Genomic DNA, 288,358 nt, shown 5'->3' with positions numbered 1-288,358 from the left:
GATCTTATCTCTGCTGGAGGGGACACAGGCAGATATATGCCTCCTGCAGGAGACCCATTTACTGCCACGGGATTGTCATAGGATGCGCTCTACTAAGTTCCTAACTCAGTTTTTCTCCTCTGCTGCATCTAAGACCGCAGGGGTGGCCAATAGTGAACAACGTTCACTATTGGTTCCTTATATAGCCCAAATGACCACCAAGAGCGCTTTCTAGACTCGGTGCTGGTAGACGTGACTGCCTCCCCTGATCGACATATCATTCTAGGGGTGATTTGAATATAGTCTTTGACTCTACACTCGACAGATCGGCGCAGCGATACCCGCAGACTGGGGAACTTTCACAGGCTGGGAAGGCTCGAATCACTGATATGGATCTGCATGACCTTTGGCGCACCCTCCACCCCACGGATGGGGACTATTCTTATTATTCACATGCGCACCGGGCCTACGCACGGCTAGACTACTTATTGGTTAGCGGACCGGTGTGTGCCGCTGCTACGGCGACGGACATTGGGGTCCTGTCGCTGTCGGATCATGCGCCAGTCGTGGGCACATTTGCGCTTCCGACGGCCTCCCCCTCTCTTGGGATGTGGCGTCTTAGGGACACCCTCCTGCATAAAAAAACGGTTGTGAAGCATATTGAGGAGGCGATCCGGGAATACCAGGCGCACAATGATAACTCGGACACCTCGCCAGCGACACAGTGGGCGGCGTTGAAGGCGGTTCTTAGGGGGGAGTTCATTTCCATCTCCTCAGCAGAAAACAGGGAGAGACAGCGCAAGAGGGAGGAGCTGACTTCCCAGGTCTGGGAATTGGAACAGGTCCATCGTCGTACCGGAGCTCCTAGGGTGTGGAGGCAGTTGAAGGCTGCCAGGATGCTCCTGTCGGCGTTGGACATGGATAGGGCAGAATACGCGGCGCTGCGTCTAAAACATGCGTTTTACACGGGTGGGGATAGGTGTAGCAAACTTTTGGCAAATAGGCTCCGAATCGCGCACCAGCGTAACGTAGTGAAGGAATTGCTCGGCGCTGATGGGGTGGCGGTCTCTGATGACGCCGCGGTGGCAGAAACGTTCTGTAGTTTCTATGAGGCGCTTTACATGGGGGAACCCCCCTCGTCGCAGGATACCGTGGATTATTTGGAGTCTGTAGCCCTTCCGGCGCTGGACTCAGTGCAGGCGGAACACCTCGAGCGCAGCATTCATGTGGAGGAGGTGATATCCGCGATAGCCAGGCTCAAACACGGGAAAGCTCCGGGCTCGGACGGTTACACGTCCCTGTTTTATAAAACCTTTTGCCCGGTCGTAGCCCCTATTCTCACCCGCCTATTTAACTCCTTTTCCGAGCCAGGAGCCATTCCACCGGACCTGTTAAGAGCAACGGTCTCAGTGATCCCGAAACCTGGGAAGGACCGGGCCCTCTGCGGCTCATACAGGCCTATCTCACTCCTGAATGTCGACCTTAAATTGTACACAGGGATTCTAGCATCCAGATTGGCCCTGCATCTGCCGGGCCTGGTTGAGGCTGATCAAGCTGGCTTTGTGCCTGGCAGACAAACCGTTGATAACACTAAGAGAGTAGCACACATTTTGGAGAAAGCCTCGCGGATCCCGGGTGAAAGGATGCTGCTAGCGGTAGATGCCGAGAAGGCATTCGATCGCGTTCACTGGCCTTATCTCGAGCAGGTGCTCCGGAAACTGGGTATTGGAGACAAATTCTGTTTGATGGTCTTCAATTGCTACAAATCCCCTTCGGCGACAGTGAGAGTTAATGGATGCAGCTCCCGTAGCTTTGCGATCGAAAGGGGTACTAGGCAGGGATGCCCGCTTTCCCCACTCCTCTTTGCTCTCTATATGGAGCCGTTTGCCCAGAGAATTCGCCACAACCCGGACGCGATTGGGATCAAGATGGGGCAGTATGTCCACACGATCAGTCTTTATGCGGACGACGTCCTGTTGACCTTGGATCGGACGATCCTAGACGGGCCCTCCCCGCTTGTATTCAGGAGCTAGACGCTTTTTCGAAAGTGGCTGGTTTTAAAATGAACATGGGCAAGTCGGTGGCTCTGGATGTGTCTTTGGCCGCGGATACCAGACAAGATCTGCAGCGGCTTTTCCCCATGCAGTGGTCATCATCCCTGGTGCCGTATCTGGGGATTCTGCTAGCACCAACGTTGCCAGCGATGGTAACGGCCAACTATGCCTCTCTTAGCAGGAAAATCAAGGAAGAGCTGGGCCGCTGGAGTAAAAGCTTGCTGTCCTGGCTCGGCAGGATTGCAGCGATCAAGATGACGGCCTTGCCGCTTCAGCCTCCGGTGGGCTGGATTAGACAGACACAAGCCGACATTGCGCGCTTCGTCTGGCAAGGCCGCAAGCCGAGGATGAAGAGGGTTCTTTCCACGCTGGCCCCGGAGGCGGGGGGCCTTGGTATCCCGGACCTCCGGAAATACTTCCAGGCGGCGCAGCTGCGCTACCTAGTGGAGTGGAGCAGGTGGGAATCCGACAAGCACTGGCTCTTTCAGGACCAGGCGGTGGCGGGGCGCACCCTCCAGGAAGTTCCATTCTTGCGTCGGATTCATCGCCCCCCCAACCTCTATGCTTCCTTCGTCACGCGAGTCCCCCTGAGGGTGTGGGATACAGTTAATGAAGTTCGTGAACTCACCACGTTCCCTTCGCCCTTCACGCCGATAGCGGATAACCCTGATTTCTCCCCCGGGATGGAACCAGGCGCTTTCTCCCACTGGAGGGCAGCGGGCTGCCGAGCGCTCTTCCAGATATATGGACCGGAGGGAGTGGTCCCTTTCCAGCAATTGAAACAGGAGTTCCAACTGCCTGAATCGGATAGATTGCGATACATGCAGGTTAGGCACTGGGCGCTTCAATCTCAGGTGCGGGGCACTGCTGATCGCCAGATAACGCCATACGAGCGGTGGTTAGTGACCCGCGCCTCTGATGCTAAGCTAATTACCGACCTTTACAAATTCTTGCAGCCCCCTCCGTTTCATTTCTATAACCCGGGTAGGGAACGCTGGAATAGGGAATTGGGAAGGACGCTTAGTCATAAAGAATGGGATCAAATTGCGCATCGGGCGAGACACTCTGCATATCATACAGGTCTCACGGAAACACTCATCAAGGTGTCCACGTATTGGTATTATACCCCGGAGAGGCTACACGAAATGAATAGGCATATTGAGAAGGAGTGCTGGAGGGGTTGTGGTCGGGTGGGGACCCTTACACATATACTTTGGGACTGTCCCTTGTTAGAGGCTTACTGGAAGGAGGTTCTCGACGAGATTGATGTTCATTTTGAAACTGAATTGCCACGCTTCCCGGCGTATGTATTGCTGGGCCTACCGAATGGCCTGATGTACCCGCTGAAGTCCCGCAGGGGCAGGCAAATTGCGATAGCGCTGGGTTCAGCGATTCAGAACATCTTGATTCACTGGCGTACTACCACGGTCCCCTCCATCACAGGCTGGCTGCACAGGCTATGGCATGTGCTGGGTATGGAGAAACTATCGCTTATGGTGGCGGGGGACGTGGACCAATTTGATGAGCTATGGCAACCCTTTCATGCGCTTTTAACTACAGAATTTAGGGAACTCACCTGTCCGAGGTACCTCAGACTTCTGAGACTAACACCACCGGTGATTTCAACTGACTAAGGGGACACAAGATCTGGGCTCACGGGGCGGGGGGCGTGGCGGGAGGGCAGGATGCGTTATGGCCGAGTACTGGATGGGGGGGAGGTGGGAGGGTGTTGGGGTGAGTTGGGGAGTTTGGAGGGAGGGGTTCTGGGGATTGGTGAGGTTGGTTTCTTGCATTATTGCCTTTCATTTTCTGATCTGCTTGATGGTGTCGACTGTATTCAGCCCTTATCATTTTACCATTTGATTTTTCCTTTGCAGTAGCCTCGTCCACCATCACACTCCTAGATTTATGCTCAGCTCTTTTCACCCGGATGTATGTAACCCTAACCCTCATGTTCCCCTACCTCCTATGTTTTTTTGCCTTAATAAAAATGCTTTAAACCTAAAAAGTCAACCGACTGCACAAAGGCAGTATCCCATTAAGCAAGAAGCTAAAAAACAGGTCAGGGAGATTTTAGATCAACTTGAATACCAAGGGATGATTGAAACATGCACCTCTCAAATGAACAATCCTTTGTTTCCTGTATCCAAACCAGACAATTCATATTGTCTAGTTTTGGACTACAGTCACCTTAACGCATGTTGCAAAACCTTTGCAGTACAAAATTTGCATAGTGCTGCACTGATGAACAACATAGTTAGGAAACAATATAAAACGATATTAGACATATCTAATGGTTTCTTTTGTCAAAACATTGCACCAGAAAGCAGATACTTGGCCGCTTTCTCAGTAATGGGGTCTCAGAAAAATTTCTGTAGGCTCCCACAGGGATTCAAGAACAGCCCAGGACTATTCTCAGCCAGAGTAACAGAGTTACTACAAAGATATGATGATGAGGCATTATCTTACGTAGATGATATCTATCTCACAGACGACGACTTGGAGACTCACTTAAAGAGTGAGCACCATTATACTTGGGTTCGCAGCAGAGGGTTACAAATTCAACTTCAAAAAGTCTCGAATTGCCCATCTGACAGTATTATTTTTAGGATACAAATTATCAAGTGAAGGAAGAAGCCTAGCGGACAACTTCTTAGAGAAGTGCGCTGTACTCCAAGCTCCAAAAACGCTGAAGAACTTACAATCGATTCTAGGCTTTCTGAATTTCGGAAGAACTTACATTCTAAATTACGCAGAGAGGGTTAAACCTCTCTACGAACTAATTAAACCTGATTTTAAACAAATCAACTGGACTCAAAAACACACAGAAATTTTGAGATCACTGCAAACAGACATCTTAGCAAAAACAAAATTAGATACACGTGACAACACACACAATCTTGTAATCCGAGTCATCCCAGGAAGATGCGGATTCACGTACCTGACCTCTAATGAGGGAGAAAAGGTACCAATAGCTAACAAATCACATTTGTACACAAAGGCTGAAATAAAATTCAGTTCAACAGAGAAAATTCTAACTGCGATTCAGACGGCTGTACCAAAAGAAAGGGCCCTAGCACAAGGTAAACTAATAATAATCGTTACACCTATACCGGCTTTAGAAGCGGTAACTAAAGCAAGCATTCCTAATGCTAAAGCTTTGCATCCGAGATGGATCCAGTGGGTTAATTCTCTTGCTGCAACAGACGTAGTTTACGAATTTGATCCTAACTTAAAGACACAGGAATTTTTACAATATGAATATGAATGTCCTCTGCCAATTGAAATCCTGCCTCTAGAAGAATACGGAAGTATTATATATACTGACGGATCAGCACAACCCGCAGTTGGGGGCAAACAAGCTTAGTGCTGCTTGCGCGATTGTTAAAGGTCGTTGGCACAAAGGAAAATTTAGACCAATGGTCACTAAAACACAATCTCTAGGTGATTGCTCAGCTCAACGAGCTGAATTGGTAGCATTTAAGATGGCGCTAGAAAATACTGATCGCGAATTCCCCACACTAATAGTGTGCGATTCTTATTATTGCGTACAATCTTATAATGAATACTTGCAGAATTAGGTGGAAAATGGTTTCAAAGATGCAAAAGGTGGCACAATTAAGCATAACATGCTTTGGGAACAAGTAGTTCTTTTACAGAAGGAACTACAAAAGACTCACGTGATACACACTCTGAGTCATCAACGTGATGGCGTTCACGTTGCAGGGAATTCATTGGCTGATGAAGCCGCGAAGGCAGCTGTGCAAACGACTTCCGTAGCTGCGATTACTCGGTCACAAACAAAAATAGACAGCGACATTCTACAAGCTGTCAATGCGTCAGTAAAAGATGATAAGAAAACACTCCCAAAAGGCTTTCCAGAAAAGTACTTATATTCAACAGATACGAATAATGTTCCTTTTGCTTGAATCCCTGGAGTGGGGGATAGAATAATTCCAAACATGGAACACAGGTTAGAACTAATAAAAGCGGCACACGAAGGGCTTGCTTCTGCACACGCTGGCGTTTCCGCAACAATATCACTATTAAAACAGAGATATTGGTGGCCTCGCATGAGAATACAAACTAAGAAGTATGTATTAGAATGCGAAATATGCCAAAGAATGAAAGTATCAACAGTAAAACGGCCAGCGCAGACACCCCTTCTCATCTCAGATAAACCATTTGCATGTGTTTACCTGGACCACTGTGGTCCCCTACAAAGGGACGGCAACTATAGATATATCATGGTCGCAGTGGATTCCTGTACGAGATTCATATGGATGTGGCCCCAGCGCTCGGCTGACGCCAGAACGGTTATAAAAGATCTGCGAGTCTTTATCGGCACATACGCAATTTCCATGTTCCATTCTGACCAGGGTCCTGCTTTCAGCTCTCAAGCTTATAAGGAGGCCATGGCCAGCATGGGCGTTGGCTTGCGGTATTCTTGTCCGTCACACCCCGAAGGGAACAGTGTGGTAGAAAGAAAAAACCGGGACATAAAGCAATCTATAACAGCGAAGGTATTAGGTTCGGGTGCTGGCTGGGTCAAACATTTAATAAGTGTCCAGTTAAGCCTAAACAACTTGCCAAGAAATTCTCTAAACGGTTTCAGCCCATACGAACTATTGTTCGGAACTAGAATGCAAATTCAGGACTTAGATAGTCCGGTATCAGTGGTAAAAGATAAGAAAACAGACTTTGACATCAAAGACCGTTTGGCTGTTTTACAGGACTTGAACGAAACAAGAAAATCCTTAAGCAACATAAAGTTAAAGCAACAGCCAGCTACCACTGACGAGGCACCACCAGCCCCAGCAAGGCCTGTCTGGATTCCAAAGATTGGGGATCTAGTCAGAGAAAAAATAGCGGTGAAGAAGGAATTTGGGCCTTCTTACAGAAAAGCAGTACCTGTCTTAGCAATCAACGGAACAAGATCAGTAGTACTACCGCCCCTTGCTGGTAAAAAGGAGAACAGAGTTGTATCAATCGACCTGGTAAAACCACAAGCATGTGGCCTATAATCAACAGTAGGCCCAGTGGACTCCCAAGAAACAACAGAATACCCAAACTTGCAACAATCCAAGAGGTTCAAACTGAAAGACTAATCACATTCGATAAGCCTGCAGTGCACAGAGAGGGACTACGCAATAATGCCATGGAACTCGTGCCTCTTGAAACACAGATTGAAACAGTTCGTCAAGAAACGCCAGTCTACAATGATGTGGCATCAGAATATGCTACCGAAAGACAAATTGAAAGAACAATTCCAACAATTGACAGAACTGCTTCTGGCTACTTCATCAACTTCGATAACTTTTCTGAGGATCAAAGCAACCCCGAAGTGATGACAGAAACAAAAAAGACTTTTAAAGAAAAAGCAACAGAACTTTTTCAACAAATCAAAGAAGTATATCTGGATGCACAGTTGATTGAGCATTGGATTATTTCAGGGGTATTCATACTCCTACTATGCCTAATTTTAGTTTTAATTTTAGGAAGGTTTATTACAATACAATGGACACAGCAAGTCAGAACATCAACTTAGTCCTCAAACCACACAGATCATCCCACGTGAAGAAAAGAGAACTATAAACAGTAAATGTCACAGCCATTCCAATACCCGGCGGGGTAGTATGGGACAAAACTGACTATAAAGTATATGGTCCGGTCGAAATCCTGAAGTATCCTCATCAATTCAAGGTTTCCTTAAGTGACTTTGTAAAACCTAGTACATTCTCTGATGACTGGGACTTTGAAAGTATTAATAATATGATGTCTGATTTAGTAATGTCAGCAAGATTTACAGATCATGATTATTTACAAGGTTTGTCTAGTTATGAACAGATATTCTGCTACACACACTATGGTGATCATTACTTGCATAAATCTGCACAACCTAGAAATGTTTTTAAGTATAACCAATGGGAACATTGTGCTACACCACCTAAAAGCAGTTCTAAAACATTCTATGAGAAATTTCAGTACTTCTCAGGGTTTAACACCAGTGATGCAGAAACGTTTTATTATAAACTGTTAGATAAAACAGGATTAAAAACAATGCTGACAAATACTAAATTGATATATTCAAAAGCATTTTATGAAAAAATGATGACATTTGGTTTTGATTATTGGAGAAATAACATTGAAACAAAAACCATCTGGAGTACAAAAGAGTGGCAGGTACAAGGCCTAGAAGCACTATTTCGAGCCTGCATGATCCCAGAACAAATAATGTTTTTAAATGAAACAATTCAACAAACTTCCTGTCTTGGCCTAGCTAAGATCAAAGACCTTAACAAACCGTCTCTTCCAAAGCCAATACCTGACAATGCAACCACAGATATTGAAATAGACGTATCAAAAATTTGACATCTAAACAGAACACATCCTGATTGGAAAAAGTGGTTAATCTGGCCTACTGACACAAACAACTGTCAAGATAGATTCCTGAACAAAACACAGGGGTTAACAATGACCAGACAAGACCCTAGATACTCCCAGAGACAACATCCAGGGATAGTAACAACATACAGTGTAGGGAAGCTGTGCCTTGAATGGCTAGAATCATCCACACTGGCTGAAATTAAGCAACACTTATCTTTACTTAAAGATGGTGCTGATTTGCGCGATTTTATTATGGGACCACGCAAACAGCGTCAAAAACGCTTCATAGCGGCCAGCATCTATGCGGCATACAACGAGGCTTGGAAAGTCACACAAATTGAAACAGCTGAAAAAATACGAGAAATTGATCGTATTCATTTGGAAAAATCACTTTCTGTAGTGGACAATGGGTTAATGACTCTGTCCTCCAGAATATATTCACTGGACAGTATTGTATCATCTGCCATAGATATAATAGACAAAGACTTGCTAATGTTACAGCATGGCCAGTCACAATTGCGTTCTATTGTACAGTTAGGCTGGACGCTGCAAAATCTTCGTTCAGGCTATGTGCCTTGGCGTTTAATCAACACAACGTCATTGTTTTCCATCTTTAACCTTACTGATAAACAAATCAGCTTGGCACAGAAAGGAGCAGACTATACAATCCTGAGCATCGAAAAACTTGAGAGATTACCTTTGACAATGTCAGAAAGTCCTGTCATTGAATGGATAATACACGGGATTATCAGAATTCCGATAACAACTTTCCAATTTAAAAAGTGCCTTGAATACATACCTACTGGCCAGTATGAATGATTGGGTAAAGGATACATTAAGTCAACATGGAAATTACCATATACACACACATGCTATAGTGACAGCAACAAAAATGTATTTCTTAGTGGTGAAAACTGTAAACATTCACTAAGCGGTATACTTTTGTGCCAGGGTATTAATTTGCACGGAGCCTGTGAAGGTAATTCAAACAACCTTTCATGCCACCAAGATGTGTCACCTGCAACGCAGATAGAGCCTTTCTTTATGCAACTCGCAAACTGGAGTTGCATTCTAATAACGGATCGCAGCTGTTGTGGCCTTTTGCCAGGAAAAGCCTATCTCGTAAGCGTAATATCCATGGTCAAATGCTGTATGCAAGCATTGTTTCCAAACGGCCCTGGAGACACTGAGACTCCCATATGGCCTCGTCTGAATTTCTCTTCTATACGAATTGATACTTTAAGCAAAATGAAGTCTGTGCTTTTACAGACAACAGTGCCCATCACGTCATCAAAAGAGACGTATGAACTCCAAGTTGCAAGGATAACATCAGAGATTCATGACCTTTTATCAACAAATTGCCCCGTGCATTTCACAGAAATGCTTAGCCAACTCCTTAACATGTCTAGTGCCACAGGCATCCCAGGCATATTTAAGACGATTTTTACGGGACTGCTAACACCATTTCAAGCAATTCTGGGAATCATTCCCAATTTTGTCCATTCAGTCTTTGGCGGCATACCCCTATTTTTGGGACTTGTAGCAGGCATTTTATTTTTGACCCTCCTGCTCCGATATGGCAAGCCAAAACTCAGACATGACTCCTACAAGGATGGAAGAAACAATCCTAGCAATCCGCTACCGGGACAGAATAACTAGAGTCCTTGGATTGGCCAGGCTGAGAGATCTAAACATGACCTGGTTCCTTTCATTCAGACCTATATGGCAATCCTGCATCTTACCTGAGCTTCGATGTATGCTATGCGGAGATGAGTGCGTAGTGGACATCTGTCTTGCACTTCCATCAGCAGTACCAATGGATATCGATACTTTGCTAAGTCCTATAACGGCTCACGCATTGTGTTGTCCCCAGCGGCTACCAATCCTGATGACGGCATTCGTTGAGACTCCTGTGCTACGACTAGGTGGTGACAGTGGAGCGAGAAACAAAAGCAACATCACCCAGGTACGACCATCTGTGAGCATTGCTGATCCAGACTTTGATGATAGCAATTATTCTCACACCTGCCAAGTTACAGCACTATCAAACTTGGTCGAACTGTCACCTGATTTTGTAGACCAATTTTTTGAGAGCCTGTCTGTTATGATGTTCTCCCCCGAACAGAAACAATAATTTGGAAAGGCATTCCGACACACAGCGTTCCCATGAACTCTGAATTCGGCCTTCAGTTTTGATCAACAAAAACTGCTGAAAATCGTTGGAACTCTATTCCCCCGTTCAACAAGAATTTTTTTTTTTTTTTATTGAACACTTTAAAAAAAATATTTACCTTTTTCTGGCACGAAATTCTTTGCTTAAAGTAGACCTATTCATAAAGAACAGAAGCTTCTATTTTTAGATAAATCTAGAGACATAATAACTTTACATCAGCCTCTAGCTCATTTTATAACAAATGCATTTCTATGTGATGAAATGATCTCTCATTTCTTTTCTGTATTAAGAGATATTTCATGTGTAATTTTTTTTCGCAAAATCGTTCATTGATTACATATGCTATAATTTTGAATGATTTCTATGCTTAAAGACGTACAGTACATTCCATGTATTTCAAATACGCCATTTCAAATGCATATATGTATTTTGGGGTGGGTAATGTTACACATGCATCTTTTGCTATAGTTTTAGTAAATTGATGGACATAAATTCGTGGAGTGGGTGTCGCGTTCTAATCTAGGACCCCTATCAATACTGTGACCTTATGCCCCTATACGGCTATAATCCATTTATTCCCCTATAATGGCATAAACGATCAATAGCAATATTCAGAAACTCGTCTCTGGCCTCACATGATCAGAGCCACATTCCAGAATCTCTTCCTCTGCAGCTTCCTCTGCAGCTCATTAGAGCAAATGACACAGCAGAAGCCACTATCTTAGATTCCTAGATTACACTCCGAGTTCTTCAACAAGATAAAAACTCAGCAACCTGGGAAAGCCCCGCTTGCTATGTTTTGATTAGTAATAGAACTCTAATGAGCACTAAGAGACGATCACTTCCTACTGACACGGACGCTGCCCCTCCTCCTCTTCCTCGACGCTCTGAGAGAGACGCTGTCTTTTCTCTTGCCGAGAAAATCCAGCTCCGGCGTTTCCAGCCTACTCTTGCGAGTGACTGGGATATCGAGTCCTGGAAGGAGATACAAGACCTCCAACATTCTATTCCAGAGGTATGGTGTTGACTAAACCCTTAGAGAGAATTCTTGAAGCAAACCTTGGCAAAACCAACTTAACTAAAACTGCTACTTACTTACTCCCTCCCAAGTATTAGGCTTAGGTCAGGTACACTGGGGTAGGCGTAGTTAGAAGCACCAGTTGAGTACGTTAGCCTAATGTATATATGAATGTATATATGTTTTATTCATTTTAAACCATTGTATGGCTAAGAAACCATATCAATGTTTTTACAGTATTATTTCGCAATACTCATTTTACTGTACGCACTTTTTATAATAACTAGTCTTGCAATTGTGGCAATTCATTTCTCTTGCACAAGAAGAAGACTGTTCAATAAATAATACCTTTTTATTGAAAACGCCCGTCTCTCTATTCTCTGCATATTGGTGAAAGTAATCTGCACAAAACTGACTGAGTAAAATAACTGTCTATTGTTTCACACGACTCTAGAGATTGACTCTAATTCTAAGGAGCAAAGTTGTCATGTTTATGCGGTTGTTGGAAAACTGAATCCCTTCTTGTCTGTACCAGGGAAGCTGATCACTTCCTATTCAGTCAAGAAAGTTTCCAGTGACCTCTGAGCTAGTTGGTAACAAACCCAATTAAGTTTAGCCTAGTCAGGGGAGACCTGGAACATCCGCACTTCTACGTCTATACTACTGTTTATGTTATTCCAATGCGCAGGGCCTATTGGGAAAATAGGAACTACACTACAGTGGTTCTCAACAGAAGGGTGTAGTAGAGTTAATCCTGGGAATGGAGATGGATTCTTGCCTAGTCAGAATACCAACTCAAGCTGTTTTGATCTGTGACGGGGACATCATTATGTCCTCTACTTTGAGTCTCAATAACTTGGACAAGTACAGACAAACTCCTTTAATTAATGGCAAAGTGGCTCATGCCTCCAGGGACACGTGCTTGTGTCACAATGGTGACGCCTGGCTTTGTGGACCCTGGACATATCATACTAGGTGAAAATTACCTAGTGACCAATGCTAGCAATGCCACTACCACTCACAGTATGGCAATTGTTAATTTCTCCTGGGGATGGGTAACTGGCCTCAAAAAGGTTGTGGTTAGCTCAGATCTCCCTGTAGAATGTTTGCTTGGAAATGACCTGGAGACTTCAGCTTGGGCTGAAGTGGAGTATAGGACCCATGCAGAAATGTTAGTGATATCAGCACATGTCTGTGCTGTGACTAGGTCACAGGTCAGAAATTGCAACACTGAACAGCACTGGATTCTGGAACAATGGACCAGTTGCCTACCAGGAGGAGAAGCAGTAGGGTTAAGGCAGCGCCTTCCCCCTTGTCTCAGGAAGAGGATCAGCCTTCTCAGGAAGCTGATTGTGAGACCCAGGAGGAAACTGTCCCAGAAGAGCTTGAGACTGATCAGGTTGATTTTCTTGGGACAGGGGGACCCTCCAGGGCAGATCGGAGGCAGGTGCAGTTGGACTGCCCTTCTCTTGAACCCTTCAGACAGCAAGCTGCTGCTGAGACTGCAGGGAATGCTAGTGGGACCCACAAAGTTTACTGGGATGATGGGCTCCTGTATTCAGAGGCTAGAGCCCTCAAGACTGGAGCTTCCAAGAGGTTGGTCATACCTTTGGCATTCAGGGGCTTCCTTCTCACACTAGCCCATGATATTCCCCTTGCAGGACATCTTGGCCAGAAAAAGACTTGGGACAGGCGTGTCCCTCACTTTCACTGGTCTCATATGTCAGAGGATACCAAGGAGTTTTGTCGCTCCTGTGTCACCTGCCAAGCCAGTGGCAAATCAGGTGGCACCACAATAGCCCCCCTTATACCACTACCTGTGGTGGGGGTTCCCTTTGAACGTGTAGGGATTGACATTGTTGGACCAATGGATCCCCAAACAGCCTCTGGGCACAGAATTATTCTAGTGGTAGTGGGTCATGCCACCAGATACCCAGAAGCCATTCCCCTGAGGACCACAACAGCACCTGTTGTGGCAAGAGCCCTCCCTGGAGTTTTCTCAAGAGTGAGTTTTCCGAAGGAGGTTGTCTCAGACAGAGGTGCAAACTTTATGTCTGGATATCTGACTGCAATGTGGAAGGAGTGTGGAGTGAACTACAAGTTCACCATACCGTATCATCCACAGTGCAATGGTCTATTTGAGAGATTCAACAAGACCTGAAAAGGCATGATTAAGGGTCTCCCTAAAAAGCTCAGGCGGAGATGGGACATCCGGCTGCCCTGCCTTTTGTTTGCTTACAGAGAGGTCCCACAGAAGGGGGTTGACTACAGCCCTTTTGATCTTCTGTTTGGGCATCCTATAAGAGGACCCCTTTGACTGGTGATGGGAGTTACCTCTCAAACCTCCCAAACAAGACATTGTGGACTATGTACTTGGTCTCTGCTCCAAGATGGCCAAGTACACGAAAAAGGCATCTAAAACCCTTGAGGCTAGACAGGAATTGCAAAAGGCCTGGCATGACCAAAAGGCTGTGCTGACTGTTTACCAGCCAGGACAGAAAGTGTGGGTGTTTGAGCCTGTGGCCCCAGCAGCTCTCCAAGACAAGTGGAGTGGACCCCACACTATTGTTGAGCAGAAGGGAGAAGTCACCGATTTGGTTGACCTTGGAACTCCCAGGAGCCCCCACAGGGTGCTTCATGTCAACAGACTGAAACCGTATGTTGACAGGGCAGACATGGGCTTGCTCATGGCTACCTATGAGGGACAGGAGGAAGAGAGTGACCCTCTCCAAGACCTGCTCTCTCAGAACCCTGATGATGGTTCAGTTGATGGTGTAGCCTTGGCAGGCAGCCTCACTGACCAACAGCAGCAGGACTGCAGACAAGTTCTACAGACATATGTTTTCACTGACTCCAAGTCAGACTACCTGGTGCACTCATGAATTGGACACTGGGGACAGTCTGCCTGTTAAAAGTAAGATTTACAGGCAACCTGATCATGTCAGGGAATGTATCAGGACAGAGGTCCAGAAAATGTTGGATTTGGGAGACATTGAGCCCTCAGAGAGCCCTTGGGCCAGTTCAGTAGTCCTGGTGCTTAAACCTCACACCCAAGATGGTACGAGAGAGATGAGGTTTTGCATGGATTACAGAGGCCTCAATGCTGTCACTACGACAGATGCCCATCCAATACCCAGGGCAGATGAACTCATTGCCAGATTGGCATCTGCCAAGTTTTTGACCTGCTACTGGCAGATCAGACTAGCTGAGGATGCAAAGCCAAAGACAGCATTTTCAACCCCGCATTTTCAACCCCGCAAGGACATTATCAATTTGTGGTAATGCCCTTTGGCCTGAAAAATGCACCTGCCACCACCAAAGGTTGGTGAACCAAGTCCTCTCAGGTCTGAATGACTACTGTGCAGCTTATCTAGATGATATTGCTGTCTTTAGCTCGACTTGGGAAAATCACCTGATCTACCTAAAGAATGTTTTGGATGCCCTGCAAAAGGCAGGCCTAACTATCAAGGCTACCAAGTGCCTTATAGTGCAGAGTCAGGTTGTATACCTGGGCCAGCTTGTAGGTGGAGGCCAGGTTCAACCATTTTAGAGCAAGATCCAGACCATAATGGACTGGACTGCTCCAACCACCCAGACTCAGGTCAGAGCTTTCTTGGGCCTGACTGGGTACTACAGCAAATTTGTCAAGGCGTATGGTTCCATAGTGACACCCCTTAATGACTTAACTTCCAAGAAAATGCCAAAGAAAGTTCAGTGGACAGTCAGCTGTCAAAAGGCATTTGATGACCTGAAGCAGGCTATGTGCACTGCACCAATTCTACAATGTCCAGACTACTCCAAATCATTCATTGTTCAAACAGATGCTTCTGAGTTGGGGTAGGTGCTGTGCTTTCACAACTGAATAAAGATGGTCAAGATCAGCCAGTAGCTTTTACTGGCAGTAGGCTGACCCCTAGAGAGAAACGTTGGTGAGCTATTGAGAGGGAGGCCTTTGCAGTGGTTTGGGCCCTGAAGAAGCTGAGACCATACTTGTTTGGTACTCACTTAAAGATTCAGACAGACCAGAAGCCCCTCTTGTGGCTAAATCAGATGAAGGGTGAGAATCCCAAACTGCTTAGGTGGTCCATTTCCCTACAGGGGATGGACTTTACAGTGGAACATAGACCTGGGACTGACCATGCCATGCAGATGGACTCTCCAGATATTTCCACTTAGAACATGAAGACTCAACTGGTCAAGGTTAGTTTACGGTCCCCAGGTTTGGGTGGGTGTAGGAAAGTAGGGTCTGCTTCCTATGGTCACCCCCACTTTTTGCTGGGATTCTCTGGGTTTTCGACTTGAGTGTGGCTGTGGGCCTGCTAATCAGACCCACAGCCCAGCTGTTCTCTCTCTAAATTGATACCATGTTCTTTAGGTGCATACCAGATTGGTTACTGGGTCACCCTTGTGAGCCCCTGTATAGTTTACCATAGGTACCCAGGGCATAGGTGCACCTTAGGCCTACCAGGGGCTGCAGCATGTATTGTGCCACTCCTGGTGTGTCTTCCAAACTGACCTCACAGGTCTGTTCACACAGCCTGGGTAAGGTGGTGTACTCACGCCTTACTTAGATAATGTATCCCTATATCTACCTTTATATATAGACACATATACACCTATAAGCCACTCCTATGGTAGGCACGACAATCCTGGACGCAGAGTCCTTGGTTTTATGTGAGAGGGTGCCCTAGCATGAGATGAGCCCCTCTGCAGCTTTCTGAACCCTCTCATTATAGCTGTTCTATGATATAGCCATACCATATACTCTTAAGTGCATTATAATCCTCGCGGTTAATGCTAACTTTGGTTTGGCTTTATCAAAACATGTCGTGTAAGGTGTCAAACACTTTGGAATACTACCCCCCTCCCACTGCCAGTCCTGGCGGCGGGGGTAGCATTCCACCCTTCTAGACTGAGAAGACATGTAGCTACTGCTTTACCCGTTTAAAGTTAAACAGAGCCTCAGCATCACAAAATGGATGCTGCTGCCACAGACACGAGTCTGACCTCCTGCTGCTGGACGATACTCCGGCTGGGGAGGTCTGAACAATAGGTTTCCTGTCCAGGGAGGTGCCAGCACCTCCCCAGATAGGGTTTTGTGTATTGGGGCAGGGAAGCCTGCCCAGGTCCACCCATAGGAGGAACCTAGCCAGGTAGTCCAGCCCCCATCCTTAGTATAAGTATAGGAGCTGTGTCCCTAGGACTTTAGATTACCCTGGATGAATCTTTGAAACCATATCCTTGACCTTTGACGTTCCTTTCTGACTAGAAGACGGAAGATATCTCCCTTGTGGTCAAGGAGTTACCACCCGGTGCAAACAGGCACCAACAGCAACTTTTCCGGTCTGCAGTTTCAAGGCTCCCGTCGGAACCCGAAGACTCTGCGACACAAGAACTGGACTTCCAGACTCCTCTAACCCCGACCCACAGCAAAGCTGAGACCCATGGCGGACACGAGAGACATGGGACTGGACATCTTGGACATCTTGCATTTTGCTACCTGCACTCCTTTCCTGAAGCCTCAGTAAGTTGTGCATTGGGGTACGAGAAGCCCCAGTGCCGAGAACCATTTGCACCGAAACCCAGGCCCCCACACTCTGCAAGTGGGCCCCGCCTTTGCATTTCAGCTCAGCGCGTCTTCCCGGTTCCTTGCCCATTGGTTAGTGAGCCCCCTGAAGACTCCCATTTTGAAACTAACTCGCTTTCCAGGTGTAAGGGAGGGGGTCGTATGAGGACTGATATGAGGGTAATAATGGCCAATAGTCATTCGAAGTTAGAGGATCGTTATTTATTTCACGATCAACAAAGTAAACAGCTAGTTCAGTCAGTCTTTAACTACACAAGGAAGGGAAAGAAGCGAGGTCCTCAAGTTTCTTTTCACTTGGTCCGGGACTTCTTGACTTGGTTCTGCGTCTCGGCGTCATGAAAAACAAGGAGAAGACAAACCGACCATTACCGACACATCCGAGTGCTTCGTAGATAAGGAGGGGGGAAAGGGGTAGTGAGGAGTCACCGGGGCCCGACACCAAACGTAAGCAATGTTTTCACTGCATTTTTGTCCCAAGGGAAACAGCATTACCGGGAGTGAGACACACAGTGGGTGTACCGGGTCCTCCCTCAGACCTCCCTTATCTGTTCCTACCCCGTGAGACAAACAAACCCTTCAAACGGCCCCGTACCTTGTCCAGCCACACTTCCCCAGAAGTGCGGCAGGGCGGCTCGTGGTGACGGTGGCCTCCAGGCGTACTCCTGGTCCCTTCGTCTACTTCTCATCCTGGCAGTGCGTCTGCTTCTCGTCCTTGCAACTCGTCTGCTTCTCGTCCTGGCAACTCGTATGCTTCTCGTCCTGGCAACAAATCCTGAACGGCGTTCAGCTCCCGACTCCCTTCTCCGGCTTTCGCGCTCTGCTGTTCCGGGCGCTCTTTCTTATCCGCCCCCACTGGTGCTGATAGGCCGGAATCGCCTGACGTCAGAGGAGCGGAGTCCACCTCCACCGGGGAGATCCAAGCTGCGTTAAAGGGACAGTAGGGTTCCTGAGGACGGGGCGGAAAGGAACAATAGTTAAGGTCCCCGCCTCGTTCCATGCTGACACTAGTGGCCCCGTGAAACCCGGTTACTCCAGGCTTGCTCCAGCTTCCCTTAAAAGGAAAAGCGCCACAGACCTTGCTGGTCTGCAACAGAGCCAATCTTGACATCTGGCGTGGGTTGCGGTTGCCAAGGCTTGTTAGGTCCAATCCGGATACCGACACCGCAGTCATCTAGATCCATCGTGGGACAGCTCGAATCCAGCGCCTGGTCAAGGTCGATGCATCCTGGACCTCGTGTCTGAAGAGACAAACTCACCTTCTTCACTTTCAAGCACCCGACATCGCCTGGTTCCTTCCTGGAACCTTCCTGGTCACTGACTAGTGACCCAGACTCTGTCTCCTCTGCTTTCAGGTTCTTCAGATCTCCGATCCACCCTTGGATCCACGCTGACACTTTTCCTCTGGTCGCCTGCAGCACTTCTTTACAGCTCTCCATAGAAAACTACGACGAAACCCGACACGAAAAGACACCTATGCACCGTCTTCCCTGGGTGAGGTAACACGAGTACTCCGGTGCTCCCGTGGGTCTTGACTCTCGAAGTGTCCTAGTTTAAAAGGGTTCCATCCTAGTCCATCCGTAATTGTCCTTAAATTCCATAGAAAGTCAATGATAACCCGCGCCTGTGTTTAGACACTGCACGCGTCTCGCGTGGGCCACCTACTTCCTAACCTTTTGTCGATTAGTGTAGCCCCAGTGATTCCACAGGCACTAGGCCTGCTTTCTAATTCTCTTGTGGTACTTATACCACTTTCTTAGTATATGGTTTGTGAGGCCCCTAGGGCATAACGTATACTGTGCAACTTATCGTATAATAACTGTGTGACTTGTATTGTATACAAGACTATATTTGTACCCAGAAGATGACTACCCCCGGCAGGAAAACAGGAGGTGCAGCTGGTCAGCCAAAGGGCAGTCACAGGACCAACAAGTCTTATTATCTGAAAGAAACAGTTAGTTATAGATTCCTTACCTTAGAATTACCCCCAGGCGTCAGACAGGATCCAGAAAGTTTTTTGACAGCTGTACCCATGCGCGTCAGAAGGTGGCGTTGGTCAACTCTGCGTTTGTCGTTGGCGTAGTGGTCACTGGGATGGCGCGGTAGCTACATCAACGCCGCTCTCGCATGCTGACGTCAGTTCTTTCTTATTCCGCGCCAGCAAGCACAGATAGGGAGAGAGCCGTACCCCCAGTCAATTTTATAACTTTTTATTTTTTTTAACTCTTTTTATTGAAATGAGAAAATAAACAAGGCAAGTACACAATACAGACAGATATCAGTCCAGAAGAGAGGAAGGAATTAGCAGATCCACCTCCCCTCCGAAACCAACACCCACATCAGATAATAAAACAATACGTTGCCTTGCAGTGAACTTAAACACACCCACTAAAACATCCCCCCACCCCCAAACCACGAACCCGTTACAACTCCCACCACCCTGCACCCCTGCTAAAATTCAAATAACCACCCCAACTTGCAGTGTGCCTGTCGCCCTTATATCAAACAAGTCTACAAAAGAAACCCCTAGGAGGAAGAGAGTCAACCCATCGCCCCGCCACTCCCAGACATGACACATTAAATCCTACATCCAATGTCATTGAGCCATTGCCGTGTCCTCAGTAAAGTTCAGTGGCCGGATACCATGTTCCTATTCCTGCTCCATCGGGCCGCCCTCCGCTCCTCTAGAATGTTCCTCTCGGTCACGTTGGTGTGGTACAGTGTCAAGCCATTCTCCCGCATTTTCTGGTCGATCAAAGAAATATGTACGTTCCTTGTATTCCACACGCAGTCTAGCCGGGAATAACATTGAATATTTCAGTTCCATGTCTCTCAATTGTCTTTTGATGCCCAGAAATCCAAGTCTTTGTTTTTGGACTGCCTGTGTAAAATCCGGGTAGAAACTCACAGTGGTGTTGTCATATTTTGTAGGTCCATTCAGCTGTGAGGCCTGCAGGATAGCGTCTCTACCCCGGAAATTAAAGATTCTGGCGATGAGGGTTCTCGGCGGGGCACCCACCTTTGGTTTACCGCCCGGAACTCTGTGGGCTCGCTCAACTGCGAAGAACTTGCTCAGGCCCCGGGGAGCGAGGTGTTTAGTAATAAGATCTTCCACAAACAGATCGGCAGCTGGATCTTCTGACTTTTCCGGGACCCCAATAATGCGTACGTTGTTACGCCGGGCCCTGCTTTCAAAGTCTTCCAACCGGCACGCAAAAAGATCATTGGAGGTCCGTAAGTTGCGAACCTCGGTTTGCAAGTCAGAGACGTCGCCCGTTAGGCTGGCCGTTTTCAGATCCAAAGATTTGACCTTTTCGTTAGTTTTTGATAAATCCGTGCGGATCAAATTCACATCGATCGAAACTGTGTCCAGCTTGTGGGCGAGAGTCTCAAATTGCTGGCCGATGGACGCCTTCATACCATCAATGGCGCCCATGACGTCTTGCAAAGTCAATTCCGCCGATGAGGAGGGATACTCCCTAGTACCATCCAGTGATCTGCTCGGTCCACCAGGGGATCCTTTAGAGTGGGCATACCGATCCATATTGTTTGCTTGGGTATAGGTACACCGCAGAGTGGTCTTCGATTTTGACTTGTCGCCATCAGGTTTGGTCGCCATTGCAGACAAGAAGGCCTTCCACAGTATGTTTACTCGAAAGAAATGGCTGTGATCAGAGCATCCGCAGCAACCAGAGGCCACAGTCCGTAAGGGCCCTGTATCCGATGTCAGGATAACGCCTTATGATTGTCAGACCATCAAAGAAGGCGTCCGCTGGTGTCAGGCTGCACTTTCAGAGAGGGTTTGTCTAGAGCCACGAAAAATGAAAGTGAAAGTACAAATCTGTGGTTCCTCGGGCCGCTGTTGTTTAACTACTGCCCGGGTAACATGCCAACTCAAGCTCCGGGCATCTCCGAGAGGCAGGCCGCAACCTTCAACTCGATGTTATTCCGGTTCCCGAAGTCCGTTTCAAATTTGGACAACGATGTCCACCTCAGCTATGGCTCGTCTTCAATTACCCGTCAATGTAATCAGGATAATTTTCAGGATAGATGCGGGAGGTAGCGAGGGTCTCTGGAGCCCTGTGCTCACGGTACCATCTTGGTTGCGCGCAAAGCTCCTCATCCCCCAGTCGATTTTTGACTGAACTTTTAACTCTACTTTTGTCGACTTCGTTGTAGTTAGTCCTTCGATTCCTGGTGCACAAGAGATGCCTGGCTTTAAGGCTTGCGATGTCTGTAACCGACTCATGTCGGTGACAGACCTGCACTGCATGTGCCTCAACTGCCTGTAGTGTGACCACGACCCCAAGTCGGTCTCTGACTGTGAGGCTATGGCCTGAAGTCTTTGCGGGAGTGGTCCAGAAAGCTACTTGAGCCCTAGCAGTCTGCTCTGTGCCGCTCTAGGTCACGGAGGAGGTCGAGGGACGGGTCACGGAGCCACCACCACTCTTCGTCGAAGTCTTCGCAGTCGGGGTCAGGTAAGTCGAAGCACAAAAAGAAATCTAAGAAGCATCGTCGCTCTTCGACTTCTCCCTGTCGGCCGACGCGTGGAGGGATGAGAATGGTGCCCCTCCCGTGGCTCCGCGTGCGGAGCCTGCTGGGTCGGCTCCGGATTTTTCTCCCTTCCCGGGACCCAAGTACAATCCCTGCCCAGCTTCGGAGTTTCTGCGAAGCGATACATGCCATCTTTGGGCAGCCCGACTGCACCGGTGCACCTTCGGACTCTACTGGGGGCCCTGGTCCTTTGGCGTCAGTGGCTTAGTCCTCAGTGCCGCAGGGTCCCCTTGGATCCAGCCTGGATCCGTATCGGTGCAGGTCGACCTCATTACGCCTCCCCCAGCGCCAATTCCACTGGCACCATGTCTGCCACCGGTGTCGGCTGAGTCCCCAGCCGTCATCGACCCCGGCCTCCACCTCGAGGTAGACACGGAGTCGGACCGGCGTCAACCGACGCCGGATCCAACGCCAATGGGTACTTTTGTGCCCCTGTTCTACCCTAGCACAGTCTGCCTTTCCCCTTTTCATGGCTAAGAAAGGGGTGCTCCACTACGTCATGCCCAGAGCCACAGGCCGGCGCAGACTGTTCAGCCCCAGCGCAGCCAGGAATGTGGGAACCACCGGCATTGTTCTGGGGGCTACTGAGGAGGCAATCCACCATAGCCCCCTCTGCAGCAGCCACCAAACTCTCCTATTCCCACCTTTCAGGGCACCAAACGCCAGTGGGCGGTAGGATCAGCCAAATCCTTCCTCCACTTGCACACCATCACGTCGGACAGGTGGGTTTTGCAAATAGTCCGAAGGGGCTATTCACTCCCCCTGTGCAATTGTACTCATACGAAAGCATTGCTGCCCGCACCATTGTAATCTATATACAATTGTACATGCAGAAAACTGTTTGCATGCACATAAAAAAAGAACCAGCAAAACAATATCCACAAGTTCTCCTGGAAACCTGCCTCTTGGCGGATGTCCTCTTCTTTGTGTCACACATCAATTCACCCTCACAGAAATCACCAATCAGAAGCCTAGCAGTTTAGTTTTACTTATCTCTATTTTTTTTATTTTTCTCCCCTCTTTTATTCCCTTGTAAATGTTGATACAGTAATGCGATATAGGCAAAAAATGTGAATAAGCTTAAGACAACAATTAACTATCCCTTGTCCTGAAGATGATGCTTTATATTGTTGTGAATAGCATCGAAACGTCGTCGACACTAAAAGCACCATATGCAATATGATTTTATAATATTGTAATGATCAATGGTATGAAAATGGATATTTAAGTCTGTCATAGTGATTACAAACAAACAGACAAAACCTTATACCCTGCCTTTGGCCATTCTGTTTTTCGTTGGTTTGTCTTGTGTTCTGTGGGTCACGACTGTGATCACTTGTCATTTAATGTTTTGAATCACAATCAACTGAAATTATATAAAAATAAATTCTTGTCCGGCTGGACGAAAGACATACGATCTATTTAAGCGTATGATTATTGTGGTTGTCCATTTTTCCTTCCAAAATAGGGACCACTGTTCTCTAAAACATGTTACTGCCCAAGGTCCCTATGGCATACCTTCTGGGTTTCCCTTGTTATGTATAACAGAGCCACAGGCCGGCACAGACTGTTCAGCCCCAGCGCGGCCAGGGATGGGGGAACCACTGGCATGGTTCTGGGGGCCAGTGAGGGGGCAATCCACCATAGCCCCCTCTGCAGCAGCCACCAAATGCTCCTATTCCCACCTTTCAGGGCCACCAAATGCCAGTGGGCGGCAGGATCAGCCAAATCCTTTTTTTTTTTTTTTTTGGTGCAAGACGTTTATTAAGTACTGTCAAGTTTACACAGCGTCACGCCTACAACCCTGAGGCCGGCCGCTATTTGTACGAATCATCAGGATGGTAAAATATATAATAAAAATTGCACACATACTGTTGCACAGTTGTTATATGAACATAATGACAGAGTGCATATTCAATATGAACAAATCAATTTGTCTCGCTTTTTACATTTTTTGTTAAACCTCAACATGTGCGGTATCCAATCTATAAGTTGGAGAAGCTCGTGCGCCAGTATAGTGGTGAGCCTACATCACGGCGTGGTACAACACACACAGTACATCTCAAGAGAACCATAATAGAGCCGGAACAGTCCATCTTTTCATGTAAGGCGACGATATGGTCCACCATAACTAAGGCACAGGGCAGTCAACTCTACAGCGCCATTCAATGATTTAAGGCACAACACTGGTGGCATGAGCGGTCCACAGGGCAAGGAAGGGGGGGAATAGTAATATCAGCAGCTGAGATCACATCCGCACACCACGTCTCTACACTCTCCCGTGACCATGTGAGTCCACATCAGCATACCATCAACATAACTCAGAAACCATTAATCACTGTTATCCTCTGAAGATACCTCTAGTAAATAGCATTGCAGCGGAGCCCATATGTCAGTAGTTCTGGAGGTGACCGGTAACAGTTCAGAGTAGGTATGCAATTGTTCTTGACAGTACACCATGTCCTGCATCCAATCCTTGAATTTGGGGGCCCTTCCCCTCCCCCACCTGCATGCCACTCTTCGCTTGGCCAATAGCATAACCAGTGCCACATACTTGCGGTGGGCTGCTTGAAGCGGTTCCACATAGCCCAGTAGCGCTACGATCGGGGATGGGTCCACCACCATGTGTATCATTTTGGATATGGCCTGAAAAACTTGATCCCAATAGCGGTGTACCTGATCACACCCCCATGCAAGGTGTAAGAAATTTGCCCCCGGGTCCCCACACCTGTCACAATTGTCAGTGGTTCTTAACTAGAATCTGTGCAGACGTGCCTGTGTTTGATATAATCTGTGTAGGAATTTGTAATGAATAATCCTATATCTACTGCTAGACGATATGCGCTCCGTCTGCTGCAGACAGAAATCCCACTGCCTATCAGTAAGTGTCATGGCCAACTCCTGGTCCCACTTCTTCCTGGCAGGTAAATCTTTATATTCCATATTGGCACGGACTGATTTATATAGCGTAGATACCAGTTTGTTGGGGTTATCATGCAAAAGCAGGTTCTGTAGTGGGACAAGTACAGGAGGCTCGTGTGGGAAGTCAGGTGTAACCGCCTGCAAACCGTGCCGGAGCCGGATATAGTAAAATACCTCTAGCGGTGTCGGTTGTATCCCTTCGTAGAGCTGTTCCTTGGTACGGAACGTGCCATCATGGTACAGGTCCCCCCATGTTCGAACATGTATTTTCGTCAATAGCTTCTGAAAGCCTGCTTCTTGTAAAAGCGGCAACTGCGGGTGATAAGCCAAAGGCAACAATGGGGCGTATAACAGTTGTAGATCGAGTCTCGAGCTTATATGTTGCCATGCAGTAACGGTGCTCAGTACTGTGTTGGGGGTTTTATCTCTACCTTCTACCGGGGAGTATAACGCACCTTCAATCGGAGCTGTGTGTGCCAGCCAGTGTTCAGCTGCCAACTGGAGCATGTACCTAGGTTGTCGTATCCAGAAGTAAGCAAAGTGGGCCTGGGTCGCGCGGTAATAAAGTTCAAAATCTGGAATCCCAAAGCCACCCTGCGAGTAAGGCCTGATAAGGATCTCCCATTTGAGTCTCGGTGATTTCCCGCCCCATACTAGTTTAAGCAGTTCTGAGCGCAGCAGCCGAAAAAAATAGGCTCCGGGATGAAATGGTATGTTCAGAAAGAGATATAGGAGCTGAGGGAGTATCACCATCTTAATTAATGAAGCTCTCCCAGACATGGACAGGGGAAGGGTTATCCATCTGGAGATATTGTCACTGATTTTATCCATTACTGTGCCATAATTAGCCCGAATCAATGCCTCCCTGTCTTTTTCTATGTGTATTCCCAGGTATTTAAAATCTCCCTCACACCAGGCAAGTGGGTACTCCAATGGAAACTTATGCGTCGAGGCGGTAAGTGGGAAAATACACGACTTGGTCCAGTTTATCTGGACACCGGAGAGAACTCCAAACCGTATGAATTCCCTAAGGATGGGGTGCAAGTTCTCACCCGGGTGGCGAACATAGAGTGTAATATCGTCTGCATACATCGAGATTAGTATCTGCCTTTGAAAACATCGCAATGCACTATCTCGATGATGTTGACGCAGTTTAGCTGCGAGGGGTTCTGTGGCTATGGCAAACAGGAGTGGGGAAAGGGGGCAACCCTGCCTAGTCCCTCTGGACACCGGGAAATCCGAAGATAATCTGCCGTTAATGAGTACCCTGGCCACCGGGCGCGTATACAATAATCTAATCCAGGAAATGAAGATAAGTGGAAAGCCCATGCGTTCGAGTACCTGGAATACATAATCCCACTCCAGCAAATCAAACGCCTTGGTGGCGTCTAAAAAAAATGGCCACCATTGGCAAGTCCTCGTGAACTGAATCATAGACAGAAAAAAAGGTGCGGAGGTTATGCGATGTCGCCCTGCCCGGGACAAATCCAGCCTGGTCAGGGAGTATCAGGTCAGGTAAGAGAAGGCTAATGCGCGCTGCTATTAACTTGGCGAGAATCTTCACATCGCAGTTCAGCAATGACAGGGGCCTATATGAATCGCAATGAGTAGCAGGCTTCCCTGGCTTGAGTAGGGACGTGATGAGAGCGATTCTCATGGAGGCAGGGAGGTGGCCAACCTCCAAAGCATCTTCATATACCTCGCGCAGTACCGGTGCCATGAAGTCTATGAATGTCTTGTAAAATTCAATAGGAATGCCGTCTAACCCAGTGGCCTTACCCGATTTCATGTGCATGATAGCCTCCCTCACTTCATCTAGTTCGAACGGGGCACTCAGGCTCTCTGTGAATCGCTCAGCCACCCCAATGACACATCTGCCAGGTAGTCATCTAGTGTCAGTTCCCCTGTTCTGTTTGAGGAATATAGCGTACTATAGTGTTCTACAAATTCATTCAATATGTGTGTGGTGTCCCTGAGTAGCATCCCTTCAGCAGTTTCCAACTCGAGTATGACAGTAGGTGAACGCATAAGTTTAATCGTTGCAGCTAAGGCCTTCCCAGGCCTCTCACCCTCCCCATATCTTCTGGCCACCCAGTGTTTGTTCCTGAACTTCACCTCCCGTGTAGCTTCATCAGTATATTCCAACAGTTTTTCTCATATTACAGCTAGTGTATCACTCCCGAACTAACTAGGAGGGCATCCTCCGCGTTTCTAAGGTCTGATTCCAGAGTCTTCAATCTATTCAGTATACTCTTGAGTATCCCTGAGCCCTTCGAAATGCAGAGAACCCTGAGTGTGACTTTAAAAGCATCCCATATAGTTTCGACATCCTGGACTGAGTCTTCATTACGTTTGAAAAATTCTAGGCATTCATCTCGAAGCTCTTCTTGGAATTCTGTGTCTAGTAGCATCGTGGGTTGCATACGCCATGCCGTAACAGGGGGGCCCAATTCAGTTCCCCTCAACGTGATGAGGACAGGCGAGTGATCTGAATATGTTCTGGGGAGATGTGTTGAGCGCTCTAGTGATGTGTAGCGTTGTGGCGTCAAGAGTATATAATCCAGTCTGGCCCATGACCTTGCCTGTGCAGTGAAATGTGTACCTTCCCCCCTCGCCCCATGCATAGATCTCCATGCATCTATGAGATTATTACCATCAATAATCGCACGGAGGACCTCCCTCCCATTGGTATAGTGATGGGGAGCGGTGTACGACCTGTCCAAGACAGGATTCAGGGTCGTGTTGAAATCACCCCCCCAGATGAGATGTAGTGGTCCAGTTCCCACTATCGCCGCCCACAAGTCAGTAAAGTATTGTGGATCGTCCACGTTAGGCCCGTAGCAGCAGGCCAGTGTCAGAGCCATACGACCCAATCTGCCCCACATTAAGCAAAATCTCCCCAGTGGGTCTGTAGTGGAGCCAGCTAGATGGAAAGGTGTATTTCTTTTTATCAAAATAGCTGTACCCTGTGCATATGATGAATATGAGGAGAATACTGTATACGAGGCCCACCTTTTTCCAAATGAGTGCGCTCCATGAGGCTTGAAATGTGTTTCCTGAAGGAAAGCAATATGAATTTTATGTCGATCAAGATAGCTCAGTATTTGCCTTCTTTTTCTAGGATCACCCAGCCCTCTCACATTCCATGCGATTATATTCAAGTTTGTGTCCCCCATGCTCGCAAGTGTATATATGAACCAGAAATAGAGGCATCCGGCATGGCGTATCCACCACCAGCAAGCAGCAGGCCTCGCTCAAGTCGTGCGTGCCCAGCACTCCCCAGGGAGAGTGGAGGACCTAGCCCACGGGCAGTGTTTCCGTCCCCAGTGATGTTTTGTTGCAACACATAGTCTACACATCTCACAATAGGCCCACTCACCCCCCCGACGCAATCAAAGATCCCCATATCTAGACATAGAAGCAATTCTTCGATACCCGTTGCACATGTTACGAACACAAACCAAACAGTCCTCCCAACTGTGTCCCCATCCCGCCCACCCCCAAGAATTCCCAGCAAGCACATAATGCGCGCAAAAAGAGCAGCAGCAACCGACTTCCATCCCCTCTCGTGCAATCTATACGGCTTCTCCAGAATGAGCCATGCTCTGCTGTCTGCATTCCTCCCATACAAAGCATCTTGCCCACCTCCCCCCACCCACTGAAGCATCCCCAACTTGCCAGCATCCCAAGCCCACCCCAAACCCAAATAGCAACCAAAACAACTTAACATCAACAGAAATGGAGTCAAGTTCCTTGGGGTATACACGCATTAGGGGTCATTAGAGGTGCACTTCCGTCCACCCCCATACCTCCCACTCCGTACAAGTTCGCCCCTGATGTCTCTATCCGGAGGGGAAAGGGAGTAGGGGGTGGGTGCCTGGCATACGTTACCGCCTGCAGTCCGGTACCCGTCCTTGGTACCCCAGGAGTCTGTCGCAGTCTCCAGTCGCAGTAGTAACACCGAACCATGCAGTGAGACAGGTAGCATGTTCCAGTAGTATGCGGAATACCAGCAACACAGGGCCGTCGGTTACCTATTCAGAACTCAAGTCATGCTGGCCCTCAGCTTCCGCAGGTCGTCTTCCCTGTTTAGGCAAAGTTTTAAAATAATCCTCGACTTGTTGCGGGTTGATAAAGAAATGTTGTGTGCCCTGGTGAGTCACTCGCAATTTGGCTGGGTATAAAAGGGCATAGTCAATGTTCAGGACCTAAGTTTCCTCTTAACAGCAAGGAATTTCCGCCGTTGTTCTTGCACCACTGGGGTAAAGTCAGGATAAATGGAGAATGTCACACCATCGTGCGTGAGGTTCTGGTTCGCCCGGGCCGCTTGTAGTGCCGCATCACGATCTCTATAGTTGAGCAGGCGCGCAATGATGGGTCTCGGCGGGGTTCCAGGCTTGGGCTGAGGTCCAAGGGAGCGATGAGCACGCTCCACAATAAATTGGTTCAAGAAGGCCTCCGCCCCCACTGCCGCTATAAGTATCTTCTCAATGTAGAGCTCCATCTTCCCCGTGTTGGTCGTCTCTGGTATGCCCGTGACGCGGATGTTATTCCTTCGACATCTCGCTTCCAACTCCTCATTTTTGGCGGCAATCACTCGCAACACATTGTCCATCCTCAAGAGTCTCGAGGTATGCGCCGCCGTGGTGTCGTCCTTCTCGGATATTCGGCGCTCCACTTCTGTAATGCGCTCCTCGTGGATATCCATCTTCTGGACTATGCCGTCCATTCTGGCTGAGGGTCTATCAACTTTATTGACAACAGTGGCAAAGCCCTGGCGCATCTCATGCAGCATCGTGGCAATGTCCGGCACCGTGGGGGCTGATGTGGATACTTCCGTAGACGGACTCCGAGGTTGCCCGCTGTCCACAGTATTCCTTGTCACTTTCTTTTGCACTGCGGGCTCAAATTGCAGCTTGGGCTGTTTGTTGTCTGGTTTCCCCATTGCGCCAAGGGCATAAAAGTGCTCTGCCCCAGGTGAATGCTGATCCCACCTGGTGCAGTATGAAGTTAAAATGGCACCCCTCTGTCAATGTGGTGCTGTTCAGCAGATGCGCTGCCCCTTCTGCGCCACTGGCCGGCAAGGAAAGTCTTGGTGGCGTCTATAGGGGAAACTCGTAGGGAAGCAAAGCTTGGCGCATGAGTTGGCGTAGGCAACAGGGCTCCGAGTGCTGGAGTCGACGTCTCTGTGGTCAGTGTCACAGCGCAGGGCAGCTGGCAGCGCCACCAGGCCCACTGTAGAAGCTCGGGGAATAGGAAAGCCCTCACGTGCACAAAACTGCTTTGTTGTCGTGCCCATAGGGGAGCTCGTGGGTGTAGCGCACTTCGATATTTATCCCACAGTCTAGGGTAAGGCACACACTGTGTGGAGGCAGCAATTCGGCCGCTACGGCGCTATGGCATTGCGCCAGCCGCGGTGATGAATGCAGAGCTCTTTAGAAGCGGAAGCGCTGCTATCGGTGCCCGACATCACACACAGTCGCAGCAATCAGTTTTTGCCCAGGGACTCTCACCAGTTCGCTTCCCGTTGTCAGGCGAGGCCAGGGGGGGGCGATGAGAGGAGCCTCCGCCCGCCTCCGCAAGCGAGACGAGGAACGCCGCCCGCCTCCGCTCTTCAGGCCCGCATGCCTCGTGGTGAGCCTCGGTGACTCGTAGTTCCACGAGCCGCCTCAGGGTTCCACTGCGGCAGGGTGCTTCCTGGGCTGGATATTCAAATGGCTCTAACTCCGTCACCCATGGAGGTAGAGCCGCCAAACTTGCACCGAGTGTCCAGCGACACTCACTGTTCCTGCGTGGGGAGTTTCGGACGGGTGGGAGCAGGGTAAAGAGGATAAAAGAAGGATGATAGTGCCAGGCTGCCGGAGCCTCACTGGAGTGCGGCCATACAGCTCGTGCGCCCTCTAGCGCCCCCAGGATCAGCCAAATCCTTCCTCCACTTGCACCTCATCACGTCGGACAGGTGGGTTTTGCAAATAGTCCGAAGGGGCTATTCACTCCCCCTGTGCAATTGTACTCATACGAAAGCATTGTTGCCCGCACCATTGTAATCTATATACAATTGTACATGCAAAAAACTGTTTGCATGCACATAAAAAAGCACCAGCAAAACAATATCCACAAGTTCTCCTGGAAACCTGCCTTTTGTGTATGTGTCCAGTCGTACTATTGGGGAAAGCTTTGTGAATTCCTGAAATTTGTGAATCTGCACCCATATAAAGGAGCAAACCTGTGGATCCAGATTGTAAAAAAAGTTGGGCTTTGCAGTCAAATGTGCTGATATTGCCTTGTATTTTAAGCGACCTTTGTGCTGATGATCTGGTCCGAACAATCATATTCACATGAGTAAATTCTAGTAGAGTCATCCTTTTATGACAGTGGTGATTGGGCCAGATTACAAAAACTACACAAATGGTGTTATTTTTGTGGTTGGTGCTAATTTGCATGACAGTGCCATTGGTGACGAAGTTACTATCACATATTTGTGCTTAATGACATGTTAATCTGTACCTGCAAAACCACTGCAAGCATTATTTACTGATGACTTATTCAATATTGCACACATTATTTAAGACATTATTCTACAAGTGGTTTTATATTTAGGCTTAGTAAACTTAATGAACCACCTGTTTTTGATTAACTTGAGTTAGCATGTGTGCAGCTTGACATTATTGTGAGTCGACCTCGGTGCCCTTACGCAATTTTTTAAATGGTCGTTGTATTTGCGCTTGCCGTGCATAACACATTTTCAGTTTCAGACACCAAAGTCATCCTGTTATAATTTACAAATGTTATTCGTTGTTAGTTTACAGTTTGGAGGCCATAGTGTAGCAAATAACTAGATTGTACAGTTATTTTCAGCACTTGTACAGGATGAGAACCTGAGAATACTCAAACGTGTATGGCTTATCCTGACTAAATCTCATGAGCAAACTGCTCATTAAAAATGTTGTCCCAGTGTTTTTGGAATATATATGTTGTGATGCCAATCATCTGCAGATCTTCAACTAGTAAGAACTGAATCAAGAAAGATGGGCATGGTGGTAGCCTTCAAATTGGTTCTGGTATGTTTTATTACACTGAGTCTAGCCTTTCTCATCACAGCTCTGCTTTTGCTCCCTGTGGGATCTAACTCTGGTACATGCCAGATGAGTGCCAGAAGAAAGGAATGCAGATATGCAGAAGAGATGGTGCTGTAGAGAAAATGTATTAAACAAGTACCATCTGAGATTTGAAGTAACCTGAAAGAAGGTACAACTATCCATATTGTTCTTAGGAACAAGAGAAAACTTTATTCATGTTTTGAGGGTGACACTCACTTCACAGTGTAAAGACTGTGAAGAGAATGACTGGGTTGGAGTGGGGAGTATTAATGGTCAGTAATCTGACCAATAACAACAGGAATCCCTACTTTTTCTCCCTGAATGTCATTAGTGCTTCTGAGCACAAATTTCACTCGCAGCATTTTCAATGTTTTATTAGGAATCTTACACAAATTTGTGCTTACAAGGTTGTTATAAAGTATTTTATAGAAATATTAGACTGTCACCAGAACATGTCATTTTCAAGTATAATATAGTTACACACGATATGATGAACTGATGCTTTTATAGACAACAACATGCAGCAAAGTGATTCTCCCCTGCCTTTGCTCCTCCCAGGTACCTTGAAAACCTTCTGCTATCTATTTAAACCCTACCTGCTCCAGTTTCAGCATCAAAGCCATGAATTCCTTTGACTCTCTCTTCCTGGGACCTCTTGCAGTTAGCAAGGGCCTACATACCTGAGGTTTGCCTCATTTTCCAATCTCACAGAATCTAGCTCCCTCTTCACATGCATTGTTGCTGTTCTCGTACCTCACCCATCCCACATTGTTTGTTTTCCACCTCCTCACCCTCTAACCGACTCTACCTTTAACTTTACTCCCTAGATTGACCTAGCCCTCTCAGTTCAGCTACTCTAAATGTTCTTCCTCATTTTGTTGATATTTTACCTCCTGGGTTGCTGTAGTCAATCTACTCCCGGTGAATCCTGACGCATATACTAATAGTGCTTGTTTTTGAGGATCATCCTGTCTAACAAGTGTTCTCTTTTTGTTTTTTCTTGATATTTCATGGGCTGGTTCCTTTCAAGGGTGTTTTGCAATTCTATTTTTGTAACTTTGTACAGTGATTTGAAACCTGTCTGATATAGCCGAGCTTTACAAAAAAATTACAAAATCAGCAAATAAATAAGTAAATATATGGGGTCTTGATTCTCATCTCTAATTGCATTACAAATACCAATATATTCACCATTGCGTGCCTACGCCATATTAAGTATAAGCTTTCCGAGGGCGCAAGATAATCGGCGCCAGGCAAAGGAGTACGCTGATCAATAGAGAATGATTGAGCCATCAAATGCAGCATCATAAATTAATAGACGTAAACAACGTTTACAGCCAGTGGTCACTCACCATATTTCCATACTGGGATCCATATCCCAGCAGACGTGACGATACTCCCTGTATATAGAATGCAACAAGAACAGATTAGCAATAGCAGAGCACATCACTTTCACTGCATTTTGTTTCTTATTCAACTATGGTGTCTTGGCTGGGTATATACATGTTTCTCACTGTGCATAACCTCTATAAATCTAAATGGCACTCCTATTTTAGTTTTTCCTGGTTTCTGTAGGCCTTATTATCCTGTTTTCCATCAATGAGGGGTCAATTCTGAAAGTTATTTACGCTTGTAAGTTTAACAACTAATACTTTTTTATGAGTCCGGCCTATAATAATATTCACAAAACATGATTTTACATTTGCCAGAAGATTTACCCCATGCAGATATGTTTGTGCGTAAACCCATTCCAAAGGGCAGCGAGCGGGTGTTTCAGGGCAGGAATACTTAGAACACATTACTAACTATCCCAGCTCATCATTTTTCTCTTGAACAAAGAAACCCTGTTAAGGTTCCACAAACGTCCTCCCTCAACACGAACAGCATTTCTAAACACTTAAATAACGCAAATGGGGTCTGGCCAAATGCTGCATCCTTTACCTTCTGGCCTAGACTCTTGAATACATACTACATCACCAACACACACTTCCTGCTTACTCATAGGTCCCTTTTTGCACCTCAAGTCTTGTTTCATTTTAGATTTATATTCTTCCATTTACTTCTGATACTTTTGAAATCCACTTCAGCACAATCAGAAATTTTGCATTGTTTCATTTTTAACTACCAAGGTGCCAATCTTGACCCCGGTTTGTGTCCCCTCAATAATTCAAATCGACTCATGTAAGTGACAGAATTAGGGGAAGTTCTAAATGCCAATAGCATAGTCTGCAAAGCATTCCTCCAATTAATACCTCCTTTGACAGCCAACTGAATTGCTTCTTTAACCACTCTATTGAACCTTCTTACCTGACCATTGGCTTCTGAATGGAAAAAAGTAATCCTCCTATGTGTTACTCCACTCCTGGCAATGTAATCCTCCATTCATTTGCTGATGGATTGTGAACCATTATCGGTAACCATTTCTTGGGGAATGCCCTCCCTGCAAAACATCTCATCCAAAAACTCGAGAAAGTTTGTAATTACCCACAAATCAAGAATGTTTGTTTCCTGGACCCATTCTCCCCATGATACGAGCCACAAGGGAAGATAAATCTGTTTCTAGGCTGAGAATGGGCAGTGAAATCCCCCCCAAACTGTAGGGAGTGTATGGAACGTGGTTTTACTTTCAGGACAAATATTATCGATTTTGAGGGGGAAAACATTAGAAGAAAAGTGCAATTGTACTCATACAAAAGCATTATTGCCCGCACCATTGTAGTCTATGTACAATTGTACATGCAGAAAGCTGTTGGCATGAACATAAAAAAGAACTCGCAAAACAATCTCCACAAGTTCTCCTGGAAACCTGCCTCTGCTGTATGTCTCTAGGCGTGCTATTGGGCAAAGCTTTCTGAATGACTGAAATTTGTAAATCTGCACATGTGAAGGAGCAACCCTGTGGATGCAATTTTTTATTTAAATGGGCTATGCAGTCAAATGTGCTGATATTGCCTTCCCTTTTGTGCTACCTATGTGGTGATGATGCTGTTGGAACAAGCATATTCACATGAGTACATTCTTGTAGTGTCATCCTTTTATGACAGTGGTGATTGGGCCAGATTAAAAATCTAAACAAATGGTGTTATTTTTGTGGTTAGTGCTAATTTGCATGACAGTGCTATTGGTCATGACATGTTAATCTGTAACCTGCATAACCACTGTACACATGATTTACACATTACTTATGCAATATTGCCCACATTATTTAAGGCATTATTCTACAAGTGGTTGTATATTTTAGCTTAATACACTGAATGAACCACATGTTTTTGATTAACTTGAGTTAGCATGATTGCAGCTTGACATTATTGTGAGTGGGCCTAGGTGCCCTTACTCAATTTTTTAAATGGATTTTGTATTTTTGCTTGCCGTGCATAACACATTTTCAGTTTCAGGTACTAGATTCATCCTGTTCTCATTTACAAATGTTATTCTTTGGTAGTTTACAGTTTGAAGACAGTAGAGTAGTAATTTTTATTGGTTCTGAGAGCACAGAAGTGCGTGATTTACACCTAACAGCTGACCTGGGCTTGCGTGGGGAACGAGGAGCATCGCTGAGCCATCCTTGCTGGACGAACAAGCCTTCCTGTCACCTCGCCAGCCGCAGCCTCTGCCGAGCAACATCGCGGCGGACCGGGGACTACATCCCCCAGCGGCCCTTGCGAGAGGAAGTCGCGCACGCCCCCGGAGGTGCTCTTAAAACAGAGAGAGCCCCGGGGGAGCGGGGGACACCTAACAGCTGACCTGGGCTTGCGTGGGGAACGAGGAGCATCGCGGAGCCATCCTTGCTGGACGAACAAGCCTTCCTGTCACCTCGCCAGCCGCCGCCTCTGCCGAGCAACATCGTGGCGGACCGGGGACTACATCCCCCAGCGGCCCTTGCGAGAGGAAGTCGCGCACGCCCTGTCTCCGCCCCCCGGAGGTGCTCTTAAGACAGCGAGAGCCCCCGCGTCGCGGGACGCGCACGGGCGACGCCAGGCTGAGCCTGGGCAGACCGAGGCAGGGCAGGGCCACATCTCTAACATCGCCACCTCTACGCCCATGGTAAGATAGACCTAAATATAAGTTTTGTGTGCAGGATTACATTGACTACAGGTGCACGTATACCTGGGCCATGGGGAAACGAAAGTCTATGAAGGCCGGGGGAGGAGACGGAAAACCCCCTAACAAGCATTTACAATGCAATGGTTTCGCCTTTGGAATAGTTAGAGCTATTGGCATTGTAAATGACAAAATTTGTATTTATGTGTTGGTTTTGAAAACAGATAAATAAATGGCATTGTTATTTACATTGCCATTTGCCTCTGCAGTCACTCAGCAGTCCCTAACACTCCATAGCACTCCCTAGTCACTCTGCACTCCCTAGCACTTCCTAGTCACTCTGCACTCCCTAGTCACTCTGCACACCCTAGTCACTCTGCACACCCTAGTCACTCTGCACTCCCTAGCACTCTGCACTCACTCTGCACTCCCTAGCACTCTGCAGTCACTCTGCACTCCCTAGCACTCTGCAGTCACTCTGCACTCCCTAGCACTCCCTAGCACTCTGCAGTCACTCTGCATTCCCTAGCACTCTGCAGTCACTCTGCACTCCCTAGCACACCCTAGCACTCTGCACTCCCTAGTCACTCTGCACTCCCTAGTACTGCCTAGTCACTCTCACTCCCTAGCACTCATTATTTGCATATTGTGTGCTTCAATATAAAAGATGGTTCCCACTCCTTGCAAAATGTTGTCCCGGGCATATTGATTGGAATTCTTAGCGTATTGATGGTTCCCACCTTTGGTATTGGTGGCCATGGCATACAGGTGGAAATGCTTTGCATAATGTGAGAATCAATTTCATGATGGCAACGGCTGGCAAATGCCACCTCTGACATATTGATGTCAATTTTTGAAATATTGGTTTCCACCACTGAATGATATTGCTCAACCTAGTATAGTGGTGGCCAAGGTATAACCGTGGCAATTACTTGCTTCTTGTTGTTGGCACACATGGCATCAGGATTCCCACCCTTGGTCTAATGTTGATCCAAGCATGATGATTCTTGGCATATTGTAGACCTCCATGGCATGAGATAGTGATACATGGCATTCATGTGTGGCAGTGATGTATGTGATGAAAATGACAAATTGAAGTTTGATTGTCAAATGTGTATTTACGAAAAATGAAAAGATATTTGTGGCAAAACAGGTTTTATTTTTTCTTAATAAGCTTTTGTCATTTCGTTTGCTCTTTTCAAAAAGAAAATGTGTATTTGATAGCAACATATGGCTATTTTCAAAAATTGATCAGCTGATGTTTGGGGATAACATGTCTGTTAGCCAGCTAGTTGAGTAAGAATCAGTAACACTTGGGCCAGGGAGACATCCAATTTGGATCCCGCACCCTCCAACTCAGCTGAGTCACTGACAATACTGAATATCTCTAATTTGGATACATCACACAGGTTGTGTTTATTCAAAACATTATTATCGAAAATCAGCTCTTAGCAAACAATACAATATCTGTACAAGATTTAAACCCAAAAAAATATTGCATCTTAAATCCTATACCAAACAACACTGCAGTATTTACACCTAAAGCGCCTCTACAGGAACAGAAAGTCACTAGCGCCCTCTCATTGCTGTATGCCTAAGTCTGTTTACAGTATTCTAGCCCAGCTGTTTGCAGCGCCCACGTGCACAGCTGTATCGTGTCACGGGATGCACTCCTGTCTCAGGTCCATAGGCCTTTTCTACCACATCTGCACCTCTCCTCCCACACAGGGCCCGCCTTTTAAAACAACACACTGGTTGCATGCGTCACTTTGTGGATGTTTGCACTGCCTGCACAACTGCATGGATTGGTTCCTGCACCTCTACTTCCTCGCAGGGCCTCAATTTAAAACGAAACAGTGTTTTCAACACTTTATGGCGGCTTGCATTACCTGCACAACTGCATGTAGTGATTCCTGCATCTCTCCTGCCTCGAAGGACTGCCTTCTGAAAACAATGCCTTGGTTGCATCACTTTGTGACGGCTTGCACTGCCTGCACAACTGCATGGATTGGTTCCTGCAGAATACCCCCCTTACTTTTCTTTCATGCGCACGTGCATCCCGCCCTCCAACCAGATGGTGCTGTTTGTATGTAGGGTGTTTCTGGCCGAGTCGGCGAATGGGTTCCGACTTGGTCTAGGAGAAAGCGACTGTCGGTCGGACCCTTTCCCCACAACATCGTAATCGGGCACTAAATGTAACTTACACGTCTCCCTCTCTATGGTATTTTTGTTGGAAGAGTGCAAAGGGCCCTAACGTAAGAAATCAAAATGAACCTTCCACCCCGTTTGCTAGTAAGTGACATCCATAATTAGTGTGAGTTCACTCCCTTAAACCCTCGGCCTTGCTGCCACTGCACCTGCTGCACCATGGGTAGCTATGCCTCTTTATTTCTCTCTTGTCTAGTTTTCTTTCGTTTTGTTGTTCCCAAATTTACACTTGAGCATGTCAAATTCGCTAACATCTCAGACATAGCGTTGCTTTAAGTTGATATTCCTGTTGTTCTCTTTAGGACTCGTGCTTAAAAACATTTGCATTGCATGTGGGTCAGACTATATGTCATGAAGAGTGTATTCGTGAGGTGAGAACAGAAAGGTAAAAAAAAAATAGTGTTGTTTGGTTGGTCGTTTTGAGAACTTCCTCATTTTGGTTTTCTTTACTAACAGGAAGTCAGTCGCCGCTCTGAGCGGGCCCCGGTAACCGCCAAGCCTGGCATGTAAACAATGAAAACCTCGGCCTGAACTTGAATGTTTGCCCTTGGACAAAAGCGCCCCCTGCAACGTATGTTCAGAGAAGGCAGCCACAGCACACGTCGTTTAGAAAAAGGAATTTAACAAAAAGACTGTGATGGGAAGCAGCAGCAACCGGTTCTGTATATAAGCTAAGGATGGCATTGCCTTTCCTTTTAATGATGTCACGCGCCATCGTGGAGGGAGGAAATCAAACAGGTGCTTCATTGGCGCGTGAGCTCAACCCTAACAGAAGCAAACACAGTGACCGAGAACAATACAATAAAAATACAGAAGAGGCACAACAAGTGACAGAGAGGGTCAGCGACCTAACAACAGCAGCAGCGGGCTGAGACACGCACACAAAACGTGATGCTGTGCGGCGTGGGGAGCGGCCTACCCTTAAAACATATGAACACAATATCCGTAAAATCAAAGTTACCATTTCAAAACGGTTTTTAGACCTATACACATTGAACAGAATTTGTCTAAAACTGACTCTGAAGCCATTCACTGACATTCACATGCCAACCTTTGTCTGTAGTCCACTCCGTTTACTTCTTCAAGGTTCTCCAAGAAGCAAACTCCTGGAGCCAAGCCTGTGTTATACCACAGCAGAGACAGGAGAATGTTAAATGAGAGTACTTAATTTCATTTTGTTTTAGACTTTGGTGTTTAGTACTGCTGGCTGTGAAAAAGGAATCTACAACTAATAAAATGTAAAGAATAAAGACATAATTATCAACAATCAAAATAGGTTTCCCTCAATTAAAACGTCACTCCTATATTAGGTATCTGCCTCTCTCGCTGTGACTGTGACATGATCGGGTCCTGAAACAGCAGAACTTTGACGAAGTAGGTAACATTAGAAATACAACACGCAGTCTTGCGGGGAACTCGCTGTGGCTCGTTGAGCTTCGACGCACAAACAGATCATGCATGCGCGCACGGACTCACCCAGTACCTGCAGGTGTGGCTGAGGGGGAACCTAGTTGGACTCCAGATACATCTACTTACTCCCCTTCTTAAGAGCAAGGGCCATTACCGCCAATGTCTCCAGTCCAAAAGCAGAGTCCTAAAACGAGAGCCAAGGACTGTGAAAAGAAGCCCCAACGAAACCAACCCACATAACGACAGAAGTTGACTATGCTAATGGACACTCACAAAACAAAGGGTCACAAAGATTAGGGACGCATAATGTGATATTAGGAAGAGCAAAGCGTCGAATAAGCTGACATTAACCCCACCTCGTCAGTCAGACAAGCTAAATTAAAAGTTAGGAAAGGCAGTTGACATTGCGGACTATAAAAGTAGTGTTTTAAGATATAATGTGACAACACCCAAACTTCTTAATGCAAGTAACCCCCGTGTAGCATCAGTTAAAGAAAACACAGTACCGCCTCCCCTCCACCATGGAAACTAACCAAATGAGTCAATTTGGAGTGCATTACGGAAAATAAAGTGCTCACACGGGGTGGGTGTTGGTGAGTGTCGACGCATGCATCTTTGTGCTGCAGCCTGATCCTATTTCATTTTCTGCTCTGTGTCACTGGCTGCCAAGCGCCATTACGCTGCTGGAGGCGGATAGCGGTCTGAAATCATGTTGCGCTACGGCGGGCGATACCAAGGGGGTAAGTGAACTCACAAACGAGAGCCAGGGCATCAGCCCGGGGTAAGCGAACTGACAAAAGAGAGCGAGGCTGGCAACTCCACACCAGTTTGAATGCTGCAGCAGACTCGCTACAGTTGGTGTTGCGCACGGGGGGGGCGGGAGAGGACACGGACGGCGGGAGGGGGGTGGGAGAGGACACGAACGGCGGGAGGGAGGCGGGAAACGTGCACAGGACAGCGAGGGGAGGGGGGGACGGCGGGAGGAGGGACACGGAGGAAGGCAGGACAGCAGCAAGCACGGCCCGGCCGGACCAGATTCGGGGGCGTTCCCGGCTTTTGGCTGACGTGGCATGACGTAGCCAAAAACCAAAAATTCTCGGGAACGCCCCCGAATCTGGTCCGGCCATGACGGACGCCTCTCTGTTCCAATGGCTAGCCTCCATTTATGGAGCTAGCCAATGGGACAGAGGGCGTATTCCAAGAGTCCCTACTGAAGACTAGAGATTTCTCTGGGGCGGAGCTTACGCTCCGTTCCCCAGTCGAAACCTAAAAAAAGGAAGGGAAAGAAATCTAGAAAAGTGGTCAGCCATGCATCCGAGGATGTTCTGGAGCGAATCAATGTTCTTGTCGATGAGTGTAGGGAGATCATCGACTCCGATCAGCGTCAGTGTAGCGGGGAGGTCCCAAGCGAGAAGGGGGGCACACAAGAACCACAAGAAGCCAACAACATTTTACCAATAATACCAGCAATGTTCCGGGCCAAAAGAAAACCTAAAACATTGGCCGATAATGACATTGAAAATAGGGACTGTGTGATCATACAAAACAACGACCAGGAACATGCATCCAAGGATCAACTGGAAAGCGCGACCAGTGATATTTTTCCAGCGGTTGTTGTCCCTCTAATACCCTGTCATAATAGGTTCACAGTCCTGGTTGACATTCATAATGTGCCCCCTGCCCATCAATCAATGTCACTAGAAACAGATACTACCCCAGCTGAAGGCGAGATAGCTATTTTGGACGCTGTCTTCAAACACAGCAGTAGAAAGGGAGTAGCTGTGAGCTAAGAAGTATCCAAATTAACAAATCTTGTCATCCTTCTCCGAGATGAAATAGAGTCACTAAAATCATTAGTGAAGAACCTAAGCATATTAGTAAGGGGTGAGGGCGAGGGAGGAAGAAAACCCCAAGCTAACGCAATAAAAAGCCTGCAAGATAGCCTCCCCCTGAAACGTAAAAGCAATCAAGCCTCAGCTAAGGGTAATGGTAGTGACTTAATCGTACCACACCCAATTGACCCGAGTAAGAGTAGACCTGCCATACAGACAAGACCACAAGAAGCACTTATATCTAATGCTCCTAGAGCCAAAACAAATGCCCAAAATACCCAACAGAAGTTAAGAAATACGAAAGAAGGAACAACCTTAATGCCTAGAGTCTGTGAAAAGAATAAAACACCAGCTGCTAGCATCCAGGGGAAAAGAGGGACTAGCGATACAAACAAAGGACACCCTCCAAATAAAATCTACATGACCAGTGTCCCCAAACTTTCTAAAGACAATAGGGAGTTTCCCGACTCTCTCACAAACAAAGCCATTCATTGGTTGCGTCACGTGAGAGGCTGTCGATCAGTGATAAGAGAAGATATCCTGCAGGAAAAACGGATTAGCGCCCCTAATCACAAATATGACTCCATAGAACTTACAATTAAGCAGGCCTCCCTTGCTAAAAACCTCTTTGCCCTAGAATTCAGAACTAGTGCCCCTGCACAATCTAAGATCCAGCGAAGAAAATCTTGCCCCCAGCTCCAAGAGCTCTCCTCTCGAGTCATGGGTGGAGTTCACGAGAGAAGCTGCTCAGGACTGGACTACAATGATTGACATCAGATATACCCAACTGACAGGATTGGGATCACTGAGGAGCTCATGGACCAAATAGAAATAATAGGGACCTTAGAAACAGAGAACACCTCAGACGTGAGTGCAGTTTACCCCCCAAAACCTAATATAGAGCTGGGTGTAACCTTCGGGGATCCTTCTGAGACTAGTCCAATAGTAAGACCTGTCAATGTAGAAGAGCTGGGTTTGTCTGCAATCCCTGTTGTATCTTGCGTTAATGGAATTTCAGAAGATATAAGGGGAGAAAATGGCACGCTATTCTCCTGGAATATAGCGGGTTTAGGCTCCAAGCATGACTCACAGGAATGGAGAAGTTTTGTAAACTCATATGATGTGTGTATCTTCCAGGAGACCTGGCTCTGTGAGCCATGCTTTAAAGAAGGCTTCCCGAATTATTACATCCCAGCAATAAAAGGTGTCAAGGGGAGTCCAATGGGTGGCCTTACTATTTGGGTACGCCAATGTCTAGCGCTTACTGTTAAAGTAATTGACACTAGAAGTAGAGACATTCAACTTATTAGAATCGATTCGGGTCCTACGGGTTGCCTTGACATTTATAATGTCTATGCCAGGGGTAACAGGGGAGGAAGGTCAGAAGTTTGTGCAGCTTTGGTTTCCCTCCTAGAAACTCACTCGCTTGACAACAGAATTGTGGTAGCGGGTGATTTAAACAGAACTTTTGAACCCCTGGCTATTCAAGATGACTGGGCTGGAGATGAGGAGGATAGGCAATGGGGTGTCCCAAAATTACATCTGAAACCTGTCACCCGATGGTCTGAGGATATCATTTCATTAAATGCAATATGCTATGAAAATAGCCTGAGGGCACTAAATGGAAGGACACAAAGTGACAGGTTAGGGGCTTGCACTTTTGACAACGGGAGACACAGTAGCCGAATAGACTACATTCTATGTAGTCTAAAGCTTTGGGGACAAGTGATCGATATGGAGGTCAAAACTAGAATAGAAAGCAATCACAATCCATTATGTGTTAAACACAAATGGTGGGCTCCACATAGTATGGGTGAGGCACGTGAGGTAGTTAATGCCCTTTTGATTGTCCCAACCAATGATATGCGCAGGCTGAAATGGTTGCATGTTAAGGCTAACCAGCAAACTATAAACAGCATTAATTCCCAGGTTGATGAAGCGGTAACACTTCTTGAACAATCAAACATTAAATATTCAGGGAGTGATAAAGCAACCAAAATCCGAGAGAACCTCTTCATAGCTATTAAGGACTATTTCCAGAAACCAGCAAAGAAAGGTGACATAAGAAATGTCAAACCAGAGAAGTGATATAATGCTGAGTGTAGGCAGACTAGAGTAGCCTTAGGAGTCGCGATCAGGGAAAGGGATATGGCGTCTATTCGTCTTGCCAGAACTGCGTACAGAAAAAGCATAGCCAATGCGAAGAAACTGTGGGATGAGCAGCATTGGCGAGAGCTAAAGGAGGCAAGCGACAAAAAAGACTCTAGACTATTCTGGAACATTGTCAAATGGGGCAAGGGGGGTTCACCAGAGCCCCCAGATAATAATGTATCCCAGGAGGACTGGATCAACTACTTCAAGCCGCAGTATGCAGACACCCAGTCCAATAACTTGATGACTGAACACAGACCTTCTTTTTATAAAGACAATTTATTCTGCAGTAATGAAGTTATGACGGCCTTGAGTACAGTTTCAAATGGCAGAGCCCCGGGTCTAGATGGGGTGCCGGCGGATCTTTTCATCAACGACAAGGAGCGCTGGTGTAAATACATCCTTCTCCTATTGAATGCGGTTGCTCAGGGCGCTAATATACCGGCGTCATGGCAATGTGCAATTATAATTCCCATCTATAAGAAAGAAGACCAATCACAACCAGGAAACTATAGGCCCATAAGCCTAATTGACACCATCCAAAAGGTGATAGGTAGGGTGGTTGTCAACAGACTTTTGGACTGGGCCGAGGAAAATAACGCCTTGTCACCATTTCAAGCAGGCTTTCGAAAATCTGTAAGCACGATGGACCAGGTCTTCCGTTTTTCCCTTCTACAATGGAAAACCGTGCTACTGAGGAAGGGTAGCCTGTACGCAGCCTTTGTAGATTTACGGGCCGCCTTCGACCTCGTTCCAAGGCCCAAACTGTGGCAAGTGTTGAAGAACCTGGGCATCCCTGAAGAACTTTTAACGATGTTAATGAGGCTCCATGAGGCAAATTACGCGAAGATTCAGTGGGGAGGGCATGGTAAGGTAACCTCTGACTTTCCAGTGGAGCGTGGGGTACGAAAAGGATGTTCTATGGCCCCCACCCTGTTCACACTGTATATTAATGGAGTTGTTTCCCGCATGTTGGCTGAGAATGTTGATGCCCCGTCACTGGCCGGTACCAAGATACCGATTTTAATGTTCGCCGACGACACTCTGATTCTATCCAAGACCCCAAGTGGTCTACAACGCGCTTTAATAATCTTTGATCAATTTTGCAAGGACCACGGACTAGAAATTAATGTGTCTAAAACGAAGTCAATGGTTTTTAACCCTTCTGGTGGTCGTAAACCTCATATTGTTATGAATGACTGCCCATTAGAGATTGTCAATGCTTTTACATATTTGGGAATCCACATATCAAACGATTTAAGTTGGACCAAACATATAGACACTGCAAGTATAAAGCATAGGCAAATAGTTGGTGCACTTGGCTCTGAGCACAGAAAATCCCTAACAAAACCAGTAAAACCTGTGCTCCAGGTATATGAGGCCAAAGCTTTAGTATCATCACTTTATGGTGCTGAGTTGTGGGGCTATGAGGACCTTGGGAAACTACAAACTTCGGAAAATAAGTTCTTTCAACTTATTACAAGTCTTCCCAAGAGAACCCCCCTGCTGCCACTAAGGTATGATCTAGGCAGAAAGGCATTAATTGACTTAGCAAGATTAAGACCTATTATGTATTGGCATAGACTTTGGACTACACCTGAACTCTTACACTATGCGGAAGGATTTAAGGATATAATCAATGCAGATGAGTTCAACAAAATAGGATGGCGAAATGAACTAAGGAAAATGCTAGGCAAAATAGGCCTCTACATGTTATGGGAAAATCCGGAGGTGGCCTCTTTTCCTACAAAGACTAACCTTAAAGAGATCTATTGGGAGAAGGTGGCAGAACGGGCGTGGAATGAAATCAACCAAGAGACTATGGCTGGAAAATTTCTGCAAGCAAAGTTCCTCCCTAGCCTAGAACCATACTGGGACACTATCACTAGCCCAAGGGATAGGAAGTTGCTTTTCCAGATTAGAGCAGGTTCTCTCCCTCTTAAATCCCTAACAGGCAGGTGGGGAGGCCCTTCAAACAGTTCTTGCCCATCCTGTGGAGCACATGATGAAACAATCGGTCACTTTTTATTTGCATGCAAATCCTATGTAGAGCCCAGACATATCTGGCTTACTCCCATGTGTAAGAACTTAGGTACGACCAGCAGTGTAGTGGCATTAAGAATTATTTGTACTAGTTCTTCATTGTTTATACTAATAGCCACTTCTAAATTTCTCGGCTGGTCATGGTCCATTAGACAAAAGTTTTTAGATAAATGAACGAACTGGAGGCCATTAATCAGAGTGTACATATTTTATCTGTAAATTTTATGTGACAATGTATGTGATACATTTTTTTATTACTTTTCCAAAACTCTTTTTTAATCAATTTAAATGTTTTATAACAGCTTTTTAATGTTGTCTGTAAAGCTTTTATGAGTTCATTCTCGAATAAAGCAAAATTGAATTGAATTGATTTACAAGCTCTCATCTGATGGATCATTTTAAATTGACTGAGATGCAAGGACAGTTAACAGCAATAAAACAATGCGCCTTTCTTCAAGCCCATTTGCCCCCACAATAAGCACCAGGAATCGGTAATTGAAATTAAGTAGTTTGCGTGCCAATTAATAATCAGTCCAGTATTTATGCATATCAAGAGAGTAATAAAAAGATACAGGATTACAGCTGGCAAACTGAAATATTACAATAGGTTTAGTTTCAGTAGAATAAGATATGAAATAATCACATAAAAATAAAAATACTGAGAAATTGAGAATTGTTTCTTAAATAAACTTAGATTCTCTCTCCTAAACATGAATAAGTACTAAAGTCAAGGAAATACAGAAGTGCGAAAAGGTGTCAGTATAGTAAAGACTCCAGTAGACATGTTCCAGAATTGTAATAAGTGTTTAGCATGATGCTTTGCACTTCAAAGAATAAAGAAAGCAGAAAGGGCTGCACCCCTCAAAGTCTAAGGGAATCTGCCCTAACTTCTAACAGTGTGAACACTAATTAAAACCAATAAAACGTTTAGAACAATCATATCTATTCCCGCTCCACCAGTAACCAAACATTTCACTTCTCGTTGTATGCATTTGCAACATCACTTGAGTTTCTCATCCCACAGAACTTCAAGAGTTACTGCAACCTTGAACATTCTCCACTCCTGATACACGATGAATAGGAGGCTTTATCTGCTCATTAGGTCGTATTGTTTCTTGCCAATGTCTCTTCTAAGGCCCTACTACCAAGAAAATAATACAGACAACAATACTCCTTTCTATAGATAATGAAATCATGAGAGCACACCTTCAAAGGAAATTAACTGCCAAAGCAAAAATACATTTCAGTTAATGTCTGTAGTCAGTCTAACTTTAACTAAACATTTATTGTGCATTTCAAATACATGGTTATATGTGTGCACTCCGAAATAAATGCAAACGTGAGTAAAAACATATATGATTACACATTCAAAGGTAACTCAATAAATGCAAAGGTGACTTAAAGTGTAAATGCAAACGTAAATACAGAATGCATGTCTTCATGTTTACCTGAACATTTGTGCACACGTTTATAAAACTCTTGTTTCTACAATTAATCTGTATCTTTAATGTGTTTAACTATTTACACGTATTAATAAAGTTATAGCACACAGTAAATATAGTGTAACGTAGGTACATAAGGGCATTTCTGTGATGTGTAAGGGTGGAGTCTAAATTGCACTACTCCAGTTCCTACTCAGTGGGAGCCAGAAAAATGTACCACTTGGAATTGAATATCATTGTGTGAAGCTTGTTAGTGAGTGAGCTCATATTACCCTGTCCACCATTGCAGGCGGACATCTTTTCCCTTTCTTGCTCCTTATTTTTCTGCTCATAGAGTTACTCTCAAAAGCAAACAGATTCCTCATCATTCTAATTTTTACCTTCACTAGGTTCTTCTTTTAATGTTATATTTGCTGACACCTAGGGGTATATTTACTAGCCCCAATCACCACCACAACATCAATTTTAGTGACGTGTTGGCGATAGGGGCTTCGCCTTATTTACAAGGCAGCGTTAAGTCACTTAACGTGGCTTAACGCTGCCTTGTAAATAAGGCAACCTTTCACAATGTACTTAGCGTGAAAGGGGAGGGCAATGGGTGTTGTGTTGGGCGTTACACCACAACACCCACTGATGTTGAGGCTGCCCCGTATTTACAAGGGTGGTGTAAATAGGAGGCAGTGCAAAAATTAGGACCAGGGAAAAACTTGGCTTAAACAGGCAAAAATAGGAGAAGTGCTTTACAGCACACATAAAAATATCAAATTCTGTATGATTGTTTATGTGCAGGAAGGTGACCTTTCCTGCACATAAACAATCCCCCCAGAAATTATGTTTTGCAACTTCTATGTGTGCTGCATTAAGCAGCACACATAGAACTTTCAAAATGGCATGAATGATTGTTAATGTGCAGGAAGGGACACCTTCCTGCACATAAACAATAATTTTCCTCAACGCAGACAGCCTTGTGCTGCATTCTTGTGAATATGGCACATCCCTGCATTTTCAGAATGGAGAAGCGGGGCGTTAGCAATGTTTGCTTTACGCCATGCTTCTTCATTCTGTTGTTAATATGCCCCCTAGTTCTTCTGAATTTTCCAGACCTGCCCACAACCTCAGCCTAGCATAAGGGAGTTTCCTTTATGGAAACACGACTTTGGGCCTGATCACGATGTTGGTGAGTCCGACAGCTTGTTAGTGGCAGACCCACTGACATTGGCCCCTGTGGTTCGCACTCCGCATTACGATGCAGCGGGCAGAGGCATTCGGTAGAGGGACCTTCCGACGGGTTCAAGGAACATATTGGAAGGTCTGTAATTCCTACAATAGGGACAGTGCCTGCTCAGGCACCGTTTTAGGGATTACAATGTCCCTTTCTGCCATAAAAAGGCAGGCGGAAAGTGATTTGGGTCACCTAGCAGGCTTCCCATCCCCCTAGCCCTCCGATATGTTTCCCCCTAAACATCCCTGCATGGTGTGGCATGCATTGCACGGTGCCTGTCGCTGGGGGCAGTATAAGATAATGGTTGGTTCTGTCGAGCAAGACGGAATATCTTTAGTATTTGTATTGGTCCTGATCAGCAGGAAAGACAAATCAATGGTAAATAGTTACCACATCATACAAGCAAACTGACAACTTGAGACTGACCAAATAAACTCCAGCAAGTGGATGATATATTATTTGTGAAATACTGTATCTCATATTATATGTACAAGTGGAAAACCATAAAAAGGCATCACTATGTGAAATGTTGGTACGGGATGTCTTGTTCAGTAGGTCTGCTTATGTATCTAAATGTTTCTGTGTGGTTTTCTGCTTCTTTACTCTTACACTTGTGCATACAGATAGAACCAATCATTATCTTATACTGTTATAATACCACAGGTTCTGTGAGATACTGGGCCGCCCCATACATTTTTAATAGTGTCACAGGGTGCAGGGATGTTTACAAAGATACCTTCTAGCAATGAGGCTTGTGCTGCAACCCTTCCTGAGCCACTGCACAAGCCTCAATCCTAAGAAACATGCTTCTGAACGCCTCCATGGCAGTCGGATTGTAATTTTGCGTCTGGGACCACCGACCCCCTGTCGGCTGGTCTCGTTCCCGCAGCGATGGAAGTCCGACCGCCATCATATACAACCCCATTGTTTTGATAGGTTGTCTTTAATTTACATTAATAAATAGATTTTTAGGTGAATTTTGATGCATGTCAAATTGATTTGAATGGAGAAAGTAACTTTGCTAATTTGTTAATAAACCATTATGGTTTGCAACCTTTGGGCCATATGTACAAAACCTTTTTGGAGGTCGCAAGCTGCCTGATCTGCAGATATGGACCTGTTTGCGACAACTACAAAAGTTTTTTAAATGTACAAAAGCCAAATTGCGAATTGGTAACCTGTTCCGAAGTGCAATTTGGGTTTTGCGAATCTGTATTTGAAAGGGGCGTGTTTAGGGCGTGCATTCCTAATACCGATTCGCAGTGGTTTGTGTGAATGTTTTCTTCCAAATTACGATCACAAAAAATACCTTTTTTAACCAACACCTCAAAGGCGGTGGTAACCATATGCAAATGGGAAGGAGTCCCCATGGGACCCCTTCCCCTTTGTGAATGGTGATAAAAATATTTGTGAGCGCAGGCAGGGGTCCCACAGATCTCTGCCTACTCTTAAAAAATGAAACATAATCTTTTCATTTTTTTTCTTTTTAAACGCATTCTGTTTTCCTTTAAGGAAAAAGAGCTGCATAAAAAAATTTGCTTTATTAAAAAAACAATCAGACAGGGTGGTCTGCTGACCCAGGTAGGCTACCATCCCTGTGATGGCTGCAATACCTAATGAGTTGCACACTGCAACCTACCTCAATATTATTGATGAAATAGGTCTATTGTGACCCCATTAGGAATCGATGTTACTAACTGGTACTTTTTGTGCATTAGGAATTGCTATGTCCTAATAGTGAATTGCAAAGAATCACACTTAGGAACTCTCAATACTTAAATTCTGTACTTATGGCCCTCATTCCTCTCTGTCATTATAGTGGGGCGGAATCTGCTGTCATTGAAGTGTTCAAGTAAAGGTCCATCATGGTGGACATAGTGGAAATCTAAGTCTGCACCAAGTTAGTGCGGTACAAATACCATACCTATCTATCCTCTCATTAAATCCATTTAGCACATACTTGTAAAGATGTGCTATTTTGATCCCTTTTGTTTTGTGTCAATCACTGATATTTTAGTTCAACGAAAACTCAGTAGTCCCATTTTGTGTGCCACAAACCAGCACCGACTACCACAAAAGTAAATGGAGCACAGTTACCAATAGGTAAAATTATGCTGGGTATCGCATGCAAACTAGCACAATAAAAGATAATTGCACTACCAGCCAAAATGCAATGCGGCCCAATCTATGTCAGAAATCTACTGTATTCATATTAAGAACTATTCCTGCATTTCCTTGTAATCAAACAGAATTCAATTGGAATTAAACGTTGTGTACATTTGTCAAACAAATGAGGAAATCTGCACTTAAAAATAGTTTTCTGACAGTGCTCACTCTAATGCATTCAGTTTGTTGTTCTCTTATTGTACTTGCCTCATTACCCCTTTTCCCAGTTGTTTATGGTTCCTGTGTAGTATTATAGGACACATTTACAATCACGTCTTTAAATGCATAACGAGACAGAGGGAAAATGCTCTTGTGGGCTGTTATATAATTGTACTTTTATGGTAGTACACAAATATCTCCTTTACCACCTCGAGTTAATTGCACCTGGGGTAACATGTTAATGGAAATGTTCGAGAAGCACGAAAAAAAATCCCTTTTCGCCTGGGGCCAGGGTCTCCGGTCCAAGGCACAGAACTAGCTGATCGCAAATTGCCATGACAGATAACATTTGATCTTTCTTCATTTACAAAACTGCACAACAGTACTAGAAAAAAAGATTCTTTACTACCACGATATCCCCGTTTTAACTCCATACCAAGCTAAATAGCAGCAAAAATGTTGCCTGTCTTTTGTAATTAAAAACATTTTTTGCAATATTTGCTCCTTAATGAGAGTATACCACATTTGCATTCCTATTCTCGATCGGTACATGATCACCTATGTTTTCCTTAGGAAAACAAGACATTTAAAAAAGTTCCAGATCTTTCTCCTTCCACGTGCAGTGTGTGGACGGTGACATATACACGCAGTGCAGTTCATGCTCACATATGATATTTTATGCCAGATACATCTCCCATTACTTTCTAGCTATGCTAATTGCATTTTGTGAAAACTTTGCTCACTGTAGATTTGCATCATTGTGCTATTCATGACACACTAACATTTATAAGAAGTGAGGACAAATGTACCCTATCTTTCATTTTTAGGTCGAGCCTAGACGAAAGCAAAGCGAAGCTTTGCTGTCTAGGGATCGACAACTTATGCAATCACTTTTCAGGGAATGTGGACTGCAGACTGTCATGAGCTTCTCCTGCCGGAGATTGTAGCTTGTGAGCGCGCACGTCGCCCTCCCGCACGCATGCGCACATACACACACTGCATACACACACACACACGCACCCCCCCTTAAAGAAAGGCTCCCGCACGCATGCGCACATACACACACGCACCCCCCCTTAAAGAAAGGCTCACGCACGCATGCGCACATACACACACTGCATACACACACACACGCACCCCCCCTTAAACAGACACACGCGCAGACAGACGCACGCACAGACACACTACAACAGACACACGTGCGTACACCCCACCCCCACTCACCACTCCTCTCCCTCAACACACTCACCTGTTCTGGCGGTGTTCGGCGGCGGTTCTGCCTCTCGGGCGGCGGTAGCGCTTTGCGGGGCTCTCTCACCACATGAGAGCCCCGCCTTCCCCATGCGCCCGGCCGCTCTTCACCCGGTCCCCCATTTCGGGACCGGGACTCGATCAGGAGCCCTCGGGGCTCCTCGGACAGTGGCTTCCCTCTCGCGCCGCGATGGGGGCGGGACTTCCGGTTGGGGCCGCGCTGCGATTGGCCGGCTGCCCAACCGCTTCCGGGTCGTCGCAGGCAGCGCGGCGGGAACTTGTTTATTGAATCTTAGAAGCATCGAATACTGTGCTGCTCTCTGCACACTTAAATAAGAAAGAAAAAACAGAACTCCGTAAGCTACTCCAATTTAACATGAGCCTCTGTAAACATGTTTGCGCTTTTATATATGCATTGTGATTTTTCTGTGTATACTTAGTGAACAAGCGCAGAGTTGTTTTTCTTTGTTGACGAATGTCTTTGGCTGGGCAGTGTTTTTTTTATTGTTGATATAGGAAGAATTGTCATTTTTTAGTTTAAAATAAAAAATGTACTGTCATGCCCAAAAATTATTTATAAAAGATACTTTAGTATGATAGCTATTTAAGATCGGGGTATAACTTATTTGTCATTGGAGAATGGCTAAAAACAAGTGCCCACCCCCATATCAGCGAGGTGGGTTAAGTAGACCAGGCAGGATACAGCACCCCCTGTCCACACGGGTTATAATGGGGGCGGGGGGCCGCAGCTTCTGTGTTCACAAATGAATGGGAACAACAGTTCCAGCAAGGGACAAAGATCCCATCCTTGTTACAATAACAGAGCCGAACCCTCTCTCCAAGCTAACGCTTCCGGTGCATTAGAACTCAGTAAACACAACATGTGACATGGAAAACTGCAGGAACAAACCACGAGGAGAGTGGGCAGGTGCTTGGACCCAAGGATGTGTCCCCGTCATACGGCCAAGGCATGCATCCTGACGGCGTCAGCTGCAGAGGTAAGAGTCCTGGCGCGTGCAGCGAGATGCTCTTTGCGTATAAATACTACCAGCCTCAAAGGTTCATTAGTGACCTCCGATGAAAGATTTAAAAAAAAATTTGTCGAGCTTCAATTACCCGTCTTATTTTCCAGGGTGTCAAATTATTCTTTTATGAATGCATGGTCTAATTATTCATCATGATCCTTGTGTTATTTCGGTAAATAGACTTCTTTAGGATTGTTCAACAATGGACTTTTCTTTGGATGTTGCTGTCCCTTGTGATGTGGTAATATCCAAACTGTTTATTTCGGATTCTTGAGCCATAAAACAATTAAACAAATAAATACATACAGACATCTCATACATTTCACCGTTTTAAATAAAAAATATGTCACAAAATGGGAAAGTGATAAAAAGAATACCCTCCATTCGACTATAATTAATGGACGGCGGGGGTGGTGTGGAATTGGCAGCGTTATTGGTGACACCACTGGCATGCAGACACAGACACCACCACTGGCATGCAGACACAGACACCACCACTGGCATGCACACACAGACACCATCACTGGCATGCACACACAGACACCACCACTGGCATGCACCACCACTGCCATGCACACACGGACACCACCACTGGCATGCAGACATGGACACCACCACTGCCATGCACACACAGACACCACCACTGCCATGCACACACAGACACCACCACTGCCATGCACACACGGACACCACCACTGCCATGCACACACGGACACCACCACTGCCATGCACACACGGACACCACCACTGCCATGCACACACGGAAACCACCACTGCCATGCACACATGGAAACCACCACTGCCATGCACACACGGACATACCACTGCCATACACACAGGGAAACCACCACTGTCATTCACACACAGACACCACCACTGCCATGCACACACGGACACCACCACTGCCATGCACACACGGACACCACCACTGCCCTGCACACACGGACACCACCACTGCCATGCACACACGGACGCCACCACTGCCATGCACACACAGACACCACCACTGCCATGCACACACGGAAACCACCACTGCCATGCACACATGGAAACCACCACTGCCATGCACACACGGACATACCACTGCCATACACACAGGGAAACCACCACTGTCATTCACACACGGACACCACCACTGCCATACACACACACAGACACCACCACTGCCATGCACAAACGGACACCACCACTGCCATGCACACACGGACACCACCACTGCCATGCACACACGGACACCACCACTTCCATGCACAAACAGACACCACCACTGCCATTCACACACAGACACCACCACTGCCATTCACACACAGACACCACCACTGCCATGCACACATAGACACCACCAGTGGCATGCACACATAGACACCACCACTGCCATGCACACACGGACACCAAAAAAAATTTATGCAAAGCATTGTCATTTACAATGACAGTAACTCAAACTTTAATGCTGCGAGACCTATTGCATTGCAAATGCTTGTTACTTTTGTTATGTATCGCTCTCCTAGAGAGACTCTATAGTTTATTTAACTTTTTGAAAGTCATCACTCCTTGCTATGACATCACAACAGTTGGTAACAAAACTGTTTATCAACTGTTGTGATGTCATAGAGGCCTTCTAGGCCAGGCTGACAACCACCCCTGAGAGCCAATCCGCGCAGGAGAGGCAAGATATTTATATTTCACATTTGCATCAGGTAGGAGAGATATATAATTTATATCTCTCTCATTATCCTCTGCCCCTGCACAGTAGTTGAAGGCATGGGCAGATGCTTTTGAGGGCCATACATAACATACAATTATAAATTGGTAAATAGTGAATTACGGGGATGTTTTTCAACTCTGGGTTCTGAGTAACACCATAGACAACTGGAGCTTTGTTCTCGTTGTCGGTCTGATATCCTTCACAACCCCTAATCCCCATAATTAACTTAATGGTGCACCAGTGATGAAAAATGGCAGGAATTTGATATATTGTGATAAAGATGGTGCATTCCTGCCCTTTCCCTGTAACGCAGCGCAAGCCGACTTGCTGCACTGCTTTACAGTTTCAAAAATATGGCCCAGAGTGTACAGAGCATTGGATAAGGAGAGTTCCATTATTGTAAAGGGATATGGTAGCTTCGTACATATAAATAGGTGAGTGGACGACCGTGATTCTTAGACCATGGGGAGATTTTTGGGATGTGGTGATAATAAGCAAGGAATATAGAGTGTTCCTCCATTGGGAACGTCTTTTTGTATAGACGATTAGATCACATATGAAAAACTCCTCTTAATGCGGGAGAAAGGATCTGAGAGAAGGGTTTCTGAGTGGGATTTATGGAATCTATGTTTAAAGTTTTTAGATGCGTTCTTAGACAAGTTGGGAGGACATATAATTTTATGAGCATTAAGGACTGAAGGCTCCAAGTGAATAAGTATGGCTCTGGATACATTAGTATCCATAGTGAACTAGAGGAAGGTGGAAATATAATGTATCACTGTTAAGTTAATAGTGAGTGAAGTGTCCTAGAAAATGTGTTACATAAAGATGGAGCGCAAGTTGATGGTTCAGGGTGGAGCCAAAAAGTAACAGGAGAATGGTCGCGGGGTGGCCGTAGAGGATCTGGGAATGTAAGATGAGGAAGAACCAGAGTATCCAGGTGCCTGACTGCTGACTGAGCATGGCAATGAGGGGGGAGGGTAGTGACTGGCTTGCAGAGGAAATGGAAAGAAATAGTATGGAAATCAAACTGTGAGGATGTTATGATAGGCAGGACTCTGGGCCGCAATTCGAAATGATCTAGTGGCAGAAGAGGAGTAGATCTTATTGTAGAATAATGATAATATGTCAGGTCAAAAGCGGAAGCGTGAAAACTGCACTGATAGCGCGAAAGTAGATATGTGGGAAAGTCAGCCTCAGCAGAATTCTTCCAAGATGGCCGCTTTTTGTGACAGCGAGGTTCCAGACTTGAGTTCTTGGAATCCTTCTCTATTTTCATTAGAGGTCTAGACAGCTAAAGAGCCCTACTTCTCTTACAATGGAACTGCAGAAAAATAGTCCAATTTTTATTTTGCCAGACCACCATCTTAGCGAAGGGCTTTACTAATCAGGAGGGATACAACATTTTCTAGCTTTCGCGACAAGAATTTTAGATTCTATTAAGGACACGGAGGCGAGGATTATGCTTTCTCATTTCTTTACTGCACAAACAGCAGCCAATGAAAGTACAACTACAGTAATGAAAAACAACATTTCCCATGAGGCTTTGAACCACGCCTCCAGTAACATTAGCCAATCACAGCAGTCACAAGCATATAAGGAATAGAGACACTAATCTGGCCTCTTCTTTCTTTGCGCAAACAGTCTGTATATATTGAAACACAGTCTTAACTCTCAACGGAGAGAACAGTTCCAAAGGGGATTCTCAACAGAGAAGGTCCATAACCATGAGGTATCTTCTTCCAACAGGAAGGCAAGGCAGCACCATCCAAAGAAGGCAATCAACTCTTGTTGGAGTCATTTCCTGAAACAGAAAAAAGAAGTCTGAGAAAAGGAGCTCACCAACTGCATTTCTCACAGGGTGGGTACAAAGTTGTTAAACAACATCATATCAAAACAACTTTACAGTGATCAAACTGTCCCAACGGGTGGGATAATCTTCGCATCCGTGTCCTTAATAGAATCTAAAATTCTTGTCGCGAAAGCTAGAAAATTTTGTATTCTATGGCAGGACCGGAGGCTTCTGATTATGCTGGTTCAAAGCTCATCAAGTAAGCTCATCAATCACAGCATCAGAAACATGAGGAATAGGTTTATAGTAAAACACTTTAAACATTGAATCCGAAGACCAATCAGCTGCTTTAAGGATATCTTCCAATCGGGATCCCAATAAATAGGCTTCTGAAGCCATTGCACCTCTCGCTGAGTGAGCCCCATAAGCAGATACATCAATGCCTGCCTCAGACATGATCCAGCGAACCCACCTGGCTAAAGTAGCAGCCGCGACCGGCTTGAAGGGTTTTTGAACACTGATCAACAGTTGGCCTAAAGGATCAACCCTGTGAGCAATAGTACGTTCTTCATAACATTTGAGGCATTGCAACACACACAATTTGCTGTTATGCGGAAAAGCAGGGTACTCAACTGAACGAGACATGGTCTTAGTCCGTCGTGTGATAACAAATGATACACCCTGAGGAGAAAACATCCTACCAGCTAAATCCAACGCCCTAACATCTGAAACTCTGCGGCATGAGATGAGGCACAATAGCATAGTGAGCTTGGCAGAGAGCTGTTTCAATGACAAATCACCATTATTGGGCCAGGTTTCCAACAAATTAAGCACCTTAGTAACATCCCACATTGTGGAATACCTGGGCCGAGGAGGATTGGCCACCCGCACACCTTTAAGCAACTTACAAACCAGGGGATGCATCCCCACAGGCTTACCGTCTATGTGGTCGTGACCAGCAGAAATTGCAGACCTGAAGTTATTAACCGACCTGTAAGCCAGGCCAGAGGTCGCACGCTCGGATAAAAAATTCAGAACCTCAGTTACATTTGATCCCACGGGATCCACCTGTTTTGAAAGGCACCAACCCACCCACTTCTTCCAAGATGCAGAGTATCGTTTCCGGGTGGAAGGAGCCCACGCCTGCTGCATAAAGCTGGAAGCTTCTCGTGAAAGGCCCGCAAGGCATTCATGTTGCCTGAGAGCGTCCACACCATTAAGGTCAACTGGTTCTGCAGGACCAAGGGATGGCACGCACCCACTGGGTCCTGCAGAAGCGTCGGGAAGACTGGGAGCCGGAAGGGGAGATCCACAGATAACTCCAGCAGTGCGGGAAACCACGACTGAGTTGACCAGAACGGAGTCACCAACACTACTGTTGCCCTCTGCCGGCGCACTAGCGCCGCTACTCTCGGAATCATCGCAAACGGCGGAAACGCATAGTTCCTCCGATGCCCCCAATGGTGAAGGAACGCGTCCGTCCCCATCGCCATTGGGTCCGGTCTCCAGCTGTAGAAAAGAGGAAGATGGGTGTTGAGTCTAGAGGCAAAAAGGTCTATCTGACAGGGGCCTCGCATAGTCATGATCTGCGAGAACAGCGATGGGTGAAGTCTCCAGTCGCTGAAATCTTGGAGAAAACGGGAGTTCCAATCTGCCACCTGATTGAACTTGCCCGGGAGGTACTCCGCCACTACAGAGATCTTGCGATCCAGGCAAAAGTGCCAGAATTCCTTCGCAATGAGGACTAGCATTCGGGACTTCGTCCCCCCCAGTCTGTTGATGTATCTCACCGCTGAGACATTGTCCATCCGAAGGAGTATACAGCAATTGCTCTTCAGTGGTGAGATAGACCTGATGGCAAAAGACCCTGCCAACAACTTCAGACAATTTATGTGTAAGGACAGTTCGTCTGCTGACCATCGTCCTCCTGTGAAATAATCTCCACAGCGAGCGCCCCAGCCCCATTGACTGGCGTCCGACTCGATGATTACATCAGGGGCCGCCCCGAAGATAGCTCAACCATTCCAGGCCGACATGTGCTCCAGCCACCACTGGAGTTCCTCTCGAGCCTCGGGGAAAGAGGGATAAGGTGATCGTAATGAAACTTCCTCTGCAAGTAAAAGATTTTTAGCCTCTGCAGGGCCCTGTAATGCAAAGGGCCGGGAAAAATGGCTTGGATCGACGAGGCCAAAAGGCCCACGATCCTCGCCAGCACCCGTAAGGAGATCTTCTCCTTGGCCAAGGTGGATGTTATTTCCCTCTTGATTGACCTGATCTTGGGAAGGGGAAGAAACAATTGAGCCGAGACAGAATCTATCATGAAGCCCAGGAACTCCATCTGTTGATTCGGTATCATCACCGATTTCTTGGTATTGATCACGAATCCCAGATTCTCTAGTAAGGACGTCGTCCACTCTAAGTGGGAGAGGAGAAGGGACTGGTCTTGGGCTAGGATGAGCATGTCGTCCAAATAAATGATGAGACGCACTCCCATCTCTTGAAGGCGAGAGATCGCCGGTTTGAGAAGCTTGGTGAACACCCAAGGGGCTGAAGACAGTCCTAAGTGAAGAACTTTGTAGCGATACCAACACCCTTTCAAAGGGAATTGCAGGTACTTCTGATGAGCGGGGCAGATGGGGACTGTCAGATATGCATCTTTTAAGTCTAATCTGACCATCCAGTCGTTTTCCAACAGAAGGTCTCGCAAAAGATGGATGCCCTCCATCTTGAAGTGGCGATATGTTACAAAGGGGTTGAAGTCCCTCAGATTTAACACAAGGCATTGACCGCCACCCTTCTTTTGAACAAGAAAGACGTTGCTGCAGAAGCCCTCTGGAATGAAGGGTCCTACTGCAATCGCGTCTTTCGACAAAAGCTCTTCCAGTTCTGAGTCAATAAAACTCTGTTCGAGAAGGGAAAAAAGGAGAGGCCTGGGAGGGAATGGTTGTAGGGGACATTCCACTAACTCTATCTCGTAGCCCTGGACGGTCCGTAGGACCCAAGCATCTGCAGTAAGATTTGACCAGTTCATTGCAAAATTACGCTACCTTCCTCCCAGAGGGAACAAAGGACACATTTGACTTACCAGAGGACTGATTATCAAAGTTTTTGTAACCTCTGTTGACTCCTCGATTATATCGGCCTCGGAAGCCGCGTGATCTTGATGGATAGAAACCGGCCTGGTCCGGCTCTTGTGTGTAGCCTCTGCCCCGTCTAGGGGCATAACCTCTCTGAGGACTGGTATTCGAGTAGCGGCCGGTTGAGCGTCCTCTACCACGCCGGCCCTGTTAGAGACCTGGTGCAACACTCCCTTCAAAGAGGCCTGTGACTTATCAAGGGATGCAAAGGTATTAACGAACTTGGCAATGTCCTTTACAAAGTTGTCCCCAAACAACTGTCCTTCCGCCAAAGGACCCGGTTCGGAAGAGGCCAGTTCAACCAGCTGAGGGTCAATCTGGAGCAGGACTGACTTCCGCCTTTCCGATTCTAACGCACAGTTGGCGTTCCCCAACATACAGATGGCGTGTTGTGCCCAGCCCGCCAAGACTTCCGGATGGATCGCATCACCAGTCTCTTGAGCTTGAAGGGCAAGCTCTAGGATCTTGGCTAATGGCCCTGAAAGGTCAAGGACCTTATCTTGGCACGCTCTGAGCACGCGATCAATCCCTTTCTTGGGGTCTTTTTTATACTTTTTGAGGAACGTTGTCATAGAAGGGTCAATGTCGGGGGTAAGGGCCACCTTGTGGGCCAGGTCGGAGCGGGGGCACTCAGATCTAAGTCCGGCTCTCACCTCCTTATCGAAACCTTTCCGGAGGTGAGTTTCCAGGTACTCGGCCACAGCCGGGGGAGGGAGCCAGTCAGAGGATCTGGGATGCACAATGTCCGATGGGTCAAAGGAAAAGGGCGACGGGTACCAGCCGGAGAGGCATGCTTGCGTTTCTTAGAGCGCTTGCATGGAGCGGCGTCAGAAGAGTCAGTGCCCGTATCAGTGTCAGTGGTGGTGTCTTTCAGGAGGGGGGGGGGGGACGGCAAGGAAGTGTCACCAGAGGAGGACTCCTTGGATTTGTAAATCTTCTCATAGGAGCGGGCGTGGGGCCAGGAGGGATCAAGGGCCACTTTCTTAGGAGGGGGGGGGGGGGGGGGCAAGAGTGATCCTGTCCAGGAATGGGAAGTGTCTTACCATGGACCAACATCTCCAACTTTTTGGCTAGTGGAAGCAGGGCTGAGGAGAGAGCCTTATCAAGCTTGGCGTCCAGCTTTTTGTCAATGATATCCTCCATAGATTCTTCCCCGTAATATTCATCATTGCCCTGGTAGTCGCACGCAGCACCCTCCTCTTCGCAGTACTCAGTATCTGCCATCATCATTAAGGATTATAGGAAATCCCACTCCAAATCCCCAGAGGGAAGCCAAAAGCGTCAGCCCAAGCAAGGGCGTCAAGCAGGGGAAGTGCCAGGCGCAGGAGCCGGAAATACCAATGTCAGAAAGAGTAAAGTCCCAATCTAGGACTAATGGAGGGAGAAACAACCCCAAATCAATTGAAAAAGGGATTTCCAAAAATTACCCTGCTTCCTCTGTCACAGGGAAGCTAGGGGTTAATGCACCAGACCTTCGATCGTTGAAAGAGGTGAAAACGCTGCCTTTTTGATCAAAATAATGGCCCTCGGCTCCTGGGCAGAAACTGCGTGTATTCCCCTTTCAGCGGGGCTAGAGCGTCATGCACGGCACCACTCGAGGCTGCGCGCGCACACTGCGTGCGCGAGCCCCTGCAGACGCACGCCGGGCCTCGGCCCGGCTCCCGCGTGCGTCCTCTTCCCCGAGGGGGGGGGGCCCAAGTCCCTCCAAACCGCGGTGAAGCAGCAGCAGTCGCTGCGGGCAGCGAGAGAAGGGGTAAGCCTAGCAGCGCAACACGCGCTCTTGCAAAACTAACGGGACACAGAGCGAAGCTCCGAGATCGGAGGGGGGGGGGGGGACTAGCGGGACACGGAGCACCGCTCGGAAAACACAGGGGAGGGAGGGGGGAGGAGCGGGCAGGTAGCGCCGCACCGGGGATTCAACAAATGGAAGCTGACAGCGGCGTGAGCCCTCGGCGAGGAGGGGGGAGCGCCACAGCGCGATAGAAGCATTCAAATGCAAAGCAACTACAATCACGCACAACGTTATGAAAAAACAATCCTGAGTAGGAAATAAGCATACGCCAGAGGCAAAAAACACTTTCAGTCAAAGCATATAAGGATAGGGAGCACTTATCTGGGCTGCGGAGAAGCAAAGAAAGAGGAGGCCAGATTAGTGTCTCTATTCCTTATATGCTTGTGACTGCTGTGATTGTCTAATGTTACTGGAGGCGTGGTTCAAAGCCTCGTGGGAAATGTTGTTTTTCATTACTGTAGTTGTACTTTCATTGGCTGCTGTTTGTGCAGTAAAGAAATGAGAAAGCATAATCAGAAGCCTCCGGTCCTGCCATAGAATCTTGAAATGGGGTCTACAGACATTTGAATGGAGAGCAAGGGGCAGCTCTGGTGAAGCACTGTGGGACCAACCTACAGGAAGCTATTCCTCTGGGACCTTGCAACAATGTTGGGTATCTCGTCCAGCCATGGAATACCACCGACACAGACTCAGCCCAGACTAAAAAGACTTAAAATGCCTGAATTATGTGCCCCGTGTAGAAACCGAAACGGGATCATGACCTACATGAGCGCAGGCGGCAGATTGCGAATGGGCGTGTCAGTGGAGCTGGTGCCCGGTAGCACACAACATTCTCTCATCTTGAAAGCACACTGAGAACTCAGCCCCCTAAGCACACCATCTTTGAATGGCACCACAAACCAAAGCACTTTGGAGTCTGAGAGTCAGCATTACGGACCAGTGACAGGTCGTGAGTCCGTCAGATGCATCAATCATATGCTAATCGGGCCAGCAATGAACCACAACCAAGCACCTGTCAGCCAGCGGGAGCAGAGTCTGGGCAGGCGTAGCCAGCCAAACCCACCAGTGCACTCTGGCAATGCCAAGTTAGTCAGAGGGAGCTGAAACAGAGCGGGCGAGGCCATTAGGCACTCAGTCAGGTCAGTAGTCCGTGCCAGCCGCAGAGCCTAGCCTGTCCGCGAAAGCACCATTACAGGAGGTCCGGAGCAGAGCAAGAACACAATGAAATTTCAGAGAGTGGATCACTGCCCGCGCCACCCCGGCCCGCAGATCTGAAGAGAATTCAGTAACCAGGGACCCCGGATGATCAGTGGCTGGTGATCTGGCAGCGGAAGCAGCAGCAGTATCCACAGTGAAAGCCAAATAAGCAAATCACCACAAGCCCCCAGTGCCCAGCAGGCAGCTTGATGGACTGGTGTAGACAAAAGTGAAAGGTTCCGGTTACTCGTAAGGTAATGTGTGCAAGGGTCCATCGAAGGATAGCAGATGGTGGGGTATAAATAGGGATATTAAACTATTGTTGATCCTGTACCTAGGAGTTTCTTGCTGAGGCTCCATCCTGAAGGCCAGCTTTTCCAGTATCTTGATGAAATGCTGAAGGGTAGAGCCTGGAACTAAAGGTGCTTGTCTTCTGTTGTAAACCTCCAAAAGCCTTGGCTTTGTGGATGGGTCTGTACATAAAAATAGGCATCCTGCAAGTCCAAGGTTGCCAGAAAATCCCCTTCAGAAATTAAGTGAATAACAGTCTGCAAATACATTATTCTGAATGATCTGATCTGAATGTACTTGTTCAGATGTTTTAAGTCCAAAACTTTGTCTATTTTTTCAATGTTTTATATTTGAATAAAGATTTATACACAAATCTTCAAACAACATACACAGTGTTAATTTGTTAGTTCCCGATGCATTTCGGGACGCGGGTCCCTTTGTTAAGGGGCCGTTCTATCGATGTAAGATTTGGTTAGCAGATCAAGACCGACCAAGAATTTACTCAGAGTGGTGGTGGTCCCTAAAGTGATGGGGAACACACAGTGTTGTTTAAATGCCCCTCACACACCAACAGGCCCCTTGGTGTCATGCTTCATCATCGGGGCCTTCGCACCCCTCTACGGGATGCGGCGTGCTACGACTCACGACTACGCAGGAGCACTAAATCGTGAACTATGTGAGGGGGTGTGTTACTAAAGAGAAAGTGAGTGAGGTGAGGTGAAAGTGGATTATTAAAAAATACCTGGCACGTAGGTAAAAAATAATTTTATTAAGTCCTCGGCTGGTATTATTAAAAAAAAGTGCAGAGTGGGGTTGTAAATATACGTGTTAGGGTATTACAACCACTTCAAAGTGTCAACATGTTTCGGAGCGCAGGGGCTCCTTCTTTAGGACAAGGATAAGCACATATCCTCACCTTACTCACATGCAGATGTAAAAGTATTTAAAAATAATTACAACAATGTGTAATGTACCTAGCAATGTTTATATATAGGTGAGTTCAGTTGTGCCCAATTGGCGTTTGAAGAAAACCTGTAAAAAGAAAGCACAATAAACACAATGGTCTACAGTTCACAAACTAAGGGAACTGATTCTCTTAGTGCAAAAGGGTGAACCCAAAATGAGGTTCAGGAAACCCTGTAAAAAGGCATTCAAAAATAAAATTGGACAAACACAGCAACATAAAGACATACAATCACAGTGTAGAAATTCTCCCTACTAAGGTGGAAAGAGAGGGAAACAGGTTTAAAGGCTTACTTATTGTTCTCAATCTCATAACCTCATGAGCCTATGCGTGTTATTGGGGGGGTCCTTCCATACTGCTCAGTAAAGCAACCTAAAAGATATTAATTAGTGGGATTTAGTTTGTTTTTAAGCACAAACTATCTAAAGCACCAAAGTAGTACTTGTTGTTATAACCCTACTCACGGTTACTGCAAAGCTAGTCGCCTGCCTTCCCCTCAACGCTGCTCCGATGAAGTGAGCGTTAGGTTATGCCGGTATCCTATTTATACTCTCCTAATTGTTAATTAGGGGGGGGGAATTTGAATGATAAGACTCGGAAAATGCCCAAATACGGAGTTTCTTAAGCATTAAGATCCGGAATTGCGCACCCGACTGAGTCTAGAGTCAGTGCGAGCCGCGCATGCGTGCATCGAACAGTGCCACCGCTAAGAAACTTTACTAAGCTATACTGAATTTCCAGTGATAACGTGATAAAACGTGCTCATACTCTATTTGGAAGCAGTTTCCTTTTTAAACCAATGCACCAGAAAAACAAAAATGTTCTGTGACAGAGAACAGAATAATTCGCTTAAAAGTTTGAATGTGCCAGATGTAACAGGACTCCAACAAACATGCCTTCGTTATGAAGATTCAGGCAAGATGACAATTATTGCAGTTGCCACACGGATGGTGGCCCTGTATCCCCTGTAGTCTTGGCTGTTTTTCATTAATTGGAGGGGGTCTTGTATGGACAAGCATGTCTCTCAAGTTCGTACCCCGTCTGTGTGCAAACAGTGGTTTCTCCAGTGATAGAGTACCACTAGTTAATATACGCCAATGTTTGTTGACCTTAATGAAAAACAGCCAAGACTACAGGGGATACAGGGCCACCATCCGTGTGGCAACTGCAATAATTGTCATCTTACCAAAAAAAGCCAGGGGCCTCATTTATGAGGCCTTGCGTCAGTTTTGCGCTGCGGATGCGTCACTTTTTGTGACGCATCTGCAGCGTAAAACATGCGCCTTGTTGCGCCATATTTAAAAAGTGACGCATCTAGGTAGATGCGTCACTTTTTAAACCCCTGCGCCACATTATACCTGCGTCAGGTATAATGTATGCAGAGGGGCGTTCCCACGCAAAAAGCCTCGTAATAGTGACGCAGTGAAATCTATGAGATTTCACTGCGTCACTTTTAGGATGCGGTTGCGTCAAAATCTTGAGCCTGCCTCACAGCAGGCGTAAGACTGACGCAAGCCCTTTCACATGGGGCTTTCCCCATGTGAAAGGACGCATTGCTGGAGATGCGTCACTTTTGTGACACACTCCAGCAATGCGTCACTTTTGCGCCATACAGATACGTCAGAAATACTGACGTATCTGTAACTCCTTGCGACATGATGCGTCATACATTAAATATGACGCATCATTGGTGTCGCAAGGAGTACGCAGTGAAAAGTGACGCATGGCTGTTTTCACGCAGCGATGCGTCACTTTTCATAAATGAGGCCCCTGACTCTTACCTTTTCCAATGGAACTAATTGGGAACAACGTACATTTACCAACTGCAACAGCAAGAATGTTGTATATTTGATCACATGTCCATGCGAAAAAGAGTATGTGGAATGACAACAAGACCAGTGAAAGTAAGAATTAACGAGCACAAAAGCAACATTAGATGCAAGAAGTTAACAACAAAAATGTCAGCCCACTTTATTGAACATCAACACTGTGTCAATGAGTTACAGTGGACAGTGATCGAACAGTTGCCTTCTGAGGCAGGACTTTTGGAAAAAGAACAACGGTGGGTGTTCCGTCTAGGGACCGATACTGCCGGCCTCAATGACTCCATTCCATGGAATCTGCTAAGATGAATAACATCATGCCATCTCTTATAAACACTATATGGGATGGTCCTAGTTAATGAACCTTCTAAAAATGATCCTACTAATTATTAGGCTTATTTCTCTATTTAATTTTTAGCCTAGAGGGTCCGAATATGCCTGACGATAACGATAACTATAACCTTCATGCATTTCCTGCCCGTTACACCGCCTGTTTATTACAATTCTATTGTCTTATTCTTGAACAGCGCTTCCGATCAGTGTTAGAGCTGTGCACATGCGCATTTACATGGTATCTTGCGCTTTCCATCAGTGCAAGTGTTTCGCGCATGCGCGTCTTTACCCGCCTTCGCGCATGCGCATCACTAACGGTGGCACTGTTCGATGCACGCATACGCGGCTCGCACTGACTCTAGACTCAGTCGGGTGCGCAATTCCGAATCTTAATGCTTAAGAAACTCCGTATTTGGGCATTTTCCGAGTCTTATCATTCAAATTTCCCCCCACTAATTAACAATTAGGAGAGTATAAATAGGATACCGGCATAACCTAACGCTCACTTCATCGGAGCAGCGTTGAGGGGAAGGCAGGCGACTAGCTTTGCAGTAACCGTGAGTAGGGTTATAACAACAAGTACTACTTTGGTGCTTTAGATAGTTTGTGCTTAAAAACAAACTAAATCCAACTAATTAATATCTTTTAGGTTGCTTTACTGAGCAGTATGGAAGGATCCCCCCAATAACACGCATAGGCTCATGAGGTTATGAGATTGAGAACAATAAGTAAGCCTTTAAACCTGTTTCCCTCTCTTTCCACCTTAGTAGGGAGAATTTCTACACTGTGATTGTATGTCTTTATGTTGCTGTGTTTGTCCAATTTTATTTTTGAATGCCTTTTTACAGGGTTTCCTGAACCTCATTTTGGGTTCACCCTTTTGCACTAAGAGAATCAGTTCCCTTAGTTTGTGAACTGTAGACCATTGTGTTTATTGTGCTTTCTTTTTACAGGTTTTCTTCAAACGCCAATTGGGCGCAACTGAACTCACCTATATATAAACATTGCTAGGTACATTACACATTGTTGTAATTCTTTTTAAACACTTTTACATCTGCATGTGAGTAAGGTGAGGATATGTGCTTATCCTTGTCCTGTAGAAGGAGCCCCTGCGCTCCGAAACATGTTGACACTTTGAAGTGGTTGTAATACCCTAACACGTATATTTACAACCCCACTCTGCACTTTTTTTTAATAATACCAGCCGAGGACTTAATAAAATTATTTTTTACCTACGTGCCAGGTATTTTTTAATAATCCACTTTCACCTCACCTCACTCACTTTCTCTTTAGTAACACACCCCCTCACATAGTTCACTATTTAGTGCTCCTGCGTAGTCGTGAGTCGTAGCACGCCGCATCCCGTAGAGGGGTGCGAAGGCCCCGATGATGAAGCATGACACCAAGGGGCCTGTTGGTGTGTGAGGGGCATTTAAACAACACTGTGTGTTCCCCATCACTTTAGGGACCACCACCACTCTGAGTGGATTCTACTTTGTTTATTCGCATTACCAGGGAGACTGAATCCACTGACTCTCTCTCTCCCCTTTTCTGTTTGTATCGACCAAGAATTCATACATGAACTGGTCTCCATCAGACCAAAGTTGTTGAGTTGTTTGAGTGGTTTCCGGTTGCAGACTCTATTGTTTAATTTTTCCATTCGCTATTGGCTCCTGACAAACGGACCGATGTTCCCAAATGCATTGCCAATGCGGTTGTAAATTTCTCTTGGGGTGTTTAACTTCACTGCGTATTAGATTGTGTCCATTTGAAACTGTTCTATATCAAGTTATCTTCTTAATACTTTTTTCTTTTTTCCTTCCTTATTTCCCAATTCATTTCTTTCTTTCTTTAATTTCTTTTCTTTCTTTCCTTCTTTCTCTCACTCCTTGTTTCTCTTTCTTTTCTTTTGTTTTCTTTCTTTTTTCTTATTTTTCTTTCCCTTCTTTTTTATTTCTTTCTCCTTCGTTTCTTCTTTGTTCCTTCCTTCTTTCTCCCTGTCTTTATATCTTTTCTTTTTTCTTTCTCCGTTTCTTTCTCTTGCCTCTGTCTTTCTTGCCTTATTTTATTCTTCCTTTCCTTCGCTCTTACTTTCTCTCTTGCTTTTTTCTTTTCTTCTCTTCCATTGTCTTTCTTTCCTTCTTTGTTCTTCTTTCTTTCCTTTTTGCTATTTCTTTCTTTTTTCCTTCTCCCTTTCTGTTTTTCTTTCCTACTGTTTTTCTTCATTTCTCTTTCCTTTGTTCTTGCCTGTTTTTTTACTTGACTGCTTTCTTTTTTCTCTTTCTTTCTTTCTCAAAGGCAAGACGCTTGCAGCCAATGCCAGACCTATTGACTTTTTAAGTAGTTCCCTTCATTTCCAAGGAGAACTATGGTAATGTGCATTTTTTTGAAAACCAGAGATGTTTTTTGCCTGTAGCAAATGCTTTTTTAGGTCTCTCCTGAGCCAGCGCATGCGCTTGTCTGGCGAGACATTTAGGAGTGGGGGCTTTAGAAATGCGACCACAAGCTTTTGCTTGTGGCCTAAGGCTTGCTGTTACGTGTGCGTGCACGCGTGCAGCTGCCATCTGGCTTCCTATCTCTTCCTCATTAAGTGCACCCTTAAATACGTGTTTTTATTGCCTTTGTTTATGTGACGGAGATGCATTGCATTTGGCAGAACATTTCTGGGGCCGTACTGCATGAAATACACCAGGTGGCGCTATCGTGTTTTACAGAGCACCATACAGCATTGGACATAGTGTCATTCCAGCGGTATTCAGCGCTGCTTGTTTAGGACTAGTGCCTTGGTAGCTTGAAGTCATGAGGATCCAATAATGTCTGACTACACGCCACTCTTCTCGACTTCTGAACCAGTTTTAACTCCATCCAGGCTGGCGTGCAAAAATACAACTGGCTGAAAGATTCCCCAAGAGTCTTGCCTGCAGCTAACCTCGCATTCTGTCTATTTGAAGTCGTGTGTAATATAAAAAAATGGACTCCTTGCTCAGCGCAATAGGCCATGACTCTGTTTGCACAGGAATAATTGGCAAACAGTGATAGATTCTAAATCTCCATTACAGCAAAAGATTTCAAGGAGTAAAGCGGTCAGAAAAATAATTGTTTTTCTTGCTTAAAAAAGTTCCACATGTGCAAGCTTTTGTCCTCTCGTCATCCTTCTGTTCCTAGGGATTTTTAAGAAAGAAAATACACGCAGAGTTTAACCAGCTATCTGAACGGTCGCAAGCAAGGTCATTGGTTCAAATCTAAGGAGAAGAGAACAGCATTTTCCAAGCCCTTCCTGGGATTACGGAAGAATGTCTGCTTTCAGGCTCAACGTACATAACAAAAATAGACATCTTCAATATACTGAAAGGCACTTCTAAAAATGCTAAGATAGCAGGCCTGGCTAAGAAAAATATGTAAGCTGAAGCACAATACCTTCAGCTCAGAGCATGGAAGAATCCCACAGCGGTACACTACCTGTCTGGAGCAGAGTAGTCTCTAGAAGTGAGCAGCGGGCTTTATTTGGCTTCCATTAATAATAGAAGGACCTTTAGAGGAATCTCGGGCTCCACACTGAAGCTGCAGAGACATTTGTTTGGGAATGGGCGGTGGGGAGGGGGTGGAGGTAATGCAGGTCACACAGCCTGAGGCAAACATACATTCGTCTGCTCTCAGTGGAAATAAAGAGCTTCCTTTTTCGTACAAATGTGTCTTTAAAAGGGGATGCAATGAATATTACTACAAGTGCAGTAAAGGGGGTGGAGGGCAGGAAATCCAGGTTCATCCCGGTTTTTGCAAGAGAGCTACAACCTACTGATGCTTAACCACAATCCACCACCAATTTATTGAATCTGTAACGGTTTTCTTTCTTTCCATCCTTCTGGGAGTGCTTGATAAAACGTGCTCATACTCTATTTCGAAGCAGTTTCCTTTTTAAACCAATACACCAGAAAAACGACAATGTTCTGTGACAGAGAACAGAATAATTGCTTGAACGTGCCAGATGTAACAGGACTCCAACAAACATGCCTTTGTTATGAGTTTTTGCCCTGCAGGAGGGACCCACAGAAGAACCAGGAAGTCCAGATAATATCTGGATTGTTAGTCCAGATCACTTTATAGAGCTTCAACACCCTTGTGGACTGGATCCTCCTGAAGCAGAAGTGCTTGCAACAAGTCTGCTACTTGGTTCCTGATGATGCACACCCCGTCTCCTTCAAAAGAAATGGCGCAAGAACTGGTGTGTCTTCTCCCAAGAATGCAAAGGCATAAATAAAGAGGAGAGCGCTCAGGAAACTAGATTGGAGAATACCATCACATCACATTGAGGTTTTACCAAGTAAATATAATTTACACATTAGAATGGGAGAGGACGTTCAATTTTGGTTGTCCCAGTCAATAGAATGCCATGTTTTCGGTCTTTTACATTCCATCAACACATAGTCCTCTAGGTTGTCCCTGGAGTAATTTTTTTACAGGCTATATTCGCGGTCCAAGTTAATTTTTCTCTGCTCTCTAGAGCTAAAATCAGACACAAGCAAAGTCTGTAGCAGAAGTCGGAATGAAAGTGAGATGCTGAATGAGTCTGAAAGAATGCTAACAATGTCTGGGACTGGCTGCTCATGCTCTCTTGGGGGAGTGGAGTTATGTTGAAAGGGGGACGTGGCAAAGAACAGAAGAGTGGGGGCAAATGCTCGGCTCCATAGAAGGCATGCAGAGCAATGGAGGCCAATTTGTCAACAAAGAGAAGAGCTTGACAAATTAGAGGCAGGTGATCACAATGCTGACCACAACATGTGAAAGCAGTCAATAATCTATAAACACCTAACTACAGGCCCACAGTTTGTGTTTATTTTGTTCACTAAACAAGTAGGCCCAATCCCCTGTAGTGCAAACCCTTTAGCTGCCAGTTCACAGGACCACAATACAGATCTGAAAATGAGGACTGCCTGCACTGAGGCTTGACTTCTATTCATATGTAAGACTGTTCAAACTTGTATATATGATTCACTAATGCAAAGCTTTTCCTTTTCAGTCGAGAGATCCAAGGAAATGGTGTGAACTGTGAACTCATCTTACCTTATCAACAGTAGTTTCAGTATAAACAAGCATTGGCATAGCCAATAGGTCTTGCCTTTGGGACCTTATAAGTGTTTAGCCATGCAACAGTTGATGTTGTTGCACCAAGGATATTGCGCTGCATAACTAAATACTTATAAGGTCCCAAAAGCGAGACCTATTGGCTACGCCAATGCTTGTTTTTATTAGATTGGTGAGGGCTTGACATATTCCAAAACAATAAAGTTTTGCAAAAGCCATAAAAAAAACAAGAATTGCCACAAGGCTAAAGGGCAACATTAGACCTATTCGCTTTGCTAATGTGTGTTTTCAATGTACTTCAATCTGAGTCTAAAAAGCAGTCTTATTGAAACACTTTGCTATTTGACGTCCCTCCCCATGCATCTTCATGCCCCACTCATGCGTCTTCAAAGGCCAAAGGCCCTCCCACTAATTAGGTGTCCCAGTGTAAGGCCTGCAGCACATGATTGTTCACAGATTCTGACCTTCTTAAAGCGACACGTGGAGAGAGAGAGCCTTAGTCGAAGTCAAAGGGATGTTTGTAGATGTAACAAAACAGATCTCAAAGCCTCCCATAAACTAGAAAATGATGGCATTCTGCTGGAAGCAGGGATGCGCCCCTCGTAGATGAGAGAACAAGATGTTACACTGCCTTTGGAAGTGTTTGTTTGGCAATTCTTTTTAAAGGCTTTTCCAGCACAATCAATTATTTGGTGTCATTAAACCATAAACATCAACCAAATTTGCTTAACAAATTACAGCTACTTATTTTGGCCATGCTAATATTATGTTTTTTGGAGATTTCTTGTGGCAAAATGTGTGGCTTTAATAACTTGAACAGAATAACACTCTTGCTTTGACACAGTAGAAGGAGAAAGTTAGGTTAACGTTTCGTTCAACCAGATAGATCTAAAATATAATCTTTCTTGCAAACACTGTATATATAAGATTGGAACTAAAAGTGGAACAGAGATGGTGCTACTGAATGTGTAAGTGTTGATAAAGAAACATTTTTAGAATCATCAAAACAAAGCAATATTGGTATATTGTGCGTGATGCATGCTGTTACGAGAAAGTGTATCCTCAAAGCTACCCCTCCCTGTGAAGTCCCGATGGTCACAAAAAGGAATAAATAGGCTTGGAGGCCTGACCTCTGGGTCAGTTAAACAACCAGGCCCGGTTCTAGCGGGTTGGCCAGGCCCACCCAAACATGAGCCTGGCCCACCCAAACCGGAGCCTTGGTCATTGCAGTGAGGGCTTGAAGGCAGGCGGCCAACGCCATTCGGCTCAAAGTGCTTCAAATCCCCCCCTCGTGCGTATCATCCCGGGCTGAGATAGCTTCCCGGGCGCAGACACACAGACAGTTTTTGAGATTATCGCAGCCGCACCCGAGTACTTCACAGGTCTTGAAAAGACCATTTACATGCTAACGAGGCTTATTTTATTTTTTCAGCCTCTCATCTGCACACGGCGAAAGGCAACAAATCCTTTCTTTGACAACGGTAACCTTTGCCTACTGTTCTGCTGCGTGGATATTTCTTTTTCGATGCAGAGCAGGAGAAAAGAAGTTTGTTTATTCCTATTCACCTTTCCTGACCCCTGCAGCTGCTTATCACATCAGGTTGTGACACAAAGTTTGACTAATGGAGACGGCGCATGCGCTATTTCTTCGAGACATTTAGTAAGTGGCTTTTAAAAGTGCAACCAGAGGCTTTTTTTTGGCCTACAGCTTGCATACATGAGCTTGTGCACGTCACAGCTGTCATCTGTGTTTTTATTGCTGTAATCAGGCTTTTCTGCTTGCACTACCCCCCTCCCTTTTTCCCCTCCCTCCTGGTCAGCTTCATTTGTGTCTTCTAGCTGTGAATTATGCTCCTCTTCTCGCACTTCCCCTCCTTTCTCCCCCTCCTCTTTGTCAAATTCATTTGTGTCTTCTATCACTGTGAATGTTCCTGCTTCCACCAGGCACACACACCATCAGTCGTCAGAGCACGCTTTCACCAGGCACACACACCACCAGCCATCAGTGCACGCTTCCACCAGGCACACACACCACCAGCCGTCAGTGCACGCTTCCACCAGGCACACACACCACCAGCTTTCTGTGCATGCTTCCACCGGGCACACACACCACCAGCCGTCAGTGCACGTTTCCACCTGGCACACACACCACCAGCCATCAGTGCACGCTTCCACCAGGTACACACACCACCAGCCGCCAGTGCACGCTTCCACCAGGCACACACACCACCAGCCATCAGTGCACTCTTCCACCAGGTACACACACCACCAGCGGTCAGTGCCTGCTTCCACCAGGCACACACCACCAGCCATCAGTGCACGCTTCCACCAGGCACACACACCACCAGCTGTCAGTGCACACATCTATCAGGCACCCGCACCACCAGCTGTCAGTGCACACTTCCACCAGGCACACGCACCACAGCCGTCAGTGCACGCTTCCACTGAGCACACACACCACCAGCCATCAGTGCACGCTTCCACCAAGCAAACACCATCAGTCGTCAGTGCGCGCTTTCAGCAGGCACACACACCACCAGCCATCAGTGCACGCTTCCACCAGGCACACACACCACCAGCCGTCAGTGCACGCTTCAAACAGACACACACACCACCAGCTGTCAGTGCATGCTTCCACCAGGCACACACCATCAGTCGTCAATGCACGCTTTCACCAGACACACCCACCATCAGTGCACGCTTCCACCAGGCACACACACCACCAGCTGTCAGTGCATGCTTCCACCAGGCACACACACCACCAGCCGTCAGTGCACGCTTTCACCAGGCACACACACCACCAGCCGTCAGTGCACTCTTCCACCAGGCACACGCACCACCAGCTGTCAGTGCATGCTTCTACCAGGCACACGCACCACAGCCGTCAGTGCACGCTTCCACTGGGCACACACACCACCAGCCGTCAGTGCACGCTTCCAGCAGGCACACACCATCAGTCGTCAGTGCGCGCTTTCAGCAGGCACACACACCACCAGCTGTCAGTGCACGCTTCCACCAGGCACACACAACACCAGCCGTCAGTGCACGCTTCAACCAGGCACACACACCACCAACTGTCAGTGCATGCTTCCACCAGGCACACACCACCAGCCATCAGTGCACGCTTCCACCAGGCACACACACCACCAGCTGTCATTGCACACATCTACCAGGCACCCGCACCACCAGCCGTCAGTGCACACTTCCACCAGGCACATGCACCACAGCCGTCAGTGCACGCTTCAACCAGGTACACACACCACCAGCGGTCAGTGCACGCTTCCACTAGGCACACACCATCAGTCGTCAGTGTGCGCTATCAGCAGGCACACACACCACCAGCCGTCAGTGCACGCTTCCACCAGGCACACACACCACCAGCAGTCAGTGCACGCTTCAACCAGGCACACATACCACCAGCTGTCAGTGCATGCTTCCACCAGGCACACTCCATCAGTCGTCAGTGCACGCTTGCACCAGGCACACACACCACCAGCCGCCAGTTCACGCTTCCACCAGGCACACACACCACCAGCCGTCAGAACACGCTTCCACATGCTACCATCCGTGGTGTGTGTGCCTGGTGGAAGCGTGCACTGACGGCTGGTGGTGTGTGTGCCTGGTGGAAGCATGCACTGACAGCTGGTGGTGTGTGTGTCTGGTGGAAGCCATCAGCTGTCAGAGCATGCTTCCACCAGGCACACACACCACCAGCCGTCATTGCACGCTTCCACCAGGCACACACAGAACCAGCCGTCAGTGCACGCTTCCACCAGGCACACACACCACCAGCCATCAGTGCACTCTTCCACCAGGCACACAGGCCACCAGTCATCAGTGCACGCTTCCACCAGGCACACGCACCACCAGCCTTCAGTGCACGCTTTCACCGCCCACACACCACCAGCCGTCAGTGCACGCTTCCACCAGGCACACACACCACAGCCGTCAGTGCACACTTTCACCAGGCACACACACTACCAGCCGTCACACACTACCAGCTGTCGGTGCATGCTTCCACCAGGCACACAGTACCAGCCATCGGTGCATGCTTTCACCAGGCACACACACCACCAGCCGGCAGTGCACACTTTCACCAGGCACACACACTACCAGCCGTCACACACTACCATTCGTCGGTGCATGCTTCCACCAGGCACACACTACCAGCCGTCAGTGCATGCTTTCACCAGGAACACACACCACCAGCCGTCAGTGCACACTTTCACCAGGCACACACACTACCAGCTGTCACACAGTACCAGCTGTCGATGCATGTTTCCACCAGACACACACACACACACACACACACACACACACACCACCAGCCGTCAGTGTACGCTTTCACCAGGCACACACACCACCAGCCGTCAGTGTACGCTTTCACCAGGCACACACACCACCAGCCATCAGTGCACGCTTTCACCAGGCACACACACCACCAGCCATCAGTGCAGCAGGCAGGCTCTTCTCAGAGTTTCTTGGTAAATATATGTTTAGTGCCTGGGAGGGAGTGGTCGAGTTTCCTTAAACCATGCTGAGTATGCAGGTGCAGTGCATGAACTCCTGTGTGAGTGAGTCATGCTGCCTGGGGCTCACTCACTCCACACTTGTATATTGCGCCTGCACCAGGCATTTTCTCATTTGCAAAGTTCGGCGCATGCGCACAGCTGTCCAGCCCCCAAACCCCCGGGAATGACTGCTTCCTACAACCAGAATGGAAACAACATTCAGAGCAATGAAAACAAGTTCATTTGATTCAAATAACTGTTAACAAAAACCATGTTCAGCTATTGTAGATCTGGCAACTTAAACAAAACAGCAACAAAAAACAAACAAGCATTGGCATACCCAACAGTTCTTGCTTTTTGGAGCCTATAAGTATTTAGTCATGATTCCACCAGGCACACACACCACCAGCTGTAATTGCACGCTTCCACCAGGCACACACAGAACAGGCCGTCGGTGCACGCTTCCACCAGGCACACACACCACCAGCCATCAGTGCACTCTTCTACCAGGCACACACGCCACCAGTCGTCAGTCCACGCTTCCACCAGGCACATGCACCACCAGCCTTCAGTGCACGCTTTCACCGCGCACACACCACCAGCCGTCAGTGCACGCTTCCACCAGGCACATACACCACAGCCGTCAGTGCACGCTTCCACCAGGCACACACACCACCAGCCGTCAGTGCACACTTTCACCAGGCACACACACTACCAGCTGTCACACACTACCAGCCGTCACACACTACCAGCCGTCGGTGCATGCTTCCACCAGGCACACACTACCAGCCGTCAGTGCATGCTTTCACCAGACACACACACCACCAGCCGTCAGTGCACACTTTCACCAGGCACACACACTTCCAGCCATCATACACTACCAGCCGTCGGTGCATGCTTCCACCAGGCACACACTACCAGCCGTCGGTGCATGCTTTCACCAGGCACACACACCACCAGCCGTCACTGCACACTTCCACCAGGCACACACACCACCAGCCGTCAGTGCACGCATCTACCAGGCACAAGCACCACCAGCCGTCAGTGCACGCTTCCACCAGGCACACGCACCACAGCCGCCAGTGCACGCTTCCACTGGGCAGACACACCACCAGCTGTCAGTGCATGCTTCCACCAGGCACACACACCACCAGCCGTCAGTGTACGCTTCCACCAGGCACACACACCACCAGCCATCAGTGCATGCTTCCACCAGGCACACACCATCAGTCGTCAATGCACGCTTTCACCAGGCACACCCACCACCAGCCGTCAGTGCACACTTCCACCAGGCACACACACCACCAGCTGTCAGTGCATGCTTCCACCAGGCACACACACCACCAGCCACCAGTGAACGCTTCCACCAGGCACACACACCACCAGCCGTCAGTGCACGCTTCCACCAGGCACACACACCACCAGCCATCAGGGCACCCTTCTACCAGGCACACGCACCACCAGCCGTCAGTGCACGCTTCTACCAGGCACACACACCACCAGCCGTCAGTGCACGCTTCCACCAGGCACACACCATCAGTCGTCAGTGCGCGCTTTCAGCAGGCACACACACCACCAGTCGTCAGTTCACGCTTCAACCAGGCACACACACCACCAGCGGTCAGTGCATGCTTCCACCAGGCACACACCATCAGTCATCAGTGCATGCTTGCACCAGGCACACACACCACCAGCCGTCAGTGCATGCTTCCACCAGGCACACACACCACCAGCCGTCAGTACACGCTTCCACCAGGCACACACACCATCAGATGTCAGAGCATGCTTCCACCAGGCACACACACCACCAGCCGTCATTGCACGCTTCCACCAGGCACACACACCACCAGCCATCAGTGCACTCTTCCACCAGGCACACACACCACCAGTCGTCAGTGCACGCTTCCACCAGGCACACGCAACACCAGCCTTCAGTGCACGCTTTCACCGCGCAAACACCACCAGCCGTCAGTGCACGCTTCCACCAGGCACACACACCACAGCCGTCAGTGCACACTTCCACTGGGCACACACACCACCAGCCATCAGTGCACACTTCCACCAGGCACACACCACCAGCCGTCAGTGCATACTTTCACCAGGCACACACACTACCAGCCGTTGGTGCATGCTTCCACCAGGCACACACCACCAGCCACCAGTGCACACTTTCACCAGGCACACACACTACCAGCCATCACACACTACCAGCCGTCGGTGCATGCTTCCACCAGGCACACACACCACAGCTGTCAGTGCACGCTTCCACTGGGCACACACACCACCAGCGGTCAGTGCACACTTTCACCAGGCCACAGACTACCAGCCGTCACACACTACCAGCCATCGGTGCATGCTTCCACCAGCACACACCACCAGCCGTCAGTGCACACTTTCACCAAGCACACACACTACCAGCCGTGATACACTACCAGCCGTCACACACTACCATCCGTCGATGCATGCTTCCACCAGGCACACACACTACCAGCTGTCACACACTACCAGCCGTCACACACTACCAGCCATCGGTGCATGCTTCCACCAGGCACACACTACCAGCCGTCGGTGCATGCTTTCACCAGGCACACACACTACCAGCCGTCATACACTACCAGCCGTCGGTGCATGCTTCCACCAGGCACACACTACCAGCCGTCGGTGCATACTTTCACCAGGCACACACACCACCAGCCGTCAGTGCACACTGTCACCAGGCACACACACTACCAGCCATCACACAGTCCCAGCCGTCGGTGCATGCTTCCACCAGGAACACACTACCAGACGTCGGTGCATGTTTTCACCAGGCACACACACTTCCAGCCATCACACAGTACCAGCCATCAGTGCACTCTTCCACCAGGCACACACACCACCAGCCGTCAGTGCCTGCTTCCACCAGGCACACACCACCAGCCATCAGTGCACACTTCCACCAGGCACACACACACCACCAGCCATCAGTGCACGCATCTACCAGGCACAAGCACCACCAGCCAACAGTGCACCCTTCCACCAGGCACACGCACCACAGCCGTCAGTGCACGCTTCAACTGGGCAGACACACTGCCAGCCATCATTGCACTCTTCCACCAGGCACACACACCACCAGCCTGCAGCAGGCAAGCTCTTCTCAGAGTTTCTTGGTAAATATGTGTTCGGTGCCTGGGAGGGAGTGGTCGAGTTTCCTTAAACCATGCTGAGTATGCAGGTGCAGTGCATGAACTCCTGTGTGAGTGAGTCCTACTGCCTGGGGCTCACTCACTCCACACTTGTATATTGCGCCTGCACCAGGCATTTTCTCTTTTGCAAAGTTCGGCGCATGCGCACAGCTGGGCAGCCCCCAAACCCCCGGGAATGACTGCTTCCTACAACCAGAATGGAAACAACATTCAGAGCCATGAAAACAAGTTCATTTGATGCAAACAACTGTTAACAAAAACCATGTTCAGCTATTGTAGATCTGGCAACTTAAACAAAATAGCAACAAAAAACAAACAAGCATTGGCATACCCAATAGGTCTCGCTTTTTGGAGCCTATAAGTATTTAGTCATGCTTCCACCAGGCACACACATCACCAGCCGTCATTGCACGCTTCCACCAGGCACACACAGAACCAGCCGTCAGTGCACGCTTCCACCAGGCACACACACCACCAGTCATCAGTGCACGCTTCCACCAGGCACATGCACCACCAGCCTTCAGTGCACACTTTCACCACGCACACACCACCAGCCGTCAGTGCACGCTTCCACCAAGCACACACACCACAGCCGTCAGTGCACGCTTCCACTGGGCACACACACCACCAGCCATCAGTGCACGCTTCCACCAGGCACACACACCACCAGCCGTCAGTGCACACTTTCACCAGGCACACATCCTACCAGCCGTCACACACTACCAGCCGTCAGTGCCTGCTTACACCAGGCACACACTACCAGCCGTAGGTGCATGCTTTCACCAGGCACACACACCACCAGCCGTCAGTGCACACTTTCACCAGGCACACACACTACCAGCCATCACACACTACCAGCCGTCGGTGCATGCTTCCACCAGGCACACACTACCAGCCGTCGGTGCATGCTTTCACCAGGCACACACACCACCAGCCGTCAGTGCACACTTTTACCAGGCACACACACACTACCAGCCATCACACAGTACCAGCCGTCGGTGCATGCTTCCACCAGGCACACACTACCAGACGTCGGTGCATGTTTTCACCAGGCACACACACCACCAGCCGTCATTGTACACTTTCACCAGGTACACACAACACCAGCCGTCAGTGTACGCTTTCACCAGGCACACACACCACCAGCCATCTGTGTACGCTTTCACCAGGCACACACACCACCAGCCGTCTGTGTACGCTTTCACCAGGCACACACACCACCAGCCGTCAGTGCAGCAGGCAGGCTCTTCTCAGAGTTTCTTGGTAAATATGTGTTCGGTGCCTGGGAGGGAGTGGTTGAGTTTCCGTAAACCATGCTGAGTATGCAGGTGCAGTGCATGAACTCCTGTGTAAATGAGTCATGCTGCCTGGGGCTCACTCCACATTTGTATATTGCGCCTGCACCAGGCATTTTCTCATTTGCAAAGTTCGGCGCATGCGCACAGCTGGGTAGCTCCCAAACCCCCGGGAATGACTGCTTCCTACAACCAGAATGGAAACAAAATTCAGAGCAATGAAAACAAGTTCGTTTGATGCAAAGAACTGTTAACAAAAACCATGTTCAGCTATTGTAGATCTGGCAACTTAAACAAAACAGCAACAAAAAACAAACATGCATTGGCATACCCAATAGGTCTCGCTTTTTGGAGCCTATAAGTATTTAGTTATGCAGCAGAATATCCTTGGTGCAATAACACCAACTGTTGCATGGCTAAACACTTATAAGGTCCCAAATGCGAGACTGATTGGCTATGCCAATGCTTGTCCTTTTTAAAATCTGCGCAGGCCCAGCAGGACACATACTTCCTGTGTGCTACATTGAAACAGTTTTTAGTTAGAACTTCACTTTTTTGTTTTGTGATCTAGTTGTAACTTCCTCAGTCTTTCATTACTCTAATGTTGCTAACAGGGCCGGAACCACAACTGGCTCTAGCGAAGTGCTCGGCTGCCCCCCCCCCCCTCCCCACCCCCACTCGGGGGGTGGGGGGGTGGGGGGGGGGGGTTTGGAGGTGCCGCCGAGCTCTTTGCCGGGGCCGGTGTTTGGCCGATTTTAGTACAGGGCCGATTTTGCAGCTATGCTGCAAAAACGGCCCTGTAACAAAAACGGCCCCCAGTGGCCCAAAACCTGCGCCCACCCATGCGGTGCCCCGGGGGATTGCCCGGTGCCCGCTATGGCCAGTCCGGCCCTGGTTGCTAAAGTGAGTATGTTTGGACAGGTATGCATTTTTATCAGTAAAGCTGACCCCCATGGAACCCTAAGTGTGTCTTTCCCAGACCAAACCCTCTTAAAATATACTGCCCACCGGTATGGATGACGTGATTCCTACACCTTGTAATCCTCATTGGCTTATGTGACATTCCCTGTAGACTGATTTACATACTTGTACGATTCATTGTCTCTGTATAATATGTGTGTGGCGTAAAGTACTGACACACACTACACTGATATGAGTAGCGCTATACAACAAATGAAACGCATATGAGAGAGGGGTTACTTAAAGATGAGGGCACTGTTGGAGGGTGGCAGTGAGGGAATCCGAAGAGGAGGTCAATGGGGGAGGGGCCATGGAGCGATGAGGGGCACTGTTGGAGGGTCGTAGTGAGGGAATCCGAGGAAGAGGTAATGAGGTGGAGGGAGGAGCTAGGGAGAGATGAGGGGCACTGGTGGAGGGTGGTAGTGAGGGAGTCTGAGGAGGAGGTCATGAGGGGGAGGGGCTACAGAGAGATGAGGGGCACTTGTGGCGTGTGGCAGTAAGGGAATTCGAGGAGGAGGTCAAAAGGGGGGCCATGGAGGGTTGAGGGGCACTGCTGGAAGGTGGTAGTAAAGGTATTTGCGGACAAACCGGTTATTGGTGCAGCGCCAAAAAAGACTTTCGCATCAGTGCTATAGCCGGCCCTGTCATGGCCTTTCTGTTTTGGTTTATTTAATTAGCAATCGGGTCATAAGGGCTACTGTGGAACATACTTTAAAGTGTGTGCTAATTATATTTACTGCTATATTAAATTTTTTACGTTTGAGGGTGATTTTACTAATGTTTTTACCGGGAAAAATGAAAGCGGAGCCCGATGGTGCCTGTTATGGGGCTGGGCCCAAGGTCAGCTGTGAGATAAGATGCACTGGAGAGGAGTAGCGGATAATCAAGCCTGTACGGGAGTGCATTGCAGAGTCCAGGGTAAGGTGGAGGTAATAATGAAGAGTGATTCTCCCTGAAGGCTTGCACAGAGGGAGCCCGAGAAGTGTCACTTGTCTGATACTCCCACCTCCGAAACCTCCTCTACCCATTAGAGGAACATTACATGAAAAAAAAAACTTTTTGAGAGTGATAATATTTATAAAGAGATTTGGAAAAGAATGCGTTTTACTGGGCCTTCTAAGACTAAGAAGAGATAAAGGAGAGCCCTGAAGCAGGCCTGCCTAGACATATATGCGACAAATCGAGCCCGCAGTGGCCCAACCAAATAAAAATTCCTGGAGTCGGGCCTATAAACCACCAGTACGAGTCCTTTGGTCATTGCCAGGTTTATAGCGCAATTCACCACGCCTCATTAGGCTACCCAGTGCCACACATAACAACTGGCGTCACAGAGGTTTGAACCTGCTGCCTCACCCCCTTATGCTCAGGTGCAATGTTTGCCTCTGCTTTCTGGAGTGACATGGGCTCGACCATCCTTGCCGCTGCTGGCATACGAGGTGCACTGAAATGAGCTTTGTGGCCGTGAGGCCATAAACGCTCCCAATCAAGGCTGGGGCTGAGCGGATGTCCGATTGGGCACTACACAAGAACTAGTCTCGGCCCGGGGGTGCGGAGGCGGCCCGCAAATGACACCATGAGTGAGTCTGGTGGGCTCCATTGCTTCCACCCAGCTTTGGACCGGTTGTCACACCGGATAAACTTGATGGAACTACGTGTTGGGGGAAGCTTGAGGGCATTGCCAGCATACACAGCTCCAGCGTTGGAAATACTAAAGTACGTAGCACGCAGAGACTGCACAACTTTGGGGGCCCGGACGTAGGGTCACCATTAGCTGCATTACTGGGTGAGGGATCTGTTGGGACACTATGTACAAGTGTTGCTGCCTCCCTCAAAGTGGCCTGTCTGACTCTCAGACACACCCAGCACGGAGAAGCCCAGAGGAGATTGGGAAGTCGTTCGGTTTGGGCAGGACCAAATCGGAACTGAGGTGTGGGCACAGACATAGTGAGTAGTGACAAGCGGCAGTGAACCACAACAGCAGCGGCGAAGAAGTGGGCTGTCAGGATCCACACGAGGGGTGAAGAAAACTTGGTGAACCTCGACAAGTGACACAGCGGGGCTCCTTGCCGAAAATAGGGGGTTGACCTGACAGCGCATATGCCCCGTTATAGCTGGAGGCCGAAACACCATGTCCACCATGCAGGCCAAATTAGACAAATACGCCTGGAGCAAGGGGCGTGGGCGCTAAAGAAAAAGAACTCGACAATGGGCCTGGGAAGAAGCAGGAAGTGCCTGAAGAGCCGGAACTAAGCCTTCACGACATAATGTCAGCCATTATGACGGTCAGGACGTCACTTGAGTCCAGAATATATCTACAGAATTCTCATTGATAATAGCCGACATGAGGTCAATGAACACTATACTCAAGGAAGTTGAATCAAGCTCCCTGGTTAAAGACACATCCACCCTCCTAGAGGCAGTGAGCGACCTAAAATCACGCAACACAGGATGGAAGCTCAGCTGGATGAGTATGACGGGTGACCAAGACGTAACAATGTGCGTATTCCTGGTGTCCCTGAAAAAGCAGAAGGACAAGCAACAGACTTATTTGTGGAAGAACTTGTTACAAACTATCTAAAGCCATCAAGGTTGTCAAAGTTATTTACGATCGAACGGGCGAAAAGAGTGCCTGGGGGTAGATTGAAACCCGGTGCCCCCGCGACCCATAGTAGCGAGAGTCTTCAATTATAGGGATAGAGACGTTATATTATAAACTGCTTGCACATCACCTCCAATTGAACTCGACAACAGTAAGGTGTCCTTCTTCCCAGACTTCACACTAAAGGTACAGCGGCAGCGACAAAGCTTTTTAGAAATAAAAAAAGCCTTGCGTGATAAAGACATTAAATACGCAATGCTCTTCCCGGCCAAGCTACGAGTGGAATTGGAGGGAAAGGCCTGGTTTTTTGCTACTCCGGAGGAGGCATGAGCCTGGCATGATGGCTGGTGCACAGCGGGAAAGAAGGGTCACCAAAGCCAATGAGACAGACCAGGGAAACCATGAGTGGAACAGAGAGCACGATCCTCCACAGAGGTAAGCGTAACGACTGATGGCGATAAAGAAGACTAGTCAAGATTCTTTACTTCTTTCATAGATATACAGTGACCCAGTGGAGAGCCCTGCACAAACTTGATTCCCCGACTTGTACGCCTTCAGGAGGAAGGTGAGATGAACTGGGCTGCCGGCTACGAGGGTCAGGAGAAGATGCAACTGGCAGTAAGATGGGGCAAATGGAGAAGTTAAGACACTGCACCAATGTTCCTATAATGTCATTGTTGAACAGATGTGGCGTTGACACACGCACCACAAGTGAAGGGGGTTAACAATAGGCACTCTGCAAGTTTGGGGTAACGGGAGGTTCTGATACCACCAAGCAGGGAAGGGGGTAGATTTTAAGCAACGGGGGTGGGTGGGTTTCCAAGCACTGAAAATCTCGGGCGAGCACTATGTTGCACGCCCAAATGATCAGTCAAACTTCATCAGTGAAAAGGAGTAGGTTGGGGAATGTTTAGTTAGAACATTAGATAGTTTAGACAAGGTAGGCATTACATGAAAAGCTGTAGTTAGTACAATCCACTGTATGTCAAAATAAATTCCCTTTGGGTTGTTTCATAAAAAGACACCAATTCTTACAGACTACTAAACAAATGTCATTCATTCATCGGGACCCATCAGTTGGAGCAATGCAAAATACAACAAAACAGTTCTATAAAAACAAATGGTGGTATATTTCTTATTTAGATACTGTGAGAAATGGACTTAACTCACGTGAAGAGTGGGAAAGAATAGTCAGTGGCAAATAGATCTCCCTTAGCAGCTCTATCTGTTAATATACCCTGTATACTCTTCTAAATTTATCCTTGGCGCTGAAAATGGCGCTTATTGTGACCGTATCTGAAAGAATCAATTATTTATTTACTCCCTCCATCTTTCCGGAATATAAGAAAGGAACCTTTTAGGTCTAGTATGAGCGTAATTCGTAATTCTGTGTTGAAAGCTCTCAATATTCTGTGATACTTAACTTTCTATTAGTCCTCTTTTCTCAAATATGTTTATCCCTTTGTTTTAGTGTTTTAGTGGATCAATATACAATAAGGGGAACATCTAGAACGACCATTGGACGTGTTGTTTGTTCCTTTGTGCTATTTCTTGTCTATCTTGACTATAAGCCATAACAAAAATTGAGAAAGCTTAGGTAACATCTGAGTATTATGGATAGTATCTCGGCTATATATGTATATATGTATATATTTTTTGCGATTCATATACTTTATATATATTTTCTGTTTCCAACATTAAAGACTAAGGATGATAGTTGTGGAAAGCTTCGGTAGTATTTCTTCTATATTTATCGCGAACGTTGAGAATCTTGCCCCCTGTTGTTGTCTTTGCAACTTTGATGTTAATATACGTGGGTGGCAATTGTATTTAAATGCGCGTACTTTTTGTATCGCCGCTATATTTATATTGGATATATTCAATATATATATTGTTTCCAACTTTAAAGACTAAGGAAACCATAGGTAGTACTTCTTCTATACTTATTGCGTACGCTGAGAACCTTGTCCCTTGTTGCTGTTGTTGCAACTCTGAGGTTAATATACGCGGGCGGCAACTGTTTCCGCTTGTATTTTTTTTTTTTTAAATCTTTATTAACATGAAGGCATATTAAGCATTTATTCTGTTACAGTCATTCAAGTATACTCTTCTACAAATTAATATCTCCGTATTATACATGTTATATCAGACAACATCCATCAGTGACCTTACCTACCCACATTAAATCTAACGTAATCATTTTTATATGTCCAAATACCAGTCATCGGAGTGTACCAAAGTGCCTCCCGCTGTATGTTGCTTAACATGAGCCTTCCCGTTATTGAACCTAAGAAAACTCCCCCCCCCCCCCCAAACATAAGTCATCATTTTCAAGTATACTGCCACACCATTCTCCCCATCAGCACGCCTCCAATTCCCTCCGGCACCGCCCAGTTACATTGTTTTAGAGCGCCCTTACATTTGGCCCGCTCAGGCAGCCATTCCCATTCCCATCCATCACTCCTCTTCCCCCTCGGAGTCCAGGTCATCTCCCTCCGGCAAAGGTTCACATATCTCTCCTCTATAGACATTCCATGCCGCCCACACCTTGTTCCACTTACGGGGGGAAGCTCGAAGGACATATACCGCCCTCTCCGTAACCATCAGTATATCCATATTTTTAGCCCATCTGTTCACAGTGGGTAGCTCCGGAGCCCCCCACCTCTGCGCGATATCTCGCTTAGCCACTGTCATGGCCAAAGTAGCCCAAATTAGTCCGTATCTGTCTAGGTCGTTTGGATCCCAGATGTTTAGGAGGCATTTGCGTGGTTCCGGCAAAACTGAGATCTTGAGTGTTTGGGAGATTGTACGCATTAATTGCCTCCAGAATTCCTGTATACGCGGGCAGTCCCACAATGTATGAAATAGTGTTCCCTCCTCCCCGCAGCCCCGTAGGCAGAAGGGATGTGGTGCTCTATGTATTTTGTGGAGCAGCGTTCTCGTATAGTAGATTCGGTGTAAAATTTTGAGTTGCACCAACCTGAACTTTGCCGAAAATCCCACCTCTCTTGGGGAGGCTAATGCCTCATTCCATTCAGATTTGTCCGCCTCTCCTATCTCCCCTTCCCATTTTTCCTTGAGTTGCAGTGTGGGGTCCTCCAAGTTGTTGATTAGTTTCTTGTATGTGAGGGAGGTCGCTTTATGTTGCATAAAGTCCGTCAGTAGTCTATCCTCCAGTGGCGAGGATTCTGGTATGGCAGTGCCCGCCGGAATCGCCCTGAGTAGTGCGTGTCTGATTTGTACGTATCTATATGTTTCAGTGGATCTAAGGCCATATTGCTGCTGTAGCTGTGGAAACGTTATTACCGTGTCTTTGTCCCAAAGGTCCCCCACCGTGGAAATGCCTATTTGATCCCATTGCGCAAATCTTTTACACAATCTAAGGGTCCCCAGCGACTTTGTATCCCACAGAGGTGTCATTTTAGTGATTTTCTCTTTCCAGCCCAGTCGTGCCTGCGCTAAATGCCACAGGGCCGCTGTGTGCCGCGTTGGACCGATCAGATGATTAAGCTGTGATTTATTATATAGCACTGAGAGCATACAGTCCGTTCCCAGCTGTGACCAGTCTGCCCGATATGCTGGGTCGTCTCTCGGGGCGTAGAGCCATTGGTTGATTATTTTAAGCTGAGCCGCCCAGTAATACAGCTGAATGTTGGGCAACGCAATCCCCCCCTCGTACCAACTTTTTACCAGTTTGTCGTATGCTATACGTGCCGGGCCATTATTCCAGAGCAGGTTGGAGACCAACGCCGCAATCTGTTTGAAATATCGCGGTGGGACGAGATTTGGCGTGTTTTCCAATACATAGAGGAACCTGGGGAGAGCCATCATTTTATATAAGGCCGCCCTCCCGAGGAGGGTCAGGGGCAGAGTTGCCCAGTGCTTAACGTCTGCACGTAGGCGTTCCATAGGTGGTTTCAAGTTATTCGTAAAGAAGGCTGCTTCATCCTGCGTGACGACAATGCCCAGGTACTTAAAGGAGGTCGTCGCCATTGCCAAAGGACAATCCGCCTGTAGCCTTGGTGCCGGGCCCTTCAGTGTGTATACCACCGATTTTGACCAGTTCAGGGTATAGCCTGAAGACCTCCCGTGCGTATTGCAGAGTTCCAGTAGGGCTGGAATTCCGACATCCGGGTCGACCATATAAACGAGCATGTCGTCCGCATATAGTGATATTTTATCTTCCCAGCCTTCCTCCCATTGAATCCCTCTGAATAAGGGCGTTGTCCGAAGCAGGATTGCCAAGGGTTCGAGTACCAACGCAAAGAGTAAGGGTGACAAGGGGCATCCCTGCCTAGTCCCCCTGCCCAACGGGAATGTCAGCGAGATGTGGCCGTTGGCCACCACCCGCGCAACCGGCTTCTTGTAAAGTAGTCATATCCAGGCTATGTATTTCGGCCCAAAGCCCATACGTGCAAGGACTTCAAAGAGATATTCCCATTCGACTAGGTCAAAGGCCATTTTGGCGTCGAGGGAGAGAATTACTGCCTTCTCCGAGAGGAGGTGCGAACGAGCCAGTACCCCATGAACCCTCCGGAGATTCAACGCCGTACTCCTGTGGGGCATAAAGCCTGGCTGATCAGGGTGGATCAGGGTGTGCAGGTGTGGCATCAAACGGTTGGCCAGTAGTTTGGCTAGTACCTTGGCCTCTACATTAAGCAGGGATATCGGACGATAGGAGGCACATCCGCCTGTATTTAAACGCGCAGATTCTTTGTATCGCATCTCTCCTTTGAAGAAAATTACTGGGACTGCACGCGGGACGCTTCAAGCTGCAACGTTAAAGGTATTTTCGAATCCTAGTCGAGTCTAGTTGGAAACTTTCAGCTCACTCTTTTAGTTTAAAAACCTCAGCATTTAATACTTATTTCTTGTAGAAGCTGAGGCTATAAACCAACACAGAATGCAGATAGTGGACTGAGTACTCGTCTATTGAAGCTCTCTGAACGTGAGTTAATCTATCGCTAGCCTATTGGACTAAAATCTCTATACTAATAGTAATATTTATCACTAAATCGTTATCGTTTTCTTGTATCTCTTAGTGATTCAAGAGTGGCTATCTTATGTACCGCGTGCTGAAACACTTTGATGTTTCTATATAAGTGAGTATGAATCTCTGTCCTATATATATAACGCACTTAAAGCTGGTGCCTTTATTAATTGGACATACATATTCTTTTATAGGTCCTGTTTTTATCGTCTAGCATTTGGATAGATATCCTTCACAAATACTGATTCCGTATTGCTGTTTAGCAAAGGATAATTAGATGTAAGTATTACATCTGTGAGCCATTAAAGAATAATAAATGTGGTGAGAATATATATTAATATCGCTCCCATTGTGACCCTAGATCCCTATATATATTCATCCACGGCTGACTCACCTGCAGCGTAGGTCTATTATTACAAGGAGGACGGCCTTTATACATGACCAATAAAGAAAAAAGTCAAATATGTAAGTAGTATACTTCCATGCTGTGAGGTGACTAGCTTCAATACTAGTGAGATTGCAAACTGATGCCGTTCTTGCTTTGTGACTTTAGATTTTAAATAATTGCGGATCACCCTCGTGTGGCTGACAATCGTTATCGAAAGAAGGACGGTCATCTTAATAAAGTAGACATCTAAATATCTCTTAAACTGCTTATGAGATTAGAGGTATATTGGGGGCAATGTGAATACCCCTATGTATGCGCGCCCTGTGTCTAATTATAGTGGATAATAACATGCTCTTATCTTTTTCCACCTACGAAGGTAATAATCCAATGGGTATTATACCACTAACCATTATGAACCATAATGAAATACCAATAATACATAGGTCTCTAGAAGATCATTGTCTAGAGTTATTAAGGTTGTAGGAGAATGTTGTTCCCTAGAACGAAAGGCCTTATATAATAGATTCTTTATGTCAGAAGAAGACATAAAAGTTTTTGTGATGCATGTATGTGTATTTATTTCACTGTCCGACTGGCAGTTTATGCCTTTTCATTACTGTTCAATTTATGTATGCCTCATAATGTATTTGTACCTTTGTTGTTCGACTAATAGGATATTTTTGGTTGATACTGCCCTAACAGGTTATGTCTGTAGATAACTGTTTTCCTGTTTTTTGGTATTAACTTGGTATGTATATGGACCTATCTTGGGGCACTGTCTCTGCAAACATTGTCATTTCTGTTTCTACTATGGATTTATTGTGATGTACAACATTGTTTTATCTTTTATTTTACAATGTGGTTGGAATCTAAAATACAATTTGTTTAAATTTCAGAAATTAATTTTGGGAAGACAGCCAATATACTCCTGATGAAGGCGGCTGTATTTTAATGTCAGTTGAAACGCGTTGAGCAAAGGGGAGAAGTGCAATACACACTGAGCAAGGATCACTCTGACTGTTGTAGAATTTTTACCTTGATTTTGCACCTCCCTTATTATTCTTAGGAAATGCTTAGGTTTAGAATGTGTATATGATTTGTTCCGTTCTCATACTGTCTGTTTTCCCAAATTTTATTTTATTCAATTTTACATTTGTTTGTTTTTAACTTGGTTTTTATATGAATAAATTGTCACATTGAATCCATTTGTTTTTATAGAACTGTTTTGTTGTATTTTGCATTGCTCCAACTGATGGGTCCCGATGAATGAAAGACATTTGCTTAGTAGTCTGTAAGAATTGGTGTCTTTTTATGAAACAACCCAAAGGGAATGTATTTTGACATACAGTCAGTTCTGGTACCCTATCCCTTTGGTGTGGGGTCCCTCTCTCTTTTATTAGAGAGTTAGTACAATCCATGCATTGGGAGAGTTGGTACTGACAACGGGCAGGCTGAGAGGGACGAAAAGCCCTCCGCCAAGTCTGGAGGAAGGTGGAGGTCTTCCCGCGCCAACACAGATTAACAACTCACACACACATGGTTACAGTATTAAAACAGGGGCTTAAATGAATGTGAATGGGTTAGGAGATAAGATTATAAGAGTTGTGCCACAATATATAAAATGTAATTCCCCTGACCTGATTCTACTCCAGGAGACCCATCTACTGGGTAATGCATGTAAAGCGCTGACGAGATGGGGATTCAACCTTGAGAAGCTTCAGCCACCTTTATATCTGAAGGTATATGTCTAACGTTTATCGGCTCTGACAATACTTAAATAATCCGTATAAAAGCGGCTCACTGATAAATGTCCGTTAGCATAGTTCAAGAAGCAACTTTATTGATATAAGGTATTTGTTTACGATTTTCTTTTTTTAGACGTAAATCTATGAAAACAATCAGACTTCCACATCGATTGAAGTATTGCTATTCAGAAAACTTTAGCAACTTGCATCCATATATACGAGGCGATTATTTTGCACCTATTCATTGCATAACGTATTAAAGACAATGAGAATTTGCACTATTTCACGCGTATCTTTTCCAGATACCGTATTCCTTTTCCCCACCCCTCCCTTCCCTCCCGCCCCCCCCCCTTTTCCTTCTTCCCGCCTCCCCCTTTTCCCCACTCCCCCGCCACCCGCGCCCCCTTTCTTCCCCCCCCCCTTCTTTCCCCCACTTGTTTCTTTTTTATCGATTTCTTATTTTTCTCTTCTTATCTTTAGCCGTATTCTTCTACTATGTACATCATCACTACTACCATATAAACAACCAACGTGTCTTCTCTTTGTGACATTTTTAACCAGGTAAATTTATGATTATATTATCACTTATCCCACTTTTATAGTCCTACATTAGTAACCAGTCACCATTTATATCTCTAATTTTGGATAATAGGCCAATACCTACTTATGTTATTGTGGATAACGCGTTGTTTTTATTTATGCACTTCATCTTCTTTTAAATATAATGAGTTTACAACTATAGTACGTAGATGCGCATCTTCGTATCTAATCCCTCCCTATGACGTAATACAAATATATCCTGTTTAAATGGCTGGTTGTAATATATAGACTGGTCAATATGAACTCCCAGTTACCTTTTTAACTATACCTACGTCATTTTGATCTTTCTATCTATCGCATGAAATTAGACAGACCGTATATAGTCAGTAATTAAATGGCTCTCTGTGTTCAAAGTGACGTTTTTTTCTCAATATCATGGCCATGAGTGCATATTTTATCTATCAGGAATTAGCCTCTATCAATCGTCTCTGACTAATCAAGAAGTTATCATCGATTGGTTGTGCTAGTGATTTGAAAGTCAATACTGCTCATGTAAGTTTATTGATTTGTACGACATATCTAACTATGATTTAAACTAATTCATCGCCATTTCTTCCTCTATGGGGGATTTACTTACAACATCTTCCCATAAAACGAATATTGTATTATCTATGAATTTTTGTATATCTGGTTCTTAGTCCTGCCTAGTACGACACTGTTTCTGTATGATTATCTGTCTATCATATGACAATATGTGACCAAATTGATAGTCTAGACCTACTAGATAGTAAGGTTTCTTGAATTTTGATTTGTAAAATATTTTGTTAGTACAGTTGATGATATGTATTAGTTATGTTATGCAAACTTTGTGATCTGATCTATATTTTCTTTTTAATAATGTTCTTTCAGAGTTTCATCTGTGACTCCTGAGGAAGGCGGATTTCTCTGCCGAAACGCGCGTCAAGTGTTTACAAATAATTCTACAATGTTCTTTATGTCATTGGTGATTTTGAATGTATTACTATTTGCTACCTGTGTGACCTATATGCAAGTTGATTTATATGCCCTGTATCCATCGTGTTTGAAGTCTGTTGATGAATTTAAATGTATTATATTTTTACTGATCATATAGTTTGACTTATGTGTCCGAGTCTCTATATGATTTTTATCTATGTTAATTAAAAATATATATTTTTTAATATACACTTCAATTTTTGATTTTCCTTTCCTCTACTGGTCTTAGATTAATTGCTCACATACTTAGCTGATGGCCTAGGAGTTTTTTCCACATTTGTTTGTACCCTGCCCTAGGAGTCTGTGTATTACTGATACCCAGGGGGTCCTTGTTTTCTCGCACCTGTTTACCCACAGCTTGTCTGTGTAGGGCCGTCTCTCTCCCCTGTACCATTACGTAATATATCAATAAGTGTCAGTACTTTTGTTCATGTGTTCTGCCAATCTTTGGCCAAACTAATACCATTCTATCTAAGATAAATCATGGCCCAATTACCAACATTCGGCTTTTCGGATGAAATATTTGCCTCCCTAGTGGGAGCTAGTGTCCCACCGACTAACAGAGGGGCAACCAGTATATCAAATAACGAAGATAGCCGCAAACTTATTGAATTAAAAAAGAAATTGACCCGCATGGAAGCACATGGGGAATTTATGTTGGCCTATCTCAAAAATGGCATCATCCCCATGGGTTTAAAAGTTCGTAATATTCCAGGACTTTTTGTGAACCACAGGCCATTTCTAGAGAAATTGAGTCTTATCGCGAATAGGTGTTCCAGGGATCTCATGATTCTCATCATTGAGACAGCTAAAGAACTAGCTATTGATATCAAGAAAGAAATTGAGACCCTAGAAACTAAACTTAAAGCTTCAGGCAGTATAGACGACGCCATGAAGAAAATTGAAGAAGCTAATAAAGAATTGGAGTCATTCAGTGCTTACCTAAATAAACGCAAAAATGATAAGCTAACAAAAGACAAACGCTTCTATACCTTAGAAGGCACCTATCCTTACTTGAGGCAAGACTTTTACAAACAGAACCATTATGTGGATGACATTAGATCAACACCACAAAGAGTAAATAATTTTACTGATTCCTCAGACTCTGAAAACGAAGGCCCTACCAACTATTATGAGGCAGAAAATTTTAACCAATATAATGGTCCTCGCCCCAAACAGGCTTTTTTGTCCAACAGAGGCCCACTACGAGGGAGACCCAGAGTCCATTTTCAGAATCAGACCAGAGGCAGTTTCCAACAAGCCCACCACCAACAACAACATCAACACCAACACCAACACCAACAACATCAACCACAGGAACCCCAATTCATTCGCGAGACACGCAATCGCCAGTATTGGGGACAAGGGATGTAATCCCGATCTTTAATCTGTCCTCAAGAAATATAGACTCCCACACTGAATCTCTTCTATCTAAGGGCCTTTCTTATGTCCCACATGCTCAACTAAATATCTTCGAACTCCAAAAAGATATCATCTCTTTCGTCCGAAAAATTAGGCTCAAAAAATTCTTTTCCCTACATACAGATAATAATGAAATAATCCATGATACTAGACAATTATCCCTGCCCTCTACTTTCAGTCCCTCATTAGACCAATTAGGCCCGGAGGTTGCCACATTTGAGCTAGTTGTTCTTCAACAACTAGAGAGAGTGCTCCGCTTTATACCAAAACCCATTTACAACCTCAGTAAAGAGGAATCAGACTCTCTTAAAAATCTGAGACAAGATAACACCATCGTTATTAAGAGTTGTGACAAAGGCGGTGGCATTGTCCTGTTAGACACCGATAAATATGATCTAAAAATGAAGACCATGCTCTCTGATACCGCCACTTACTCCTTAGTGAGAAGCAACCCTCTTATCTCTGTCTCTAAAAAAATCTGCAACCTTACCACCACAGCTCTCACCGCAGGAGACATTAGTCAAAAGGAATTTGAATTCCTTAACCATCACCAATACAAAACAGCATGTATCTATGGCATGCCGAAAATTCATAAAAGCACCATAGATCCTCCGTATAGACCCATTGTGTCTACAATAGGTACGAATACTGAACCACTTTCTAAATTCATTGACTCGTTTTTACGTCCACATATACCAAAGATTCCTTCATATATCAGGGATACAGGCTCTATGATAACTAAGATAGAAAACATGCCCTTTGATCCTTATACAGACCTGCTAGTGACAATGGATATCGAAGCATTATATAGTAACATTCCCCAGCAAGAAGCACTGACAGCCACCAGGTGGTTTATTGAAAATTTTATTATTTCATGCCCTAAAGAATTTCTACTAGACCTTCTTCATATTGTACTCTCTGAGAACATCGTAGAATTTGGCAATACCCTTTATCGCCAAATAAAAGGCGTCAGTATGGGGGCGTCGGTGGCTCCCTCCATTGCCAATATTTATATGGCAGCCTTCGAAACCAAGGTCATCCATAATGAAACAGCCCCATTTTTCGAATCCATTTCCCATTGGTCCAGATATATCGACGATATTTTCTTTATCTGGACCAATGGGAAAGACTCTCTCTGTGAATTCCTAGAATGGATCAATCTAGCAGACACCAACCTTAGATTCACAGCCCAATATAACAACAACCAAGTGGAATTTTTAGATATAGTCATTAAGCATCAGAACAACAAACTGGCTGTGGATCTTTTTGTCAAACCAACTGTGAGGAATACCCTCTTACATTTCAAACGTTTTCACCCCAGATGCCAAAGAGAAAGCATACCCTTCTCTCAGTTCCTTCGAGTGAGAAGGAACTGCTCTAATCTAGCTGACTACGACATTCAAGCAAATATCATGCGTCAGAAATTTTTAACCAGAGGCTACCCACATAGGTTAGTTAGAGATGCATACAAACAAGCAAGATACTACAATCGAGATTCATTGCTTCATCCAAAGCCAGCTGCAATGAATAACAAATTATTCTGCATTACAAAACACTCCACCCTAGATAATACAGTTCGCCACATCGTGAACTCTAACTGGCACATTCTGAACTCTAACCCGACCAATAGCAAACTAGAAAAACCCATGTTTGCACATAAAAGGAACAGAAACCTTAAAGACCTCATTGTGCATTCACGTTTCACGATCAAGGAGGCCCATTCAGAATTTGTTCAAAGGTCAATCGATGATAACTTTCCAGTCAGAGGCACGTTTAGATGCTCATCCTGCAAATCTTGTAGTAACATCATAACAGGAGAGTCTTTTGAACACAACGGTTGCCACTTTACTGCTACCGATATGTGGAACTGTAAAACAGCTAATTGTGTTTATTTGATCCTATGCCCCTGCCAACTTGGGTATGTTGGAGAAACTTTCAGACCGATTCAGACTAGACTCACTGAACACAGGTCAGCCATCCGCACCAACAAAACCTTAGCGCCGCTAGTGAAACATTTCATAGAAAACCAGCATGGTCCCGACGATTTCAAATGGCGCATTCTAGAAAAGATCAGACTCCCAGATAGCAAAGGCGGTGACAAAGTCAGAAGAAAAAGGGAAGTCTTCTGGATTTTCTCACTGGGTACTTTTAAGAAAGGATTAAATTCCGAGATCCCGTGGGAAAATGCTATTATATGATCTCCCTGAGTCTTTTCAGTCATAGTAATGAATCAAGTATCTGTTATTAGTTTCCTAGATAGGTACTAATTCAATAACAACTGTCCTTTATAGATACTGAATTCGACATTGCCCATATAATAAATATTAGGAATTCATATTATGGTGACTAATTTGGGATATTGGGAACCACATAGACTCCCCTATATCAGTAGACATACTATTATGTATTTCTTCTAATTCAGCATATACAGTCCTTAATAGGGATCAACATCTAATTCAGTATATTCAATCCTTAATATGGATCTATATGTATTATAAACTCTACCTAGTAAAAGAATTTAACGTTTTCACCTTTTCTTAGGATATCATCCCCCAGTTTCTCTTTTTTAGGCAAATATATGAATCATTGCGCGCTACTATCCACCTTTGAGCGCCATCTTGGAATGGGTTTTCTGCATTACAACTATAGTAGGAAGAGTCCGTTTTCACTTTCCATCATCTACCTATCGGACCTCCCTATCTTGCGCGGTATGTAAGCTTTAAATAGCTGGCGCCATCGTAATGTCCACTTTTTTACTGACGAGGCTTTCTATCAACTTCGTAGCTCCTGGAGCAGCACCATCTTGCTGTTCGTAAGGCGTCCCTCGCTTGTAGGTAAGAACTGTCGGCTGTTTGCAACTATCCTTAGCCGGTACGCATACTAGCTATATGCCGTTTTTTTTGAGTCATCCTACTTTCCCTTCCGTGTCAGTTACCTAGTATATCTTTTTCTTTCAGCTTTTAACTATCTTCTTTGAATCAGTATTATCATACTGCATTTAAGCTTTTAATTCTTAAGGTAAGATTTTTCTTTAATGCAGGTCTGTATCCACCGCTGCTACTCCTAATATATATGCGCTGGAGAATGTTAAAACAATCTCGCGTTTCCTCCTGCTTTCACGTAGCATCTCTTTATTTGCAGCTCTAACATACCCTTTCAATGCTGATTCACTGTGAATTAAAAAGTGTATAATTTCTACGACTTGAGAAGCTTCAGCCACCTTTATATCTGAAGGTATATGTTTAACGTTTATCGGCTCTGACAATACTTAAATAATCCGTATAAAAGCGGCTCACTGATAAATGTCTGTTAGCATAGTTCAAGAAGCAACTTTATTGATATAAGGTATTCGTGTACGATTTTCTTTTTTTAGACGTAAATCTATGAAAACAATCAGACTTCCACATCGATTGAAGTATTGCTATTCAGAAAACTTTAGCAACTTGCATCCATATATACGAGGCGATTATTTTGCACCTATTCATTGCATAACGTATTAAAGACAATGAGAATTTGCACTATTTCACGAGTATCTTTTCCAGATACTGTATTCCTTTTCCCCACCCCTCCCTCCCCTCCCGCCCTCCCCCCTTTTCCTTCTTCCCGCCTCCCCCTTTTCGCCACTCCCCCGCCCCGCCCCCCCTTTCTTCCCCCCCCTTCTTTCCCCCACTTGTTTCTTTTTTATCGATTTCTTATTCTTCTCTTCTTATCTTTAGCCGTATTCTTCTACTATGTACATCATCACTACTACCATATAAACAACCAACGTGTCTTCTCTTTGTGACATTTTTAACCAGGTAAATTTATGATTATATTATCACTTATCCCACTTTTATAGTCCTACATTAGTAACCAGTCACCATTTATATCTCTAATTTTGGATAATAGACCAATACCTACTTATGTTATTGTGGATAACGCGTTGTTTTTATTTATGCACTTCATCTTCTTTTAAATATAATGAGTTTACAACTATAGTACGTAGATGCGCATCTTCGTATCTAATCCCTCCCTATGACGTAATACAAATATATCCTGTTTAAATGGCTGGTTGTAATATATAGACTGGTCAATATGAACTCCCAGTTACCTTTTTAAGTATACCTACGTCATTTTGATCTTTCTAACTATCGCATGAAATTAGACAGACCGTATATAGTCAGTAATTAAATGGCTCTCTGTGTTCAAAGTGACGGTTTTTTCTCAATATCATGGTCATGAGTGCATATTTTATCTATCAGGAATTAGCCTCTATCAAGCGGCTCTGACTAATCAAGAAGTTATCATCGATTGGTTGTGCTAGTGATTTGAAAGTCAATACTGCTCATGTAAGTTTATTGATTTGTACGACATATCTAACTATGATTTAAACTAATTCATCGCCATTTCTTCCTCTATGGGGGATTTACTTACAACATCTTCCCATAAAACGAATATTGTATTATCTATGAATTTTTGTATATCTGGTTCTTAGTCCTGCCTAGTACGACACTGTTTCTGTATGATTATCTGTCTATCATATGACAATATATGACCAAATTGATAGTCTAGACCTACTAGATAGTAAGGTTTCTTGAATTTTGATTTGTAAAATATTTTGTTAGTACAGTTGATGATATGTATTAGTTATGTTATGCAAACTTTGTGATCTGATCTATATTTTCTTTTTAATAATGTTCTTTCAGAGTTTCATCTGTGACTCCTGAGGAAGGCGGATTTCTCTGCCGAAACGCGCGTCAAGTGTTTACAAATAATTCTACAATGTTCTTTATGTCATTGGTGATTTTGAATGTATTACTATTTGCTACCTGTGTGACCTATATGCAAGTTGATTTATATGCCCTGTATCCATCGTGTTTGAAGTCTGTTGATGAATTTAAATGTATTATATTTTTACTGATCATATAGTTTGACTTATGTGTCCGAGTCTCTATATGATTTTTATCTATGTTAATTAAAAATATATATTTTTTAATATACACTTCAATTTTTGATTTTCCTTTCCTCTACTGGTCTTAGATTAATTGCTCACATACTTAGCTGATGGCCTAGGAGTTTTTTCCACATTTGTTTGTACCCTGCCCTAGGAGTCTGTGTATTACTGATACCCAGAGGGTCCTTCTTTTCTCGCACCTGTTTACCCACAGCTTGTCTGTGTAGGGCCGTCTTTCTCCCCTGTACCATTACGTAATATATCAATAAGTGTCAGTACTTTTGTTCATGTGTTCTGCCAATCTTTGGCCAAACTAATACCATTCTATCTAAGATAAATCATGGCCCAATTACCAACATTCGGCTTTTCGGATGAAATGTTTGCCTCCCTAGTGGGAGCTAGTGTCCCACCGACTAACAGAGGGGCAACCAGTATATCAAATAACGAAGATAGCCGCAAACTTATTGAATTAAAAAAGAAATTGACCCGCATGGAAGCACATGGGGAATTTATGTTGGCCTATCTCAAAAATGGCATCATCCCCATGGGTTTAAAAGTTCGTAATATTCCAGGACTTTTTGTGAACCACAGGCCATTTCTAGAGAAATTGAGTCTTATCGCGAATAGGTGTTCCAGGGATCTCATGATTCTCATCATTGAGACAGCTAAAGAACTAGCTATTGATATCAAGAAAGAAATTGAGACCCTAGAAACTAAACTTAAAGCTTCAGGCAGTATAGACGACGCCATGAAGAAAATTGAAGAAGCTAATAAAGAATTGGAGTCATTCAGTGCTTACCTAAATAAACGCAAAAATGATAAGCTAACAAAAGACAAACGCTTCTATACCTTAGAAGGCACCTATCCTTACTTGAGGCAAGACTTTTACAAACAGAACCATTATGTGGATGACATTAGATCAACACCACAAAGAGTAAATAATTTTACTGATTCCTCAGACTCTGAAAACGAAGGCCCTACCAACTATTATGAGGCAGAAAATTTTAACCAATATAATGCTCCTCGCCCCAAACAGGCTTTTTTGTCCAACAGAGGCCCACTACGAGGGAGACCCAGAGTCCATTTTCAGAATCAGACCAGAGGCAGTTTCCAACAAGCCCACCACCAACAACAACATCAACACCAACACCAACACCAACAACATCAACCACAGGAACCCCAATTCATTCGCGAGACACGCAATCGCCAGTATTGGGGACAAGGGATGTAATCCCGATCTTTAATCTGTCCTCAAGAAATATAGACTCCCACACTGAATCTCTTCTATCTAAGGGCCTTTCTTATGTCCCACATGCTCAACTAAATATCTTCGAACTCCAAAAAGATATCATCTCTTTCGTCCGAAAAATTAGGCTCAAAAAATTCTTTTCCCTACATACAGATAATAATGAAATAATCCATGATACTAGACAATTATCCCTGCCCTCTACTTTCAGTCCCTCATTAGACCAATTAGGCCCGGAGGTTGCCACATTTGAGCTAGTTGTTCTTCAACAACTAGAGAGAGTGCTCCGCTTTATACCAAAACCCATTTACAACCTCAGTAAAGAGGAATCAGACTCTCTTAAAAATCTGAGACAAGATAACACCATCGTTATTAAGAGTTGTGACAAAGGCGGTGGCATTGTCCTGTTAGACACCGATAAATATGATCTAAAAATGAAGGCCATGCTCTCTGATACCGCCACTTACTCCTTAGTGAGAAGCAACCCTCTTATCTCTGTCTCTAAAAAAATCCGCAACCTTACCACCACAGCTCTCACCGCAGGAGACATTAGTCAAAAGGAATTTGAATTCCTTAACCATCACCAATACAAAACAGCATGTATCTATGGCATGCCGAAAATTCATAAAAGCACCATAGATCCTCCGTATAGACCCATTGTGTCTACAATAGGCACGAATACTGAACCACTTTCTAAATTCATTGACTCGTTTTTACGTCCACATATACCAAAGATTCCTTCATATATCAGGGATACAGGCTCTATGATAACTAAGATAGAAAACATGCCCTTTGATCCTTATACAGACCTGCTAGTGACAATGGATATCGAAGCATTATATAGTAACATTCCCCAGCAAGAAGCACTGACAGCCACCAGGTGGTTTATTGAAAATGTTAATATTTCATGCCCTAAAGAATTTCTACTAGACCTTCTTCATATTGTACTCTCTGAGAACATCGTAGAATTTGGCAATACCCTTTATCGCCAAATAAAAGGCGTCAGTATGGGGGCGTCGGTGGCTCCATCCATTGCCAATATTTATATGGCAGCCTTCGAAACCAAGGTCATCCATAATGAAACAGCCCCATTTTTCGAATCCATTTCCCATTGGTCCAGATATATCGACGATATTTTCTTTATCTGGACCAATGGGAAAGACTCTCTCTGTGAATTCCTAGAATGGATCAATCTAGCAGACACCAACCTTAGATTCACAGCCCAATATAACAACAACCAAGTGGAATTTTTAGATATAGTCATTAAGCATCAGAACAACAAACTGGCTGTGGATCTTTTTGTCAAACCAACTGTGAGGAATACCCTCTTACATTTCAAACGTTTTCACCCCAGATGCCAAAGAGAAAGCATACCCTTCTCTCAGTTCCTTCGAGTGAGAAGGAACTGCTCTAATCTAGCTGACTACGACATTCAAGCAAATATCATGCGTCAGAAATTTTTAACCAGAGGCTACCCACATAGGTTAGTTAGAGATGCATACAAACAAGCAAGATACTACAATCGAGATTCATTGCTTCATCCAAAGCCAGCTGCAATGAATAACAAATTATTCTGCATTACAAAACACTCCACCCTAGATAATACAGTTCGCCACATCGTGAACTCTAACTGGCACATTCTGAACTCTAACCCGACCAATAGCAAACTAGAAAAACCCATGTTTGCACATAAAAGGAACAGAAACCTTAAAGACCTCATTGTGCATTCACGTTTCACGATCAAGGAGGCCCATTCAGAATTTGTTCAAAGGTCAATCGATGATAACTTTCCAGTCAGAGACACGTTTAGATGCTCATCCTGCAAATCTTGTAGTAACATCATAACAATAGAGTCTTTTGAACACAACGGTTGCCACTTTACTGCTACCGATATGTGGAACTGTAAAACAGCTAATTGTGTTTATTTGATCCTATGCCCCTGCCAACTTGGGTATGTTGGAGAAACTTCCAGACCGATTCAGACTAGACTCACTGAACACAGGTCAGCCATCCGCACCAACAAAACCTTAGCGCCGCTAGTGAAACATTTCATAGAAAACCAGCATGGTCCCGACGATTTCAAATGGCGCATTCTAGAAAAGATCAGACTCCCAGATAGCAAAGGCGGTGACAAAGTCAGAAGAAAAAGGGAAGTCTTCTGGATTTTCTCACTGGGTACTTTTAAGAAAGGATTAAATTCCGAGATCCCGTGGGAAAATGCTATTATATGATCTCCCTGAGTCTTTTCAGTCATAGTAATGAATCAAGTATCTGTTATTAGTTTCCTAGATAGGTACTAATTCAATAACAACTGTCCTTTATAGATACTGAATTCGACATTGCCCATATAATAAATATTAGGAATTCATATTATGGTGACTAATTTGGGATATTGGGAACCACATAGACTCCCCTATATCAGTAGACATACTATTATGTATTTCTTCTAATTCAGCATATACAGTCCTTAATAGGGATCAACATCTAATTCAGTATATTCAATCCTTAATATGGATCTATATGTATTATAAACTCTACCTATAAAAATAATTTAACGTTTTCACCTTTTCTTAGGATATCATCCCCCAGTTTCTCTTTTTTAGGCAAATATATGAATCATTGCGCGCTACTATCCACCTTTGAGCGCCATCTTGGAATGGGTTTTCTGCATTACAACTATAGTAGGAAGAGTCCGTTTTCACTTTCCATCATCTACCTATCGGACCTCCCTGTTGTATTGTGCGCGAGTCAGCGCGAGAGCATGTTGATGCGAGGTTCCCCTCGGTTGTTCATCACATGGACTCGCGCCGACTCGTGCCATTGTTTTCATTCAGTTTGGCCTCGAGTGATATTATTGTTCAATTGTGCATCACTGGAGACCATCTCCAGTTGCTTACTGTTACATTGCATGTCCTAACTGTATTGTGAGTTACTGGCTATCTGCGTCTGCTGCCGGAGCTGTATGCAGGGAGTGCTTCATTTCTTGGAATAAACTTGATTCTTCACTTTCAACTTGTTGGTATTTACTCAACACTCCCTATCTTGCGCGGTATGTAAGCTTTAAATAGCTGGCGCCATCGTAATGTCCACTCTTTTACTGACGAGGCTTTCTATCAACTTCGTAGCTCCTGGAGCAGCACCATCTTGCTGTTCGTAAGGCGTCCCTCGCTTGTAGGTAAGAACTGTCGGCTGTTTGCAACTATCCTTAGCCGGTACGCATACTAGCTATATGCCGGTTTTTTTGAGTCATCCTACTTTCCCTTCCGTGTCAGTTACCTAGTATATCTTTTTCTTTCAGCTTTTAACTATCTTCTTTGAATCAGTATTATCATACTGCATTTAAGCTTTTAATTCTTAAGGTAAGATTTTTCTTTAATGCAGGTCTGTATCCACCGCTGCTACTCCTAATATATATGCGCTGGAGAATGTTAAAACAATCTCGCGTTTCCTCCTGCTTTCACGTAGCATCTCTTTATTTGCAGCTCTAACATACCCTTTCAATGCTGATTCACTGTGAATTAAAAAGTGTATAATTTCTACGACTTGAGAAGCTTCAGCCACCTTTATATCTGAAGGTATATGTTTAACGTTTATCGGCTCTGACAATACTTAAATAATCCGTATAAAAGCGGCTCACTGATAAATGTCCGTTAGCATAGTTCAAGAAGCAACTTTATTGATATAAGGTATTTGTGTACGATTTTCTTTTTTTAGACGTAAATCTATGAAAACAATCAGACTTCCACATCGATTGAAGTATTGCTATTCAGAAAACTTTAGCAACTTGCATCCATATATACGAGGCGATTATTTTGCACCTATTCATTGCATAACGTATTAAAGACAATGAGAATTTGCACTATTTCACGAGTATCTTTTCCAGATACTGTATTCCTTTTCCCCACCCCTCCCTCCCCTCCCGCCCTCCCCCCTTTTCCTTCTTCCCGCCTCCCCCTTTTCGCCACTCCCCCGCCCCGCCCCCCCTTTCTTTCCCCCCCCTTCTTTCCCCCACTTGTTTCTTTTTTATCGATTTCTTATTCTTCTCTTCTTATCTTTAGCCGTATTCTTCTACTATGTACATCATCACTACTACCATATAAACAACCAACGTGTCTTCTCTTTGTGACATTTTTAACCAGGTAAATTTATGATTATATTATCACTTATCCCACTTTTATAGTCCTACATTAGTAACCAGTCACCATTTATATCTCTAATTTTGGATAATAGACCAATACCTACTTATGTTATTGTGGATAACGCGTTGTTTTTATTTATGCACTTCATCTTCTTTTAAATATAATGAGTTTACAACTATAGTACGTAGATGCGCATCTTCGTATCTAATCCCTCCCTATGACGTAATACAAATATATCCTGTTTAAATGGCTGGTTGTAATATATAGACTGGTCAATATGAACTCCCAGTTACCTTTTTAACTATACCTACGTCATTTTGATCTTTCTATCTATCGCATGAAATTAGACAGACCGTATATAGTCAGTAATTAAATGGCTCTCTGTGTTCAAAGTGACGGTTTTTTCTCAATATCATGGTCATGAGTGCATATTTTATCTATCAGGAATTAGCCTCTATCAAGCGGCTCTGACTAATCAAGAAGTTATCATCGATTGGTTGTGCTAGTGATTTGAAAGTCAATACTGCTCATGTAAGTTTATTGATTTGTACGACATATCTAACTATGATTTAAACTAATTCATCGCCATTTCTTCCTCTATGGGGGATTTACTTACAACATCTTCCCATAAAACGAATATTGTATTATCTATGAATTTTTGTATATCTGGTTCTTAGTCCTGCCTAGTACGACACTGTTTCTGTATGATTATCTGTCTATCATATGACAATATATGACCAAATTGATAGTCTAGACCTACTAGATAGTAAGGTTTCTTGAATTTTGATTTGTAAAAAATTTTGTTAGTACAGTTGATGATATGTATTAGTTATGTTATGCAAACTTTGTGATCTGATCTATATTTTCTTTTTAATAATGTTCTTTCAGAGTTTCATCTGTGACTCCTGAGGAAGGCGGATTTCTCTGCCGAAACGCGCGTCGAGTGTTTACAAATAATTCTACAATGTTCTTTATGTCATTGGTGATTTTGAATGTATTACTATTTGCTACCTGTCTGACCTATATGCAAGTATGATTTATATGCCCTGTATCCATCGTGTTTGAAGTCTGTTGATGAATTTTAATGTATTATATTTTTACTGTATCATATAGTTTGACTTATGTGTCCGAGTCTCTATATGATTTTTATCTATGTTAATTAAAAATATATATTTTTTAATATACACTTCAATTTTTGATTTTCTTTTCCTCTACTGGTCTTAGACTAATTGCTCACATACTTAGCTGATGGCCTAGGAGTTTTTTCCACATTGGTTTGTACCCTTCCCTAGGAGTCTGTGTATTACCGATACCCAGGGGGTCCTTGTTTTCTCGCAACCGATTCAACCTTGCAGCCCATTCAGCGTTCGGCTCCGGTTCCGGGGGGGGGAGAATAATGACTTGGAAGACATTCCAGATGACGCCTGAGCGCACATGGATAGATAACTTGGGTCGATTTGTGTCAGTCTCTGGGACGTGGGAGGGAAGGATGTTAAACTTGGTATCTGTATACCTACCACCGGACCTTCAGAACCCAGCATTTAGAGACATTGGTGATCGCCTGCTTACTTTACCAGAGGGTAGACTCCTAATTGGGGGCGACTTTAATTCAATAGTCTTTGATTCTTTAGATGGGTGGCTCCCGAAAACACTACCTCCCACTCGCATACAAATTCACAATTTTATGGAAGCTATGGGCCTAGGAGACGCCTGAAGGACACTCCACCCCAAGGAACAGCAGAACACATATTATTACGGGGCTCACCGCAGTATGTCCAGTATCGACTACATCATAACGCTAGCGCACCAGTTAGAAAACGTCAAAGAAGTGAGCCACCTTGCCAGGTGTATATCAGACTACTCACCCGTATGGGCCCAAATCGAGGTGGGAGCACCCAGAATTGGCAGAGTAGCACCTATTAATCCATGGTATTTCAAGAACCCTCAAATAAAGGTGAAAATTGTACAAGACCCAGAATTGTACTTTTTGGAAAACGAACGTTTGGTGAACTTGGCTCAGACAATTTGGGAAGCCTTTAAGGTAGTCATTCGAGGACCCGCTATCTCTCAAATATCTGGGGTTAAAAGACATAAACAGGAAGAATTAGTGAGTTTAGAAACAGAAATTCTGGCACTAGAAGGGAAGCTCCAAGAGGCGCACCTAGACGAGACAAGACATGCCTTAGCGTTAAAGACGAAGGAATATTCTGCAATGGCCACTGATGGGGCCAAGAAATTGCACAGGGCGACGCTCAGCAAGATCTACGACGTCAAGGACAAACTCTGGAAATTGCCCGCCTGGTTGGACCACAGGGGACGGGCAAGTAGAGTGGTGGCGGAGCTCGTACTGGAGTCCGGGGAAAGACTCACTGGGCCGCAGGAGATCGGGGAGGCCTTCGGCATCTACTATCATGGTATATATACATCTCAGATGCCATACGTTGAGGAAGACATGCACTCCTTTTTAGGGGATATAACCCTGCCTGCTCTCTCTGAGGAGGAGAATTTCAGACCTTAACCAGGAGCTGAATACCACAGAGGTCAAGAAAGCCATACACAACTTAAGGCTAGGAAAGGCGTTGGGCCCAAATGGTTTACCCATTGAACTGTACAAGTTGGCTTTGTGTAAGATCATACCCTATCTTGCCAAAATGTCTCGAGAGAGTGGGGAGGCAAGACTGCTTCCTGTCGAGCAGAGGTTGCCGATGATCGTGGTAATTCATAAGAGTGGCAAACATAAGAATATAAGCTTGTCTTACAGGCCGATAATGCTGCTCAACACAGAAGCCAAGATACTGGCGAAAGTCCTAGCCACTCTTTTTCTGCGCGTCCTGACGCAACTGGTACACCCGGACCAATTGGGCTTCATGCCACCTAAGAACACTTCTCTTAACTTGAGGAGACTACAGGGAGTAGTGGACCGAGCCAACACGATATCCGAAGACGCAGTAGTGGTGTCCCTGTACGCGGCCATGGCGTTTGACATGATAGAATTGTCTTACATGTTAGCAGTATTAAAAAAACTGGGGTTGGGCCCGGGCTACTTGAGGTGGGTCTGCCTCCTTAATGTTACACCGCTTGCCCATGTGGTGGTCAATAATAGGAAGTCTCCTTTGTTCAAACTTGGTAGGGGCACCAGGCAGGGTTGTCCCCTCTCCCCACTGCTCTTCGCTTTGGTGCTCCAACCACTGGCGATGTGGATACGGAAGGATCCCGTCATTAGGGGGCTAAAATGGACAGAGGAGTGGGAAGACCGTATTTCGTTATATGCCAACAACATCCTATTGTATTTGGCATCCCCCTCGGCCTCCCTAAATATAGTGCTTCATATTTTCATGGTATTTGAATGATTTGCCGGCTACACAAATAATTGGTCCACATTGGTCATCTATGTCCTTAGTGGAGAGATGCCTTCCCTGCCCAGAGGGTTCCACATAACTGAAGTAGAGACGGGGTTTAAATATCTGAGGATCCGAGTCTCTAAAGACCCGACTTACTTCTATGATCATAATCTTCTACCCCCGTTGCAGTGTCTCAAAAGTGGCGTTGAGCACTGGTGGTTGCTCCCTTTGACCCTGCTGGGGCATGCAGCCTTATTTAAAATGATATTCCTTCCGCTGGTTTTATATGTGTTACAGAACACTCTGCACCCTGTGGGGGCTGATTACTTACGAACCATAGATGATGCCCAGCAGGAACTCCTGTGGGATGGCAAACCTACTAGAATTGCCATACAAAAGATTACTCTGGGGGGGTATGATGGGAGAATTGGTCTCCCAGACATTAAGAAATATTACTGGGTGGTGCAACTAGCCACTTTAAATCAGTGCAAGTACAGACCACATGTAGACCCCGGATTTAACATTGACAGGTGGCTACTCCTGGGAGGGAGCTTTGCAGGGGCATTGTACACTAATCCAGCCAGGAAAAATTTGTCGGGCCCACTGGACACACAATACACATGTGGTGGGCGGCTCCAAGGAGTCTGGCGTGGGAGGGTAAGATCACACTGGCCACCCCACTCTGGGACACCGACCTACTTGGCAGCCTGCAGCACACTCGGGGATTCGTCCGCTGGGAATTAAAAGGAATCTCTAGGGTTGGGGATCTATGGAAGGCAGGAAAAGGTATTCCTTTTTCCAATTACAAGTAGAGTATGAATTGGCCAATACTGAGTACTGAGACATATCACAGGTCCGACATGCACTACTCGCGGAGATAGCACAGGGAGAGACGCGGCCAGACTTCACCCCACTAGAAGATCAGGTCCTGGATGGGAATCTTCTGGAAAAAGCCATATCGTTAATATATATAACTTGTCAATAACATGACAGACCCTCTTGTTTGACTATGGGCCAAATGGGATTACGATGTCGCCGGCCTGGAGAATGACAAATGGCTTGAGGCCTTGGTCTCTCTTAAAGAAATTGGTATATCCTCCAGGCTCCGACTCGTGCAGCTGAAAATACTCCATTGAATATACCTAGCGGGACCCATGTTAGTAAAGATGGGTTATAGTGAGGAGGCAGGATGCATGAGGGGATGTGGATAAGTCGGTACTTTTATACACACACTCTGGGAATGTACACTAATTCAGAAATACTGGTCGTCCTTGAAAAAAAGGATGGAACGCGTAATGCGGTACACATTCGACTGTAACATTAAACTATGTCTCCTAAGTATCTGGGGCCCCACTGATCTATCCAACAAAGACAGGACATGGGTGGCATTTGGGATGGCAACTGCCAAGAGAAATATCGCTATACGGTGGAGGGTGAAGGAACCACCAGTGCTGGTTGACTGGCAAAAAGATATGGACTGGTGTATGGTAACAGAGAAAGCTGTATACAAATCGAATCCAGGGGATGCCCCACTAAATGGACACAGATTTGGGGAAAGTGGAATGATTACAGGAGAGGGATATGTGATACCCTGGAGCATGGGCAGAGTGCTGCTTTGGGAAGGCTGGATTTTGGCGGCCCCAATGTTAATGGTTTGTAATGATTTAGGGACTTCAGATGTATAGCGAAGTCCGTGCTAGTACAAAATCAGGCATATGTAAATTCAAAATTGACCACGGTGTATGCTCCTTGTCCCAAATAAAGAGTTTTATAAAAAAACAAAACATGGGTAGGTCTAACGAACTGTGCAAAGTACGAGCGCTCACATGGAGGCTGCGCTACAACATCAAGTCAAAACACAACCTGTCAATGCTGTCGCCGTCTAGAACCCTGATAAGAGGAAGACGCATACCAAAATGACTTTGATGCCTAAGACCTGCTATGGATGCTGAGGTCCCTATCCACGCCTAGGGCCCTGCCCAGCACAAGGAAAACAGTGTGCGGCATGTAAGAAACTGAATCATTTTGCCAAAGTCTGTCGTTCTTCAGCAACCCCCAGCGGTCAGAGGCCTAAACCTGTCACTGCCCTGCACACATCAGATGTTCCAGAGGATGAAGGGGACATGGGCAATGATGATATTGAAGGGGGGGACTATGTAATACATGCTATGTAACTGGACAGACAACCCAAATACACATCCCGAAGTGCTGTGTGCTTCTAGGCAGTCATCAAGTACAGGCACTGGTCTATACTGGAGCATCCATTAACATCATGGCCTAGTCCATGATGCTTATACTTCCTAAATTGAGACTCACCACAATGAAAGTGTGCATATACAGATCTATTGCTCCGCTTCCTCTAGCAGGAGTATTCACAACGGAGATTGCCCATGAGTATTGCTCTATTCCCAAAAAGGTATACGTCACCACTCGTGGCTTTTACTTTCAGTATACACCAAGAAAATGTGGACGATCTTTTGACTCATTTCACATCGTTGTTTGAGGGCATTTAGTGCCTAAAGGATAGTTTGATATGCCTACATATAGACGACTCGATCCAGCTGGTGGCTCTGAAGCATCAACAAGTGGCCTTCCACCTCAGGCCAAAGGTGGAAGAGGAATTACTCAAGCTGGAACAGGCAGATATCATCGAGAAGGTCGATGGCCCAACTCCGTGGGTGTCCCCAATTGTTGTAGCCTGAAAACCTAAGCAGCCCGGAGAAATGAGGATATGTGTGGACATGCACTTACCTAATCTGGCTATCAAACAAGAGTTTGAAATCAAAAGAGAGAGCAAGGGATATTGTCACTCGAAAGTGAAAAGAGATACCTCCTTTTCCCCTGATAGGAATATTTATGCAAACAAAAGAAGGAGTATCCCCTACGTCAGGTTTTTTAAGAAAAACTTACGGAGGGTGAGTTGTTTGGCAAAAAAAGGAAAAAGTCAACCTTTTTTGATAGGAAACCCCTCACTCACCACCTAGTGGTGACTTGCTTCATCATCGGGGTCCACCCTGGTGACCTAGCGTCACCAGGATGTGCTTCGACACCTGGGTTACAGTGGAGCAGGTTGTGACTGTATGTGCAAAAAGAGTGTTAAAAATTGTCCTGGTTTAACTTAAAATCAATTTTTATTATAAAGTAATCAGAACAATGTTAAAAATTGCTGGCGAGATACTCCTTGGTGAGTTACGGCCAAGGTATCTCTATATGTGTCTGGGTGGCTTGGTCGACATGTTTCTACCATCAGGGCAGTAGCCCGGTATTCTTCAGGACCAAAAACAGGTGGATGGGAGGTGTGTGCCCCCTAAAAGGTACACCCTGTCCTGATCCCCTGTAAACCAACTGGAAAAATAACCAGTGGTAGATGTGCTCTTTTAAAATAAAGAGAGCCGTCTGGTTGCAAAAGAGACCTGTAGGGAAAAGCAAAAAAGTACTGATTTCAGTAAAATTTCTATACTTTCCTGTAACGTCGTGAAGTGTCTCTGTGATATGACTAATCATGCCAAGGGACGTGCCCTCCGAGTGATCAGGTATTGTGTTCAATACGGGTGGTTGGCAGGGAAGTATTATCCGAGTGTGCACTCTTATCAATAGGTGCTCGTGTTTGCCATGCAGTACATAATTGTCGCCTTCATAAAGATATATACGAGCATGCACTTCATTTCAAATGCATGCATACATGATTTATCATTCGTCTCATTCAACCACTTATTGTCTTTTGTGCCCAGTGAATTTCTATGGGCGTCTCTAGGTAGGTGTGGCAGGTTGTGGCGTGTCCTCGTATGTACAATAATGCTAGGTTGTGCCAAGAATTATACATAATAACAAACAAGACACACAAACATATAACATGTAGGAGTACGCGTAGATTCCATGGTTCGAACAGGGGGCTTACTTGTTATAAGCCTCTAGATTACTTCAACGGGCAGGGGGTAGGTTCTTCTAACCGCCAAACCAAGTTCTGAAATGGCGCGAAAGATAATAGTGGAGTGAGTAAGTCGAGCGAAATGCCCGGTAGGGATCAAAATAATTCTAGGTATAGGGTTCCATCTCTGTTTGGAAAAACGAGGGGCATTTTACTTACAGTTTGCGGGAGGATTAAACGGCCATTCACCTACTCCTATCCTCCTCTGCTCGGCTAGTGGTGCCGTGCGGGAGTTCGTCCGTTAAATGAAATTTCTCTTCCGGGAAGGGCGTGGTGCCGTGCGCCGGAGGGGGAGGAGTTACAGGGCGGGACCTGATGACGCGGTAAACGCGTATGTTGGTAAACAAAGCGCGTCCCGGTTGTTATGCATCGTGAGAGATGGTTTTGGGATTAGAGTCACTAGATACTGTTAATTGGTGGACATTAGTATCTTGATGTGAATCCCAGGACCTGGTGACGCGGTAAACGCGTATGTTGGTAAACAAAACGCGTGCCGGTTGTTATACATCATTAGAGATGGTTTTGGGATTAGGGTCAATAGATACTGTTGGTTAGTTGACATTAGTATGATGTTATTAACCCCAGGAGAGAAGTGCTTAGAATTTGTAAAGCGCATGAAAAAGGGGTATGATTAGGACCCACTAATAGCGGGTGGGGCTAGATGTGGGAAACCACCTTAAATTATGCAGGTTTTAGATCGTGATGTGGACGTCATTATATATTAATCCCAAGAGACAAGTGCGTGGGATCATAATGCACTTTGGAAAGAAGGTATGAATTAGCCCCACTAATAGTGGGTGGAGCTAGATGTAGGAACACAACTACAGTTGTGCAGGTTCTCATCGTGTGATGCAGGAACAGAGTTCATGGGTCATTTGAGCACACTGGCCCCCTACGGGAAAACCTTCCCTATGGACAGTATCTCCACCTCAGAAGGAATTGCAGTAAATTGTCTGATTACAAGAGCCAGGCAGATGACCTAACACAAAAACTTTCCTCACGTGGCTATCCCAAGAAAATTACTAACAAATGCCAGAAAAGAGCTCGTAACCAGCCACGACAAGCTCTATTGGAAGACACAACCAAAAACGAGAATGAGGTTCCACTAGCATGTGTCACGACATACAATGCTATATCCAATCAGGTGAGCAAAAGTATAAAGAAACACTGGTCCATACTCCATACAGGAAACTACAAATGGGAAAAACCTCTGTTTTCTTACAAAAAGGCACGCAGTCTAAAAGACACTCTGGTGAACACTAGACCAAAACCCACCTTGACCATTACTAACCCCACAATCACGGAAATATGGGGGCTCCCACGTGTCACAGGACATTCAAGATGTGGGGATTGCAGTGTCTGTCATTTGACCACCAACACCAAAACATTGAACCTTGAGGAAGGCAAAACTTGGGAACAGAGGGCACAAACAAACTGCAATAGCCAAAATGTTGTATACTTGATCAAATGTTCCTGTGATATACCATACATTGGAATGACCACCCGCAAAGTAAAACAACGGATATCTGAACATCGTAGCACAATCAGGTGCAAGAAAAACAACACAAGACTCACGGACCATTTTTTGGCAATGGGGCATACCCCAAACGACATGAGGTGGACTGTTATTGAGCAAATACAGCAGGGTCCCAACATACAGTCACGCCTCTATGAGAAAGAGCAGAGGTGGATATATAGACTTTCCACGCACAAGGTTGGACTCAATGATAACATTCCATGGGCCAGTGTGCTCAAATGACCCATGAACTCTGTTCCTGCATCACACGATGAGAACCTGCACAACTGTAGTTGTGTTCCTACATCTAGCTCCACCCACTATTAGTGGGGCTAATTCATACCTTCTTTCCAAAGTGCATTATGATCCCACGCACTTGTCTCTTGGGATTAATATATAATGACGTCCACATCACGATCTAAAACCTGCATAATTTAAGGTGGTTTCCCACATCTAGCCCCACCCGCTATTAGTGGGTCCTAATCATACCCCTTTTTCATGCGCTTTACAAATTCTAAGCACTTCTCTCCTGGGGTTAATAACATCATACTAATGTCAACTAACCAACAGTATCTATTGACCCTAATCCCAAAACCATCTCTAATGATGTATAACAACCGGCACGCGTTTTGTTTACCAACATACGCGTTTACCGCGTCACCAGGTCCTGGGATTCACATCAAGATACTAATGTCCACCAATTAACAGTATCTAGTGACTCTAATCCCAAAACCATCTCTCACGATGCATAACAACCGGGACGCGCTTTGTTTACCAACATACGCGTTTACCGCGTCATCAGGTCCCGCCCTGTAACTCCTCCCCCTCCGGCGCACGGCACCACGCCCTTCCCGGAAGAGAAATTTCATTTAACGGACGAACTCCCGCACGGCACCACTAGCCGAGCAGAGGAGGATAGGAGTAGGTGAATGGCCGTTTAATCCTCCCGCAAACTGTAAGTAAAATGCCCCTCGTTTTTCCAAACAGAGATGGAACCCTATACCTAGAATTATTTTGATCCCTACCGGGCATTTCGCTCGACTTACTCACTCCACTATTATCTTTCGCGCCATTTCAGAACTTGGTTTGGCGGTTAGAAGAACCTACCCCCTGCCCGTTGAAGTAATCTAGAGGCTTATAACAAGTAAGCCCCCTGTTCGAACCATGGAATCTACGCGTACTCCTACATGTTATATGTTTGTGTGTCTTGTTTGTTATTATGTATAATTCTTGGCACAACCTAGCATTATTGTACATACGAGGACACGCCACAACCTGCCACACCTACCTAGAGACGCCCATAGAAATTCACTGGGCACAAAAGACAATAAGTGGTTGAATGAGACGAATGATAAATCATGTATGCATGCATTTGAAATGAAGTGCATGCTCGTATATATCTTTATGAAGGCGACAATTATGTACTGCATGGCAAACACGAGCACCTATTGATAAGAGTGCACACTCGGATAATACTTCCCTGCCAACCACCCGTATTGAACACAATACCTGATCACTCGGAGGGCACGTCCCTTGGCATGATTAGTCATATCACAGAGACACTTCACGACGTTACAGGAAAGTATAGAAATTTTACTGAAATCAGTACTTTTTTGCTTTTCCCTACAGGTCTCTTTTGCAACCAGACGGCTCTCTTTATTTTAAAAGAGCACATCTACCACTGGTTATTTTTCCAGTTGGTTTACAGGGGATCAGGACAGGGTGTACCTTTTAGGGGGCACACACCTCCCATCCACCTGTTTTTGGTCCTGAAGAATACCGGGCTACTGCCCTGATGGTAGAAACATGTCGACCAAGCCACCCAGACACATATAGAGATACCTTGGCCGTAACTCACCAAGGAGTATCTCGCCAGCAATTTTTAACATTGTTCTGATTACTTTATAATAAAAATTGATTTTAAGTTAAACCAGGACAATTTTTAACACTCTTTTTGCACATACAGTCACAACCTGCTCCACTGTAACCCAGGTGTCGAAGCACATCCTGGTGACGCTAGGTCACCAGGGTGGACCCCGATGATGAAGCAAGTCACCACTAGGTGGTGAGTGAGGGGTTTCCTATCAAAAAAGGTTGACTTTTTCCTTTTTTTGCCAAACAACTCACCCTCCGTAAGTTTTTCTTAAAAAACCTGACGTAGGGGATACTCCTTCTTTTATCAAACAAGAGTGACATCTGACGCCCACTGTTGATGACATCCTGTCCAAAGTGAGTGGGACAAAATGGTTCTCGAAGATGGACTTAAGAGCTGGCTATCACAAGTTAATGTTGGAACCAGAATCTCCAGCCATTACCATTTTTTCCATCAATGTGGGCCTGAGAAGGTACAAGTGTCTTTGCTTTGGAATTGCTAGTGAGGCTAAGGTCTTCCAGGACACCATCAGAAGTGTACTTGCCGACTTGGAGCGAGTACTCAATGTTAGTGATGATATTTTGATCCATGCCCCTATGCTCGAAGAACACCTTAATTATTTGACAGCCAACTTTCAATGTCTCAAAGAGATCGGTCTAACACTTTGCAGAGAAAAGTGTGCTTTTCTCCAAAGGGATATATCGTTCTTTGGGTATCGCTTTTCACAGGATGGGGTGTTACCAGATGCCGTTAAAGTGCAAGACATCCAGGCAGCCCCAGCAACCACCACGATGACTGGTGTGAGAAGCTTCCTTGGTATAGTCACTTACTGGGACTGATTCATCCGCAACTTCACCGACCTTACTACCCTGTTGTGGGAGCTGACCAAGACCAATACAATCTGGAACTGGTGGCCTGATCAGGAGAAAGTATTTTAGGCCCCAAAATAGGCACTATCCACTGACACAACTTTGATTTACTTCGACCCGGCGAAGGAGTCTGAACTATCCTTTGATGCAAGCCCCACTCACCTTGGAGCCGTGTTGTCATAGAAGCAAAGCAATGGGGAATCCACTCCAGCAGTCTATGTGAGCCAGGCACTGATGGAGATGGAGCAATGATATTCCCACATAGAAAAGGAAGCCATTGCTGTCCACAGGGGATGTCGTCAATTCCATCTGTATCTCTACACCCAGCACTTTGTGGTCCATACTGATCATAAACCACTTATCCCTTTGTCCATGGGTCATCCTCCAAACCCCCACCCCGATTTGAAAAATGGATTTTGCAGTTGCAGAACTATAATTTGACAGGTATTTTTTGTCCCTGTGCTCAAAATCCAGCGGTCAAACTGTCTAGGCATGCTAGACCTGCCACTGAAAGCGAAGAGCGATATGGGGAAGAAGTGGAAGAATATGTTCGACTTGGGGTGGAACGTTCCTGACCACACCCTATTTCACTGGGGGAGATCATCAAAGCTACTGCTGCTAATAACTGTGTATCGAGTTGGGCATATCGGAGGTGCGGTGCGGTCCGGAAGATGGTGCACCTTGCTTGATAAAACCATGTATCACACAGACGACGCAAGGCTGACGTTACCCTCCTTACACAATGTTCGTGCGGAACTGGTTGCGTGCCCTGAAGGCTGCCTTATGAGAGGAACCTTACAACAACGATTTGTTGACCTCGCCCATCTGGCCGATCAAGGGGTGATCAAGATGAAGTCGACTGAGATGCAAGGTCTGGTTTCCCAGTTTGGACACCCTGGTGGAGCAGACTGTTCGATGGTGCAACCTGTGCCAAACTGCAGGCCTGCAGACTCACCAGCACCCATCATTACTGAAACCATCATGTCCTTCCCCTGGCAAATCGCCAGCGCCAATTTTGGCAGTCTCCCGGATGGTCGACACGTGATAATGGTCATCAATTATTTCTCAAAGTATTCCGAAGTTGAAGTCATGGATTCTACCACTGCCATTTAGACCATACCTTATCTGGAGAAAATCATGGCCACTCACGGACTCCTTAAGGAACTGCGTACTGACAATGGCCCACCATTCTCGAGGTAGGAATTTGTTGAATATTTGCAATCCCAAGGTATTTAACAGAGGAAAATTACACCCAGGTGACCGCAAGCAAATGGAGAAGCAGAATACTTCATCCACACTCTCAATAAAGTTCTCAGGATTGTGTTGGCCAAAGGCCAGAACATGGATTGTGCCCTTTATTGTTTTCTGAGAGAATATCGTCTGACTCCTCATTCCACAGCTCATGTCAGGCCAAGTTCTCTATGCATGAACCCCACTGTGGGAGATGTCATTCCTTTCATGAAGAGGCCATCAGCTGTACAACAACGAGTTGCGGAGAATCTACTGAGTCACTTGAGGTGAAAGAAAAGCATGTCCCCAACTCGCAGAGCAAAACACAGTTTCAACAAAGTGGGTGGTATGGTGCTGGTAAAGAATAGGCACTTTCAAGGGAAAGTCATGCTACTTTTTGAGCCTGATCCGTGGAAGGTGCAAACAATGAAAGGAACCATGTTTACTGTGGAGAGAGCTGGAGAGGCTATCGCAAGGAATGTCTTGTCTTCAAATGCTATTAAGCCCCTGTGAACAGATCTGTGATGGATTCGGATGCATTGTGGGAAGTAGCGGTACAAACTAGTGAAGAACTGCCGAGATTTGATAATCCTGCACCACTCGAGTCCCCAGGGGTGGTGCCCTCATTCCCTGAAGCAGACAGACACTGTCTCCCAGAATTGTGCTCAGGTGTGCCATCTTCTCTTGGCACGTGACTACTACCTTTCGTGCCAGATGACGCAAGGGAAATGCCAGTCAGCAAGGAATGGAGAGATATCATCTTTGACCCCACCCAACAAGATCATCTCATTTGAAGGACTTTCTGTTGTACTGCATGTTGATCCTGTTTTTCTGCTTGTTCTCTTTTGTGGTGTTTTGACTCAGTGCTCATTGAATATCTTTTCTCTTTTTCTCTCCTACACTATCTTCTATCGTTGCGACATGTTGTAAATATGCTGCATCCATGTGCTTTGAAAGTGACTCAGTGCGTGCCACAAGCCATTTGGCTGCACCGCACGGAGTCACTTTCCTTGTAAATCTGCCCCCAGATGTTTAGTTGTGAGGTGACTGGCTAGAAAGGAAGGGCACAAGTGTCTGGGTATCAAATATAAAATAACTAAATACTTGAGTCCAGGTATTATCAAAAACAGAACTCTGATTGATTCTGCGTATGGCCAAGCGGATACCCTTGAGTATACCGAGCATTATCTAGAACATACCACTGGGTGAATCAATATGGATGTTTCAAAGGATAGTGCCCCTCCAACACTGAATAGTATGGACATATTTGCACTCTCTCTGAGGCTGCTTGGGATCAGTGTATGTGTAACTATGTATAAGTGCAGCGACTACAAGTCATGTGCTCACATGCCATTTGCCATTACTATAAGACTTACATAACCCCCCACGGTGAATAGTCCAATGTTCTGAATGCCCTGCGCTATAGGTCACAATAGGAGTGTTGGACAAAAATTAGTGTCCTTTACGACCGCTGGACACTGTTGAAGTAAACTTTAGATAACAGTTGTGTTTAATACCTGAACATGTGGTAGGTAGTTTTCCACTTACCACGTTGTGTAGATGGCATTTGTTCTGGTCCTGAAGAAGTGCCTTGATCCTCCTGACACCCATGGCACGAAACATGTTGACCGACTGAGAGTAAGGCATACTTAGCTAGATACATAGCCTCTAGTTCTTCGTCACTCTCCATTTTTAATAAGGCAGTTTACCTTCTTGAATAAAACAACTTCTAGGACTATCAGACCTGTTTTAATTCAAATTTTTTCACATCTACACACACTAGGCCCCTTACCCCCACTGCACCTAATGGCAGGAACAAAAGATCCCCGCTGAAGAGCCCCGTACTGGGTGCCCGTCGGGTATTGCAGCGCCGACCTGACAAGGGGCAGGCTCCTATGATGAAGCATGACACCTAGCTTACTAGGTGTGAGAGCCCTAGTTCCGAAGGGAGGAATTCCCCCCTTATCCTTAAAACTGTGGTACAATTTTGCCCCTTTTGGTTCCTACCAATTGTATCTCGCCTTTTCTGTTCACCTTGACTTAGAGGAACTTCATACCCATCTTTCTCACTGGGTCATGTGTGGCAATGCCATGTGGCGACGTTTAATCAGCCATATTGAAAGAGCTTCTTTTTACAATATCATCATTACGCCTGTTTGAGACCAAAGCCTTTAAAATTGCTGGTGACATATGGATATGTCTGCTCTCTGAACCTATATGATCCCTGTAGTTTGACAGGCAGCTATGGTATTTGAGCCAATGTTGAATGTCTATCCTCAGGGGAAACTAAGCTGTCATATAACTGAGATCATGAAGTCAGTGTAACTTTTAGTTTTTCCATCCTCTTACTTGCAAGTAAACTCTCAGTAAACATAGGGGAACGGTAAGGTGCATGATTGGACTATAAAAGGAGGTAAAAGTGAGGAACACACTTCTAGAAATATGACAAGAAGTTATGTCATATTGCACATACACATTTTTTAAGTAGATTTTAAATATAGATTTATTTTTAGGATTTTAATTAAAGAAATTTAAATTTTTCTTCCATTATTTGGTCGAGAATACAAGACCTGTTGTATACACTTTGTGGTCCCACTGCTTTTAGTTTGTTACCTAAATTGTCCTTCCAAAATGCTTGCTTGCTGGTGGTGAATCCTTCCTCTTTGTCTTTGTTTTCTACCATGGGGCAGGGACAAATGTATGTTTGGGGTCCAATTTTTTTCTTGATTTCCTGTTCGTGTTACTTTTGCCTGTGTTCAACTTTGACACATGTAGCTGCTTGCATTTTAATGTATCATTTGTCCCTCCCACCTCCTCCCATGTTGCTTCATGGCCGCCCCACCACCCCATGCATCGCATTTTTTAAAAAGCAATTGTTTCCAATGCTGGGCAGCCAGGTTTCTGCGGAGCGCATTTGGCATTGCAGCCCCCCCCCCCCCCCCTTGTGCCTGGTGCTTCCATTCCTATCCCTCACCACTCTTGCCATGTTACTTGTTTCATGTATATGGATGATCAGACCAATGCTGTAAGAGAGCTGTCTGTACTAAGATACACACAGATTACATGCTGGCTTCCAACTCAGCTCCTGCTGACCAAAGGGGACGGTGCCATTACCACTGGCAAGTTGGAGGCTGGCTCACATCCTGAGCAGGGGGACGTGCAGGGCGTGTGCCGCTGATTGGCTTTTGCAGTGGTGGGCTGTTCTCAGGTTGGAGGCTGGCTTGCGTCAGCATGTCTGGCACTTCTCACTGTGCCGTTGGCCTGGTCTTATACTTGTCATCAGTCTTGTGGTGAATATCGTGCTCCAAACGTGAAAGACACTCTAGCTGTGGAAAAATAGCGCTATGTTTAACACCGCCTAGTAGCCATGCAATTTTGGAGCACGATATTCACCACAAGACTGATGACAACAAGGAGTAATTCTAAATGTGTGTCTTGTCCTACCTGTGTGTCTCTGTCCCTTTATCTTCCAGGTGCAGAAACGATCAGTAGAAGCCTCCTAAACCAGGAGTAATTAGGAATTTATCAATCATTCCTAATTTTTTTGCACTTTTTTCACCATTTTTATAATTTTCACATTTCACGTCCCTAGGTAAGGGTGGGCCTTAGAGTGCCCATACCGCCAGGGTTTATCACACCCAGTCCTGACGAATTGCCGGGTAAATTAACACCGTTTCGATGGCAAGAAACATGTCGACTACCCTCTAGGATCCCACCACTCAATTAAAAGTGGACTGGGTCCTCACATATTTTTTTATACTTTTTGTCCTTAGTGATCATTTAATAAAGTTACTTCAGATACACTACTGACAATTTTAAATACCCTCATCACTCACTATATGTTCATTTCCACTCAACACGCCCTAAACTCACCAACCCGCTCCGCAGTAATCCTGGCGTTGCAGCACACCAAAGAGACACTCTGTCTCTTTGGTGGGGCCCGATGATGAAGCATGTCATCACTAGGTGGTGAGTGAGGGCCTTCTTAAACATCCCAGTGTGGTTGTTACTGTGCTCCCTAGAACGGCTTAGCCTCCTCCCAGACACTCTTCTTTTGTTTATTGTCATTACAACGCAGTCATTGCAAAGCATACCATTACAACGCATACCATCACAATGCAGAGTACCCTTACACTATCCAACACTTACCCTACTGTTGCACCCCATGGAGTTAGAATAGTAATGTTTACCCCTACACTATCCAACACTTACGCTACTGTTGCACCCCCCTGGAGTTAGAATAGTAATTTTTACCCCTACACTATCCAATACTTACCATACATGCAATGTAATGGTATGCGTTGTAATGGTATGCGTTGTAAAGGTAATATGCATTGTAATGGAATGCGTTGTAAAGGTAGTTTTTAAAAATTCGTTGTAATGGCATGCTTTGTAATGGAATGCGTTGTAATGGATGTTTCGTTGTAAAAAATGCGTTATAAAGGTATGCATTGTAAAAGTATGCGTTGTAACGTCATACATCCGATCTGGAAAAGGCCTTATGACTTGACCCTCTTCTTGTATAGTGATGCTCCTGCGTGAGAAGCCCGTCTGTATGTTGTTATTGCGTAGGTACCACTGGGTGTAGGTACCACCTCTTGGTGTAGTAAGATTCTGAAGCATGACTCTTTCCTCTTTGGTTTAGAGAGATAATGGAGAATGTGGGCCCTCTCCTGTGTAGTAAGCGTGTGGGTTAGATTTATTCCCAGTGTATTGATGCTGCAACGCCTGAAGCTCAAGTTGTATTGTGGGTGTGAACTCCCACATACAAAGTGGAACAGGAAAGTGTGAGTAGTGAGATGCTTTGTGGGAACATCCGTCATTGTAGCGAGCCTCTGATTTACGTAGCCCTAGTAGTATTGAGACCTTCGCTTGTGAGCACAAATTTGTGTAAGTGAAGCAGTGGAGTGTGAGACCCCTGGCAGCATAGTGAGGAACCCGGACATGAGATCCTTCTCAATGGGGGGAGTCCGGGGACATATGAGTACTCTACTCTGTTGTGATGTTTCGTGGTATGAGACCTCCTGAAGTAATGAGAGTCTGTGGTGTGAGATGTCCTGTGTAAGTGAGATGGCCAGGTTTAACAACTACCCTATACTGTGATGCTTTCGAGTGTGAGACCGCAAGTGATCTACAGACTGTACTGAAGTCAAATAGATGTTTCCCATATTGTGTGTGACTCTTCTAGTAAGTCCTGGAATTTTTTCTCCAATGAACAACACTCTTTTAACTCAATCTTACAATGCCTAAAACGATAGAATACAACATGCTTTTGGCTAAGTATTCAGGACTGACTGTGTCTTGCAGGTATTGTGGGTACTGAGTATACAGGTAATCCATGGTTGTGTGAAAACCCACTAGATTATTTGGGCGTTCCAATAGCACAGGGTTGCATTGTGAATTTTCCTGTCCAAGGTATAGCAGCCTTTCAAATGTACCTAACCTATTGGGCAATCTCTTGGTGTTTCTATTGTCCAGAAAGCTGCTACTTAGAATAGAAAGTGGTCTAGATGCTAATAGGTTGACTGATCTCGCCCGTTTCCCAACATTGGCTCTGTTAATTGTTTGATTCTGAGCACACCATTTTATTCACCGGCATCTGGTTTACCCCATATATCAACACTTCGGAGCATATGGAATGTGTTCACGTTTTAGGAAAGGGAAATGTTACAATTTCTGTTATACTTCATTCGGACTGTAATGTTTATTTGATCATGAGGTGTATCCGTTCTTTTGCAGAATATGTGTATTGCAAGGTTTTGTGGCTGATGTAGTTATGTTTTTTTTTTTTTTGAAAATCTTTATTGACATGAAGATATCATTGACACATACAATATTGCAGAAGGATGCAGTCCGATCTCATTAAACAGTATACTGGTATTACAATATGGAGATGCGTGGTCGAACATGTATTGGACACTGTTCCCTCAAGTATTTAGGTTTGTATCAGTAATCGGTCCCAATACAGTGTGTGGAACAACATTAATTCGTCGCAGTTCTAACTAATGCGCCCCCTCCGAAACTAATCTTCATGTTGAGCCATGTTTGCAGTTTTTGATTGTAAAAAATTTAACAAGAAAAAGCAAAGGTAAGGAAATCAACGTATTTGTCATCATATAACGTGTGTCATTTTTACACCCCCACATATAGCAGCCAGTGAAGTCCTTCACAATTCGGTACCTGAACAGACATAATTATGTGACAGCCCAGTGCATAAAAAGCAAAACACCCACCCTTTTAATCATCCTCCTCCTCAGATTCTAAATCTTCTTCCTCTGGCAAAGGTTCACAAATTTCTCCTCTATAAATGTTCCAGGGAGCCCAGATCTTGTTCCATTTCCTGGGGCTCGCCCTAAGCACATACACTGCCCTTTCCGTCACCATCAACAAGTCCATATTCTTAGCCCTTCGAGTCGCTGTAGGCAGGTCCGGAACACCCCATTTTTGCGCTATGTCTCTCTTGGCTACTGTAATGGCCAACGTGACCCACAACTGCCCATATCGGTCCAAATCATTGGGGTCCCAAATGTTCAATAAACATTTTCGAGGTTCAGGTAGGACTGATACCTTAACTGCTTGAGAAACTGTACGCATAATTTGTTTCCAAAACTCCTGTATCAGCGGGCATTCCCACAGGGTGTGGTACAGAGTTCCTTCCTCCCCGCATCCCCTGAGGCAAAATGGGTGAGGTGTTCGTTGTATCCTGTGCAGCAGTGTTCTTGTGTAATAGACTCGGTGTAGAATTTTGAGTTGTACTAGCCTGAATTTCGCCGATATGCCCACTTCCCTCGGTGAGGCGAGCGCCTCATTCCATTCTGTTTCATCAACCTCTCCTATGTCCCTTACCCATTTCTCCTGTAGCTGTAATGTGGGGACCACCAGGTTATTGACCAACTTTTTATAGGTAAGAGAGGTAGCACTCTGAGGCATATATTCCGTCAGTAGCCTGTCCTCTAATGGGGATGACTCTGGAAGATCTGTGCCCGGCGGAATCGCCTGGAGTAGTGCGTGGCTTATCTGCACGTATCTAAATGTCTCGGTAGGGCCCAAACCATACTGTTGTTGAAGTTGTGGTAATGCAATCACTGTGCCCTTTTCCCACAGGTCCCCCACCGTGGAGATTATTATGCGATCCCACTGTGCAAATCCTTTACATGATCTAAGGTTTCCCAACAATTTGGTATCCCACAGTGGTGTTAGTCTGGTAAGTTTGCCTGCCCAGCCCAGTCGCGCTTGTGCTTTGTGCCACAATGCAGCCGTGTGTTGCGTCGGGCCGATCAGTTGTCTGACCTGGGATTTGTTATACAAGACTGAAAGCATGCCGTCTGTTCCAAGCTGGGACCAATCAGCCTTATACGCCGGATCGTCACGTGGGGCATGCACCCAGTGATTAATTATCTTAAGTTGGGCCACCCAGTAATACAGTTGGACGTTGGGCAGTGCAATCCCTCCTCCGTACCAACTCCTCACTATTTTATCATGGGCGATACGCGCCGGGCCATTGTTCCAGAGTAAGCTGGAGACCAGCGCCGCAATTTGTTTAAAATAGTGTGGTGCTACCAAATGAGGGGTATTTTCCAAGACATATAAAAACCTGGGAAGCGCCATCATTTTGTATAAAGCCGCCCTTCCCAGCAGGGTCAGGGGCAGAGTCACCCAGTGTTTGACATCCGCTTTCAGACATTCTAGGGGAGGTTTTAAATTTGCATCATAGAAGTCGGCTGCGCTTCTCGTAATGTAAATACCCAAATATTTAAAGGAGGACGTCGTTAAGGCCAAGGGGCAGTCCTCCCGCAACAATGGCTATGGGCCCCGGAGCACATATACCACAGATTTTGACCATTTTAATGTGTAACCTGATGCCTCCCCGTGTGTGTTACAAAGTTGTAGTAAGGCAGGAATCCCGCTATCCGGGTCAACCATGTAGATGAGCATGTCGTCCGCATACAGGGAGATCTTATCTTCCCACCCCTCCTTCCACGTGATCCCTCGAAACAACGGCGTAGTTCTGATCAGGATTGCTAACGGTTCGAGTACCAGGGCGAAGAGCAAGGGAGACAATGGGCATCCCTGTCTCGTTCCCCGTCTCAGTGGGAATGACGCTGAAATGTGTCCATTTGCAACCACCTGTGCCACTGGCAGCGTGTACAGCAGGCGTATCCACGCCCTAAATTTAGGTCCGAAGCCCACATGAGTAAGCACTGCGAATAGGTATTCCCATTCCACTAGGTCGAAAGCCATTGTGGCATCGAGGGAAAGGATCACCGCTTGTTCATTGAGGAGGTGCGCGCGCGCCATCACCCCATGAACCCTCCTCAGATTCATTGCCGTGCTTCGGTGGGGCATAAAGCCCGATTGGTCAGGGTGAATCAGTGTGTGAAGATGTTGTGTAAGACGGCTGGCCAGGATCTTAGCTAGGATTTTCGCCTCTACATTAAGCAGGGAAATGGGACGGTAGGAGGTGCACGCAGTCGGTGGCTTACCTGGTTTAGGTATAGCCACTATGGTGGCAGTGCGTTGGTCAAGCGGCAAAATCGCCCTATCAAGGCTGTCATTGTACATGTTCAGCATTGGTTTACTGAGCACGGGGGCCACTGCCTTGTACCATTCCACAGGCAGGCCATTGGGGCCCAGCGCCTTACCAGACTGCAAATTTTGGATCGCCAATTGAATTTCTTCTTCCGAAAGATCAGTATCTAATTCTTGTTGTGTCTCTTGTGTGAGTGCCGGGATGACGATATTCTCTAGGGAAATCACCGCTGTCTGTGCAGTGACGTCACGGTCCGGTGTGTATATGTCCTGGAAGTGATCCGCCAGAGTATGTACGATTTGTTCAGAGTGTGTCTGCAGTTGACCATCGTGTGTGTACAGCCGCTGTATGCCTCTGTTGCTACCTCCTCTCTTGTCCAGCCATGCCAGCATTTTCCCGGCCTTATCCCCTATCTCATACACCCTATGGAGCGTGTTTGCCTGATGAGTTTGGACGGTCGTTTTAAGGTGATCATGGTATTGTTGTTGGTGGAGCTGCAGTAAGTGTGCCGTTTCCGGCGTGGGGTTCGACATGTGAGTGATATTTGCGTTGTGGAGTGTGAGTTCTAGTTCTGTAAGTTCCCGTCTAGAGTCCCGTTTATGACCCGTAATAGCTGCTATCGCCTCCCCCCTAAGGACGGTTTTATAGGCCTCCCAAAGGATAGAGGGCGAAGAGACGGTCCCCTCATTTTCGGTGAAGTATTGCACAGTCGCCCGCTTAAGCTTTTGATGTAGTTATGTTTGAGGTTTTGGTGTCCTAAGTAGCTGGTAAAGGAATAGGTGTAGTTGATAGTGTGGAGTGAGGAGTTACACATGCTTGGGAGTCTTTGAGGATCTGTGATACATGTAAGAGTTGGTGGCAATAAAATTAACTATCTTTCGTTCCTTTGTTTAGCATGTTATCTGAAGCCACTTTACAGAGATTTGTTTCGACTTTTCGAGAGGTCACAGTAACTGGTAAGATGTCTGTGAGTTCTGGGTAGGTTGAAGTTACGCTGAGCTCTCTTGCCAAGACCTGCCCTTCCTAAGTGTTATGGGGCAGGTCACATTGACGGGTAACATGTCTCTCAGTTGTGTGTAGGGGATAGCCATTTGACTCTCTTGGCAAGATCCCCACCCCTTCTAAGGGCTATGGAACAGCTCTGCTTGGCTGGTAGCTTAATCTATAATTAAATCAGTGTTTTTCCTCTGTGTCCTCTTAAATGCAGTTTGATTAGATAGTGCCAGTTATAGATGTGATACACATAATTAAAAAAACATTTGATCTATTCCCATCTTTCATTGAAAATCTTGATGTAACTGCTTACAGTCTATTTTGATTGTGTCTACAGTGAGGAAGTCCTTTTTTAGGTCGAGTCTAGGCAGCGCATGCACTGTCTATTCAAGACATGCTGTAATCACTCTATGGGATTACAGCCTGCCCATTGCCATTTTATCTGTCCCTTCGGTTGTCGTTACAAAATGCTTGCTTGCTAGTGGTTAATCTTTCCTCGCCTTTCTGTGTTTGGTTTCCTCCCATGCATCACTGCCCAGTTACTGTTAACATTATGATTCTGTGTTTGTGTTCATTTGGGGCAAAATTGTTTTCTTTTATACCTGCTAGTGTCATTGTTTGCCTGTCTTCGGTGTTTCAGCTTCAGTGCCCATCACTTAATCTCCCCATGCGGCACCCCAACTCCTTCCACCACAGTGCATCCCCCGCCCCCACCACCCCTCCAAGGTCACTACTTGCCCATCACAACTCCCCCCACATGCTGCTTATTCCTTCCTTCTCTACCCCATTGCTACTTGTTTTGAAGGCTATAGTCTAAGCAGCAAGGGCTATAGAAAGAACATGACAGGCACCTGAGTGATGGCCATAGATAGAGTCTCACTTTTTTGGAGGGGTACACGGAAACTCTGGATGGAAGAGTCACTGCCACCCCATTGGCCGACACCTGCTGCTCTCAACTGGGATCCCACGGTTCTGGAACTTTTTCTTTGTCTACTAGTCGAACTGCAGCATTTGTTCCTATGCGACTGCTGGCTCTTCTTCTCCAGGGTTGGCAGCAGCTGGGAAAGTTTGCTCGGTTGTTGTTGTAGCTAGGAGTTGGGACCCATGGTGGCTCTAGAGGCAGCAGTCTAAATAGGGAGGGCTGCTGCTGTGATTCACATACAGCTGAATGAATTCCCACATATGCCCTTTCCACCCACCAGTGAGGTTTACCACCACCTTGGTCAGTGCTGGGACCTTGTTTGGATACACTGCCTGCTCTGCTCTCCAGGATACGCTGTCACCTTTCTGTGAAGGAATTACTATCCCTGGCAGATTGCCTGCAAATCTGTTTTATTTGTTGTGGTTGAACAGTTCTAAATACGAGGAATATAATGGCTCATTATTTGACATTTGCCCTTCTGATTGGCAAGACCGTTGCAGGTAAGGGCCAACCCATTCAGTTTAAAAATGTTGTTCTAGTGCTTTCTTATTTGTGATCTTTATTGGTCGCATTTCAGGCCCATTGTACATATATGTTATTTTTGTAATGGTGTGTAAACTCTCCCTGTAAACTCTGCTATTATGCTGTAAGTTTGTGAGCTTGTAAGTATTGTTTTTGTCATGACATTTCTCATATAAAATGTTGCTTTTTTAATTAGTCATAATCGGAAGGTTGCTTCCCAGACCATTGATTTCTACTTAACGTAAAAGAAACCAAAACATTGTTCCTTCTGCTGTCAAAGATCTGACCTACTATTATTTCATTCTTTCATCCAACTCCTATAAATCACGCCTGTATGTATACATTTTACATCATTATTCTGAAATGAATTATTGAATCTTTACATGATTTAGTCAAATTGTTTTTATACTTGTTTTTTTTTTTAAAGAAAACATACTATACATTTGTGAACATCATGATAAGGGACAAAACTCTGTGTAGTGAGAAATACTACTACTAGACCCTATAATGGTTGGGGTCAGAGCACAAGTCTATAGTGGGATAGGATCCCAGATTCCATCTGTGGGAGTGCACTACTATTGTACACACAATGCGTCAACTTATGGTCGCTTTTGGCCCTATTCGTGTTTGCGCCGACGCATGGTGACCTTTGAGGATGGGCCTGTGTGTAATTCTGGGGAAGGTCTTCTTCAGGGTAGGCCGGGTGTAGGTTACACATCGCCTCGCAGTTCTTTTGTTGCGCTGATGGTGGGAGAAGTGTTTGGTAACGTGAACACTGCTTGAGCAGGTGCAGGTGTTGTGGGAGCCTTTGGGATGGCCACAGATGTGGTAAGCACAGCCATGGGACCATCAATATTCCTCCAAGGGACCACTGGCAGGCGAGGCATTGTTGGCAGTAGCACAGGAACTCTCACAACTGTTGGCGTGGCCTTTGCGGGTACCGACATCAGGGTAGGGCCTCTGAAGATGGTCGCTGGGTTTGGAGGGCTTTGGAACCCAATGATGTTTGGAGAGTTCATAGCTAGTATTTCAGGAAATTTGTTGTTGGGAATAACTGGATTCCTATTTGTTCCTTGGGTCGACTATTGGTTAAAACAAATGAACATGAAACAATTAGTCTCTCAAAATGTACTTTAAAATTTGTCTGTCTAACATTACTCACTTAAACTTTAAAATATTGATGAACAAAACACCTCAATCAAGCTGAAGTCATTACCAGTGCGCATGCGCAATTCCAATACCTGAATTTACAATATTCAATAATCTCTTTGTTTGTGTCTCACTTTTAAGCCGTTTCCAGTTTTGTCTTTACATGGTAAGCCATTGGGGACAAGTTCAGTCCAATTTAAAGAAAGTCAAAAGTCAGCCAATTGCATGCTTGTTGGAATGCCATCGCATAATACAAACGTTGAAGGGGCGGGGCCAAATGGGCAGAGCTTGTAGGTGATTTGGCATCTTTGCATACTCAGCAGCAATTAAGAGGAAGAACCGTAGACTCTGCCTTCAGACAGGAGATGACAAGAAAGAACTCACTTGTCTTTGACAGTCACTGCCAGGGCCGGACTGGCTACCGGGCGTTTTGGAATGCTGCTGAGCTAGGGGCTGATTTCGTTGATGGGGACCTGCGTGTTGAACGAAATTCGTTTTGCTTTGTTTATTTTGAAGCACATGCAGGTCCATCAACGAAATCAGCCCCCATCGCAGTGACATCAGCCCCCAGCTCGGCAGCATTCCAAAACGCCCGGTAGTCAGTCCGGCCCTGTTCACTGCAGATGTGATTGCGCTCCAATAAATCAGTGATGCATTTACCTTCAGCATGAATTTCAGATTGTTTTTGAATGTACAATTGTAGAGAAAACACACTGTCTATCAGCCTGGAAAATGGCTTGAAACAGCTCCCCACCCCAAACATATTATGGTCCAGGGACCCGATCTCCCGGAGTCTAGGTTCCCTGGGCACACACCAAGCACGTATTGGGCCTGTTGGGGGAGCCCTAGGATCTCTTGCGGCCCCAGCCAGAACCCCACAAGGAATAATCCCCATTCATTCCTATGGGCCTTTTGGCCCACAGGAATGAATGGGGAGTTATTCCTGATTTGCGATTAGCAATTTGCTAATCGCAAATAAGGAATATGTAGGAATCGCTTTTGTTTTTGCGATTCCTACATGAATGCCGTTTTGCGAGTCTGAAATAGCGATTCCTTATGATTCGCTATTTCAAACTCGCAAAACGGCACTATGATGAATCAGGCTGTAAGTGTTTGCACCTGTTTGGCATGAGTTTTAAAAATGCTTGCGCCAGGTCGAAGCAAACACAAGTTTTCCTGCCTGCTCCATTGCGGGCAGGGAATCTGCTGTGTCCCGGAGGTAAGCTCCCCGGGTAACAGCAGGCGAGCAGAGCTTGTAAGTGATTAAGCAATAAAGACCCCCTCCCCCCCGTTCACTTGTGTTTTCTCTCCCCTTCATTATTCATATGAATGACAGAAAGGAAACAGCACATCCTGTAAGATGGACACATAGTATACATCAATGCCACTATTCCTGGGAGAGGAGGGTTGGAAAGAATGACTGGTTCTCTTGACTGGAGTTCATGAGGGACGGTGTGAGCGGATCTGTTGAGCATTGAAAGTTATGACATGGACTGAATGAAAAAAAGCCGAACATGCTGACATTCAAACTTATTGGAATTAACAGTAAGTTAATTTTGGGTCATCAATTGGAAGTGAAGCTGTAAGGACAGTAATATACTGAAGGATTAGTGGCTTCAAAACATAAGATTACCTTATCAAGGCATCTGATTATATATAAATGATACCCCATAACTATGTCTTTTTTTATTTGACCCTGAAGAAGCAGTCAGTTTACCATGAAATACGTGCTGGAAGTGGCTGTTTCTGTTCTTCAAAAACTAATCTTTGGGACTTAAATACATGTGAAAATTTTTATGCATTAATCAGTTCAGTCTTGTAAAATTGAAGATGTTTTTGTATATTGGAAAGAATGCTAGAATGTTTAATATGTAGGATTGTGATGCAGAACTAAGACTTAAGAACACTCAAATTAAAAAATGTTCATGATTTGTGATTAAAACATTGAGATGAAAGTAAGTTTTGGTTCCCTATTGCTAATGAATTTGAATGTTGTATCTTAGGTGTCGGAGGATGGTCAGGCGGAGCCGGAATGTCTAGCCTTTACGTTGATCCTCCCTCCCTCCCTCCAACTCTACACTCCATGCTATGAGTGGGCACACAGATGGTGTGCAACAAGCAGGACGGCAGAGACATTGTGAATCAAACGTAGGGCTCCCGGTTTCATGGTATTTTTTTTTTTGACATTTCCATTTGTATTTATCCATATTTATTTTTTTCAAATTTTATCTGTATTTATCCATATTTATTTTCTGGGAAAATTAAGCTGAAATTAGTATATTGCCACATTTATTTTTAACTGGTAAATATGCACTCATTCTTGAATGCCTACCAGATGTCAGTGCTGTAAACACCCACAGAAGATAAAGCAATGCGCATATAAGAAAATATGCAAAATTCAGTATCAACCTTTTGCATATCTACTGCTGTTAAAGCCTCTTTCCTAAAATTCCTGTCTTTTTTAGCCCCCTTACCTATCAATCCACACAGCAATTGGCCTGGCAGTCATGGTAGACAGTATTTAGAATTACTCAAAAAGCAATCCAATTTCCGTTTTTATCCGCATTTAAAAATAAATACAGACAAGAAAAATAATTTTTTTCTGTATTTATCTGTAAAAATCAGTAATAACGGAAAATAGGGAGCCTTAATCACACCCCAGATTGCGAGCTCCCTGATTCAGATAGGGCCGCCTCACTGTTTGGCATCGAGAAAACAGCTTTCGGACCGTTGGTTTGTGCCAGCACCATAGTAGGAGCTATCAGCTTCTGACAACATTCCAGGCAGAATGGAGGGCGGCAATTAGTGCTGCAGAATGCACTTCCGTCTCAGCGGGGAACGCAATGCTAGTGTGTACATTGTTTGTTTTTCACTGGATCTCAAATGCTCTGCTGCACTCCTAACCCCCCTCTCACGGCAGGACTGTGGACTGCTCTTATTTTCTTTTCTCTTTGTCCAGCCTCTTGAGATCTATACAGGATAGCCTTTTAAGTGAGAGCAGAGAGGATTTCAATGGGTGGGGTGAGGGATACCGGCCATCTATAAAGTATTCCCGCTTGGTTGGTTTGGCTATTGAGCTGACACTAAAGCTGACTGTAGACTTAAAAAAGAGTAACCCACACCCCAAGACGAACAATCTTTAATATACTAAGGGCTAAGGAAGCAGAATTTTACTTCGAGACACGATTTACGCAGTCAATTAAGTATAGAGGGCATAGTCGGGGACCCCTCCATTAAAGAGATGGCTATCTTACACTGAGGCTAAGATCTAAGTATTATAAAAAGGCCACCTCTTCACAGAGAGAGAAAAAATGTGGAATCCAGGGAAAGCTGGTACAGGAAAAACTCGAGAAATGTCCCCTTGCTAAAGCTGCGAAACATATGATTGCTCTCATTAGAACAGACTTGGGTAAGGAGCAAGACAGCGTGGATAGCCCTGTCAGCACTGAAGTGGATTCCTCTTTGGATGAGTTGGTGGTCCACCCATTCCTACTGAACTGGTCACTGCATCAAGTGAAGTCCATCTCCAGGAGAGAGTTAGTAATCATGATATGAGGCCTGCTTTGCTGGAGAAAATACACCAATTCTTCAATTGATCGATTGAATCAGGCAACCTTGTCAAGGGGGAATCAAAAAAGTAGGTTGTTTTGAAGGATTACACTCTTTATTCAAAATTACAAAAGCTGTGACAAGAGAGAGAGGTCCTTAGCAGTCGCCGTGAATCTATTTCAGTATCTAATCAGGTTGCGAATGACGGAGTCTCAACTGAAGCTTCTTCGCTTGCATTGGCAGAAGGACTTGCATCCTTGAGTTCTGTTCACTACCTGATAAAGCAGCTTCCAAAATTGATTATAGATCCTGTTTCTGTAAGATCTGGTAGCTTAGGGCCTGATTATGATGGTGACTTTCATCCGACCTCCATCCTACTGGGAATAGGACCACCCGACTACTGTCAGTGGTCCCGCTATAGGGATTACCTTCAAGGCGGTCACAATGTATATGTTTTGTATTGCGGCATGTGCTGCTTGCTGCAAGCACACGCCTCAGTACAAAATATACACATTTTGCATATCCCAGCACTATGTGGAAGGTACAATGCAGTGCTTGACAAATGGTGCAAAATGGTGCAAGAATATGTAGTGGGGGCACAAAACCCAAGGCTGTGAGCAAGGGTGGAGAGGGGGGCCCACTAGGGCCCCCCCAAAGTCCTTTCCGCCTGCCTTTTCATTTTTTTTTTTTTGTTTTGTTTTTGGAAGACCTTTATTTCACATTTGTCCATCATCATACAGGGTGCATTGCATGGCCCACAGAGGGGCGAATCAAATAGTCAAGAAACAGAGTGATACGGCAGGGATGACACAGCCATTTAGCTGTCAACCCGGGGGTCCAGCGGCAGTATACATAATGGAATCCGCATTGTCATTTGGAATTGTCCATAAGAAATGATCAGTCTAATTTTCTCTTTTTTTTTTTGTAACAACAGTAGAAATGTGTCATTCAGGCAAGCATCGCAGTCGTTGCAGCTTGTTCCCCGGGACCTCACCTAGGTGTGTGTAGAGCTGTATAAGTGCATAGCAATGCGTGGGTCTCGGGGTGGTTGTGGGTATGGCTCGCATTTGCAATGCTCTACCGTGCATGACAATCAGTGTGTGGTATAGCTCACTGAGGCATAAAACTACCGGTGAAGGCTCGCGAGTCCAGGTCGCAGCCCTAAAAGCGATGTCCACATGTGCGGCAGCAGGGCGTGCACACTAATCCTCAGGTCCCAGGCTCAGCGGTCAGTCAGTGTTAGGACAGGTTCACTTCGCCTTGCTGCGTGTATGTTCACTGCGTGCGCCGGAGCCCTAAGCGTCAGTACCTCTTCGAACTCCAGGTGTAGCATGCGTTTCGTAGTGTGCTGCCGCCTAGTGTTCGCTCTATCCTCAGTGTCCATATCGAGAGCTAAGTGTAAATCTGGTCGGGGAACTTGACCAGCGGTTAAACTATCCCCCACGCGTCATAACGGCAGGGGAGAACTGGGGTCGGGTAATGTATCGCGGTCAGGGAGTGGGTGGAGGGGGGGCATGAAGGAGATCATCGTGTGATGTAGCGGGGGGGTAAGCAGCCAGAGGGACCAGGGCTAGGAGGACAGAAGCTGTGTGTGGGGGGGGGAGGGGAGATGGTGCACTTCCAGGCAAGGTCTCGGCATGTGAGTGCGCCCAGCGCGTCTATGAGGCAGGCGGTGGTCGCCTTAGGTCATCTCATGTTCCTGGCAGGCCTCCTGATACGTCTGGAGGAGATCGTCCCAGAGCTGGGCGATGGGGAACTTGCGTAGTCCCGCCGTTTCCTCCCTCAGGAGCACGGCACTTTCCGCTCGCGCCCAGTTAGTGAAGGACGTTCGCCAGTGCTGTGTGTGGGGAGGAGTAGCAGATTTCCAATGCTTGGTGAGCAGGCGTTTGGCTGTGATGAGGCCCATGTCCCAAAAGCGCGCTTGCACTTTGTTGGACTTAGTGCGTTTGTATAACCCGAGAACGCACGCTTCCCAGGTGTGTGGTAGCCTCTCTTCAGCTCCATGTGAGAGGAGTTTCAGGACTACTTCCCAGTATTCCCTCACCTCAGAGCAGTGCCACAGCATGTGTAGCAAGTCCGCTCCCGGTAGAGAGCAGCGCTGGCAGGCCGCATCCGCAAGCGGGAAGTACCTATTGATTTTATCCGGCGTGAGGTATGCGCGCTGGAGCAAATAGTACTGTATAATCTTAAAGCGGGGGTTTCTAGGGATGTTGGTCGGTCCCGCCAAGACCATCGCCCACTCCTTATCGGTCCAGTCCCGGCCCCTGTCCGCCGCCCATTTGTCACGCAGCGGCTGTGTAGAAGGTTGCGAGTGTGTCTGTAACGCCTGCGCCAGCCAGTGTATGATGTGCGATCCGTTGCCCATGACATGCAGGTACTGGATGTAGCAATGCCTCGGGAGTTCTTCCGTCACTTCACCCCAGGAGGCTGTGAGCGTGCGCAGTAGCGACGCGTGCTGCAAGAACTGCCCAGCCGGGAGATCTGCGCTGCTCAGCCAGGGCTGCGAAGGTAAGCAATTCGCCTTCAGCGTACAGGTCGCTCAGCGTGTCCACCCACGCCCGTGCCCATGCTTCCAAGCGCGTTTCCGTGAGGATCCCCGCCGGGGTCGGTGTTCCCAGCAGTGGTATGACCAGGGCATACGGCTTGGTCGCTCTGGTAAGGCGTAGGCACCTCAGGAAACATTTCCGCGCCACCGCCACGTGCAGCTGGGAGGGGCATCGTGCTTGGGTGAGCGGGTGAAACAGTGTATTAATCTGCGTTTGCGTCCATGCAGCCTCGTTTTCCGAGGCCGTATCCTTAAGATATTTGCCACTCAGCCAGTACGCCACCCATTGCGTCTGTGCCGCAAGGTAATACAGCTCTAGATTGGGAACTGACAATCCTCCCGAGTCAGTTGGCATGTACATCTTCGTCAGTGCTACTCGTGGGCGGCCGCTGTTCCATATAAGGTCGCGGAGTAGCACCTCTAGGTCTCTAAATATCCTGGTTGGGACATAAGTGGGTATGTTCGCGAAATAGTAGAGTAGCCGGGGCAACACAATCATTTTAGACAGAGCTATGCGGCTTGGGACATTAAGTGGGAGGGTATTCCAAAAGCGGACTTGCACCCGTATCGAGGCGATCGTCCTAACGAGGTTCCCCTCCAAGATATCCAGCGGGTTCCGATAAATCTGTATTCCCAGATAGCGAAAGGAGGTGGGGTACCACTGTAATCTGCCTCCGCCCAGTTGCACGTCGCACTCAGGCGTGTCTGGGCCAAAGTGGTAGGCCCCAGATTTGGACCAGTTGACCCTGAGGCCCGACATCTCCCCAAATGCAGCAAAGACGGCAGTGAGAGAGGTGGGGATTGCGGTTATGTCCCTGACGTATAGGAGCAGGTCGTCTGCATACAACGACACCGCATGTAGACCATCCGCCAGCGGGATGCCCCAGTCTGGCCCCTGTGCTCTAAGAATCGTGGCTAGAGGTTCCATGGCCAGGGAAAACAGCAGCGGGGACAATGGACAGCCCTGTCTAGTGCCTCTGCGCACCCGGATGGCATTGGAGTGTAGTTGGCCCGTGCGTACCCTGACCAATGGTTTGTCGTACAACAAGTCCACCATGGCCTCATATCCTTCTCCCAGTTGGAACTTCTCCGCGACCGCTCGCAGGTATGGCCACTCCACGGAGTCAAAGGCCTTCTCCAGATCGAGAACGAGGCAGCCCGCTCTGGGCCACTGCCGGATGGCATATTCCTGCACTCGGAAGAGGCGACGGATGTTGTGGGAGGTGTGGCGCTTTGGGACAAAGACATTCTGATCTTGATGCACCAAATGAGGCACATGGGGAGCCAGCCTTCGGGCCAGTGTGGAAGCCAGTATTTTGTAGTCCGTGTTAGGCAGCGCCAGGGGGCGGTATGAGCCCACTCTGGTACCGTCTTTGTCCGGCTTCAGGATGGAGATCAGATTAGCCTCGTTCAGCGTCGGGGGCAGGATGGAGTCCTCCGCTGCTGCATTGTACATCTTTAGAAGCTCTGGAATAAGAATATCCGAGCCGGCCTTGTAAAACTCCGCCGGGAGTCCATCAGGGCCCGGTGTTTTGCCATTGGACAGGTGGAAGATTGCCTCACAGAGTTCGTCCGCCGCAAGAGGGGCCCCTAGTGCGTTCTGTTGCGCCACTGTCAAGTGTGGCATCTGTAAAGGGGCAAGGTAGCCGGCAATGTCTGGGTGCGGGATTGGCAGTCTGGAGCGGTACAGCAAGGTATAATGCGCAACAAAGGTGTCGTGTATGCGGCGCTGTGTGTACACAGTAGTCCCGCCCGCCTCCTGTATGGCCGTCACAGGGGCCGCGCGGTCCTCCTGAGAAATCAGCCAGGCCAAGAGCCTACCAGGCCTGTCACTAAGGTGATGTGTCCTCGCCGAGTGTGCAGTATAATTGATGTGTTTGAGGCGTTCCAGCAGCGCCGCGTGCTCTGCGCGCGCCTCCAGCAGTGGAGCCTCGTCACCCTCCACTGCGTCTCCCTCCCTGGCAAGCAAGCCTGTTTCTAGTCCGGTAAGGTCATGTTCCAGTTGGTGCTTAATCTGGCCCTGTGTCCGCAGGCAGTGTCCGCGCACCACCACCTTAAAACGCATCCCATTCCACTTGGGGAGAGGAGGCCGTGCCTGTGTTGTCCTCAAAGTACTGAGCAGTGCATGTGAGTAGGGAGTCGCGGAAGGGTGCATCCATTAGCAGCGCGGGCTGCATTCGCCAGGTGGGCACAGGGGGCAGCGGCTGCTCCCAAGTGATAAATAGAAGGTGAGGGTTGTGGTCGGAGTGAGTGCGGCCCATGTAGTATGTGTCCGTCACGTGGGGCAGTATGTCAGTGGACGCCATGAACCTATCAAGGCGGACGTGGAGGCCATGCGCGCCTGAATAGTACGAGTACACCCTCGCGCCTGGGTTGCGTGTTCTCCAGATATCATGTAGGTCCCATCGCGTCGCCCACTCTAGTAGGTCTTTCGTGGCATTTCTCGTAGGGGCATGTAGTGGGGGGGCAGGGAGCGGTCCAATGTCGTGTCCAAGGTGCAGTTGTAGTCGCCACCCAACACCCATGAAGACTCCCGCCAGATCGCCATTGTTTGCTAGAGGCGGTCCAGGAAGCCACCCTGATCAACATTAGGGGAGTATAGAGATACCAGCGCTACCTGATGCCCATCTAGTACCGCCTCCCTTTTCATGGCGGGTTTACTACCATGAAACGGCCGGCGGAAAGGGACATTGTATTCCCTACGGCAGTGCTTGAGCTTGAGCACATTGGATGCATGGCGGTCGGTCTCTCCACCTGCCAACCATCCGCCCGCCATTGTAATGTGGTGGGCGGACCTCCACAGTCCAATGGCGGTGAGACTGCCACCAACGGGCTAATGGTGATGGTCCCACCTCCATCATAATCAGGACCTTAGTGACAGCAATTGTGGCTGAGAAGGGGTCAGGAGGCCCACAGAGGGATAAAATCAAGGTGAAGACTAAATACAGATTAACCCACAGGAACATTCTAAGGAATTAGTGCATCTACTGGAAGTCGCCCTTGAAAACAGTCTTAAAAAGAGGAGACTGCTATGCTTCATCAGCGATTGGCCAAGATAGGTCAAAACTTGACACATCTACCTATTAAATTTCAGGAGGCCAAAAAGAGAATTTCAGACTTGGAAGACAGTATGGTCAATCAAAATAAAGAGCTGGCGACCCCTTGAAGGAGATTCAGCTACTATCTTGCAAGATAGAAACCTAGGGAATGTGGCAGACTATATAATCTACGCTTTGTGGGATTGCCAGAAGGTGACGAAAATCTGTCTGGATCTACCAACCCAGCTCATCTATTTGAAAAACGGATTAAAATACATATTGCCTAGGTGCAACAATGATTTGACGATCTCGAGTGCACAAAGAATCCCAGCCCAACGTTTGCCCAAAATTAACTATCCGGGTACCGTTCTCATTAACTTTGCAGACTATTGGATCGAGGAACAGATACAATAAAACGCAAGTCATTTAACATACATGATTGGTCGCAATTTTGCATCTATTCTGATATGACGATAACAGCAGCCCGGCAACGAAGAGTTTGTGGGACTTCTGGGACAGTTTAAGTCCGGTGGTCTACAGGCCTCCCTGATCCAAAATCAAAACTCTAGGTCTTGGTTGAATGCCAGGTTCATACAATCTCTAAACTGGGTGAGGCATGGGATTGTTTGCGGAGGCATATTTGCTGCAGACATGCAGAGGGGCAGTGTTATTCAATCTTAACCCTGTTATACTATCTTTCAGCTATTTAACTGTTTTGTGATATGCTATGGGTGAATAATGGTGTAAACCAGTGAATATTAAAGTTGTGGAGTGGGAGGGATCCTTCTGTAGCTACGGAAGGAAAAGGCAAATACAGGCAGTTACCCTTTTGCTTGGGGTATCAGATGGCACCTTAGGGACTAGGTGGTATGCGGGTGGTAGGGGTTTGCATAAATCGGAAAAACAAGAGGAATAGAGGTGAATGTTAAGAAGACGTGTCAGCAAAAGAGGCAGAGATTGAATTAAGGGAATGGTGCTGGGTAGAGTGGTGGTGATTACTGTTTTAGTGTGACAAACTTTCCACATACAGTTTAATGGCTCACAATATAAAGATAATTACATGCAATAATATTGGCGTGTTAAACAAATTTAAATATAGAGCTATGATGAATTGGCTCTCCTCGTTCAAGCCCAAAGTGATTTTCTTTCAGGAAACGCATCTTAAGAATAATAGCCCTAAGATCACTATCACAGGGACTTTTTTTGCATGCATAATTTGCATCTACAGGAGCTGCAATGAGAGGTGTGGCAATTTATTTGGCCAATTCTATTGACTGGAATGTGGGGGATGAAAAAAGGAGATGGATTTGGGTTAAGGTCTCAGTTTGGGATCCTATTTTGAATTTGGTGAACTACGATGGTCCGCTTCCCAATGAGACCGCTACGATGAAACAACTTCACAATATTGCTATGGATACAGAAGATGTTTTTATTTTTGGGGGTACTTTAATCTCATCCAGGAAATTAAACTAGATCTGCCAAATAATGCAAAAAAGCATCTCAAACCCAAAATGATCGAATCTTGGCTTCTGGACCAACAAGATCTTCCCCATGCTACATGCTTTTCTCGTCAATTCCGTACTGCTTCTCGTTCGATTTTTTTGTTATTATCAAGTGCGATCAAGTTGACAACAGTCTCTATCTCAGCAAAAACATCTTCTGACCACTCGATAGTCACACTGTAATTTCAAATAGATATCCCGCAACAGAAAGGCCCAGGTGGTAATTTTATAAATGTTTACTATCAGACCAGGCTTAGAGGAAACAACATTTTTTTATGCAAGAATCCCTTTAAATGAATTGTGGCTCTACATCTGACTTTATAGTATGGGAGGCCTTCAAAGTTGCTATTAGCAGTTGAGCTCGTTACAAGTGACTATGTAGCTCTGCATGATAGACCTAGTCAGCTTTCTAGAAAGCATAAAAAGGAACAGCTTGCTAAAATGGTTCAGGATCTCAGAGATTTTTTGGGGACGAAATTAGTAATCACAGAGCATTTCAGATGAAAGTGTATGAAGAAAGTCAGCAAACTAGGTGGAAAAAAAGAAACAGATCAGGGAGATTCAGAACCAGATACCCAAGGATGAACAGTTGAGAATGAGGAGATTGGTGAAGTTCCTCCCCATCATTTTGTTGATCTGTACGAGCAAGCTGATTTAGTTCCCACATCCAGGTTTGAATAAAACTGTATTTCTCTTTCTCTGCCCCAAATGACAAGGCTAGTAAGTGATATATTGTTAGATAAAATAGAGCTTCCTAAAGTAGCAATGTCCCTAAAAAATATGGCTATTGCAAAGGCCTCTGGGAACGATGGCATCCCTATTGAGGTATATAAAATGTTTGCAAAGGATCTTTGTACATTTGCAACTGAGTTATTTAATCATCTTAGGGAGGGAGTCGATTAATTCCTAAATCTTTTAAAGAGTCGATCATAGTTAGCTTCCTCAAAAAGGATGTCACCCACGAATGTGAATTATTGTAGACCAATGAGAATTTTAAACTCACATTATAAATTTTTTACAAAAATGCATGCTTTCCGAATTATCCCTACTGCTCAAAGTATGGGGATCAGAAGGGCTTTTTGCCAAATAGGTCTATGACTGCGAATACAAATTTATTGATCCACGCAATTGATTATTTATATACTAATCAAGAGAAAACTGCTATACATATGATGGACACTGAAAAGGCTTTTGATTTAGTTAATTTACTAAACTGGGGGGACTAAGGGCCATATGTAGGTAGCTAAATACCGGTCGTTAACGGCCGAAATTCGTTAAATTTCCCATTACCGACCGGTATTTAGGCAATTGAGATGTAAGAGGCCAAAAGTAAGGATTCGGTAATTATGAATCTGTAAATACCGATTCATCATTACCGAATTCTAAATTACCGATTCGGTATTTACCGATTCGGTAATATTTACCTATTCGGAAAAAACGATCGGTATTGTTGATTCAGTAAATGTTTACCGATTTTTACTGAATTGGTAATATTTACCAAATTATTACAAACATGGGAAATACCGATTTCTAAATACCGATTTGGTAAAATTCGGTAATTAGTAATCAGTATTTCAAACTTACCTACATATGGCCCGAGGCTTTATTTTGACTACATTTAGATTTCCTGACCGATTTTTGAAAAATGCTTAAAAACCTTTTCATCACGCTTAAACCTAGAATTATTGTTAATTCAAATGATGTAGGCTCAGTTCGAATTAATAGAGGCACCTGTCAGAGATGCCTAATCTCCCCAATTTGCTTTACACTTTTTATTGAGCCATTGGCAGTAAAAATATGCAACCAAGATGCCATTTTTCCACAATTGGAAGGGATTTAAAAAATTTAACTTTTTGCTGATTATATTATTTTGTATCTAAAAGATGATAGGCGTAATACCCAAAAAATTAAATTCTAGAGAGCTAGATTCAAAGGTAATGAATTTCATCTGGAAAACTTTCAGTTTTGTAGTTGGATAAGGTTGCGGGAGGACTGGTGCTATCTCATTTTCAGATGGGTTATCAAGTTGCGATATTGGATAATGTGATTTGACTTTTTTTGGACACCATAGTTTTTGATAATTTTTTATTAGCACAAGAGCCTGCAATTGATTTACCAGCTTTTTTTTAAAAACAGCACAGCTTCAGAAAAATACCAGGTATGAAGTGCTCCATCCATTTGAAAGTCATATTGAGGCTTTTATTCTATTCAGGGCAGGTTCCAGCATGCCATGCATTCACGTCAATGCAAGATTGTAAATATTTAGGATTCACAGTCGAGATCCATTTTGGAATCCTGGAAGAGTAAGGGGTTTGACAGGATGGGCGATTTCATTATAGCCCAAAAATAAATCTCATGGGAGTAAATAAGAATGCATTTAGGGACAGAGAACTGCTGGTTATTGTATAGCGTTAATCAGATACCAGTTTTTTAAAAGTTAAGTTACCTGGAAATAAGTGATGAGCTCTTTGTAAAATGAGTTTGACAGGAGTCAGTAACTAGTACAGGGTGCTGAGTAAATACTGTAACCAGGCTCTGATTCCTGCATTTTTGGATACAATTTATAGGGAAATGAAACAGAATATTGAGTCAAAGATATGGAGTGCCAGTATTATCGAGTCGAACCACTTGTGGAATGGAAATATTGAGTGCAAGAATATCGTTTTCAAGAATACTGAGTTTAAGGTAAGTAATATCGATTTTTATTATTTGTTATGTATTTAGTTATATATGTTATATGTATATGATGTAGTTTATTTTTTTTCCAATATTGTAAAATCTTTTTTATGTATTTGTGATAGCAGGTTGTGGGTTTATAGGGGTATATGGTGGGGAGTAATTTAATTATAATATATTAATGTCTCATTACAATGGCGGTGGGACCACCACAGTCAAGCTGTCGGTGATGGTCCCACCACCATTGGACCATGCAACACCGTCCGCCACATTAGGATAGCGAGCGGATGGTCGGCGGGTGGAGAGACCGTCCGACACTAATTCGACAGGCTCAAGGAACTCGTCAGACGGACTGTAATACCTACAATGGTTGCGGTGCCTGCTCAGGCAAAGCATTAGGGATTACAATGTCGCTCTGCTGGGCGTTTCATGGTGGTTAACCCGCCATGAAAAGGCAGGCGGAAAGTGACTTGGGGGCCCATAGAGGGCAGTTCTTTCTCTCTGGGTCTTTGCCATGGGCCCTGTGGGGCACCTATGGTGCTCCCTTAAACACCCCTGCACCATGTGGCAGGCACCACATGGTGGACCGCCGACAGCTAGTTGGGCGGTCCAGTTCCTGCCAGGATGTCCAACCGCCATCATAGTGAGGCCCTTAATGTTTACTTATTGTAAAATATTATTTATTTATTTAATAATGAATAATTAATTTTGTTCAGTGTGTAATAATTTTTTTAAATTGTTAATTTATATTAATTACTTCATTGGTAATGAATTATGTTAATATTGAAAATAATGTTTTTTAAATTTATTTTTATATATGAGGTGTGAGGAATTGGGTACAGGGTGGGAAGTAATTTAATTTAATTTAAATGAATTGTTGATTAATGTTATTTATTTAATTGATTATTAATTACGGTAATAGTGTTAGTTAATTATTTTATTTTTTTATAAGTGGATTTTGGAATTCATGTGTGTACAGGGTTGGCAGGTATTTAATTGTAAATAATTGTTTTTTATTAATAAGATTTTTTTAATTAAACATTAATTAAGTTAATCGCTGTACGACCCTCACATTTTGCGACTTGCAAATTGCCTCGCTTTGCGACATGCAAAAGGCAATGTACAACAGTGTCACAGACACTGTTAGCGATTCCCAATGGGGGCGCAAATTGCATGCACAATTTGCGACCCCATTGGGAACAGTTAGCCTTCCCTGGGATGGTGGCCTGCTGGTGTCCCCAGACCACCATGTTTGGGACTGCTTTTTAAATAAAGCAGTTTGAAATTTTTTTTTTTAAATGCGCCTGTTTTCCTGAAAGGAAAACGGGATGCTTTTAAAAAAGAAAAATTAAACTTTTGAGTTAAATTTTTTAAGGACAAGCAGTGGTCCCTGTTTTCTCACACACTCACAAAGGGGAAGAGTTTCCCTGGGGACCTCTTCCCGTTTGCGAGTGGTTTACCACCAACAAATGCGGTTGCAAAACAATAGTACATGGCAGTGAGTCTCGCTGTTAGGAAGGGACGCCCCTTCCTAATAGCGAGAGTCGCAAACTCTATTTAGCGAGTCAGTGACTCACAAAATAGCGTCTGTACATGCCATGACCCTTTTTTACGGTCGCAAACGGGCCGATCCCCTGTTTGCGAGCTCAAAAAAGGGATGTACATCTGGCCCTTAATGTGTTAATTGCATATTAAATTTATTATTACATTTTAAGAGTATGGTGTATATTTTGTGGTGGTATGTTGTGGAAAGTTGAATAAATGTAACTGCATATTTAATTATTTTTTATTAAATATATATATATATATATATTTGCTAATACATATTTCTGTTAATATAGTAAAATATGTGTGTTTTTATTTTAGTGTTAGGTTTTGATTGTAAGTTTTGTAGGGGTAGATGGTGTGAGGAAATTATAGGAAAATTTATTTTATGGATTTAGTTGATTAATAAATACTTTTTTTAAAGAGAATTTATGTGTGAAATAATAATAGTGCATTTATTGTTTGTGATAATATTATGATGTTTTAATGTTCACAAATGTTTCAATTTTCATTGTCTGTTTACATTTAATATATTACATTTTAAATATTTATTAATATTTTTATTTTGTTTTTAACATTAGTTGTTGACTTTTTTGGTTTGTAATGTAGTACTAACTGTAGTGGGAATAATATTTTTTTTACATTTTAAAATCAAACACTTTCTCTACAGTTGCACAGACAGGCATGGGCATAGTACATTTTACCCCTCCGCAATTCAGCACTTTCCCTACTTTGGCACCGACTGCAGTGGGAATAGTAAATTTTACCTCTCCTCAATCCAACACTTTCTCTACTTTTGCTCTGAGCGGATTGGGAATAGTAAATTGTACTCCTCCGCAATCCAGCTCTTTACCTACTTTTGCACTGACTGGATAAATTGGGTGAGATGTTCCATTAAATCAGGTTTCAGGCAAAAACGTACAGTTCAAATCAAGAACAACACTCAAGTTTGACAACTCAGTTCAATGTTTGCCTACCACCCTACAGCTGAGACGTAGGTTGCTCAGAGTGGAGGTAGTTATCTACTCTTTAAAGAAGAAGAACCTCAAATGCATCTCATTGAGAGTTTTAGGTTCCACCTATCTTTTTAGAAAGATGACTTTGTGGATTGCCGTAAGAAGAGGAATGTTAAAATTCTCAGAATTTGCCTATATAGAAGGGGTCTTATTGCGGAGAAAAGCAGTAGTCAAAGTGACAGAAGGGATAGAAGAATGACAGTCTGAGAATGTATAAGCTGGGATAGACACATTATTTTACACAAGATTAGAGACTGTGGATGAGAGTGAGGGGGTGCAAATAGGCAATGTTAATTACATTTGATATAGTTCTCAAATCACCCATAGGCATCTTGCTGCTGCAAGTCAGTAACAGGCAGCATCTACCAGAAGGGGTCACTACTGGAAGAGGGAGGCTTTCAGTAATTTCCTAAATCAGCAACAGTTCGAACAGATATGGATATGCACAGGGAGCCTTTTCCAATATGCGGGAGCTAGATAAGAAATTAATTTTCCCCAATATCTAACCAACCAGCTTTGGGGGACACACAAAAGGGCTTTGGCCCACATGCATCAAGCATTTTTGGAGTCGCAAACAGTGCGATTCCTTAAAATCGTCTGTTTGCAATTCCAAAAATGCTTTTTGGAATGCATCAAGCATTTTTAGAAATCGCAACATTTTTGCGATTTCCAAAAATGCGATTGCTTTTAAGAAATCGCAAATTTGCGATTTCTTAAAAACAATGCATGAATACTTTTGAAATTGCGAATTCGCAATTAGAGGGACAAATTTACCGAGTAGTTGAATTACTCGGTAAATTTGCAAAAAGTGTAATTAACACAGAAAACGCATTTTAAAAGCATTCATGTTACGGACACACATGTCCTTAGGACATGTGTGTGTGCAACATGATGCGAAAAATACATTTCAGGTGTGCAGGGGGGGTTCATTTGAACCCCCCTCACCACCCTTGAAATGCAATCAGGATTTGCGATTTTGAAATCGCGAATTCGCAATTCCTATTCATTCCTATGGGCCTTTTGGCCCATAGGAATGAATGGGAATTGCGAATTCGCAATTTCAAAATCGCATTTTTTATGCGATTCGGTAGAAATAGCGATTTCCACCGAATCGCATACATTTTTAAAAAATAATCATGCATAGGCTTTTGCGATTTCTAAATTGCGAATCGCTTTTTATCGCAATTTAGAAATCGCAAAAGCCGAGATTGATGCATGTGGGCCAGAATCCTTAGATCTTAAACTTCTGATGGGAGCATTTGCTTTAACTCCAATTATGAAGATACCTGGAACCATTTCCCTTTTAAGGCCTTAGAGGTGAGACAGCATATCTTGAAAATGCTTCTTTTTCTTTCTGGCAGCCAATGCAGAGCTTTCAATGGGAGGCCAACGGGATGCCCGACTGAAGATTAAGGATAAGTCTGGCTGTCGTAGGTTAGCAACAGGTGTCTCATTAACTGCAGCGAGTAGAGCATTTCCATAGTCTAGTCTGCTCACTACCAGGGCTTGGAATAATGTTCTTCTGGCAGACATCGGAAGGTAGGGAAATATTCTGCGTAGGAGCTGCATATTGTTACAGCACGCCCCAGGGTAGTCAAAATATGATCTTTCATAGAGAGAGTCTAGCCAATTTTTATGCCAAGGTTCTTCACAGATAGTTTGGGAGATGGGATGGATCCTAATTGAGAGGGTCACCATTCACTTGACCACAGAGGGATAGTTTTGACAAACAGCATAATCTCTGTCCTATCTATGTTCAATTTAGGGTAATTGTCAGTCATCCAACACGAGATGGCTAGCATTCCCTTTGCAAAACATTCTTTGGTTAAATCTAGATCAGAAGTCAGCTGAGTATCTTCAGCGTAAGATATTATTCCAAAGCCAAAAGGCTCCATGATCTTGGCAAGGGGTGCCATATATATGTCGAACATAGTGGGGTTAAAGCATGAGCCCTGTGCTACCTCCTTGTCCAAGAAAATTTTGTGGGAGGTATAGGGGCAGAGAGTGATTGTTTGGAATCTATCGCCCAAGAAGGTGTGTAACTATTTGAGAGCAATTTCCTGAACACCTATCCCACGCAGTCTCTTCCTCATCAATTATTTGGTGAAGAGAAGGAACTGGATGAGTCTCAAATCTTTGATAAGGGCTATGTGGTGAAAACAATGGGTTAGAAATTGTGAGGAATGCATATTGCATTCACATTAATGTCTCAGTGTAACTATGTAATGTGTGGATCTAGCTGGGATATGAGTGCTCAAAGGTTCTTGTCCATGACATTATGGTAAGGAAGGTAAAATTGATTGTTTTTGATTAATTAAAACCATTACAAAAATACATTCTGATAAAACATTTTTGTTAATTAACTTTTCGGTCAGTACTCTATTAAAACTCTTAGGTTTTAAAACAAGAAGGAGTGATTAAAAAGTGCAAAGTGCCCATGATTCATTTTGCTCAGAGCCTCTGGAGTCTGTACACAGGTTACAGTTTGTGGAGATTTAAGGTAGTTGTTGCATCTGTGCTCCCTTGCTTAGATGCTACTAGAAGCAGGAACTTAACAAGCTTCCCATTTAGTTGTGGGTCCCTTGGGTTAAAGCAAGCAAATACTGCTTGTCTCCGGGTACGTATACCTCGTTCATTAAAATGAGTTTTTAGGAGGCCTACCCTTTACTCTTTTAGCTTAATGCATGAGCATATTATATGTTCAATGTCCTCATTTCGAACTCCGCATAGCCGGCATAAATTCCCACAATTCTTTCTCCGCCATGGTGGAAGATAAGGTATGGCTGGCAGGATTCCTAACCTGTTTATAGAAAGGCTTCTTTTGACTTCCTGGAGTACCCCAGTTCAAACTATGCCTGTGACCCAAATGGTTTGTAACTGCACAGAGTCATCCATGCATGGCTCCTGTGTGCAAAGGCGACTTTATCTTCTGTGAGAGAAAGTTTCTTAATAACCTTGTTTACGATGTGCTTAAAGTGCAGGTGCATTGTTGGGATTTCCCATAGGTCAGCTAGTCCAATGATGGCCAGTGATTCCTCCAGGTATGCTTTAGCCGGTGAGGTGGATGTGCTGCACAGTTCCTGCCAGAGCTGGTGATTCAGTGTATTCTTGGCCGAGTTCTTGATTTTGTTCCAGCACTTGATGTACGAGCCTCACCTTGTGAGGAGTTGCTTTGTTAAAACTCGAGCCGAATCTGTACTGGCGAGGTGTATGGCGGGAGGTTTAGCATTACTCTATATGCTTTGACCAAGGTGGTATCCAGCAGTGTAGCGTCCCTGCCTCTCAGTACTTCGCTGCCATAAGTAACTAACGTTGGAATATTTGATTGTGCAACAAAGAGAAATGGTGCAAATGTTGGTCCTGTCAGTTTTGTTTTAAGTTGCCTTAACGTTGTCGCAGTCGCCATTCCTTTCCTTTTGATGGCCTTAAGCTGGTTCGAGAATTGGCCCCCCTTATCAATCATGACACCTAAGTATTTATACTCAGCGCAGTTCGCAATTGCATTTTATCCAGAAGACCAAAAATTAGACCTTTTTTTCCATTAATTGTCAGAGTTTTAGTTTTGTCAATGTTAACTTCCAGATAGTTCTCGGCTACGTACCATGCAGTGTGTTAAGTAGCCGTTGTAGACCTACTTGGGTGTGGCTAGTTAAAACAACATCGTCTGCATAAGACATGCTGGAAATGGTTTTTCCTCCTATTCGAGGGGCATGCACATTGCAAGCAGTGAGGGCAGATGTCAAGTCTGCTGTGTAAAGGTTAAAAAGAATTGGTGCTAGGACCCACCCCTGCTTGAGGCCTTTAGCTTGTTGGTGTGCGCCTTGAGACCCTCGCGGGTATGTAGTGCACTTTACAAATGATTGATTGATTGATTGATTGATTGAAGGTGGAAGCCATTGTCAAGCTTAACCTGTATCCACGTGTTGGAGTGTAATTCTATTAGGAGATTCAAAAGGGATGGAGGAACCCTCCAGAGAGCCAATTTCTCCAGAGGTTAGCTTGGTTGACATTGTCGAATGCCGCTTTAAAATCCACAAAGCAAAAATATGATATGGCTTAAAGTTTGGTTGTTGTTCCAATCTCTCTATAGAACACTGTTTGGCTAGAGGGAATAATATTTTGCTCTGTTGCCCTTTCATGTAGCTCAGTCAATAAATTCCCCGCAAAGTATTTTGCCTCTACATCCAGTAATGCGATCAAACTGTAGTTTTTTTAGTAGGGGTTTATCTCCCGCTTTATAAATTGGTGAGATAATGGAGCCCTTCCATGATGCGGGCAAACACCCAGTCTGTCTAACAGAGCTGAAGAGAGAAGCTAGCGTTTCTGACCAGTTTTCAGGATCTTCTTTAAAAAGAGCTGGTGGAATCACATTTGGCCCAGGTGCTCCTTCTTTCCTCCCTTTGGATATTTGTTCAAATCCCTGATCATGATGGCATCGATTTCAATTTCCTTGACCTCCTCAGTCATCACAATTTGAGATTCATGTGCAGGTTTGTCGTCCTTGTTAGTATTTAATCCAGATACCTGTTGATTGAAATGAACTTCTAAAAAGGATGTCCAAGTGTTTTCTGTTATATGTGTTATTAAGCCACCATGTGCAGGTTGTAAGAATTTATTTATCATTGCCCAAAATCGGGCACTGTTACTTCCCCTAGAATCATGATGGAGTTTGGCCCGAAATTCGTTTTAATTGGATCTTTAAAATTTCCCATTTAAGTTTCCTAAGTTCGGCCTTACTCTTGCGGATCTGTTGGTATAAGTCCTTATCCCCCGGGCATATTCTCAATTACCTTAATGACTTGTTAATAGCTTTTTTAAGCCATTTCAAGGTAGACCTCTGTGCGCTCATGGCCTTCCCTGCAACCGTTAGGTAGTTGGGCAGGAAGTGTCGAACTACAGATGAATAAGAGTTTGAAAACTGGGCAGTGAAGGTTTCCCATATGTGTGTGTGATGTCCCTTGGGGTGGTTAAGCTCATTTAGTTGATGTTTTGCTGCCAAGAGCATCTCCCTTGAATTTGCTATAGATGACTTAATTCTTTTTTTTTTTTGTAAATTTTTTTTATTATGTAGATAAGAAAAATGAACATTAAACAAAAGGTACCACATATGGGAAAGCGTCAAGGTAAGATGAGGCAATGCTGCAACACCAGAAAGCCAGAGGAGTAGAGGCTTCGTCAGTTGTACGTGTCGGCAGTCCCGTTCCTATCCCCCAACATGGGGTCGCTCAGTTAGTGCAGCCGACAAGGAGTCCAGAATCGCCTTGTCCTCTAGGTGAGCCTCATCTCATCGATATAACTGTCCCAAAGTAGCACCCAACCCCAGCCCCCCACAACTCCCCCCCCCCCCCCCCCCCTCCCGTGCCGGTGCCGCTCACATCCCCCATTCATCCAACAGGCACACTCTAGAGCTGAAATAGATGTAAATTCCTCAGTGATGCCGGGCAAACTGCTGAAGGCAAACCATTTGAGAGAAAGGACACCAAGGGGCCCCACACGTGTTTGAAATTTTTGTAGTTGCCTAGGAATATGTCCGCCATTCTCTCGAGACTCAGGAGCCTCCACAGCCTCGCGTGCCAAAGGGAGATCGCCGGGGCCTCCTTCCGCTTCCAGGCCGAAGCCAACGTGAGTTTGGCCGCGCCGAGACACAGCCAAAGGATCTTTTTGTCAGCTCGTGTCTGGTGTTCAAGGCCAGGGTCTCTCAACCCCAGTAGCACGAACTCCGGGGAGTCGTCGACAGGGTACTTCAGGATGTCTTTAATATGGGACAAGATCTCGACCCAGAAGGGTTTGATGGTCGGGCAGTCCCACCAAATGTGGCGGAAGTCCCCCAGGAGGCCGCAGCCCCTCCAACACCTATCCGTGACTGCCGGGTAAATGCGATGAAGTCGAGCCGGGACCATGTACCACTGCGTAAGGGTTTTTAAATGCACCTCTCTCAGGAGTATGGAGTGATTAAATTGTGTCATGTCCTTCCAAAGTGCCGACCACTCTCCGTCAGTGATATCCCTCCCTACCATCTCCTCCCATTGCTCCATGTAACGCGGTCTGGGGGAAAGGGCCGAACGGAGCAGCAGTTTGTAGAGAAAGGAGATGGCCCCCTTCATGGCGGATGTCTTCAGGAGAAAGGCCTCAAAGTCGGACAGAGGTCTCGTCGCAGCCCCCCGTACACCCGGTGACGTTGCCCAGTGGAGCAATTGCAAATGCCTGTATCGTTCCACCGGCTGTACTTGGTAGTCCCGCATGCAGTTCTCAAACGTCAGGGGATCGGGGCCGTGGAACAGGTGAAGTAGTGCCCGGCATCCCCCCTCCCTCCAGGCGTCAAAGGGGCCCTCGGTGAGTGCCGGCGGAAACTCCGGATTGAAATGTAATGGAGTGAACGGGGACGGAAAGGTCGTCCACCTCTCATCACCCGCCAGGGTATCCCAGACTTTCAGCGTAGTCCCCGTGGGGGTACTAATATACGCGTTTGCCGGGCGGTCCCGCTTCGGCTTCCACGCCAGATCCCAGATGGACCGGCCCGCCACACTCCGGTCCATATGCAGCCAGTGTTTGTCGGAAAACTGCTGTGACCATTCCACCATGACTCTAAGTTGGGCCGCTTTGTAATAGAGGTGGAAATCCGGGAGGCCGACCCCCCCCGTCATTCTGCAGACGTCGCAGGAGTGTAAACGAAAGGCGCGCCCGACCTCCCTGCCAGACAAATTTCAACAGCATCGATTTAAGGTGGCTAAAAAAGGAGGAGTTCAGTGGGATCGGTAGGGCCTGGAACAGGTATAGATACTTGGGGAGAAGGACCATTTTGACAGCGTGCACCCGTCCCAGCCAGGATAGGAATTTTGGTTTCCACCTCTCCAGTTCCGCTCGCGACTTGGCCAAGAGGGGCGGGAAGTTGGCCGTGAATAAGCCGCCCACCGTAGGGGTGAGATGAACTCCCAGGTATAGAATGGAGCCTGAGGCCCAGGCCAGAGGTGTCGTCGCCCTCACCTGTGCCACCTCGGCCTGAGATAGGTTCAGGTTCAGGACGTGCGACTTGCCGTAATTAACCTTGAAGCCGGCCACTGTTTCAAATTCCAGCAAAATATCTCGAACACACGGAAGAGAGTTAGCGGGGTCGGCCACTGATAGCAGGACGTCATCTGCAAAAAGGGTGATTTTGTGCTGTTCCCCTGTGAATGGGATGCCCTTCACCCCCTCATGCTCCCGAACCGCCATCGCCAGGGGCTCAATGCTGAGCGCAAACAACAGGGGTGAGAGGGGGCACCCCTGTCTGGTGCCTCGTGAGTGCCGGAAGAAGGCCGACAGGTGGCCGTTCACTGCCACCCTCGAGCGTGGGCTGCAGAAGTTGGCTCTCACCATAGCGATGAATCGATCGGAGAAACAAACGCCTGTAACGTGTGGAATAAGAAGCCCCAGTCCACTCGGTCGAAGGCCTTCTCTGCGTCCAGACCCACCAAGACCGCCGGGATGCGGAACTTGTCCGCCTTCTCAATAAGGTGGATTACCCTCCTAGTATTATCGTGCGTCTGGCGGCCTTTAATGAAGCCGGATTGGTCTGCGTGGATAATCGTCGGCAGCAGATCCTGTAGACGACTTGCTAAAATAGCCGAGTAAAGCTTCGCGTCGATATTGAGTAAAGCTATGGGGCGGTATGAGGCACACTGCTCCGGGTCCTTCCCCGGCTTTGGCAGGACTGTGATCACTGCCTCCGCGAGGGTCCCGGAATTCACCCCAGGTCCAACCATATCGTTAAAGAGGGCGGTCAGGAAGTCACACACCTCAGTCGCATAGGTCTGATAGAAAACTGCAGTAAACCCATCGGGTCCGGGGGCTTTATGTAATTTCAAGTGTTTGATGGCAGAGAGGACCTCCTCCCTCGTGATCGGAGCATCGAGTAAGTCATTCCTGGCCCCGGAGACCTGCGGGAGCGATAAGCGCTGCAGGAACTCCCGTTGTTTAGCAGTATCCAGCTCTTCCCCCTTATACAGAGCGGCGTAAAAGCGGCCAAAGACGTCCGCCTTCGCCCCGTCGCAATGGTGGAGTGCTCCCGCGGGATCTCTAATCCCACCTATGTACTCACGCTCCCTCTTATCCCTCAGTTGTCGGGCCAAGTGCCTACCAATCTTGTTACCACTGGAGTAGGAGTGCCGTCCCAGCCTTAGGAGGGTGAGCTCGGCCCTATTCGTATAGTGTGCCTTCAGTTTGCCCCTAACCGCCGTCAGGGGACGCAGGGTTATTCTCGAGGGATTAGCTTTGTGCTCCCTCTCAAGCGTGAGCACCTCGGCCTCCAGCGCCTCCCTCTCCTTCCTACGTAGAGCGTTCAATTGCGAATTGAGGCCCAGGCAAGTCCCCCTGATCGTTGCCTTGAAGGCGTCCCACGTGGTCATCAAGCATGTGTCCGACGGGGGATTGCAATCAAAAAAGTCACGAATGGCCAAACGCAAGGCTTGATGGGACACCTCGTCCCTGACTACCGAAGCCGGGAAGTACCACTTCCGGTTCGCGGTGTCAGGGGGCGACCAACGAAGCGTGAGCACCATGAGGCTGTGGTCCGACACAGATATCGGGAGAATGGCGGCATCTAGAATGTTCCCTCTAAGGGATTGACTAAGGAAGACGTAATCCAAACGGGAGTAGGAGTGGTGCACATGGGAAAAGAACGTATAATCCTTCATATCAGGGTGAAAGAACCTCCAACCATCAACTAGACCCATCTCCTCTACCCCACGCTGCGTAGCCTCAGAAAAGACCCCCGTGTCCGCCCGCCGCCCCCCCGAGCTATCCATGTCTCTGTCCCAAACCAAGTTATAATCACCCAACATGAACACGAGACCTTCTGCAAAGTCCCCCACCTTAACCAGTAACTCCTGCAGGAACTTATTCTGACCTGCATTGGGCAGGTAGAGCACCACAAATGTACATAGCCTACCCTGAATGTGCCCTTTGACCATCAGCCACCGTCCCTCCCTGTCGCTGCGAACCCCCATTGGTTGAAAGTGCAACGCTGCCTTGAACATTAAAGCCACCCCCCGATGCTTCGTGATAGCTGAGGACCTGTACACAATGGGGTACGCCCTATGGCGGAGCCGCATTTCATCCTTTCGTGCCAAATGAGTTTCTTGCAACCCTACAACATCAAGGTGATGGTCTACAACATATTTCAGGACCTTCTGTCGCTTCTGAGGAGAGTTCAAGCCCTTGACATTCCATGTACCTATACTAATTGGCATGGCAAACACAAAACACAGACCCCGCTATCAGTAATACCAGTGGCGCCCATTCCGCATTCCTCCCCTCCCCCCGGCAGCGTGCACCCAAACGTCTCCAGAATAGCCGCTGGACCATCCCCACTGCAGCAAAGTACGCACTCCACCACACACACTCCGCATGCACCCCCAATGGCCTCCCGACACGGGTCCCCCCCCCATCCCCAAGAATCCCCAACCAAACCCCCCCCTAAGCAAAACAAAACACTGTACAAAATCAGAAAAAGAAGTGCAGTAACTATACTCATCGAGATCAGCGGGCCGAAGTCCGTAGGAGGCCCCCAATCAAGAGACAGGCCGGAGGAATGAACCCACTATTCCCCTTGGCCACAATCGAGGTCGTCTCCTACCAGAGTACTTTCAGAATCCTCGATCAGAAGGCCCGAGCCCCTCCGGCGCCGATCCGCCATTCCTCGGGGATGACGCCGCCCCAGAGCTATGCTGCGAGTCGGCCAACGTGACCGAGGCCACCGAAGCGACTGCTGCTCCCCGTTCCTGCAGGCTGGCAGAAAGGTCCGGGCGCTGTCTGGCAGGGGAACCGGCGGGGGATCGCCATACCCTGTGCCATGAGTTCGAACGGCGGCGCCGCCGAGACGGGGAGGCCGCCGCGGCCTGCGAGGACGGCACATCCTCCATTCCCAAAAGCTCTTTTGCAGCCTGGAGCGTGCGGATTTGAGCTAGGCGATTCTGCCACCTGAAGATGATTCTGAAAGGGTGCCCCCAGGAATAGGCGATGCCCCTCTCTCTCAGAAACAATGTGACAGGTCGGAATTCTCTCCTTTTTTGCAAGGTGGAAGCAGCCAAGTCTTGATACAGTTGTGGCCGATGACCCCTGAATTGCAGCGACTCGATGGTCCGGGCTTTCCGAAGAATCCTTTCCTTAAGCTGGAAATCGTGGACACACACCAGGATGTCAGGGGGAGGTCCCCCCCGTGCCGTGGCAGTCCCACCCGGTGCACTCTGTCCATCCGTATCTCTTTCGTGTCTGTCTCATCAAGGACCTGGAGAAACAGCTCCTGGACGTATCCCCGCAGATCCCCCGCCTCACCGTCCCACGGCACTGCCCGTATTCGGATGTTGTTTCTACGGGAGCGGTTTTCAAGGTCTTCCGTATGTAGTTGTAGTTCCAAATTTTGCTCGGTGAGGCGGATGATGTCTTGTTGGAGCATATGAATATCGGTGGCCACACTCAGATCCTTGTCTTCCAGGGTCGCCACTCTCTCGCCTATGCCGTCCACGTCTCTCCGCACCTCCCGCAAGTCGGAGGCGAGTTGCGCCCTGAGCTCGGATATGTCCTCCTTGATTGAGGCGAACAACTCCGACATGAAAGCCTTCGTCGCAGGGGCGTCTTCATCCGAGGGCTTCGATGACCCACTCGCTCCAGGGGAGGCCGGTTGTTGGGAGGATTTCGAGGCGTTGTCCTTCCCCTGATTCCGTTTGCGCGGCAAAGTAGACATGGCGACTCACAGCGCCTTGCGCCGGCGCCACGTGGCTATGGAAAGTAGCGGGGCCTGCAGGCGGTCCAAGTGCTCGGGAGGCCGCTCACCGGTGCCACCAAGTATGTCCAGTCCCCTGCGCACAGGGCCTCGATCCGTGGGTGTCTCCGGTGCCCAAGGCGGGAAACCCCGAGGGCCGGTGTCCGTATGCCTTAGCCCTCCGGGCCTCCACCCAGCACGTGTCGCACCCCCAGCCAGCGGGAGAGTCACTCCTTTGCTCCGTCGTAGTCACGGCTTTGCACAGCACCCAAGCCTCGCGCCTCGTGAAGCGGTGTAATGGCGGGCCTCGAAAGTCCAATCAGGCCGCATGCGCCAACCGCGAGAGGAGGGACGGGCGGCGTAGATAGTAGAGAATTGCTGCTCGTCCGAGCTCCACTGCAGTGCCAGGGGCCGGTGCTCCACCTCCCCCAGGTGTGGTGGGGTATGATCTGGGCTCCGCCGTCAGGACCTTCGTCGCCCAAGGCGCAGTTCCGATCAGCCTTCCGTCTACCCCAATGCCTGCAGGCGGATTTAGGGCCCCGCCCTTCGACCGCGCCGGGCCTCGATGTCCGGAGAGCCCTGGGGTCTCGCAGGCCGCGGGTTACGTTCGATCTCTGAGTCGCTGCCGGGGGCACCCCGCCTCCGCGACCCCACCAAAGTCTGCCGCTCCGTCAGGCGATCTTCCCCGCCGCTGTCGGGGCGCGTGGGCACCCCCAAGATCGTGCTTTTAGATGCTTTACTGGATCAGCGCCGGAGAGGCACGGAAAGGCGTCCTACTCCGCCGCCATCTTGGCCACGCCCAACTTAATTCTTTTAAGGTTTATTGTGTGGCATGCATGCATTCCAACTGGATTTGGAATTGATTTGTCTGGTAGTGCATAGATTGAGATTTCCTGAGGCCGATTGTCTCTGAGGCAATAGCCTATTATGTGTTGGAAACGTGAGAGAGACACTAGGTATAGTCAATTGTGTAGGTCACGTGACCTGAGTGAAATGAGGCGTCCAGTGGAGTGTCATCGACAAATCTTCTATTTAGCACCCTTAGGTCAATGTGCTCCAGGTCTTCTAGCAGCACTGAGCCGCCCTTAGATGTTCTTCCGTGGACGCTATAAGATTGAGTTGGAATATTCCAATGAAAAGACTGGGCACGAATGTCTTCATTTGGGGTGGTACCTAATATATGTTGATTAAAGTCACCTGACAAAATGAAGTTCGGAGTAGTGTGTGTGCTCATCAGTTGATACAGGTGTTCAATAAAAAAAATGAAATCCTGTTTTTTCTGTTTCGGATTTAGGTATATATTAATTAGCAACACCTCCTCCTTTTTACCCCTAAGATTTAGTTGAACCTTTGTGGTGTTTACAGCTGGGAGTAGAGGCGGTAATTCCTGTTCACTGTGGATTTTTGTTATTTTGATATAAGTAGCCAGGCCGCCTGATAGACGCCCATAATTACTTTTCCTTAGGGCGGGAGTGTGGAAACAAATATATCCCTCTACTAGCAATGGCTCCTCTTGCCATGTTTCCTGTAATAAGATGATGTCGAAAGATTTTAAATAATCAAGAAATTCAGCGTCTGCAGCCTTGTTGTTTTGCTCGTTAATATTCCATGAGAATATCCTCAGAGGTAGTATATTGGAGTTTCCACAATGCCTCTTTGAGTTTCTCTGTCACTGTGGGTGACTGGATGTGTTAATGGTTTTAGTGATCCGAAGATCATCAGGGGCAGCTGAGTTGTTAACTACTGTGCTCATTTGTGTATTCGGAGCCTGTTCTTTTTGTGGTGACCATCTTCGGGCTCCCCTAAGTACAGACAATGTTTTGTTGCTTTTGCGGTTTGTTCCTTCTCTTGCTCTGTCAAGCAGAGGGAATGGGTATCCTGTATTGTAAAACACAGTGGATTGTATCCCCCAAGCTTTAAAGGTTTCCTGCTCTTCCAGGACTTTATTTGCAATTTGGATGGTCCTCCAGTCGGCTTTGGTGGAGTCCATTCCTTGTGCTTTGTCCAACTTTACGAATTCTATTGAGAGGAGGTTAGTTGAACGTATACCTTTTTTTTTTTTCACAACCATTTTTATTGAATCATTAGGCAGAGCATAGGCACAGTACTCCACAATCAGGAGGTCACCATCCACATTAATCAAATAGCAGGATGAATAGAAGCCTAGATTTGAAGAACCCCCCCCCCCCCATCCCATGTCCCACCCATCCCAAAAAACACACCCCAACTCCCTGCCCGACTACCCGCCCCTTATCTCACCCTAACCCCGTGCACGTGTCCACATTTCACATATATACAAGCAAGGCAATGTATGTATCGGGTAACGGCCTAGGGCCCCAGGTCCCCATCCGGAGGCTGCACATCCTCTATATCAACTGGGGGTTCCAAGTCCAGTCCCCTGTACTCTGCCCACCGCTTCCAGATCTTATAATGTTTCCGCGGGCACCCCCTGGCCTCAAAGACAGGTAATTCTAGGCCCATAAGGAAGTCCAAGCCAGCCTTCCAGGCAGTAAGTGGGGAGGCACGATCACTCTTCCAGGCTCTCGCCAAATCCCGTTTAGCCGTAACTAACCCTAGCAACAGTAGGTGGCGTTTATATATGTTACCCCCGACATTTTCGAGAACATGGAGGAGGCCCAATCTGGGTGTACGGGGGAGATCCCACCCTAGCACATCCGATAGACAGTTCCACACCCCATTCCAAAAGCGAGTCAGACCCACACAGGACCACACTGTATGCAACAACGTCCCCCTCTCAGCTCCACAGCGCAAGCATTCCGGAGTGGCAATGAGGCCCGCCCTCCACAGTCTCTCCCGGGTGAAGTACGCCCTATGTAAGTATTTAAATTGTATGAACCTGAGACGCACAGCAATGGCAGCCCCACGGGGGGATTCAAGCGCCTCCCTCCAGTCATCCTCATCCAAAGGGCCAACATCCGTCTCCCAGGAGGCCTTCAGGGACAGGAGCGAGGAAGAGCAGTGGGTAACCAGCGTCTGGTAGATTTTTGAGACCTTCTTATCACCTAGGTCCCCCATGAAGAGCTTGGCCTCCACCGGACTGAATTCAGGGAGCTGATCCAGTCCTACTAGACTCGGCGCAAGCGCATGGCGAAATTGTAAATATCTGAAGAATTGGGATGCGGGCATATTGAATTCGGATCTGAGATCCTGGAAGGATTTGAGGGTGGTCCCGGCGAGCACATGGCCGAGGGAGGAAATCCCAATGGCGTCCCAGCCACCAAACCCCGACAACGAGGCCAGCGCCGGAAGCCGGCCGTTATTCCACAACGGAGTTTCGGCCGTCAGTCTGCCCCACCAACCCATTCGGCGCAGTGCCTGCCTCCAAATCGCGAACACCACCTGGGTGACCCGCGGCAGCATCCTTCTCCGTCTTGCCGAGTACAACAGAGTATGCAGCGTGGCATTGCCCATTAAAAAGTGTTCCAACGCGTACGCTGGGTCGCTGTGGTCGCCATACCACCACTCGTTGAGTACCAGTAGATGGGAAGCCTGGTAGTATGAAAGGAGATCAGAGGTTGCCAGACCGCCGCAATAGGTGGAAAGGAAGCAAGTCCGCAGCGCTACTCTAGAGGCACCCCCCGCCCACAGAAACCGGCCAAGCGTGGAGTTTACGCGACGGAACCACTGCGGGTCGATCTTGTACGGGTGGTTCTGTAGTTGGTAAAGGAGCCGGGGCAGGGCAACCATCTTAAAGATGGCAGATCTGCCATATATATTGAGGGGCATGCGAGACCAGACCTTGACATCCGATTGGACCTTATCCCACACCGGCAGCACGTTGCGCTCCCACGCGACCACAGCAGACTCCGATAGGAAGACACCTAGATATTTCAGGCCGCCGACCACTACCTGTAAGGCCGAGGCCCAAGGGTACGTCTCTGGCTCATCGCCCAGGACCCATAAGGTCGATTTACGTGGGTTGAGATGAAGTCCCGAAGCCTCTCCGAACACTTGCATCATATCTAGTATCCGGGGGCCAGAGCGTGGAAGATCGGTCATAAAGAAAAGGACATCATCCGCATATAATGCAATGCGGTCTGTGAAGCCCGTTCCCCACACAAAGCCACGATATTGGGCATCGAGGCGCACCCTTGCGGCCAGTGGCTCCATGGCCAGAGCGAAGAGGTAGGGGGAGAGGGGGCAACCCTGTCGGGTACCCCTAGCGATCGGGAACCTCTCTGAGATCGCTCCAGAGATGCGCACCGAGGCGGTAATATTTGTATACAGCAGCCTCACGTAGGAGACGAATACCGGCCCCAAGTTGAGAAGCGGTAGAAGGGCAAAGAGGTAAGTCCAACTGACTGAGTCGAACGCCCTATCAATGTCTGCTAGGAGCAAAGCCGCCCGATCCCCGGTCGCCCCCACTGCGTCCACCGCCGCCTGTGCACGCCTAATATTGTGTCGCGTCGCCCGGTGCGGTATAAAGCCTGCCTGATCCGGGTGCACCAGATCTGCGATGTACGGGAGCAGACGGTTAGCCAGGGCCTTGGCTAGCAGTTTGGCCTCGAAGTTGATCAAGGAAATGGGGCGATAGGATTCGTGACTATCGGGGGGCCTACCTGGCTTCTGAAAAACCACGATTTCGGCCTGACGCCAGTCCGGCGGCAGGCTGCCCCGCTCCCGCGCCAGCTCCAATGCCCGTCTATAGTGTGGCCCAAGCTGCAGGTGGAATTTCTTATAAAATTCACTGGGAAACCCACTCGGTCCCGGCGCCTTGCCCACATTAAGCTGGCCCAGCGCGTCCCCCAGTTCCTCCGCCGTCAGGGGGAGGTCAAGGGCCTCCCGCGCCTCGTCCGAGACCGTCCGGGGGGGAACCTCCACAAGGAACTCAGCGATCGCCTCCGGTTGGAGACACTCACGAGGGGCATACTGCGTTGCATAGTATCGCGCAAAGCTCGCCGCTAAGGTCCCAGGGTCAGTTATCGCGTTCCCCTCCTCGTCAGTAAGGCCAGGTAAGGTGATCGGTTGTAAAGTGTGTTGGCAGAGCCTATGGAGCATGGTGCAGGATTTATCCCCCCATTGGTAGACCCTGCTCCGCGTGGCTAGCCACGCTTGGCGAGCTTCGTCCAACAGTACCGAGGCGTAGGAGTGCTGCGCCTGCAGAAGCAGTCGTACCGCCTGGTCATCTCCCCCTCCCCGGCACTGTCCCTCTAGAACGTCCACCCGGTCAGCCGCCGCAGCAATGGCCTCCTGGCGAGCGCGACGGGTCGCTGCACACCAAGCAATGTCTATGCCTCGTATAGCGGGCTTCATGGCTTCCCACACAGTCACCGCGTCAACTCCCTCCGTTAAATTCTCCTGCCAGTAATGGGCGATCGCACCACGCATATGCTGTGTGTATTCCACTCGCTGTAGGTGCCACGAGGACATCCTCCACCGAAACGGCCGGCGGGACTTGCGCAAGTCGACCTGCACCGCAACCGGGGAGTGATCCGACAGCCCCCGAGGCCTAATCGCAGCTCCCTTCACCCTGTCCAGGAAGGCCCCCGGCACGAACACACAGTCCAGCCGGGAGAAGGAGCCGTGCACAGCCGATACATATGTGTATTCACGCGCTCTGGCATGCAAGTGTCTCCAGGCATCCGCCCAACCCAGTCCATCAATCATTGCTTTCAGCTTCGTAGGGGAAGCAGCTACCGCCAACCCCCGCGCACTCTGCCTGTCTAGGCCCACATCCACCACATCATTCCAGTCGCCACCGATCACAGCCAGGGAGTCGGGGATCTCAGCCCATATGTCAAACAGTTTCTCCGCCAGGGACCACTGCAGAGGGGGGGGGGCATACACACAGCCAAACACCACCGGCTCCGAGCCAATCGTCCCCTTCACAAACACATACCGACCCTGAGGATCGAGCCAGTGACGCTCGTGCGTGTAGGACAGCCGCCTATGGATGAGGATAGCCACCCCCCTCGAGCCCCTGGAGAACCCAGCATGGAACACCTGGTGGAATCCAAATCTCTGCAAGCTTAGGGTCTTCGTGCCTAACATGTGAGTTTCTTGAAGGAGCATCACATCTGCTGCGTGTCGTTTACCCCAGCGCAGCACCGCCCCACGTTTTATTTTGTCCAACATTCCCCGGACATTCCAGCTCACTATGCGCATAGAGTCATTAGGAAGTTCTTGCCCTGAAGTGTCAGCCATAGTCACAGTTAGCAAGTCTCCGAGGGCTCCAGAGCCCAGTCCAGGCCACCCATACCATACAAGCCAAATCAGCAACATTCACGTGCACCCCCTGAAGAACGCCCACCACCCCCCCAGTCCCAAACCACCCGCCCCGTCCCCCGAACAGCCAACTTCCCCACCCCCCAACCCTATACCTCATAAAACATTGAAGTACCTGTCGCGGCATGGGGAGTTTCAGACCCAAAACAGAGCGCCTAAAACCCACCATACCAATGGATCCCAACAATACCCCCCCCAACTATCAGAGCCGTTCCCTTAGGGCCACCCCCCAGTCGCGGGAGGAACAGGCAGCCCATAAGAAAGCACCCCAAACCCCAATGTACCAAGCATCCAAAGCACATGAGGAGCATGAAAGTCAGACGCCACCCATCAGGAGGCCCTCAAGCCCCACCATGGCCCAGGTCATACTGCACCGGTCGTCGTCCGCTTCGCCGTTCTAGTCTCCGGACAGGGCCCCCAACAGAATCCATCGGTGGAGCCGGGCAAAGCAGTGAAAGATGAATGCCCACTATAGTCAGTTTTCTTTTCCGGATTGGTCGGTATCAGGCTGCGTCTCGCTCAGCGGGCCACCCCTGGACAGGGAACGCCGTCGTGAGCGGGACTTCCGAGATCGTTTACCCCTTCCGGCGGAATCGGTCCGCTCCTGAGATGATCCACGCGATGGCCCAGAACTCAGACCCGGCTGGGGGTTCGGGCGAATTCTGACCGTCTCGTCCGTCCACTTGAAAACGTCCTCCGGGGAGTCGAAGAAATGCGTTTTAGAGTTGAAGACCACACGAAGCCGGGCTGGATAAAGTAATGAGTACTGGATCTTCAGGCCGCGCAGCTTAGCCTTCGCAGCTAGGAAGGAGTGCCGCTGCTGCTGTACCAGTCTGGTGTAATCCGGGAAAATCATGATTCTGTGGTTGTCGAACAGCAATGTCTCTTTGGCCCTTGCCTCCCGGAGGATAGTGTCCCTGTCGTGGAAGTTAAGGATTTTCGCAATGACCGGCCGAGGCCTTTCCCCCGCCGGCGGCTTCTGCGTCAACGCCCGATGGGCTCGCTCCACCACGAAGCAGCGCGACAAAGCGTCCGGGGGGAGCCAGCTCTCCAGCCACTCCGTCAGGAAGGCGTCCATGGGCCCTTTCTCGCAATCTTCCGGAAAGCCCACGAAACGCAGGTTATTTCGTCTTGCGCGCCCTTCCGCATCCTCCACGCGAAGGGCCAGTCCCTTCTGGATTCTCTCCATCTCCACCACCTTTCGTTTCAGCTCACCGACATCACCTTCCACTCCTGTGATCCTGGTCTCGGTTTCCGTGATGCGGGCGACAGCGTTGCGAAGGTCTTGGCGCAGGAGCATGACATCGGCCCCCACCGCACCAATCTTGGCATCTAACATGTCCCTGGATTGTGTGATGGCCGCCATTAGCGCCGCGATGTCCGGCCCGGCATTCTGGCCCCCCCCGGCAGTCCCCGACCTTCCACTGGGCCCGGTGAACTTATCAATCGGCCCCTGCTTGGCGGAGCCCGTGCCACCTCCACCTCTGGTCATTGTTCGGGCAGTTGTATGGGGCCTCTCCGTGTCCCGGCAGTCTCCCCTCCTCCGACGCCTCAGACCAGCCGCCACTCAGGGTAAGGCCAGGGACCTGGGATTCCTCACCGGATCTGTCTACCTCCACAGCTGCCCCCGTCCACAGCCAACGGCTCCTAACAGTGTCCAGAGCCCCCAGTAGCAAATGGGGCAGCCGGTCCGGCTCTTCACAGTCACGGGGCCCCTCCGGTATCCCGCGGGCACTGAGCACCCCACCTCCGCGGGCAGCGAGTACAGCCTGGCACCCGGACCGGGCCCCCTCTCCCGGGTCTGAGTAGGCGCCGAAACAGCACGGGCTGCACTGTCCTCAATGCGGGGGGGACGAGGCGCCCCCAACGGTGGCGCGGGTCAGGGCCCCGGGCCAACCACCTCACAGGGCTCACCACAACAAGATTGAACGCGGCGCCGAGGCCCTCAATCCGCCGCCACACTGACCTCGGTTGTCCAGACGATACCGGGATCCACAGGGCCCCTCAGCAGTGCCTCCTCCGTGCGGCCCCCAGCTGTGTTCATAGAGCGGCACCTGGCAGAATAATGCCCCGTCTGCACCTCGCTCCGCAGCGGAAGTGTCCTCCGGAGCCCCTGGACCCGCCGATGATCTGCGCCCGAGGTCCGGCGCCCGCAGTCCGGGTCCCACCAAAATCGAGGCCCCGGCCTCACTCGTGGTCAGTAGGCCCAGCAGGCTTCGCCGCAGACAGGGACCCTCGTTGGCGATCGGGTGACACAAAAGCACCACCGGAGGGTGCCCCCCAGCTCCAGCAGCCTCCGCCGATGTGTAGATGGCTAACACGGGTTTGGGGAAGGATAAGTGCACAAGGATAAAGGTCGGGCCGGCGGGAGCTCTACAGAGCCACGTCCGCCATCGTCGCCCTTCAAGCCACGCCCCCCGAACGTATACCTTTTAATGTTGGTTTTGTACATAGAAGTTGGAGAATATTCTCTCTGTTCAAGACGTCGAATGATCCTTTCTATTCGTATTCTGGGGTGAAGATAACAGTATGGGGTTTTTGTTTGGGGAAGAGCGGTTTACTCTTTGAATGTGTAATAGCACCTAAATGCAATTCAGTTTAACCTGTGGACGTCAGAAATACCTGCTATAACAGATTATAATTGTTTATTTTAATAAAGAATTAATCTAAGTGTACTGAAGGAAGGTACTCGTATGCTACATTCAAATAAAGTTGCCTCCATAAAAAGGCTTACAGCATTGTGATCATTTATAAACCAAAGCCTTACAGACGCTCTTAATATGAGTAACATAGAAATACCAACTTGGGTGCAAGCAGGGTTTTGTGTCCTTCAGGATTTTAAGTTATGCCCAAATTTTGTCTGTACTTGGACTTTTTCCCCGTCACAAATTTCAACCAGTAACATTTTTGTTAAGGAAAAAATTCAATATTCCATGTTTTGCAGTGCAGAAGAAGGAAATTGTGCTGTATTACCACACTACCCATGGAGTATTACCACATGATCACAGGCATGCCAACTTAATATTTTTCTCAGTGCCTGAGAAGGTTGGTCTTAAATGGGCTAGACATCACACAAAGAACTGCCTGAGTGGCACTTCTGCCCCCTGCTTCCACCAGCCCCTCCAAGCCCCCCCCCCGTCTAATCAAAAGCTTCTCCGGCTGCAACTGATACCGCTGCATTTTTTTCACACTCTTTAATGGACATCGACTACATAGAGCCACCAAAGATGAGATGGAAACTCCCTCAGTGGAAGGGTTTCCAGCTTGTCATTCCTGCCACTGTGTGAAATTGTCTCTTCACCATGTGACCGTGTGAAGAAAGCCAATATTGTGTGACTCAAGCTGGGACCATGCAACTTGATAGGTCTGTTCGCTCTCACTTCCTGTGGGCACTATCCTACTTCAAGGAATGATGACTAGAGCTGCTTAAGAAAAACCCCCAAAAAGGAAGCCCTATTTTCTTTTTATAACACAATCAAATGTTGCTTTATATGTCTTAAAGCGTATTTATGGCTTTCTATTACATAACCCCATAAACTTTCTTCAGGCAACAATTCATGACTTCAAGTGTCTGTTAAATTGTGGTCACACCCAAATCACAAGAGCACCACATGTTACTTACCAACATGTGAATCAGGCACAGAATGTTTCTCAACCTGCTGGCTTCTCCACTTTCACTTGAGGAAACTGCAACCACAGTCTGTAGAATAAGCAGCAGATTATTAGTGATAACATGGTTAGGCTTTTTTTCTTTTTTTTTTAATTGTATTTAATGTATGTAGCCATACAGACATAAATAAAGAAAATAAAAAAGAAACCAGTATAATGCAATTGTAATAGTACACAGTCCAAAATTCATCGTCAAGCTAGTAAAAAATAATCAGTGCGTAGAGAATTCAAAGTACATTGAAGAAGGACATAAAACCTAGTATATTACATTTCTGCTGATAAAACATAATTGCATATCTGATTCCCATTATTAAAGAGCTTGAGATAAGTTTCCCATTCTAAAAAAAAGAGCAAGGGATAGATGTTCCATAAAGTGAACAAATAGTTCAAATGCATATGATAGAATTATCATCTTAGTCTTTTAAAAGCATACCTTGCCCTGACTTCGAGGGACTCTTACGCCACGTAAAGAACTACATTTTCATTAAGAATGTAAGTAGTATCATCAATAAAGTGCCAAGTTCATAATAAAATTAGATATTAGCAGTACAAACAGAATTCATTGCAGTTGGTAAAATACCTAAATCAAACCTCACGTTATCATATGCCAATTGCTAAAATAGTTCACCTCCAGTATAATGCCAAGCTCATAATAAGAATAGATAATTAGATATTAACATTATGAAAGGTATTCTTTGAAATCACGAAAATACCCAAGTTTACCCTGGCTGAAGTATACATTATCATATGCAATTGCTAAACTAGTTCATTTCCAGTTCTGCCATATTCTATTTAGTTCAGCATAGAAAAAGGTACATATAACCTGATATATTTCACTTATACAAATAAAACATATTTGCATATCTGATTCTCAATAATAAGGTGCTGAGATAGTTTTTCCGTTATTTCTTCTAAAAAAGAAGAGCAAAGGATGGGTTTTCACAAACTTGCATACAAAAATCGGAAATTATAAGGCCGAAATCGTGGTACCTAAGCATGCATGCATATCTAATAGTACAGTGCTTAGGAGAGAATTATCATCTTTTTCTTCTAAGAGCAAGTACCTACATTAAACCTGGCCGATTCATAACTTATAGTGTGCCAATCGCTAAAATAGTTCACTTCCAGTTCAGGCATATTCTGTTAAGTTTGGCAACGGAGTCTACCCTTTTTGCATAGATGGTTTCCCGCTTGAAAACTCTTTGCATTTTAGTAAACCATTGGGAAATGGTCAGGATCACCTTGGATTTCCAATTAACTATAATAAGTGATCTTGCTACTAATGTTCAATGGAAATGAATCGGCTAAAGGACCAGGGAGCAGGTTAATCACAAATTTTGTACTAATTTCTGAAAAGTCATCTTGCCAGAAGTCCGTTAAGTGGCTACATGCACCCAATCCCTGGTTGCTAGTCCATATCTAAAGCTTCTAGGATTGACTGTGGGAAACATTTTATGAAGTCTATCAGGGGTATAGTAGATCGTCCATTTACTGAACCATGCCATCCTTCTTAAATTAGCAGCTCTTACTGTCTTGCAGCTCATTTTGTTGTAATTCCGCTATTGCTGAAGATTAAAGCTACAGCCCGTAGCAGAGCCCACTCTCTCCAGATGTTCTGAAACCACCTGCTTATTCTCCACAGATTTAAATATTCATTACCAATTGCCTAGCCCTTTAATTCTTGATACAAAATGTGCCTTTCCAAGGAGTGTGACATCACGGTCTTCTGTGCTGATTAAACCTAAGTAAAAACTGCTTAATCCTTGCATTACTAATCATCAGGAGCCTGTTTATATTACTCTTAATATTTAAAACTTCCTGCCAGGATAAAAAATTCTCGATTTTATAGAAGTCTTGTAATACATGAGACCCCAACTTTTCCCACTGGTCGCAGATCTGAGGAGAACATTGGAGCTCCAGAGGAATACATCCCTCTAGTTTCATCTAGGGATAGAGCCACAGGATCCCATTCTGATTTTTTTTTAAATTGAAAATGATAACTCTAGGGATCTTATAGTGTGACGTTTTGGGAAGTTTAGGTATGTGTGGGAAAGGAGCAAGGCCAATCTCGGATTCCTTGAGCATTTGGGTAAGAAAGAAATTGGCATCAAGCAAGTCCCCTGAATTATTATAGTTCAACCAATTAATAAGCAAGGCTTGATAGTATAGCTGTAGATCCGGTAGGGCAAAGCCTCGATCTTTCACTTCTAATTGTAGCACTTGTATTGTCATTCTTGTTATTTTTGCATGCCAAATAAATTGCCTAAATTCTGAATAAACAGAGTTGAAGAAGGATTTGGGAACCTTAATCATTATATTGGAAAACAGAAATAAAAATAACAGGAGAACATTCATCTTAATGAGAGCAACTTGTCCCATAATTGTTATAGGGATATTTTCCCATTGTTTAAACAAATTACATGTTTTATTTAATGTGGGAATAAAATATAGCAGATAAAAGTCCTCAAGTAGGGTGGTCACAAAAATCCCCAAGGTACCTTATCGACCTAGTTGTTGAACAGTGTTTCTGAATTGCAGGGCAGAATATCTAAGGAACAATGAAAAATTAGCACCTCAGATTAAAATGATTTATTTTATATCCCCCGATATCTGAAAAATCCCTTATTTTGGCAGAAGCTCTCGCTATATTATCTCTATCTGCTGCTAGATAGAGAGCCATATCGTCTGCAAATAGTTTGAGTTTAGTGGATCCACATGCCAGAGGCTGTATGAATAGGGAAAATAGCACGGGAGATAAGGGACAGCCTTGACGCATCCCCCGGCTAATGGATATTAGGCCAGCCGTGTTCCTATTGATAATTATAGAAGCTTTAGCATAGTGGTACAGGTTTCTCACCACCTGGCAGAATTCAACTGGGATCGCAAATTTGTTCAGAATTGCAAAAAGAACGTTCCATTGCACTCTGTTGAACACTTTTTCAAAGTATTATTATACTCAGAGACAGAATGACTATCATCTTATGCAGTGTGATAATGAAAGGACACAACTGCTGAGAAGTTTGGCATTCACCACCTACCAACACAGATTTACTGAGCCTGCCTCTCTTTCCAAATATAATATACATCACAACTTTCCACCACATGCCCTTTCCTAACTCTCTCATTCTTCCTCACCAACACATTCTGCTAACCAACAGGAATCTGTAAGGGTTTAATCTAACCGAGTTGCAGGTGAAGCAGAAGCGCCAAACAGCCCAGAGGTAGGCAGAATAGAGACCTACAGGAGACGGAACACCAAAAGAGCAAGCCCACCGACCAAAAGCCTCGATCAGAAAGCACATGCATGGCATGTACGAAGTTTAGGTCTGGGACCCAAGCCACAGTAAACATGGGGGCAAAGACCCACTTTCCCTTAACTTAATCTTCCCATCACCAGACAAGCTGATTTCAGCAAAGGGTTTATGGCTAATGTCCTATTTGTCTGGGGCCTCTGCACTGCAGATGTTCACATTCCTCAATATTAATATCACTAAGGAGGTGTTTTAGAGCTGTGTTATAGAGCTCTCCCTTTCTAAATGTTGGCTTCTTGGGAGTACCGCTGCAATGCAATGTTCGGTGTGCACGTGCCGCTCGAGGTTTCCCAGTTTGCTCTACCTGTGGTCTGTGATCAAAGATGGCAACTGCCACAGAGGACTAGCTTGGGTAGAATGGGGGAATAGTGCTCTTGTTAGCATGCCAAATTGGGTCTTGATGTATGAAAGTATATTTTCCGAAACTGTGACTCGAAATTTTCAGATGAAAATCAAGAAAATTATAAATTGAAACTCAAAAAACAGTGGCTCTCTGCAAAGACATTTAAAATATTATACACGCCTCGCTCTCGGATAAGGTAGGAGTTTGACAAAAAAAACTGTTTTACCATGGTTTGTGCAGATCAGCAGCCCACGGTCTGATATTTGTGCCTCACAGGCTTGAGAGAAGAAATAGCGAGAAACTTAAAACACATACCCTCGCTGTCATTAAAGTTGCAAACCAGAAACTGCTCGAGTCCTTGGTCTCGGCGGTGGAGCAGACTCTGTGAGGGGCAATACACCAGGCAGACCAGCCTCCAGTTTACGGGCAGAGCCAGCAGCACCCGCGAGCCGTGGAGAAGGAAACAAAAGCAGGCGGCAACCATACTAAAGTTAAAGTGCACTGTGCCACCCTGAAATTCATAAACAAAAAAATGCATCCAGAAACAACACCTAATGTGAAAACGTGCCGTGGAGATGGAAACAAAAGCTGCCGGCAGCCATACCCAAACTGAAAGTGTGCCATGCATTTACAAACCAAAGCGGGCTGCAGCTATACGAAAGTGAAAGTGCTCTGTGCCACACACTAGTGTGAAATTAAATAAACAAGTAGTCCCCAAAGAACACATAACACTTACGTAAGGAAATTGTATTAGGCCAGTGCTCCTCGCATAAAACCGGTAATGATGTATCAGAGCGCTAACCAATAAGGAGCCAGGAAATAAAAGCGGCGCAAGAGTGAACCAATTGCAAGCAGCAGGCAGGATTACACTCCATAGAGTCATTACAGCAGGTTTTGAAGGCAGGCATGCACGCTGATGTGCGTCCTAAAAACGAAGCAGCTCACACAAACTCTGAATAAAAGCTCATGAGTTTGCTCTATCTTTCCAGCCCTGTCTGTTTTCTATTTTTGTTTCTTTATTTGTTTGTTTCTTTCTTTGTTTCTTTCTTTTTCTATCTCTTTCTTTCCTGTTGTCTCTCTTTTCCTCTTTCTTGCCTTCTTTCTTTCCCCATTTTTTTCTTCCTCCTTTCTTTCCCCGTTTTATTTCCTTCCTTCTTTCTTACCTCGGTTGTTCCTTTTTCTTTCTTCCCTTCTCCCTTTTCTTGTTTCTTTCTTCCTTCTTCCTTTATCCTACTTTCTTCTTTCTTTTCAGTTTTCTTTCTTCTCCCTTCCTTCTTTCTTTTATCCTCCCTTCATTCTTTCTTATTTTTTCTTTCCTTTTTCCCCTCTTTATTTCTTGCCTTCATTCTTTTTTCTTTTTCTATTTTTGCTTTCCTTTTTTTTCTTATTGCCTTTACTCTTTCTTTCTTACTTTTTGTTCGTATCTCTCTTCCTTCTTCTTTTCTACCTTCCTTGTTCTTTTTAAATACTTTATTTCGACTATAAGCCATAAAAGTTTCACAATAAAATAATATTTTCAAATAGTCCACAATCAACTATATTATAAACATAAGTGGAAATATTATTTAGGTTTTAGCCAAGGAAATGCCAGTCCTTGATATTATCATTAAATCTTTAGAAAGCCATAATTTCTGGTCAGTAAAAGTGGACAATTTAAAATCATTAGTATCTAAGATCAGTTGAACCACATATACAGTATCACGATAAAACTATCTTCGGTCTCAGTACAAAGTCCATCGTGAGGAGAGCGTGCTATTCATTATAATGTTACAATCTAGACACCATCCTGCTGTCGTATGTAAGATTGTTAAAAACAATATAAAACGATAGAGTATTTACAATAAAAGTAACATCCTTCATAGTGCAAATTCCAAACAAGGGAATGCATTGTTTACTGTAACATCACAGCTTTAGCCCCTTCTTTCTTCGTATAAACCCTACTGTAAGCAGGAATTTAGATGTAGAAAATATTACATACGGTGCTGTGTAATATTTCAAAACCTTTAAGGCCTCTTGATGCTTCCTAAATCCCGGCCTATTGCACAAAAGACAGGTCCATTTCATTCTTGCCCTATAGTACGCTGGGCAAAAGAAGAGGAAATGCGCAGTGTTTTCAGTAAGGCCTAAAGTGCAAGTTCGTTCTCCCTGAGTTCCCCAAGTTGTGGTATAGCTTTTGATCTGGAGAACATCGTACCTTAATTTCAAGTACAAGATTCTTGCCAGATGCGGCTGGATATTGTCAAGGAACTCTTCAAAACATGGTTTAGGTTTAACATTAAGAAATTGCATTGTTAATCTGCACAAATTAGGGTCTCGATTAAGTGTTTTTAGGTCTGTAGTGCTACAACTACAGTATGTTTATTCAGCATGTTCTTACAACTTTGTGCTAACTTGTGTGGCTCTGTCCATTATGAGCAGAGACCAAGTTCTGTCAACTATTTCTTAACAAATCTAAGCCAGGGAAAAGTTAGGCATCTATTGATAGCTAGGGGTTCTTTGATGCCTTCTCTATAGGCCGCTGGTTCTAGCGTTCTCCATAGCCCTATCCAGTAAAGCAGCGTGCGTAGAGGTGCAATTTGCCCTATCCGTTTTTAAGATGTAAATCGTGAAACATTAGGGTAATTGGTGTTGCCAGGGGTAACTCCAAGATTCTCCTCACAAACTTATTCTCCCCATTTGCTATTTGCTTAATATGTAGAGCTGGTGTCGTTTGATTACTTGAGGATAGGCTATACTTCTTAACAATAGCCCCGGACCTCTGTGCGAGTGCCAGTGCAGAGTGATTTATCTATGATTTCCATGCCAACTTGGAATCGAGTGGTATACTCAAATAGATGAAGTTTTGGACATTCTCCAGTTTCCAATTATTCACCCTAAGATTGGTTCTGTAGTCCTTGTGGGGGTTTATGGCCATATACTTTGTTTTCCCAAATATTTTTTTCTAGGCCTTTTAGACTGCAGTACATGTTAAAATCATCCAATAAAGTTTGCAAGCCCTTCTGCATCTGGGAAATCAGGATAGTGTCGTCTGCAAATAATAGTACTGGGACCATGTTCTCACTGAGCTTTGGGGAATCATTTTTAGATGTTTTTAAATAATCAACCACGTCATTAATATAGATAGAGAACAGGGTGTGCGCGAGCACGCATCCCTGTCTCACTCCTCTGGCTATAGGGATTGGTTAAGTAAGCTTGCCATTCATACCCCATTGAACTCTTGCATAATTATCATGATGCAGCCTTGCCATCTGATCTAGCTGGACTGCAGGTACCTTTTGTTTTTGCAGTGAGTCCCACAGTAGACCTCTGGGTGCTAGATCGAATGCTGCCCTTAAATCTACAAATGCTATATTAATATGGCCTCCCTTTATCTTGGTGTATTTCCAAATGATGAACAGGAGCCTAAAGACTTGGTCTATCGTACTTGTACGGGCTCTAAATCTTGCTTGATATGGGCATAATATGTTGTTGTCATCTATCCATTAGTTTAGCCTATTTAAAAGTTGTCTTGCATATATTTTTTGTAGTACATCCATTAGGCTTATTGGCCTGTAGTTCTCTGGTGTTTGTTTGCTGCCTTTTTTATGAATAGGCACAATTTCAGCCCCTCTCCATGTGGCCGGTATTGGAGCACCTGAAGCTGTAGCACTACAGACCAAATTAACATATGCGACCCATACCTTTTTGTCATGTTTAAAAACATCTCCAGGAAGTCTATCTAATCATGGGGCTGTTCCCAGCTTGATGGTATCTATCGCATGAGCAAATTCTTCTAGGGTAAAGTGAATCCCATATCCCTTGCAGTTTTCGGGTCCATGGTATTCAATGGTGGTAGACTGATAACCTGAATATAGGTTGGGGAAATGTTCAGTCCAGGCTACAGGATCCAGGTGGTGCTTAGTATGCGCTACTTGGTCCTTGCCACTAAGCGCAACTGTTTAAAAATTCTGCTTGTTGTTGTTTTTTGCAGCCTGGGGGAGATCCATCCAACTGGCTTCCTCCCATTTATTTTTTACGATGGCCAGTATTTTCCTATGGTAATCCCTAGCTCTCCTTATTGATTGGACATTTCCTTGTTTTGTTTTCTCAAGTAAGGATTTTTTGTCTTTCCTGCAAGCAGAGGTATACCAAGGATAGTCTTTTGATATCGTCTTATGGTTTTGCTTATGCTTCTCTCTTGCAACTCCGGTGAGAACGAGTTCTAGCTTTATGATCAACAGTTGGTGCATTGCAATTGCAGTTGCTGAGGTTCCACTTGTTTCTGCAAAGGGGCCTACTATCTCAGTGAATGCCTTATAGATATTGGTCATAGTCTCTATGTTATCTGTAATACTGGGCCATTTATCCACTCTAAGGCTGTTTCCTATTATAGTCTGGGCTTTTGGCATGCTTATTTTAGAAAGCTGCTTCCATGTTTCGTAGCCTGTTACTTCTAGGCAAAGGGGACTATGGTCACTGTCGTCTCGTAAGTCTATCTTAAAGATCAAGATCCTGCTCCAGCTGTGAATGCTGTGAATCATGTAGTTTATTCTGGATTGTGAACTACCCTGCTTGAATGTATTTAGGGTGCAATTTTGTCTCCCATTATTGGACACCCTTCCATTGCATGCCCTTAAGTTGCGTTCGATAGTGAACTGCATTATCTGTACATCAGCATTAGTACACGGTTTTGACAGTCCGGCTTCTGGCTTGGGCAGGCCCTTGGCCAAATCCTCTTCCTCCGTTAGCATTTCTAAGCCATTTAATGGTTTGTATGTGCAACTGAAATCACTGCATATGATTGCTGTGTCAGGTGGATTTACAGAGTCCAGGGCGATACCTATTAATCAAAAATCTGGGAGTTTAAATTGTGCCTAGTGGGTCTATTGTAGACATTAAATACATACATATTTGTTTTATTGTAAATTTTTGTGTCTAGATGTACTGCAAGTATATCAGGGGAGTCTAGAGTATAAATGATAGTGCCTATTCCCACGGTTATTTTGACCAAAATTACGAGCCCCCCTGAGGCTCTGCCTCTATGTGATGGGATAGTGTTTTTGTAGTATGTTTTATATCCTAAGTTGAATGGGGGTGTCAATAGTCATTTCTCCTGGAAGAGGCAGAGATCAAATTTCTCAATGTAGTTATGCCAGTCTGGATCCTCTAATTTTTATTTTAAACCAGCAACATTCCATGAAACTAAGGCTAAACGTGTGTGTCCTTTTATCAGTACTATATGGGTTTTAGTAGATCCTTCTGGGTTTGGTTCTTCATCTCTGATTCCTTTTGTTTCATCATTTACTATGTTCTGTGTTAAATGCCCACATGCCGCTTCCTCATTCGAGATTGTGCTGCCCCTGTGTTTCCCTTCCTGATATGATTGCTTATCTATTCTCAAGTTTGCCTGTTATACCATACTCAGCCAATCTACTAATTCAAGGTCAGATGTTATCTGGCCATGTGATTCTTCATTAGCAGAACATGGTTTGCGCCTTATTCGTTGTGCTGAGGTGTTGAGTGGACTGTACAGTTTAGAGCGCAGGGTCACCCCGCTTGTACTCAGATCCATCGCAATTAATCCCTGTACTATTTCTATGTTGGCGGCCATTAGCTGAATTGTATCTAGACTTTCATTTCCACCCTACAAGCGCTCCGCCCTTCTTATATCTGAAGTGACAAGCATTGTCGCTTGTGTCTAATCCAATGGATGGTTTTATTTTTAAGTGAGTCTTCGTCCTCCCTAGCTCCTGTGGGAATTTTGGGTACCTTAGTTAAGTAGATTCTCTGGCCTATTTCCCTCTTTTGTGGTCCATCGCTGTGAACTAATGTGGGTTTATCACCCTCGTATTGCATTCTCATGCAGGGAGGCGTGCTTGGTTGTCATGGGGCATTCTTGTGGCGCCTCTCTGGATTAGGTGTGTCCATTCATAGGACTGTGTTGGCCAGATATATGGGCTCATTCTGGATATCTTACCTTATTCATGCTATTGCTTGTGTTACCTGGCCTATTCTCCCTGTACCATTGGGCCAGTTCCTCCCCTCTAGATCTCTCAGAAGTCATATTATGTTAAGGGTTATTTTGCGATCTGTTAGGTATTGGGTTAGCTACTACTTTGTGTTCAATTGGCGGTTTTACCGATCGTATTGATGGTTCTATGTGTCCTACATATGGATTAGTTGCATGCACTGCAACGGTGGCTGCCAGTTCCATCTTCAGGGAATTTACTACGGTTTTTAAATTCTCTACTTTTGACTAGGGTATGTACTTCTCAGCTAATGTCTGTATCTCCCCAATTTTGTCAGTGCATTTGCATCCGTTAGTGGGCTGTGTTGTCTCTTTGGCCACTACCGGCGCTTTGCGTGTGCAGCTGGAATGGCTCCTTGCACCCTCAGAGGTAGCATGTCAGGATTTTTCTCGTCTAGGGGAGCAGGTCCATTTGCGTGGACTATTCCTGTGTTTCCCCCTATGCCTGTGATGTTTGTAGTATGATCTATAGGTTCTTTGCCCGGGCTCTTTACTAGCTCCAACCCATGTGTGGAGTCATTAGGTGTTTTTTGTAATTTAGTCAATGCCACCAGTTGCGTTAGAGTGCTCTGTTGACTTGCTGTCTGTGCTGCATGCACTATGACATATCTTCAATGCGCTGGTGCCAGTTGGTGATGTACTGCCAGCCTTGTATAAAACGAAGTCATTTTTTCTTTGGATGGTACCTTCTGTTTCCTTGTCGCTCCCTCTAGCATTGTCTGGAACTCTTATATAAGGGTGTCTAGTCTGCTATTCCATCATTCTATCGATCAATCAGGGGGTGCCTCAGGGCTCTGCTCTAAGCCCCTTACTGTTTAACTTGTATGTTCAGCCTCTTGCAGCGGTTGCTAGGCACTGGGGCCTCACCATGGTCTCGTATGCAGATGATACGCAGCTGGTGGTGGCCCTGGCAGATGCTTCTACATCGGATGCCTCTAGGTTTAGAAGTGGCCTGGCTGCCGTTGCAGAATGGATGACAATAAATTGCCTGCAGCTGAACGCTAGCAAAACAGAGGTTCTGTTAGTGGGGAAGAACTCGAGCTTGTGGAGTGAACAATGGTGGCCGAACGCTCTTGGTAGCACCCCCACATGGAGTCCTCTCTTGGTTTTCAAGATCATACTAAAAAAACTGCCCGCACTTGCTTTGGCCTCCTTCGGGGTCTTAAGCCCCTTTTGAAGTTCTTTGATCTGTCCACGCGCCAGCTGATTGTTCATTCAGCTATTTTATCTAGACTAGACTATGCCAGTTCTCTCTTTTGCTTGGGGCCAACCAGGCTGAAGTTCTGCGGTTCCAGCGTGTTCTGAACGCTGCCGCCAGAACCTTGCTGGGACTCCTGCGGACCTGCCCCTCTGCTGGTGCTATCCGGAGACTGCATCGGCTACCTATGGCTAAGCGCATTCAATTTAAGACGCTGAGTCTATCTTTTAAGATCTTATAGCTTGCCTCGCCTGCTAACTAACCTGCTCACTCCGTATGTTCCTAAGCGTCAGCTGCGCTCCTTGGGGCAACACCTGGTTAGTGTTCCCCGTGTGAAATGCCTTCGGGCTCGGGGTCGCTCCTTTTGCTGCTTGGCAGCCAAGTTATGAAATTCCTTGCCTCTTCAGATCCGCAGGTTGGAACGTCTGCTGGACTTTAGGAAAGCTATCAAAACCTTCCTCTTTCCTTCAGTCTGGTCTTTTTCGGTCTTCTTTACTGCCTCTGGCGTCTTACTGTTCTGACTCCTAAGTCCATTATTTTGATGCTGCCAGCCGGGACGCCTCTTTGCTGGGGCAACTGCACGCTATACAAATCTAGATAACATAACATAACATATTGTACAATTCCCACCCACACCTTTTCTTTTTAGTTTAGGTGTTTTGCCCTGACCCATGGATGCCTCTGTTCCCTTTCATTTCCCCATGCTTTATAAGGGTATTACTACCTTGTGTATAAGGATTTGGTCTATTTTCTTTGTAAGGTGTTCAACCAAGGGGAGTACACTTGCTTAAAAACATAGATGAAAAGAAGGGAGAGGAAACACAAAAGGGAAAGTGAAATACGATATGTAATTGTTGACCTTTGTAATTGTCCCAGCCAGTCCAACCTTAGCGTTCTGCCTTATAGCACTTTCTTGTATTAAATTCCAGCACAATACCTTCTCACAGCTCCTATGTCCATTCAACTTGTTAACTGGTGTTGACATTAGGGGGAACAAGTAAGAACAGGAGTCGGTGTTAGCTCCGTCAGGGACAAGGTCCAAACTCACGTCAAATATAAAAGCCAAGAGAGTGGACCCAGCCCAGCCTCCTACGGGCCCACCCTTGGCCCAGGCTCTAACAGGCGTGTCCCGCGCACGTCCCGCAGCGCGGGGAATCGAGGCTGTGCTCTAAAGCACATTGGTCACACCTCCCTGGTGTGGCTTGTAAGGGCGTTGCACCCTGGGACTCCGAGTCCCACCAGGGTGATTCCAGAAGTGTCTCGGCAAAGGGGTTGTTATTGCTCTTGGTTTTATTCTCCTTTTTTTCTTTTAGGTTATGCTTTTGTTCATAGGGATTATATGTCTTATCCTTTTTCTTCTCTTCTGGGTTCCTTGGGTCTTCTCTCGATTTTACTCTTGGAGGACAGAGAAGAATGGGAAGGTAAGTGCTTTAACTATAGGATCTCTTTTTAGGGAGTGGGAGTGAGGGATCACCAAAAAGAACTCTATCTCGCACTGAGTGATTTAGGTTTGTGAGGGAAGGGTGGTCGGTTCATTGGAGGGCTACGTTAAGGGTTCCAAATTGCACTGACTCCTTCCCTCTTCCCAGCTGCACCTCTCTGGTCTCTGCTTTCCCAAACATGTTTGTCCTGAGCCAATTTTTTTCTTTTAGATGGATGAAAGCCCTGTAGCTTCTTGAATAATAATGTTTTGCAAAAACCATGACAAAACATGACAATAATTACCAAAACGGTGGTCGCCAATGCCAGACCTATTTGCATTGGCAAAGCTTGTTAATCTAGTATTTGGTACTAGGAGTTACCCTACTTCTAATTACTCCAAATATAGGCAAATAAGCTAATTCAGGTAAACCGAGATCCTGTTTTGAAGCAGGGATTAGACATCAGTTCTCTTTGTTTGAAAGTTCACAAGCTTGTTTGAAAGGTCACAAACCTAGACAATATTACATCCATGTTTATTACTGTTCACTCCAAAATTTACTTAAGCTTAATCTAATTTTTCAAGAGACCATTTTTATTCAGACTACGTCCGAGCACACAAGAAAGCATGTACGACTTTCCCTGGTCACAACTATGAAATATAAGCTTGAGCTCACCATACCACATTCACTGTTAGGCTTTCCTGTTTTCAGTTTCTATTTTTTTGTAAATTCTGGTGGGGTTTTTTCAGTGTTTTCAAGTGATTTCAATACCTTAAAAAACTGGTTATCAGTGGGTACACATTTTCACGCCATTAAAAACAAGAGAAACAGTGTTTTTCCGGTGTTTATGAAACTTTTTGCTTTTATTATTGCTTGCTTTCTGAACTGATAGTTCATGGCATATAGATAGTGTACATACAGTATAAATAAGGTCCAAATGCATATTTACAAATCAAACTTATCATAGTACACCATACAATACTTCTTCAGGGAGTCTTTGGTCATGCAAGCTTGCTCTTTGCTTCTCATCTAAACTTTTATCTGTGAAAAGGCCCTCTCAACATTGGCACTTGAGACAGGTAATGCCAAAATAGCCAGTGCACAATGTGCTAACTCTGGCCACTGGCATAGCTTTCCATGCAAATACTGGTGCACCTGACAATTGTGATTCTCTGCGACAGGTTCTGCAACATATGATTTAAACTGGGCGCATATGCACTTTTTAAACTCAGATAAAATTTCCCTTTATGGAAGGTATCTATAACTTGTTCAGAGTACCACAGTGAGGCTTCATTGACTTCAAATGCCATGATTGTTGAAGGGCTATTTCTCATACATTGTAAAATAAAAGATCCTGAATTGCTCTTTGTAAGAAAGTGGCTCTGAATATAGTGTGCACAGTCCCCACAGTCCCCAGAGGTTTGGCAGAGGTTAAAGTTAGATATGACCTTGCTCTCTAAAGTGGTAGCTTGGCCGAGCAGTAAGGCAGTATCAGAGGACAGTGCTGTAAAGCATTTGATGTACACAGCCAGCAAATGGTCTCACACGTTCAAGAACTGAACTCTAGGCCAATTGTTTTGTATAAAAAAATATTCTGTTGTTTTATTTCTAGAACCAAGCAAGCCTGATACAGTTACGCATAAAAATACTTTTCAGTAGAAAATTACTTGTATGAACACAGTTCAAAATAGCAGTGTAACCTGTACTGGTTTTGATTACAGTTTTAAGAAAGCAGTTTGCAACACATTAGCGGTATAGTACATTCAACTGAATGGGCTTTTTAAGTAAAATGCAGTTCATTACTTTTCAGATTACTTTTGCTACCACAGGACTGGATACTGGATTCAGTCCTGGGACATTTCCTGAAAACAGGTGAGTAAAAGCGTTTTGGTTAGAGGTACGATTTTTAAGGAATGTTATTGTATTTCAAAAGTTGACACTTAGAAACTTTTTCACATAGAATCACCAATGTTATCCTATGGGAGGAAATTCACTTAGCAGGTAAGTTATTTTTGCGTTACTTTTGTAATCCAGTGCTGGACTCCTATGTTCAGCACTGGGACATCTACTTAAAACAGGTAAGTAATTACAGTAAGTCAGTTAATAACTTTATTTCGGCCAACTCGGACCATAAAAGTGCATTATTACAATCATAAACCAACAAAGAGAAAGAGTAAAAAAATTAATAACGGTAGACAGTACAATCATATATCTACATTTGTTACAGTATAAAAATAATGGCTGACCATTGTCCTAAAATCGAATAAAAACAATTGTAAAATAATTTAGGGCTGGTAATTACTGGGATAAGATGAATAGTAAAATTGAGAAGTAGTGCAAATGTCCCCATTAAGTAAACCTAGATGAATTTGTTAAAAAGGGACATAGATAAAACTCTCCACACAGTCACTTCAAAAAGCCCCTGCGCTTATGCCACATACCATTCCGGAAGCGCGAAACAGCAAAAACAATAGGGGGATGGGTGTCGTATTTTAATATCCTATAGGCTTCTTGACAGTGCCTGAACCCTAGGTTTCTGCATATTGGGGTGAACCATCGTTTGCGTGATACAGAATATGCAGGGCAGAGAAAAAACACATGAATTTCAGACTCTACCCTATATTTACACACCGGGCATTCTTCCTTGTTTTCTATGTCCCATTTACTGGTGAGCGTCATTAGTGGAAGGGTCCCCATTCTAAATTGGATGTAGAGTTTCCTAGCCAGAGGGGGGTAGATCACATCCAGGCACTGTTCTTTTCTGTATTCGGCCTTTACTTGGAGAAACTCTAGTGTCAGCAGGCCACCGGTGGCCCTTTCTTGGAGGGTTATTAGATTATGGTGCCTATAAAGCTGCACAAGATCTAGCCTGGCTATTAGTGGGCACGCTAACTCGGGCGTTTTCCAAAGGTCCTGCCTACCTATCTTAGTCCAGAGATCCCTTATGTGGTTAAGCCACGGTATTTTCTTATTAATTAGGCTAGATTGGACCTCCATGAGTTCAGCTCTGTAGCAAGACAACTCTGGTGTCGTCCAAAGCCTACACCAGAATGTAATAGGCCTTATGGCGATCTCTTCATCAATGGGTTGCAAACCCAAATCCATATGGAGGGGGACTAAGGGGGTGCTACGAGGGAGGCCCAATAATTGCCTCATGAAATTAAGTTCTATTTTCATGAGGTTAGAGAGCCTACAGTGCCCCCACTGTTCAGCCCCATATAAGGTAGCCCCCCTGGCCTGAACTTTATATATTTCAATAACAGGGGCAGCTGGCTTGAACGTAGCTGTTCTATGCATTTTCATTAAGTATGGGTGAATTTTGCGGATCTGCGGACCGCAAATTTGCGCGAAATCACAAAAAAAGTCTGCGAATTCGCGGATTTTCCCGCAAACTCGCGGATTTTTTTGCGATTTCCATCTACTCAACTGGAGTTCTTTCTACTGGCTAATCAGTAAGTGCTACCTCGTTGGATTAATGTATAGTGCTTTTCCTACAGTGCAGCTGCGTAAAGGGCCAGAAGATTTGTCTCCACTGACCATGTGTGCCTGTAACTTTGCCACCGCGCCAAAAGGCGCCGAGGTCCCTTGAGTGAGCTGTCCATCATAGTTGGGAAAGGGCGGGAATACGTTTGATACCGCTAGTGTGTGGTCCGGGCCTTCTATGCGTGTTCACATGCCTCTTGTGTATAAGGTCAGAGAGCGAGCAGGGCAGCAGGTGAGGAGAAAGCAGCCTCCTGGTCACAGGAACTACACAGGGTTGCGCTTGATAAACTCAGGGATTCAAAGACCTCCCTCGAGTATTACTGCTAATTTCCGACAGCAGATATGGGGTTAAACCACACTTGCCCAGCCTCGACAGAGCTTACTAATGTTTTGGGCTGATTAAAATGTTACTGAATTTGAGCTTCAACTCCGGCACCTGATTTATTTATATCTGTAAGTGCTTCCTGTTGAGGTTTAATTTTTGTGACAGGAGCCTCGTGCCAGAATGAATCCTGCCCTGCATAGTTTTCCACGAAGATGCCACCGTTTTGTGCAATACCTCTACTCAACTGGAGTACTTTCTACTGGCTAATCAGTAAGTGCTACCTCGTTGGGTAAATGATAATGTTTTTCCTACACTGCAGCTGCGTAAAGGGCCAGAAGATTTGTCTCCACTGACCATGTGTGCCTGTAACTTGCCACCGCGCCAAAATGCACCGAGGTCCCTTGAGTGAGCTGTCCATCATAGTTGGGATTGGGAAAGGGCGGGAAGACGTTTGATACCGCTAGTGTGTGGTGCGGGGCTTCTATGCGTGTCACATGCCGCTTGTGTATAAGGTCAGAGACCGATTAGGGCAGCAGGTGAGGAGAAAGTAGCCTCCTGGTCACAGGAACTACACTGGGGTTGCCCTCGAGAAACTCAGGGATTCAAAGACCTCCCTCGAATATTACTGCTAATTTCCGACGGCAGATATGGCGTTAAAACACACTTGCCCAGCCTCGACCATGCTCACTAATGTTTTGGGCTGATTAAAACGTTACTGAATTTGAGCTTCAACTCGGGCACCTGCTTTATTTATATCTGTAAGCGCTTCCTGTTGAGGTTTAATTTTTGGCACACAGGAAGCACTTACAGAGTTAAGGCAGGTGCCCGAGTTGAAGCTAACTTTGTAACCATTTTAGAATGGCGCCAGCAAGCTGCCAGACTTGAAGTTGCAACTTAGAAGTAAGCAACTTCAACTCGGGCAGCGAGCGGATTTGCGGATTTTTCGGCAATTTCGCGCGATTCACGGATCGCGGAATTGCCGAAAATCCGCAAATTCCGCGAGCGGAACGGATTTTTGGCCCACACTTAATTTTCATGATCCCCCCCACTGTCTATATTAATGTAATTACGTTTTTGTAGTTTGTACGATTTTTAAAGAATATTTCAAAAGCTGACACTCAGAAACTTTTTCAGATAAAAGCACCAATGTTATCCTATGGAAGGAAATTCAATGTGCAGGTAAAGTACTTTATTGTTATTTTTCTTATTCAGTGCTGGATACCTAGATTCAGCACTGGGACACTTCCTGAAAACAATTGAGGGAAATCGTTTTTGTTATACAGGTGATTTTTAAGGAATATTTTCAGTTTTCAAAAGTCGACACTTGGAAACTTTTTGGGAGAAAAAGTTTCAATGTTACCCTATGATGAAAAATGTGTTATCGGTTTGAAGGTAAGTAACCGGTCTTTTGAGTTAGGGTTCTGGGGTTAGACTCGGGGGTCTCCCAGGGTCAGTGATGCACTGTTGTTGCATCTTCCGCGGCACTCGGGCGGCGGGGTGTAGAGTGTTGAGGCCCAATGTTATCCAATGGGGGATAGGGGGACTCCGGTTAGTGGCGGATGGCAGGCAGGCCACAGGGTTGTGGGAGCAAAGCTCCTAGGGTTAAGCTCAGGGCACGTTGGGGACCTGGTTAGCACCAAAGGGGAACCCTCAGCGACGCTAGGGCAGCCGGGTGCAGGGTGCAGTTTTGCAGTTGGGTGCCCTGTTGATTTCAATGGGATTTCTCCGGGACAAAGAAACACTGCAGGCTCGGGGATGAGGACCTTCCAGGAGTGACCACCACTTCAAGAGGTAAGTTGGGATGTTGAGGGATAGTTAGGCACCGCTGTGTTGGGCCCACAAGGCCGTGGAGTGTCGGGTGCAGGGGTTCCTTTGGACGTCGGAATTTCTTACCCGCTCTGGTTGCGGTAGGGGTGTGGTAAATTTAAATTACCTATACTTAATTTATGCGGTAAAGTTCAATAAGAATAACTCAGTCAAAAATAAGAGGCATGATCCGTGGTATTTGAGGTTTTAAAAGGGGTTTTATTCCTTAAAAAGGAATTGGTTATATGGTTCGAACCATGGCAAATCGTATTCCGTTGCCACGAAGGCTCGGGAAAGGATAGACAACACTTTATTGACAAGTTATCATATATATAGTCAATGCATTACAGTAAAGACAGATGCAGGAGGCGTAACAGCTGAGAGGAGAGATAAGAATACACATACGTAATGAAAGAGGCGTTACAATAGGCGTGCATGAGGGCATGTACTAGAAACGTCATTATGTGATGTCATAGGTGGGTGGATCCATAAGAGAATCCTGCAGTGTCAGCAGAAATATATGGCAGAGATGCGCGCGCAGCAGTATGACGTGTAATTGACGTGTAATTGGAGGGTGAAGGGGACTTGACATTTAGCCTTACATGAGGAGACAGAAGTCTGGGGTGTCAGAACAACCTAATCCCAAATCGTATCTAATATCTTGTGTTTAAGGAACTGTATTATCTGGAAGGAAAGGTCTCTCGGGCAAAAGGCTATTCTATACTGACTGCTAGTGCATGCATATGCGTCTACGTGTCTACATGAGATGCGAGGGGGCATGGGCCTACCATGGTAACAGGAGCTATGAATTACTTGCATGGAGACAGTGAGGCCGGGCCCTTTGCTCTGCAGCTGGAAGGATGTTTTCCTAAACTACTAGACAGGAATGTATTTTCGAGGAGCGGAGCAGATAACTTGAAGGCAAAATACCGTTTTGGCAGGCAACAGGCTGAGCCAGGCACCGTTAGCCGCGCAGGGAGTAAGACAAAGGTCATGGATACAGATGCTCATCCAGGCTGGAGCATTCAGAGGCAGAAAGCAGGAAAGGACTCGATGACAGAAATCAGGGCCTAACTCGCCTGAGCCAGGGAAAACGTGAGAAGTGCACCATGAAAAGACGTTGGCAAGGCACACTTAGGAACGGAATATCTGACCCATTCATGGTGGATCTGAAAGAGGACATGTTAACGTTGGACGCAAATGTATTTGCGTCTTCATAGCTGATACAGGAGGGAAGTTACATGCACTTTAAGCTCGTACATGGAGACGGTGGGGTACACGTTAGGGAACATTTCTGACCAAAAAATTTATATTTCCTCATTCCCTCCTTGTTCCCTAAGGACCCTTCATGAAATATCGATACTCATAAATCTATCAATCTGTTCACGTAGTATCATTTGCTCTTCTTTCTTCTTATGTCGTTTTGAATGAGAACTTGAATGAGGAATACATGATGTGGCGCACAAGCCGCAAATCGCTGGCCCACATTGTAGACATAGGCAACAACTGAATACTATGAGAAGGGCAATACCTAGGAAGGATAGGATCTTCCATCCCCAGGCTGACAACGTGGTCCAGAACCAACCGGACCAAGTCCAGGTGCCTGGATTCTGGTGTATCTGACTTGCAATTTTGTGAAGACGAGTAATGGCTCTATATACTGATGGCGCGTTTTCTGGAATGAAAACATAGCAACTCGATCCGATGACTCTACAGGCTCCGCCCCTATCGGCCAGGATGACGTCAAGGACGAGACGATTTTGAAGAACAACAATCCGCATCGCAGACTGCTCCTCTGTTAAGTTGCCTAGGGCAGAAGTAGTCTCATTCACTACTGCTTCGAGGGTTCTAGTTAACTTGCGTATCAGTTTACTATTAAAGACAGCACCTAAGTAGGGAAAGAAACCTTTATTGAAATCTGTGTATTGCTCCCATGCCGTTTCAGTATAGTCGACAATCGGGAGATCTCTCTGGGGTCTATTGTGCACTAGATGGGTATTCCTATGATAATCAGGAGGAGCTAGGAAAACAGGTGGCAGAAGGAATGCAATGTAACAGGTACCATCCCAATCTAGAGGTAAACGTATATATGCGGTATGACCACAAATGAAGTAGGAATGTCGTGAAGCTTTAAACGCAGACTTGCCCTTATCACTGAATTCGATCACAGTAGTACATTTACTATGACCCAGGTGTACTGAACCATTCTTTCTAACACATAGTTCACCTTTGACTGGTAATACTGACATAGCGGGCAAGACTGGCTCCGATTCGGATTCAACATTCAGGATCATGAGGTTAAGTGTAAAGTTACCTAGTCCATATACTTCATTTTCTAGATCAGTCCCTGTCCTTTTGGGGAGTCCCTCCTTGTCAGGGAAACATACTTTATGCAGAACTGTGTTCAGGTTTCCCCATACCCAGTTGCCCTGGTAAACTACTGTATTTGAATCTAAAGAATTAATCAAACTAAACCATGCGCCACAGGAACCATTATGTGTGAACGGGTACGGAAAAAGGGGCAGAACTCCCTTGTATTTCTGGTAGGGAGGGAGTCGGCCACATATCCAACAATTTGTAGCGTTGCTGGTCTGATGAGAGTGATGTAACATACTAATGAAGGTGTTGTTGCGTAGCGCAAGTCAAGAGGACAACTCATGCGGGGGTAATTCACTAAAAGAATGTTCGGCAGTGACGTTGAAAGCAGAATGTGCACGCTTGAAAATAGGGTAATAGATGTGCAATAGTATACTTGCAGCAATAATCAAAAGACTTAGAAAAAACATAATCAACAGTGTCACTATACAGTGACTACGAAGTGATTTACAATATTCATGTTTCTTGAGCTGTCTCTGTCTATCTCTCTCTCTATTTCGGTCTAGGGGATACATGTCAGAAACTAATTTAACCGATTCACCTAGGGGAGGACTTAAACAATTAAACTGTCTGACTTGCTAGACCTTAGTTTCAGTTTGTATTCTTGAGAAGCGGTTTTCTCAACCAGGGGGAGTTTTGAGTCAGTCTGTGGAGGAGGGCAGGGCTGAGAATTTACATCAGAAGGCAGTCCGTGAAATTTCTTGATGTGGCTCGAGTGCAGCCACCCCTTTCGGCCCTCAATTTTCACAGCAGTCCTCGTCGTCAAAAGTACCAATTTCGGCGTTTGCCAGCGGGCTCCAGCGGGCTCCGTCGGTCGAAGTTCCTTATAAAAACATAATCCCCAGGAACCACTTCATGGGGCTTCACGTCGGTGTTGTCGGGAAAGGCTGCAGCTACCTGTGAACGACAAGATTGTAGTGCAGACATCAAGGAGGCAAGGTAATCTGTCAGCATATTACAATCAACATCAGTTAATTTACGAGGTATAGGCGTCCCCCACATATTTGGTGGCCTACCGAAGACCACCTCATACGGGGATAGCCCTGATCGAGAATGCGCTATCATTCTCATGTAGAAGAGCGCAACTGGCAAAGCTACTATCCAGTCAACGCCTTTCTCTCTGCAGATTTTAGCAAGTCGAATTTTCAGAGTCTGATTATGGCGCTCCACGAGACCTGCTGCCTCGGGATGCCGGACACAGTGGAATTTCCACTGATAGCCTAACAGGAGTGTAACTTGTTTTACAAGCTCGGATGAGAATGGCTGGCCGTTATCTGAGTATACGATACGTGGCAAACCTTACCGTGGGAAGAATTCACGAACCAGCTGCTTGGCAGTGGTCGGAGCAGTGTAATCTGGGACTGGATATGCTTCTGTCCATCGGGAGAGTGCACATACAACTACGAGGACATATTTGAATCCTCGACAACGTTCCATCTGGATATAATCCATCTGGAGGACTTCAAAAGGGTGATCGGGAGGATGAAATCCACCTTGCTCTACAGGGATGCTTTTACCTGGATTGAACTGACAACAGATCATGCAAGTACGCACTTTCTGTTTGGCTGCTGCTCGTAAGTGTTTGTTGAACCAGATGTTTTGAATACTGTCTAGCATAGCTTTTTCTCCTAGATGTGCAGGACTGTGTACTGTGTTGATGATAACTTGAACCATAGAGTCGGGGAGAAACCATGTAGATTTTCCCTTCGTCATCCATCCCTGATCTGTTTGGATCCCTCCTAGTTCAGTCCATTTCTTTATTTCATCTGGTGTGGCATGTGTCTGTATGTCAATTACATCATGGGCGGGATCCCTAACTGTCATGCAGTGTGTCGGTGTCGGAACTATTGTCTTTGTCAGGTCAGTTGCGTGAGTCTGAGCTGTGTGCTTGGCTGTTCGGTCTGCCAGGTCGTTACCCTGGGAAACGATATCAGTGATTTTTGTATGTGCCTTGCACTTCATGATGGATATGGCAGTAGGCAGATGTATTGCGTCTAACAGAGCTTGAATGAGGGGACCGTGTTGAATGTTGGCACCGTGAGAAGTTAAGTAACCTCTCTCTCGCCATAATACGCCGAAGTCGTGCACAACTCCGAAAGCATAACGGGAATCTGTGTATATGTTAACTCTCTTGTTCTTGGCTTGGATACAGGCTTGTGTCAGAGCGATGAGCTCTGCAGCTTGAGCTGACAGGGTGTCAATACAGTTTGTTTCTATGACTTCAGTGTCTGTCGTGACTGCGTAGGCGGCCACTAACTCTCCTGTACTTGTTCTCATACATGAACCATCCACATAAAGTGTCAGGTCTGGATCTGGTAATGGAGTGTCTGTCAAGTCTTGTCTAGGCTTCGTCGTAATAGTAATGACTTCAATACAATCATGTGCCAATGGGTCTGTTCCACTTAACGGCAAAAGTGTGGTGGGATTTAATGTACTACAGCGTCTGATCTCTATGTGTGGCTGAAACAATGTCAATTCATAACCTGTCAGTCGTGCTATAGTCAAGTGCTGGGTCTGTGTTCGGTTTAAAAGAACTTCCACGGAGTGTGGAACTTGTACTGTCAACTGATGTCCTAACACTATAGAATCAATTTGTCTGATAGCTAGAGCTGTCGCTGCAACTGATTTCAAGCACGCAAGCAGGGCCTGGGCTACTGGATCTAATGTGCTAGAAAAGTAAGCACACGGTTTGTGTGAACCTGCTTGTTCCTGGGTGAGTACTGACAAGGCAGTACCTTCGCGTTCAGTAACAAAAAGTGTAAAAGGCTTATTGTAACATGGTGTTGCTAAAACAGGTGCTTGACATAAGGCTTTCTTTAAGTCTTCAAAAGCTTGTGTATGTTCCTGAGTCCAAGGGAGGACAGTCGAAGACGCTGCCTCCTGGGTTGTCAACTGAATGAGTGGCTTTGCTAGAAATGCATATTGGGGAATCCATTGTCTGCAGTAAGAAGTGAGGCCTATGAAGGCCCGTACCTCCTTTTGTGTCTTGGGTCGTGACATATGTACAATTAACTGGATGCGATCAGGTGTGAGCTGTCTCCCCCCTTTGGACAGCAAGTGCCCAAGGTACACAACTTGCTGAACACAGAATTGCAGCTTCGAAGGGGACACCTTGTGCCCCTTGTCGGCCAGGAAATGTAAAACCGTCAGTGATGCTTTTTCACATTCAGGTTCGCTTCGGGCGGTGATCAGCAGATCATCGACATACTGAAGCAGAGCATTGTTATTAGGCATGTGAATACTGTCGAGTTGTCTTTTCAGTGCTTGGCTATAGATGCTGGGGCTTTCTGTGAATCCTTGAGGTGCACGTGCAAATTTGAAGCTTCGTCCATTTAAACAGAATCCGAACAAGTATTGGCTTTCTGGGTCAATTGGAACACTAAAGAAAGCGTTCTTCAGGTCAATTACGGTAAAGAACGTTGCTTCTGGATCGATAGCTGTCAATAATGAAGAGATATCTGGGACCACGGGGTACTGTGGTACAATACATTTATTTAATTCGCGCAGATCAATAACTAATCGATAAACTGGTGGTGTATTGGGATCGGTGCGTTTAAGAATTGGAATGATAGGTGAATTACATACATTGGAGTCGGTTTCCACAACTACTCCTTGTGCAATGAGCTCGTCAATGATTTGCAGTAAAGCCACTACAGCATCTGGGGGTAACTTGTATTGTCGCATTCGGGGTAATACCACTCCTTGCTTGAGTGTAACTCGATATGGGGTGATGTGCATACAACCTACATCAGTGGGGCCTTGCGCCCATAAACGTGCAGGGACATTCTGTAATCTGGGATCCATATCTCTCAATACATTGTGACCTTTAAAGTCGCGCAGAAATAGTCGTACTCCTTCCGGAGAACAACATATTACAGCTCCTAGAGCTTTCAGTGTCTTTATACCTAGCAAGTTTTCTGGGCATGATTTTGTAAGTAGTAAGTCTGTAGTACGTGTCAAAGGACCAACTGCAAGGGGAAGTGGTTGCGATACTTCGTTAATAATAGGCTTTCCTGAAAATCCAAGGGAAACATTCTGTGAGCCTGAGAGGGGTGCCCCTGGAACCTCGTCGTGACTGATAGTTGTCCTGCTTGCCCCTGTATCAATTAAAAACTTTCTGTCTTTCCCTAATATTTGACTATGTACATAAGGACCCTCTTGATCTACAGGAACCTCAATAAGAGGCAAGCCAACCTCCCTCTCTAGGCTGTTTCATGTGTATCGCTGATAGTCAGGATAATCATTTTGCGCATACTGATACATCTGTTGTGTCGTGTTTTGTGTTGCGGTGATGGGCTGTGACTGTGGCACTGCTACGGTCTGTACTGTCTGTTGTGAGGCTTGCATGGGCTGGATATTCTGTGGTACCTGTTGTTGGACCTGGTCTTGTCTGGGTGGACGTGGTCTCTCTTTGGTTTTACCCGTAGAGATATTATGTTTCAAAACTGCACAATCGTTTATATAGTGACCTGGCTGCTTACAGTAGTTACATGTCCCTTTAACAGGACCTGCTGAATTATTGGACTGTGTTGTACCCTTTTTCTGGCCATCAACTGGAACTGACTGAGCAACTAGCATTTTCATTTTCGTGTCTTTCATACGTCTTTGTTCGTGTTCCTGTTCTTCTCTAATTCTATTCTGGTGGTACTGTAACATTTGTAACATTTGGGATGGGGAATTTGCTTGCCATGTACTCTCAACTTTATATACACGGTTCTTAACCTGGGGCAGGGAATTCTCGACTAATTTTGTTACAAAAAGGTGCGGGTATGACTCGCTACTTGGTTTCAGACCACTGTTAATAATAAAACATTTCTCGAATCTTGAATAATAGTCACTAGTGTCTTCATCGTGTTTCTGTTTACAGGCTGAGATTGCATCCCAGTCTTCCTTTTTCGTTGTCAATAATCTTGGCAGAACTTGCACAATTAATCCTGGTAATGCTTTAGCTTTGTCCCCAAGGCCTACCCCTGGAGTACGACCATTTTCTTCATCCTCTATCTCGGTCCAATTAATCTTTTTATCTCCCACCTCCCATTCTTTCTCTTTGAGTTTCTCGTAACTGCCGGCTGGCAACAGAACCTTTAACATTTTCATAATATCTGAATATGTGTAGTCTCCCATGAGTAGCATATCTTTAATTTCTCGGTGAAAACCTGCAGGGTCTTTATCATGACAGGGTACTAGTTTCTTCATCTCGAGCAATTCTATTTTTGTGAGGGGTGTATATACATACACACGTTCTAGTGTGTCATCATCTTTTCTTACTGGATGTACTTCTCATAAGGGATTCTGTCTGTCTATGTAATACGTTTTTCTTTCCATGAAGGGAGCTGGATCAAGCCGTGGACACAAGAAGGCACTGTACCTGTGCCGATGTTCTAGAATTACTTTAATTAAATCAGTACCTAGACCTCTCCATTTCCTCATGAGTAGTTCTATCAATATATCGGGTAGGGGACCTGGATCAGAGTGTTGGTTTTTATACAATATAAGAAGATGTTGTATCATGTACATACCAGCTAAACGCTGTTCGTGTGGTGAAAGATTCAAAAACATGTGTGCTAGCGCATCATCACTATATTTATCAGAACTGTCAGCCCATTGTACTGCTGACCTGGCTAATTCTTGTTCATCCATAGAATCGAGTACATGGTACCCCATTCGTTCTCGAAGTATTTTATCCGTAGCCTGAAATAAGTGTTCAGGCGTCTTCGGATTTGACATGGCAGCTTGATAAAGTCTCTTACTTTCTGGACGCACCGGACGTATTGAATTATTCAAGGGTCTTCCCTTACCTACATAAGCTATCATTTCTTTAGTTGGTAATTGTAATTGTAATTGTCCTGTTGTCGTTCCTGGTTGATCGTCCTCCTCCGAGGATTCAGTCTTATCTGCATCATTCTCTATTTCAGGCTGTTCTCTTTCATGTATCTGTACTACTGTTTTTCGGATCCTTTTGTACATATTTTCTATACAACTTTGTCTATCATGTTTTCCGTCTGCTATATTCTGACCCCATTTGTTAAGTGCTTTCATTTCTTCCTGGTCTACACCAGGCCTATCTCTGTTTCTTATCAAGCAGTTTATGAAGAAACGTAACAACAGTTTTTGAGTATCGACTTTCTGGTATGCCATGGCCTCGCCAATGCTTTCAGGACCTTGCCCTGTTTGGACAAAGTGATATATTTTGTCTAGATGATCAACCATTCCTGGTAGTAACAGTAAGTAGTTTGAGACTCGTCGTAGACGTACTGAGGATAGCATCATTCTGTCGTCATCTTTACCGGGCACTGGATCATATCTACAGTCTGTAAGAGGCTCATTAAGTATGTCGTAATTCGCTGATTGTGGTGTACGTTGGTGTGCTAAATCCCTAAAAGTCAGTCTATGTGCTTGTGGTGGGGTCTGAAAACCTCCTGTGGCACCTCCTGAGGTGCCAGGTCCAAAAGGATTTGTTGAGTGGAAGATAGGGAGAATAGGTGCAGGAAGAGGTGGTGGAACGGGCGGAAGGTGTTGACCGGCAGGAGGAGTTTGTTGCTGTAGAAGTGGGGGCGGATTGTTTCGGGGCGGAGTGCCATCAGCGGGTGGCGCCTGGACACGTGGATCTGTATATGCGGGAGCTACATCGTCTAAGTAGGATGAAAGGAAAATGTCCTTTGCGGTCTTGTGGTGTAATTTAGTCGGGAGCAATGGAGGTGGCAGATTTTTTGGTACTTCCGGGGTGGCCTTAGGTAAACCCTCGGTCAGAAGAGGATACATACCATTCATAAGAGTGTTTTGTTGTCTGTCTACTTGTTCTGCTTTTACTCGTATACCTTCCTCAACTAATACGTTTTCTCGGGCTTTGTCAGACTCCTCTCTACTCTTCTCTTCTTTTCTGAGCGCTTTCTCTGTGCGTCTATGCGATTCTTTACGCCATAATTCGATGGCATCTTTTTGTGACTGTCTGGCTTTCTTTTTCCATAATGCTTCTTCTACTCTCATGATGCAATCAGCATCCCATGTCCCAGCAGCGGGCCATCTCTGATTCTCTGTTAAATCTTTAGTATAATCTACCCACAAATCGAGATATAATACGGCATCTAAGCCATGTTTGTGGTACATAAAGTACCCTGGAGTGTCCCTAGGTGGAATAGGAACAGCTTCCTCGAGTACCCCTTTTCTCGTTTTTATCTGTCTTAATTTGGAGAACAGCGGCATCTTTCAGCCGTGCTGCTTGATACTTGATACTTACTCGAACTTGAACACAGATAATACAATAAACACAGTAATGAAAATCGAACAATCACTCATACCACGACATTTAAAACCACATTAAAAACATTCTCAAAACGAACAATAATAATTATAATAAAACTAGCTAACTGCATGATACAGGATGTACTGCTAAACAGTACAGATACACCGCTAAAACAGTGCAGACCGGATATACTGCTAAACAGTACAGATACACCGCTAAAAACAGTGCATACCGGGTCTGTGTACCCAAACCCGTCTTGACCGGCACAAACTAATGCGCACGTCTAGATGCGTCCCCAGCAACGGTACTCACCGGGAAGCACTGAACAGAAGGCCTCGGAAACTCGACACTGGACTGGACTCGACTCGACTCGTGACGCAGATACTTCGGAACTTCGGAACCTGGTGGGCCTCCGTATACCTCGGATCTTGCTCTCTCAGCTAGGCTCTGGTCGGGATCCTCCGCACTCCTCACCGCCTCGTCTGGGTGTTGATCGCAGCCTCAGTCACCTCCGTTGGCCTGAGGGAGATACAGGAAATCCTGCGGGTACGCGTAGTTGTCCGTCCGGCTGTGGCAGGGGACCGGGCCTGCAACGCACCTCCGGCGCGTAAGGTGGGGGAGGGGTCCCTATTCGGGCGCCAATTATGTGGTAAATTTAAATTACCTATACTTAATTTATGCGGTAAAGTTCAATAAGAATAACTCAGTCAAAAATAAGAGGCATGATCCGTGGTATTTGAGGTTTTAAAAGGGGTTTTATTCCTTAAAAAGGAATTGGTTATATGGTTCGAACCATGGCAAATCGTATTCCGTTGCCACGAAGGCTCGGGAAAGGATAGACAACACTTTATTGACAAATTATCATATATATAGTCAATGCATTACAGTAAAGACAGATGCAGGAGGCGTAACAGCTGAGAGGAGAGATAAGAATACACATACGTAATGAAAGAGGCGTTACAATAGGCGTGCATGAGGGCATGTACTAGAAACATCATTATGTGATGTCATAGGTGGGTGGATCCATAAGAGAATCCTGCAGTGTCAGCAGAAATATATGGCAGAGATGCGCGCGCAGCAGTATGACGTGTAATTGACGTGTAATTGGAGGGTGAAGGGGACTTGACATTTAGCCTTACATGAGGAGACAGAAGTCTGGGGTGTCAGAACAACCTAATCCCAAATCGTATCTAATATCTTGTGTTTAAGGAACTGTATTATCTGGAAGGAAAGGTCTCTCGGGCAAAAGGCTATTCTATACTGACTGCTAGTGCATGCATATGCGTCTACGTGTCTACATGAGATGCGAGGGGGCATGGGCCTACCATGGTAACAGGAGCTATGAATTACTTGCATGGAGACAGTGAGGCCGGGCCCTTTGCTCTGCAGCTGGAAGGATGTTTTCCTAAACTACTAGACAGGAATGTATTTTCGAGGAGCGGAGCAGATAACTTGAAGGCAAAATACCGTTTTGGCAGGCAACAGGCTGAGCCAGGCACCGTTAGCCGCGCAGGGAGTAAGACAAAGGTCATGGATACAGATGCTCATCCAGGCTGGAGCATTCAGAGGCAGAAAGCAGGAAAGGACTCGATGACAGAAATCAGGGCCTAACTCGCCTGAGCCAGGGAAAACGTGAGAAGTGCACCATGAAAAGACGTTGGCAAGGAACACTTAGGAACGGAATATCTGACCCATTCATGGTGGATCTGAAAGAGGACATGTTAACGTTGGACGCAAATGTATTTGCGTCTTCATAGCTGATACAGGAGGGAAGTTACATGCACTTTAAGCTCGTACATGGAGACGGTGGGGTACACGTTAGGGAACATTTCTGACCAAAAAATTTATATTTCCTCAGGGGGGGTCCTCTAGATTGAGGCTGCAGGCGTCGTCTGGAGGCAGGTCAGGGGTCGCCGGATCTCGGGTCAGGATCGCCGCGGAGGGACCTCCTAGTGGTGTTTGTTCACTCAAACACAGGCCAGCCTCGGCGGGTGCAAAGTGTGCTGGATTCGCGGTTCCTGGGTGGCATCAGAATCTGCAGTTCAAACACGTCCGGTGTTCACGGGAGAAACAGCTTGGGAAGTGAATGCAGGCAGGTCCTCCGGGGTTTGTGAGATTGCTGGCCGCTGGACACACCGGGATGTCGCAGGAGCAGGTTCGAAGGGAGACAGGCCTGTAGGGCTGTGGCCAAATCAGTGGGCGTCGTCCTCTTGTTAGCTCTGCAGGGTTTCTAGTCCTTCTTCTTTTCTTGTTGTTGTTGGATCTAAGGAAGGAAGGTTCAGAGTGCCCCTTAATACTAAATTTAAGGGCGTTACAGGTAGGTAAATGTCAGGGACCAATGGGTCCCTTCCCTGGGATGGGTACACCCCCTATTCTGCCACTCTCCAGTGGGAGGGGGGCAAGAGTCTGTCCCTGGTTGGCTGGGTCCCCCCATCCCCAAGATGACGGGGACTCGAGGTTGTGCTTCACCTCGCCTCCCCCACCTTAGGGGTGGAGTTGGAAGAGGTGAGCACACCTCTCTTCCTCGCTAGTTCTTCCCACCGGTTCTCCCACCCGAAGTGTGGGGTAGAACCAGTGGGGGCCAGTTGCTGAAAGCAGCAAATGGTCTGGAGAGGCTCACAAGGTGGCATGCCTTTGAAGCTTCCCCTTCGTGAACCCTGCCCATCCTGGGGGAGGGGGCTTGGCACCTAGTCCCAGGATGTGCAATGTTTCAGGCCCCCGAGAGCAGCAAGCTCTCGACCCAAGGGTCCAGAAACATGTCTGGTGGTGGCAGCCTAGGCAGCCACTCAGTCAGGTAACTTGGAGTTGGTCGAGTTTCAGGGAGCATCTCTAAGATGCCCTCTGTCGTGCATTTTACATTAAATCCCACACTGGCATCAGTGTGGGTTTAATGTGCTGAGAAGTTTGATACCAAACTTCCCATTCTTTTGTGCAGCCATTATGGTGTTGTGGAGTTCGTAAGGACAAACTCCCAGCATCTAATACTCTTAATGGCAGCACTGCACTTACAGTGTCCAGGAATGGACCTGGGTACTGTAGGGGTACAGGGCTCATGCACCTGTACCCTCATCACTGGCATAGGGCACCCAGCTAAAGGGGTGACTTATGTATGCCAGGGCAGTGTTTTGTGGGCATGGCACACAGGGATGTGTGCCATGTCGACTCTTCACTTTGTTTTGCACCAAGACACGCAGCCTGCCAAGGCAGTGTCAGGGTACAGGGCCTCTAAGGGTGGCACAATAAGTGCTGCAGCCCTTAGAGGTCTTCCCTGGTCACAGTGCCCTGGGTACCTGTGGTACCATTTACCAGGGGCTGACCTGTGGCCAGAGATGCCAATTGGGTTAGGTTTGGGGAAGAACACAGGCCCTGGGATCCTGATTGGCAGGAACCCAGGGCACACCAAGGAAAAGTGCATCAGTAGTCTGGCAAAAAGTGGGGGGGGGGTTACTGACAGCGTGTAAGGAAGTGGGTTTCTGTTGCAGTAACGCCCCCACTTTTTGCCTGATACCTGATGCACTTTTCCTTGGTGTGCCCTGGGTCCCTCCCAATCAGGTAACGAGGGCCTGTATTCCTTCCCTAAAAACTGTAGTAAAGCCTAAACCCAATTGGCATCTCTGGCCACATGTCAGCCCCTGGTAAATGGTACCCTAGGTACCCAGGGCATTGTGAGTAGAGAAGATCCCTAAGGGCTGCAGCACTTATTGTGCCACCCTTAGGGGCCCTGTACCCTGACACACACGCACACTGCCTTTGCAGGCTGAGTGTCCTGGTGCAGAACTAAACTAAGAGTCTACATGGCACACATCCCTGTGTGCCATGCCCACTAACCCACTGCCCTGCCCTACATCAGCCACCCCTCTAGCTGGGTGCTCTGTGCCAGAGGTTGGGCACAGGTGCATGCGCCCTGTGCCCCTACAGTAACCAGGGCCATTCCTGGGCACTGTAAGTGCAGTGATGCCATTAAGAGTATATGATGCTGGAAGGTAGGCATTAGGAACTCCACAGCACCATAATGGCTACACTGAAGACTGACAAGTTTGATATCAAACTTCTCAGCACATTAAACCTACACTGATGCCAGTGTGGAATTTAATGTAAAATGCACTACAGAGGGCATCTTAGAGATGCCCCCTGAAACCTAACCTACAATCCATGTCTTGTCTGAGAGGCTGCCTAGGGTGCCACACAGCAGACATGTTGCTGGACCCCTGGGTGGAGAGCCCCCGCTCTCCTGGGCCTGCAACAATGCACATCCTGGGACGAGGTGCCAAGCCTCCTCCCCCAGGATGGGCAGGGGAAGCTTCAATGGCATTCCGCTTTTGTGAGCTTCTCCAGACCACTTGTTGTACTCAGCAACTGGCCCCACCAGTTCTGACCCCCACTCTGGCGGGAAGACTGGCGGGAAAACGTACGTCAGGAAAGAGGGTGTGCTAGCCTGTGCCAACTCCACCCCTCAGGTGGGAGAGGCGAGGTGAAGCACGCCTCCGGGCTACCGCCATCTTGAGGATGGGGAGCCCTACCCAGTCACAGCTAGGCTCCTGCCCCCCTCCCACAGGAGAGGAGCAAGTTAGGGGGTGTACCCACCGCAGGACAGGGACCTATTGGTCCCTGCCCTCACCCTACCTGTAATGCCCCTAAATGTAGTATTTAGGGGCACCCTGAACCTTCCTTCCAGAGATCCAGATTCTGAAACATGAAAGAAGAACAAGGAACAAGAAAACCTGCAGTGCAGCTGCTAAAAAGATGAAGACACCAACTGATTTGGCCGCAGCCCTACCGGCCTGTCGACCCTCGAACCTGCTCCTGCTAAACCCCGGCGACTCCAGTGGTCAGCAACCTCAAAAACCCCGGAGGACCTGACTGCCTTGTGACTCTGGCTACCTGGGTCTCTCACGAGCAGTGATACTGCTCGCAGCAAGTAACAAGCCTTGGCATCAGCCTGGAACCGCAAACCCTGCACACTCTGCACCCGCCAAGCCTGGCCTGTGCCGGAGTGAATCAAGACCACAAGGACGTCCCCCCGGTGAATGGGACCCGAAGTCCAGTGCCCAAAGACCCCCCTCAATTAACCAGACGATGCCTTCAGCCTCAGAATCAGGGACCCCCTACCGCGACCAGCTGAGGGTAAGATTTCCCGATGCCAAAAGACACCCCTGCACCTGGCGCCCCACGGCCTCCTGTGCCCAACTCCTGGGTGTCCACCCCTCCTCCAGCTTCCCAACTTACGTCTCGAAGTGGTAGTTGCACCTGAAGAATCTCCGTCCCTGAGCCTGCAGCCTTTGTTCACTTTCCAGGATCTCCATTGAATTACATTGAGCGTCCAACGGCTCAAAAGCACCCTGCACCCAGCCGCCCGAGGGCCCCTGGGAGTGCAACCTCTATCCTATCTCCCTTCCCCACTTGCCCTGAGTAAGTGACCAGGAGCCCAGCTCCCACAGCCGTGTTGCCCTACTAGCCAGCAGTCACCAACCAAGGGACACTGCCTTCCATAGGATAACATTGGGCCTAACTACCTCTGCACCCGGCTGCCCCTGTGCCACTGAGGGTGTAACAACTGTACTTACCTGACCCTTGGAAACCCCTGAGTCTATGCCCAGAACCTTAACTCTGCCAGTCGAGTACTTACCCAACAGCCGATAACTCACTTTTCTTCCATAGGGTAACATGGACTGGTTTCACTTGAAAATTCTTCTTAGTGTGGAGTTTTGAAACTTTAAAATATTCGTCTAATATCAGCCGAACAACGAATTCCAACTTACTCACCCCAGTGCTGGATCTTGGTGCCCAGAACTGACCCTGAAAAGTAATTACAACCGTACTTACTGCAAACTCAATTTTCTTCCATAGGAAACCATTGACTGTTTTTCTGTGAAATTCCTTCTGTCGATTTTTGCTAAGTACAAATATTCCTTAAAAATCGTCCAAACTACAAAAACGTAATTACTTACCTGTTTAAGATAGATGTCCCAGTGCTGGACCTAGGAGCCCAGCACTGGATTACAAATGTACCGCAAACATTCTTTACCTGCAATCTGAATTTCCTTCCATAGGAAATCATTGACTGTTTTTCTGTGAAATTTCTTCTGTCAACTTTTAAAATACCAAAATATTACTTAAAAATCACTACTGTGACTTAACCGATTTTGCTCAACTGTTTACAGTACCTGTCTCAGGACTGAATCTAGGATCCAGTCCTGAAGTTAGAAAAGTAATCCTGGAAGTAATCTATTGCCTCCTTTTAGAAATTCCCATTGAGCTCAATGTGTTATTGGATTTGAAATTGTGTTGCCCATTGCAACAAATGGTAACTATTGCATTCCAAAAGTCTATTGCTTATTTGCAAAGTATTTAACTAAAGTAACTCATTCTGAGAAAGTATATTTTGATACCTTGTTGGTTCTAAAATAAAACAACTATATCTTTTGATATAAAACCATTGGCCTAGAGTTCAGTTCTTGAGTGTGTGAGACCATTTGCTGACTGAGGGTGTACAAAAAATGCTTTACACTGCCCTCTGATACTGCCTTTCAGGTCGACCAAGCTACCACTTTAGAGAGTAAGGTTATATATAACTTTAGCCTTTGCCAAACCTCTGGAGTCTGTGGACTCTGTGCACACTGTACCTATTTGGGAACAGTATATACAGAGCCACTTTCTCACACAACAGAATCCCACTTTCATACACTCCTAAACATTTCTTTGTTTACCAAGTGGCAAGCACTCTCACATAGAACATGTTGCGGTGCCAAAGTCACTAAAAGTGTCACCTAGCTTACTCTCAAGGAGATGTTTCACTTCTACACTAATTATGCTGAACACTTGGCAGACAAGGATGTTTTCAGACTCTAGTTTTTTAGGTCTCGCGACCTATCGATGTGCGCAAGCGCATCGAGCGGAGCGAGAATTCAAGTGGCGAAAACATCTTCAAACCAAAGGGCTTTCAGCCCCGCGGTTTTCATGTAGTTCACGTGAACCACGTGATTAAACACGCACGCGCATCAGACCCATTTGCTTCCCAATCTCCTCCCACGGCCGTCATTTCTGCTAATCTCCTCCCACGGCCGTCCTTTCTGCCCGCCAGCACTTCAGTTCCGTCCCTCCCCACATTACATCAGACCCATTTGCTCCTCCTCCCACGGTCGTCCTTTCTCCCAATCTCCTCCCACGGCCGTCCTTTCTGCCCGCCAGCACTTCAGTTCCATCCCTCCCCACATTACATCACACCCATTTGCTCCTCCTCCCACGGCCGTCCTTTCTCCCAATCTCCTCCCACGGCCGTCCTTTCTGCCCGCCAGCACTTCAGTTCCGTCCCTCCCCACATTACATCAGACCCATTTGCTCCTCCTCCCACGGCCGTCCTTTCTCCCAATCTCCTCCCACGGCCGTCCTTTCTGCCCGCCAGCACTTCAGTTCCGTCCCTCCTCACCTGTGAGTATTTTGAGACGAACGCTGTAACGCTGCTACTTTGCACAACCATTCTTGCTGCTATTCTGACGCTGCTAGCGGAGCTGTATCAATTGTTCTTAGCTGTTTGACATTAATTGCATATTTTAATATTTTTTAAAACTTCCCGACCCTTTCCCTTATTGTGCACTGGCTCCGCTTCATATCGTTGCACTTTACAGCCAGTGGGGTGTTTTCTCTGCCTATCTAGCAGTGGTATTGCTTATTTGCACACGCCCTTTTCTGGTGCCGGCCTCAGCGCTCGACCCCAGCGGTTTCCCGGAAGTGAGGCGGGACCGCATTGCACCGGGGTTGACGCTCTAGTCGGCAGATCGCACGTCCGTTTATAATCGGCAGAGGCGGCGTTTTCGGGCTGTGAGTATTTTGAGACGAACGCTGTAACGCTGCTACTTTGCATAACCATTCTTGCTGCTATTCTGACGCTGCTAGCGGAGCTGTATCAATTGTTCTTAGCTGTTTGACATTAATTGCATATTTTAATATTTTTTAAAACTTCCCGACCCTTTCCCTTATTGTGCACTGGCTCCGCTTCATATCTTTGCACTTTACAGCCAGTGGGGTGTTTTCTCTGCCTATCTAGCAGTGGTATTGCTTATTTGCACACGCCCTTTTCTGGTGCCGGCCTCAGCGCTCGACCCCAGCAGTTTCCCGGAAGTGAGGCGGGACCGCATTGCACCGGGGTTGACGCTCTAGTCGGCAGATCGCACGTCCGTTTATAATCGGCAGAGGCAGCGTTTTCGGGCTGTGAGTATTTTGAGACGAACGCTGTAACGCTGCTACTTTGCACAACCATTCTTGCTGCTATTATGACGCTGCTAGCGGAGCTGTATCAATTGTTCTTAGCTGTTTGACATTAATTGCATATTTTAATATTTTTTAAAACTTCCCGACCCTTTCCCTTATTGTGCACTGGCTCCGCTTCATATTGTTGCACTTTACAGCCAGTGGGGTGTTTTCTCTGCCTATCTAGCAGTGGTATTGCTTATTTGCACACGCCCTTTTCTGGTGCCGGCCTCAGCGCTCGACCCCAGCGGTTTCCCGGAAGTGAGGCGGGACCGCATTGCACCGGGGTTGACGCTCTAGTCGGCAGATCGCACGTCCGTTTATAACGCCATGTGTCAGCGACCGCGCAGCGGACGCGCGCAGCGGGCGCGCCGTCTGCGCGCCGAAGGAGCGCCAAAGGAGGGCCCGTCTGTGCCCGTCCGTGCTCTGGCCGGGCACAGGGCCCCGACCCCTGGCCGTCTTCCTACCACCTCTGTCCCTCCCACACCACTTCGGTATACCGCTGCCGACCTTAGGGCCCTTAAGCTCCCACCATGTGAGGCGGCGCATTCCTGGGCGCTTTCTGATAATCAGCTCCGATCATGCCCCTTCTGTAACTATCATCTTCCTAGTCCTGTCCCCCCGCCAACCCAACCCTGCAATGGGATTAAGATCATACAGGCGGGCCTGATCAATGCCAGATCTTTGGTATGCCACACGGCTGAGGTCTTTGACCTATTAGCTGACAATGATTTCGACCTACTCTTTGTTACTGAGACCTGGATGACTGACTCCTGCTCGCCGGTAGTTGAGTTAGCTATCCCTCGTGGTTTCAGAATTTGCAGAGTAGATCGCGCTGCAGAAGTGGGAAGAGGAGGGGGGGTTGCCGTAATCTATCGGGATCACTGGACTCTCATCTGCGAGCATCTGGACAAAATTAAAGAGGCGGAACTTCTCCATTTCTGTTTGGACATTAGTCCGCATTTTACCTTAGGCGGCACACTACTGTACCGACCGCCAGGTTACGTCGGAAACTTTATTGGATCTTTGGAGGAGGTTATCGTGCCACGAGCCCTACGCTTCTCTCGTTTCCTACTGCTGGGCGATTTTAATATACATGTGGATTCTGCGAACACCACTGAAGCTACTCGTCTCAGTGAGACTTTCTGCATGGCTCACCTCTCTCAATGGGTTGACTCCCCCACACATGTGGGAGGTCATGTTCTTGACTTGATCTGTACTAATTTTGATATCAGTCTGTCCCCCCCAATGCCTATGGTGTGGTCCGACCATTACATGATCAAGTTTGCCTGGCAGCTAGATGAGGGTTTGAGGAAAACTCCTTCTATGGTACACCACCCCCGGATTAATTTGATGTCCTTATCTGAGTCCCTTTCCGACACCCGTCCGGCTCCTATGATGGAGCTAGAAGCGACTGTTGACGCATTCAATTCTTGGATAGCGAATGGTGTCGCTACTTCCACTAATGTGGGGGGTGTCCGGCGAATGCGGTCAAGACCCTCCCAACCATGGTTCACTCATGCCCTGCGTGAACAGAAGCTGGTCTGCAAGAAATTAGAGCGAGCATGGAGACAAGCTTACCTGCCTGCCGCAAAGAAATCCTTACGAGCAGCCCAAATGGATTATTATGCTGCGATGAAGACAGCTAAAAGCAGTTACTACTCGGACAGAATTGAGAAGGCGGAAAACAACAGTAAAGAGATCTTCTCAATTGTCCAAAATTTCTTATCTCCATGTGCTGCCCAACTCCCTTCTTCCGCTCAATGGTGTGAAGAACTGTCCTGCTATTTTACGGACAAAATTGCAAAAATTCAATTGGACCTAGAGGTGGCTCACCGACTCCACCTGTCCTTTTCGGATCGGATAGACAATGTCTAAAGGACCAGTTTGCTGCCTTCCTCCCAGCCTCGGAACTGGATATACGCCAAATCCTGACGGCTTTAAAGTCTGGATCTCCCTCAGACCCCTGCCCAGCCAGGGTCCTGGGTGGGATAGCGGACACTATTAATCAGGAGGTGACGTATATCATTAACCTCTCCCTTTCCATGGCCTCGATCCCGAGATGTTGGAAGGAGGCAAAGTTGCTCCCTTTGTTAAAAAAGGCCGGCTCAGACCCAGCATCACCATCGAGCTATCGGCCCATTTCACTGTTGCCAGCTCTGGCGAAGGTGTGCGAAAAGGTGGCCTTCAAACAACTGGACAACTTCATTGAGTCCTCTCACGCCCTACACCCTGCTCAGTCAGGATTCAGAGCTGCCTACAGCACTGAGACAGCTCTAGTTGAGGTTTCGGAGGCAGTTCGTGAGTGCCTGGACGGAGGTGGCAGAGCGGTCCTGATTTTATTGGACCTCTCTGCCGCCTTCGATACGGTCCCACATGCCTTGCTGATTGCCAGACTGTGTGCCGTCGGCATCTCTGGGTTGGCCCTTGACTGGCTGTCATCATTTCTGAGCGATAGAACGCAACAGGTCTGGATGCCCCCCTATTCGTCGGCCCCCAAGAGACTGTCAACTGGAGTCCCGCAGGGTTCTACGTTAAGCCCTTTACTGTTTAACGTTTATATGACCCCTCTACTATATCTGGCGGAACATCTGGGAGCCAAGATAATAGCCTACGCTGACGACACTCAGCTGCTATTCACATGGCCTAAGGGTGTGTCCGATCCATCAGCAGTCCAGCATTGTCTGTCGGAAGTATTCAGGTGGCTTGCACAAGTCCAACTTAAGTGCAACGAAGACAAGTCCGAGGTTTTATTCTTCGGCTCTTTTCCTGACAATTTTAAGGACCAGATTTGGCCCCCGGACCTGCCCTGTCCCAGTGTGACGGGAGGCCCAGCTAAGAACCTGGGGGTCTGGTTCGGTCAGGATCTAAAGTTTGCGGATCACATAAAAAAATTGACCGGCATTTGCTTTGGTACCTTGCGAGCCCTGAGGAAATTTTTTCCTCTTCTGCCTAGGGCAGCCAAGGAGTCTGTTCTTCGAGCTCTGATCTTATCTCGGCTCGACTACGCCAATGCCTTATTCAGTGGTCTACCTGCGTACATGGTTCATCGCCTACAGGTGATACAAAACGCTGCAGTACGTTTGCTCTTCTGCCTCCCTAGGAGGTCGAGCGTGCGTAGCCACCTACGTAGCTTACACTGGCTACCAGTACCACATCGAATTCTGTTCAAAATTCTTGTGTTGGCATTCAGAGCAGTTCATGGCCAGGGACCAACATATCTGCAGAAACGGTTTTCATTCTACACTCCCAACCGTGCCCTACGATCGGCCAATCTATGTTTACTAGCCACCCCTAAATTCAAATATGCCCGTTTGGGAGGTCAATCCATTTCAGTTAAAGCAGCTTCTGCCTGGAATGCTCTCCCCTTCTCCCTCAGAGCCTCGCCAACCATTACTGTGTTTAAAAAGGATCTCAAGACCCATTTGTTCAATGCCCCTCTCGTATAGTTCATCCAGGTCCTGCTCCAGCACTTTTGTTCTCAATTCACTCACCGCGCCAGGATACCCCGTGGTAACAGAGCGCGCTATAAAAGTTTTCATAAACATAAACATAAACATAAACACATTACATCAGACCCATTTGCTCCTCAATCTCCTCCCACCTCCCACGGCCGTCCTTTCTGCCCGCCAGCACTTCAGTTCCGTCCCTCCTCCCCCCTAATTACATCACTGTTCACGGCCCTCGTCTTTGCCTCCGCATCATCCTTTTTGCCCGCCAGCACTTCAGTTCCGGACCCGGATAGCCCTGGCTCTCTACTTCCCTGGCTCTGCCTTTTCTGCTCCCACTTTCCACTAACCCCGCTCTCGTCTTCTCCTGCCCCCAGCGTCTCCCCACCACCGAAGCCCAAGTTTTCCCCTCACCCTCCAACGCTACTACTCACAGCCTACCCACGACTACCACAGCCATCTCAACAGCGCCACAGTCTCTGACCGCAATATCTAAACCATGCCTCCTTTCTCGTCGCCGACCCTCTCCCCTACCATTCCTAGCTACTCACTTTCGCTCTCCTCGCACACCCCACCACTTCTCCAACCCCTAACCCAAAACCACCGCTCCCACTTTCCACTAACCCCGCTCTCGTCTTCTCCTGCCCCCAGCGTCTCCCCACCACCGAAGCACAAGTTCTCCCCTCACCCTCCAACGCTACTACTCACAGCCTACCCACGACTACCACAGCCATCTCAACAGCGCCACAGTCTCCGCCGCAATATCTAAACCATGCCTCCATTCTCGTCGCCGACCCCCTCCCCTACCATTCCTAGCTACCCCACTTTCGCTCTCCTCGCACACCCCACCACTTCTCCAACCCCTGCCCCAAAACCACCGCTCCCACTTTCCACTAACCCCGCTCTCGTCTTCTCCTGCCCCCAGCGTCTCCCCACCACCGAAGCCCAAGTTCTCCCCTCACCCTCCAACGCTACTACTCACAGCCTACCCACGACTACCACAGCCATCTCAACAGCGCCACAGTCTCTGCCCCCAATACTCTAAAGTGAACAATTAGATGAAGATTTTCGATTGTACATTCTCCTAATTATCATGTAAATAATTTATGTAATAACAAGTACAATGACCCCTGATGCCTGAATTATTTAAAAATGATCAAGTATTTATAAGATGGCACTTGGTCGGCATTTGTCTGTTGTAAATGGAAGGACACGTATGACTCAGCTTCTCACTTGTGTGGCAGGGCGTAGCTGCATGCGATGCGTTGGTAATCTGTTGTGAAGGCGAAGGCCTGCAGAATACTACATAAAGTCGTTTTGTTTGTGTAGCATTTTAAATCTGTTTGATATTACACCTTTATCATATCAAGCAAACTCGCATTGCATCAGGATTTTTTTTTAAAGTAAGCATGGATTGCAAAGAATAAAATAAAGGCCACTTTGTAGGTATTCACGTTAATTTAATAAATTCACTTTAAAACCGGAGATTTAAGTTGTTTACAATTTTTTTAACCCATCCATGCCAACACGAGGAAGAATCTTCCTCTCTCTGCGTTCCTCAAAAGGTCCGAATCACAGCCTTAAACGTGACTTTTAGTCTGCTCTCCCAATGAATTTCCACTGTTTAACTTCGTCATGGGGGGGGGTGTTTAATATCGCCACATCAAAGGCATCAATCACCCTCCCACAGGCTTCCCCAGCGCTGCCCCTCCCCCTGCTTCACGGCCAGGCCATCTGTTCCCAGCAGCAGCATTTCTCCTGCGCCAGGCCACATCAAAGGCTCTGTGCCACTTTCACCCACACAGCACCACTTTCAGACACGCAACGCCACTCACACCCACGCAAGCCCACTATCACCCATGCAACACCACACTCACCCAAGCAACACCACTCACACACGCAACGCAACTCATCCACGCAACGCAACTCATCCACTCAACCCCACTCATCCATGCAACACCACTCATCCACGCAACGCCACTCATCCACGCAACGCCACTCATCCACGCAACGCCACTCATCCACGCAACGCCACTCATCCACGCAACGCCACTCACCCATGCAACACCACTCACACATGCAACGCCACTCACCCACGCAACGCCACTCACTCACGCAACGCCACTCACTCACTCACGCAAAGCCACTCACACCCACGCAGTGCCACTTTCACCCACACAGCACCACTTTCAGACACGCAACACCACTCACACCCACGCAAGCCCACTATCACCCACGCAACGCCACTCACACCCACGCAGTGCCACTTTCACCCACACTGTGCAGTGCACAATAGGTCTCGCAGTAGGAAAGTTGGAGCTATTGCTTTTGTAAATGACAAAGCCCTTTATGTTTTTAAAATGAAAACAAAAATAAAAGGCAATGTTATTTGCAATTGTAATAGCTCCAACTTTCCTACTGCGAGACCTATTGGCAACGCCAGTGCTTGTTTATTATGTCCACTACAACAGTCATGCTTTCCTGTAAAAATCTAAGAATGAAGTAGAGTGTACTCTTTTTAAAATCACTATCAATATGTGACCAAAGATCCTCACATTTCTTGCCGTTTGCATCATCACTCAGCAAACGTTCTGTAAAAAGATTGCCACATGGATAATAAAGCATTCATGGCCTCTAGGACTGAGAACCACCAGCTAAGTGACACCGTTGGGATGACTCTTTCTTTGATGTCACACAAACCACAAAATGAGAAATATTTGTGTTTTAGTTCTCACGAATAACAAAACAGTGCACCAGAATGGACTAAAAAGTCAATAACATTCTTTATTAACTCTGCAGATTGTAAAGATGCTTTCAGATTGCCATCTTACAAGTGGCAAGGATCTATTACAGGGAAGCAATTCAGCTCAGGTATCGATTTTGACAGGTCATCAAACATCTTTTTCCTATACGTAGCTGAATCACTGCAAATACAAACAATATCACTCCAATCTTTATTCAACTTGGTAAGAACTTTTTGCAGCAGCATTCCAAGTGACACTGCATTCCATGTTTTCCAAAAGTCTGCTGTCATGTGTTCACCAGTATCCCAGATGCTTTGTGACTGCACTCTTTTCACATATACCTGTCACTATACCTTGCATTGAATGTTTAAAGCCTGGGGTGTTTGGCAATTCCCCTACCCTCAATATAGACTAGAAAAGGGGGCTGATGTATCAAGGGTTTTTACCCATTCTCTGTGGGTAAATGTGATGGTACATATTGTGAAAGATTTTTATGAAACCTACATGTTTTCTGCCAGTGAAAGACTCAAAAGTAGCCAAAAAATCAAATATGACTTAGATATTTCCTGATTCTCTACAGTTTTTTTAAAAAATTGTATTTATTAAAGATTGCATAGTAAAAACGCAGCATTTGCATATTATAATAACATGTGTACATCAGATGAAGCAATCAGTGTGACGTTGCTGCTGCACATTTCAAAAGGATACAATTTTTTGTTTTTACATAACTAACCAGAAAACAGGTAACCGTCAGTAAAGTTATAAATCAAATCCGACATTACAGCATTTGAGTATCAATAGTATGATGAGTAAACATACTCCATGGAGTCAATAAGCAGCATCCGGACCAAACTTATACCTCTATATACAAAGACAAGTGGGCGACTATATCTTCCTTTATCTGTTACTCGTCGGGGCTGGGAGTGAAGCACTCCTGGGCCATCTGCATCTTATCATCCACACATTTTTGTAAGTACGTCATATTCATGCAAACAAATTTAGGGTAATCACATAACATCAGTTCGGGATTACGCAGTCGGGTTCGGAGGTGTAGCCATGGGGGAGACCATCCTATCACGTGACCACTGCAAGAATGGCTCCCAAATGTCTCTAGGACGTGAGGTAGTTGGCATCAGGTCCCAATAGGCTCCCAGTTGCGTGTGACCATATGTAACATCTGCCAGCCAGTCATTAAATTTAGGCTTGGTTTTACGCCCCCAGTTCATGGCCCCTCGCCTCTTGGCATACAGTAACAATAGTACATGTAGCTTCCGACCTTTGGGCTCAGTGTTTTCTACCCAGCCCAGGATGCCTAGGAGTGGAGATGGGGCATCCTCTCTATTCAGGATTTGATTGATAGCAACAAAAATTTCAGACCAGTAATCAAATAAAGCCGGGTAGTGCCAAGCCACGTGTAAAAAAGAAGCACCCTCCTCTCCACATTTCCAAAAACTGTCATCGTCCCTAATGCCCATGTGATGGAGAGCTAGCGGGGTGCAGTAGAATCTATGGAGGAACTTGAAGTGTATAAGTCGGAGTTTGTAATTTGGGGAGAGTTCCAATAGCTGCCTACAGCAGAACGACCACTGTTCATCAGTCAGGGGTGTCTCCAGTTCATTGCTCCATAGTTGCTATGACTTGGGCACCACTATGGGGGATTGTTCTTGCATGGAGTTGTATAGACGCGACACAAGTTTCTTCCGGGACGCCCTAGCTAATATGTTTTGTAGAGCCTGTAGGTGTGGCGGCTACTAAGGGAACCGGTCCCAAATCCCCTTGCATGCAGATTTGAGCTTGTGATGCGTGAATCTGTCTCTAAATGTCAGTGGGTTGTCTTCGTCTACAGCTGGCAGATCCAGAAATGTACCTGCAGGGTATATGTCCGCGAAAGTGCGCAATGTGGAACCAGCAATGGCAACCTCGCCTCCACCGTCTTCCAGGCACGGAAACATAGGAATTTGTTTAAGGGGTATCGCAGGCTCATATAACAGAGATAGGGCAGCTCGTGTTAGCAGTTCGCGCCAAGTCCAGCGGAGCATATTGGCTGAGTCTATGTTTAGCGAAGGCCTGGGAGTTTTGAGGTAGAGGGCCACACTCAGGGGAGGGGAGCAACCATGTCAGTCTCCACTGCCACATGGGGTTGGTAAGGTGTAGGGTAAGCCCAAAAGTGTAGGTATTGGGCTTGTGCTCAAAGTGCGTACAAGTGCATGTCCTGAGCTCCCATGCCACTCTGTCTAAGTGGAAGTGTTAGCAATGCCCATGAAAGTCTAGCCTGACTCCCAGCCCAAACCAGCGCCAACAAATGTGAGCGCAGACATGTGAAGAAGTGTTGTGTCAGTGGAATCGGTATGTTTGTAAATAGATAGAGGAATTTAGGCAGCACAATAATTTTTATTAGTGCAATTCTACCTGCTAAAGAGAGGGGGAGTTTCGCCCATATCGCCACCTTGCTTTCCAGCCAGGACATGGCTCTGCCAAAATTCAGATTCCAGATCTCTTGCATGTTTCGGCTAATCCAAATACCCAGGTATTTTACCTCGTCTTCTTCCCATCTTAGAGCGTAGTCAGAATGTACCTCGGAGGTGCTGTCAGTTAGAGGGAATATAACTGACTTGGACCAGTTTATGGAAACTCCAGACAACCCCCCCAAACCTAACAAATTCTCGCAATAATGGGTTTAGGTTTTCAGTTGGGTTGTTCACATACAGAGTGACATCGTCAGCGTATAAGGAGATAAGCAAACTCCGAGTACTGAATCCAATACCCCTAGCAGTATGGTGTTGCCTAATTCTGGCAGCAAGTGGCTCCATGGCAATGGCGAACAGTAGTGGGGACAGTGGACACCCCTGTCTAGTGCCTCTGGAGATTGGAAACGGGTCTGACACCATGCCGTTAATTCTAACCCTGGCTCTAGGGGCAGTGTAGAGTAAGCGGATCAAATTTACAAATAACGGGCTAAACCCCATACACTCCAAAATAGTGAATAGATACGACCACTCAAGTGAATCGAATGCTTTTGTGGCATCGAGAAATACCACTGCCGCTTGTGTATCAGAGTGTAGATAATGCAGTGTAGAAAAAAACGTTCTTAGGTTATGAGTGGTAGCACGGCCAAGTATGAACCCTGATTGGTCCGGGAGGGCCACGATTGGGAGCAAGGGTTGGAGGCAGTCAGCTATTATCTTCGCGTAGATTTTTACATCCACATTAATCAATGAAATGGGTCTGTAAGAGTCCACATTCTGGCCATCCTTACCAGCTTTCAGCAATGTAATGATAAGGGCATCTCTCATCGAGTCTGGCAACACTCCCACCTCCTGCGCCTCAGCGAAAACAGCATGTAATCGCGGAGCAAGCTCCTCCACATAGGTCTTGTAAAAGGCTGCCGTGAGGCCATCAGGTCCCGGAGCTTTATTAAGCGGAAGGGCCTTTTTAGTAGTGGCAATTTCATGCACTTTCACGGGTCGATCCATATACTGCCTGTGTGTATTGTTAAACCATACAAGTGCTATGGATTCTAAAAAGGTCTCAAGGGCATCCTTAGATTCAGCATGTGTGGACTTGTATAACTTAGAATAGTAAGTGGTAAATGCCTGCAATATTTCTTGTTGGCCCGTTGTCATTTCCCCTGCAGCATCTATGATCGTGTGCACATGTGTAGGTGGAGGGGTAGTGTTGATCATCCTGGCTAGTGTGCGACTGGGTCTGTCTCCCTCCCCGTATCTGCGAGCCTCAGCCTGTTTACCAAGGAACTTCAGCTCACGTTGCGCTTCCTCTGCAAAGTCTAGTAGTTTGGTTTTAATCTGGGATGCCAATTCTGGCGTAGGATCTACACAGAATAATTGTTCAAGAGCCTTAAGTGCCCTCTCAGTCTCCGCCAAGGAATTTCTTATGGCTTTCAGAACCCCTGCCTTACGTGCTATGCATTGCCCAAGTATAACAACCTTAAAGGCGTCCCAGAGAACATCCTCAGTGGTAAACGAGCCTGTGCTGGTGACGAAGTAATCTACAATGTCCCGCCTAATTTCCTCCGTAAAGGCAGCATCTTGGAGCGTATCAGGCGGAAGGCGCCAGGTAAAGGCCCTAGCAGGGACTCCCGGAATATCCAGTTCCAAGAGACAGGGAGCATGATCTGACAGGGATCGGGCCAAAATGTCAACTTTAACAGTCCAGGTGGCCACATCCTGAGATACCAACCAGTAGTCCAGTCTGGACCAGGCCGCATGGTGTGCAGATATGCAAGTGCCCACTCTAGCCCCCACATTACGGGACCTCCATATGTCTATAAGTGAGCCTTCATTCATTATGTCTCTCAGAGCCTGGCTGGCGTGTGGATGCAATTGTCTGGATGTGCCCTTTCTATCTAGGGAGTCTTCATTGACAACATTGAAGTCTCCGCTCCATATAACTGTGGAGCAGTCTATAATAGTGACCCGAGCCCATACCTCCCTGAAAAATTCCGGGTCGTCAGTGTTTGGTCCATACACAGCCACCAGTAACACGTTTTTGCCGAGCAGGGCGCCATGTAATACAACATATCTGCCTTCAGCATCACTAAACGCAGAGTGCTCCTTCCAATCCATACCCCGGCGCAAAAGGATAGTTACACCTCTAATATATAGCCGAGTATATGGATCCCCACCTTGAGTGCTTAAGTTTGGGCGAGCACGTGGAATTAATGTGCGTTTCTTGCAAGAAGCAAATATCTATGCTATGTCTGAGCAAGTAGCTGTGCATAAGTCTTGACTTTCTGTTGTCGTTTAGGCCCCTTATATTCCATGTTAAAACTTTAGTCACCCCCATTGTCTGTGTTGTTCTCCAGTGCACCCGTACTCCGCCCGACTCCCACAGAGTACGTGTAAATCACAAAAAACATGCAGATACATATATAGTTGACGATATACCAAACATCCCATTACCCAAATCCACTCCCCACCCACACCAACCCCCCAATCAGGTTGTGTCAGTAACCCCCCTACTATGCCAAAGGCGCACAAACAATAGAACAGTTTAATTGTGGGAGACACCCCTCGGAGGCGTGGCATCTCAAGTGTACACCCCTGCCCGCACAGGGTGGCTGCATTAGTTCAGGCTATTTCTCTAATGGATAAAATCAGGATAAAAGTATAACACAACCTTGCGACCAGACATCTTTGGCATCTTATAGTACCATAAAGGGAGCATAGTGGCATTTGCGGAATTGCAAGGACAATGACATCATTGACATTATATGCAAGCCCTACGATATGGCAGCAGCAGGATGTTTGGTGGTCAGTCATTGTCACTCATTTGGCTTTCTGCTTCGGCCCCAGTTTGAGTCTTCCTCCTGGATCTGGGTTTACATATGTGCTTCGCAAATTTCAAAGCGGACCCCGCATCAAGAAAATGGTGCGTCGTGCCATCGTGCACGACCCTTAGTTTAGCAGGGTACATAAGAGAATATGGGACTTCCGCCTGGAGCAGCAGTTTTTTGGCAGGCAAGAACTCCTTGCGCGTAGCCTGCACCAGCGGCGTGAAGTCTGGAAAGAAGGATATGTTGTTCCCTTTGTGTGTTATCCTCCTTTTCTCACTTGCCAAACGCAGTATTAGGTCCCTGTCCTGGTAATTGAGCAGTTTAGCTAGGATCGGTCTTGGCGGAGTACCCAAGGGCGGCTTTTTCCCAAGTGTTCTGTGCGCCCGCTCCACAGTAAAGACCGGGGAGAGGTTGGGGTCGAAAATCTCGTGCAACAGTTCAGTTACAAAAACCTCCATTTTCCCCATCGCCGTAGTTTCCGGAATGCCTGTGATTCGAACGTTGCATCTTCGAGAACGCGCTTCCAGATCATCAGCCTTGGCGCAGAGTGCCTCAATTTTCTTTTCCATGTTGGTGATGTGCGTCTTGGTGCTTTGCTGAAACTCACAGCATTCCGTGTGTCTGTTTTCCAGGCTATCTTGGCGTGTTTCATGTGTGGCCACCTGGGATCGCACATTTTCGAGCTGGGCCGTCATGTTATCCAGTTTTGCATCGATACTTTTCAGGCTGGAGCGCACCTCAAGCATTAGTGCACTTACATCGATTTCTTGAGGGACTTCCTGCGATGTCCCCCCGGCAGCCCCGGAGTCCTGCTCAGCCTGTTTGGACAGTCTTGTTTGCTCAAACGTGAGCTTCGGCTGGCGAGGGTCGCCCTTCCCCATGGTCAAGGGCCCGAGGTCAGCTTTTCCTGCAGTATAGAGCGTTCTAGTTGGCTATACCTAAGATGAACTTATTTCACAGGCAGTACAATGCAGGGCAGTGAAAATCGCAGGAGAGTGAGATAGTCAGGCAACGTCTCTCCACTCCTGTTGGCGGCCACCCAGACCCTAAGGATAGACAGACAAGGGGCTCTGCCCGCACAGCACCGCAGCGATATAATGGGTCCCACAGGAGAGGCAGGGCCAGCAAATGCCAAGTACCACCAGGGCCCCGCAGCTCAAAGTCCCAGTAAACAGGCCTCTCAAGGTTCGGTGCACTCAGAATGCAGTAGACCCAACGAGTATATCTGGCACTAAGAATAGGCAAACCAGAGCAAGATCTAAGCAGTGTATTCCCGCAGCAATTCTGTAGGCCTCCTCACCCAACCGACTCGCCACCGTAGTCAGCCCCCACATCCGCCATGTGCGCGGTGCATCGAGCGAGGATGCACCACAGTATGCGGTCGAAGCACCAGACAATCGTTACCTTAGTGTGGCAGCGGTCAGCGGGTATTCCGATATTCCTGCTCAGAGCTCGGAGCCAGTAAGATCAGTCCCGCATATGGATCCAAACACGCCGACACAGCCCAATCCAAAATGGCTTTTGTAGTTTGGTTTGCCCTGTTCCCATCATGCACTGGGACAGGAACAGACTAACTTGCATACAGTCAGGTTCTGAAACTGGGATGGTGCAGTGAGCTAAAAAACGGTGTTGGATCTAGCCCTGATCTCTTGACTGGGTGAGAGTATTCTGTTTAATTCAGAGACTCTGTCCCTCACCACCCCTTGTTGTAAATATTTTTGTCCACCCTAAGCGTGGAAGGGTATACTCAGATGTGAGTCCCTTGCTCATTGCACCATCAGGATTCAAGCAAGCCGGGCCGAAGAGGCTGAACTGCCAGAAACCGGTCCCCGGTAGCTTGTTTCCTTCCCAGTGTAAGAATTGGCTTTTGTAGTTTGGTTTGCCCTGTTCCCATCATGCACTGGGACAGGAACAGACTAATTTGCATACAGTCAGGTTCTGAAACTGGGATGGTGCAGTGAGCTAAAAAACGGTGTTGGATCTAGCCCTGATCTCTTGACTGGGTGAGAGTATTCTGTTTAATTCAGAGACTCTGTCCCTCACCACCCCTTGTTGTAAATATTTTTGTCCACCCTAAGCGTGGAAGGGTATACTCAGATGTGAGTCCCTTGCTCATTGCACCATCAGGATTCAAGCAAGCCGGGCCGAAGAGGCTGAAATGCCAGAAACCGGTCCCCGGTAGCTTGTTTCCTTCCCAGTGTAAGAATTGGCTTTTGTAGTTTGGTTTGCCCTGTTCCCATCATGCACTGGGACAGGAACAGACTAATTTGCATACAGTCAGGTTCTGAAACTGGGATGGTGCAGTGAGCTAAAAAACTGTGTTGGATCTAGCCCTGATCTCTTGACTGGGTGAGAGTATTCTGTTTAATTCAGAGACTCTGTCCCTCACCACCCCTTGTTGTAAATATTTTTGTCCACCCTAAGCGTGGAAGGGTATACTCAGATGTGAGTCCCTTGCTCATTGCACCATCAGGATTCAAGCAAGCCGGGCCGAAGAGGCTGAAATGCCAGAAACCGGTCCCCGGTAGCTTGTTTCCTTCCCAGTGTAAGAATTGGCTTTTGTAGTTTGGTTTGCCCTGTTCCCATCATGCACTGGGACAGGAACAGACTAATTTGCATACAGTCAGGTTCTGAAACTGGGATGGTGCAGTGAGCTAAAAAACGGTGTTGGATCTAGCCCTGATCTCTTGACTGGGTGAGAGTATTCTGTTTAATTCAGAGACTCTGTCCCTCACCACCCCTTGTTGTAAATATTTTTCAATCCAAAATGGCGGCAGCACACCTCGCCGATTTTAAAATCTAATTCCGCGGTCGCCGGAGGTTCAGTGGGCTCACATAGAGGTTTATTACATGCTAGTCACTCTCTGCTTATCCAGAGCTTTACCCCACTTCCACACGTACGTGTCCAGGGCCGCCACACAATGCAACGCTTCTCACTCGGTCAGGCCTGTGGGGCCGCGCCCTGCATTAGCGCTCCACGCCCGCTCAGGCCTCCAGCGTCGCCGGGTCCTGCCGCGGGGCTCAGTCGGCCAAAGTTTCCGGGTCCGTTCCAAGAGGTTCTAGACGACCCAGGGCGCCGGCACTGCGGTCGATTGTGCCACAGGTCATCCGCTGCCGTTAGATACTGGTTCAGAGTGTATCCGATTAAGAATAGCCAGGATTATAAAAAGGATTTCTCTTGCAGCCGGCGGAGCTCGCTGGTTAAGTGGCCATCTCGCTGCTCGTCCGGCCACACCCCCCTGATTCTCTACAGTTAACAAAATAAATAAACAACACCTACAATATGCTTCTAACCCCTGAATCTTTAGACCAAAGACCACACAACTGAAATAAGGAAGAAGAAACAATATTTTAGTCCCTAAACAACATAACCCAAGCAGAATAATGTTAGCCCAGTCTTTCTTACTGATACCTTATAAAAGCCCTTTGTTTGTTTCTTGGTTTTTCCCTTTCTACTTATTGTGTGTTAAGCTGGGTACAGGCTTGTGCTCCGCCTTGTATATTGTATGTATAAGCTACCTGACATTGTTTGAAAAGTAAATATTTGACCTCTGCCCGGCTGGGCATGTCACCTCAATATAGATACGATTTAATGAATTGTTTGATTGCTGACACAGGTGCATGAAGTTGCCTGTGCCATGCCAGCACTTTGAGCATGTCTGTGTGACTATGTGTGTGAGTTAAAATGAGAGTGAGTCAGTGAAGGAGTAAGTCAGAGTGAGGGAGAATGAGTGACAGTACGTATGAGTATATGTGAGAATGAATGTGAGTGAGTGAGGGAAAATGACAGTGAGTGTTACTGTGTGTGAGGCACAGTAAGACTGAGTAATTCAGAATGAGTGATACAGGGTGGATCAAAGTAGAATGAGTGAGTTCTGTGTGAATTAGTGAGATAGAGTGAGACTGAATGAGTCAAAGTGAGACAGTAAAAGTAGGGGGTTATTTTCAAGAGGCCTGCACCACTGTAGCGGTACTTTTTTAGATGTTCCAGTGGTTCAGGCCTATCAATCATATCTATGAGGTAACGCAAAGCCATTGTACGTGGCTTTGCATAGCCTCTCAGATATGGAGTAATATATGGCAGTTCAAAGCGCTGCGTGCCTTACTCTGTGTTAAAGAGGCATTCCATGGGCATTGCGGTGGGTGTTCCCATGCAACACCCATGAATTTTGAAGCTGCACCACATTTACAAAATCAGTAAACCTGGTGCAGCACCAAAACCTTACTCTTCCCGAGAACCGGTAGTGTCCATGTACCTCTCATTGATTCTGAGCTTGCTACAGTCAGGTCACCGGTGCATCCTCAACTCCATTTACCTCACCCATATCTCTGGTAGCTCCTAAGTTCACTGCAGTCACTAGTGCAACCATGTTTCTCTCACTCCAGCTGTCCAAAAAGCTCATTTGCTAGTGTCTGGGACCTGAGACACAAACCACATACTTAGCGCTGCACCTGGCTTTGATCTGCCATCTGTTCTGATCCCTCGTTTGTGAGGCTCTGCAAGTCATGGCACCGTTAGGTTCTTTTAATACAGGAGAGCACCCAAGGAAAGAGGTTGAAAACAATCAGAAACCAAGACGGAGAATGGACTTTTGACATCTATCCATCACAAAGTTAAGGTGCAGGCGAAATGTACCTGCAGGAGGACCTTAGTAATCTAGAGAAGAAATTAGGTTGGCCTCAGGAAAGGAGGCAATGGAGGATCTAGACAAAGAAACTTTCAAAGGAAGAAGTTTGAAGCTCCAAGTTAAGGGGACTTTGAAAAAAAGGGATGATAGTAGAGAAGAGTAACTGGAACACACTCCCTGTCTTCTCCTTTCCTTTCGGCAAGTGAGAGAGCGTTGAGATTGCAGAGAAACATTCTTTCCACCCACGACACCAAGACCACATCCCAATACTAGGTGAAGGACCCTGCTGACAGGGGCCTGATGACTGACAACGAAGGCATGTCCTTGTCACCCACCTGGTCTGAGTAAAGAACTGAGCGGTGGTGAAAAGTACTATGTAACTAAAGAAATCTCCACTAAACCACCCATATCTCTACCTGTCGCTGTGAATTAGTTATCGTTTGAAGGCACTTGAATCGTTCTCCTCACGGCGCTACTCTTAAGCACAGATGTTGATGGGCGGGTTGCCATTTCATGGTAAAGGCTGTGACGAGGAAGAGTGGTACTTAAGTGATATCAGGATTACCAGTATAGAATTGGGGCATTCAAATCATATTCACATCTAAGAATTTATGAGTTTAGTGAACAAAATAAGACCACAATTACAGCTAACTAAGTAGTTACTTACGCAGAGGTGATGTGGAGGAATTTCCTAAGGAATCAAGCACAAACACAGTATTATTGAAATGTGAGGGAAATGCAGCTAGCTATAAAATACATTGCACTCAGAAAGTATGAAATATGTACACAGAGACTGTATCATATGCCATGACACAACTAGAGTTGTGTGAACTAACATTCAACATTCATTAATTACAAAATATCTGATTAAGACCTAAACACTATTGCACTAACATACTCTATAACAAGCATTGACAAAGCCATTAGGTCTCACTTATGGGAGCTACTGGCTTTGGTAATGTTTTGTAGTAAGGCTGTACCGCTTGCTAAACTAATTTTAAAAAGTGCTATGATGCTGCCAAGTCTAATGTCCTTTTTTTATTCACATGTTTTTAAGTACATTAGCGCTGAATGATTTATAATCCTTTTTTATTATTATTTTTAGCCATGCTGCACAGCAGCCATGTTGCCATACAGCAAGGCAACAAATCATTGACAAAGTGGGCAATGCCCGTGCTGTACAGCATGAACAAAAGGCAATGGCAGAGCAAATAGTCTCAACAACGAGAACTATTGGCTTTGCCAATGCTTTTTAGGTCTCAACACAACACCCTTGTGATCCTGAGCAAGTCAATTAATCTCCCCATGCCTGAAAAAGTGAAAAAGTGACACTTGTCAAAAAATCCTTGCACATAAAAAAAACAACTGTGCCCCTGCCCATGTGTTAGTGAAAATACATTTGTAAGCAGATAACATTTATTGTCACAATAAAAGCAGATAACATCTTATGTCATAAAAACCTCCATTACAAAGGAGAAAAGGCAGCTATGAAGTTGGCGTGGCATAGTAAAACATAATTACAAATGGCAAGAGGTTCAACAGGGCAGAGAGGGAGAAAGAAAACATAAAATTAGTACCACAATCAAAGCACGATCAGTGGAAGGACAGCAATCAGTACTTGGTCCATGGTCCAGCCAAATGAAGCGGGAGTGAAGCCAGCACACACTGACCAATTAAAAAGCAGCAAATAAAAATGACAATGAAGCCAATGAATGGTAAGCAATGGGCGGGCTATAAGCCACCTGTATACAAAATCTCTCGCAAGTGTGTGTGAATGCAGTAAGTACATGCAGTGCATGCGTTGTTGCAGGCGACCCCCTAAAGAAGATTTATAAAAAGAAACTCCAGGTCTAAATGTTTGTTGTTCAGTGTACATGGAGTGATTTGGAACCGTATACATGTGCGTTGTCTTAGGTCCAGAGAAATTTGATAAAGTACAGTGGTACTTATATTTCATTACTGTGGGAGGTCAATTTTGTAATGGCCATACAAGGAAAGCATGCATTGAATGGGTGTGAAGGCTGACGATTTCCATCACACAGTAGAAGTACTCTCGCCAAGAAGCAACTATGGATTGAATAGGAATTGACGCAAAACTGCTTTATCCATCTTTAATATGATTTCCACTTCAGAGGGGCTAAATACTAAGTGGACATGAGGCGTGAATTTTTATAACACTAATTAAGCACTCAGTTTTCTTGTTACCTATTCATTTCTGTAGGAGATACAAATCAGAATCCGCAGAATGCAACAGCAATGGCTGCAGACAGGGATCAAACACCACATGCAAATCCTTCTTATCCTTGCCCCAAGAGGGAAAGTCCAGTCTGCACTTCCATGACATATCTCCTCTGACTAGGAACTCAAGTAACCTCAGACCTTCTTGGCCTAATCGGTGGGTTGCAGCTTGAGTCGTAGGTACAGCAAGTTAAGGACACACACCTTGGCCTACAAGACCCACTTAAGGATACTCAGACAGCAAAAAGTGATAAAAGGAAATCCTTAAAAATAGTTTGAAGACTAGTAGTTACAATGGGCACGCATAGTCCCATTGTATTATCTCTTCTGTGCCACTACTGACATGGACCAACAGTATGCAAATCAGTTTTGGTATTCTCGGAGGAGGAACAGTCCAGCCAGAACTGCTAGACTATATCTTCGCTATTCCGAGATCTAGATATGAGAGATGTTTTGATTTTGAATGTAACTAATTATTTGGCTGCCTATAACTTCCCACAGTTTCCCTAATGTGTGATTAACACTACTGAGCTTCAGCCAGTAACTTGTGTTTAGGTGGATTTTGAGAAGTAGGCCCAGCCTCCACCTTCACAAAGATATGCTTTACCAGGTACTTGGTCTACTAACAAGTCTCAGACTCTGGCAGAAGCTGTGCTAGGGTGTCTTGACTTGGAAGAAGGGGAGTACAATGTGTCCAGTGATGGTGAGGAGAAGGCCCCAGGCAAAGGGCACAATGAGCAAGGTCAAAGTAGTTTAAGCCTATCTGCAGGATGCCTCTAGTAGTACCGGAGTCACCAAGGAGCCAAAAGGAGTTTGCAGTCAAACAGGCAAAGGTGTTCATATAATTGCAGCATCAGAGACCAAGGAACTCCAGAGATACATTTGAGGACTGCAAGGGTAGAAATCCTGGAGTGTCCCTTCTCTGTATCTTAGGGGCACTCACACCGGGCCCAGTGCAACACAGGTTTATGCATTTCTACAGTTATTGTGATAATGTAGTGTTTGCTCCACTTAATGTGCTGACAATATAACCATTTGACTCTCATGACTAATCCGACCTTTTATCCACATTTGTCATACCGTGCTCCACATAACGGTTCTGGCGCTGACCTTTTACCTAGTTAGGTGCTGAATAAATGTCATGTGGTTTTCTATTAAAACTAGCCTCATTTATTATGCATGAGGATTCTTAGTAACACAGCAGGATTACCATCATCTGCATAATACCTCTGTACAAGGGTCACCACTATCATCATCCTTGGCCGACATGCCCAAAGTGCAATGACACATCTAGGTAGAACCCCTAAGGGTTTTGGGTATATAAGTATCACCTCTTCACTGGGTAAACCAGAGGAGAGCTTTCATGCTGACACACTGACACAAGATGCTAAAGTCCCTGAACGGAAACACTCCAGCAAGCAGTGGTCTCACATCCCTTGTCGGGTGTTCAAATTGAGACCAAGACAGGTTGTTGTTTGTTCTCTCACTTCCGGTAATGGGGTTGGCTCTATCCTAGGGGGATTCTTGGCTATACACCTTCATACAGGCTAGTTGCGCTTTGGTACATCTAGTTAGGGTTTGCATCGTATTCATGATTACTGCCATGTATCTATATGCCTGCATATATTCACTGTTTTAGCACCATGGTAGGATTCTATATTCTCTTTACTCTGTTGGTGCTTGTAATCGTATATATCTGTTTTTTGTCTAATGGTTATTGCAGCACACATATTTTATACTAGAATGATGCTGGTTCAATAAATACTTATTGAAAACATCCCCACCGTTTATTCTGTGTATTTCTCTGAGACAAAGTGAGCATGAATGGCTGAGCGAAAAGTACTGTACTGTTTCCACGATCTCTGAGGGGTCAGGGTTGTCATGCTCGATAGTTGCCGGGTTGTATGTTCGATAGTTGCCAGAAAAGAATTACTCATTGGTTAGGTTGAGGGCTTATAGTGGCACATGAGCTAGCTGATTTATAGACTAACATTTCCTTTGGGGGTGTCTGGAATCAGTCTGAACACCAATCCCTTAGTTTATGTTGTCTAAACACGCAGATGCTATATAGATTTGTAGGAACTACATGACACCAGTTGATATGATGAAACTTGGACCTACTAAGAGTGTTGCCCTATTAAATGAGCCTATCAGTGAATTGCCAGGACACCTAAAGAAAGCAACGATAAGTGCAAATATTAACATCTGTAGTGTTGTGGGACTGGGTGTTTGTTATTTAATGGTTCTTCCTCTAGATCGCTGTGCGTGAGAAGAGAGTTGAGACCACAAGAAAGGTTCACCACAAAAGCTGGATTGCCATTGAGGTGAAAGTTGCCTTAGAGGATGTACCTGCAGACCCACTGAAATTATTATCCTTAAAGGCAGATATCATGAGTATGGGATGGTATTCCAAATGAATAGGTTTGTGATGGGAGTAAAACTCAGAAAAGAGACATTAGATTTACTAGGATGGTGCAAAAGTGGAATTTACCACAGCAACAAAGGTGGATTTTCCAGATTTCCCAACCTGCATAGGGAAGGCTCAGCTGGGGAAAGAGATCAACTTTCATGTTTAAGCCTCCTGCTTTTGCTTTCTTCGCACGTCTGAATTCTGGATACTCGTTATGTATTTTGACTTGATTGTCTCTGACGCCTGCTGTACAAGCCCTGAGAAGTGTGTTGTTTCTAAAATTCCAACTTTTCTCCCCTTAGACAACCCATTTTTAAATGGACTTTACTAAACCATTTTGCTAGGCGAAAAGGCTGGCACTAAAGATAACAAATCACACAAAGGCAATGGACCTGGCCACTAATGTATCAGTTATGATGTGGACAAAGAAAACAAGTTGTCTTTAGAAATGATACACAATTAGGGTTATCTGTGAGAAAGATGGATGAATGTCAAACTGCACCAGTCTATCCTCAACGTTTGGCATGTAGCTGTTACTCACACTATTCCTACTTTTACACTCCACTTTGGGCTGGGTGGCATTTACAGCTCTATCTTACGTCTTAGAGAAAAAGTCCTAGAGCTTAATTTAGAGTTTAATAGAGCATGAACATTGCTGTAAATTGATGGCGTTCCCACCCTGGCACATACATGGTTTCCTTCTCAAATGACAGTCAAGGAAGTGTCAGGTTTACACTGGCTTAGCATCCACTGGCCTCCACCAACCTGGTATACTTGCAAACCATTCACCAGTGTCTAAAGGACCTACATAATAATAAATGTCCAAATGATTTAAGTCAATCAGTCAGTCAATGATGTTTATTTCACAGTATTTCAACTGCATATAAAGTGCTTAGAGTAATAAGACAGACATTAAAAATAATCTAAAATCAATTACATTAATAAATAAATAGTACAATAGGTTTAACATACATTGAAAACTACTACTAGGGGCCATATGTATCATAGTTCCGTTTTGCGAATTCCAAATAGCGAATTTTAAGGAATCGCTATTTGGAATTCGCAAAACGGTATGTATGTACAAAATCGCTTTTTTATAGCGATTCCTTACCATTCCTAATTTGCGATTAGCAAATTGCTAATCGCAAATTACCCATTCATTTCTATGGGCCAGGAGGCCCATAGGAATCAAGGGGCAATTTGCGATTAGCAATTAGCTAATCGCAAATTAGGAATTTTTTCAAGGGTGCAGGGGTGTCTCAAGAACACCCTGCTGCACCCCTGAAAAAGACATTTGGGGGCATATGGCGCACATACATGCCCTAAGGGCATGTATGGGCGTCATATGGCACCTTTGGTTTGTTTGAAAAAAGCATTATTAAAAGAATTCGCAACTTACCACCAACTAGAAGTTGGTGGTAATTTGCAATTCCTTAATGGCATTTTTTGCATTTTTTTTCTTTGATACATTGCATTTAAGGAATCGCAAAATTTGCGATTCCTTAAGTGCAATCGCAAAATAAGGAATAGCAATTTTTGCGATTCCTTATTTTGATGCAAAAATGTTTCATACATACCATTTAGGTATTTAGCATTCGCAAAGGCCGAAATTCGCAGAATTTAGGCCTTTGCGAATGCTAAATCGCTTGATACATATGGCCCTAGTTCCTTTAACATTCCAAATAAATGTTATAATATTTCACCCCTAGGAACCTGGCAAGAAAGGTGTTATAAAGTGCTGAATGATGACTAATATAAATACTTCACATCTTAAGTGGACTCAGGGTTCCCAAGCTAAGCAAGCTCTCCTCCATTTCATGCAGGACTAAGTCAACCTTGACCTTTCCCAAGAAAAACTCATCAAACTTAACAAACGTTCAAGAGAAGAGAAGTATGCCAAGAAGTTATGCATTTCCCCTAAACACTGGTAGCTACTTTTTTCCTGTCTGTTCCATCAATGCAGAAGGCCAGAGTTCAACCACATATATTCACCTGCAGCACGGGAGTGATGGCACTGAGTTGTAGGTGTTACCTGTATCAGGTACCTGGGAATATTAAAGAGAGAGGGGGTTCTTGAGACCTGGAAGAAGCTCTCACCCTAAGGAATTTTTCCCTACAAAGTTGGACTTTAGAAGCACAAAAGCCCTTGGAGGCTTTCAGCTACAAGCGGGCTGAGCTCAGGGTGTTGAAAAGAGCCTACTAGTCCCCACAATGTGGTATGGCCTTCCACTGTTAGGAATATTGGCCAGTACCAGTGAGGCAGATCTTGACAATTTAAAATACTTTGGAATGTTCCATCAGTTCGAAACATCTTCAGCACCCAGAAGACCTGAAAACACATCAGAAGGTTGAGCCCCATGAACTTACACATTTCAATCCAGTCATGTTCAGATTGATGGCTTCTGCAAAAGATTCAACATGATACCTTGTGTCTGCTGCCTGCTGAGTGCCACTACCTATTTGAACACCGGTTCAACAATTTAAGGTGACTCTTACTATCGATTAATCTTGTTTGTGTTTCAAACACGTGATTTGCCACACAGTTTATTTCCTTCAGGCAGATTTTGCTGAATAAGCACTCTTGGGTCTCTTATACAATTTGGATTGCCTTTGCTTCTGAATAATATAGGGAATCACTCTTTAACTAAACTTGGTTTGGGCTTTTCTATATTTTGATTGTAATTTTGTTTAAATTGTGACACCCATACAACTTCCACTTTTCCAAAAGTGAGGCCTTGCTGCTCAAGCATGTTATCCAAAGATGAGCCATGGGTACCTTACAGGAAAATGTGGTAACCCTTTGGGACAGTTCTGTGGGGCAAAGCCTAGATGGGTAGTTCCAGAAACTGATTACTGGAGCCCCTGGTAATTCCATTAAAGATGGATACCAAGAATTGTTGAACTTGTGTATGGCTCTGAGATATTTTTGGAACACTTGTGGGTCTCTGCTCTAGCTTGGGTGGGGAGCTTTTAGGTCTTGACTGTGTTGTGGGGATTATATAAATAAATGTATACTTACCAATATAATTAGCTTGGAAGCGTTTTGGTAGTCAGAATTTTGGCTATGATATTTTTGTAGCCCATTAGTTAGTGCTTGATATTCTGACAAACAACCATCGGGCATTTTCAGATTATTGACTCAATCTTCGATTGAATTATGACGCTTTTTTGAAGGAAGTGCCAACTCATGTAAAAGATGTTTGTCTGTATCCTGGCGTAGTAATCTGAGCCTAATGCCCATAGCTAACCCGTAGCCCTTTCGATCTCTTCCAATCTGCATTTATTTTGTTTTTACAACATAAAAATGGTTTTCTGATTTAATATAGAGGTAGAAGCACATTAAAGGAGCATGGAAATGGGCACACCCATCTAAAGTAAAAGAAGTAATAAGGGTCGGTCCCTTCCAGAGCTACAATTTAATTAAGTGATATACAGGGTATATAGACAGGCTGGTCTGGTCAAAAGCAATTTACCATCACATTTAATTGATCTGCTTTTGCTTGATGGTTATAATGTTCAATAGTTTATATGTTTAAGAATACTAAATTGTTGTATATGGACATCTTGAGCATTTTTGGTCAAACATTATGTGGAGGTGTGCCTTTTCTAAAATACATTAAAAAACACAGATTGGATCTAATGTTAATCTTCTGAAAACATTTATGGCTGAATGAGATGACTGAGGTGACAGCATGGCATTATGGCCTTAGGTCAGTTTATGATGCAACAGCATGGCATTATGACCATGGGCCAGCTTTGGAAGGGGAGTCCTTCAAATATTTATCTGATCTTACAACCCAATTTAATCCTGCCGAATAGGGTTCTGTAATTAAATTAGGACATTTTCCACAAATTACATAAATGCTGCATTTACAGTAGACATACCTGTATGTTTCCTGTAGATCAAGTGAATAGTAGGAATCTTTGCAATGGTTTTTTATATTTAATTCCCATAGTTACCCAGAGATATGCTGTTAAATGGAATCTGTGTGTACGATTCTGTAACCGCATCTATGTTTTTTAAAGGGACTTGCATATTTCTAGCCACTGTTGAGTGTTCAAGGACATGCACAACATAGATCTTATCAGTTGATATTATCTCACTACAAAACTTTTTCCAAACTAGCTGAGATCAAGACCAAAGCTAGACAGAAGTCTGTCTTTCTTATAGGCATTTTGACAGCATGTAGATCCCATTCAAATGTTTAAGGCTTATTCCCGATTATCTCTCATTAGCAAACTGTCCCTTAACATTTTTGTCCCAGTGTTTTTGGAATATATATGTTGTGATGCCAATCATCTGCAGATCTTCAGCTCGTAAGAAATGAATCAAGTAAGATGGACAAGGTGGTAGGGTATGCACCTGTTACAACGCATTTTTTACAACGCACTACCACTACAACGCAGGCATTACAACGCATACCATTACAACGCATTGCGCTGGGGGGCGCTCTAGGATAAGAGGTAAGTTTAATTTACTATCCAACACCTTCCCTAGGGTCCACGGGGACTGAAGTTAGAATAGTAAATTATACTTACCACTATCCAGCACCCCAAAGCGCTATGCGTTGTAATGGTATGCGTTGTGAATACCGCGTTGTAATGGTATGCGGAGTAAAAGTATGCGTTGTAACGTCATACATCCAGGTGGTAGCCTTCATATTGGTTCTGGTATGTTTAATTGCTCTGAGTCTAGCCTTTCACAACACAGCCCTGCTTTCCCTCCCTGTGAGATCTAACTCTGGTACATGCCAGATGAGTGCCGGAAGAAAGGAATGCAGATAACCAGAAGAGATGGTGCAGTAAAGCAAATGTATTAAACAAGTACCATCTGAGATTTGGAGTAACCTGAAAGAAGTTACAACTATGAATATTGTTTTTAGGAACCAGTGAAAACGTTATTCATGTTTTGAGGGTGACAGCTCACTTCACAGTGTAAAGACTGTGAGGAGAATGACTGGGTTGGAGTGGGGAGTATTAATGGTCAGTAATTTGACAAACAACAGCAGGAATCCCTACTTTTTCTACCTGAATGTCATTAGTGCTTCTGAGTACACATCTCACCGACCACGTTGTCAATGTTTTATTAGGAATCTTACACAAATTACTGTTTACAAGGTTTATATAAAGTATTTTACATAAATATTAGAATGTCACCAGAACATTCAATTTTCAAGTGTAATATAGTTACACCAGATATGATGAACTGATGCTTTTATAGCACACAGCGTGTTAAGAGTGATTCTTCCCTGCCCTTGCTCCTCCCAGGTGCCTTGAAAACGTTCTGCTATCTATTTAAACCCTACCTGGTCCAGTTACAGCATCAAAGCCATGAATTCGTTGACTCTCTCTTCCTGGGACCTCTTACAGTGAACAAGGGCCTACATACCTGAGGTTTACCTAATTTTCTAATTCACCAAATCTACCTCCCCTTTCTCTTGAATTGTCGCTGTTCTCGCACCTCACCCATCCCACATTGTTTGCTTTCCATCTCCTCACCCTCTAACCGACTCTACCTTTAACTTTACTCCCTAGAACGCCCTAGCCCTCTCAGTTCAGCTACTCTATATGTTATTCCTCATTTTGTTAATACTCTCCCTCCTGGGCTGCTGTAGTCAATTTACTCCAGGTGAATTCTGAAACATATACTAATAGCGCTTATTTTTGAGGATGATGCTGTCTAACCAGAGTTTTCTTTTTGTTTTTACTTGATAATTCATGTGCTGGTTCCTTTCAAGAGTGTTTTGCATTTCCATTCTTGTAACTTTGCACAGTGCATTGACACCTGTCTGGTATAACTAACCTTTACAATAAATACAAAATGAACAAATAAATAAGTAAATATATGGGGTCTCGATTCTCATCTCTGATTGCATTGTAAATGCCAATATATTCACCATTATGTGCATATGCCATATTAAGTATAAGGTTTCAGAGGGGCACACGACCACCAGCACAAGGCAAAGGAGTATGCTGATCAATAGAGAATGACTTAGCCACCAAATGCAGCATCATAAATTAATAGACGTAAAAAACGTTTACAGCCAGTGGCCACTCACCATTAATCCATAATGGGATCCATATCCCAGAGGAAGTGATGAAACTCCCTGTGTATAGAATGCAACAAGAACAGATTAGCAATATCAAAACACATCACTTTCACTACATTTTGTTTCTTATTTACTATGGTGTCTAGGCAGGATGTATACACGTTTCTCACTGTGCATAACCTCTAGAACTCTAAATGGCACTCTTATTTTTGTTTGTTCTGGTTTCTGTAGGCTTTAGTATCTTTGTATTCGGTTTCCAATCAATAAAGGGTCAATTCTGGAAGTAATTTTTAATAATGAATTATTATTATTATTATTATTTATGAGGAGTCCAGCCTACATCAATATTCACAAAACATGATTTTACATTTGCCAGAAAATTTACCCCATGTAGATTTTTGTGTGTGTGAACCCATTCCAAAGGGCAGGGAGTGGGTGTTTCAGGGCAGTAATACTTTGAAAGTTTGTGATTACCCACAAACAAGTATGTTTGTTTTCCGGACCCGTTCTTCCCATGATCCCAGCCACAAGGCAGGGTAAATCAGTTTCTAGGGTGAGAATGGGCTGTGAAATTTCCCAAACTGTAGGAAGTGTACAGAAAGGAGTTACCATCTGGTCAAACATTATCAATTTTGAAGAGAAAAAAAGAGAACAACATTTGCAATGCAATAGGTCTCGCATTAGGAAAGTTTGAGCTATTGGTATTGTAAATGACACATTTTTTATTTATGTGTTTATTTTGAAAATAGCGAAATTAATAGCTTTGTCATTTACAATGCCAATACGTTTAACTTTTGCAAATGTGACACCTATAGCATTTGTAATGTAAGATGTTTTGTATTTACGTGACTTAGATGTATTGATATTACAAATAACAATGGCTTTTAATTATTTTTAAAACAATTAATACTTAAATAAAAGTTATTGTAATTTATAATAGCTATAGCTTAAACTTGAGTGAAAGTGAAATATTAACATCTTTTTGTGACATTTGTAATAAAGCTTGAATAATTGAGAGAACATATTTGAACCAGTTGTTGTTGATTGGTTGCACAGATTGAAGCTGTGGTGGCGCTGAGTGATGTTGTGGTGGCGACAAGTGATAATGTGGCGTTCAGTGATGCTGTGGTAGTGCATAGTGATTCTGTGGTGCCCCTGAGTGATGCTGTAGTGGTGTGATAGATAGATATAGTGAGGGCGATAGATAGATAGAGGGAGGGTGATAGATAGAAAAATAGAGTAAGTGCGATAGATAGAGTGATGGCGATAGAGTGAGCGCGATAGATAGACAGATATAGTGAGGGCGATAGATAGACAGATGGATAGAGTGAGTGGGATAGATAGATAGAGTGAGGGCGATAGGACAAAGTGATCATATGGCAAGAGTGTCTCTGTGCCTACTCAGGACAAAGTGATCATATGGTATGAGTGTCTGTGCCTACACTTCGGGACGCAGTGGTCATGTGGCATGAGTGCCCCTGTGTCTACTCTTTAGGACACAGTGGTCTTGTAGCATGAAAGCTTATGCAGGGTATTCCTAGTTAGGGTACCTCTGCGGCCTAGTCTCCAAGATACAGCAGTCACAAAGCATGAGTTAAAGTGTGTCTACTCTTTGGGACACAGTGGTGTGACATGGAGTGGGTGCTTCTGTAGCCTACACTAACCTTGGAGCCAAAACTGGATTGCAACAAAGTTGTATTTCTCCCCTCTGAAAAGCAACTTGATGGTACTGAGATAAAGTGCTTCTTTAAATGTCAAAACTTTAACAGAAAACACCCTTTAATAGAGTGCTGACTCACCAAAGAGTGAAAACACGGATTACAGACAGTAGTAATAGTCAATGAGTGGAGTTCATTCGATCAACTTCAAAAGGGAGCTGTGTGCAGCAGCAACAATCCACGGGCCAGCTGCCTTAGTTCCCTCCTGTGCATTGGAACATCCAAACCCAATTTCCAGTTCTTGGAAGTTCCAATCAGGTGGCTCAATCAGTATTAAAAAATTGCAATAAATATTTGAAGATCAGTTGTCAATCCCTGTGGCCACCACAAGATTTGGCTTGAAAATAAAAAAAATAAACACGTCCAAGTTACAATAAAATGACCCAAACACTCTTTCTGTGTTCCATACTGCAAAGGAAGTCCCTCTTCTCTACTGAAATCATGTAGTTGGCCGGGAAATCATGAAAATTAGCCTTACAAAGAGAGCACAAAATTGAAAGTGTATACTCTGTCTCCAATAGTAATGTTTTTCCAGTCAGTAGGGTCATCAGGGTATGAGGTAAACACTGGCTTCTGAGAAATGTAGTGATCTGTCTGTCATGATTTACAACCCCGGCAAGACTAACTCAGGCTTTCATCCTTCCGAAATTATTATATAGCGTTACATCAGCTTGGGTAATAAGTGTTATTTACAGTGCATAGGCATAGCGGAAGCACAGTATGAAGAGCTATCTAAAAACAAGTTATCATTACTATTCCCTGTTTCAGCTTCTCTCGTGCACTTCGCATTTTTCTTCAAGCACACCCCCAACTTGAGCATGGACGAATACGTTGTTTGAGCGATTGTTTTTCTGCAAACCACAAAAAATAAATAGAAAACTATACTGCAAAGTTTCTACCCGTTTTAGGCATCAGGATTAAAACTCCCGGGAGCAGTTTAGCACGGGAAACGGCGCAGTAGAGTTATTTATTTAATGAAAGCGCCACAACTACGTTGCAGAATACTATTAGAAACAAGACCAAACCAGTGGGGTCTTTGTTTGGGTGAGAGCTGAGGTGCTAGCCCCCTCAATTGTCCAGAGAATGTCCCTTTCATCCTCTTGCACCGCACTCCGTTGCATTACACCTAGGTTTGCACTAGACCTTTTTATACCGAACAACGAGCATCTTACATATACACATCAGCATAACTCACATCACAAACAGCAGCGTTTTTCATAAAATATGGTATTATTTCCCCACACCAGGAAATCTGTAAAGGTCGGTTGACTATGCTGTGGCCTGAACCTGTGATTGCAGATTGAAGAATGACTTTTGCAACAGCCACTCAACCCACAGAGCTAACTGCAAGGACAAAGCAGCGCATCAGTGCAAACAGAGCAGCACAGCATCATTAATTGGTCGAACGGATTTTACCCCTTAGCTCCTACTGCAGCCTTTTGAGAATGTCTTCGAATCACTTTTCTGACTTGCCAAAACAATGATTGGCTGCTGCCATCCATTGTGCCTGATGTACAGTCTCCACGCCGCAATCAGTCACTTACTTCGGGATGTGTCAGACACAGCGGGGAGGAGGCCCGCCGCCTCCCTCCGGGCACACGAACCGGGATACAGTATCCCGCTCCACCAATCCCCTGCGTCCTCCGGAGGATCCCGGCGCAGCCACCGACGCCCCGGCCCGTACCCCTGGCCCGCCGCTGCCGCACCCGCCCGCTCGCCGGCTCTCCCCGGCTCCGTCTGAGAGTCCTGCCCGCTGCCGCGGGATGCGTTAATCACCGGGTTTGTATTCATTACGCTCGGTGCCGTAATTATACAACTCGCTCGCCATCCCCTGCCGTCCCCTCCCTCCAGCAGCAGCTGTCGCCCTGGCAACCGGATTAGCGATTCTGCAAGCGCTGGAGCTGCACACACTGAGCCACGCCAGGTGGGGGGCATACATTTTGGGGGTGCGACGGGAAGCGGACTTTCAATGACAAAAGCCTGAACAAAAACATATTGACCAGGTTCAAAGAGGTTCAAAGAGCGCACCACAGAGAAGTATTAATTAATCATCCCCATATTCCCCCCATCCCCATTTCAAGAGCCCAGAGTTTGAACCGGAAGTTCGGCAGGGTGAAGCCGGTCGTGGGGTGGGACTTCCGCCTTCTGCGTGAAGCCCGCATCCACGGAGTGCCAGAGAGCAGCATTGGTGACGCGGGCGGGGCTCCCATGCTTGAGGGAGAGCCCCGCGGTGGCTGCCGAAGTCAGGAGTGGCGGCGATGTGGTGAGTAGGGCTTAGTTGTAAGGGGGGGCGGGGGTGTGTGTCTGTGTGCAGGGGCGGGGGGTTGGGGGCTGCGGCGGGTGTATGCGTGCGTGTGTATGCGTGCGTGTCTGTGTGTGCGTGTCTGTATGTGTGTGTGCAGGGGGGGCGGCAGCGTGTGTATGTGCGTGCGCGCCTGTGTGTGTGTGCGCCGTGTTTGCATGCAAGCCAAGCGAAAGCAGGGGCTGTGTGTGTGTGTCTGCGCAAGCGTGTCTGAGAGGCGCGCTCCTGCTGTGAAAACTGGAAAGGAAAAGCGCGTGGCACATTGCTGTCCACATTCCCAGATACGGGCAACAAAAGGTCTCGAGCAGACTACGCTGCTCGACCTAAAAAAGGGCAATTTTACTCTTGTGAAAGCATCGTTGCCTGCACCACTGTAGTCTCCGTACAACTGAACATGCAGAAAGCTGTTTGCATGCAAAAAGAAGGAACTCGCAAAACAATGTCCACGAGTTCTCCTGGAAATCTGCCTCTGGTGTTTGTGTCCAGGCGTACTATTGGGGAAAGCTTTGTGAATTCCTGAAATTTGTAATTCTGCACGCATGTGAAGGAACAAAACAGTGTATGCAGATTTAAAAAACAACTGGGCTATGCATGCAAATGTGTTGACATTGCCTTGCCTTTTGTGCTACCTATTGTGGTGATGATTCGGTCTGAACGAGCATATTCACATAAGTGAATTCTGATAGTGTCATCCATTTATGACAGTGGTGATTGGGCCAGATTTAAAAAACTACACAAATGGTGTTATTTTTGTGGTTGGTGCTAATTTGCATGACAGTGCTATTGGTCATGGCATGTTAATCTGTAACCTGCATAATCACTGCACGCATGATTTACACATGACTTATTCAATATTGCACACAATATTTAAGGCATTATTCTGCACGTTTTTATATTTAGGCTTAGTAAACTGAATGAACCACATGTTTTTATTAACTTTAGTTAGCATGTGTGCATCTTGACATTATTGTAAGTAGGCCTAGGTGCCTTACTCAATTTTTTTAAATGGACTTTGTATTTTTGCTTGCTGTGCATAACACATTTTCTGTTTCAAGCACCAGAGTCATCCTGTTCTCAATTAAAAATGTTATTCTTTGTTAGTTTACAGTTTGAAGGCCATTGAGTAGCAACTAACTAGATTGTACAGTGATTTTCAGCAGTTGTGCAGGATGAGAAACTGAGGAGGAGAATACTCCTTTGTGAGATATCGTGAAAGTCACAGATATGGAAAAAGTTTGCGTCGTATTATCCATCAGAAGGAGACCCACACCAAGTATGAAGAGAACACTGTTTTTTTATTGGTTCTGAGAGCACACATGTGCGTGATTTACAAGTGCTCATCTGATGAATCTTTTTAAATTGACAGACGCAAAGGGAGTTAGCAATAATAAAACAATGCAACTTTCTTGAAGTCCATTTGGGTCCACAAGGACCAGGAATCAGTAATTGAAGTTAAGTAGTGTATGTGCCAATTAATAATCAGTCCAGTATATATGCATATCAGGAGAATATTAAAAAGATACAGGATTACAGCTGGTAAACTGAAATATTGCATTAGGTTTAGTCTCAGTAGAATAGGATATGAAATAATCACAACCAAAGCAATAAAAACAAGCATTTGCAATGCAATAGGTCTTGCATTGCTGAAAGTTTGTGCTATCGGCGTTGTATTAATATTTAAAAATGCCAATAGCTCAAACTTTCAGTAATGTGTGACCTATTGCATTGCAAATGCTTGTTTAGTCTTGATTATGGGGGAAGAAGCATTTTTGCATGTGGGAAGGGTCTATGTTTTAAGAGCAGCAAGGCTGCTTCATGATGGCCCTTTTCCTCCCTCAATTATAGTAACAAAGAGTGTACTGCTGGGCACAGGTCTTCATATATGGCTCTTACCATACACTTTGATCATGTACAGCAATTAATAAACAAACATTGGTAACTTAAATCCGTTCTGCAAGATAAATGTCAATAAATACGCCTTATGAGTAGGGACTCCGTAGTTTCCTGTGTAAAGTGATTGCAACATGAATCTGTGAGGCAGTAAGTATTGATATTCCAAGTTATTAAATCAGCACTATGGTAAAAATATGGAATTTGATGCTTTCACTGTAGAAAGAAGCCTGAGCACACTTGTTCTACATACCACGTTTTATTGGGCACTGACATGGTTTGAACTTTATGCTTTTAGATTTATGTCTCAGGCTGTCTACTAGCATCTATAACCTGTCACGTCACTACAGTTCAGATTAACATGATAATTAAAAGTTCCTTTCTAGCACTCACATAGCTCATCTTTCAAGCACTTAGTGACACTGGCCGCCGAAACAATGAAAGCGGCAGGATGGGGTCTCTCCTAGGATCCTTCAATAGACACAGTAATAGTCTAGAGTTCGGCAGTTCAGCAGCGGTGAAGGAGAGTAAGCAAGCGCGGCCGTGAACGCCGTGAGCGCGAACGCGAGCACCGTGAAGAAAAAAGCAGCGAGAAATCACGGAGAAAGCTGCGGGTGTAATCGCTAGAGAAAACCGGGAGGAAACTGGGAGACCCTGGGCGAGGCCGGGAAACGTCGCCCGTCCCGAGCCCGAACCCGGGCCGTGCCTTTACTCGCTTGAAACTGCCTCAACTGGAACCATATATTTACAACAAGGGGTGGTGAGGGACAGAGTCTCTGAATTAAACAGAATACTCTCACCCAGTCAAGAGATCAGGGCTAGATCCAACACCGTTTTTTAGCTCACTGCACCATCCCAGTTTCAGAACCTGGCTGTATGCAAATTAGTCTGTTCCTGTCCCAGTGCATGATGGGAACAGGGCAAACCAAACTACATAAGCCAATTCTTACACTGGGAAGGAAACAAGCTACCGGGGACCGGTTTCTGGCATTTCAGCCTCTTCGGCCCGGCTTGCTTGAATCCTGATGGTGCAATGAGCAAGGGACTCACATCTGAGTATACCCTTCCACGCTTAGGGTGGACAAAAATATTTACAACAAGGGGTGGTGAGGGACAGAGTCTCTGAATTAAACAGAATACTCTCACCCAGTCAAGAGATCAGGGCTAGATCCAACACCGTTTTTTAGCTCACTGCACCATCCCAGTTTCAGAACCTGGCTGTATGCAAATTAGTCTGTTCCTGTCCCAGTGCATGATGGGAACAGGGCAAACCAAACTACATAAGCCAATTCTTACACTGGGAAGGAAACAAGCTACCGGGGACCGGTTTCTGGCATTTCAGCCTCTTCGGCCCGGCTTGCTTGAATCCTGATGGTGCAATGAGCAAGGGACTCACATCTGAGTATACCCTTCCACGCTTAGGGTGGACAAAAATATTTACAACAAGGGGTGGTGAGGGACAGAGTCTCTGAATTAAACAGAATACTCTCACCCAGTCAAGAGATCAGGGCTAGATCCAACACCGTTTTTTAGCTCACTGCACCATCCCAGTTTCAGAACCTGGCTGTATGCAAATTAGTCTGTTCCTGTCCCAGTGCATGATGGGAACAGGGCAAACCAAACTACATAAGCCAATTCTTACACTGGGAAGGAAACAAGCTACCGGGGACCGGTTTCTGGCATTTCAGCCTCTTCGGCCCGGCTTGCTTGAATCCTGATGGTGCAATGAGCAAGGGACTCACATCTGAGTATACCCTTCCACGCTTGGGGTGGACAAAAATATTTACAACAAGGGGTGGTGAGGGACAGAGTCTCTGAATTAAACAGAATACTCTCACCCAGTCAAGAGATCAGGGCTAGATCCAACACCGTTTTTTAGCTCACTGCACCATCCCAGTTTCAGAACCTGGCTGTATGCAAATTAGTCTGTTCCTGTCCCAGTGCATGATGGGAACAGGGCAAACCAAACTACATAAGCCAATTCTTACACTGGGAAGGAAACAAGCTACCGGGGACCGGTTTCTGGCATTTCAGCCTCTTCGGCCCGGCTTGCTTGAATCCTGATGGTGCAATGAGCAAGGGACTCACATCTGAGTATACCCTTCCACGCTTTGCATATAGCCAGGTTCTGAGCTGGGATGGGGCAGTGAGATAAATAACGGTGATGGATCAAGCCCTGATCTTTGGACTGGGTAAGAGTGGTCTGCTCAATTCAGACACTCTGTTCATCACCACCCCCTTTTGTAAATCGATTTTGGCCACTATAGGTGTGGCAGGGTATACTCAGACATGAGTCCCTTTCTCACTGCTCCATCAGGATTCAAGCAAGCCGGGCCGAAGAGGCTGAAATGCCAGAAACCGGTCCCCGGTAGCTTGTCTCCTTTCTGGTAAAGAATTGGCTTGGTAGTTTAGTCTGCCCTGTTCCCATGATGCACTGGGCCAGGGACAGACTGATTTGCATATAGCCAGGTTCTGAGCTGGGATGGGGCAGTGAGATAAATAACGGTGATGGATCAAGCCCTGATCTTTGGACTGGGTAAGAGTGGTCTGCTCAATTCAGACACTCTGTTCATCACCACCCCCTTTTGTAAATCGATTTTGGCCACTATAGGTGTGGCAGGGTATACTCAGACATGAGTCCCTTTCTCACTGCTCCATCAGGATTCAAGCAAGCCGGGCCGAAGAGGCTGAAATGCCAGAAACCGGTCCCCGGTAGCTTGTCTCCTTTCTGGTAAAGAATTGGCTTGGTAGTTTAGTCTGCCCTGTTCCCATGATGCACTGGGCCAGGGACAGACTGATTTGCATATAGCCAGGTTCTGAGCTGGGATGGGGCAGTGAGATAAATAACGGTGATGGATCAAGCCCTGATCTTTGGACTGGGTAAGAGTGGTCTGCTCAATTCAGACACTCTGTTCATCACCACCCCCTTTTGTAAATCGATTTTGGCCACTATAGGTGTGGCAGGGTATACTCAGACATGAGTCCCTTTCTCACTGCTCCATCAGGATTCAAGCAAGCCGGGCCGAAGAGGCTGAAATGCCAGAAACCGGTCCCCGGTAGCTTGTCTCCTTTCTGGTAAAGAATTGGCTTGGTAGTTTAGTCTGCCCTGTTCCCATGATGCACTGGGCCAGGGACAGACTGATTTGCATATAGCCAGGTTCTGAGCTGGGATGGGGCAGTGAGATAAATAACGGTGATGGATCAAGCCCTGATCTTTGGACTGGGTAAGAGTGGTCTGCTCAATTCAGACACTCTGTTCATCACCACCCCCTTTTGTAAATCGATTTTGGCCACTATAGGTGTGGCAGGGTATACTCAGACATGAGTCCCTTTCTCACTGCTCCATCAGGATTCAAGCAAGCCGGGCCGAAGAGGCTGAAATGCCAGAAACCGGTCCCCGGTAGCTTGTCTCCTTTCTGGTAAAGAATTGGCTTGGTAGTTTAGTCTGCCCTGTTCCCATGATGCACTGGGCCAGGGACAGACTGATTTGCATATAGCCAGGTTCTGAGCTGGGATGGGGCAGTGAGATAAATAACGGTGATGGATCAAGCCCTGATCTTTGGACTGGGTAAGAGTGGTCTGCTCAATTCAGACACTCTGTTCATCACCACCCCCTTTTGTAAATCGATTTTGGCCACTATAGGTGTGGCAGGGTATACTCAGACATGAGTCCCTTTCTCACTGCTCCATCAGGATTCAAGCAAGCCGGGCCGAAGAGGCTGAAATGCCTGAAACCGGTCCCCGGTAGCTTGTCTCCTTTCTGGTAAAGAATTGGCTTGGTAGTTTAGTCTGCCCTGTTCCCATGATGCACTGGGCCAGGGACAGACTGATTTGCATATAGCCAGGTTCTGAGCTGGGATGGGGCAGTGAGATAAATAACGGTGATGGATCAAGCCCTGATCTTTGGACTGGGTAAGAGTGGTCTGCTCAATTCAGACACTCTGTTCATCACCACCCCCTTTTGTAAATCGATTTTGGCCACTATAGGTGTGGCAGGGTATACTCAGACATGAGTCCCTTTCTCACTGCTCCATCAGGATTCAAGCAAGCCGGGCCGAAGAGGCTGAAATGCCAGAAACCGGTCCCCGGTAGCTTGTCTCCTTTCTGGTAAAGAATTGGCTTGGTAGTTTAGTCTGCCCTGTTCCCATGATGCACTGGGCCAGGGACAGACTGATTTGCATATAGCCAGGTTCTGAGCTGGGATGGGGCAGTGAGATAAATAACGGTGATGGATCAAGCCCTGATCTTTGGACTGGGTAAGAGTGGTCTGCTCAATTCAGACACTCTGTTCATCACCACCCCCTTTTGTAAATCGATTTTGGCCACTATAGGTGTGGCAGGGTATACTCAGACATGAGTCCCTTTCTCACTGCTCCATCAGGATTCAAGCAAGCCGGGCCGAAGAGGCTGAAATGCCAGAAACCGGTCCCCGGTAGCTTGTCTCCTTTCTGGTAAAGAATTGGCTTGGTAGTTTAGTCTGCCCTGTTCCCATGATGCACTGGGCCAGGGACAGACTGATTTGCATATAGCCAGGTTCTGAGCTGGGATGGGGCAGTGAGATAAATAACGGTGATGGATCAAGCCCTGATCTTTGGACTGGGTAAGAGTGGTCTGCTCAATTCAGACACTCTGTTCATCACCACCCCCTTTTGTAAATCGATTTTGGCCACTATAGGTGTGGCAGGGTATACTCAGACATGAGTCCCTTTCTCACTGCTCCATCAGGATTCAAGCAAGCCGGGCCGAAGAGGCTGAAATGCCAGAAACCGGTCCCCGGTAGCTTGTCTCCTTTCTGGTAAAGAATTGGCTTGGTAGTTTAGTCTGCCCTGTTCCCATGATGCACTGGGCCAGGGACAGACTGATTTGCATATAGCCAGGTTCTGAGCTGGGATGGGGCAGTGAGATAAATAACGGTGATGGATCAAGCCCTGATCTTTGGACTGGGTAAGAGTGGTCTGCTCAATTCAGACACTCTGTTCATCACCACCCCCTTTTGTAAATCGATTTTGGCCACTATAGGTGTGGCAGGGTATACTCAGACATGAGTCCCTTTCTCACTGCTCCATCAGGATTCAAGCAAGCCGGGCCGAAGAGGCTGAAATGCCAGAAACCGGTCCCCGGTAGCTTGTCTCCTTTCTGGTAAAGAATTGGCTTGGTAGTTTAGTCTGCCCTGTTCCCATGATGCACTGGGCCAGGGACAGACTGATTTGCATATAGCCAGGTTCTGAGCTGGGATGGGGCAGTGAGATAAATAACGGTGATGGATCAAGCCCTGATCTTTGGACTGGGTAAGAGTGGTCTGCTCAATTCAGACACTCTGTTCATCACCACCCCCTTTTGTAAATCGATTTTGGCCACTATAGGTGTGGCAGGGTATACTCAGACATGAGTCCCTTTCTCACTGCTCCATCAGGATTCAAGCAAGCCGGGCCGAAGAGGCTGAAATGCCAGAAACCGGTCCCCGGTAGCTTGTCTCCTTTCTGGTAAAGAATTGGCTTGGTAGTTTAGTCTGCCCTGTTCCCATGATGCACTGGGCCAGGGACAGACTGATTTGCATATAGCCAGGTTCTGAGCTGGGATGGGGCAGTGAGATAAATAACGGTGATGGATCAAGCCCTGATCTTTGGACTGGGTAAGAGTGGTCTGCTCAATTCAGACACTCTGTTCATCACCACCCCCTTTTGTAAATCGATTTTGGCCACTATAGGTGTGGCAGGGTATACTCAGACATGAGTCCCTTTCTCACTGCTCCATCAGGATTCAAGCAAGCCGGGCCGAAGAGGCTGAAATGCCAGAAACCGGTCCCCGGTAGCTTGTCTCCTTTCTGGTAAAGAATTGGCTTGGTAGTTTAGTCTGCCCTGTTCCCATGATGCACTGGGCCAGGGACAGACTGATTTGCATATAGCCAGGTTCTGAGCTGGGATGGGGCAGTGAGATAAATAACGGTGATGGATCAAGCCCTGATCTTTGGACTGGGTAAGAGTGGTCTGCTCAATTCAGACACTCTGTTCATCACCACCCCCTTTTGTAAATCGATTTTGGCCACTATAGGTGTGGCAGGGTATACTCAGACATGAGTCCCTTTCTCACTGCTCCATCAGGATTCAAGCAAGCCGGGCCGAAGAGGCTGAAATGCCAGAAACCGGTCCCCGGTAGCTTGTCTCCTTTCTGGTAAAGAATTGGCTTGGTAGTTTAGTCTGCCCTGTTCCCATGATGCACTGGGCCAGGGACAGACTGATTTGCATATAGCCAGGTTCTGAGCTGGGATGGGGCAGTGAGATAAATAACGGTGATGGATCAAGCCCTGATCTTTGGACTGGGTAAGAGTGGTCTGCTCAATTCAGACACTCTGTTCATCACCACCCCCTTTTGTAAATAGATTTTGGCCACTATAGGTGTGGCAGGGTATACTCAGACATGAGTCCCTTTCTCACTGCTCCATCAGGATTCAAGCAAGCCGGGCCGAAGAGGCTGAAATGCCAGAAACCGGTCCCCGGTAGCTTGTCTCCTTTCTGGTAAAGAATTGGCTTGGTAGTTTAGTCTGCCCTGTTCCCATGATGCACTGGGCCAGGGACAGACTGATTTGCATATAGCCAGGTTCTGAGCTGGGATGGGGCAGTGAGATAAATAACGGTGATGGATCAAGCCCTGATCTTTGGACTGGGTAAGAGTGGTCTGCTCAATTCAGACACTCTGTTCATCACCACCCCCTTTTGTAAATCAACTGGAACCAGACCTGGATCCAAAAACAAGCACCCCAGACCCCCCCCCCTGAATAGGGGGTGGAGCAGTGGCGGCGGCGCGTTAACTGGCTCAAGGACACACGGGCACCCAGGCACCCAGGCACCTAGGTATTCGGAGCTCAGCATCCAACCGGGATCCTCAGCGACCCTCAGCGGAGGAGTGAGGAGCGGAGAGCCGTGGCAAGCAGTGAAGCAGCGGGCGCGAAGCAACGAAAGGAGCGAGGTGAGAGCGCAGCCCCCGTAAAGGTCCCGCAACGGTCTGGACTCATTTGACTCATTTGTATTCACTTGCACTCACCTTGGACTGCTAGCACTGCTGACAGACTATAGTAGCCCCCTAGTAGCCCCCTCCAGCAGCCACCACTACTTAGTGAGGGTTAGAGGGGGGGAGCAAGTAACAGTCAAGACAACAGGCGACGCCACCCTTGCGCTACGAGGGCGATAAGGGTACGAACAGTGGATGGTAGCCCGTAGCCCGGCAAGATAAGCAGATAAGCAGACAGTCAGCAAGAAAACTGAAGAGCCAGGCTCATGGACGAAGATATTCTTCGGGAGGAGAGAGAGCCCAGTTCTGCTATCTGCTGGCTCACAAACCCAAAAACCCGCATTTCATCCTCCACATACTGCTGTGTAGGTCTGTATTGGACCACGCCAACAACCCAGTACCCCTCTATCAAGGCACACAGGGGGACAAGGAGGGGATAAAGAGTCACCAGGAAGAGCATAAGGAGGTGACAGGAACATATCCCCAGCGTAACTCCAGTTCCAGTTGTGGAAATGAGATCTGGGAAAATGCGTCTACCAGTGGAAAGTAAAAAGCCCCCCCAAAAAAACATTGAGGAAGACAAACAAGGAGGACAAACTGACAGGGGTCCTACTGAGCCCAAGGGAGTGGGAGAGGTTGGTTTCAGCACCAACCCCAGAAACCACATCGAATCCCACACGAAAAACTGGGCTCTTAAAATTCTTTTACTTAAAGGATCCAATTGCTGCGATCTGCGCACCAACAGCCGAAGCCAGCAAACTGCCAAACCCCATATCCCCAATTAACGCATCTTCCCCACCTCTCAAAAGCCCGTCTAACAGGTCCAATGAGCAACAAGGGTCAAATCCCTCTCCGCAGCCCATGGGCCCTCTACCCCAGGGAAAACCAACGGCTGTCACTGCCCAAGTGCATCACCCAAACCCCTATTCAGGGGCAAAAGACTATACTGAATTTTCAAAGGACACTGCGGATGTTCCCCTTGCAAATGATTCCCGTCGGAATGCGAACAATAGCGCAACATCGACAGAACTGGTTGAAGAAACGGCTTTTAAGGGCTCAAGAAGCCCAAAGGAGGGAACCGCAAGACACAGCAATTCATCCTCTTCATCCCCTCGTGAAGGGGATCCATGGCTAAAACCGCTGTTTTTATCAAATGACTCCGAATTGGAGGAACTTACGGAGAGAATATCCACGTACTTAGATGCTCAAGGCAGAGCCCTAAGAACTGAACCAAGTTCCAACAATCATCAGCTGAGTCCTGGCATGGTGATGTCCACTCCACGCTGCCCAGCGGAAAAAAGAGACCAACAAATCCTTACAATAAACGACAGCCATATTATGTCAATAAATTACTGCCACCCAAATCAATCTGCACCGATAACCATTTCATCAGGCAGCATGACGGACTCAGATCTTAAAGATTTAAGTACTCAAGGTGATCAGCCAGCCACATCATGGACCAGGACCTTACTAAGCTCTTTAGATCAAGCCAGTAAGGTCCTGAACTACCAATCGAATAAAATGGAGGTACAGATTGACCTTATTACTTTAGTGGCGGGCCACATTGCGGGTATAAACTCAAAATTGGACTCAATTTCGTCACTAGTAATAAATCAGGGTAAATCAGACGCCAACACCTGCTTTAACAAACAACAGTGCAACTGTGGATGCGGAATTATAATCGAAAAGCTAGCAAGTTTTCCGGCCATCCTGTCGGACATCTTAGGGGAGGTAAAACAGCCCCGCAACCCGGTCAAAAAAGAAACTGACTTTATATTGGGAAATTCACCTTCAGTTAACACGACGAGCAGAAACGAGCTCCTAAGCAGTAATCCACAAATGGATATAGAATACAACCTAAGGGAAGCGGGGCAAGAAAAGTCAGCATTAGACCTGGAACTAACACAGTCCACTCAAAAATCCTTCACGGTGGAAAAACCAACCAAGAGACAAAAGAAAAAAGCCAGGAAGGCTAGATTAAAGTATAAAAAGCAACAAAACACAGACCTAGCCAATTTTTTCACGATTTTCAAAACAAATACCGCGCAGGAACCCAACGCTTCATTGCTGATTATGCCACAGGGTGGAAAAGAGGGACTAATACACTCGCCAGACAAGTTGGGCATACAAATCTCCAAGAGGGATGGAGAACCAAGTCAGGGAGTCATAACAATACCCTCCAAACAACACAGTATCAAATGTTTCTCATCAACCACTGCCAATAGTCTTAATAGAGAAACTAGACCAGCCCTAACAAAAGTTCATAAACTGCTGCAAGGATTTATAAACCCTACCAATATTATTGACAACGGAGGCCCAGAGCAAACAAAGGTAAAACGAGCTGTGGGAGAAAATATAGCCACACAAAGTTCGCCCAAAATAGACATCAACCAAGGCCCAGTGTTTACCAGCATGCAGAATACATCTGCAAAATTGGGCATAATCTCAAACGAAAAACTAGGTGAATTATCAGAACCAAGTCTAAATTGGTAAAAACCCGCATGTGCGTTACAGTTTCAGAAAACGAACGTAGCTGCGCGCTATTTCAAAGGGAATCGATACCCTCTCCAAACGAGCAATATAATTCCTTACAAAACCAAAGAACAGCAAACTCATCGAAGGTAGCGAAAATGGACCAGGAATGAGAAGCCTCCCCCAAAAGAAGCCATGTTAATGAATCCATCGAGTCTATATCGTCTAAAGCAGGCTTTTCACAACCGTCTAAAGAACTCTTCCATCATCCTGAGTCATCAGATCACAAAATAATATTTATCCCAGAATATCCAACAAAGGGTCCACAGGACACCCTCAATCGTGGCAACCTGTTAAAACTGTTTTATGCAACTCCAGCACTAAGAGAGATAACAACACAGGACCTTCTGGCCGTCGAATTTAAAAAAAATTGACATAACGCAGATAACGAAGACACAGTTACAACTTGGGCCTCAAAGGCCATCGCAGATAAGATATTCTCCACAAAACCCCATTTCGAAACATGGGGTATATCAATTGCCCGACAAACGTCCAAGATATCCTTATCCCTTACAAAACAATTCCTGCAACGCAACAAAGGGGAATGGAAAAATAGGCCCTCCCTTCTGCTGTTTACTAGGTGCTCGTGCCATTTCACCGGTTGCATCAAGTATAAGGGACGGGGTACCCCCAAATGAAAATGAGCAAAGAACTAGTCAGTATGGCAGGGAAAAAATGGATTGGTCTTGGATCCCCTTGGTATTGAGCAATAAGGCTACCTAACCCAGAGCAAAAATCCTCTAGGGAATCCTGCACAAGGAAGGAAATGCAGAGTGTAAATAAACCAACAAGTCTCTCATTTCGTTCTTGGAATGTGCACGGCTTTCAAGAAATGGAGTTAGATCATGACACACAAGCCTTTTTCTATCAACAAGATGTAATCATGATTCAGGAGTCATGGAAATTATCACCCACAGCAATATCAGGATTTAAGGACCACCACATCTTGGCAGAAAGACTCTCAAACTTCGGGCACCCACAGGGGGGGGGGTTATCAACTTATATAGCCCTAAAATACAACTGGGATTCGGAAGAGCTGGATGTGGGATTAAATTGGGCTCAAGTGATGAGAATTTCTGAAACTCTGACAGCTGGGCTCGAACAGTGGCAAATCCTAATTATCAACGTTTACATTCACCCAGATAGGAAGTTACATCAAGAAAAACATGCAAGCTTAACGTCTCTGATAAAATTGATGCAAAGAACGTACTCAGGATGTCCATTGTTCATCTCTGGGGATTTTAACTGCGATCTAATTGGCAAAAAGAGGGCAAAAGGAAACGCGCCATTCTCCAGCGGCGGACTCAGGCTTTCAACCAACATAAGAGAACTAGGTATGACGATTTTAAATAGCAACATAAGGGGGGACAGGCCGGCAGGCATAACATATCTGAGTGGAAGGGTCCACTCCACAATTGATTATACCATAGTAAGCGATGAGCTAATCCCAGGCAAATGGCTCAACGGTCAGAAAGTGATCATTTCCCCCAAATAACCATATTGACCTCCAAGCCCAGCCTGGCACCGAATATGCCCTGCCTTTTACATCATGCCTCAAAATTCAACTTAAAGAAATTAAAACGGCGAGGAGAAGGGTTGGAAAAAATTCAGTCCTCCGCAAAAGCGCGAATATCTGATCTGGGGTCACAAAAAGACGACATCCTTGTAAGAAATTGGGAGGAATTGATCTCGGACTTGCTTCACAAGTTCCCAAAAACACCAGGGAAACAGAGTAAGTTTATATTCAAGAAGGAGTCTTGGTTTAATACAGAATTAAGAACAAAAAAAAGAAGGGTAGCTAAAGAGGTTCGAGCACTAGCCCTTCAAAATAAACTGGGGTTACAGACAAATAAGGGGAATCTGGTTGAAGCCAGAAGCTCTTACAGAAAGTAACTGGGTGTTGCAAAGTCTTCCTTTAAGGAAAAGTTGTGGAATAAACTTCTAAGTGCCGGAAAACACCCTAACAGTCGGGACTTTTGGGGCATTATTAATGATCTAAATAAAGGATCAAAACTTCATCAGGAAGCAGGTGTGGGAGCCGATTCTTGGGTCCAGCACGTACGATCCTTATATTGCACAACAGCTGCAGGCCTTACAAATGGTCTACGGGCAATAAACACAAATGAGGAAGAACCAATAGATACAAATAACATTGATACCAAAGGCTTGGAGACGGAGGTGGTTTTAAAAGGGGCGACCATAACTCCGGAATTAACCACCAAAGGGGAACTGTGTAAATTAATATCAAGACTAAAGGCAGAAGGTGCAGCAGGCCCAAATGGGCTGCCAAATGCTATCTTCAGACATGACCCGGCCTTTTGGGCAGAGACTCCATCACCACTTTTCAATCACATCTACAAAGAAGACCAGGTCCCTGCGTCGTGGAAGGGCAACATTATTCACCCAATATAAAAGCATGGTGACCATCGTAAACCAACAAATTACAGGCTTATATCTTTAATAGATGTGGAGGCAAAGCTCTATGCCTCTTGCATTCTTTTAAACCTGCAAGATTGGATTGAAGAAACTAACAGAATTCCCCGGTTCCAAACAGGCTTTAGGCGGAAAATGGGAACAATCACCAATTTGACATGCCTTTCATTACTAATAGACAGATCAGTAGCAAAGGGAGCACGGCTGTATGCCTGTTTTGTCGACATCAAATCGGCATTCGACCGGGTTAACAGAGAGCGTCTATGGGGAAAATTAAAGACCTGGTATATGCAGACCAAACCTTTAGAGGCAATAAAAGCTCTATATTAAAATACCTGGGCAAGAGTGAAATTGGAAAATGGAGGTTGTACAACGAGGAGTATACCAACGCACCAAGGACTAAAACAAGGCTGCGTTTTAGCTCCTACTCTCTTCAATCTTTTCCTTTCCGACCTTTCAATCGTATTGGAGTCGGACGAAGTTCACCCACCTTCACTGTCTAATTATCGAATTCCTTGTTTGCAATATGCAGACAATATAGTTTTGCTGAGTAAAACGCCAATTTGATTACAAAGAGCATTAAATAAATTAGCAGCATACTTGAAACAGGAAGGCCTGGACCTAAATAAAGAAAAAACAAAAGTGGTCCGCCTAGTAGACCCCCAAAAAATTAAGTACACATGGATGGCGAATGGGGCAAAGGTGGACGAACAAGGGTCTTATAAGTATCTTGGAATTACAATATCCCAGGGAGCAAAATTAATAGAGCATAAAACAGCAATACTTGCAAAAGCCCAAACTCTAACTTTTGCTTACCGTTTACTAAAAACAAAAATGGACTGTCCAAATTATAAGCACCTGTTGGAAGTCATGTCGGCCCAAATTTTACCCACCCTGTCCTACGGTTTGGTCACCTGGTGCGGCAAAGAAGCCGACTTACTAAATGATCTACAAACAAAAATCTACAAAGCTGTTTTTAATCTTCCAAAATTTGCCTCAGCTTCGCAAATCAGGCTTGAATTTGGTCTGCAAAACCAGAAATACAGGAGCATGAGCGGCTTTGTAAAACTGTGTTACAAACTGAGATCTGCAGATCCGAATTCCTTGGACTGGCTAAGCTGGGAAGAAATAAAAAATCAAGGGGAGACCGGATCCCCGTGCTCCTGGGGAAAGTATTTGAAAGTTTGTGTGAAATAGCTGGAGCTGGAAGCTGCATGGGAATCTGGAATGGACAAAGCAGGCTTAACCAGATCGGCCAACATGGCAGCAAAAAATAAATCTTTTCAAGAAGATAAAGGTACATTCATAAAACGGCGGCATGGTTGGACAATTATCAACTCTTTTATAGCAGGAAAACCACATGCTTACTTAACTTCCCACTTCAATAAGTATCTAAAAAAAGCTTTTATTGATTATAGGATGGGTATGCACATCTCGAAGGACTTACAACCATCCCTGAAAGGCGCCCACCAGACGGAGCAATGTCGACTATGTGGTTACAAAACAGAATCTTTAGCCCATTTTCTGTGTGTCTGCCTGGAACTTATGGAACAGAGACAACGACTTTTAAAATTCACCTTTAATGAACTAAAGATCCGTACCTGCAGACAAGCTGTGACATGTTGGTTGGGAGGGAATTCTATTATCATGGCATGCCGGGGAACCAAATTTTTGGCCGAAGTGAAAAAATGCCTGAGTCAAATTGAACAGGGGGTAGGCCAAAAAGCGGGACATTATGGCCACCTTAATGCTAGGGCTTGTAAAAGATCTTAAGAATTTGCAAAATCACGCTGAGAACCCAAGATAGGGGGGAGTATCGCAGGAAAAAAGTTTTTAAACAACATTTTTATAATTTTTCTTAACTGTGGAGGAGTAAGAATTTTAGTAAAACGTATTACATTTTGTACTATTATTTTATAATGTGAAAATTGGAATACTTGTAATTAATTATGCAATAAACCTTTTTTGTGTCAGTAATAGTCTATAAATGAAGCAGGCTCGCTAGAGTAGAGCTGTGAGCAAGGACAAGGTGTGTGTGCCTTCAACAGACCAAGTACACAAAAGATCTGAGACAGGAGTGTGAGGGTTCCACTGCACCCCAATTAAGCAATTGTTTTACTACTCTACCAGCCAGTGGAGTAACAAGAAATGATGGGGACTCTCTGCCTCTCATATGTCCTGTATATTTAAAGGCCTTGTGTTGAAAGGGGCCTCCTGAATGGTGTTAACATCAGAAGGGCCTGCGTCACACACACCCCTGCTACCATTGAAACTTGCGTACATAAGGGTTCAATTGCACCTTGTTACGTCACTGCGAAGCAATCAAGTTTAAACACAGCACGCGGGAAGCAGAGGAAGGGCTTCTTGGCTAAAGGAGCAATAAATATATTTTCTATACCTAGCTATTTCTTGTGAAGTCTATTTTGAAGGCTGCTATGAATGACTGGAATGTGCAAATCGAAATATGAAATGCTAGCAGCTGCGACCTCAAGATGTCCAGGATTATGTTTGGAATTTTATATGAAAAATCAGTGGTGGCTTGTGACATTTGAAAGTGGTGAGCCGTAAAAGTGACGCCTGAGTGCACCACAGCCAGCGAGCACAGAGAGCAAGCCCGAGCGACATAAGGGGGTTTTGGAGAGAATCTCTCCAGAGAAATTGTTTTTAAAAGATTGGGCAAATGGTGCATTTTCAAGCAAATTTGAGAAAGCAAGAAGGTTAATAAAGCAATTGTGAAAGAGTAGTTAGTACATTGCACTTCCCCATTCTGGAACAGACCCCAAGGCAATGGTAGTAATGTGCAGAGAGTTAATATACCTACTGCAAAGAACATATAGCATGCAGATCACAAAAAGGTCATATAATGTAAATAGTTCAGAGGATTACTGCTTTTGTTAGAGTCATGCTTTTGTTACTTGCAGTTTAAAAGTTACAAGCCTAAGTTAGTGGATAGAGCTACTAACTGTCATCTGAGAGCTGCATAAAAATTGCAAGGCATAGGTTAGAGCGTTATGATATTTGTTTCTCCAGTCATTCCTTATCCTAATATTGCAAAAAATGGTGCATTTGGCTAGAAATTAATTCTTATTTGTATAGTCAACACAACCATGGTGTTACAACTGGTTTTAAATTATACATTTGTGCTGCTCCAGAGCAAACAGCCAGTCTTAAACTATACTGCCTATCAATATGGATGACATGTGACACCTGCTCTATGTAGTCCACGTTTGTTTTATGTAACATTCCCTATGCAATGATTTACACACGTATGCCATTGTCTCTGTATAATGTGTGTGTGTATGAGGTGTACATGGCTCTGAAATCCAACACTACACAGCACTATAAAACAAAAGAAATTCATGTGAGAGAGGGGCTATGGGGAGATGAGGGAGGAGGCTATGTAGGAGCATAGTAGATGCATAGGGACAAGAGAGTCCCAGAAGGATTCGCCTTACAATGATTGCATGTAAAGATGAAGCTTGTCTTAGCTCACTATAATTCAGTTTATGCCTTGTATAATGATGATGATGCATAACACAATTACACACTGTGCCATCCGTGGCTTGGAATTTGTTACCATGTAAGTTTTGCTGGTTTTAGTTTATACCCTGATTACTAGCTTGAATTTTACTGCTAGGGTTTGGAAGCGGCTGCTTTCAGCACAAACCAGTGTGCTTATCACTTTCAAACGCAAGTAGTAAAATGCAAGCCATTTCGCATCCAACATAAGCCATTTGTCATGCCCCCCCACCCCTCCCCTTCCCAGCAGGCCACTCGTGACAGCTGAGTGATTAGCCAGGAAGTACGTCATCATCATGCACATAGCAATTTGGGGAAGCCAAAATCTTCATACTAGGAGGAAAAACCCATAAAAACAGCATCATCATCCGACTTGTGTAATGTATCTTGAGGTTGGATTGGGATTGAAAATCGGCCCGGGCAAGCCCCCCAAAAAATCGGCTCACATTTGCATATTCACTCCTCAGATCACTGCTTTGGCATAATCTTAATAAAAAACTTTAGGAGTGGAGGGGGGGGGGGGCGGTTAAAAAAATGCACACGTTAGTTTACACTGGTGAAACAAGTGAGGCCACTTCTACCTACGCCCCCTGCCCCTGCTCAGTATGTGCACACATTAATGGGCCGTACAGTGAGACAAAGAGTGTGAAACCTCTGCCTGTTGCTAAACGGAGTTAATGAGCTCCCATCTGCACCCAGAAAGGCCACTCAGACACCCACTGAGCCACTGGCTGTATTCGAACAAAAGAGACAGCGCCCAAATAGCCCCCCAGACTGCTCAAAAAAGCAGCTCACAGCTGGACTCGGACACCGGCCCCTCGAGCATTGCCCGAATGCCCGCGTTACCAATCCGACGCTGTGACTTGAGTTCGTGCAGGCAATGTGCTCGAGTAAAGCGCTCCAAGATTTCGCGCTAGATAAAAAACTGCAAAAAAACACATACAAACGCAGATTAACAAGAAAAATACTTAATAATTAAGGAAGCTCGATTGTTTAAATAAATACTAAAAGCACTCTACTTTAAAGCACTAACACATAATTCCACTGTTAAACATCCATGTGCAAATTTGATTACTCGGTCATGAGAATGGCCTTTTTTGGAGTCCCTCATCTGGTCAACCGATTGCTGGTGCATCGGCCCTCGCCCTCGCTATATAATCGCATCAGATTTCCACTGTCTGGACCAATGCTCTGCCGCTAATTCTTTATTAAAATTCTGAACATTGTTTCCCACCCAGCCCTTTTCACAGAGCCTGATGTAGGCAGTAAACTTGCTGCGTCACGCCAATCTTCTTCTCGCTGCTGCTGTCTGGCCAAGACGGGCTCCGGCTGAAATGCTGCATGAGTCAGAGCAGGAACAATAAATAGCAGACACAAATACAGGCCTGCAGGAAGCATATTTATGATTTTTTATTAAATCACTGCCGGCTCTTCTATCCATTTTACATATGGATTGGTAAAGCACATTTAAAACATTCTTTTAGGCACGAATGTGTATCCAAAACACTTTACACTGTGGCTCCAAACTAGCAGGGGGCATCAAATGTGTAAAAAGTTACTTAATATGGATAGTAATAGATTGTGACAGAATTCTTAATAATTATTACCGGTTCTCGCGGTGGGATTAAAAAGGAATTACTTTCACTACACAAACAAAAGCTTCTGCAAGCCAGGCAATCTATTCCGATCCATCGGCGGAGTATTCGGACTACAGTAGTCAACCCCAAATACATAGGAGCGGCCGGATGCTCGAGGGAGGTAGGGGGGGTCACGGGTGGGGAATAATAAAACAATTGAAATAAAACATACCTGAGTGCTGGGGTACCGCACACCGACTCTGCTCCAGGCCGGTCAAGCTGTACTGGTGGGTCTGCGTGTTCCTGCTGCAGGAGGCAGCCAGCAGGCAGCTTCCCTCCCCTACGCAACGCAAGCCAATCCCAACGCTGGTAGGCGCAGAAGGAGTGCCCCCAGCCGGGTCATTTTCTCTGCATAGAGAAAAAGGGAGAGTGGGCGGTCCTGCCCGAGGGCAGGGAGGGAGTGGCTTACCCACTGTTGTGGGTACTGACTGTTTGGTCGGCTCCAGGGCAGACCAAACAATCAGTACCAACAACAGTGGGCAAGCCACTCCCCCCTGCCCTCAGGCAGGACCGCCCACCTGCCTGCCCCCAACCAGGCACCAAGACACTTCTGCTTTCTCGCAATGCGAGAAGGCAGAAACATAAATGGTCGTTTTTACCGTTTATGTTTCTGCCTTCTCCCACTGCGAGAAAGCAGTGGGGCGACGCACCCACACCCCAATGGGGAGCCGCCGACTGTGTAAAATGGCTTGTGGTAAAAACGGCTTTAAAAAGAATTTATTGCATTGCTGTTACATGCATCCTATCTCACATATACACACACATGTTGCCAGTGGACACTTCTATGTAGAAACTGTGATAATTCTGGAAAGAATGATCCCATGAGGGGATAACACTGGAGCATGCAGGGGTGGCCGTGTGCTGCTGCATTTATAAGGTCTGCAAGGGGCGTTATAAAATGTGAGGGTAAAGAAGCAGTAACACTGCAGCCGCATTACTGCATACTTTAGCATACATTATCTTGCATTAACATACAGTATGTGCATTATCATACATTATAATGAATCTTGTGAGAATATACACAGCGTCACAGGAGGACCACTACAATTGTAACGCCTCACTTGTCCTGAACTTCATTATTGGCAAAATGTTACTGCATGTGACGTGGGCAGTGTCTGTTGGTTTTAATGATGCAAGTGTTCACCACCTGCTTCTCGGTCATGTTTTTTAAGTGGTACTTTAGTCAGTTTTAGGGTTAGTTGGACAACTTTAAACTTGACAAACTAACACATGAGGTGTTACTTCACATGGGATAGTAGTGGTTGAATTGTGGGATATGCTATGCGATCATTTCTGGTGGTAACTCACGAAACTTGACTTACCATCGTACTGTAAACAAGACAAGCATTTCTGTCAGTGATTGGCACGCTTTAGCAACTTTCCACACTTCCCATACACTCACCCAGAGAGCTAATCTGGTCTTTGGATAGGATTTCAAATGTAATCTATATAATTATAAGGAAATGTATGTTCTGGCTGGGGATACTAAGGGACATCACCTACCAAGGTCTGAACCCACCACGAAGCAAAGCTACCAAATGAACATACAGCTGAACATTCAAGTGTAATACCAACCAACACATACAGGACTAACCAAAGAAAGACGGACTGAGTGAGAGGCTCTTCGAGAACTGGGTGAAATAGTAGCGCCCATCATAGACTATGTGGAATTAATTTCAATGCAGGCAATTCAGTAACGTAAATGAGATTTCATGGTCAAAAATAATTTAAATGCTTCTTATGAAGGTACCAGAAAAATAAATACGAGCATGCAACAAAACAACGCATTTATTGCATGCCCAAAACTGAAGCCAGTAAGTCGGCAACCAAAACTACAATAGGTGCCGACCATAAGTGTTAAGAAGGAACTAAAGCAACGCATTGCCTGACTTGAACTTGTGCGAGCAAAATGCTACTGACCTGTGTGCATATACTTCGTAATAGACAGCCTGTCCTAGCGGGTAAAACCAGCAAGCACAGTGAGAACCTAGGGTGGCGCTATTTGAGGCTGCAACACGCAGAACCGACATCCTACACAGTTAAGCTAAGACACACAAACAGATTTCAAAGAGGAAGGCAAAACAGAATATATGTCCTTGTGTAGCGCAACTGGTGCTCATGTAAAGCGCTCCAATAACCAATACCTTCGGGTGAAGTTCGTGCTATTAAAAAAAATACTGAAACCAGCCCACCGTTCCTCTAGGAATTACACTTTTCGTGTTTGCAGCCCGACCTCCGTCACAATACCTTTCAGAAGAAATGGGTGAAGCTGAGCTGAAGTTTGGGCCAAAGCGCTGGTTAGAGGAGTCCCGCCACTGCAAACAGGCGGTCGAGGCACGAAGCCAGTCGGGCATAGACAGGAAGGAGAAGATGTGCACAATCTGCTTCCTGAGCAGCAACGCGGCACCCATCTCCCGTCAATGTGGGCCCATGGTCACCCCGTGACTGTCACACACCATCAGCCCTGCTAAAAAGGTATTGTGACTGAGGTCAGTCTACTCAGTAAACACAAAAAAAAATTAGACTTACCACGCATCTCTTACGAATTGGGATTTCATTTTTAGCCTCTGCTTATAGCCACAAAAGAGGCTTCACAACCCCAAAATATGGCTGCCAAAGATATAGAGAGGAACATTAAAATGGGGCAGAACAGGGAAAAGTGCACGCATGAAGAAGAACTAGAGACTGCGAACAATTATAAACATATAATGTTTGTTATTGTCACAACTAATATTGCAGATTAGATAAGGGAAAAAGATCAGAGAAATGTTGAGCTGATCATTATCAATAGTCCGTAATACATTAAAAAGCTTCCCCCTTAATTTTGCAAAGATTTGTACTGTAAAGGCCCAAAGATTTTTTGCTGGGAATACTAAAGTTTGTTACTTAGAATTGAATTCTTCATGTAGTTGGACTACAGTAGTAGATAAAACCCTGGATAAGCATATAGTGATAGTATTCTTTTGCGTCCTCTTATTTCCACGCAGATCTCTATCACATCGGGCTATCTGACCTGAATGACCCTGGTTGTGAAAAAAGAAGTGTCCTTTACTCGAAAAGAGAAGGTATGCTATTGGCTTTAAATGTTGCCCTGACAACATAACCTCCTTTAAAAGACTTTGAAAAATATTGAGGTTATAATTTTTCATTTTAGAAATTTCAATTTTAACAGTCTTTGTCTGGATGGAAGAATACATTGAAATTTAATCGCAGGAAGAATTCATTCTATTTGGTAAGCCCACTTTCTAGATGTACTTTCTCTTAACAATTCATGATTCCCAGGTATAGAACTGTCTAATCATTATCATTAAAACATTCTTAAACCCACCATGAAACAACATTAAAACATCCAAGTTCACTATGAAATGTTTAAACAACAAGGTTGTATAGGCCCACAACTGGTTGTTTGTCCTACTGAAATCATGATTCCACTGTTTAAAGGTGTCCAACAAGACAAGCGAGTAGAAGAATTGAGTAAAACAAGATAGTAAAGGATGTTACTTGATGAAGGCGTTCTTTTTGTGTATATGTAAATTTTGAAATAATTGTTGTATAGTAATGGCTTGTAATTAGATGTGCATAGGAAATTTCTTAGAGTCCAACATTTGGAGTGTCTGTTTTTAATAGATTGTAATGTAACCAAATGTGCTTTTAAATTGTAAAATAGTGTATATATTGTACATATAATAATTGTGTGTATATATATATATATATATATATATTATTTGTAGCCCTGAAGAAGTCCGTGGAGGACGAAACGCGTTGGCTACAATTGTGAAGAACCAAAATAAAGATTGAACTTCCAAAAATATCCAAGATTCTGCTACCGAATGTTTTTTCATTGTGATACATTAACTCTGATTACTATTGTACATGTTCATAAAATAATAGTTTGTGTGCTGGATCAGCTTTGCTAAAAACAAAAAAAAATTACAAGCGACCAATGAGGGGTGGACCACCATTCATCTCTGCCCTGTCGGCGCAACCAATCTGAGCCGAAGCAGCAACAAGCAGGAGCTGGCAGTGGTGGAAGGGAGGGAGAGTACAACACAGGGAGATGCAGCACAAAGCTGCAAGTTACACGAGAACGTTATTGTGAAAACACGAAACCAGGCGCCATGGTAGGCGCCGTGGTGGCACACTTAAAAGTAGTCCCTAAAGAGTACAAATGACTACTTCCAGCACAGCAAAACTGTAGTTGGTCAGTGCTCCTTACGATACAACAGAAGTGATGTATCGGGAGCACCAACCAGTCAGGAGCAAGCAAATAAGACTGATGCAGGAGTCAGCCTATTCTATGCAGCAGGCGGGATTACACGCAGTAATCCCGCCTGCAAGACTACAAGAGGTCTTGCAGACAGGGCATGTGTGTTGATGCTTGACCTAAAAACTGAGAAATCAGAAAAGGTGTATCTTAAATACACTCTGATTCTCTCTCCTAAACAGGAATAACTACTGAAGTCATCTAATCAAGGCTCTCAGTTTAGCATTAGGATGGTTCATAGAATAGGGTCTCCAGGAAATTCAGAAGTGCAAAACGGTGTCTGTATAGTAAAGACTCCAGTTGACGTCTTCCAGAATTGGAATAAGTGTTTATCATGACGCTTTGCACTTGCAAGAATAAAGGAAGCAGAGAGGTCTGTACCCCTCAAGGTCTAAGGCAATCTGTTCTAACTTCTAACAGTGTGAACACTAATTAAAACCAATAAACGTTAACAACAATCATATCTCTTCTCGTTCCACCAGGAACCAAACATTTCACTTCTCGTGGTATGCATTTGCAATATCTCTCGAATTTCTCATCTCACAGAACTTGGAGAGTTACTGCAACATTGAGCATTCTCCGCTCCTGATACACGATAAATAGGAGCCTTTATCTGCTCATTAGATTTTCTTATTTCTTGCCAAGATGTCTCTTCTCAGGCCTTACAACCAAGAAACTAATACAGACAAAAATATTTGTTTCTCTAGCTAATGAAATCATGAGACCACACCTTTAAAGGAAATGAACTGGCAAAGCAAATTACATTTCGGTTAAGGTCTGTAATCAGTCTAACTTTTACTAAATATTTAATGTGCATTTGAAATACATGGTTATACTTGTGCACTTGTAACTCAGAAATAAATGCAAACGTGAGTAAAAACATATATAATTACACATTCAAAGGTAACTCAATAAATGCAAATGTGAATACAGGATACATGTCTTCATGTTTAACTGAACATTTGTGCACACATTTATAAAACTATTGTTTCTACAGTGAATATGTATGTTTAATGTGTTTAAATATTCACACATATTAATAAAGGTATAGCACAAAGTAAATACAGTGTAACATGTATGTACATAAGGGCATTTCTGTGACGTGTAAGGGTGGAGGCTAAATTGCGCTACTCCAGTTCCTACTCCGTGGGTTCCTGAAGAATGTACCACTAAGAATTGAATTTCATGTTTTAATTGTGTGAGGCTTGTTAGTTAGCGAGCTCACATTCCCCTGTCCACCATTGCAGGCAGACATATTTCCCCATTATTTCTCCATATTTTTCTGCTCATATCATTTTAATTTTAACCTTCACTTGGTTCTTATTTTAATGTTATATTTGCTGACATCTAGGGGTATATCTACTAACCCCTACTGCCACCACAATGTCACTTTTAGTGACGTTGTGTTGGCGATAGGGGCTTTGCCTTATTTACAAGGCAGCGGCTTGAAGATAAGGCAACCTTTCACGCTGTACTTACAGTGAAAGGGGAGGGCGTTGTGGTGGGCGTTCCACCGCGACACCCATTGATTTTGACGCTGCCCCCAATTTACAAGGGTGGGGTAAATAGGAGGCAGCGCCAAAATAAAAACCAAGGAAAACCTGGTTTTAAACAGGTGAAATTTGGAGAAATTCTTTATTTCAGCTCGTTTTTGCTGATTCCATGTGTGCTGCCTTGTGCAGCACACATAACATCGTTAAAATGCATATGATTGTTTATGTGCAGGAATGTGACCCTTACGCACATAAATAATAAAAAAATGAAGTTTTGCAACTTTTATGTGTGCTGCTTAATGCCATGAATGATTGTTTATGTGTTATGTTATATGTTATGTTATATAATTTGTAGCGTGCATGGCTGCCCCAGCAAAGGGGCGTCCCGGAGCTAATTGCAGACAGGCAAAAGGAAGATCAGCGAAGGCAACGCCACAATCCTTTAATTTAGAAACAGGTAGTTTTTCTTTAGCTTTGCGGAAAGCTATGTGATAATGAATCCCTCTAAAATTCACTAGAAGGGAATTCCTAAGTTTAGGAGCTAAAACTCGAAATGAACGTCCTCCGGCTCTAGCTTTCTTGACTCGTGGTATAACCGCGAGGTATTGATTTGCAAGAGCGCAAGAGACGTGATGGCGTGTAAAATGTAAGAAGGTCCGCAAGGATTTCTGGGGATTGAGAATAGAAAATTTGGTGAGTAATACATAGAGTTTTAAAATTAAAACACTTTTCCACAGGGAGCCAATGGAGTCTATTAATACATTCAATAGGTTCTGGGAAGCCCAAACAACAGACGTGCAGCCGCAATCTGTATTCTCTGGAGACCCTGCATAGTCCAGCCTAGACAATATGGTAGCCTGTATGATGATCTGCCGGATCTTGGACTCGAAAAAGCCTAACAGAGGTTTCAGACCTCGGAGAAGACATTTATGTGCAGGAAGGTCTCCCTTCCTGAACATGAACAATCATTTCCCCCAAAGCAGACACCCTTGCACTTTGGTGAAAGGGTACCTGCGTTGGCGCTTACTTGTGAATACGGCACATCCCTGCATTTTCAGAATGGAGAAGCGTGGTGTTAGCAATGTTTGCTTAACGCCACACTTTGCCATTCTGTTGAAAATGTGCCTCCTAGTTCTGAATTTTCCGGACCTGCCCACAAACTCAGTCTTTCCTTTATGGAAACAAGACTTTGGGCCTGATCACGATGTTGGTGAATCAGACGGCTCGTCAGTGACGGACCCACTGACATCGGCCCCTGCTGTCCGCCTTCCGCATTACGATGTGGCTGGTGGAGGCATTCGGTCAAGGGACTGTCTGCCGTGCTTCTAACGGACTCAAGGAGCATATCGGAGGGTGAGTAATTCCTACAATTAGGGCGTGCCAGCTCAGGCACCGGCTTTGGGATTACAATGTCCGTTTCTGCCATGAAAAGGCAGGCGGAAGGTGACTTTGGGGTCCCCTAGTGGGCCTCCCTTCCCGTTTGCCCTCCGATATGGGGCCTGGGGGGTACCTATGGTGGCCCCGTAAGCATCCCTGCACGGTGTGGCAGGCAATGCACAGTGCCTGTCACAGAGTGCAGTATAAGATAATGGCTGGTTCTGTAGAGCAAGACAGAATTTCTTTAGTATTTGTATTGGTCCTGATCAGTAGGAAAGACCAATCAATGGTATATAGTTAGGATACCATACAGGCAAACTTACAAACTGAGACTGACAAAATAAACTCCAGAAAGCAGACGGTATATTATTTGTCCTATAACGTATCTCACATTATATGTACAGGTGTAAACAAGCGGAAAACCATAAAGGCATCACTATGTGAAATGTTGGTACAGGATGTCTTGTTCAGTACGTCTTCTTATGTATCTAAATGTGTCTGTATGGTTTTCCACTTGTTTACACTTACACAAGTGCATAGAGACAGAACCAACCATTATCTTATACCGTTATAGTACCCCAGGTTCTGTGAGATACTGGACCGGCCCTGTTGGACCTGGGCCTCTTGGCAGGGTCATCCCTAAACTTTTTGCCTTCCTCCAATACTCTCTCTGACCTATTTTGTTTGGTTTAATGACTCTGGGCACTTTACCACTGCTGACCAGTGCTAAAGTGCATATGCTCTCCCTACTGAAAAGTGTACATGTGATTGATGTCCATGATTGGTTCATTGGATTTACTGTTAGTCCCTAGTAGAGTGCACCAGGAGTGTCAGGGCTTGTAAATGCCAATACTGCTAGTGGGCCTGCAGCGCTGGTTGCGCCACCCACAGAAGCAGCCTTAAAATGTGTCTAGGGTCTGCCATTGCAGAACCTGCGTGCAGTCTGGTACTGTCATGCTAGCTGGGCAAGTGCACCCACTTGCCAGCCCCTAAACCTTCCCTTAACTTCATATTAGTCACCCCTATGGTAGGCCCTAGGGCAGGGTGCATTGTAAGTGTAAGGTAGGACAAGCCCTGATGTGTGTGGCATGTCCTAGTAGTGAATTACACCGCAACGCCAACCTCCGAGCTCGAGCCGAGCCGCCGCTCGCTCCAACCCCGGGAGGAAGACACCGCGACGTGGACCACCGCGCTGACCGGTGACCGGACTGCCTCGACCCTGTTCAAGGAAGACAAAGGTACTGTTGTTGCCCCCGCGGTGCGAGCATCTGGCCTGCCCGCTCGCACCGCCCTCTGATCAGCCAAGCCCTCGGAGCCGCGTGTGGAGCGCTCCCAGGGCCCCCGCTCTCTCCCCCGCCAGCCGCGCACAGCCGTGCGGCTCGCACAGAGAGGCGGACTCGAGCCAGCCTGCCGCCGCTCCTGCTAGAAGCGTGAGCCCGGGCCGGTCGGGCCCATTCAGTCCTCGGAGGTGCGCCAAGGCCCCCAGCAGGCAACTCCGCCTTTGTTTTTGATAGACTTGAACAGAAAAGCCCCAAACAATATCGTATTTGGGGAATTAGAAAGACAAGCTGATAAAGAACTGTGACATTGCTAAGAACAACTGGAACCTGACATTTTGAAAGTGCCTAAAACTGTATTTACAAGCCTGCTGCTGAACAAAAAATAAAGAGAATATATTTTTACTACAATACAGTTTGGTGTCATTGTGTGGTGGGTTGGTTGTGATGGTGTAATATTGCAGATGTTTAACCCTATGTGCCCCAGAGATTAGCCTAGACTGCTTGTGCCACACTACCTAGAGGGGAAGCAGAGGTTGTTCTTGGAGGTAACCCTCAGCCCTGACGAGGAAGAGAGAGTCCCTGCTTGTCGCCAGTGCTGCACTGCGCCAACTAGAGACTCCCCCTTCCTACAGGCCCATTAATTTTTAATAGTGTCACAGGGTGCAGGGATGTTTACAAACATGCCTCTTAGCAATTAGGCTTGTGCTGCAGCCCTTCCTGGGCAGCTGCACAAGCCTCAATGCTGAGAAACATGTGTCTGACTGCCTCCATGGTGGTTGGATCATAAGTTGGCAGGCGGGAACGCCGACCCCCTGTCGGACGGTCCTTTTCCCTCAACGATGGAAGTCGGACACTCCTCCGACCGCAATCATAACCATTATGGTTTACAAACTTTGGGCCATATATACAAAACCTTTTTGGAGGCCACAAGCTGCCTGATCTGCAGATTTGGACTGTTTGCGACAACAAAAAAGGTTTTTAAAATGTACAAAAGCCAAATGGCAAATTGGTAACCTGCTTGGAAGGGGCGTGTATTCCTAATACCAATTCGCAGTGGCATGTATGAATGTTTTCCATCCAAATTACGGTTACAAAAAAAATTTTTTTAACCAACACCTCAAGGGCGGTGGCAACCATTTGTAAATAGGAAGGAGTTCACATGGGTCTCCTTCCCCTTTGTGAATGGTGATACACATTTTTAGGGAGCGCAGGCAGCGGTTCCGCAGACCTCTGCCCACTCAAAAAGTTAAAGATAATCGTTTATTTTTTTTATTTTTAAACACATTCTGTTTTTCTTTAAGGAAAAAGAGTTGTATAAAAAAAGATTGCTTTACTAAACAAGCATTGGCATAGCCAATAGGTCTCGCTTTTGAGACCTTATAAGTATTTAGGTATGCAGCACAATATCTTCAGGGCAACAACACCAACTGTTGCATGGCGAAACACTTATTAGGTCCCAAAGGCGAGACCTATTAGCTATGCCAATGCTTGAGCTCTTTGATCCTGTATGGCTTAGTGAGCTAAACACTTCCAGCTGGCACCTACTGTCGTCTGTGGTCAGATGTTTGAAAAAATTAGAAAGGGTATGTAAAAAGGATATATCTGTGGGCTCAGTTTCAATTATGTGTCATCTAGGAGTCGATTAGTTCCATGGTGAGGAAGGAATATGGGATTTTACCTGCTAATGAGACAATGAGATATAGGTGAATATCGTCATTATACTGGTGGCATGAAATTTCCCAATAAAAGCCTGCAAGGTGTTGAAAGTGAAGCTTGAGGAGCATGGAGGCAAGGAAGGAACACAGAGCCACGGAAGGAACATGGAGCCAAGGAAGGACCCTTAGGGTATGCCTTGCAGAGAGAGCCCTTACAATTGACCTTGTTTGGTTAGGTTGGCCTGATAGGATTATAACCAATTGAGAACACTACCACAAATATACTATAGAAGACTCAAAGAATCAATCAATACCCCAATATGGACAATACCAAAGGCATCAGACAATCTCTGGTGATCTCCAACTTGGAGATCACCAGAGATTGCACAGCAGATTTGAAGTCGTTGGGGGGGAGAAAAGGGTTTTTTTTCCTTAGGATGCTCATTTGTAGGTTCGCTCCCTTGGTGAGGGCAGTTTTATGCTTCTGCATGTTCAGGCTTTTGTCTAGCATTATACCAAAGAAATCATGGAGTCAATGAAGTGTGGTATTCAGTTAAGAGCTGTTAGCTGATTCATTCATTCACTGATGACAGATGAATGATTAAGTGGGGGCGATTAAAAACAATTCTATTTTCAGAGAATTGAGTTTAAGATGATTTGGAGTCTGCCAGATTTTGGCTTTCAGTAGAGTGATGTTGAGGGAACTGAGATCATCTGGGGAGGAGACTTTCAGGCACAGTTGGGTGTCATCAGCATACATGTGATAATATACATTGGATAGTTTCAAGATTTCAGTTAAAGGCTCCATAAAAAGGTTGACGAGAGATGGAGAGAGTATGGACCCTTGTAGATACCCTAGATTAACTGAGGAGGGATTAGAAAGAGATTGATTAACCTTGAATCTTTGAGTTCTATTGTGGAAAAAAGATGCAAACTAATTTAGGATGGGCCATGAAAGCCCCATGTATGTTCCATTAAGTCGAATAAGCAGTCATGTTTAACTATATCGAAAGCTGATGATAGGTCGAGGAGGATCAGAAGGCAGGAGTCGTTCTGATCCAGCATTTTGAACACATCATCAACATTGTGGGTGATAGCGGATTCTGTACTATGACCTTGACGGAAGCCAGATTGGAATTGGTCAAGTAGTTAGAAACGTACTATGTGATTACAAAGCAGAACGTGGACACATTTCTCCATTAGCTTGGCCAAGGTCGAAATGTTGGAGATTGGGCAGAAGTTTTTTAGGTCGGTGTGATCCGCCGTCGGTTTTTTCAGAATAGGGTAACTTGTTGAGCCTTAAGACAGTCTCGGATAGAGCCTTAAATCAGTGAGGCATTGACAATTTTGGCCCATAGTGGGAGTAGGGATTGTTTGATCTCGAAGAAATTCGATGGTAGAGAGTCACTGAAGTGGTTGGGAGGTTTCAGTGCTGTGGGAGTTTTTAGAATGGTGATATCATCCAAGATTTTGAATGAGCTCCAAGATGCGTTGTACTTGTGGGTAAAACCTGGAGTGAGTGACGGTGCCAAAGATGGGGGGGGGGGGGGGGGGGGGGGGGGGGGGGGTAACTGATAGGGGTAAGATTGGCAGGAGCTCCAATGCAGTCTGCAGAACAAATTTCATCTTAGTTGTCTTTCCGATGAAGAAAGTGGAAAAATCTTTGCAATTTGACAATAGGCATGGTCCAATCTGGGGGAGATTGAGTTTGCTATTTGATTGAAGCTTAAAAATTTCGAACAGTTTTTTGAGTCAATTTTTAGCTACGTTCAGTTGATTTGTGAAAAAGTTAGCTGTGCAGATATTCTAATGCATTTGTTATAGATGTTCCTTAGTGATCTCAGATGTTTGAGATGATCAAGGGACGGCGGGGATCTCCGCAATCTTTCAGCTTGTCTCAGATTTCTTCTCTAAGCATTTAGACTACCGTTGTGCCTGGGTTTGGAGATTTTGGAAGGCATTCTTTTTAACTGTAAAGGAACAACCGTGTCTACAATGTTTGTCATGGACCAATTGTAGTGCCTAGTCAGGTTGTGGAATTCAGACATAGCCTCGTGAGGGGGGGGGGGGTTATACTGTTATCACTGAGGGTTGTCAAAACATTAAGGTTAATTTTTTGCAGTGTTCTTTGCCAATGTTTGGTTTTTTTTGGGTTGCATTTTGATGGTACTTACAGATTCTGAGTTGAGGAAGGTGATGCAGTGGTGGTCCGTCCAGTCACAAGTGAAGATAGAATCAAGTTTAACGGATTTCAGAATGCCAATGATTTGGTCTAAGGTTTCTCCCTTGATGTGCGAAGGCTGTCACATATCTGGGTCAGATCAAAGTCCTTCAGGAAAGATTTCAAACTATTTATGGAAAGGTCATTCATGTCAATCCAGTGGAGGTTGAACTCTCCAAGGAAGATCTGAGTGCTATGATGACCTGGTTATTTGAGATAATTTCTGTAATCTGTTCGATGAAGGAAAGGTTGTCTCATGGGGGATGGTAGAACAGGTGGAGTTTGCAGACTTGCCTGATATTACAAGCAACCTCAATGCATAGGTAATCACACGCTGGGAGAGCAGCAGAATGAAGTTGTTTGACCACAAGATTGCTACGGTAAATGCAGGTAATACCTCCCCCTGGCCCACTAGGTCTGTCTAACCTAACAATGTCATAACTAGGAGGGACTAGTTGGTCAAGGATAGGAGCAGAGGAGACATTTTGCCTGGTTTCGGTCAGCATTAAGAGAGCTGGCTCATGGTCGAGAATGAGGGCAGCGATATCAGCTGCATGTTTTACAGCAGATCTGCAATTGAGAAGGATGAATTTAAGCTTTGAGTTGGCTTTGGCAGGAGACTTGTGTGAGGTGCTGACTAGTGTGAGGTTGTTTTTATTTAAGGCTCTGGGATTAGTCATGGGTTCTCTGTGCGGGTCCGCTTGAATTGTTTCAATTTAACAGTTATTGAGCATATTGTCGGCGTATGTTGGGTCATAGGAGCAAGAGAATATGCTTGTCAGTCAGCGTATCATTTAGTCTAATGGGTCGGGTAGGGTCATTGGGGAGGGGTAAGGTCTTCCATTTGAAGTGAGGGGGTAAGCTTTGTAGAGAGCATTGAGAATGGATGACGTGACGGAGGCCTAGTGCAGTGGTATGTGGGAAAGGAGTGATTCTGAATGTTTGTATCGAAAGAATTGCTTAGTTGCCACTTCTTTGTCCGCTCAGAGGTGAGGAGTAAAATGCTTTGAACATTAGATTTCAGTTGTTGGATGGCTAGGTTGATCTCATCCAGCTTGGATCCAAGTGAGGTGTTGGTGTGGGGATCTGAGACTTGAGGCCAGGAGTTGGGGGGGGGGGGTTTAAGGCTGATAGTTCTGGAGACAAGTTGGCCAGTGAGATCCATCTGGGCGAGGAAGGGTTATGTGTGGAGCGAGTTTTTATGGGCAATGGGGTGGGGGCATATATGGCTACATAAGAATTCTGCACTGAGAGGGGTCTGATTGTTAGCATGGGGTTGGAAGTTCTGTATCAAGCTTTGAGGACAATTAGTCTATGGGGAGGGTTTTGGGAACATTGGTAGAATTAACAATAGTGTTGTAATAGGTCAGGGTAAAAAAGGGGTGATTATTTGAATATTGAGGTTGTGTACCTCAGGGCTGGCTACTCTGGGAGAGTGGGGAGTGAGAAGACTGGTTTGGCGAATTATGGGGAGGGGCTGGGACCCACTAGGTGGCGGTGATGGGTTAGTATTGTATATGCAGATATCATTGGTCGAGGTGGGGGGTGGAGAGGTAAGGGTCAAAACAGTCATCTTGGTTGGGAATCGACCTGGAGTGAGGGACCATGGGATTGGCCCAGGGGCTAGGATGGATTAGGGAAAGGGTAGATTTCGTGTTGGTCACCAAGTTTTTGATGGTGGGGAAACAATCTTCTAACATTTCAAGGTTGTGTGCAGAGGATTGGATAAGGATAGTTCCATTATTGTAAAGGGAGATGGTAGCTTCAAACATATAAATAGGTGAGTGGACGACCGTGATTCTTAGACCATGGAAACATTTTTTTGGATGTGGTTATAATGAGCAAGGAATATAGAGCTATCCTCCATTGGGTGCGTCTTTTTGTATAGAAGATAAGATCACAGATTAAAAGCTCCTCTTTTTATGCAGAAGAAAGGATCTGAGAGAAGGGTTTCTGGGTGAGATTTAAGGAATCTATGTTTAAAGTTTTTAGATGCGTTCTTAGACAAGTTGGGAGGATATATGATTTTATAAGCATTAGGACTGAAGACTCCAAGTGAGTAAGTATGGTTCTGGATAAATTAATATCCATAGTGAACTAGATGAAGCTGGAGGAAGGTGGAAATATGAAGAGTCGCTGTTAAGTTAATTTTGAGTGAAGTGTCCTAAGAAAAATGTGTTACATAAAGATGGAGCGCAAGTTGATGATTCAGGGTGGCGCCAAAAGATAACAGGAGAATGGTCGAGGGGTGGCCCTAGAGGAACTGGGAAGATAAGATGAGGAAGAACCAGACTATCCAGGCGTCTGACTGCTGACTGATCATGGAGATGAGAGGGGGAGGGGTAGTGACTGGGTTGCATAGGGAAGGGAAAGAAATAGAATGGAAATCAAATTGTGAGGATGTTACGAAAGGCAGATTTCTTGGCCATAATACAAAATGATCTAGCGGCAGAAGAGGAGTAGATCCTATTTTAGAATATTAATAATATGTCAGGTCAAATGTGGAAGCATAAAAATTGCACTGAAAGTAGATGTATGGTAAAGTCAGTGTCATCAGAATTCTTCCAAGACGGCTGCTTTTTGAGACAATGGAGGTTCCAGACTTGAGTTGTTGGAATCCATCCTTACTTTCAATTCGAGCTGTAGGAAGATGAAGAGTTCTACTCCTCTTACAATGGGACTATAGAAAAATAGTAATTTTACAATTTATATTTCGCTGAGACCACCATATTAGCGAAGGGCTTTAATAATTAGGAGGGATCTTTAAATGGCGTCCATAGACATTTGAATGGAGGGCAAGGGGCAGCTCCGGTGCAGCACTGTGGGACAAACCTACCAGAACCTATTTCTCTGAGACCGTGCAACAATGTTGGGTATCTCGTCCAGCCATTGAACACAACAGACGCAGACTCAGTCCAGACAAAAAACACTGCAAATGCCTGGATTATGTGCCCAGTATATACAAACCTACAAACTGAAATTGAAAGTGGATCATGACCTACATGAGTGCAGGCGGCAAATTGCGAACGGGCGTGTCAGCGGAGCAGGAGCAGGGGAGCGCACATTATCCGTTCACCTTGGAAGAGCACTGGGAACTCACACCCCTAAGCACAAAATCTTCGAATGGCACCACAAACAGAAGCACTCTCGAGTCCGCCAATCAGCATAACAGGACAGACCTGTGCCAGGTTGTCAGTCCGCCAGATGCATCAATCACATGCCAATCGGGGTAGAAATGAACCGCAGCCAAGCCCCAGTCAGCCAACGGGAGTGGAGTTGGGGCACACAAAGCCAGCCAGGCCCCGCAGAGCACTCTGGCAATGCTAAGTCGGTCAGCTGGAGCGAGCGAGGCCAATCAAGCCCTACAGTGCACTCAGCTCAGGAGTAAGTGTCAGCCGCAAAGCATATACTGTACGCAAAGGCTCCATTACAGGAAGTCCGGAGCAGAGCAAGAACACCATGAAATTTCTGAGAATGGATCACTGCCCGCGCCATCCCTGGGCCCGCAGATCTGAAGAGAATTCAGTTACCAGTAACCCGGATGATCGGTGGCTGGTGATCTGGCAGCGGAAGCGGCAGCAGCATCCACAGTGAAAGCCAAAGAAGCAAATTGCCACAAGCCCCCAATGCATACCAGGCAGCAGGCAGCTCGATGGAGTGGGGTAGACGAAATTGAAAGGTTCCGGTGACTCATAACGTAAGGTGTGCAAGGGCCCGTCGAAGGAGAGCACATTGTGGGTTATAGATAAGGACATTCAATGATTGCTGATCCCGTACCCAGGTGCTTCTCACTGAGGCTCCATCCTGGCAGCCATCTTTTCCAGCATCTTAATGAAATGCTGACGGGGAAGAGCCTAGAACTAAAAGTGCGTGTCTTCTATAGTAAATCTCAAAAAGCCTTGGCTTTGTGGATGGGTCTTCACATAAAAATTAGCATTCTTCAAGTCCAAGGATGCCAGAAAATCCCCTTTAGAAATTAAGGGAATAACAATCTGCAAATAAATTATTCTGAAAGATCTGATAAGAATGTACTTGTTTAGATGTTTTAAGTCCAAAACTTTACGTAATTTTCCATTTGCTTTCAGAACAAATAACAAAATGAAACAAATACCTTTTCACCTCTGGTTTTAAGGTACAGAACTGTTGCTCTTTTTTAAATTAATTAATTGTAGAACTGCCTTTCTCTTCACCTTGTCTTTTGGTAAGGTGTGGATTTTAAATAGTCCTGGCCAGGCAGCTGCTTGACCGTTATAAATTAACCCTCCTTGATGATATAAAACACCCATTTGTGCTGTACCTATCGAATGCGTTGAATAAAATAAATGTAAATGTTGTCTTCCACCAACTTCTTGGGCCATATAGTCAAGACATTTGGTGCTCATCCTGAGGCTTTGATGGTTGCAGCTGGGATTTGGTGGCAAACAGAGCCCCACTGGCCATAGGCCCGACTGCGAAAGGGAAGCATACTCTCTTGCAGATCTTGCACTGGGCATTTGGGATAAATGATTTTTTCCTCACAAGATATTAATGGTTGCAAAATCCTTTTTCTTCCCACTTATGCTTCAGCCAATTCTTCAGCTCCAAACCAAAAAGAAAGGGTAATTCTTGAATCAGCGATCTCTAGTGGCATAACTACAGTGGGGTGGAAGGGATACTGGTGGGGTCAGAGCCCCCCCTGTAAATGTCCTGGCCCCTTCTTGGGCCAATTGTAATCATATATGGAGCCCATGTTTGGGTTTAACTCTGGTGAAATTTCCAACAGTGAAGATACAACCGCAAAGTCAAAGGTCATTACACCAGAAGAACTTCTCCCAAACTTACCAATTTTCACTCCGGACTCTGTCTCCTTCTCCCTCCCTTGCCATTTTGTAAGTATTACTTTCTAACAGCAACATTTACTTAGCAAATTTATAATAAGAGTGGTCCATGGAGGGCTAGCCTGAAGCACAGGGACGCCACTGCTTAGAGAGAACCTGTCTTTTGCCTTAGGTAGATGTAGATGACTCCATTCTTTAGGTACAATTCTCAGGACAATCAAGAATCTGCCGGGAAAGTGAGCTTACACTAACTGCATTGCAAAGAAGGAAAGGACTTGTCCCCAGCCTGTTTCAAAATCTCTCTCGATGTCTTTCACTAATGCCAATACTGTGTCCATTGTTAAAATCTGTCAAGGTCTATGTAGCAAGCCTTCTGGTGAAGGAAGCCCTTCCTTTCTTCAGAGTGGTGTTATGCCCTCTTTGAGAAGTTGAGTAATCTGTTTATCGGGCCTGGAGCACAATGAGAAGCACCTGGGGACTAAGCATCCCAATGGAAAAACCTTGGGTTGTATAGGTAGCATTACGTCAAAAATCTGATTAAGCTTGCCAAACACTTTAAGGAATTATAGTTACCCATGTGCAATTCAAGTAATTTGCGGAATTTTGTGTTACATATTTTATGTGAAATTCCCCAAATTATGCCGACACACCACATCACACAATTATTCTGCATTCACTACAAAATCATTGCGTGGGAGCAAAAAGAATGACCACAATGCCAGTGGCTATTGTGAGGATTTGAGTGTATTATATGACATGGCTGTGCGGCCTTATTGTGTAATACACTTCCAAACAAGGTATTGGGTACAGTCAAGCTCATCTGTAAACCGTAAGCTCAACCATGGGTAGACTGCCTTTGAGCATCAAGGCTTGACAAAGGAACTTAGTGTAAAGCATTTAACAGTACCAAACAATGAAACAAGAAAGTCAAGCAACAAGAAAAAGACACGACAATAATTTATACAAATAAGAGCGTTTTTTATGAATCTTTAGAGACGATTATCAAAATCCACTGGAGAGTTCCGGATATAGAGATTTTTCAACTTTTAGATACTTTTAAATGCAACTGCAAACAAGCCTTAGTCAATATAAAGTTTGTAAACTTTTTAAAAGTTTGAAAGAGTTAGTTTGGCAAGTCTCGTCCTGCTTGGACAACCAAATCCAACAAGATGGAGGTCTAAGGGGCCAGAGAGGATACTTTGAGCAGTTACCTGGCCACCAGAGCATGGCAAGCTCCAAGCCCTACAGGATGACCACCATAGACTACAACAGAGTGGTCCTGATTAGGGGTGAGATGAAGAACTCTGCACGAGTCTGTGTAGTTTCCCCCATCCATGGTTGGGACCACGCTTCCTGGCTCTCCTTCCCTCTATTTGTGGGCAGCTGCGTGCCCTGCCTCTCCAGCCTTGGGATGGGAGTATTGATCTCCATGTCCCTGTATCCTACCCTTCTCCTGATACCTTCAGATACATCTGGGCTCGGAGACACTCTTTCCGTCTGCTCATCTCCCATCTATTCACCCATACTTCATTGTTATTACAGGGATGATGTGCTGGGAGGCTTTCCGATATTGAACAGGGCTACTGAATCGCTGCCATTTAAATGAACTGCTGCTTGTCAGAGGCACAGCCCTTTGAATTGATGCCACAGCTGTGTAGAAGGGGCACCTGAACCCATATTGCATGCCACACTGCCAATGCACCCTTTACGAGACTTCTCCATTGAGTGAAGAAGTTGCTGGATATAATGGCTGTCTATGCAATGACCCATCTCCATTTCACCAGCATTAGGAAGATGCACAGAAAATGACGTCTGCATCCACAACTAATAAGCCTGAGGGCAGGGCTTTCCGAGTGAGTTACTTTCTGCGCACTTCATAGGGGGAAGAGCAGGCTGGCCTGGGTGAAGGGTCAAACGGGCTCAAGTTTACTGTAGGGCTGCGTGGTCAGGCGGCTAGGGAGGGTGCAACTGTAGGGGAGATGTGAGTGTTTCTGGGGTTAGGTGAGTGTAGCTAAGGGGACAGTGAGGCTGTGAGTCCACAACTGGATAGCTGCACCAGTACAGTGGGGGTGAGTTCTGTGCAGGAGCACTTACCTGAGACCGGGGAGAGTGGAAGCAGACACTGGAAGACACAGCTCAACATAGTGAGAATGGTGACAGTGATGAGAGAGCCGCTAGAGAAGCAGAGCCCACAGAGGAATAGGGTTGGTAGTTTAAGCCCAAACAGAGGCTACAGACCAGGCCGCATGGGAGGAAGAGAGACGTGATTATTCTGGGATGCCACTTCGGGGGTGAGGCATTTTCTTTTCAGTTGTGCCTACCTGGCTCCACAGCTCATTCTCCACCTTTACAACCTTCGTTGGAAGAACCCGAAGTCCATCAAACTACTTTTGGCCATCTCAGATTTGTCCTTTTGTGCACCTTGTGGCTGGTAGCTGCAAATCATCTGTGGCGACTACCAACGTTTTGATGTGGGCTCTTTTAGCTACTGTGTCACTGGAGCTGGATAAAGTCACTGATGTGAGATTAAGCTGTGAGTCAACTTTTCCCTGGATCAAGAGATGCAGGCACAGTCCAAACTTTATGAGACCATAATGCAGCAGGTGCAATTCTTCCCACGGTGCAGCCTCTCTCTATGAAGTTTGAAGGGTAGCAGGGCAGTCCTCTCTTCAAGTCAAAAGAGATCTTGTGAATGGGGTAACAGGGGTGTCATATTTAGTCATGAAAAGTTCCCTGAGGGGACCATGCATTTGGGCTGCACGCCTATGGAAAACCCAGTTTGGGGACGGGGTTTCCCTCCCTGTTCTTGTCTCCAACTTGTCTGCAGGAACAAAAGGCATCCTGCCCGGAAGTGTTTTTGCAGGCAGCTCTTTAAAAGCAGCTTTCCCTTGGATGCTCACCTTGGAAGCTAACACCCCGAGTGGCCTTCCTGGGCGAGGAGGTAACACCTCACTCTGTGGCAACTGCCTTTGGTCTATAGCTTGGGAGCCATTCACATGTCTCCCCGGCGGCCAGATTGTTGACTGTGGTCTAAGACCTTTGTGGGGCCACTGATCTAGCTGGACACAGGGTGTCAACTTTCTAAAAGTTGTTTAACTTTGAAAGTGACATACATTTCGACTTGGGCATTAAGTTGGATTAAATGCCACAATTAATTTGATACCTTACCGTACCCAGTTAGGTAGTCCCGTTCAGAAGTTACCCAGTCTTGGATGTCAGCCAGTAACCCTGAATTAGCCAACAGGGCTACTAACCTTTCCCCAGCAAAACTAACATTTTGAAGTGTTGCTGTTAAGGCAATTACAAATATATATGTCTTACTTAACAATATACAGCTCCCTGCCATAGGACTTCATGGGCCTTCCTTAGAGGAGTCTTACATATAAGGTTAAGGGAGTGATGGCTTTGCCATTAGTTTTAATGGCAAAGTTGAACAAGCAGTGCACACACTGCCCTTCCAGTCTGCAAAGGCAGGCTGGGAGCCATATTGACCTTTGTCACACTCTGGGTGGCACAACCAGTGCTGCAGCGCTGTGTGGACACTCTACCTTACACACCCTGGGTACCATATACTAGGGACCTATAAGAAAGTCAGTACTTGCCATTAGGGTATGGCCAATTTGACATACTTTTGTTAAGGGTTAAGACACTGGCACTGAGGTCTTGTTAGCAGGCCTCAGTGCACTCTCAGAGTAAAAACAACAGCAACATCAGTCCAAAAATATGGGGGTGAACATGCAAAAAGAGGCATTATCTTGCATCTATTGCTTGGGTCACTGTTTTTGATGCTTTTATTTTAGTGCAAAATGCACTCTCACATCCAAACTAGATGCAAGAATGTATTTTACACATCAATATAGCGCTAAATGCCTGATTTACTCTGAGCACAATTTCATTTAGTTTTACATAATTTTCACAAACTTTCACATATTTACGTGTAAGCAGCTACATGAATTTTGCATACCCCTACTATAGATATAAAGCCACCTATCTGCCGTCATGTCCCATTCCAATTCCCTCTCCCACCCCTGTTGATCCACTATTTTGGCATGCCCATTAGGCAAAGAATGGTAGTTAAAGATGTAAGCTATCAACTTAGAGGAGAGGAATCTTCCCTGCTACTACTGGTTTCTATAGAATGGTATTAAACCCACTGCCACACTTGGCTATGACAATAACTTTACCTTTTATCTAAGCTGTATGGTTGTTTCATTTGCTCAAATGTCTTTATTTTGATCTCCATAAACATATGACCAGTTTGGTGCACCTCTTATTCTTCCATTTCTCAAAACGCCTATCCTGCAATGATGTGGAACAGACACATTTACAAGCAGCTGGAGTCTAAGCGATTTGTTGGCACCTACCCAATCCTAAGTCAGTAACTCCACCCGAGTAATTAGAAGAGAGATATAATCACCTAACCACAAGGGCTACAAGAGCCATAGAACTGTTAGCAGGGGGCAATTCGGAATGGTGTGGTCAAGAAAGCACCATTGATACTTGCTCTCAGCTCAACATCACTGGTGATGGACTTGCACTGCATTTTAATAGTGAAAATAGTGCACTATGTCAGAATTCACCCCCTTTTCAAAGTCTTGTGCAATACTAGCAGTCTCCAAGATATCCTGACAGAAAAGTGATTTAAAATCCTCTCAAGCAGGATATTATAAATGTAGCTTATATCTTTATAATGCAGGAATGATGGAATTAACTCCTATGGGCACTCCAGAGCTTGTTATTTTGGTAAATGTATATGTTCATGTTAACAACTCAAACATTTGTAGTAATGACAGATTAATCATGAACGTGAATAGCCCTTGGTATTGCCTCCAAGTCTTGGCTGTCCCTTAAATTACCAACTAATTGTACTTTTCTTCTAAATGTAAATCAAACAATCTATGTTAGGTTTAACAAGTTTTTTGTTTAAATAATTTTTAATAGAAAAGCTATAGGTCCAGTTAATTCGATCCCACAATAGTTATAAACAGTGTAAGATTCCATCCTTGTAACTGCAGACCCGCCTAGCCATGAGCCATCATTTCGCCATCCGTACTTTTTAAAAATAAGATCAAATGTCATAAATACAGCCCGTGGAGAGCAAAACTGATGAAAAAAAGTGGATGAAACAGAAAAAGGGATAAGGTACCTGAGTGGAACAAGGGTTGAAGAGAGGGCAGGGATGCAGAGGGGATACATGGTATAATTAAACCACCATTGGAAAAACACCCTAAAGGTAAACCTAACATAGAGAGATTTTCATTTGTCCATGTCACATCTAACCCTGCCCATCAGGATGGACATGGGACAAACCTTCCATGCGCAACTTAGGTCAAACCCACAAATGACAGTCCATTAGTCTGAAGGGTATTCAGGTAAGACTGTGCTACCACCACCTCTGAGAAATCATATTCCTTGCAGTCGTGCCACACCTTCACTCTTGCAGCATTCCACCTTAAAGCTTTTGTGCTTATATTTTGGAACTACTGGGTGCGTATTTCCATGAGGGTGCACTTTCCTTGTTTGCGCCACGGCGCACCTTGAAACAGGTGAGCTGGGCAGAAACAGGGAACGTTTGCCCTATTATGGTGAATGCATGGGCACCAGGGCAGACGCAAAGTCATGCTGCCCCAGGGGCAGCAAATTCAAGTGAAAGACAGAGTCACTGCTGCAAAGCCACTCTGTGTTTCACTGTGCAGGCAGAAACCCACGTGCACTTTCAAAGGGGAGAGAGATCCCCTTGCAGGCAAGTACAGTAAGTGACTGCACCCACCTGCAAGGAGATGTCTGGAGGGTCCAGGGGACCCTCTTTCTCCCCTCCAAAGGGCTGTCTTTAGGAGGCGCCCTTTCAGTGTGCCACCTTTTTGTGGACGCACTTTCAGTGCGCCTCCTAATGGCATGTTTGCCTCTGCGCTTGCGTCCATAGGATCCGAGGCAAAGTGATTCCCTCATTTGCTTTGGCCACGCCCCCATGGAAATGAAGGAATGCACTCTAATAACATTGCTTGCGCAACATGGCACCAGAGCTATCTGTATTACAGAAGGGGGCTGCACAAGCATCTGCATTCCCTTCTGTAATACCAAAGTGCCCCGGGGAACACAAAGCAAGGGCACATGCTTGTCGCATCCCAGGGCACTCTCTGTGATAGGGCCCCTGGTATACCACCTGGAGTCGCTCGTAGCTTGTGATGTGTTTTTTTTTTTTTGATTTCTGTATTTATTATTGTATATAAAAAAATATATATTTACATGGAGCATACATGAGTGGCGGAAAGAAAGAGGAGAAAAAGAAAAAAAAGAAAAAGAAAAAGAAGGCGCCGGGGGGGGGGGGGGTACAGCAAATATAGTCCTGCAATAGTTCGTTCCTTGCCATGGTGCGTGGGACGGGTAGTTCGACTAGTCCCAGAAAAGAAGAAGTCCGTATTCCGAGTCTTGCTTGGCGTTGTCTTCTTTCCCCCCTTTGCGCTGCCTGGTGAGTATAACGCCCCGGACGATAGAGAGGATAGAGAGGGATAGAGGTAGGAATGGAGATAGGAGAGTGTTCTTCCTCGCAGGTTTCTTTTATTAGAGTGTGGGTCCCTATAGTGTGTCCCTTGATGGCTGTCTGGTGTCTAGTGTCTGCGCCTAGGGGGGTTTATGTGATGAAAGGTAGAGGTCTAGGGGCCTCCATATGTTTGATTGTCTGTGTGTTTTCGGTGAGTGTTTCGCTGTAATGTTATCTGCCCCTCTTAGGAAAGTGACCCAGTTGAGCCACTCCTGTGGTGTGGCTTTTGTGGTGTCTTTCCAGTTGCTTAGGATTATTTTGACTGCAGCCGTTAACAGTAGGTCAATGAGGTCACGGTCTTCTGTTGTTGTGATGGACGGGGCTGCAAAGCCCAGGACTAGACTTGGGAAATCTATGTGTAAGGCTACTCCAGTTATGTCATTGATAAGCTTCCCCGTTCTTTCCCAGAAATCCTTGATCTGAGGACAGGTGAGTAGGAGATGCTCTAAATCCCCCCTTCCACTGTCACAATTCCAGCATGTGTCGCTCTCTCGGATCCCCAGGATGGATAGGCGGGCCGGTGTCCAGTATGCCTTGTGCACTAACCAGTATTTGGTCTGATTTAGTGAAGCAGTTATTTTTTTCCTAGTGGTCGATCTCCACAATTCTGCCTTTTCGGTCTCGCTTAGTTCCTTCCCTGCTAAAGTCCCCCAGAAGTTTGTGACCTTATCATTGAGTTTGGTGTTTTGGGGACGTAGGGCTCTGTATAGGTGTGCTATTTGGTGTCCTGTTATGTTGAGATTGGCTGCAAGCTGTAAGAGCGAAGGTGTCTGGCTTGTAAGGTTTGCCTTCCTAATTGCTACTTTTATTTTCAGGAAGTTGTATAGTTCTATGTTTTGTAGGTTGTGCGCTTCCTTGAGTGTATCGAAAGTTGTGTTCTCGCCCTGTCTTTGAAGGTCATGGGCCGTGGATATGCCATGTCTGTACCACTCAGGCATGTCTAGAACCTTATCTCTGTATTTTAAAATGGGGTTGTGCCAGAGGGATTCAAATTGGCCTCCTCTGATGCTTGTTGACAGTAGTTTGTCGACGCTCAGAAGAGCTGTCTTTGTGTTCTTGAGGACGGGGTTATCCTTCACTGCTGGGTGTCGTGTGGCTGTCAGGAGGGTAATAGGGTTCATGCCTTTTAGTAGTCCGCGCTCAAATGATAGCCATGCTGGGGTGTATTCCTGTCTTGGGTCTAGCCAGTGTAGTCCCTGTCTAGCTATGCAAGCCGTCTGGAATCGCTTGAAATTCGTTATGTTCAGGCCACCCTGTTCTTTTGAAAGCCTTAGCTTGTGTAGGCTTATTCTGGGTTTTTTTCCCCGCCATAGGAAGCTGTTCAGTATCTTGTCAAGTGTCTTGTGGAAGCTCTCTGTGTTAGTGAGTGGGAGCATGGTTAGCATGTAGTTGACCATCGGTGTCAGCATCATTTTTATTGCTTCTATCCTCCCCCACCATGTTGTGAACTTGGGGGACCACCCTTCTACTTTGTCCTTGATTTTCTGTATTGTTGCGTGTTCGTTGTGTTCCAGTGTCATTCTTAGGTCTCTCTCGAAGAGGATACCCAGATATTTTATAGGTTTTGGTTGCCATGTTAGTCCTGATGTTCCTAATACTGTTCTTGTTGCGTGGATGTTTAAAGGTTTGCATTCAGATTTGTCTCTGTTGAGTTTGTACCCCGAGACCTGGGCGTAGTTGTCAATGGTGTCAGTCAGTGCTTTTATGGATCTCTCTGGGTCTTCTGTGACTATTAGTACGTCATCCGCGTACGCCACTAGTTTGAAAGTCTCTCCCCCTATTGGTATCCCTACAATGTCCACATTAGTTCTGATCATCGTAAGGAGCGGTTCTATGGCTAGTAGGAATAGGGCTGGTGACAGGGGGCAACCTTGTCTAGTTCCCCTTCCCAGGTTGAGTATGTTTGATGTGCCTCCGTTGACCACCACCCTTGCTTTGGGGTCCTCGTATAGGGCCATCACCATCTTCCTATAGTTTGGACCTAGCCCAAATTTCCCCATACACTGGTCTAAGAAGGGCCATGAGACTCTATCAAAGGCTTTCTCAGCGTCTAGGGCTATCATGACTGCTGCATTGTCGCTACGGGAGGAGTGGTTAATTACGTGGCATAGAAGTCTCGTGTTATCGTGTGACATGCGGTTTTTAAGATAGCCTACTTGCGAGTTGTGTATGAGTTTCGGCAGGTATGCGTTGAGTCTGTTGGCTAGTATTTTTGCGTAGATCTTGCAGTCTACGTTAATGAGGGAGATCGGTCTAAAGTTCTTCGCCTCTGTTGTGTCTTTCCCTTCCTTGGGTATCACTATTATATTTGCCTCAGCCATTGAGGGTGTCATGTGTCCGCTCTGGGCGCATGCTGTGAATACCTCCTTCATTCTTTCACATGCACATGTAGAAATCCTTTGAGGGCAGCCTCCTTGTTTTGAATCAAGTCCCAGAGGTCAGAATAGCAAGTACTACAATCATGTTACAGCCCATAGAGGTCTCAGGACCTGCTTTCTTTGAAGCTGTATGCACCAGGCCATGTTGCCATTCTGTGAATGCACTAGATGATCATGAAAGAAACAATATAAAGCGTTGGCAGTTGAAGTTCAAGGGTCAATGAGAAGTTATCCCAAAGAAAGGACATTAGCTGCTTTCATCCAATTGTCTAAAGCTCCCATTCTTTCCTCCAGCCTTATCACAGCAAATTTACATCCTTCTTTGGGTTCCCTCTTGAATCCACTGACCCAACCCTTGGAGTACAGTTTGCCACTCTCCACCAACCGCACTAATGCCTGAGGCCCCATCACCTTGGACTCCAGCTTCTCGAAGCGAGCCTCAACAGCTGATGTTGACTTTTCTACCTTATCCAACTTTTTCATAAATTAGTGTATGGCACTCTGTGTCTTCCTCTCTCCCTTCACTAGATTACTTGTTGCTGTGCTTTTCCACTCCTCTACAGAAAAATCATTCCTGTGTGGGTAAAAAAAACCTGTTTGTTTCTCTTTTATTTGTCTGTAACCTTGGATAACTCACTGTCATGCTCGTCCCTCATGTGTCAGTGGGACTCCAACTGAGCTCGCTTGATAAGCCTAACTCTGTCACTTAAATCTCTCTCTCTACCACTAAAATCACCCTCAGCGCCTGGGAAGGTGAGGGTCCTGGATTCCACCCCCCCCGCTTCTACTAGATATTTCTGCAAAAGCCAAAGAAGTAGGGCTTTGTGTTGTTCCTCCCTCAGATCCAGTCTGTCAGCAGATTCCAAGGAGAGCTCAGAATTCCCCTCTCACTTGTAATACCTCTTCTCCAAGGGAAGACCAGCCCAATTGTCTGTTATTGTGGATCCTCTAACATGTCCAGGAGCTGCACCCCAGTCTCCTTTTACAAGGTGTTGCTTGCCTAAAAGGTGTGACCATTCACCCATCAGCTTCTCTAAATATCAGTGTCAAGTTATGGTGGCCTAGAGCCCTCAAACCGGGTCCCAATGACAAAGCGTGAGCAAAGGAGAAGGGCAGTCATCGCGCCTGTCGCTCTGCACAGCCCTCTATTTAATAAGTTGATGAGATCTGAGAAATATCCCGGACAAACTTTGTTTCATAGGTGCTCCAAGCTGACAAGCGAATATTTTGTGGTGATATTTGGCTGTATTATGCAAATAGTAAAAACGTTGTCATGTGTATACTTTTTTTAATGCTACTTACATTTTGCAGGAGCACAATTATCAAAATGAAGATCAGCACAATCTTCGCCATGGTTAGGTTCCTACAAATACAAAGTATCACATTAGGACAGCTGCAGATTATTAGTGGATACTAAGTCTGTCTTTTTGATTATCTTTAATTAAACCATTTATCCTCTTTGTCTTGTTTACGGTATTGGCTAGAAAAGCATGTGGCCTATTGTTCATACCTCAGAACAATGTTAAATGGTGAACATTTTTGCAACACTTCCTAATGGTTAAGATTTTCCTCTCATAATAGGTCCCTCAGTTTCTTTCTTGTTTTAATACAGTAGCCAAATGAAAACAGAATATGCCACATATAAACACGTTTCTATTTAATTTATTTTGATTGTTTTCGAAAATGTTTAATTGGTTCATTTTTTTGTACTTTTCCTAATCCCTTGACTACCTAGCATTTTTTTTTCAAGAAATTTGTGAAGATTTCTAGAACGCTGAGCAGTGGCGGACGGTAATGTTACCAGGTGTAGTGTGTTCCCCAGTACAGAAGCATGCAGATGAGTTACACCACACAGGAGCTGCAGTCAAGCATTACTTTATTCTTCAGAATACACTCACACACTGCATGTTACCTCATACTTTCCATTAACCACACCCTAACACCTTTCCGCATATTATGCACAACCTGGTCAGAGTCCGCCCAGGACCCGAGGTTCCTAGTGGGCATAATATCAATATAATACATCTCCCCCTTTGTTAAATAAGGGTCAGACATCACTAAACAGGTCTGGCTCTAGGGTGGTGCAATCTGTGCCACCGCACCAGGTGCTGACTTCTGGGGGTGCTGTGTTGTCAAATATAGAGTGGATTTAAAAGCACCTGCTGCAGCTTTCCTTGCCGCCGGCAACTTTCAGGCAACAATAAAAATGTCAATATAACTCTGGTGATTAATGGATCTGCTGGGGAGCGATCGAGTTTTGTCTACTGGTAGTTTTGACTCATCACAAAGTAGCCCAGATAGTTAAGGTGCCTGCTGCAAAGCATGTGTATCAAGCAGATCACAAAAGTGCATATCATGTAAATTGTTTAGTAGGTTACTGCTATTGTCGGAGAGATCCTTTTGTTACTTTCAATTTATAAATTAAAATCCTAATATAGAACAGTGCGCTATTAACTTTCACCAAAGAGCTGCGTGGAAACTGCAAGGTATAGGCTAGAGAGTTATGATTTTTTTCCCCAGTGTTTGATTATCATAATGTTACAAAAAGAGTTAATTTAAGTAGAAATCAATTCTTATTACTAAAGACAGCCCCCAACTAACTCATGCACCCTGAAACTATCCTGTCTACAAGTATGGATGACAAGTGACTCAAAACATTGTAGTCCTCTTTCATATACATCATTTCCTATACACTGATTTGCATACCTATGATTTATTGTAACGTGTGTGATGTAAACTGCTGTGATGCCCTATACTAGGAGAAGTAGCACTATAAAACAAAAGAAAAACATCTGAGAGAATGGTTATGGGGTTGAGGGCCACGGTTAAAAGGTGGTAGTGAGGGACTTGATGGAGAAGGAGGTTATTGGGTGGCACCAACAAAAATAGTCGAACTGGGCGCCACCAGTGCTAAAGCTGGCCCTGTCACTAAAATTACATTTTGTCAATTAGTCAGCATGCTGCTTGTACTTGTCTGCCAGCTCAGGTGATCCGAGGAGATCTAGGTCCATCCTGATCGGGCAACGGTGACATAGGCTCAGGCACTTGAGCTGTTTAAGCTGGGGGTTGCTCTACGTGTGGTTTCAGGATTCAACAAGTGTTTCGGTAGGTGTTTAAAATGGGGTGTGTCCCAAGTGATGGATTGTCCAGGACAATTTACTGTCATCATATACCCCTTGCACATCACGACCAGTAAAGGATCTGCAGCAAAAGGAGTGTCTATTTACCATTTTCGTTTCTGCTTAGCCAGTACCCAGTCTCCTTTGTCAAAGACTGTCTCCTGGGCATGGCGATACTAATCTACCTACACTTTCATTTTCTTTTTCCAAGTTGCATCAGTGTCTCGAAAATTGTCAGTATTCATTGGTCAAACCGAGGTCCATAGAGGTAGTTTTGTTCTGATGGTTCTCTCAAATATCAGTGTGGCTGGACTCACACGTGTTTTAGAATGAGGAGTTGATTGATAGGCCCCAAGGCCCTGGCACACAGCTTCATACAGTACAATTCCCTCCATGGATGCTCATAGAATGACATTCTTGAGGGTGCCCATGACTTGTTCAGCTACACTATTGGCTTGCGGCCAGTGGGGTGTACTCTTTAGGTGTTCAATGTCGAGTCGGAGAAGAAGTTCTTTCAATTTGTTACTGTTAAAGTGCAAGCCAGTATCAGATGTTGCAATGATGTCATCAAGCCGTTCTACGACTTTATCATGAATGTGAATATTCATCTATGGCGACCATGAGATGGTTTCAATTTTCAAAGGCCCACAAAAGTCAACTGCAACCCTCTCCCAAGCATTGGAGGAAGGTCAGACATTGTTGATGCGTGCTGTGCCCCCTTGGGGGATAAACAATTTCAAATGTGGCACGCCTTCTGCTCCTTCTTGACTTGCTCATTTATCCGAGGGAACCATGCTCAATCTCTTAAGGGCCCTTTGGTAGCTAGGATACCATGGTGTCCTTCGTGGTCCTGTTCGAAGATCCTCTGTCTTAGCCATCCAGGTATGACGAGTCTCATAGTATTACTCCTTCTTGGCTAACTCATCCTGTACATTTCTGAACTTTTGGAATTCAACATCTCCCGCAATGGGCCGGGTTACTTCTCGTCTATGATTGCATGGTAATACGTTTTTTGATTATGGTCATGTCTTTTTCTGCAATGGTGGCAGCAATGATTTTTCCACCGACAGAGCTGCTAGTATGCTTGATCTCAAAATAAAGTTGAGATATGCTTCCGCTGTCTGGGATGTCAGACTGTGACGATGTAGGGGCACTGGTGAAAAGCAATCTGCTGGGTTATGATCCTTCCAAGGCTTATGCACAATTTTCATAGTATTACTCTTGCAGTCTTAAACCCCACCGCTCGATGTGTGGGGGCATCTTAGCCTTAAGGTGTCCAGAAATTGTAAGCAACGCCTGGTGACCTGTGATGACAGTGTATCATTTTCTGTAGAGGAATGCATGAAAATGTTCACAGGCCAACACCATAGCCAGACTCTCCTTCTCCGGCTGAGAATAGGCACATTCTGTTTCAGACAGGCTTCGACTGCCATAGGCCACAACGTGTCTCCGAGCATTTGGATGGCCATTGTGTTGAGCAAGAATCCCCGCTAGCCCTACCAAGCTTTCATCAACTGTTATTTCAGTATGTGTCTTGGGGTCAAAGTAGGCCATTTCAGTTGCACTGTCAATTGCATGTTTAATGTTTCCAAAACTCTGGTCGCATTCCAGAGACCACTGAATCAGTACATTTTGTTTTGTCACGTCTCTCAACGGAGGACTCACTGTAGCACAGTTGTGAATGTATCTTTAGCAATAACTGGCCTAGCCTAGAAAGGTTCGTAGCATGGTAACATCCTGTGGGGGGCAAGTGGATGACAGTGCTTGCTCTATGGCTGAAGACATTCCCCCATCAGAAGATATTTGCCTTAAAAAAATGTTGGTTTTGTGAAACTCACACTTTGCGGCGTTCAGAGTGAGACTTGTACCAGCAAGTAACTGGCATGCTTGGGTATGGAATTTGTCATGTTCATTCTGTGTTCTCCCAAAAACCAGTATGTCATCACTGTAATTGAAAGCATGTGTAACAGGTTGGATTACTGGGTGGGTACCATCCTGAAATATCTCAGTAGCCAAAGATACTCACAAACTCACTCTCTTGTATCTGAATAAATCAACATGAGGCGAAAAGGTGGTAATGTACCTGAAGTTCTCCTTCAACTTGAGTTGATGGTATCCCTTATTCAGGTCAAGGCGGGAAAACACTTTGGCTCCGTTCAATTGCATGATCTTGTCCGCTATGTGTGGACCAGGGTTTGTTTGCCTGGCGCATATCAACGCAAATGCGCACCGCTCCACTACTGTCCTTTGTTGGTACTACTACTACTATGGGTGAAACCCATGGCGTGGAGACTGTTGAGGGTTCAATGATGTTATATTTTATTCGGTTATTCCGTTGAGATTTGGGCAGTAGCCCAACAAGTACCTGCAAGAAAAAAGATAAATCAGGAGTACTGACGTTTTTAAATAATTGCAATGCCTGGGAAACATGCATTTTACGAATCTATGACAAAATATCGAATACACAAATATCGAGATACAAAATTATCACCACAAAATTATCGATGGCAAAAATATCGGAATCCTATCCCTAACAAGGTAAGTACAAATATATCTAAAAAAATATATAGAATGTCAAAAATATCGTTTTTTGTAAAATATTGTTTTATTTTAATAAAATAAAAATGTAATATTAACAAAATAATACTTATGAATGTAATAAACATATTTAAAAATATAGTATAATATTTAAAATTAATACATAATGTAATACAAATTTATAATAATAAAGATATACTACATTATATATTTTTCATTAATAATAACTCTAAATTAATTATTTTCATAACTTATAAATAAATAAAAATATAATAAATTACTAATACATTTATATGCATAAAATAATGATATAAATAACAATTATTAACAACATAAAACTAATAAAAAAGCTAAATACATTTTAGATAGCGTATGAGTAAAAATTACTATTCCCACTCCAGAGAGTGCAACAGTAGGGAAAGTGTTGGATAGCGTAGGGGTAACAATTACTTTTCCCACTCCAGAGAGTGCAAAAGTAGGGAAAGTGTTGGATAGCGTAGGGGTAAAAATTACTATTCCCACTCCAGAGAGTGCAACAGTAGGGAAAGTGTTGGATAGCGTAGGGGTAACAATTACTATTCCAACTCCAGAGAGTGCAACAGTAGGGAAAGTGTTGGATAGCGTAGGGGTAAAAATTAGTATTCCATCTCCAGAGAGTGCAACAGTAGGGAAAGTGTTGGATAGCGTAGGGGTAACAATAACTATTCCCACTCCAGAGAGTGCAACAGTAGGGAAAGTGTTGGATAGCGTAGGAGTAAAAACTTACTATTCCAACTCCAGAGAGTGCAACAGTAGGGAAAGTGTTGGATAGCGTAGGGGTAACAATTACTATTCCAACTCCAGAGAGTGCAACAGTAGGGAAAGTGTTGGATAGCGTAGGGGTAACAATTACTATTCCAATGCCAGAGAGTGCAACAGTAGGGAAAGTGTTAGATAGCGTAGGGGTAAAAATGACTATTCCCACTCCAGAGAGTGCAACAGTAGGGAAAGTGTTGGATAGCGTAGGGGTAAAAATTACTATTCCCACTCCAGAGAGTGCAATAGTAGGGAAAGTGTTGGATAGCGTAGGGGTAACAATTACTATTCCCACTCCAGAGAGTGCAAAAGTAAGGAAAGTGTTGGATAGCGTAGGGGTAAAAATTACTATTCCAACTCCAGAGAGTGCAACAGTAGGGAAAGTGTTGGATAGCGTAGGGGTAAAAATTACTATTCCAACTCCAGAGAGTGCAACAGTAGGGAAAGTGTTGGATAGCGTAGGGGTAACAATTACTATTCCCACTCCAGAGAGTGCAACAGTAGGGAAAGTGTTGGATAGTGTAGGGGTAACAATTACTATTCCCACTCCAGAGAGTGCAACAGTAGGGAAAGTGTTGGGTAGCTTAGGGGTTAAAATTACTATTCCCACTCCAGAGAGTGCAACAGTAAGGAAAGTGTTGGATAGCGTAGGGGTAAAAATTACTATTCCAACTCCAGAGAGTGCAACGGTAGGGAAAGTGTTGGATAGCGTAGGGGTAACAATTACTATTCCCACTCCAGAGAGTGCAACAGTAGGTAAAGTGTTGGATAGCGTAGGGGTAAAAATTACTATTCCCACTCCAGAGAGTGCAACAGTAGAGAAAGTGTTGGATAGCGTAGGGGTAACAATTACTATTCCCACTCCAGAGAGTGCAACAGTAGGGAAAATGTTGGATAGCATAGGGGTTAAAATGACATACTTATAAAAAAAGCTTTTCTTTTATAATAAAAATATGAACTATTAAATTAATATAAACCATTTGCAATACATATACATAATTAATAAAAACATGATTAGCAAAATATATGTTACCAAAAAGAATTATTAAAAAATACCATTTTATAATATTTAATTACCAATTAATAAATAATTAACAATTATATAATTAACTTAACAATGAATTTAAAATCATTATTACTTAATTGCATTTAAATTACTTCCCACCATATTCCCCTATAAACACACAACCCGCAACAGAACACATTTATCAATTAATGAATTAATTAAAATTAATTACCAATTAATTAAAATTATTTACCAATTAATTAAAATTAATTTATTATTCCTACTAATTAATAATTAATTCTACATAAATAAATTACTTCCCACCCTATTCCCCTATAAACCCATAACCCGCTACAGAACATATTAATCAATTAATTAAAATTAATTAAAAATAATTACCAATTAATTAAATTAATTAATAATTCCTACTAATTAATAATTAATTCAACATAATTAAATTACTTCCCACCCTATTCCCCTATAAACCCACAACCCGCTACAGAACTAAAATACAACATTTAATTAAATTACATTAAAATAAATTAAAAAACAAATTAATGAAATTTAATTACCAATTATTTAAAATTAATTTATAATAACTACTAATTAATAATTAATTTAACATAATTAAATTACTTCCCACCCTATTCCCTATTCCCCTATAAACCCATAACCCGCTACAGAACATATTTATCAATTTATCAATTAATTAAAATTAATTAAAAATAATTACCAAATAATTTAATTAATTAATAATTCCTACTAATTAATAATTATTTAACATAATTAAATTACTTCCCACCCTATTCCCCTATTAACCCACAACCCGCTACAGAACTAAAATACAACATTTAATTAAATTACATTAAAATAAATTAAAAAACATAATAAATACAATAAAAACACACAAAATTTATTAAAAAATCGATATTAGTAACATCGAAATTATTACATCGATATTACTGACATCGATATTTAAAACTTCGATATTAGTAGTATCGATATTAAGAGTGTTGATATTACTTACCTTCTATATTATGTCTCTTCGATATTTAAACTTCGATATAATTGTATATCGATATTTAAACTTCGATATTTTGTCTGTGCACCGCATGTTACATCACATAAACAAAATGCAGACTGTGGTAAATTCTAGTAATTGTACAAATGATACATTCATACAATGATGGGCTGTTACATAATATGGAACGATTTGGTCAGTGGATGTGTGCATAGGTAGTTATTCCTGTCAGGGGTCTAAAGAGGATAGGGGGAAAATCAATTGCACGATACATCGCCCAACGGGTCCAACTTTTCCTATGTTTTTGGGGGAGCCACAGGCCAGAAACACAGCAATCTCTGCACCCATACATCTGTCTAGTTCGGGCTTCCATTCGCCTATAGTTGGGGGGAAGTCCCCTTCCACATCTGGGCAATATCATGCTTGGTGATAGTGAGGGCTAAGAATAGCAGATTTTGTTTGTACTTATTTCCCCCGTTGGTACTATGCAAGAGGAAGAGCTGTAGGTTTAGTGGGAGTTCCCATGATAATACATTGCTTAAACAAGAAGATACCTTGTGCCAAAAGGGATGCAATGCAGTGCAGCTTCAGACTGTATGCAAAAATATCCCATCTTCCCTCTCACATCGTAAGCATGTAGGGGACTGGATAACACCCATCTTCCAGAGTCTGGCCTGTGCGTAGTATGCACAGTGAAAATACTTGAACTGTATAATTCGGTATTGTGTGGACTAAGCAGCGCCTGAGACTGGCAATGGCCTCAGCCGAGTACTCGTCTGTCAAGTAAGAAATATCTTCTGGCCACGCTCTTCTACTTTTATTAAGTGTCGTCCGTGTATGAGTCATCAATGTTGGATATATTTGCCTGATTTTATGTAAGCCCAAATCCCCCATCAGTATTCGACGCCCAAGAGGGTGAAATTTCGGTAGGGTCTCCAAGGCATGAATCAAGGGGCTCAAAGCATGGCTAAATTGGAGATATTTGTAAAATTGTGTCTTATGTAGTTGGAATTCTACTTGTAGTTGTTGAAAAGATTTCAATGTAGTGCCTCGCATTACATACCCCAGGGTCGATATCCCTACTAAGTCCCGCCCATGGAATCCCCTCAGAGCCGCCATTGGACGGAGGTATGTACATTGCCACAAAGGATTTGTTGGGTTAGCGTCCCGCACCACCCCATCTGTTGGACCCTATTACGCCAGAGCTGTATACCCACACTACTCTGCGGGTGTAAAATATCTAGGTTCCTAGCGCTATAGAGGAGCTTTAGAAGGGGAGCCCCCTCCAGTGCAGGGTGTTCTCTCGCAAACGCCAAGTCGGTTGGGGAGTTATACCACCATTTGTTTATTATCAGTATATGGGAGGCTACATAGTTTGCATATATATCCGCTGCTGCAATACCCCCATAGTACCTGGACTGTGCGCAGGTATGCAGCGCTACCCTGATTATCCCTCCATTCCAGGAAAATTTATTATGTATGGCATTTACTTGTGCGAACCAAGATTGCAGAATTTAGTAGGGGAAGTTTTGTAGTCTTTAGAGAATTCTGGATAGAGAAACCATCTTAAAGATGGCAGACCGTCCATATAGTGATAGTGGAAGGGAAGACCATAGTGTTGTTTCGCTATTTAGACTTGTAATCAATGAGTTGATATTATTTGCCCATGAGATCTTAGAGCATGGCGACACAAAGATGCCCACATATTTAAAACCTCATGTTGCGTGCGACAGCTGTGTCACCCAAGTGCCCCACCCCTGGTTACAGCATACTGGGAAAAACACAGATTTAGCAGGGTTGGTGTGCAGACCAGTAGATTTCCCAAACACTCTGAGGATTTGTAAGATACAGGGCCCCGAAAACCATGGGTCTGTCATAAAGAAAAAGACATCATCCGCATATAGCGAGATGCAGTCTGATCTCGACTGGGACCATTCAAATCCACGGTGCACCGGGTCGCTCCAAACCCATGCCACCAAAGGTTCCACTGCTAGGGCAAAAAATGTTGGGACAGGGGGCAGCCCGGTCTCGTGCCCCTATGAATTGATAAGGGGTTGGAGTGATGTTCGGCTATACGAACAGATGCTGTTAAGTTAGTGTAGTAAACGGACATATGCTATAAAGCGAGGACCAAAATTTATTGCCTCAAGTAATTGAAAAAGATAGACCTAGCTGTTCGAATTGAATGCTTTATCTATGTCAGCTAATAGTATAGCTCCTGGGTGCCCCAACGCTTGGGCCATCGCTATGGCATTATGTACTCTTCGTATGTTGTGGCGAGTAGCCAAGTGAGGCATAATTGGTCCGGGTGAATTAGGTCTGACACACATGTCCGTAGGAAATCAGCCAGGACCTTCCCTAGTAGTTTGGCTCAAAATTGATGAGAGAGATAGGGCGGTATGATGAAGGGTCCTCCGGAGGGCGACCTGGTTTAAGGAATAAGACTATCTCGGCATGCCGCCAATCTAGGGGGAATATACTTTGTTCTTGGGCATCATGTATGGCTGCTAATAAGTGGGGGCCTAACATTTGCATATTCGGCCTCAGGAATTCCATAGGGAATCCATTGGGTCCGGGGGCCCCCTGGACATAGAGCATGCAAGGCCCCGCTCAGCTCTTCTATTGTCATAGGGGCCCCAGTTGGTCTCGTATGTGGTCTGTGAGCTTTCGAGGTGGGATATCTACTAAGAATTCCACTATTTGGGCCGCTGAGAGCTGCTCGCGATGCCCGTATAGTGAGGAAAAATGCCGAGCAAATTCCCGAGCCACACGTGCCGGCGATGAGCATAAGACCCCGTCAGCATCATGTATGGTAGGGACCATGACGGGGGATTTGTCTACCTTGCAGAGCCTGTAGAGAATTTTACTTGACTTATCGTCCCATTGGTATATCCGATGTTGCGATGCCTCCCAAATCTCTTTGGGTTCCCCCCATTACATATTGCTGTATTGTTTGTTGCACTTGCCACAAGTTGCGCTGGAGAGAGGGGAATGATGTTATGTTTTAAACGCGCAACCAACTCTTTCTCTACAGCTTCTTG

General features: G+C 45.5%; 1 protein-coding gene and 2 long non-coding RNA genes across 6 annotated transcripts; 2 read left to right on the top strand and 1 right to left on the bottom strand.

The window, feature by feature from the left end:
• The first annotated feature begins 96,248 nt into the window (after positions 1-96,248).
• Positions 96,249-98,303, top strand: LOC147727433 (uncharacterized). Of its 2 annotated transcripts, XR_015309481.1 has the most exons (6): positions 96,250-96,320; positions 96,444-96,504; positions 96,628-96,720; positions 97,203-97,283; positions 97,728-97,814; positions 98,172-98,303. It is a non-coding gene; the product is annotated as an uncharacterized LOC147727433 (long non-coding RNA). The 2 variants fall into 2 exon arrangements; XR_015309482.1 differs by lacking the exon at positions 96,628-96,720 and having other exon boundaries at positions 96,249-96,320.
• Positions 98,304-102,708: 4,405 nt separating this feature from the next.
• On the top strand, positions 102,709-104,922 carry LOC147727432 (uncharacterized). 3 transcript variants are annotated; one of them, XR_015309479.1, is made up of 6 exons: positions 102,709-102,840; positions 102,964-103,024; positions 103,148-103,240; positions 103,724-103,804; positions 104,249-104,335; positions 104,693-104,922. It is a non-coding gene; the product is annotated as an uncharacterized LOC147727432 (long non-coding RNA). The 3 variants fall into 3 exon arrangements; XR_015309478.1 differs by lacking the exon at positions 103,148-103,240; XR_015309480.1 differs by lacking the exons at positions 102,964-103,024; positions 103,148-103,240 and having other exon boundaries at positions 102,733-102,840.
• A 23,047-nt stretch (positions 104,923-127,969) lies between these two features.
• Positions 127,970-227,808, bottom strand: LOC147727431 (uncharacterized). Its single transcript, XM_086963115.1, has 4 exons — positions 227,783-227,808; positions 217,743-217,766; positions 165,155-165,232; positions 127,970-128,610 (listed from the first exon to the last, which is right to left on the bottom strand). The coding sequence occupies exons 1-4, from the start codon at positions 227,783-227,785 to the stop codon at positions 128,239-128,241; spliced, it is 477 nt and encodes a 158-aa protein (XP_086819241.1). The 5' UTR covers positions 227,786-227,808; the 3' UTR covers positions 127,970-128,238.
• Positions 227,809-288,358: the final 60,550 nt, after the last annotated feature.

This window comes from Lissotriton vulgaris, chromosome 3_1 (genome assembly GCF_964263255.1).
Source record: "Lissotriton vulgaris chromosome 3_1, aLisVul1.2, whole genome shotgun sequence".
Lineage (NCBI taxonomy): Eukaryota > Metazoa > Chordata > Amphibia > Caudata > Salamandridae > Lissotriton > Lissotriton vulgaris.
This window is presented reverse-complemented; position numbering and strand designations above follow the sequence as displayed.

What these genes read in the sequence shown, in the direction of transcription:
- LOC147727431 (XM_086963115.1), bottom strand. An exon ending in TTCCTCCACATCACCTCTGC is followed by an intron (nt 165,233 to 217,742) that starts GTAAGTAACTAC and finishes CTTATTCTACAG; the next exon opens with ACTGTGGTTGCAGTTTCCTC. An exon ending in TGTGCCTGATTCACATGTTG is followed by an intron (nt 128,611 to 165,154) that starts GTAAGTAACATG and finishes TTTAACCAATAG; the next exon opens with TCGACCCAAGGAACAAATAG.